Genomic DNA, 288,358 nt, shown 5'->3' with positions numbered 1-288,358 from the left:
ATGAAAAGTAACAGGAACTGGGAATTACAGCGCAGTGCCTCCACCTAGTGAACACTGACACCTCAGGGTGATTCCACTAGGAATAATAAAACACACAGTTTGCAAATGAAACAAATATAAACTTTATATAAACTGCAGTAAAACTTGGGAAAACTTATACACCATGCACTCCTACACTGGGGACATGTTGGACACTACCTAAATCACTATTAAGTACTTAACTGTTGCTCCAACACAATCCTTTTTATTAATCAAAGTCCCAATCCTCCGGAAGGAGTTAATAACCACACAGTTCAAATGAAATGTCCCTTCCCCAGAGCTCTTATTCCCCAGGTAGCGCTACCATTTCCCAAAAGTATCTCTCCCTTGGGAATTTAGCAGCAGCTCCCATGTAGCAGGTAAATACACAAGACTTGTCTTCACTTTGGGGCCCCACGCTTGTATCCGTGCCAGTATCCTCCCTTGGGTGTCTCCATCACTGGGGTGCTCTCAGAGGCAATCACACTGGAGATTACAGGTAGCAGGATCAATCTCACCAGTGGCACCTTTCTCCTTCTGAGTCTCTAGAAGCTTGGCAGGGAACAGGCTGGGCTCAATCTGCACCTCCACAGATTCCACCGATTTAACAGCTTCTTTGTACTTGACAGTCTTACAGCTACTCATGCTGGCTCTGTTCAGCTCTCTCTGAGACCCCGTACTTTTGGCTCCAAAGTCTCCCATGGATGCACTGGGGTGCCCAGCCAATCAGAACACTCTCCAGCCTGCAACTGGGCTGGATGATGTAACAGGCAGAAAAATCCTGTAGAAACGAATGGAGAGTGGCGGAATTTCACTCTAGCGGACTGTGGCAATCTCTAACTTCACTCTTTGATAAATATACCCCCATATGTTTTCTAACTTTGAGAAAAAACTAGAGTACCCAGAGGAAAGCAAACAAGCACAGGGGAACATACAAAAGCAATGTAGATAGTTCCCTGGCTGGAATCGAACCTAGGGCCCTCTCTTCTCCTGCCTCATCCAACACTACAGGGGATTTAAGTCTGGATGTCTATTTTAGAGATGTGGGGAGGCAGAGTGTGACAGTTTTTGAAGGAGGTTTAGGTTTTCTTTAACAGAACAGAATATACAGCAGGGTCAATCTGTTTAGCCCAATGTCATCTAAGACTTGTTTGTCCGACTTGAATGCAGACCATGCCTTTGATATAATGTAAGTCAGGGGATGCAATAAAGCCTTTTGTGTATTTTCTATTTCTCTTCGATGTCATCATGTCCCTGTCAAGGTTCATTTTTGCTGTGCCATCACTCAAACAGTAGATTCAAGCTGATAATATCTGCTCATTAGGTCCCCTGCCATAAAGGAGAACATAAGGAACAGTAGGTCCATCATCCATGGATCAATATTTACCTGATGATGACTCCCGATTAGCTTTACTTCAATTATAGGGTTTATCACCCCTTTCTTCACTTTAGGGGACATGACAAATGGAGAATAGTATGAACACAATGTTTGTTGTATGCACAGAATATCCATTCCCTATAAAAAGTATCCTGGTTTGATACCATAGCTCTAGTGGTGTGTCAGCTTTTAATTCACCCACCTTAGCCAGGGATATAGTGTTTTGATGAAGATCTTCCTGGATTCCAAAAAGCTCTGTTGCTTCTCCTGTGGCACATGCTAATTATCAGGTCTCACGATAAAGAACACTCACTGTATGTGGTTGTCGTCTGAGATATGACTAATTTATGTTTGTCCTCTGCTCTGTTCTCACAAAGTGACATTTATCCTGAGATATAATAAATGTGCACAACAATAAATGATGGGTAATAATGTTATGTACTTGATGATTTAAGAGATTTTTCCTGACCCTAGACACAAAAAGGTTCAGATGTACACACTTTTATTTGGATATTGTTCCAAATCATGGAGTGTTGTATGCTTTGTCTTTGCCACAGAGAGAGGGATGGCTTTACTATGCCCAATTCACTGAACCAGAACATGGTATGATATTTCACTGTCATGGAAAGAACATAGCAATAGATATATCAAACAGAAGGGGCATAGAGAAGGGAAAGTGTTGCCCTCAGATGTTTTTGATCATTCTGAAGCATCTAAAGAACTATGGCTTGGCTTGGTCAATCTGTTGCTATGCTGCCTTTCTAAGCTGTGTTTCCTCATAGTTGGAGCAATTAAGTCACAATCAGAGGGACAACCTTGTGGTGCTTGAGGACCTCACCTGAATGGAATCAATAGGACCATTGTAGAACTTTCCAGCAAAGGCAATACGCTTTCCCCAGCATTTTTGGAATGTTGATAGGGTAATATGAAGACCTTAGTCCAAGTGGTAGGCCAGAACAGAAGATTGACAGTGCATGAGGAAGTTGACCAGAGCGAACAATGATATGGACAGTTCTAGGTCTTGAGGAGTTGTGACCTGCTTGAAGACCATGTAGCTTGCTTATTACAAAAGTGAATCCATAGCAGTATTCTGGCAGACTGAAAATAGGCATGGCTGACCTGGGCTCTACACATGGTAGAGCCAAAGAGACCAATAAGAGTAGGCAATAGGAAGTTCAGGAGGGAATGTTGGAGCTGGTGCTGGTTGACACTTGATCATCCTTGATCAGTTCAGTCTTCTGTATCTGTTACTGCTGTGTCCACTAGAATGTATGGAACAGCCCCAAATGCATCATAGATTTATGCTACAAACAAACCTTCTCCAGATGTGCCACAGATTTATAAGTAAACTATAAGTTTACAGTAGAGTGCAACTTGTTTATTGAGGAGATACTAGAAAACCTGCATGTCCTGAGCTACGTTTGATGCTTTTACCATTCACTGCAATAAAAAAGCTTTGCTTGGTGTTACTTACAGGGCCAATTAAACTCCTAAAGTCTTATGGCTGCTAGCCATTGTTTTGGCAAAGAGGCCTAATCGGAGGTAATAGGGCATTGCAATTTCCCTGGAAGATGACATTCTGTTCAGAGAAGACAGTAATATCAGTATACTTGACATCAGTCCCAGAATGCAAAAGAGACTCTTCAGACCGTGCTCATAAATAAAGATTTTTTTTACTCTGTCCAAACTTAATTTGTGTCCTAATTATAAATAGATGTTCATGTTCTTTTTCTGTGACCTTTAAAAGCTGATTTAAATCACAGATGGTTTCAGGAGGATATTCAGGCAGATATCAGAGATACGGCAAAATTCATAGCCTAAATAAGACTTGTAGGGAGAGTTGGGCTCGTGGGGTGACAAAGGGAGGGGATTCTGCAATTGCCTGGGAAGATGAGAATAGCTGGTATCATTTAAAGACTTTGCAAGGGGTATTACCATCTGTTACAGACTGTACACATAATAACTCTGGTCAAAAAATGAGTAAACCTTCTATATAGGCAAGGCAGCAATTGTAACCATTGTGCAGTATGACAATGCCCAGCCACATATAGATCCAAGTGCAAAGAGGAGTAATGTCATGTGTAATATATATACAGGTATATATATATATATCTGCATTAGTAAGAAAAAGGGCAGCTTGTGATGAACCCTGAAACATTCCATCATGCTTTGCCAGGGCCCATAAAGGTTAGTGGTATGATGGATAAATTACGGTGCTTTTATCTGCTCTTATTTAATGAAAGAGAATCAGATGAAAGCAGCCAGCGTCAGGTAACATTATAAGGAAACGACTCTATAAATGGCTTCATCTGCTTCTCCTTCAGCACAAAACGGCTCAGGATCCAATGTCATGGATCTATAGAACATGTATCACAGGTGCTACTTAATAAGGGTAATTATCACTGTATGATCTAATACTATTATCATATTGCCCTGGGCATTGCCGCCACCTTATGACACTTTTTTTAATGCGGAACAGAGACCTTGTGCTTTGGTTCCAGCATTTGGCTGCTGAGATTGGGATTGTAGCGACTAAGCTGAGTTGCAGACCATCAGCCTGTGCTTAGTGGAAGGGCCACCTGTACTCTTCTAGAGAAAAGCTCAGTTCAGTTAATTGCTGCACCTAGTGATGAGCGAATTTATTCACCAGGCGTGGATTAGGGGAGAAATTCCATACTTCGACACCTGGAAATTGCCATGGAAAAATTTGTCGCAACAAAAAAGACTTGCGCGTAAACGTTTTTTTTGATGGCCATTAACTTTAAATTCATTTGGACAAAAAATTTGCCAAGACAAAATTGTTGCTGAGACAATAAAGTCGCCAAAGGAAAAAGCACCCATTGACTTGATGCATTTGGAGTGAGGAAAAATTGTTGCCTGCGTAAAAATGATTGCACATATTTTGTAGCCCATTGGCTTCAATGTGTTTCGCAAATTTTCCGCTGTTTTGTGAATTTTCTCAGACTTTTGCGAAATTTTCAGCAAAGGGAAACGGTACAGATTCACTCATCACTAGCTGCACCTTGTCCAGTGGCTTAGCAAAACCATTGGAGGAATCCGGTGCATTGCAGCCCCTACTTGATCCTCCCTACACCTTCTCACCCATTCAATCATGTCCCCTGCTTCCCCAGCCGCTAGAGTTGGAGTAGGTAGGACAGTGGCTGGGGAGGAAGGATTTTCTTAACTATAGAGGCAGCAGACCCCTTGGTCTGGGCCCCCTGTTCCCCAGGCTCCCCGCGACTTTGTGCTCTTCTTCCTCTATAGCAGGGGTCCCCAACCTTTTTTACTCGTGAGCCACATTTAAATGTAAAAAAAGAGTTGGAGAGCAACACAAACATGAAAAAGTCCATGGGGATGTCAAATAAGAGCTGTGAGGCTGTTTGGTAGCCCCAATATGGACTGGTAGCCTATAGGAGGCTCTGTTTGGCAGTACACCTATTTTTTATGTAACCAAAACTTGCCTCTAAGCCAGGAATTCAAAAATAAGCACCTGCTTTGAGGCCACTGGGAGCAACATCCAAGGGCTTAGTGAGCAACATGTTGCTCACGAGCTACTGGTTGGGGAACCCTGCTCTATAGTTACTCCACTGACCCTGTCGGAACACCTGGAATTACCCATCCATTGACCTTGAGGGTAATTGTCTGGATCCTGTTGGTGCCCTCTCAGGTCGGGTGTTTATTGTTTGGATATGTAGAAATGAACCTAGTGCACCAGCAAGATCCAGAGGATTACCATGCTGGTCAGTGAAAGATCAAACATTTTATTGCTTCCCTGCTAGTCTGGAAATCATGTGGGTGGCAGTTGCAGTTGACAGTTGCCTTGTGTGTCATTGCCCTTAGTGGGGAAAAAAAGACAGAAGGTCAACGATAAAACATCAGTTTCTCATTGCGATCACCAGGAGTGACATTTCCATTTAAAAAAAATGACACTTACTATAATGATCAACTATTTGTGGGACCTGTGAGAATGCCAGTACTTAAAAAAACAAATTGCCATTAGAAGCAGTATCTGTCTATCCCTGCTATTCACTGCACTGCTTGTTCTGACTATTGACTGTAGCAGAAGATATCTGTTTTACAGGCCTGTGAAGAAGCAAATGGGAATTGGTATCTTGCTTAGATGAAAGCTGCTTCCTCTACCCTTGATCAATAGTAGTAATAGTTATAATAATAATAATAATAACAACAACAACGGTATAAGTAATAATAGCAAGGGATGACCAGTTACAGTTTTCAATAGAAAATACAAATAACCCAAGAGACAGACACGTTTCTGGGGTGATCTGGAAGTTGTCACACAACAGTTTACCAGATGATTGCAATATGAGCATCCTGGGTCTAAAAATACACAGTCGTTTTATGGGAAAAACCTTGATTCGAAAGGGTAGAATTTCACTGATGCTGCGAATGAGCAAAATCTGCTTTCAATCCAACTTCCAATAAAAATAACTGCCAAATATTGAGTGCAGCCTCGTCCCAGTGATTGAGAAAATCTTTTTATGTATCCACGCCTGTCTGATAAATCTGTAGATCAAAGGCGGAAATTTCTGTTGACTGTAATTGGCCTTCCCAGTGACTTCCAGCAGGTCCCGAGGGATCCGATTGGCTTGCAGATGTTTGGGGGGCCTTGCTCTTGCTGTAACTGTCTTCTGAAGGTTCTGAACGGAATTGAAATTTCCTAAGCTAAAGCAAGACTAAACATGAGTTCTAGTAAATGTTTTACACTGATGTGAAGATAGAACTTTAAGGCTGCTCCACTGAGGTCCAACTTAGACTGCTTTTCCATAGCCAAGGCTACACTTATAGCTGGCCATATATGGCCTGTCTAATGAGCATATCCTTCCCTAATATAGCCACTTACATAGTGGGCATGAACTTAACGTTTGGCAATTTGCCAATCATAATGGGGGCCGAGTGAGACCCATCAGCAGCTCAACGTCTCAACGTAGTCCTCACCTGATGGGATTTTCAAACATGCACAATCAATGCTGCTGACTCGAGTTTCGAGTGGCCTATTTGGCAACTAGCTAAACGGAGGCATCCTTCAACCAAACTGAGACTATCTTTCACTATATGGGGCAGATACTTGAGTTGGTTTACCTTTGATCCGATGACAAAGTTGACTTCTAAGAATTTAAATTACCATACAATTATCAAGGCTGCTACAAGGTAAACTTTTACGGGCACATTTACCTAGGGTCGAATATCGAGGGTTAATTAACCCTCGATATTCCACCGTCGAAGTTAAATCCTTCGACTTCGAATATCGAACGATCGAAGGAATAATCGTTCGATCGAACGATTAAATCTTTCGAATCGAACGATTCTAAGGATTTTAATCCATCGATCTAAGGATATTCCTTCGATCAGAAAATTGTTAGGAAGCCTATGGGGACCTTCCCCATAGGCTAACATTGGCCTTGGTAGGTTTTAGGTGGCGAACTAGGGGGGTCGAAGAATTTTTTAAAGAGACAGTACTTCGACTATCGAATAGTCGAACTATTTTTAGTTTGAATCGTTCGATTCGAAGTCAAAGGTCGTAGTCGAAGGTCGAAGTAGCCCATTCGATGGTCGAAGTAGCCAAAAAAAACATTCGAAATTCGAACTGTTTTTCCTCTATTCCTTCACTCGAGCTAAGTAAATGGGCCCCTTAATGTTCAGGCATCCATTAAATCCCACTTCAATTTCCAATATATTCCTAACACTTCTGATCCAATCATTGTCCCCCTTATTTCCCTCTCGTCAAAGAACTTTGATGTCCTTTTTGGACAAAAACATTTATGAAATTTGCTCACCAGCTCAGACCTGGCCTAATTCCATTATTTTTAAGAGAAGGATGACAACCTTTTTTTTTGGGTCATATAATGGAAAAACAAAAACCTGAATATTTTGCCAGGGAGAAATCATGGGATTTCAGTCACATTTTACTATTCCGATGACATTTCCAAGACTCCTTGGCCAGCTGTTTCATGATCACTTCCACATCAAAAATTCCTACTATGATTGAAGGGCGGCAAAGTAATAAATATTACTACTTTTATGCATTATAGATAATAACAGTACGCCAAGTAGGAAAGCCCAAGTAGGTGACAGCATAATGGATAGGGTACTACTGTCAATTTACTTAAATTGCCCTCGTAGTAATTTTTGGAAATACTTCACCATGGTGCCAACTCTCCCACTTTGAAGGTTTTATGTTTCTTTCTCTTAATTTCTGCCTAAATCTTTGATTCTTTTTTCTGAACACTAAACTCAGAGCTGTCTGTGTAATTTCCAAGCAAGCCGCCTTTACAATCCTGGCAGAGTTACCTGTCAAGATGAGGTTATGCTGCAGAATGATGCCCCGAGGCTTTGTAGGAACCTGTATCTGAGATGTCTAATCCCTTTAACATCTGGAACTGCTTGCAGAACACAATAGTGGCAGATTAGGGTGGGAGAAGAGAACTGTATATGTAATCTCACCAAGCTTCACCGGGACCGAATCCATCAACAATTAAAGGAGAACTGATGCCTAAGATTTACAAGCAGTCCCTATGCATTTAAATAGCGTGTAGTCTCGGCCTGGAGCTGAAAGTAATCATTAAAGGAAACACTTTGATGCTCGTACTTTCCAACCTGGAAGTAAGCAGTGTTTGATCATCTTTTATTTATTTGCTGTCTGTGGTGAACTAGGGACTTTGTTTATAAGATCTTTATACAAATTTATCTGTGATTTAGGAATTGTAGCTTTTGGCTTCTGGGTTAATTTACCCCCACAGCAAATCAGTGTTCTTTTGTGCTTGTTGATGCTGTACACATTCACATGAAAACCAGTAGTATGCACCCACACCTCTCTTCAGGCATTTTCCTCATGATTTCCTCAGGGCTCATGTCCTCCCATAAAAAAGATGTCTTCTCCCAATATGCCCAAACGTTGTCCCCTCTTTTGCCTTGTTTGAACGTCTCTTGACCCCCCATGTGCTGGAGATCATGCCATAGACCCAGAATAAGGGGAAACATTTAGGTTGATTGTCAAACATTTGTTAGTTATTAATTCTGTCATTTTATCAATCTATAGATCTTCATAAATATACACCTCCAATTCACTAAGCTGTTGACTGAGGGACTGAGTTAGCAGTTAGTATTGGCCTGTGTGTGGCCAACTTCAACAGAGATGTCAGCCTCCAGCAAATTAATCTAGATGATTCCTGGCCTTGCCATTGCATGTAATCTTGTCCTGCTACCCCCCAACCCCCACTGTTAGCGAAGTTACAATCAATAATGGGGCTCCATACTACAAAGATGGTAATATTGAGTATTTGTCATTTCCCGCACCCTTTGCAACCCATGATAACACTTTCATGCCTCTTGGGGTCCCCTTCTGCAGGGTTGGATGGGGCCGGCATGACATTATGAAAAACCCCGATGTCTCCTTCCCCATCATTATTGCTGAGACTAAGGTGGGGGGCCTGGGGACATATGGGGGCCCACTGATGTGGCAGCCCTGATGGACCCTGGTTCCAAGGTATGATGCTGCCCTTCTGCCATGGTTCCCTAGACTGAAGTACCACCTCCCCTCCCCCCCGCCTTTACTCTAAGCCTTGCTGTGCCCCATATTTAAATAAAAGTGAAAGCGAGGGTTGAAAGGTCTGCTTTAGAGAGAAAGGACCTGATTTTCAAAGATACTGTATGTGCTAAGTTGCACCAGTATAGTCCCCCATAAGAATCAATCAGACTTACTTTAATTTTCTAATCAACAGTAAGATAAGTCTAACTCTAAGTCTATAGATATTATAGACTTATAGATATTATACAGATATTGTTTGGCCCTACCTCTGGGCTCAACAACTACCAGCCATCCCCTCTAATGACATTAACAGCCTGTACATGCCCCCCAATCACTGCCCTTTTCCCCCCATCCAGTAAAGAATACAGAGTAACATCAACAAAATGGGGACAGGTTAGCTTGGTTATAAGTTTTGATATATTGGGCCCTGTTGAGTGTGGATTCAATAGTGATCAATTAGGGTCAGCGTGGGTCATTAAAAATTTCAACCCATACATCCCTAGCAAACTGTTCAAAATGAATTGCTGATTGGTTGCTACTGGCACCATCTATTGTATGTTATGCCAATCTGTTCCTTATTATGTTGTAATGGGATTTGATATATGAGCTCTGATTGTTTACAATTTACGTTGATTCTAGATAATTATTAATAAAGTGGTTACAGTCACAGTCGAGCAGTTGGCTCCTAACTTTCCTAACTGTCAAGAATGCGCTTTTCCCAGTTGGTATTTTGCCAGTCCACCTCTAGGGGTTATGAGCTCTGCATATATGTGACAAGTACATGCTAAGAGGGTCCAGATCCCGTCACCCATCAGTCATGCAAGTCCTGGCTTATGAAAATAATGAGGATGGCCGCTGGAGAATTGGAAGCTGTTCTGTTCCACAGCCGGTGTAAACTGCTTAGTCAGGGAGAAATTGCTTGCAATTGACAGGTAATAGCCAGCGGCCACTTAAAATTGTTTAAATAAGGGCGACGAGAACAAGAAGATTGCTGAAATAAGAGTTTAATGGGGTCACTGCAAAATACTTGGGGGCAAACGCCATTAACCATCGACAGAGTCAGAGTCATGAACTTTATATATGGTCCCCTTCTCTCTCCTCTGGTAGGAAATAAATAGGAACCAAACAAAATACTGAAATGAAGAAGAGCTGACAAACTGAACATTTTTAAACATTTTTAGGTTTAAGCTTTTAAGGCTGGTATAGGTTTAGGTATAGGAAACTTGAATGAAAGTGGGTGCTGTGGTTATTTGCCCATGGCTATTGGACAAACTCAGGTTCAGGGGCATTTCAGTTTAATGCTGGGAATTATGCAAAGTACCTCTAAGCCTCTGGGCAATATGTAATATTGTGCAACTGTGTCCATTGTATAACTATGTGTATTAATTTCCATTAAGAGCTTTGGGAGTAAGTTAAGTAAGTGTTCAATACTCTGTGTACTGTATGAAGGTAGACGGATGAAAATAGTTTGTCAGGACTATCCAGCTGTGGAACCAGGGCCCAGTTAATTAGTGGTTCTCCGTGCATTTTTATGACCTCTAGTTCCATAGACTTCAGGACAAACCCATCCTGCACCCTACCCTTATGAGCAAAATTGTGCATTTAAGGACCATCAACCAACCCGTGTCTTGTCGCTCTGTATGTTATTCTGTGTTTGCCTCTGGTTCCAAGACAGGTAATCTATGGGAGCAGGAGAAGAGTGTACTTCTACAGTGTCAGGGCCGAATGATCTGGTTGGACCAAGGAAGAAGTAGCAGGCACCAAACACAGTTTGCGGTATCCAAGCGAAGTCAAGTCAAGGGTCAGTTCAGGCAGCAATAATTCTTAAGAGAATTCAGTAAAAACAGGCCGAGGTCAGGAAAACAGATATAAGCAGTATATAGCGCACCCAGGAACACACAAGGTAGAACCTATAATCGGGCAAGGTTGGAAGTCTTTAAAGGGGATTTTTGTGCCAAAACGGGCACGCTGACAGCACGTGTCATGCACTGAAGTTGTGAGATGACGTTTTGACGTCCATCCCTCATGACATGCGTCAAAATATCACAACATGACTCATACGGCCCCTTGGCGCCACCATCTTGCAAGGGAAAAGGACTGTGCTCCTTACAGACAGTCTGACCAGCATCTAACTCTAACCTGCAATGGTTGGCCAAATTCCAACTGGAACCTGCCCAGCCAGTTGTCAACCCTGGGTCACCTTGGTTTTCGAGTCAATCCGTTCATAATTACTCCATACCACTTTCTGTATATTACCATGTGACCTTCAGCAGTTGCTACATTTACATTCTCAAAACCCACCATCAGCCTGAAGGATTTTACAAGACTTCAACACCAAATCGAAGGCCAGCAATCACTGATATGAAGGCACACTATTGCAAATAATATCTTCCTTTCCCGTTGCCCTTCTCCTGTGGGACTCAGCTGGCCCTGTTTGCAAATTTGCAATCCCTTAAATGATGTTGGAGGGCTGTACTAATATACTGTAAACTGACTGATGACTGACACGTACCTCTTTCTGTTGGCCCAGAGTTCCATCTTTCTATGCCTGCATGCTCCAATGACTGTTATCAAAGCCAGCAAGTATTGATAAAGTTTTATAAGTGACATGGGGTCAATGGAAAGACCCTTCCATGCTGTTGTTTACTTCATTAGCTTAGCGTGGTGACCCCAGCAACCAAAAAAAACCCTTCTCTGTAAGACGCCATTTTTATTGGTATTGTTACTCGTTATGGTTAACTTTTTTGAGGCTCCAACCTTCTGACCCACTACCTAGTTCCTAGGGTAAGTGGGACCTATAGAAATTCCTAGCCAAAAGTTGAATAATCTATTTTTTGCCAATATATTTCACGGAAAATTCTGTGTCCCCTGAGCCTTATGATAGATGTGTATGTGCAGTGTTAATATACAGTCACATAACTTGGCCCCATGGAATTCATACGTCTCATACGTTCCTAAGGACTCGGGACGCTCTAACATTCCTGTCTAACGTTGATATATTGCATGTTTATGTCTTTTGTAGACTGAGTGAATCGGGTTTTCGTTTCACGCAAGAAGAAAGGGGTGGGGGCTGGTTAAGGCAGGGGAAACAGGGCCACCAACTGAGACTTAAAATTAAAATTAGGTTTTCTTAAAGGTCACAGATTACAATTAATAAAAAAAAACTGGGAGGAAGGGGGCGCATAATGGACCTCTAGTTATCTGTAAACCAAGATAATCACAACAAAGGGTTGAAGGGGTGGTTTGTTTACACAGAGCTCATTATCTCTAAAACTATTACTCCTTTAGGGTAAGTCCGTTTTGGGGAGATTTGATCACCTGGCTACTAATCGCCTTGTTTTTGCGGCGTCCAATCTCCCCAAACGCCTTCCCTGACTCTGCGCCGGCTAAATTTAAAAAATGCAATATCACACGCGGATATTCGTCGAAGTTGCGACGTTTGGGGAGATTGGTCGCCGCAAAAATGAGGCGATTAGTCAATAGGCGACCAAATCTCCCCAAAACGCCCTGTGTGGCCTGACCCTTATAATGAGCAAAACGATGTATATAGGTGTATACGGACCCTCCCCAGCATAGTGTTCCACTTTATATAATTATGACTTCCGCAGATCTCAGATTCAATATATTTGTCATTTCCTAGACTCACCCTTTGCATTTGCTTTTTTTTAAAACGAGGATTGGATTATTTGAACAGCAGGTGTGGATAGAAATGGAATTATGACACTTGTTTTGGGATTTGAATACCTTCTGTGTTACAATGGTTTAAACCTCTGAAATATCCAACGTAAGGCGACTCATCGGCAGTTGGTAAATGTATTGTGATTGGGAGGTATATTGAGGTCTCAGCCAAGTATTAGCTGCACATACAGCTTTAGGGATGGAAGCTGGTTATGAATGTTGAGTGAGAAATCCAGGGCTCTCTGCGTTAGAGTAATGGAGACTCTAAGGTCATGTGTTCTTCAGATGTTCTTCAGCATCTCACTGGAGGTCAGTTGGGTTATAGTTCAACAACTGCTGAAGGGGTCCATGTGTGTTTGCACCCATGCTGAGCACTGTGGAATTAACAGGAGTAAAGGGAGGGCGTCTTTAAAGGGGACAAAAATTCCAAAAACATAACATCGAGGGTTGAAGCAAATCTATTGTAGAAGACCAACCACAATGCAAAAATCGAATACAACCTTTTATTATTGAGGTGCTTAGGGGGTGTTACTCAACATGAAGCCTGTTGTTGGACTATCTATTGCAGATCTAACATTAACTAGTACAGATAGTTTGTCCTTAAGCAACGCCAACACTAAAGTTCTGAATCCTTCACAAAGCCGATGATGACCTTTGGTGGAAGAAAATAATAGTCCTTTAGAAAAGACAAAGCTTTCAAACCCCGCACTAGTGTTTTCCTTAAGTGCAGGGAAGCGGCCGGCGTCCTGCTTTATAGATGCCATCCAGCCCCCCCCACCAGATGTCAGTAAAATGTTGGTTAATGTGGATTAAAGACAATATGTGAAGGTTGTAATCTTGGAACCGTGACATTTTATAGCAGCAGCCGAGCTCCCTGTGTCTCTTAACATTAGAATTTGAGGTTCTAACATAACATCCACTCTGTAATTGTCTGTCATTTCTATTCAATTCCTGTTATTTCTTAAAATTGCTCCTTCCACACGTATCTTGCCCTGGCTTGGAATCTCTCCATCTTCTATCTAATGCCGCATGAAGCCCCTCAAGGTCTAAATTGTTTACAATACAGTATGGAACAGGGACCTGATCACCCTAAAGCAGGGATCTATAGATTTTTTTTGGTTCAAACTTCCCCCCCCCTTGGAGGTCAAACCTACATTCAGGCCCCCTTTATCTCCAAACAAGGATACAGATATATGAAAATAGAGCAGTTTTGGCCATTCATTCATAGTTTCAACAATACATACCCCAAATCCCTCTCTATCTGACCTTCCAGGAGTATCTAGAAGAACTAATAGGCATTTTCTCCAAATCTCAACCTGAATGCCTTCAGGCTGAGCTCCCACCCCAGCTACTGCTCTAGGCCCCAAAAGTGCGGCATCCTCACAGTTAAGGAATCAATACCTTTACATTTCTATTAGGGATGCTTGGATGCCCACAGGTTGAAGCACATACTGCAGAGACAGGTAGAGTAAACTTTGTCTAAACTTCTATTGTCTTTCAGACTAACCCCATTCTTGGCGATAATATGTTTAGTAGTGATGGGCAAATTTGTCCCATGTTGCTTTCCGGCAAAATTTACGAGACGGGCGAAAAATTTGCAAAACGTGAATTTCGACACCGCTGACATTTGACACACGTTGAAGTCAACGGGTGTCTGTTTGATTTTCAATGGCTTCTACAAACATTGACTCGGGCAAATTTTCTCTGCAATTATTTGCCGGCAGTGAAACGCAAAAATTTGCCTGTCGACTAAATTCGTCCAAGACTAATGTTTAGTTCTAGGCTGGCACAAAGCCAGACTTCACTCCATGAACTTGATGCAGTAAAAAAGTAATTATATTTAACAAGAAAGAAACATCTCAAGTAATAGCCTTACGCATTTCGTGCCTTGTGGGCGCTTAATCATAGGCACGAAACGCATAAGGCTATTGCTTGAGATCTTTCTTTTTTGTTGAATAAAATTACTTCTTTACTGCATCCAGTTTATGGAGTGAAGTCTGGTTTTGTGCCAGCCTACAACTAAACATATTATTGCCAAATTGCCTCCCCAAGCTGAAGGTCTGGGGCGTGAGCACCTGGACCCTATGTTATTTTTGGTAAGTGTACCTTACTATTTACCCAAAGAAAATACGTAGTGATGGCGAATTTGCGCCGTTTCGCTTTGCTGAAAAATTTGCGAAATTCCCACGAAATTCACAAAATGGTGAAAAATTTGCGAAACGCCACCGGCGTCTCATTTTTTATGCCCAATTTACCCATAGAAAATACATAGTGATGGCGAAATTGCGCCGTTTCACTTCGCCGGAAAATTCGCAAATTTCCTGCGAAATTTGCAAAACGGTGAAAAAATTGCGAAATGGCGCCGGCGCCTCATTTTTGACGCCGGCGTCCGTTTTTGATGCCAGTGCCCATTTTTTTAGACACCGACGGCGGTTTATTTTATGCCGACGTCCGTTTTTTCCGTCGCTGCGCCAATTTTGTTTTTACGCCGGCAAATTTTCGCAGGCGTTTCGCGAATTTATTTGCTGGCGGCGAATCGCGCAAATTTGTCACAAATTCGCACCTGGCGAATAAATCCGCCCATCACTAAAAATACGGGATATTCACCCTTTCCTCCCTCCCCTCATTTCCTTCCTTCCCATGAATAGATGATTGCATAACCGCAGTCTTCCCTATTCCCTCCTATTGTTCTCTGACTGTGACTATATTCCCTGTACAAGAATGCAGAAGGAGGCGTGGCTTCACATCAGAGGGGAGTGGCACAATGTCCTGGAGGGTGTGGAAAGTGGATCTGTGCCATAAATGGAACTTTGGATTAAAAAGACTCTCCTCTTGTTTTCCTTAAATTACTTTAGAGAGAGAAGCTATAACTATGTGTCCGCATGGATATTCTGCTGTATTAAGCCCAATTCAGCTGGAATACTTTGAGGTTAAAGTGACCCTTTAATCCGGAAAATAGAATATTTGTAGCTATTTGTACCCTTTTTATTCTGATGTAAAATTGAGCATTATTTCTCTGGCATGGTGCTGATATTCAGATCGGAGCAGAAATGAACAAGGACAGAACAAAGGAATCCCATAACTTTCCAACAGCCGAGGCACTTTTACGAGGATCTCTGATAGGGCAGGGTATGGTTGCTAGGAAACCATAGTGTTCATCCAGGGAATTTCGGAGGAAATTGCCTAGTAGAGGATTTGCAGTCAAGCTGTTATTAACTGCCAGTAATATTTATCTAATATTCTTTGGCTGTCCCTTTAGTGACACGGGCATACAAACGCACTCATATATATTCCGGAGCTAACCCATCCGGTGCCTGCAGGCGTGTTCTGCTGTAATAATGGCACCAGCAGCCCATGAGTTAATGGAGGGCAAGGTGAGATTCTTGTCATATTCACAGAAACAGGAGCTGCAAAAAATGAGCTCAGATTTGCATTATTGTGAGAAAAATTCTGCATATATTTCCATTATCAGGGTTGTGAGAGATCAAAGCTGTGTCCTCAAAATTTTCTGTCCAGAGGGGAACTGCAAACATTTCATTTAAATTTCCCATATTTTAGTGGCAGCTTCCTGATTGGTCTTTATTATTTACTTTTTTACTTATTTGCCTTCTACTTCTCTATCTCTCTCTCTCTCTCTTTCTCTCTCTCTCTCTCTCTCCATCTTTCAAATGGGGTCACTGACCCCATCTACTAAACAGAAGGATTGGTATGGTGCCAGTTCCGACGTACAATGAAGAAGGCTGCTGTGATTTCTGTTTAGTTCTGGCAATGGAATCTGTCTGAAATACACAGGCACGGACCTTCTTTATGTTTTGTATTTGGTTGAAGAAAACAAGAGCCGGGAAGATTCTTACTTTGCTAATCTCGTATGGATTTGCTCTTTGATACAGAATAGAACAGCAATTCTATGGTATATACTGGTTACTTACCCTGTAATATTATATTCCCTTTCCTGCTCAGATATCTCGCCAAAACCCAGATACAGTCAAACCTCGATTTTACACATTTTTTTCTGCATTTTACACTGTTTTTCTATGGTATCACCAATATGGAAAGCATAATCAAATGCGGGCGATGCTCAACTATAACTCAGCGCTTGTTGTAGCATTGGGTGCAAACTGCTGGTCCCCCCCCTGCCAGGGACCCACTTATAACTCCAAGAAATACGCGCTTTTTTCCTGTGAAAAGTGATTTATTTTGCCAACAAATTAGGCAACATTTCGGCCCGAAATGTTGCTTAGTTACCTAGTTGGCTAGTTTAGTTTTGCTTCACCAAAAAATCTGAGAATTTCCTAGGAAAGTCACAAAATGGCGAAACTCAAATTTTGACGCCAGCGTCAATTCCCGGGCGGCAAAATTGATGCCGGCAACAACTAGACGTGCGCCTATTGTGTCCAATTGCATTAAAGTCAATGGGCGCTAGTTAAATTGTCGCTGGCATCAAAATTGTCGCCGGCGTCTAAATTTTCGCACCGGTTTCGCAAATGTATTTGCCGGTGGTGAAATGTGGAAATTCACCCATCACTAGCAATAAATCTAAAACAGAGCTTCTCCGGCACTACTTCTTCTTGCACCTGCATTTGAGTTTTCAATGTTTACTTTGGAGAACCAGTGGGTGCAAATATGGGGGATTGTTCACCTTTAAATTAACAGTTAGTATGATGTAGAGAGTGATATTCTGAGACATTTTGTATTATTTGTGTTTTTTGAGTTATTTAGCTTTTTATTCAGCCCTCTCTATCATTTTCAGTTTCAGCCATCTGGTTGCTAGTGTCCAAATTACCCTAGCAACCATGCACTGATTTTAATAAAACACTGGGATATGAATAGGAGAGGGTCTAAATAGAAAGATGAGTAATAAAAAGCAGCAATAACAATAAATGTGTAGCCTTACAGAGCATTTGTTTTTACATGGGGTCAGTGACCACCATTTGAAGGCTTTGAAAGAGTCATAAGAGGAAGGGAAATCATTTAACTATTAAAAAAAAAAAGGAAAAAATGAAGGCCAATTGAAACGTTGATTGGAATGGTCCATTCTATAACATACTAAGAGGCAGATTTATCAAGGGTCGAATTTCGAAGTGATAAATACTTAAAAATTCGACCATCAAATGGCTTTACTTTAATTTTGAATATCGAAGTTTTTTTCACCGATGGGATCCTTCGAATTGAATGATTCGAAGGATTTCATCCATCCATCGAACGATTTTTCCTCGACTTCAAAAAACTTAGAAAACTGCTCTAGAAGGTCCCCATAGGCTAACATAGCACTTCGGCGGGTTTAATTTGGCGAAGTATTGAAGTCAAAGTTTTTTTAAAGAGACAGTACTTTGATTATCGAATGGACGAATATTCAAACTATTTTACTTTGATTCGAATTCGAAGTCGTAGTATCCTGTTCGATGGTCGAAGTATCCAACAAATTACTTTGAATTTCGAATTTTTTTTTCTTTGAAAATTTCCTCGAATTCACTTCGACCCTTGATAAATCTGCCCCTAAAAGTTCACTTAAAGGTGAACTACCCCTTTAATGCCTCTTTGAATAATAACCCAAACAGGGAACAGGATGGACAAGCAGCATCCACAAGGACCCAAAGCTTTCTGAGGATGCCGGGAGTAGTAAATCAGTGACACTGGAGAGAAGCCAGTGGAGATATAATATAGATATATATTTTGACTGCTGTACTAGGCAATCCTGGCTGGAGCCATGGTGGACTCATTGGGGATCATTTATTAACACCGGGCAAATTTGTCCATGGGCAGTAACCAATGGCAACCAATCAAATTGCTGTATTCGTGGTTTGATTGCAGTTGGCTTTAAAATGCTAATCACTGATAGGTTGCTATAGGTAACTGCCCATGGGCACATTTGCCCAGTGTTGATAAATGAGCCCCATTGAGAGTTATGCTGAGTGTCCTGTGCTCGGCTGGATCCCATATATCAGCAGTCTTCTGGCTCACACAATATAATAGGCAGTACCTGCATATCGCAAGCCTTTCCCTAAGCAAACGCGGCTTTGGATGCCCTCACAATACCTTGGAAGTGATGGTGCTGTTGCTAAGTAACCAGTATGACAAAAAAAGCATGTTAAAGTTATGCACTAACTGTAACTAACAACTGTGTTTTGATAATTCTAGGCTTTCCCAGCAACTTCTGCAACAAGCTGCCACCATTGTTACTGTCTTATTAGTGATGGGCGAATAGTGATGGGCGAATAAAATCGCCATGCGTGAATTCATGGCAAAATCCCAAAAGTTAGCCAGCGAACAATCCGTCGCATCAAAAAATCCGCCACGTTGGAAAAATGTGGGCGCGCTCAGAATAGAACGAAAAGGCGACTTATCGCCGGGCGACTAAATCTCCCCGAATCTGAGCGTGTGTCTCTGCCCTAAATGTTAACTCAAAGGTGAACAACCCCTTGAACATAGGGAGGTTACTTGTCCATTTTGTTGAAATCAAACATCAGGAGGGCAGAAATGAAAATGCTGCATTGGATTGTATAGAATTTGCCAGCAGTTCAGACAGCTGACCTTTTTGATGACTGATGCGTTAGTTACAGGAAGCTTCCAGCTGTCACGAAGCCTTGGTATAGGAATGGTTTCTAATCCGGAGAGTGGGCGTCTCAATATACAGTTTCCCTCTCACACCTGTCCTTGTATTGGGGTTTAATAACCTCCACTGGAGCACAGAATACTAATTATATCATTTAAAGGGAAACTATACCCCCAGAATGAATACTAAGCCAATAAATAATTCATATCATATTAAGAGGACTAGCAAAGAATCTTACCAAACTGCAATATACTGTACATATTAGTAAATATGACCCTTACACATCTCTTGCCTTGAGCCACCGTGCCGTGATGGTCTGTGTGCTGCCTCAGAGATCACCTGACCAGAAATACTGCAGCTCCAACTGTAACAGGAAGAGATCACCTGACCAGAAATACTGCAGCTCTAACTATAACAGGAAGAGATCACCTGACCAGAAATACTGCAGCTCAAAATGTAACAGGAAGAAGTGTGGAAGCAAAAGACAAAACTCTGTGTGTTAATTGGCTCATGTGACCTAATGGTTTCTTTGTGTGCACCGTGAATAGTAATGATCCCAGGGGGCGGCCCTTAGTATTTAAATTGACAGTTTTCTATTTAGGATAACCCAATGGCACATACTACTAAAAGAAGTATATTATTATGAAAATGGTTTATTTAAAGGAAGCATTGCTTTACAATTTTTATTTTTATGCAATATATTTTTATAAGTGCCTACACCGTTCGAAGGTTTAGTTTTCCTTTAACCGATCACACACCCCTCAAATGGGATCTCAGCTCCCCATAAAGCCTAAAGGAGTGGTTCACCTTTAAGTTCAATTTTAGTTTGTTATAGAATGGCTAATTCTAAGCAACTTTTTTTAATTATTTGCCTTTTTTTTTTTTTTGCTGCCTCTTTCCAACTTTCATATTGGGGTCACTGATCCCATCTAAAAACCAATTGCTACTGTATTGCTACTTTTAATTATTCATCTTTCTATTAAGGCCTCTCCTATTCTCATTCCAGTCTCTTAACATATCTCCCAACATTTTGGAAATAAAAAGAGGGACAAAAAAAAATTGCCGCACGCAGTGCATTTTTATGGCCACACCCACTAATTACCATGTTCATGTCTTTTTCTAACTGTTCAGTGCAGAGAAAATCTGGACTTTCCAGTACAAATGAGGGACCGTGGGTTGAGCTGTCAAAAGAGGGACTGTCCCTCTAAAAACGGGACAGTTGGGAGGTATGCTCTTAGACAAATCAGTGCAATTTCAGGTCCAAATTACCCAAGCAAACAGACTGCTGAAATTGCAAACTGGAGAAAAAGCTTAAATAGCCACAAATAATAAAAATGAAAAACAAATGCAAATTGTCTCAGAATATCGCGCTCTAAGTCGTACTAAAAGTTAATTTAAAGGTGAACAACCCCTTGTTCACCAACATAATGTGCCAATGGGCCCCCTAATTCTAAATATCTAAAATCTTTTTGACCAATGATGTTGAGGCATGTCCAGGGCTATAGTTCAGCAACATTTTGTCCATTTTTATCATATTCCATTTATGTCTTGATAGAAATACAAATTGAATTTTCAGTGTCTACTGTCTGCCATAGATTGGTGGCTAATTCCTCTTTACCAGCCCAATGAATTTGGGCCCAGATTGTCAACTGCCAATCAAATATGGCCGCCTCCTTGGGAGAGGACAATCCAGATGGCAGGGTAATTGGATTTTACATTGCTTTCTGCATATTTTCACTTGTACAATAGTGAGGACCAATAGTCTCTCTTTAAATATCAATACAAGCACCCTCTAGGATGTCTCATGAATATGTAATCATGGAGGGGGAAGTTCTTCTCTTAGATTTGCATGACAGAGAATTAAATATTTTGCATTTATTGGGTCCTGATTCAGTGTAACACATAGAATATTGTAAATGGAATACGGTTCTTGCCTGTCTTTCCAGATAATTATATTTCTCTCATTGATCAATATGGGTTACTTTCACTTTTGTTATGGAACTTATGGAACTCATGAACTTGAATATAAGTATCACTTGTGTATTATAAGGGATAATGTACCCCCTACTGTAAATGATAAGGATATTAGAAGTCACTGAGGGGTTCTGTGACCATATAAAGGCACAAGGCTACAGGCTGATATACAGGGAACTCTGAGTATCACTCATGTATTATAAGGGATAATGTACCCCCTACTGTAAATAATAAGGATCTTAGAAGTCACTGAGGGGTTATGTGACCATATAAAGGCACAAGGCTGCAGGCTGAGTTATACAGGGAACTCTGAGTATCACTCATGTATTATAAGGGATAATGTACCCCCTACTGTAAATGATAAGGATATTAGAAGTCACTGAGGGGTTGTTCTGTGACCATATAAAGGCACAAGGCTGCAGGCAGAGTTATACAGGGAACTCTGAGTATCACTCATGTATTATAAGGGATAATGTACCCCTACTGTAAATGATAAGGATATTAGAAGTCACTGAGGGGTTGTTCTTTGACCATATAAAGGCACAAGGCTGCAGGCTGAGTTATACAGGGAACTCTGAGTATCACTCATGTATTATAAGGGATAATGTACCCCCTACTGTAAATGATAAGGATATTAGAAGTCACTGAGGGGTTCTGTGACCATATAAAGGCACAAGGCTGCAGGCTGAGTTATACAGGGAACTCTGAGTATCACTCATGTATTATAAGGGATAATGTACCCCCTACTGTACATGATAAGGATATTAGAAGTCACTGAGGGGTTGTTCTGTGACCATATATAGGCACAAGGCTGCAGGCTGAGTTATACAGGGAACTCTGAGTATCACTCATGTATTATAAGGGATAATGTACCCCCTACTGTAAATGATAAGGATATTAGAAGTCACTGAGGGGTTGTTCTGTGGCCATATAAAGGCACAAGTCTGCAGGCTGAGTTATACAGGGAACTCTGAGTATCACTCATGTATTATAAGGGATAATGTACCCCCTACTGTAAATGATAAGGATATTAGAAGTCACTGAGGGGTTGTTCTGTGACCATATAAAGACACAAGGCTGCAGGCTGAGTTATACAGGGAACTCTGAGTATCACTCATGTATTATAAGGGATAATGTACCCCCTACTGTAAATGATAAGGATATTAGAAGTCACTGAGGGGTTGTTCTGTGACCATATAAAGGCACAAGGCTGCAGGCTGAGTTATACAGGAAACTCTGAGTATCACTCATGTATTATAAGGGATAATGTACCCCCTACTGTAAATGATAAGGATATTAGAAGTCACTGAGGGGTTGTTCTGTGGCCATATAAAGGCACAAGTCTGCAGGCTGAGTTATACAGGGAACTCTGAGTATCACTCATGTATTATAAGGGATAATGTACCCCTACTGTAAATGATAAGGATATTAGAAGTCACTGAGGGGTTGTTCTGTGACCATATAAAGACACAAGGCTGCAGGCTGAGTTATACAGGGAACTCTGAGTATCACTCATGTATTATAAGGGATAATGTACCCCCTACTGTAAATGATAAGGATATTAGAAGTCACTGAGGGGTTGTTCTGTGACCATATAAAGGCACAAGGCTGCAGGCTGAGTTATACAGGCCAGGGTACTCCTTACAACTGATGACATGACTAAGTTCATTCTATAAATATATATTTTACAATATAGCAATATGCAATTTTGTAACTAATTTATAATTGATTTGTAAGTGAATAGCTCTGCCCCCTGAGCATGAAATAAATATGTGCACATCCTTTCTTGCATTAGGAATCCCATGTTTGGCCGAGGAGCTGTATGTCCAGCTGTTTGGATATATTTAGAGAAGTAAAAGAACCATATTGGTTGAGGTAAGAGGTAAGACGTAGAGCTGGTGTGCAAGATGAAGCATACAGCAGCTCAGTGTACAGCGTTGATTTCCTTGCCCTTTAATTCCAGCTCTTCATACATAAACACTGAGTAGTGCTGTAGCTGTTGTAGTCTGGATGAACCTTAAGTAGAATAATATCTGCTTCTATTTCTGGAGCCGGCATTAATGCGCCCAAGCAGCAGCTGGGCATCACAGCTTTATATAATGTCAGCCAGCTGTTGTACACTAAAAACCATTAAGTATGACAAGCATTCGGCAGCTCCGGCCGTTCAGCCTGACTCAATTTCAAGGTAGATTCACTCGGAGGGCTTTGTTTTCCGAAGTCGCCCGAAGTTTCCTCGGGAGACAACTTTAAGCGACTTCGGGAAAAGAAGTGCACCGAGTGCCATCCCACCGGCGATTTACGTTCTAGCCGGCGGGAGGCAATTCGAGGAGATTAGTCGCCCGGAAGAAGAGGAGATTTGTCGCTGGGTGACTAATCCCCTGAATCTGAGAGTGTGTCTCTGCCTTCAGTATGATGTAGAGAGTGATATTCTGAGACCATTTAGTCGCCCGGTGACAAATCGCCACTTCTTCGGGCGACTAATCTCCCCAAACTGCCTCCGCGCGGGCTAGAATCTAAATTGTCGGCGGGATGGCACTCCGGGCGCTTCATTTTCCGAAGTTGCCTCACAAGAACACTTTGGGAGACTTCGGAAAATGAAGTGCTATTTGTGGTTTATGAGTTATTTAGCTTTTTATTCAGCAGCTCTCCAGTTTGCAATTTCAGTAATCTGGTTGTTACGATCCAAATTACCCTGGTCTTTAGCTCTGTAGCACTTGGAAAGACTTTATTTAATAAAATACGAATTTTTCTCACTATTTAGATATAAATCGAGAGAAAATCCGAATCGCTCATTGCAGGGCTTTTTCCTGAAAAGCCCTGAATGTTTCGGACTGTTGACGAAAGATCCGAAATAGTCAGATTTTCGGGCTAATTCCAGCACAGACCACAGAAACTTCTAAATAGGATAGTGACTTATATACAACCTCGGTAAGTATGAGATGCCGGTTTTTCCGGATTCTGACTTTTTCCATCCTCTGGGTATAATAAATCTCAAGGTTTTTTTTTCCACTAAAAATTTGGATTCTATTGTAAAAAAAACGGATTTTTCAAGTTTTTGGCATTCGGAATTTAATAAATAACCCCTTATTGTACAGTTTTGCTTTGGGAATCATCTCTGTGGTTGCTGAACTACATTTCCCATCATGCTTTACATTCGGAAAAAATGTAAAGAGGGACAAAAACATCAGCTGAGCAGGGCGCGGCAACATTTTTAACCATGCCCATTTTATGGCCACACCCCCTAATTAACATGTCCATTTTACACAATTTGGCAGGTTATGAAATTCTGAACACACTTCTAAGAGTTATAGGACAATGTTTATGACAGTTTTGTTGATAAAGCTGAAATTGCTCTTTAAGCTGTGAGTCTCGGTTCTCCCAAGAGACCTGCTTATCTTAAATTGTTACAATAGTTTCTTTGCTCATCTTAAATTGTTACAAATGAATCTAAGTGCAGCTGCTGAGTGTTCTAGGCTCTCTGCCAAAGAGCCTGTTATTTTAATTACGTTTCAGAAACTTTGAATATTTTTCAGTACAGGAGATCAAACAGAAACTTCATTTTTTTGTGTAAACGTTTGAAATTGCTTAATTTTAGTGAAACCGTTCGAATTGCTAGTTTTTTCGGTGAAAACGTTCGGATTGCTCGATTTTTTTTGTGTGAAAATGTTCGAATTGCACGATTATTTTGTGAAAACGTTCGACTTTCAAAAATTTTCGTGAACTTTCCAATTTCACGATTTTACGTGAATTTTTCGCCGTTTCGCGAATTCTGCTGGAAATTTTTCAACTAAGCAAAATGGGAGAAATTCGCCCATCACTAGTGGCCAGTTGGATAAGCAACAACATGGTTCCCTGTAGGTTTCAGATTATCTTTCCAGTCCTTGCCCTGGATTTCCATCTGATTTAATGTATATTTCAGCATTTTCTCCTCGCTGAAACTCCGCTCCTACCTGGTTAATCCCTTAAAATGTCCATTTTGGCGTTATTCTCCTCTCTCGTCGTCCCTGCTGTACTTCAGACTTGGCGTATTAATATTCATATCCCAGGTTCCTTTGTTTGCCTCGAAGCTCTTGTCAAACAGTTTAGACATTTGACAGAGAACCTTTTACACAGCAGGAGCTCGTCCAAATTAAATACAATTTTAAGTGTTTGCCTTGAAACTCTGTTGCCACCTTCTATTTTCTAATTACCTGAAACCAGTGGGTCACTCAGAGAATTGCAGGCGATTACATGTGATTAGTCCCAGCCCTTTTCTTTACAGGCGTGTTTTCCCTTCTGCTTAAGTCTTCCCAATGCAACTTTATTAAAGGTAAACGAAACCCTACTTTACTGCACTGCTGAACAGCGGCAATTCTGAGGCAGCAACCCAGATTCCGCTATTGCACTCTCTGCACTAACGGAGCCGAATTTCTGGGTTAAAAGCCAGAAATTCGTCTCTTAAATTTACAAGAGTTGGCTTTTTGCCGCCCCTTGTAACTGGCTTCTTGCTGCCGTCTGTCTGACGTGAAAACGTTAGAATTTTAAGATTTTTTCGGAAACTTTCCGATTTCACATTTTTCCGCAAATTTTTCGGCGAAACGTGAGAAATCCGCCCATCACTATATATAGGCCCCTGAGGGCCTATGCCTAGGGCGGCATGGTTTTGGGGGTGGCCCTCGGGGTGCCTATTTTTTTCCTTTCTGTTTTTTTTTTTAAAAAAAACCCTCCCCACCCCCACCGCCACGGAGTCTGGTGACTGAGCTGAGGGGGTGAGGGGTAGGGGGGCTGAGAAAGAATGCAATGAATACGTTGCGTGACGTCAACGCGCATGACGCACAATGTCAGCGTGCATGATGTAAGAGCGTGTTTAGGTCTCAGCGGCATCAAACCTAAATACAGCCCTGGGCATGGTGAGAGAAAATCTGCACTTTACCATGGGTTTGGTCCAAGTTTGGAAGTAAGGGGAGGTGGTGTAATGGGCGAATTTATTCGACAGGCGCAAATTTGCGGCAAACTTCCACGTTTCACCGTCTGCGAATAAATTTATGAAATTGCCACGAAAATTAGTCTGCGCCAATTCTGCCCATTGACTTGTCGTCGGAATTGTCGCCAGCGTCATAATTTGCGTTTTGTGAATTTTTCGCCGTTTCGAAGCAAAATGAGAGAAATTCGCCCATCACTAGTAAGACACTTTCAGGGGAATGTAATAAAAGTCGCAAAAAGCGAAACAATTCACACTAATAAGAATAAAAAGCCACATCTCGCAATGTAACATTGTTCCTTCAACTGTTATTACATTGCGAATTTTAATTGCGCATTTCGAATTTTTATTCTTAAGAAGTGCTTGAAGGGGTCGTAATCTTTTGGAGCAAAAATAACGACTTTTTCAGTAAGAAGTTTAATTACATTGACTAAAAAATTTCGGAAGTGGTCGCTAAACAGTTTCCAGGGTCGCAAAAGCTATGTTCAATTTGCGCCAAGCAAAATTTGTTTGTGTAAAGGAATAACGTTTTGCATTGCGAATAGTTTTTCCCTTCCGACTTTTATTACATTACCCCGTTTCTGTGCCTCCTGATACAGCAGGGACAGCAGGTGCCCCTATAGGTCTGTGTATTTCCCGAGTGACTGAACACTGAACAGTAACAGTAGGCTGATGAAGAATATTAATTGCACTTGACTTCATGCTAATGCCACATAATTCCAGAAAAATACACAGTGATATTGTCATTTTCTGAACTTTCACCGACTTTCTCCGTTCTCAGCGCAAACGGAAATCAATATCAAGGCGTCATACATCAAGGGAGACGGCCGAGGGTTGATTTGGTGCCTTTACGTAAAGCAGAGTGTATAGAAAAATATTGAATATCTGATTTTTGTGTGAGTGGAACATAAGCAATTCATGGGGAAGAAACAAATGGGTTAAAGACTACAGTTCCCAGTTCAAGTAAGTCTCTTGGACTGATTATCAATACAATCAGATGATCAACTTGCAGTATATCCGTCACTTTATTGCTATATACAATAGGGGGACTGGAACATCAATATTGCGCTGTAATCAAATATCCGGAGGGCTGACAAACTGGGTTTAAAGCGGTTGTAAACCCAATCGTAACGCCGTCCAATAGCGCCCACTAGTTTTCTATCGTAGTTTTCAAAAACTGTAATTATGGATGCAAGAAAATTCACCAATGAGAATTCTACTGATCACAAACTTCATTACAAATGCAAGAGAAGTGACCAATGAGAATGCTGATTCTCAGCACCATGTTAGGCATCTTGCTGTTATCTTACATACACAGATAATGTTTTTTCCTTCACTACATGACACTGGAATCAAACATGGGGATAATGGACTGACTTGTTCAGTGCTGGGAAACTGGACTTTAGTGCAGAGACACACAGTCAGTAGTGATGGGCGAATTTATTCGGCAGGCGCGAATTTGCGCGATTCGCCACCAGCGAATAAATTCGCCCAAAAAAATTCTCCGGCGTCGGAAAAAAACGGACGCCGGCGTAAAAAACGGATGCCGGCGTCAAAAAACGGGCGCCGGTGACAAAAATGGGCGCCGGCATCAAAAACGAGACGCCGGCGCAGTTTCCCGAATTTTTCGCCGTTTCACGAATTTCGCTCGGAATTCGCGAATTTACCGGCGAACGAAACGGCGCAAATTCGCCCATCACTAACAGTCAGATTAGGGGAGATCAGTCACCGTCGACAAATCTCCTCTTCTTCGGGGCAACTAATATCACCAAACTGCCTTCCTGCCGGCTAGAATGGAAATCGGCGACGTGATGGCACTTGGACCGATTTGTTTCCCAAAGTCGCCTGAAGTTTCCTCGTGAGGCAACTTTGGTTACTTCGGAAAACGAAGCACACACACCGATTGCCATCCCACCGGCAATTTGCATTCTAACCGGCAGGAGGCAGTTCTGGGAGATTAGTCGCCCTGCAGAAGAGGAGATTTGTCGCCGGGCGTCTGATCTCCCCTAATCTGACTGTGTGTCTCTGCCCTTAAACTTCCAACTCCAGTTGCAGGAACAAAGAACATGGAGTCAGATACAGATCAGTAGTGATGGGCGAATTTATTCGCCAGACGAAAATTTGCGGCGAATTCCCATGATTCGTCACCGGCGATTAAATTCGCAAAAAAATTCACTGCCGGCAAAAACGGACGCCGGCGTCAAAAACTAGATGCCGGCGCTGTTTCTCGAACTTTCTGCCATTTTTCGGCGAATCGAAACGGCCCAATTTCGCCCATCACTACAGATCAGCTGTGATTCTCACTCGAGGATTATTTTGTATATTAATGCTGCTGCAGTCCCTGGAGAGCAAGCAAAAAGTTTTATTGAGTAATATTGCTTTAAGTATACAACCCTGATGTTGCTGAACTAAAGCTCCCAGCTAAATGTTACATCATTCTGGGATTTGTAGTCCAGCAACAACAGAGTAAAGTCTGGTTGAGCAATGCCGCGCAGCAGGGTTTACTGCCCATTTAAGGGTTAAGAGACCCGTGTCGTTTGCTTGAGGAGGAGAACAACACACTGATAGATACTGACAGTTTTCTTTATAATCCCACTGTAAGCAAATGATTTGGAGGCGTCTCAGTCATGCACCCACTGTGCCGTTTAGGATCCAGCCGTAAACATAATTCCGGGTGTTATTAAAACAAACATGGGCGGATGGTGGTGGGTGGAATTCCGCGCGCCGCTCTTTGTACTTCAGGCTTTCATTCTGCTGCTCTGCTCCGACAGTAATAGACTGACACAGAACTACAAACAGTGGAAAGTAGAAAGAGAATCGCACAGACACCAAATATGTTGCAGGTGGGGAGCGTCCCCTATTTTTTATTGTGACCACCTGTGCTGCACAGGTGGTCACAATAAAAAAATAGGGGACGCTCCCCACCTGCAACATATTTGGTGTCTGTGCGATTCTCTTTCTACTTTCCACTGAATGTTCTGACGTGTGCTGACCGTTAGGGATGTCGCGGACTGTTCGCCCGCGAACTAATTCGCGCGAACATCGACTATTCGCGTTCGGCGAATGTTCGCGAACGTCGCGCGACGTTCGCCAATTTGGGTTCGCCTTAGCTGGCGCTTATTTTTGCCCTCTCACCCCAGACCAGCAGATACATGGCAGCCAATCAGGAAGCTCTCCCTCCTGGACCACCCCCACACCCCCTGGACCACTCCCCTTCCATATATAAACTGAAGCCCTGCAGCGTTTTTTCATTCTGCCTGTGTGTGCTTGGAAGAGCTAGTGTAGGGAGAGAGCTGCTAGTGATTTGAGGGACAGTTGATAGTAAGTTTGCTGGCTAGTAATCGACTTGATACTGCTCTGTATTGTAGGGACAGAACTCTGCAGGGATTTGAGGGACATTTTAGGTTAGGTAGCTTTGCTGGCTAGTAATCTACCTTCTACTGCAGTGCTCTGTATGTAGCTGCTGTGGGCAGCTGTCTGTCCTGCTGCTGATCTCTCATCTGCATCTGTTCTTCAAACAACTGCCACCTAGCTGTCTAAATATCAATAATAATACCGTCTCCAGAAACACCACCCGAGTGACGTTTTTCAAGCAGCAATAATATATTCCGTATCCAACGGCTGTAGTGTATACGTTGACCTTGCAGGCATTATTTGCCCAGTCTTTAACCAAGTGCCACCTAGCTGTGTGAGCTTTTTCACATTCCGTGTCCAGAAACATCACCTGAGTGACGTAGTGTGATTTCTGCCCTTTACAGCACAAAACGCAGCGCTGTGTCAACAATGGATTTTTCAGATACATATTTGCCCTTGATCCCCCTCTGGCATGCCACTGTCCAGGTCGTTGCACCCTTTAAACAACTTTAAAATCATTTTTCTGGCCAGAAATGTCTTTTCTAGCTTTTAAAATTCGCCTTCCCATTGAAGTCTATGGGGTTCGCGACGTTCGCGAACTATTCGCATGTTTTGTCGCAAGTTCGCGAATATGTTCGCGAACATTTTTTCCGCCGTTCGCTACATCCCTACTGACCGTCTTGAGAAATCTGCACCACCTAAGCAGGAATATCAAAGGAAAGGTGAGAGGTGCGGCTCTTTGTACATACAGAACTACAAACACCAACTCCACCTCTTGGTACCAGTCCTGATGTATTTATTATTGTCAGTACCGTATGCTTGGGGCAGTACTGCACTTTAATTGCATATAAACCACCACTGAACTTTGCTCCAGGGTCAGTGACCCAGTGAATGCATTAGCTTCCTCTAATTCAATTTGCACCAGTTGAATCTGACTCCATATTTAGTGGGGATGAAACCTGTCCAGAACACTTTGGTTTTTCTTGGGGGCTGTTTAGTTCTGGACTGAGGAGAGAAGTGATGGCCTGGTAAACCCATTTGTCCCATGCGATTTGTCCCCTGCGCATCACTAGTTGCAGGGCCGCCATCAGAAATCGCAGTGCCCGATACAAAAACATTTCCTGGGCCCCCTGGGCTGCACCCACCACAAGCCCCACCTACAGGTCCGCCCTCCCAACCCCCACAGGTCCATCCCCCACCACACACTAAAAAAAAACATTGGTGGCTATTGTTCCAACATGTTAATAAAAAAATTAAAAAATACTGGTAGTCACGGCCCCCCATTAAAAAAAACATTTGTGGTCAGGGCCCTCCATTAAAAAATATTGGTGGCTAGGACCCCACATGGGGAAAAACAATTGGTGGCCAGAGCCCCCCCACTTGTAAGAAAATTGGTGGTCAGGGCCCCCCTTAAACATCCATGTAAAAAAACTTGCCCCCCCAGGGCCCCACTACACAACAGGGACCACAAAGGGTTACCTTTAGGGGGGCCCTGCCATGTTGCACTTACTTCATTAGTGTGGCCCACCTGCTGTAAGTGAGCTGCCAACTACAGAAGGGAGGAGGGGAACACAGGTGGCTGCATCTTCTTCCAGTGACAGCATTTTCTTCCCTTATTGGTCACAGAATTTCAAGTCCTGGTAAAGCTGCATGGTGATTGGATGAGCTGGAGGAGAAGTTCAAACCTTAGCTATCCAATCCCTGAGCAGCTCAACCGGGACTTAAACTCAGTGACCAATAAGGGGAAGTAATGGACAGAAGATACTGTACCTCCCCTTGTGCTCCCGCCCTGCCTTTCCGAAGTTAGCAGCTCTCAGAAAGCAGGGGGCCGGCTAATCAAGAAAGTGCGGTGTGGCTGGGCCCCCCTTACCCTCGGGGCCCCCTACAACTCTCCCCCCTGTCCCCCCCTGATGGCTGCCCTGACTAGTTGTAACAAGTGTTGATATCACATTGAGAGAAAAGCTCAGCCTACCCAAAACCCAGCCTTCTTCCATTTATTGGCCCAAACCTGCTCCGTCTGTAAGTCCTGTAGTTTTGGGGCCAAACAATGTGCTGCTACTCCCCCAGAGCTAGATGTTGTGTTAGAGTAAAGGCTGATATAAGCAGGTGACATAAGTAACTTGGATGAAAGTGGCTGATGTTATTTTTCGAGATGCATCTTTTTTGTGCCACCAGCATAGTGTTTTCTAGAGTGATCTTCTCCCCGAGCCGACAGTCAGGCCATTCCCATTCTCATCCCTCCATTACGTAGGCTGAGAATTCCTCTCTTGGTGGGGAGCCCTAAATCAGGCAGGGGCACTTGTTATAAGAGGATGCCCTTGAAAGCTCCTGCCTTATATCAAGCGACTGGCAGAGCTCACCAGGCTTAGCTTCCTGACAAAGTGTTGCCCAATCACTCAACCTGGCAAAATAACGGCTCCCCATCTGGTTCCTATCATGGGTCTCTGAATAATGGATGTGAATATGTGTGCATGCATGGGGGGGAGGTAGTTGGAAAGTTTCTGAAGCCAACGGAGAGGCTTGGCTACATCACTCACATGGCACCTGCTTGGCACGGCTGACGCTGCGAGTGCAATGGGAACCGCCAGTTGTGCCGTCATCAGCAATAAACTTTGCACAACTTCTGCTTCTCTCATTTATACAGTTTTACACTTTCCCCCAGCATTAAAGGGATAATGTTGTTACAAAGTTTGTCCACAGTTGGGGAGACACAGGTGTCCCAAGGCAGCAGTACAGTTGCTCTGTTACCTTCCCCTTGTTTCAGCCCTGATAGACTACAACTCCCAGAATGCCTTGCGTCTCCAAGACACTGGAACACCCTGGGTTAACTCGGCTATCAAGCTGTGTTGTTTTTACATTTCATGCTCGATTTAAGGTCCCTCTAATTGTGGTCAGGCTACAAAACATTATTATTTTAATTGAAAATACATCAGGAAGAGAAAGAGAGAGCTTCGGAGCCGAACATGAGGGCCCCACTTGCAGTGACTGTTGCCAAGTCTGTTCCATATCGATAACCATAACTGAGAGGGGTTGGCACTCTTTCATCTTAATAGATATGTCCCCCCCACATATCATCAGCATGAAATATTCCATTTGTTGAAGCTTATACTCTCAGACAGACTCCCTTTTTTATTCTACCGTCAATTAAATAATTAGTCGGCGGCATTTGTGGGATGTGGAGCTCTTGGCGGTTTATTGCGATCTTATGTTTATGGGGAATCATTTATTCATGTATAATGGGACAGTACAATCAATAGGATATGTTATGAAAAGCAAGCGATGCCAATGTGCTCTGTACTCTGTACTGATTGATAAAGAACCATTTCTGCTTGGTCCAAATTGGAAAGTTTGGTAATTTTCCCATATATATATATATATATATATATATATATATATATATATATATATATATATATATATATATATATATATATATATATATATATATATATATATATAATACACAAAAGCCATGAATATCCTGTAAATTATATCCTTATAAACGGCGAGTTCTGATGTCATCAGTTATAAACGGTGAGTTCTGATGTCATTTCTGTCACATGAATCACTGAAACTTGTGTATTATAATAAATAAAGTACCCCCAGTTGCAAAATATGAGGATATTAGAAGTTACCTCTGAGTTCCATGACCTTTATAAAAACACTCGGCCTTCGGCCTCGTGTTTTTATATGGTCAGGAAACTCCTCGATAACTTATAATATCCTTATATTTTACAAGAGGGGGTACTTTATTCACTATATAAATTAGGAATGCACTGAATCCACTATTTTGGATTCGGCCAAACCCCGGAATCCTTAGCGAAAGATTCGGCCAAATATTTATCCAAATACTAATCTGAATTTGCATATGCAAATTAGGAGTGGGAAGAAAACAATTTCACTTCACTTTTGTGATAAAAAGTCACACGAGTCCTGCCGATAATTTGCATATGCAAAATAGGATTTGGTTTGGCGGGGCAGAAGACAAACCTCCCAACATTTAGGAAACAGAAAGAAGGACAAAAAGATTTGGCACGAGAAGCACGGCAAATTTATTGGCCATGCCGTTTTTGTGGCCACACCCTCTAATGACCATGTTAATTTTACATAATTTGGCAGGTTATGAAAGTTTGAACTCATTTCTGTGGTTTTTATATGTTATTACAGTTTTGCAAATACAAGTGAATTGCCCTTTAAGCTGTGTCTTCGTTCTTATCTTATCAAACTGTTACAAAAGTATGTAAAGTATCTATTCTGGGCTGTCTGCCAAGACCCAATTAAGTTAGAAACTCGGGACGTATCAGTGAAATCCGTAACAGCGGGTTGAGCTGTCACAAGCGGGACTGTCCCGCTCAAAACGGGACAGGTGGGAGGTATGCAGAAGGATACGGCCGATTCCGAATCCTGCTGAAAAAGGCCGAATCCTGGCCGAATCCTGGATTCAGTGCATCCCTAATATATAAATATACTATATAAGCACTTATCCTATAGAAGTTATGTAATGTACATGTGCAGAGAGGGAGTGCTCCAATGTGCCCCTGGAACACAAGTCAAGATGGTGCCACCCTACTGTGGACCGTCCCCACCCCACAGTTGCACCCTAGACAATGGCCTACCCTGTCTACCTATAGCTCTGGCCTTGGCCTGTCTCTTCTGTGCCAGTCAATTACTTTCTCTGTTTCTGGGAATTGTGCCCCCTCCGTACTTTCAGCTCTGGCATGTGCTTCTGCCTACCTATAGTTCCAGACATCCATTATGGCATCCATGATCTTTGTCCTTTAAATGAGTTCCAAGGGCAAGCCTCAGTTCTAACAACTGTCCAGTGATACTAATGCTAGCCATGCACTTAAAGGGGAAATAAAGTCTAAAAATGAATCTGGGTAGGGATATTGAATTTTATATACTGAATTTACTGTACCAGTCCAGAGGTTCATCAGCCCTATAATAGTAATGGTCCAGGCCTTTATAGTTGTCCTCAGCAGTTCCCCATCTTGGATCTTGTTTGGCCATCCTTTGTGGGTCAGTGGCACTGCACATGCTCAGTGGGCTCTGGGTTGTTCTTAAAATAAGGGATTATTGTGAAAACATCAGCAGAAAGCAAGGTTTATCTTTCAAAACAGCTGATGCTACAGGACTGATTATTAAATTCTGATGCTAATTGCACTGGTTTCTGTGCTGCCATGTAGTAATTATCTGTATTAATTACTAATCAGCCTTATATTGTGACATTTCTATTCTATGTGTACTGCATATTGTGAGTGGGTCCCTAAGCTCAGTAAGTGACAGCAGCACAGAGCATGTGCAGTGAATCAGCAGAAAAGAAGATGGGGAGCTACTGGGGCATCTTTGGAGACACAGATCTTTACTGCTAAAGGGCTGTGGTTGCCTTGGGCTGGTACAGAAGGCTCAGAAAAAAACCCTGTACTTTGATACCTGCTGCCCAGCAGATCAGACCCTCTCAGGCAAGGCTGTTACTCACATGGCAAATTCTCTTTGCTGATATCATATGATTTATTTTTTTTGTGTGTGCCTCATTGGCAATTTTATACCGCACTGATCATAACAGACCCAGTTGTTGCACAGCTGAGATGTTTCTCTTTCTTCAGCTGTCTTCAGGTTTCTTTTGTGACAAGTAGGGTGAGGTTCACAGCAGTGGGGCCCAGTCCGACCCTGCCATCGATCAATTTAGGAATGGTACTTCTAATGACCAAATAAAAAAAGGAGGAGTTTGGGACTGTGAAGGATGCTGATGCTAAGGGGCAGGGTGGTGAGGCGAAGGGGTGGATTGGGCAGGGGTTGGTGAGTAGGGTGGGGAGATAATCGAGCAAAGAGGATAGAGTCCGAGCTGGGAGTGTGTTCATTGGTGCGGAACAACTGGAAATTATAAGTGGCGTAATATGTCTTATCTGGGCATCCAAGAAAAAAGCATTTTTTGGAGGCCCCCATGATCTGCTGACCCCTGCCCAGAAGTGGACCCATACAGCAGACCCCATGGTCCAGAGCCCTCTTTCCTGATGTATGATAGTTGCACCACTGGCTTTAGTTACAGCAACACCTATCAGCAGCAAGCATTTGATTGTTGCTATGGGTAGGAGCTGCCTCTGCAATGGCATCATTCGCATTAATTTAGTTTTAAGAATGAATACATAAATGATGATGAAGAAGAGCTTGAAGGCCAGAATAGGAAGGGGATTGCTGAATGCTGCTGGTAAGGGAATAATAAAGCTTGTTAAATGCTTGTCTAATGGATAGATTAGAGAACATCCCTCGAAATCAACAGACGAGGGTCAGTTTTATCATGACAGCCTATCCACGTAACAACGTTCCTTGCCCTTTAACATCAGTGAATACAGTTACTCCATAATGACAGAGAGAGATCAATGATCAGGTCTAAAGTTCTGATGGAGAGAGAAATAAAATTGTCGGCTGAGGCGGCTGCTGACCTTGTGAATCAATGAGATTGATGCTACTTTGTTATGGTTGAATTAAAGGCCACGTGATTGCACGCGGATGAGATATAATATTGCTCCGACAGATGCCGGGCTTCCTGACACAAGCAATAGGAAAATACTGGTACTTGGCACCGGGCGCCCGAGAGTCAATCTGTTTGTCGACTTAGCAAACATGATGTTTTCCTGGTGAGGAAGAAGAATTGACAATCGGGAACGGGGCGGAACAGAAGAGGCAGCAGATTGGTGAGCAGCAGCTCAGATGGGACTATGGAGCAAGGTGCCCAGAAGAGAAGGGAACTGGATGGGGTTCAGTTGAGAGAGGTTGGCAACGGAACGACTAATTTGCACTTCATTATTGGGATTCTTTTAGTTGCCTGCCAAGAACAATAACGGGGGAAGGAAGTCTTAGAAGAAAAGCTTTATTGAGTATATCCTTATCCTGGGATCAGAGACTTGCTCAGATCCAATTGGGTCAAACCTACTGGTTGGCAGATACACCCACAACCTGCTTCTTATTCCAGCAAGCAACAACTTTATCCACAACCCTCTTGATGGGCCGTGGCCTCCAGAAAACCAGATGTGATATCACCATAAGCCAAGGAGGGGGCATCAGCCAAGGGTGAAAGATATTGGAAAGGGAAATGGGGTAATAAGGCTAATCAATAGGTATTGTATTAAAAAAGTTTCTGCTCTTTAGACTATATATATATCAATAATCTCCACATTCTTCATCATTGTTGTTGTTCCTTTGGTTGTTTTACCAATGCTAAAAATATACATACTTTCCTTTAGAGTCCTGCATCTGGAATAACCACCAAGTGGTTCAGTTTTGGCCTTTCCAAAAATCCCAAAACCCAAGCACCTCGACAGGATATATTGACACCTTTACTGGTTAATGTGTTGAACCACAAGCAGAAGTTTGGACTTTAGAAAAACACCATGGGGTTCAGGTAGTTCCCTGTTTCCTAATCTTGGGCCCCAAGATGTTCCTGGACTACAAATCCCAGGGTTCATCAACATGTAACCATGGCTTGATGCATGCTGGGAGTTGTAGTCCAAAATTTCTCAAGAGCAAAGGTTAAGAAACACTCTAGTAGAGTGTGGTTAAAAATTTGGGTCAGCAGGCTTGTGTGCTAGTCTGCCCAAAAGGACCAGCACAGGTCTATACCTTTCTTCTCTTCCACCAGTTACTCAAGCTGGTGCCATTTTTGGTGGTCCATAACTCTGCTCAGGTGCTGGATTTATTAGAACCACCTCTTTAAAGGGAAAGGGCACATTTATGCAGACCTTCAGTGAGTTCTATAATATCCCAGAAAGTTCTCGAGCTGGTTCTGTGAGATGGAGGACCCTGCTATTTTAGAATTATGGGGCCTATTTAGTACTGATGGAAGTTGCTTATGCCCCTGTATGATATCATTGCTGGGCTACGTTTGATGGTGCAGCACCAATTGGTTGTCATATTGTAATTAGTCATAACATACAGTACAACCAGTGAGAATATGAGCCATATTGGCTTCAGCCATGCAAAAGAACCAATCAGGTGCCCCGGCAGGACTGCCTTTACTATAATTTAGTAGATGTCTGAGACACACGTCCCAGTGCAACCAAAACTCTGGAGAACAAGGGAGGTGCAAGTGGATGAGTTGAAAGGAAGTTATTTAAAGCTGAATATAAAATATGAATATGATGGTATTCCTTTAAATTTTTCATCCATGGTATCGGTTCAAATCCCCCCAGAGCCCATTTCTCTCCTTTCCCAAGTCACTTCTCCTTCATACTCTAGCGAAAGGCATCAGAAAAGAGGGTTGTGTTAGGATGGGGAAGATGAAGAGACTAAACTAAACCCCACCCACCCTGCAGGTTTCAGGCCAACGTGCGCATTACAAATGCCTCTGGCCACTCATTTAGGGCTCATTTACTCAGCAAGTCCATTCTGCACTAATGCTAAGGAAATCTCAAATTGTTTTGATAAACTGAGGAAGAATAAATTGTATAAAAGCAATGGAATGAACCTGCCGTGTTCCACTTTCTGGGGTTTGATGCATCTGAACCTCTCAGGCTGAACCTCTGGAGAATCTCCTGCATCAGACCCAGAAAATAGGTCAATATGGCTGCCAGCCTCTCATCTGCTGATTGCTCTGTTGTGTACATACACTGCCTTTAATAGGAATATCACTCCATTACAGCCCAGCCTTGTGCATCAAGCAGAGCTACACCTGCAGCAGAACTACAGCTCCCAGCAGCCTCCATAAAGTTGCATTATTTCTGGATGGGTCCCGGAGAGACTAACAGCTTGTCAGCAGGAGGAATAGTCACAAGGACTGTGTCGCGTGATGGATTGGGACTATGGGGGTGCGAAATGCGTAGGAGGAAATACTAAAACACAACTGGGGTGAGGGCTGAAAAAGATGTATGGAAAAAGATGTATGGAAAAAGATAAGGAGAGGCGAGAGGGACAGACATACCTTATTACAGAACCATAACAGGAATAGCCAACCTGCGCTCCTCCACCAAATGCTGCCCATGTCTAGCTTTATATATAGATGTAGTCAGAGTTATCCCAAAGCAATACCATAGGCTTTCCCATCAGGGATGGGCGAATTTGATCTGTTTTGTTTCGCCAAAAATTCGCAGCCAGCGAAATGTCCCCGACCCCATTAACATCTGGATCAAGGGTGGCAAAATTTTAGGGGGCGGCATGCTGCCCAACAACACCCACATTGGTTCAAAAACACTTGGGATACGCTGGACATACAATAAAGGAAGGAGCTTGCAAATCGTTGATCTGGGCTGGCAGGTTTTTTCCCGGTGTGCAGCCAGGCCAGTCTGACCCTGCTTAAGTGAACATGTAAACATTAAATAAACCCAATAGGCTGGTTTTGCCTCCAATAAGGATTAATTATATCATAGTTTGGATCAAGTACAAGGTACTGTTTTATTATTACAGAGAAAAAGGAAATCATTTTTGAAAATCTGTATTATTTGGATAAAATGGAGTCTATGGGAGACGGTCTTTCTGTAATTCGTAGCTTTCTGGATAATGGGTTTCTGGATAACAGATCCCATACCTGTAGTTGCAGCTCAGGTGGACAATCTTCTCTTGGAAACTTCCATGGGGCACTGCAAGAGCCCGGGAATCCCTGGGATGTACCCTGTGTGCTAGTGGGCAGCTCCCATGTATAGAATGAAGCCTGAAATCTTGCTTTAGGGAAAATCAGATTGGCCGGGATATTGGACTGCAAGATTTAAGTGCTCAAGACAATCCCATTCCATCTGCCGATGGGGCCACGTGACAGAAAAAGGGGAAACCCCTCTCAAGAGCTAAGATTTCCCCCCAGAACACGGCAAAGCGCAGCATCTTTTTAATCTTGTTCCAACGACAGCTGGAAACTATGGTAACAAAAGAAGATCCAAAAAAGGGGGGGGGCAATTATTCAGCCCATGCGTAAAGCAGGGTCGCTCGTTTCTCCAAGCTGCAGAGAAAATAGAATGTGTAAGGGTTTCCCTAAAAAAGATGATTTAAATGAATAAATCTCCAATCTTTAATTTTCTTTTTTGGCCAGTTTGAAGGGGTTACTTTTTTCAAATTCAAAGCCTTTTCTGGTCGCTAGGGGTTAATGACTCTAGCAACCAGGCAGCAGTCTGGAAGATGGAAGATGAATGGGAGAAAAAAAGGCTGTTGAAAATAAGAATAAAATTAAAGCTGGAGCCTCACTGTAAGTTTTTTTTTTATTTATTGCCTCTTAGCAGCCAGATAGTACTTTAAGTTCACATATAAATGGAGAGAGAGCACAGTAAAGATACGGGTAGAATGATGTGCAGGGTCAAAAATATACTCAAATACTCAAAAATATATCAGTACTCAAAATAAAATTAGAGAAAAAAAGGGAAAGTAACCCTCAAAGATTGTACTACAGGTATGGGACCTGTTATCCAGAATGCTCGGGACATGGGGTGTTCCGGATAATAGATCTTTCCGTAATTTGGATCTTCATATTTTACGTCTACTCGAAAATCATGTAAACATTAAATAAACCCAATAGACTGGTTTTACTTCCAAAATAATTATATCTTAATTGGGATCAAGTACAAGCTACTGTTTTATTATTACAGAGAAAAAGGAAATCATTTTTAAAAATTTGGATTATTTGGGGAAAAATGGAGTCTATGGGAGAGGGCCTTTCCGTAATTTGGAGCTTTCTGGATAATGAGTTTCCGGATAACATCTTAGGCTTCCCTACATCAATAAACCCATTATTCAGACTAGGTGGTGGGACTGGGTGCAACTATTCCCAGAAATGCTTTTTATTCTTGGTTACTAATTAAAGGAGTAGGAGAAAATGCTTGATTACACAATACTGGAAGATGGGCGGTGTGTGTTTTTACTCCAGTGTAAACCTACAGGGGAGTCTATAAAATGCAGACATTTGGAGTTGGTGGAGTAGGAGTAATTGACTCAAGATGATGCACTTGGTTCTGTTCTCAGCAGAAACTCAATAGGCCCTGAAATTTCCAATGATTTGCTCTACAGATGGTTATTTTGGACAAAGGGAATTGATTACAGATTGTTTGGGTGGAGACAGCAAAACAAATTTAAGAATTAAGAGGCAGTGATTGAGTTCCCAAGTAGGGATCCATTCTGTGACTCATGAAGCCATCAGTGGAACTCTCATGTCCAGTTACAGGGCTTATCTTTCTGAACTGAAGGTTGCCAAACATTGATAGAATTTAGTGTTACCTACCGATTGGCCCAAATATTGACTGATGCCCTCATAACCAAAAAGTACTCATTTGTTCTTCAAGCCAATGGCCTGACTGAGCAGATCTAATCCAAGGTGAGAGGGATCTGCTTTTGGTCTATCTCAATTCTGCATCTGCTGATGTCCCCATTGAGTTACCTATGGGTGATGTTGTTATATGTAGTTTTCAGTGCTGGGCTCTCTAAAATGCCCACTGAGGTTGTTTGTATGATAATCTAGCCAGGCAACAATGTTAAACAACATGGCCGAAGTTCTTCACCACTGCTTAAACTTGGCCAAAGTTCTTCACCAATAGTGAGTTCACATTAAAGTCTAACCAGATAATCAGTAGGAGGTCCACATGAGCACAGAATTCCATTAGGAATACTGAAAAATATCTTAACCTTGCCCATCATTTTGTTGGAAGGGGCGTTTGTTATTATTAAAATTATGTTATACAAATACAGGTAATTCTATGGATTATCCCTAAAACACATTTGGCTAGTTGAGCAACCATGCTTTAGACCAGTGTTTCCTGAATGGTGAGTCCAACTGTGCTTGTGAGACTTAAACAATGTCGAACTAGGCTTCCTTGGGCCCACCAGAGAACCAGCTATCCAAAATCATCATAGTTGGAGTTGGTGCTTAATGCTTATAATATATATATATAGACCTGTGATGGGAATAAGACAGGGAGGAGGACAATTTCCCTTGGCTGGGCCCCACTAGGATTTAACTCCACCAGGGGATCTTTTGGTACTCTAGTAGGCCAGTATGACCCTTGATTCTTTTTACTGAAATTGGTCACTGTCTAAAATAGGAGAGACAAGGCTTCCACTGGAGAATTGTGGACATGTTCTAGTTGGTGGCCCAGGTAGATACACCTGATGGTCCAGAAAGTCCTGAAAGTCCATTTGTGTATGGAGTTTAAGCTGATAGGAATGGTGCATGGTCTAAATAGAAGACCAACTTTTATTTAGTCAGCAGGACCTACCCTCAAGGCCCATGCTGGGCAGTGGAGTGGAGTGTACCCAGCATTCTGCTCATTAAATAGCAGGAGTTCTCAGGCTTGGTGTGTTCTTAGCATTTCCAATGAAATATATAGTATGTGAGGGCTTGGCGAGAAAATTATGAGGACACCTCTAGGCCCAGAACCTGGTTATACAATGATTTGGTTAATTTTATGAAATGTGGTTATTTTTAGTATCAGGGACCTTGTCCCTGGCATTAATTTGGAGACGTATGTTAAGATCAGGGATTATTTGCCCCAGGAGTCAATTGGACAATCAAGGTATTGAAGTGACTCATCCTTACTGCGTATTTCAGTCCTTAGGGGTCCTACCTTCGGCACCAATAGCTGGTGAGCAGCACACAAGGACGTTCTTCACATGGCATTTTCTTTTCTTTTGAGCCTCAGGTGAATTCCCAGTAAAATGTTCTCCCAGTGGAATCTTTCATACGTGTGCTTATCCGCTTTGTCATTGAAAACAGGGATGCATTTCCATTCGTGACTGCCTTCTCGGGCAACATCAGCTTCGATCCATGTACATTTGCAATCTTAAAGAAGTAGCTCATCTTTAAACTTGTTTGGAATTGAGCATCCAAGCAAGAATAATGACTGCTGTCCAAGTCCCCCCTATGTTGGTTGCATATACGTACAATTACTTTACCTGTGCTTGTTCATTAATGGGAGGAGGAACCAATAGTTAGTAGGGAGGAGGATATTTTATCTGTGGGTCCAAAATTTTTCTGTAACTTCATTACAACTCTGATTCTAGGCTTGGTCACAAGAATTATCTAGGCAGGTCCATGACATATCAAGAGGCCAGCAGGCACTTGCACAAAATCTGGGTTAAAGGACAAGGAAAGAGATGGATCATCCCGAAATTTACCAGCTACACTAACTACATTTGGATGCTTCTTGTCCCCAGTTGTGTTCCAACCAGGGACAAGCCAATCCTGTCCTATCTTAGTGTAAGGACAGGAAACAATGTGTTACTTTAATGTAAAGGAAAAGGATCCCAATATTTTTATTTACGCTTGGAAATGCTTCAAAATATGTTTTATCAGAGACAATGATGCCAGGGATGGCACGATTAATCATCATCATCGTCGTTCATTTATAGAAATTACACCAGCGCTTTCCAATAAGAACAGATGACTTGCCATAAATTAACAAAATAATTAAAATTATATTGCTTGGTAGCTAAGAATGAGTCGCCCACTCAGATTACACCCCAGGGTGCCCTGACCCGTAGATTGAGGAAAGAGGCCTGATTTCCTTAACGTTAACTAAAGTCCATGCAAAACCTCTAGTGTGAGCAGCTCTTTGAAATTATCCCTGCTTGACTACAGTGGAGTTAATTAGTGGCTCAGTCATTTTGTGCTTATAATTGAGGTTAACGTTAATATCTGGCCTTTAATGAAACTTAATGCTCGAAGAAGTGCACTCCTGGTGTAGGCAAGCAATTATAGCAGTGCCATTGTCCTGATAGTAAAGAGTTAAAACATCTTGAGGGATTTTAGTTAAAAATAAACAAATTCACCACTTTAAATATTTGCCAGCTGCCCTTATTATGGTGGGTCAATTCTTATAAATGGACCCATAAATGGGTAGGGGCCACAAATGAAACATGGGATGGAATATCCACATTTTCCAACTGGTGGTGTCAGAAAGTATGCTCTATTAAATTTGGAGAAGGTGATCATGACTATTATGAGGCCACATTGGGGCAGCCAATAAATGGATGTCCATCAACACCTGGTTAAATCCCAGCTATAGATCATCCAGTAGATACTGTCCCTCTGGTAATACCGAAGCTGATGAAAAACATAAGAGAGAGAAAACAATCTGCCGTGTGGGCATGAAGGGACCTGTTCCAGGGAAGGTGTTATTTTTCCAATCAAAAATAGGACTTTGCTGGGATTATCATGGCACAATTCTTTTTATTAGACTCACCCAGCAGGTTAATGAGGGTGATGGGAAATGCAAATGCTGGATCTATTTCAAGCTGATTAATATAACGACAAAATCTGTATTTTTATGTAACTGTCAGTAAGGCAAGCTTTGATGGACAAAATCTGTATTTTTATGTATCTGTCAGTAAGCTTTGATGGTGGAGCCTTAGCAGACTTGGGTAGTGGAGCCTCCACAGGCTTGGGCAGTGGAGCCTTAGCAGGCTTGGGTAGTGGAGCCTCAATGGGTTTGGTGGTGGAGCCTTTGTAGACTTGGATAGTGGAGCCACAACAGGCTTGGGTAGTGGAGCCTTAGCTGGCTTGGGTACTGGAGGCTCAATGGGTTTGGTGGTGGAGCCTTAGTAGACTTGGATAGTGGAGCCTCAACAGGCTTGGACAGTGGAGCTCTACCAGGCTTTGGTAGTGGAGCCTCGACAGGCATTGGTAGTTGAGCTTAGATAGACTAGTAGTGGAGCCTCGACAGGTCTTGATGTAGTGACAGGACTTGATTAAGTTGAGTTTACTTTCAAATGCATAGAGCTGCTGCTATGCTGGGCCCCAAAACAGGGCAGGACTGGGAATAAACAACAACACTGGCCAAAGAAAATCAAAGCAGCCTGCATATAAATGTGTGACATTGATGTGAAAATTGGTGGTCAGGGCCCCCCTGAAAAAAGTTTAAAAAATTGTTGGTCAGCTCCCCCCAAGTTAAAAAAACATTGGTGGCCAGGGCCCCTCCCAGTGGAGTAACTACCGGGGGAGGAGAAGGTGCAAATGCACCAGGGTCCGCTCTACCCCATTGGTGTCAAGAGAATATTTTCCAGGGAGGGGCAAGGAAGCTAATATCACATAGGGCAGCAGCCCACTGAAGATGAACCTATTCATGACAATGCAGAAGATTAATTAAGGCTTGCCTTGGGGTGGGAAGTATAAAAAATATTTTGTGTTGTTTGGAATTAAATTTACAAACAATTTCTTGGAACTACCTGGAGAAGTTAGGGTGGGGCAACTGCCCTCTCTTGCCCCCTTGTGCGGACACCCATACTCCACCCTGCTCCCTGATGAAGCGCGGGAGGTAAGAAAAACACTTCTAAATCGTCTAGAGGGGGGCCGGTGCACATCCTGCCCCCTGGCCTGGTAGCGTTTAGTTGCGTTACTGTCCATCCCATTAAAGTAAGAAAAGAAGGTGGTCAGGGCATCCCCCCCCCATAAAAGTAAAAAAAATTGGTGGCCAGGAAATTAAAGAAAAAAAAAAGACCATTGGTGTTTAGTGAAAACTTACCTTTTGGTGGTCTTCTTCAAGAAGCTTTTTCTGGTCTCATTTGCGGCTTGCAGCCTTGGTTTCCATTTTGCCCCTATTCAGCTCCTATTTGGCAGCTCCCAGGTTCCCCCTGTCCCACTTAGCTATAAGGCTCACAGGCAAATTGCCTGAACAGACAGATTACCAGTCTGGGCCAGGCCCCAAATTACACACCCTTTTATCTCTTTCACGTCCTTTGCTAGATAATTGTAATGTGCTAGAGGAAGTGATGAGAATGTTGCAGCCTGACATTTTGTGGACAATGGCATTTTAAACTGTCCATACATGTGGAGAGGTTGTCAGCCATGCACAGGGATAGGTCGCAAAACAAGCAACATTTTTACTCCCAGTCCAGACCTGACTGATACCATAGAAATGGTTGGCTGAACTTGCTAGTATTTGGGCCAACAGCACAAGCTGTAGAAGGTGAAGAAGAGCTGTCTATTTTCTGTCTATTCATCATTTACTAGTCTAAATGTATCTAATAGGACCACAGGATAATTAGTCAAGATGGGCTCTCCACCCGACATACATGTCCAGATGCTTGGGACATATGGTCGAATCTGCTCAATAATTCTGTGCATAGATGGCCAACTGTAGTTTGACCTGTCAAAATAGTAGAGCATCTCCTAGTTGGCTGCAGCCAAGAAAACTTCCCATCAACATTTCTTATTTAAATCGTGGATCAACACTGTCCACATGTAATTGCCATGAGAACATTTAAAGTCAAGCTCTCTGGTGGGCCCTCGGAGGCCTAGTCCAGTACTGAAAACTGAAACAAAGGATAATAAAAAAACAATGATGGCTTAGTGTTCCTTTAAGAATGAATCTTAAATGATTTATTCACTCTATTTTCAGCCAATGTTATTAACTCTTATGCAGCATTAAAAACCCCACCCCAGTAAAGTACTTTGAGTTATCCAACTCCCCCATAGCTTACATAGCCTGACAAAAAACAGGGTTATTACAATGCACCCACCTAATATTACTGCAGCGATAGAATAGTTTAGCTGGGATCAGCATCTGTGATTGGGTCTGCGACGGCGTGGCGCTGTTCTCCCAAGCAGCTGGGGAGAGTGATTTAATGGACTACATTTTTATTCGTTGAGAGCACAACAAACAGGCTAAAGTGGGTGCCTACTGAGACCAGCTTGCTTGCTTGTTATGGTTAGCTCCGTGTAGACCTCCTGACTCCATGCAGATGTTAAATATAAACAAAACCTCTGGTAGTTCTCTCTTGTTGTGTCTTAACCTTTGGACTGCCCATCCCTCAAACATTATCAAGACTCACAGCATGCTGGAGGGTGTAGTTTTACAGTACCTAGAGACCCGAGGCTCAGAAGCAGGATTTGAAGACAAAGACATACGTTTGACATGTTAAGTAAAGCGTACTGGATTTTCAATTTAGTTTTTACCATGGAGCTATAAATTCAGCAATAAAATGTTACAAGGTGAGCAAAACACCAGTTCATCCATGGGGTTAGCAAAAGTCTTGAACCAGAAGGCAAGGAATCCCTTGATTTAAAGCTCCAGAGAAGTTGTGGGTGAAAGACACAGAAAGTCCTATGTCTGCTGTTTGTTTGGAGACATTTATGACCATTTGGTTCTGATTGCTCAAGGTCAGTGATTCTCAAACTCATGATTCCATGGGGCATGGGGGGCACAGTTTGAAGGCCAGTAAGGGTGCTGTTTGGAAAGATTGCCTATTTATTCTCCTAGATACACCTGAAAGCCCAGTTTGAAGGCCACTTAGGATGAAGTTCAGGCTTATCCTAGATAATCTTGGGCCTATGGTAAATGACTTATACATCAATATTTACCTTTATCCATATTCTTTTTATTAAGGGGCCCTGACTAAAGCATGAACCTAAAAAAATGGGGCTAGAGCTAAAAGATTAGGCTGATGTTTGGCGAGAATGCTAATTTATTCTCTTAGATACACATGAAAGCCCAATTTGAAGGCCACTTAGGATGAAGTTCAAGTTTATCCCAGATAATCTTGGGCCAATGGTAAATGACTTATACACCAATATTTACCTTTATCCATATTCTTTTTATTAAGGGGCCCTGACCAAACCATAAACCTATCAAAAGGGAGCTTGAGCTGAAAGATGTGATGTTTGGAGAGAATGCTAACGTATTCTCTAACGTATTCTCTTAGATACACCTGAAACCCCAATTTGAAGGTGGCAACTCCAGACATGTTGACTAAACTACTTGGGAAATATTTAGAGACCCATTACAGGGTAATACTCAGCTACTCTTTTTTGTAGAGTAGCCATTTTTAACTCCCATGGCCATGTGTCCTTTCAATTGCAAAATAAGTGAGAGATCTGTCAGAGGAACTTGTGAAAAAGGCCAATAAAGTTTTTAAGAGAAAATAGAAACAGAAAGAATTGTGCCGGAATATAGTTCCTGCACCTCTATAAGTTCATTTTTCCAGCGTGCCGCCACTGTATGTCTTTGGTCCAAGATGACCAATAAATCTTCTGAGCTCAAGCCTTCCTGTGGCCTAGACAGATGAACTTTAGAGGGACACCATTTGTCATTCCAAATCTGCCGTGAGACACAGATCAGTAAACTCAACAGGAACAATGGCTAATACAGTTCAACAGCATCCAGCAAAGTGCCGTGGCATAGGGAAGGGTAAAAGAAAATTTTCTGCTTTTGATATATCATTATCCTCAGTATATATAAAACTCTTTAGGGTGCATACACTGACCTTTAGTGGAAGAACAACAACTCCCATTATTCCTAATGGAGCTAAATGGATAAAAAAAATGGCTTCCTGTTTTAGTTGGTAATTACCCGTTAAAGGAACAGTAACACCAAAAACTGAAAGTGTATTAGTATAATTATATCATGTACTGTTTATCTGCACTGTCATGTTTGCTTCAGAAAGGCTACTATAGTTTAAATAAACAAGCTGCTGTGTGACCATGGGGTTAGCCATTAAAGCTGAAAAAATTAGAAAAGGCACAAGTTACATAGTAAATAAAAGATAAGACACCATTGTATTCTACAAGGGTGGTTTGTTATGTGCAATGTAACCTGTGCTTCTTCTCCTTTTCCTTCTAGCTTGAATGTCTGCCTCCATGGCTACACAGCAGCTTGTTTATATAAACTATAGTAGTACTTATCTGTTATCTACTGTGTATCCTGTGCTTGAATGGCTGCCCCCATGGCTACACAGCAGCTTGTTTATATAAACTATAGTAGTACTTATCTGTTATCTACTGTGTATCCTGTGCTTGAATGGCTGTCCCCATGGCTACACAGCAGCTTGTTTATATAAACTATAGTAGTACTTATCTGTTATCTACTGTGTATCCTGTGCTTGAATGGCTGCCTCCATGGCTGTACAGCAGCTTGTTTATATAAACTATAGTAGCACTTATCTGTTATCTACTGTGTATCCTGTGCTTGAATGGCTGCCCCCATGGCTACACAGCAGCTTGTTTATATAAACTATAGTAGTACTTATCTGTTATCTACTGTGTATCCTGTGCTTGAATGGCTGCCCCCATGGCTACACAGCAGCTTGTTTATATAAACTATAGTAGTACTTATCTTTTATCTGCTGTGTATCCTGTGCTAGAATGGCTGCCCCCATGGCTTCACAGCAGCTTGTTTATATAAACTATAGTAGTACTTATGTGTTATCTACTGTGTATCCTGTGCTTGAATGGCTGCTCACATGGCTACACAGCAGCTTGTTTATATAAACAATAGTAGTCTTTCTGAAGCAAACACACAGCTTTTACCAGTGCATATTTTATTTAATTACTTTGATACACTTTCATTTTTTTTTGGTGTTACTGTTCCTTTAAGAGGCCTGAAAGGGACACTTCACCTGCACACCAAATTTAGTTTTCAAATAGTACCCCACAACTAATGACTTTTTTCAGTTGCGTTCAGTTCCTATATTCTAACATTTTTCTAGAATTGACGTTTTAAAAATGAATTAACTTCATTCTCTTTCATCATGTTTCCCCTCACTTGGTACATTTCTCATCAGCGGCGGCAGTTTCACCCTACTGAGCATGCTCCCTGAGCTTTAACAACGTCTGCAGCAGAGCAAATGTTACAGTTTGATGCCTTGCTGACAGTTCTCTGATGCTGCTGAGAAATTTTTGGAAAGTCAGCAACCTAGGTGAAGGAGTGCTTATAAGAGGAAATTAAATTAATCTGGTTTTTTTCAAACCTAAATTTTGTAGAAAAGTGGTAAAAAGAGCTTTGGAATCTCAGCAAAGTTAGAACTAAAAGGGGTAGCAGCATGCCATTGCTTAACTTTTATTAACCATATTTAATTTTTTTCCACCAATCAGAATACATTGACTCCTTTAATGATGATTTAGCTCAGATACAGAACAGATTATGTGTTATTCAGGCCAAATAATGTCACATCACCCCCCTGACACTGATCCTAAAGGGTGAGTCGGCTCCGTGTCACAGGGCCGAATTTAATTCGGCGAGTAATATGATGATCCTATTGAAATATCTTTGTAGCCCGAAGGGCCGCGATTAATAGCCATATAGAGCGCTGCTCTGCTGAACGGTCTGATGAATTTCTGTCATGTCCCATTTTAGTTACAGGAACATTAATAATACAAGTGCGTGCTTCTCTTTAATAAAAGTGGATGTGATAGAATTAATCAGAATTAATCAGAATTAACTGACCCCTTCAGCTCAGCTGCCAGATTTAGCCGAAAGTGTCTGGCAGTGAACTGATGGGAGGGGGGGGATTTTTTTCCCAAGCATTTTTTTTTTGTATATAGAAAAAGGGGGTATTCAAGGGGATACTTATGTAAACCTGCTGCATCCAGAGTGAGGTGTACCCCTTTGTGCTTTGTTCTATGGGAATGCCACCAAGGAATTTTAAATTGGGCAAAATTGTGCATATTTTTTTGCCCTATTTTGTATCAACAAGACCTGCAGTGTCTGTAATAATTGCATACAAACAGATAAATCCTGCTACATGTAATTATAACCCCCCACCTCGTGTGGGATTATTTACCTTGTTGGTATAGAAGTGGCACAGGGTGTGTTTTCAAGGCTCTCGTTTTGGTTCCCTCTGCTTGTTTTTTTCTCACTTTGTGCTTAAAGATTTCCTCTGCAATAATGACTCTGCTCTGGGAAGGAGGGAGCAGAAATATCCGCTAATAGCAAAGACTTAATCCTGTCACTGGATAGATTGCCTACTGCCCTGGACACTAACTAAAGAGGACAATTGGTCTACTACTCCCAGCCAGGCCTTGGTTCAGGAGAAATTAAAACAACATCCACCTATGTCCTATGTCTTCTTTGATTTTTGTATAAATTCCATGTCCTTGTATCATATTTAAAGTAGACATGAAATCCTCAGTCCAGGCAAGTATTTAACTTCAGGGACCAAAGTAGTACACGAAGAAGATTAAGGGACCTGGGGTTTCTTCTGGAATCATGGTTAAAGGGATAAAGCCATAATGACAAGTGTAGTCTATTTTGGCCAGATCAGATTCATCAGTATTTCCAGGCAGTCCTGGCAAGTATTATTTCTTATATGAAGACAAGGACCAAAATAGTACATGAAGAAGATTCAGGGACGTGGTCTTCTTCTTGAATCAGTCCCCTTCAATGCATGGTTAAAGGGATGAAGCCATAATGACAAACGTAGTCTGTGTTGAATATGCCTTGGCCAGATCAGATTAATTAGTATTTCCAGGCAGTCCAGGCAAGTATTATTTCTTATAAGAAGGCTGGAAGCAGTACATGAAGAAGATTCAGGGATGTGGTTTCTTCTGGAATCAGTCCCTTGCAATGCATGGTAAAAAGGATTAAACCATAATGATGGCAGCAATCTGTGTGGGACATGCCTTAGCCAGATTCATCAGTATTTCCAGGCAGTCCAGGCAAGTATTATATGTGGTCTTCTTCTGGAATCAGTCTCTTGCAATCCATGGTTAAAGTGATGAAGCCATAATGCTGGGTGTAGTCCATCCATGGTTAATGGGATAATACCATTATCACAGGCTTAGTCTGTGTAGGACACACCTCATCCAAGTTCATCAGTTTTTCAATTGCAGGAATGGCAATGAGCTTGTTGATATCAAAGCTCCATATCTTTCATTTTCAGTTAGATTTCAAGGCCACCAAGTCTTGCATGATATCCAAGCTCAAAATTGCCTTTGAGCTTTACGAATATCCATGGATCATTAGAACATATTTCCAAACAGGTTAAGAGAATCTATAGCAGTGGTTTTCAGCAGTGGGACTGGCTGTACTAGGGTGGGCTGCAATAGTGGCAGGGAGCGATCAGTCTGAAGGCCACCCATGGTGACGTTTGGGATGAATGCTTATTTTATCACAATACATATGAAAGGCAAACTTGATTAGCATGAGTTTCAGTGTTGGATGAGGCCTTTTAAAGCCTACCAGTGAACTGGATATTAGGGGTCCATTTTCACAATAATTAGATGAAACCAATTCCACATAGTATAGAGGTTATATAGGCTTATGGTGGAAATAAGAAAGGGCTAATTTCCCATACTGGGGCCCATTGGGAGATCTCCTGGTACTTTTCAAACCTTGTGAGGTTTGTGGTGACATATACATATTTTCTGTCCTAGATATTGTAGGAACTAATGAATGGCAACAAGGGTGCTTAAACTTTGGGACTGCAAAATACTATGGCTGGAAAACTTGGAATTAGTGTCATGGGTTCCCTTCTTCTATAAATCAATCATATTCTCCATTTCAGAAGGTAGTAAAATACAGTCTATGAGCTCAGAGGTTCTTACATAGGTTCCTAAACTATAAAGCTGGCATAGCAGGGTCTGGGAGGCACCCAGCATGAAGGCCATTTAGGGTGAGATTTGATCAGAAACTATATCTAGTCTTCTAGATACTTCTAAGAACTCAGACTGAAGGCCATTTGAGTTAAGCTTTGGAGTGTCCACTGGGTATTCCTGGAATTATGGCTCCACGACTCATACATCATCGTTTTCATAGATGACATAACTTGACCAAATTTTGGAGGCCCATCAGGGTTAAGAAACAGCTTCCTGAATCCTAGAACCTCTGGAAACTAAGGCTTAACTACCTACCATGTATGATATTTAGATTTGTCGCACAGGGGTGGAAGAGACTTGTTATGTGCTCAGATGCTAGAGCTCAGATGCCTAGCAACGGAAGTACTGGGTCAGTTTACATGAATTTAATAGGAAAGTCAGTGGACTAATGAGCTTTTTTTTCTAAGAAGCAGCATCCCTGTATGGCCCTGCTAAAAATTGCCTTTGAGTGATGACTGATACTTGTGGTTGTTTTTGATTTGAAAGGGACGATTTATGGCTTCCCCTCTAATTGCTGTGCTGCTAATTAAGGTTGTTCCTTTTGAAGCCTTACTGTACGTAGCTCTTTGTAGAAATACGTGAGTGATGGATTTGGATGGAAGGAGAAAATATACAAGGGGCGCAGTCCCTCTTACATTGATCACATGTGCATGAATTATGTGTGTGGGGGGGGCAGCAGCACAATCTTTGGGACTCAATGTTATTCCTAGAAGATACTGAGCATAGCAAAGTACTGGAATTAACTTACATGAGCAGCTCTGGCCTTCTAACCCTCTTACAAATGGTCTACACATGATCTTCTCTTACTTCTGATTTTAGATATATCTATAAACGGGAATATAGAATATGATATGTTGGACTCACTAACCAACAGTATGGACATGCAGTTCCAGATGATTGCAGTTGGTCTGTCCAGAATACCTTGACACATGGATGGGGTGTCTACAGATGTGGAAGTGCCCAACAACTTCTCACTTCTTCTCAGGTTCCCTTGCTGAGAGACCTATATCAACTGTCTTGATGCACAGTGCTTTACTATAGTGAGTGATGCTGCATATCAGTTCCGTGGGCTCAGGAGTGCATGTGATACTTGGAAGTTCATCCAGTCTTGATGTGCCATCAGCAATCTGTGGCTGCCCCAGGGTGAGAATCAGGCAGTGATATAACTTCTAACCTGAGCCAAATACATTAGCAAATCTTGATTCACTGCTAGCAACCTAGTGTGGCCACAAAAGCCAAGGTTTTTTTTAACCTGTTTCTCAAGTAGCCAAGGGCCACCCTTCTGATGCTGCTGCCCTAGGCAAGGGTCCTCAGCTGCATTTGTAGAAAATATGTCCCTACCTATAGGGTAAGGATCCCTATATTATTGACTTCTGTGTCTGGTTGGACAAACTTTCCCCCATCCCCATAATTACTACTGAGAAAAACATATAGTTATTATGTATATATACACTATATGTGAAGGATTATTTCAGATAATTAGTCATATGTGTGCTTTGCCTTCTGTGCTATAAAACTCCATATCTTGGTTAATCCCCGGCCCTTATGATAATCTGGTTTGCCTTATGCTATTCCCCAGTGTGGGAATTCTGAGAAGTAACATTTATTTATTTTTTTTTAACTCTTGCAGGCGCAACTCTTTTGTTTAATGAATGGAATGAAATAAATGCAATGGATTTACTGTATAGTACCCTTGGGCTCCCATGACATTTTCCAAATAGAAGAGTTTTAGGGCTCCCCATTTATATTGAGGAGGGTACAACCCAAATGTCTGCCACACAACCTAGGACAACAAATATTCCTCTTTTGCTTTTTAATTATCTCCCTTCTATAAGTGGCTGCTTGCAAATACCTACCCATAGTGCATTGTGGCTATACATGGACTCTGGGAACAGGAATGTGCTGCCCTAATAGATAGAGTTGATTGATCCCATGTATTTATATCTTCATATTAAATAAATGAGGCAACCACTATAATAGGGACCTTTTTACTGGTTTGCCTCCTATTATGGATATTAAAGGGGAGGGTGTCCATATATTATTTCTGCAAGCGGAGGTGGGGTTTAAGAGATTTAATGAAAACATTTGCATTATATCACAAATTAATTGATAGTAACATAGGACAGAACTTTTATTATGCCTGATGGAAGACTTCATGTAAAAATTGGCTCAGCGTTGGCCAGATGGCATGGGAACCGGGCCCCTTCCAAACGGAAGAAATAGCCCAGAATGTGTTTATTCCCAAGGAGATTCTTGATGTTTAAATCAATCCATTCCAGAGAGAATCAGAGCAGTGCTGTACATTGAGGGGTAAATATAAGTTCTGCTTTTGGTTTATTTTTCCTATTAGCTTTTCTGTGCACTGCATTTAAAGGGACACCAGATCCCGTTTGTTGGTGCTGAAAATGATAATTAGTCTCTTGTTTTTAACTGAGAACTATCTCTGTATTTTGCTATTTTTTGGGCTAAGCAGTGACATTGAAAGTACTTTCATTTGCCCATGTCCTGGTTCCGTAGAGCAATTTTACCACTCCCCCTTATCTGTAAAGCAGAGACATAAGTTTCAGCTCAGAGTAGCTGAGACAGGAGGTCATTATTTCTATTTAAACAAAGTCTTCTAATTACAGGGGGAAGGTGGTAGAGGTATTAAGGGCAAAAGCAAATCAATGATTCTTTAGTGATACATGTTAATTAAAAGTACAGGCACAGTACAAATGCTAACAATCCCCCCGATACTAAGATTTAACATCCCTGTCAATTTGCATGTCAGCTCCGCTTCCATTCTGAGCTGGATCCAGCTAGTCAATATACATCTGACTGACACAGTGACCGTAGTAAATTGCCTTGTGTTTTGGGTGCACCGAGGCCTCTTCTTCTCATTCCCGGTAATTGGATAAGCAGATTTCTGCTGTACTTGCGCGGCCCATTCCCAGCCAGATCCGGAAGCCATGGCAGCTGACCCCGAGAGTGATACCAAATCAGAGGCAGAAAGTGTTGTGTTTTTTATATATAGAAAGTACAAGTCTTGGCTGATTGCAGAGAGGCTGCATGTTGTCTTGATTGAAATTCTCCTTCTTCTTCCAATTTTCTTTCAACAATGGAAAGGAAATTTAATCTGTTTTTGTTCTCTAGAAGACAAAGTTGTTTTAAAGGGATATGGCCTCATTCTCAGAATTGGTAAGGTGAGGTCAGTGACATTGTTTAAGAGGGGATATATATATATATATATATATATATATATATATATATATATATATATATACTCTGATATTTCTTAATTGAGCAGAACTGAGTTTGGCTGGACTGTCTTGGGGGGGGATTAATCCTTCTAAAGTATGTTTTCGCCAAACTGCTGCATAACTGCCTTTTTCTTGGACCTAGCAGTAGGGTATTCTCTTTCTTCCCTATACGTATTGCCATCCAGGAAGTATAATACCAGCCAGGTGACAACCCTAGTAGGGGGTTCTAGTGTAAAGAGCTCTATTGTGCTTTCCTACTGGCTCATAATGGTAACAGCAGACAGAGTTGGGCCAAGGATCATTGGCACCCAAGATTATATTACCAGACCCAGCGCCCTAACTGTCCACTCCACTCCATGCCCACTCAACTCCCCTCCTGACCACTTGGTCTGCAAACTCACCTTTCATTCTGCCGCCCTCTACTCGCTCCCACTGCCAAACTCTGACCATTGAATTACACCCCCTGGTTCTACCTACATCTTCCCCTAGTTCTGGCCCTGCCAGTATACACTTTGAGTTTTGCCTCCTGGTACAAATGTCAACTCAAAATTCCTTGTATCCAAAGATAGCTGTCCCAAAGGCTTACTTTTCCATAAAAAGTTTCTTTATTTAAATTATCATTAAAAATTCAGTTACATACAGTCCCCCCAGGCCCACCTTACGCGTTTCGCACCCTCCGGCGCTTAGTCATAGGTGTAAGATACACCTATGACTAAGCGCCGGAGGGTGCGAAACGCGTAAGGTGGGCCTGGGGGGACTGTATGTAACTGAATTTTTAATGATAATTTAAATAAAGAAACTTTTTATGGAAAAGTAAGCCTTTGGGACAGCTATCTTTGGATACAAGGAATTTTGATATATATATATCGCCTGTGAACTGGGGCGAGTTCCTTGGGCTTAACCAAGTTTAAATCAGAGGTGGACTCCCAATCTTTATATACAAATGTCAACTCAACCTAGATTTATACCACTGGCAGGCTGACTGATGTCTCTGCAAATGCCCTTGAATGTAAATAGTAGTCCATCCTATAGAAGGGTCACCCCTAGCCCACTATGATAGACAACACAGACAAGCTGTACAGACTGGCTGCCAATGACCTCAAAGTATCAATATATACATCATATGAAGTGTTATCTTTGTTTATTGTGCCACCAGTTTTACTTCAGGTCATGCCGATACCTCCAAAGCAACTGATTGGTCTTACTGTAAAAGCTGAATTTATATATATATATATATATATATATATATATATATATATATATATATATATATATATATATATATATATATATATAATCCACGAAATAGCCAGCACTCACGAATAAAAGTTGAAGTTGCCTGGGTGCAGTATCAAAAATGTAATACGTAACTAGCACAGAGGATCCGCACTCTCAGGTCTTATATAAATATAAATTTATTTTTGTATGCAAGACTAACGTTTCGGCCTCCTCCGAGGCCTTTCTCAAAGTGTCTGGTGGTGGAAGAAACACACTTAAATACAGGTATTGGCGGGAAACTAGACAAATTGGAACTGACGTGGTAATAGCGTCACAGAAACGTAACTAGATTTAAATATCACTCATTACATACAAACAAACATAAATATTGCAAAGTACATGTATAACTAAAAGTTATAAATCTACTCATTTAAAACAATCTATCCCTTATACAGAGAAAAACATGATGTTATGTAACAATGTTGCAAATCGTTAGTAATATTGTATCTACATAGTCATGCTACATGTCATTACTTTGTTACTAAAACATCTTAAAATTGAGTAAGAATAGTGGGTCTAAACGGAGAGTCATTCTTTCTTTATGCTAAATACTTTGTCGATTATTAAAAAAATTTATTAAAACAGTTTTCGTGGATTGCATTGTGGAATTTTAAGCCGTGCACCCGAGCTTCTTCGACATAATAATAACTTATTTAAGGAACGCTTTTTGCAGGAATGGTGCTAAAAGACATAATGTGTACTGACGTCTCGACATATCCCCCAGAGGCCCATAATGGTCTGGAGAGGAAATCGCCACTCTGAAGTTCAAGATGTTGATTGAGGCCCAGTGTTTGAATTGGAACTCACCTGCAAGAGGTCCGTTTGGAGCGGGATGTACTTGATAGAGTGGCGCAGGATGATGACCAGAGAAGGTGCCGCTTGTTTAATATACAGTGTCATCTGGCGATCGGCAGTGAGAGTTCTGATCGTGCGATGTCAGACACTTCTCAACGGCGCTGTTGGAAAGGGACCGGCTGATCACAAGCACCGCATACATCCACTTCCCCATAGCTTGGGTGAATCAGCGGTGGAATTCTGCTACCGACACCTACAGTAAGTTGAGCAACTCAGATTGTGAGCCGCAAGCCCTGTGCGGAGCTCATTCTAACAGCCCATAACTAGGACGAACTTTTTGATGGGTTTTTACTTTTGGATGATCGACAATCCAGGGGGAATTGGTGACGTTCAGCATTCAGGGTGCGGGGTGTGTGGTTCCCGACTCCCCCGTTGATGGTGCCTTGTTTTGGTGCGGGGGCCCGTGATGGATATGTTTACCTGACAAGTTCACCAAACTCCGTATATAGACACTATTACCCGAAGTAGGTAAAGTTGGACAGTAAATTAAGCCATCCTAGATGAAGAGACTTTGCGAAAGGAACTTTACATTTGGATCTGATATAGACTGTGATATATATATTTGTTTTATTTTTCTTTTCCCACATTTTTTTCTTTCACTTTTTTTCTTTTTCTTTCACTTTTTTATTTTTTATGTATATATGTTATGCATTTATTCTTCTTTATGTAAATGTTATGCACTCACACAGTCCTTAGTATTGTGTTCTTTTTTAGCCTTTAGTTTTCATGCGGGGGTATGCACACCTAACATGTACACATTTTAATTTTTTAATCATGGCATTTTGGCTGCTTAAATAATGTTTAGCTCTATAATTAATATTGTTTATTTGATTCACATTTACTATGACACATTACACACGGAGGACGCTGGGATGTAATGCTGACACTGAAGATTGGTAGAATGATAGTTTCCTTGATAGCTAGTCTCATATAGTCTAGATCCATATACACTTTGTCGGTGACGGTTCCAGGTATATATATATAATTGTCGGGTCACACAAGCCCCGGTTGAAATAACTACACCCAATATTTAAGCATGACAGCTAGATGGTGCTATGGGTCTCATAGGGCTAATTCATATGGGTTTAGCCAGCACTGTTTTTCTAATTCGTAGGGGCTGGGCTCCAATTAGTTAACAAAATGAGGTGAACAAATAAAAGATTCAGTACCCCGTCTTCAGAGTGGCAGTTTTAATACATTTTTTTAATAATCGACAAAGTATTTAGCATAAAGAAAGAATGACTCTCCGTTTAGACCCACTATTCTTACTCAATTTTAAGATGTTTTAGTAACAAAGTAATGACATGTAGCATGACTATGTAGATACAATATTACTAACGATTTGCAACATTGTTACATAACATCATGTTTTTCTCTGTATAAGGGATAGATTGTTTTAAATGAGTAGATTTATAACCTTTAGTTATACATGTACTTTGCAATTTTTATGTTTGTTTGTATGTAATGAGTGATATTTAAATCTAGTTACGTTTCTGTGACGCTATTACCACGTCAGTTCCAATTTGTCTAGTTTCCCGCCAATACCTGTATTCAAGTGTGTTCTTTCCACCACCAGACACTTTGAGAAAGGCCTCGGAGGAGGCCGAAACGTTAGTCTTGCATACAAAAATAAATTTATATTTATATAAGACCTGAGAGTGCGGATCCTCTGTGCTAGTTACGTATATATATATATATATATATATATATATATATATATATATATATATATATATATATATATTATTTCTTTATTGTCCCAATGTCTGTGTAAGTGGTTTAGCTCTCAGGTATAGTCTTGCCTAGCCAGTCATAATCTGAATGACAGGCTGATCATAAACTTCCTTATTGCCTCTCATAGCTCTCCTTTTGTGTTATAATCCAGTTACAACAAGTTAAAAGCAGGAGGGGACGTGGTCTGATGTCATGGAGCCTGTACCTAAACATTCCTGGATTTTCCTGGATTTAGAATGACTGCTTAATACTACACCAGCCTTTCTCTGTACTCAGTACAATTCTGCTGGATAATTGGCGGGCCTAGGAGCCCTTTAAAGGAGAAGGAACGCAGTTTATTGCCAATAGATTAGCCACAACAGTGCTACATTATATTTATTCTGCAGAATGATTTACGATACCTGAGTAAACAGCTCTAGAAGCTCTCTCTCTTTGTTTAGGATAGCAGCTGCAGTATTAGCTTGGTGTGACATCACTTCCTGCCTGAGTCTCTCACTGCTCACTTATAGCTCTGGGCTCAGTTTACAGCAGGGGGGGGAGCAAACTGAGCATGCTCAAGCCCAAGCCCTGAAGGTTTATGCTGAAAACAGGAAGTCTGAAACTTAATTTAAGCCTTTCCTTCACAACTTTACAGCAGGCAAAGGTTTATTCGTGATAAAAAAAAAAGTGCAGGAATAGTGGGAAAATAAGACTTTACATGTCTAGTTTTTTTTTATACAAGTATGGGACCTGTTATCTGTTATTTTGAGGGTTTACTGGTGTATTTATATAGACCTTTCTGATAAAGCTTACTTAATTTCAGCCTTTCCTTTTCTTGGTATTTAATGAGTAGGTATATACAGAAGGGACAATTACAGTGAACAATCAATTGATATAAAACTGGAATGGGGGAAGAAAAGTGCATTAGGAAGCTGTGGAATAGCCCAGTTAACATAACTCATTTCCTTCAGTAGCGATGAGACAGGATACTAACCCATAGCGTCCCATTAGCAGAAGTCTGCATCCATTACACATTGCTACTTAGGCCCCCGTATAATAGCTTTCTGTAACTCGGGGAACAAATGACAAGCCATAAAAAAAAAAAAATCTAATTGATTTTGTATAGGGAGCGTTAGAGAAACCGGATTAAAAACAAACATGACGTGGAGCTTTAATGGCAGCGCCAGAAGGTTTATTAACCATTGAGAATCATTTCATTGGTGACATCCGGTCGTGCTAAGAGCAGAGCTGCTGGGTTTGTGCATTGAAGGGAATCAATCATCTCATCATTGTTTCCCAGTCGTTGGTCTGTCTGGGTATTGGGTGCTGTTCTGTCTGATCCCCTACGAAGAAAAAGGGTGATGTGTAAAGTGCAAGAATACTTATGGCAAACGCTTGCCACCTTATGCCTCTGTATATGAATGGGGTGCCAACCGTACTCACTACGTACTCACTCCCAATTCGCTTAATCAAATTTTGACGGCTGCGTTAACGTCAATGGGCGTCCGAATTGTGTTGACGTGCGATGGTTTTGACGCTTGTCCACAAAAATTTTGACGCCTGCAAATTTTTGCGACAGTTTCACTAATTTATTCATGGCTGGCGAATTTATTCGCCCATCACTAGTGCTCACCATAGAAAGGGCATCGTGGTGTGACCCATGAGTGTTCACATTCATACTTCTTACTTGTGTACTAACACGCCCCGTATTTCAGCCTGCTCATGGGAAGATTTAAATACAGGTGTGGTATCCAGACACCCGTTATCCATAAAGCCCTGAATTACAGAAAGGCTGTCTCCCATAGTTGCCATTTTATTCTAATGATCCAAAATGAAAAAATGATTTCCTTTTTCTCGGTAATAAAAATATAGTAGCTTGTACTTGATCCCAACTAAGATATAATTAATCCTTATTGGAAGCAAAGCCAGCCTATTGGGTTTATTTAATGTTTACATGATTTTAGAGTAGACTTAAGGTATGATGATCCAATTTACATAAAGATCCGTTATCTGGAAACCCCCTGGTTCCAAGAATTCTGGATAACAGGTCCCATACCTACATAAGGCTTCCTTTAGCCCTGCAGCTTGTGTCCAATGTCGACCTCGCCCTCCATGGTACCAGGAAAACCCCCAGTGGGATCTACTGTTCATACAACTATTCAGCCCTTGCTTCCTATACCATTGTTATTTCCTACTTCTGTATGTGATTGAAGAAGAGAAATGGAAAGTATGGAAAGACATGGGACGAACCCCATATGCATACCTTCCAACTGTCCTGTTTTGAGCGGGACAGTCCTGCTTATGACAGCTCAACCCGCAGTCCCAGGTTTGTTACTGAAATGTCCCGACTTTCTCTTTGATCACCTGCACTGACTCAAGAAAAAGATACAACATTTCTAACTTAATTAGCTTTTGGCAGAAAGCCCAGAATAGATACTTAGATACTTTTGTAACAATTTAAGAGAAGCAGGAAAACTAAGACTCACATCTTAAAGGGCAATTCACCTTCATTAGCAAAACTGTAACAACACCTAAAAACCACAGAAATGTGTTCAAACTTTCATAACCTGCCACATTTTTAATTACCTGACATGGTAATTAGGGGGTGTGGCCACAAAAACGGCGAAATTTGCACAGCAAATCTTTTTGTCCCTCTTTCTGTTTCCAAAATGTTGGGAAGTATGCATATGTTTTCTGGTAATGCCACACGTTAGAGTTGACACCGGACAGCCCTGTTTTTTATGGGCTGTTTATGGGCCAGTTCATTGACGTCAGAAAACGGGCATGACTGTCCCCCTGATTGACGCAAAATGCGCTAAGGGATGCACTAATATGCCCCTTATTATACCTATAGCTCTAGTTTAAAATTGGCCCTGAATAGTGCATGTTCCTTTAAGAATCAAACCTGATAGCATTTTTCACATCATAATTATTGCATTTGTGCGTCCGCATGAGCGTTAATCCTTCTCTATCCCTTTAAATTGGATTTAAGCTGAATTAACATGAAGCACCTATGCAGCGCAGCAATGATGGAGCATGTCCCACACAGATGCTGAGCAGTTTTATTGCTGGAATCCTTAGCAGCTCTGAGTTTATTATCCCAGTAAGACAAATAGTCTCAATGGCGGATGATCATTAGAACAATGTGATGCTATTCCAGGTCTCATAATGACTGGAGCACAAATAAATGCCTGGGACTCTATTTACTGCAGATAAACTGTGAGTTTTACGAAAAAGGGGGGAAATTTATATAGTGTTTATCTTCCTTTTTTTTCAGCAGCAATTACATTTACAAATAACACAAAAACCATTGAAAATGTGTAGAGAATTTTTTCAATTCATTCTCTCTTTTATTGGGTGTATATCCCCATTAAATACTGAGAATGTCTGTCCAGATTCTTTCCCCATTAATGTTTATTTTGTAGAAGGCAATTGGCCGTGTTGAGCAAGACACAAGTTTATTTTCTTAAAGGAGCAACTCACTGGTAGCAACTCAACTGCAAAGATGAAAGGGTTCAGTGAGGAAGTCAGGGAGTAAAACCTGTGATCCACAAAACAGCTTGCTTAAGTTACTTTCACTGTTGGGTTTGTAGGAAACAAAGCATTGGGCATACTAGTCTCTGGGAAGGGAGTGTGACTGTGGGATAACAGGTATAGTAGGGAGAGATGGTGCCTATAGTAACAGTGGATAATAGTCTCTGGGAAGGGAGTGTGACTGTGGGATAGCAGGTATAGTAGGGAGAGATGGTGCCTATAGTAACAGTGGGATAATAGTCTCTGGGAAGGGAGTGTGACTGTGGGATAGCAGGTATAGTAGGGAGAGATGGTGCCTATAGTAACAGTGGGATAATAGTCTCTGGGAAGGGAGTGTGACTGTGGGATAACAGGTATAGTAGGGAGAGATGGTGTCTATAGTAACAGTGGGATAATAGTCTCTGGGAAGGGAGTGTGACTGTGGGATAGCAGGTATAGTAGGGAGAGATGGTGTCTATAGTAACAGTGGATAATAGTCTCTGGGAAGGGAGTGTGACTGTGGGATAGCAGGTATAGTAGGGAGGGATGGTGTCTATAGTAACACTGGGATAATAGTCTTTGGAAAAGGGAGTGTGACTGTGGGATAGCAGGTATAGTAGGGAGAGATGGTGCCTATAGTAACAGTGGGATAATAGTCTCTGGGAAGGGAATGTGACTGTGGGATAGCAGGTATAGTAGGGAGAGATGGTGTCTATAGTAACAGTGGGATAATAGTCTCTGGAAAGGGAGTGTGACTGTGGGATAGTAGGTATAGTAGGGAGAGATGGTGTCTATAGTAACAGTGGGATAATAGTCTCTGGGAAGGGAGTGTGACTGTGGGATAGCAGGTATAGTAGGGAGAGATGGTGCCTATAGTAACAGTGGATAATAGTCTCTGGGAAGGGAGTGTGACTGTGGGATAGCAGGTATAGTAGGGAGAGATGGTGCCTATAGTAACAGTGGGATAATAGTCTCTGGGAAGGGAGTGTGACTGTGGGATAGCAGGTATAGTAGGGAGGGATGGTGTCTATAGTAACACTGGGATAATAGTCTTTGGAAAAGGGAGTGTGACTGTGGGATAGCAGGTATAGTAGGGGGAGATGGTGCCTATAGTAACAGTGGGGATAATACTCTCTGGGAAGGGATTGTGGCTGTGGGATAGCAGGTATAGTAGGGAGAGATGGTGCCTATAGTAACAGTGGGATAATAGTCTCTGGGAAGGGAGTGTGACTGTGGGACAGCAGGTATAGTAGGGAGAGATGGTGCCTATAGTAACAGTGGGATAATAGTCTCTGGGAAGGGAGTGTGACTGTGGGATAACAGGTATAGTAGGGAGGGATGGTGTCTATAGTAACAGTGGGATAATAGTCTCTCGGAAGGGAGTGTGACTGTGGCATAGCCGGTATAGTAGGGAGAAATGGTGCCTATAGTAACAGTGGGATAATAGTCTCTGGGAAGGGAGTGTGACTGTGGGATAGCAGGTATAGTAGGGAGAGTTGGTGTCTATAGTAACAGTGGGGATAATAGTCTCTGGGAAGGGAGTGTGACTGTGGGATAGTAGGTATAGTAGGGAGAGATGGTGTCTATAGTAACAGTAGGATAATAGTCTCTGGGAAGGGAGTGTGACTGTGGGATAGCAGGTATAGTAGGGAGAGATGGTGCCTATAGTAACAGTGGGATAATAGTCTCTGGGAAGGGAGTGTGACTGTGGGTTAGCAGGTATAGTAGGGAGGGATGGTGTCTATAGTAACACTGGGATAATAGTCTTTGGAAAAGGGAGTGTGACTGTGGGATAGCAGGTATAGTAGGGAGAGATGGTGCCTATAGTAACAGTGGGATAATAGTCTCTGGGAAGGGAGTGTGACTGTGGGATAGCAGGTATAGTAGGGAGAGATGGTGCCTATAGTAACAGTGGGATAATAGTCTCTGGGAAGGGAGTGTGACTGTGGCATAGCAGGTATAGTAGGGAGAAATGGTGCCTATAGTAACAGTGGGATAATAGTTTCTGGGAAGGGAGTGTGACTGTGGGATAGCAGGTATAGTAGGGAGAGATGGTGTCTATAGTAACAGTGGGGATAATAGTCTCTGGGAAGGGAGTGTGACTGTGGGATAGTAGGTATAGTAGGGAGAGATGGTGTCTATAGTAACAGTAGGATAATAGTCTCTGGGAAGGGAGTGTGACTGTGGGATAGCAGGTATAGTAGGGAGAGATGGTGTCTATAGTAACAGTGGATAATAGTCTCTGGGAAGGGAGTGTGACTGTGGGATAGCAGGTATAGTAGGGAGAGATGGTGTCTATAGTAACAGTGGATAATAGTCTCTGGGAAGGGAGTGTGACTGTGGGATAGCAGGTATAGTAGGGAGAGATGGTGCCTATAGTAACAGTGGATAATAGTCTCTGGGAAGGGAGTGTGGCTGGGCGATAGCAGGTATAGTAGGGATAGATTGTGCCTATAGTAGCAGTATGGATAATAGCCACTGAGAAGGAACTATGCAATATATAGACAGCAGCCCTTTACATCATTGTCACCAAATCTGTGACCCTTAATTCTTATGAAAAGCTGTTGGTGTGAGTTTCAGTCTCAGTAAGGATATAGTACAGCCTTACCTTATATAACTAATGGGGCCTTAATAGAGTAAAGAGAGTAATAAAAGTATGAGATAACTAAAGGGACATGGCAACTGTTGCAACTCAGATACGTAATAGAATTTCAGTGCTGAGATTAGCAATAGGGTGTGAGATGATAAATGAAAATGGAGCAGCTGTGTGTTTATTTGACTATTTCCCTGGCAGTTAATGTGCAGATAAATAGAATAGCTGCAAACCATACAAACCAAAGCCGGCTGCTTTCTAGGAGAAGGAAATTGTGTGTAAATAAGAGAGGCGACCTTACGGTACTGAAAAGCAGTTGCTGTGTCTAGTTACAAGCTTTATGCTCAGCACCATGGACAGCGGCACATTGATACTGTTGCTACAATCCCCGCAAGGTTCTCTTCCCAGTGACTCTCCCAGCAAGGTCTAAATATTGGTTCTTGGGCAGAACATACGAGCATAACAAACCTGTTTAACTGCAGTTTAAATTATGTGTCAACAGTTAGAGATTATAATCCCTGGTTACACAATGACACCGGGAAGGGAAATCTGACACTCAAGAAAAACAGAAAAGACTATGCTTACTCCCCTATATTTTTACCCCAAATTCAGATTTCTAATGCAGACGGGACCCAGTTAAAGATGGTTGGTTTCAGATGGATGGTTTTAACTACTGACTCAGACCCTTTAGACTGAGTTTGTAGCTAATTGGACCATTTTAATGAGAATTTGCCAGATATCTATTGAGCAGAAGAGGACCTCATAAACCTGTTGATGTGTTCCTCTCCCAGCAGGTCTACATAGACCCTTATTATAATAAATCAGCACTTATTTTTCCAGTAGATGGGTGGCTAGACTGATGAATTTTTGGATAGGGACTGGCCTGAAATCTATTTGAAAATGCAGTTGGAAGGGTGGCATTCAAGTGGTTGTCTTCTGACTGGTCTGCATATGCTCTTACTATGCTCCAGTTTGGCCCAACAATTGGATAGCCAAATCAGTAGTAGAGGTACATGTTTGGTGACCTTGTTCTAGGTTAGAGCAGTGGTTGTCAAACGTTTGGAGTTCATGCCCCCCTTGGAGGTCCAACCTTTAATCAAGACCCCCCATAGCTCATAATAAGGTTACAGATATAGGAAAACCATTCAACCATACCTCCAGGATTATCAAGGGCAGTAATTATGTTTTTACCCCAAATTTCACTCTATCAAACCTTCAAGTTGGGCTTTCAGTTGTATCTAGTAGAAGAAATTAGCATTCTCTCCAAATCTCACCTTAACTGATCTTCAGGCTGAGCTCCCTCTGCCACTGCTCTAGCCCCCCCCCTAACTTGGGGCCCAACACCCTAGAGCAGGGGTCCCCAACCTTTTTCACTCGTGAGACACATTTAAATGTAAAAAGAGTTGGAGAGCAACCGAAGCATGAAAAAGTCCATGGGGATGTCAAATCAGGGCTGCGATTGGTTGTTTGATAGCCTCTATATGTACTGACAGCCTACAGGAGGCTTTGCTTGGAAGTACACCTGTTTTTTTTATTAAAACTTGCCTCCAAGCCAGGTATTCAGAAATAAGCACCTGCTTTGAGCCCTCTGGAAGCAACATCCAAGGGTTTGGGGAGCAACATGTTGCTAGCGAGCTACTGGTTGGGGACCACTGCCCTAAAGCATTTCATTCACTACAAAATACATTTTCCATTCTATTACATAATTTCCCTGACTGAGAGTTCTTCTTATTTTATCATTCCCCTCCCTCTATTTTTTCTGCGCAGGCAGATTGCAGGTATCAGGGAATCCTAATAGCATTAATCAGAGCCCTTCTTGGCTCCATACAATCCACAGCACAATTAACCTACAAAACACAATCACTGCTACCAACAAAAGAGATTTTGCCTAGTATTATGTAACCATCCTAAAACAAAGCACTAAATTGGCCCCAATTAAGTTCTTCATTAAAGCGTGCTCTGAAAAGGTCATCATTAGGATGAGGGAGTGCAGCAAAGCATTTTTACTAAAGCATTAAACCTTATTGTACTGCTCAAACTTTGTTGTACAGGGTGAAATCCAAGCCACAGTTATCCTGAGATACATATTCCTTCATGTGTTTATTTTTTCTGTTGTGTTGAGTGTGGCTCTTGGCCCAATAGGGCTGTTAGTGCACATTAAGTCTTTGGAGAGCATTTTTGTCCATTGAAAATAGTTTATGAGGCTTTTGTTGTATGTAGTCGGACAGGTGTTCCAGGACACAAACATTGCACTTCTGGACCAGCAGAAGACCAGGACCAGGGTGGCCAAAAGAAAGTTATCACCTTGGGTCAAAGTGGCTCAAAGGGAATGCTACACAGTTCCTGCAAAACATTGGCTTTCCTTGTCCTTTAACAGGGTTATAAGCACAGTGATTAAGATAGAATGATTTATTTTCCCAGTCGTGCTCTGTCCCCAGTAGAGTTGGGACAAATTAATCCAGATTCCAATCATCAAGGGCTTTAAACGCACTGTGAGTTCTTAAGGCTTAATTATTGGGATTAATTCCTACTCTTTCTTTCAAAGTTATCGCCTCAGACAGTTGGACGTTAATTCCGCTAAACTTTCCCTGAGCTCTGTGTTCTAAGGAGAGCCTTCTAATATCGGTTATAAGAAGTATGGAAATGAATATCAGATTTCCAGCCTAGTCAAAGAGAGAGAAATGGGGGCGTAATATGGCAATACTAGGGAAAAGGACCAAAATTACCCAATTTTCCAAGGGGCACTATCTTGTGGCCAAATTTAATGAACTGTATCATATACTGTACTACCTTTGTAGTTTTGTTTTATCACCTTAATAATCCTTAAAATTATACTGTTTGTGCCCTTTGCTCTCTAATGTTCCCTTCTCAAACTTAATTATAGATGCAAAGTAATGCTCCAATCAAAATCTCCCATTCTTTGCTGCTATCTAATATAGGATTATAGGTGTATATGTTATTAAACATTAGAAGGGTGGATACTTTGCTCTTTACAAACCTCTCAAGATTAGATTTTATGGGCATCACTTCAGTGGGGCAGAGCAGGAGGGCAAGGTCTTGGTGGTTCATGGCTTAGTCTGGACAAAATGGAAAGGGTCTGGGTGTGATCTGGGCAGACTGGGCATGTGTGATCTTGGTTGAGTCAGGCCCTGGTATTGCTAGACTGCATGTGTATGTATAAATATAAAATAATACACAGATAATGGCCAGTGGCCATGTCTAAGCACAGCCCAAGGATGCAAGAATGTTTAAGCCCTGCATGGACACGCACATCTGCATTACAAATTGCTTTTTCATTTTCTCTTAGTCCCTAGAATATGAAGCCAACCATTGGCAATAAATATCTTCTCTGTCTTGGAGGAAGAAGAAAAGATGTTTTCTGATGCAATCAAGCTGCGTTGTCAGTTGCGCTTAAATAATCCTCACCTCAGCGTGCCAGCAAGAGATGAAAGGGGATTGGGAAAGAGAGAGTTTTTCGAAAGGACGGGCTGTGTGTGCATTATTATCCCCCGTTGCCTTGTGGAACAGCCTGAGTTGCATTAAGACTTCATGAAATTCTTCAGCGTCATTTCATTCCAATGGATTGAGATGCAATACAAATTATTTATTTAAGTATATAAAGAAAATTCTTTGCTCTCCTAGAACGGATGCAAAGAGTTCTATAGCGGTAGGTAGGTGGCATGTGGGTGTTCCCTAACTTCCAAACCAATCAGGCATTCAAGCTAGGGAGCGCTTGGAAACCCTGAACTACCTGCCAGGATACGGATGGCATAAAGTATGAGTGCAGAATGTATCAACAAATTTGATGCTCCCCAAATGGGCACTAAGGTACACAGTTTCCAGTGTATTGTTGCTAAGTCTTCTTTTGGTTCTTGGTTGCAAAAAAAGAACTGGTAAATGTTTTTAATGGTCATTGATGGGGTAGGCCAGTAGTTTAGTAAATATGTATGTAGGGAACACTCTTTATCTGAATTTTTATGTAACAGCTGCCATATTGTTTGCCTTGACAGAGGCCACGATTTAAAACTGCACCATCAGGTGGTCAAAAGAAGCTGACTATGTTCCTGACTGGTGCTCAGTGTAAATATCTTTGTGACAATGGTCATTTAATACAAAGTTTGGTGAACCTGAACTGATTTCCATTTATTTATGTTGCACATGTTTGTGCTTTCCAAATCTTTTCCACTTTTCATCATCATCGCCAAACTCTAGATATTTCCAACCTCTGCGCAAAGAGTTCTGTGCCAAGTAGTATTGCCTTGGATGCCAATACTACTTGGCCCAGGTTTGGCTCAGAATGTGCGCTGATTATGGTGAAACAAAGGGCCATAGTCCCTAAGACATTGGTTCCTGGAGATGGCACTTCTGCATCAGTTAAAACTTTCAGCAGCATCCTCACCTTTTTTTCTGTAAGATTCTCCCTAAAAACATTTCCCAGCTCTTTATTTGCAGCCAAGAACCAAACGCTGCCTTAGCAACAATCCACCTCGGATCATGAAACATAGTCACACGGAATGTAAAAAGTGTTCTTGTCTCTTTCACATGTCTGGCTCATTCCCACAAGGTGTTGGCATCACACAGCAGTATAACTGAGACGGTGCCCAGACTGAGCTCTCTTGTTATCTGACTCATAGACTTGCTGCTGCTCATGCCACGGGGAGCTGTTACTTTGATGGACTTATTAGGGAACGATTCTAGGGGCTGTAGCTGAGGATGAAATAATAGATTCATTAAGGCCAGTGCTTCTTTTAGTCTATTGCTAAGGGTCAGTTTAAAGTTATGGAAGAGAAACCATTTATCATGGGCCCTCGGCATTAGAGTGGCCTCTTGAGGGGATGTAGATAAAAGTACAAAGGGCTTATTATATTCTGTAACAACACTTTCACTATATTTCTCAATGCACATTCAATCTGTACTTTCAGCTGAATGTTGCCAGACAGGCTTCTTCCATAACATCCAGCTTTCCCCCCTATCTGCTAGAGTCACTCTTACTTGCCTGATCCCCACAACTGATCTACCCTATCTCCACCCCTACCACCATTATGTCCTCCATTAATGTTTTTATTCAGCCCTGTGTTCAACAACGGCCTGAGGGACAAAGATTGGCCATGATTTATGTATCCCACTCCTACCTTGCTTTGCTAGCTATACTATGAGAGTCGCTCATTTGGCAAAGTTGCCAAATGAACGGATCTTCCCCCAATATACTCACCTAAGATTGGGCTTTATAAGATTGTTGGTCCTAGTGCAAAACAATTGGATTACAGCGGCAAGTATAGGAGCCAACAGGAAAATCAAACCTGACTGACTGACATCTGGTCGCTTTTGGCCAGATATCATTTGGGATTGCCCCATACGTGGGCAGATAAGCTGCCAAATCAGTCTAAAGGACTTCTAAAGGAAGTGAATTTGGTATGAGCAGCTCTATGATATGATTAACCACTGCCCTGATAGAGAGAAACATTGCACAAGTAAAATGTATGTTGTGGCAGTATCACTGACTGCCTTTCCTCTGGGCTTCACCTCCCATATAATATCCAGTGGACCTGCCAAACCACATCAGCCCTTGATTGCTCCTCTAGCTTCAAACTTTCCTCTAGGAGGAACCAACTGGACTTCATTAAAACTTCTGTTGGTTCAGCTGCTCTAAAAGAGGAAAAAGATCAGCTTCCTACATATTGCCCATGGCGACATACAATTATGCCCATCATATCCAATGTCAAGCTGTCGGCATGATTCCCTCCGAGGCCTTGCTTTGTGCCACTGTAAGGAAGATGGGCTGATAGTATTATAAGATTATTAGTTTGGAAGCAAACAGAGAGAGTTGGCAAGAAACAGAGTGGTTGAAAGGAAGGTATAGATTTTAAAGGCAATTATTGATTTAGCAGGAAGATTAAATGCCAATTAGCAACTACCATCAAACGTCAGGGAGAGGGTAGCATATAAATCAATTCAAAGGGACAGGTAATATAGACCGACCCTCGACTTTAACAAGGGCCCCAGTCCCTGAACTAGCCACACAGCCCCGCAGCATGATGGAACCTCCACCAGATTTGACAGTAGGTAGCAGGAGTTTTTCTTGGAATGAAGTGTTCTTCTTCCAACATGCAGAGCACTTTTTGTTATTATCAAATAACTAAATTTTTGTCTCATCAGTCCAAAGCACTTTGTTCCAAAATGACTGTGATTTGTCTAAATGAGCTTTTGCCTACAACAAGTGACTCTGTGGCGTCTCTGTGCAGAAAGGGCTTCTTTCTCATCGCCCTGCCATACAGATGTTCTTTGTGCAAATTGCGCTGAAATGTAGAATGATGTACAGATACACCATCTGCAGCAAGATGTTGTTGCAGGTCTTTGGAGGTCAGCTTCGGACTGGGCGTCGCAACTAGTTTTATTTTGGGGGCCCAGCCCCCCTCCACCAATCTCTGGGCCCCCAAAATAAATCTAGTTGTGACGCCTTTAGCGCGTTCGCACCACCACAGGCATTTGCGTATGCTCGCGGATCATGCACATGGGTGTTGGCCTAGGTTTGTAAATGGATGGGCTCCCCCATGTCCAGTCTGACCCTGTTGGAGGTGATCTTTGGGTTGTCTGTAACCATTCTCACATTTCTCAGCAACTGTGCCTGTGGCCTTCCATTTCCTGATTACATTCCTTACAGATGAAACTGATAGTTTCAACCTTTTTGTAGCCTTCCCCTAAACCAGTGATCCCCAACCAGTAGCTCGCATGCAACATGTTGCTCACCAACCCCTTGGATGTTGCTCCCAGTGGCCTCAAAGCAGGTGCTTATTTTTGAATTCCTGGCTAGAAGCCAAGTTTTGGTTGTATAAAAAACATGTGTACTGCCAAACAGAGCCTCCTGTAGGCTGCCAGTCCATATAGAGGCTACTAAACAGCCAATCACAGTCCTTTTTGTGGCACCCCCATGGACTTTTTCATGCTTGTGTTGCTCTCCAAGCCTTTTTACATTTAAATGTGGCTTACAAGTAAAAAAGGTTGGGGACACCTGCCATAAACCATGATACTGAACAATCTTTGTTTTCAGATCTTTTGAGAGTTGCTTTGAGGATCCCATGCTGTCACTCTTCAGATGAGAATCAAACAGAAGTACAACTTGCAATTGGTCACCTTAAATACCTTTTCTCATGATTGGACACACCTGCCTATGAAGTTCAAGGCTTAACGAGCTAATCCAACCAATTTGGTTTTGCCAGTAATCAGTACTAAGCAGTTACATCCATTCAAATTAGCAAAATTACAAGGGTGCCCAAATGTTTGCACTGCCAGTTTTTCCATTTGATTTAATCTCATACAACTGAATACTGCTTCACTAAAAATCTTTATTCAGAAAACACTCCAGTACTCAGTACTGGGAAATGAAAGACATACCACTGTTATCTTTTTTGTTGAAAGGCAGGCTGAGAGGGGTTCCCAAACTTTTTCATGTGACTGTATATTCTGTACATGTAGAGAGACCTGTATGGGTCATTTTTGGCAGACCTTCCTTATGAGATATAGTTGGGGTGCACATTCACCCATTACAGCCAACACTTTAATCTTGTGTTCAGGCAAAATATCCATTGACCTCCTGCTCAGTCAGGGAATTGAAGTTTTTGAAATGTTAGCTTTAGCTTTGTGTGTATTCTTTGCATCTCTGACCCAATAAAGGACTCTATTATAAAGCTCCTCCTAGTTAGTCAACATAGGATCCCAGCCCAGGTCTCTCATCTTTGGACAATGACGACAACCTGACAAACAGCTCTGCTCCCCCAAACCAGTCCTCCTAAGTTGCAGTAGCTGCCAATTTTGGCCTCTCCAATTCTGCTCCCTGGTGCTGATGACCAAAAAGGCGAAGGCATGATAGAAGCCGATATAATCCTGGTTTCAAAAATGAAGAAGACAAAAATGCTGGACGCCAACTCCACTGCACAGCTCTGTCTTAGGAGACTGGTATTGGTACAGAGCCCTTTGAGGAGCAACTTCTGGTAGGGAGCCTCTACTGGGGCCCTAAGTTGCCTAAGTGAAACTACTATTTATGGGAGATTCTTCATTGGAACTGCAAGCAAACAATTCCCATCAACCTTTAAACCTTGATGATCTATTGAAGTGTTCAGGGTTTTATCATCCAAGGAAAAGTGGTTTCCAATGGGAATTTTCTTCCCTTGTTAATAGCGGATGTTTTACTTCAGTAACTCATGGCTTGTTGCATCTGAACTTTGTCAGCATTCTGTTATGTCAAGTTACAGATCAGACCCAGTAATACTATTCACATGATTATAAAATCGTCCTTGCCGCATCCTTTTCAACATTTTTTTTTTTTGCCGAGCAAAAATGATTAAAAAGAAATTATACTGGAATTCGGAGAATGCATAAATAAAATATTTACAGACAGCGGGAGCTGGAGACAGAGGCAAAAGGAAAGCGGAATAGATGGAAAAAGGAATATAATGAAAGGGCCAGAGAACAATCAGACCTGCGGGGATGCGCCAGTGAATGCTGATGCGCTGGTGCGTGGCTGTCAAGTTTGCGCTGTGGCAGCCCCCGTTAGAGAAGTGTTTAGAGAAGTATTCATTAATTCTGTGTTTTCTGCTTGAGCTTCAGTCCCAACAGCCAAGATATAATTGCAGTCCAGTTCGGCACTTTTCATGTTGGGAAGACAAATGAGTTTTCTTTGGAAATACTGTTTGTAGGACAATAGCTGAAGAGGAAGCACCAACGCAACATCAACAGTGTATGCACAGAGTTTTGGAACACATAGAAGTGTGCAGGATGCAAAGGGCAAAAAATATGGTTGATTTCACCAAAATTTTGTTATTTCTACCCTGCCCTGCACATATTTAATAACCCCTTACAACTCCCACAATCCATTGGCCAGAATTGTCAGAAGTTGTGATTCTCCAGCAGTTTTGGAACTGATGCCTCCCCCTGCTCTAGAACTGGTATGGTAGCCCCCATGTCCTTCGTTTTTCTTGGCACTGCAAAACTACGGAGCCTTTTTAATTCCATAGTTATGCAAGTTGTCCATGGTTTATGTTGGGATGGAGCTTAATGCCAGGTGACCCAAGAGCATGTGATGTGAAGTTGGCCATACACATACCTCCCAACCGTCCTGTTTTAAGCTGGACAGTCCCGCTTTTGACAGCTCAACCCGCAGTCCCGGATATGTAGATGTCCCGAGTTTCTCTTTGATCTGCTGCACTGAACTGCCAGAAAAAGATACAAAGTTTCTCACTTAATTGGCTCTTGGTAGAGAGCCTAGAATACTTACTTAACATACTTTTGTAACGGTTTTAGATTAGAATTTACACAACTTGAAGGGCAATTCACCATCATTAGCAAAACTGTAATAACACCTTAAAAAACACAGAAATGTGTTCAGACTTTCATAACCTGCCAAATTTTGTAAAATGGACATGGTAATTAGGGGGTGTGGTCACAAAAAATGGGCGTGGTCAAAAAATTTCCACGCTATGTGTGCCAAATTTTCTTCTCACTCTATCGGTTTCCAAAATGTTGGGAGGTATGCATACACTCTTTGGTAGTGTAACACCTATTTGGGCCACCCGGGGTTAATTCACCAGCAAGAACACTAGAGCATGGGTTACACGCGACTTACACCCAGGGCAGGGCCTTCGCTAAGTGGAAGTGTTCCCTCTATGGTGTAGTGCAACTACATCCCCCCCCCAGGCTACTGTGCACACAAAAACAACTTGGGCGCCAGGAGGTTCTTAACAATCAGGAACGGTTTATTATGCCAAAAAGGGCAAATGAGCACAGGTTTAATACTCACGCAGGAGTTGATTAAAACAGCATATTGAGAGTTCACACAGAACAAGGCAGGCTCACACAGAGAGTACACAGGCAAATGTAGTACAACCTTTCCCTCCTGGAAGTTGTCAGGAAGCAGCTTCTACCCTACAGTCCCTCTTCACTGAGGTCCCTGACTGGAGGCAACACATAAAGCCTCTGGGAAGCTACTCCCTTACTGCAAATCCTTGTTGGAGCTTCAGCTGCTCTTTCTCTCTCACCTCTCTGCCTTTCTCTCCTAGAGAGACTATGACAAGTCTGCCCTAGTGTAACTATTCCTCATTCACGGGGTTTCCTGGTCCCCGACTTGGACACATGACTTCTTCTGGGCCTATTGCACTCAGTCCCTCTGAGCACATCCAGCTGGATCAGCATCCAGAGGCAAAAGAGGAAGAGGCCACTCCCTGCACACACTATATAGGAGTGAGTCAGAGCAGTGTCATCAAATCTCTCAGCCTATCACTGTAAAGGTTATTCTGTAACAGGGATTCTACCCAATAACCCAAGGAAATGGTGAAAAGATTAACTCTATAGGGCCTGTATCCCTATAGGGCCCTACAGTAGGGTTACCTTCCAATTCTTCCATTTGTTTGATCCAACAGCCAGAAGGACTGGAACTTCAGGAAGCGAAGAGAAGCTGCAATTCTTATTCTGCATTTTAGGGTCAAAATTTTTCAGGGGTTGTTTTTTGACTAATGTACAGTTGGGGGAGGAGAGGCGAGGCAATGGCAGACAGTTTAGGGGGGCTTTTGGTACAAGGGGGTTTAATTCTCCATTAAGGTGATTGGTTGACAGGGAGTCTTCAGAGACTCTTTGGACTTTGCTGGTGATATAGTTTGTTTCCAGCCCATTAACAACCACATTGGGCAGTATAAAGGCCCCCCTGCAGTCCCTCCGCCCACGATAAAGCTTGTACTGTCTTCCCAACATCTTCTGTCCTGGATATAGGGATGCACCGAATCCATTATTTGGGATTCAGCCGAACCCCCGAATCCTTTGCGAAAGATTTGGCCGAATCTGAACCCTAATTTGCATATGCAAATTAGGGTTGGGAAGGGGAAAATATTTTTTACTTCCTTGTTTTCTGACAAAAAGTCACACGATTTCCCTCCCCACCCCTAATTTGCATATGCAAATTCGGATTCGGTTCGGCTGGGCAGAAGGATTCGGCTGAAAAAGGCCGAATCCTGGCCGAATCCCGATCCGAATCTTGGATTCGGTGCATCCCTACCTGGATAAGAAAGGAAACAGATGTAATAACCAGACAGAACTTGGAATTGCAGGTGTCTAGCCTATTTTTTTAAGCAATCCAGAGGGGTCTTTATAGACTCTTACCCATATGGGCTTTTAGTTAGTACCGTTATGGTATCTCTTATCCAAAATCCTTGGGACCTTTTGGCATAAGGAATCTCCTAAAAATAAATCTGCTAAAAGTCATTTAAACATGAACTAAACTCTGTAGGATCGTTCTGCTTCCAATAAGGATAATTATATCTTAGTTGGGATAAAGTACAAGCTAAAAGTTGATAAAAGTGGAGTCTTGGCCTATTCATAATTCAGTGTTTTCTGAATAAAGGGTTTCCAGATAACGGATCCCATTCCAATATTTAAATTGCGTTTAAAAGAGGATCACAGAAAAATGCAACAAAACAATAGTCAAACACCCAAGCACAATAGCACCAAGCCTTAGTATAGACATGTCGCAGGTCACAATTGGATTATAACACAAGTCTGTCCAAACCCCAAACGTTTCCTGAATCTTTTTGTGTCTGGACAATAATTTTCTATCTCTGTGTAGAAACGAGAATAAAAATCCCTACAGGACGTTGGAACTCTCGTATCTCCAGCAGCCATCAGGATAATCAAAATCCAATTCTGCATCTTCACTACCAACAACTCAGCTCATTACTGGGAGTGACAAACATGGGGAGGTGGATGGGATTGTGGGCTTGAGCGCCGCTCTGATCACTCTCCCGTGTTGGATTTAATCAGAACGTATTAGTGAGAATAACAAGCAAGCAGGACCTACGGGGGGGGGGGGGGGAGAGTTTCTCCCACCGAAATGTAAAGTTCCAACCAATGTGCTTTAGTGCTGACATTTAAAACATTAATACCAAACCTGATCTTTAAACTGTGAGCATGCTGATCCAGAGACAAAGGATGGCCATATACCCAAACTGCAGTCAGCCACATTGTTACTGCTTGCAAAGCCCAATGAGGTTATAAGCTAAGGGGAAGCCTCATTAAATTATCATTTACAGTAGGAGGTACACTCAGAGTTCCCTGTATAACTCAGCCTGCAGCCTTGTGCCTTTATATGGTCACAGAACCCCTCCGTGACTTCTAATATCCTTATCATTTACAGTAGGGGGTACATTATCCCTTATAATACATGAGCGATACTCAGAGTTCCCTGTATAACTCAGCCTGCAGCCTTGTGCCTTTATATGATCACAGAACAACCCCTCAGTGACTTCTAATATCCTTATCATTTACAGTAGGGGGTACATTATCCCTTATAATACATGAGTGATACTCTCAGAGTTCCCTGTATAACTCAGCCTGCAGCCTTGTGCCTTTATATGGTCACAGAACAACCCCTCAGTGACTTCTAATATCCTTATCATTTACAGTAGGGGGTACATTATCCCTTATAATACATGAGTGATACTCAGAGTTCCCTGTATAACTCAGCCTGCAGCCTTGTGCCTTTATATGGTCACAGAACCCCTCCGTGACTTCTAATATCCTTATCATTTACAGTAGGGGGTACATTATCCCTTATAATACATGAGTGATACTCAGAGTTCCCTGTATAACTCAGCCTGCAGCCTTGTGCCTTTATATGGTCACAGAACCCCTCCGTGATTTCTAATATCCTTATCATTTACAGTAGGGGGTACATTATCCCTTATAATACATGAGTGATACTCAGAGTTCCCTGTATAACTCAGCCTGCAGCATTGTGCCTTCATATGGTCACAGAACCCCTCAGTGACTTCTAATATCCTTATCATTTACAGTAGGGGGTACATTATCCCTTATAATACATGAGTGATACTCAGAGTTCCCTGTATAACTCAGCCTGCAGCCTTGTGCCTTTATATGGTCACAGAACCCCTCCGTGACTTCTAATATCCTTATCATTTACAGTAGGGGGTACATTATCCCTTATAATACATGAGTGATACTCAGAGTTCCCTGTATAACTCAGCCTGCAGCCTTGTGCCTTTATATGGTCACAGAACCCCTCCGTGATTTCTAATATCCTTATCATTTACAGTAGGGGGTACATTATCCCTTATAATACATGAGTGATACTCAGAGTTCCCTGTATAACTCAGCCTGCAGCATTGTGCCTTCATATGGTCACAGAACCCCTCAGTGACTTCTAATATCCTTATCATTTACAGTAGGGGGTACATTATCCCTTATAATACATGAGTGATACTCAGAGTTCCCTGTATAACTCAGCCTGCAGCCTTGTGCCTTTATATGGTCACAGAACCCCTCCGTGACTTCTAATATCCTTATCATTTACAGTAGGGGGTACATTATCCCTTATAATACATGAGTGATACTCAGAGTTCTCTGTATAACTCAGCCTGCAGCATTGTGCCTTTATATGGTCACAGAACAACCCCTCAGTGACTTCTAATATCCTTATCATTTACAGTAGGGGGTACATTATCCCTTATAATACATGAGTGATACTCAGAGTTCCCTGTATAACTCAGCCTGTAGCCTTGTGCCTTTATATGGTCACAGAACCCCTCAGTGACTTCTAATATCCTTATCATTTACAGATGGGGTACTGCTCACACTTTATGTGAAGGCTCTGCCCACCTTAGTCTTTCCCAAGCCCATCATCAACCTCAACAGGGTGAAATAGAGCGTATCCATCAGACGCGCCATAATGAAAAATCTGCAATCATTTCCTAAGCAGAAACACAAATCGGCATTACTTAGATCTAAATGATAAGTAAGTTGGGTTATTTGAAAATAACAATACTGCTGATCACTTTTTTCCCTTATGAGATGGTGACAACCTACCGACCGTGAGAGCGAATAGATATAAATTTAATTAGCTCCATTACTGAATATATCAATGTTAGTATTCCTCTTACAGTGCTCAGCCTCACTATACATAGCGGACCCTTTACACGCAGGGGTTTCATTTTTATATAGAAAACCTTATTCCCCCAGGGAGCAGGAATCAATCAACACTGGGCAAGATGGTTGGCCGGAGTCACGGCCAAAGCTTTCCCTAGTTTGAAAGATTTTGTGTTGAATCGCATTTCAGGGTAACCTGTAACTTCAACCAGTCACTAGCGGTGAGTAATTGGCACCTGAACTTTAACTTACTCCCACCATTGAAATCTATTTGTTGTTGTTGGGGGTGTGACCTGGGCAAAGACGGATTTACACAATGGGCACCCCTGTCCCCTCCCCTTTGTTCGTGCACATGAACAAATTTCATCATCAGATCGGGAGTATTGGAAATTGCCACATACAAACTATTGTATCTCCTGAGCAGCCCCAGAGGTTCCTAACCAATGTGGATGTGGTTGGGCAGCATGCCGCCCCCTAAAATCTTGCCTCTCTAGGCCCGGGCCTTGCTGACCTTTCCACAAATCCAGGCCTTGACCTCGCAAACTGGGGCATGGTTGACCAGGGTGTGGCCAGGGGTGGAGCAGTCATGGCTAAGACTCACCTGGATATGAAGGGATCTGGGTTGGCATCTCTGATTGAGTTGAAGTTGCTTCTTAAAACATCCAACATTTTCATATAATTTGGCAACCATTGTTCATAGGGCTATGAACTATAGAGGAAGCAGGGGGGCTGAGGGAAAATAATGGCCCAGATTGAAGAGCCTGCTTCCTCTATAAGCCATAACAAGTCCCCCCCCCTTCCCCAGCCACTCTCTTATATGCGGAGGGGAAGGAGTGTGTCGGCACTGGGCGGATAGTGGGCGGAGTCTTGGCAGGACGTGGGTGGAGTCTGGGTAGGGAGTGGGTGGAGGCAGGAAGTGGGCAGGAGGATGGGGATCAGAGTACGCTGGGCCCCTCTGAAGATTTTTTTGCAGAGGGGCCCGGCGCACTCTAGTTACTCCACTGATTTGGCCTGGTGTCTTTCCATGATGCTCTCATTGGTTGCTCTGACATTGGTTAGTATGGCAGCTCCCAGTATAAACAAAACTATTCTAAGTCTTTAACCCTTAAATAGCATGTAGGAGTAGAGTATAGTCTGAAATATTTGGAAATCCCATTTGCCGAGAACTGTGCTATGGCAGGTTTATATCCCTTTCAATGTAGAAGAGACGCGCTCTGAGCCAGGCAGGTGTGGGAGACGTGTATTGCCTTTTTTTCACCCGAATAATTACAACTTAGCACATCTCCCCAAAAAATAAGAGCTGCCAGAATCTCCCCTGATCTCCATACTTATCTGAGCTTAGACACACTCAGGGTATATTAGGGCATGCGGCTGATTTCTGCCTCGGAGACAATTTGCCTTTGTTACACACCGGCGTGTTTGCTCGTCTCCCATTATTCCAAGCAGAAAAGTGATGAAAAGTCTGTTCTCCTCCTCTCACGCTGCAGGCAGGTTCCCATTTGTTTTATCTCTCTCTCTCTATTAGTCATCTGGATCTTCTCCACTCCGACAGTACAACTACCAGAGCCTGATGGGCTGCACTTTCCTGTGTTTCTGTTCAGCTATTTGTTTGTTATACCTAAACAAGCCCGTTTTCTTTTCCATGGGCTGCTCATGTTACGTAGGGGAAAGGGGCCTGGTAAGGTCATATGATTCCCCCACCTGACTGCACCGATGAGTGGGGTGGTAGTGGGGCCCAGAGGTGTACCAACTGTGTCTTGCCCCATTGTTATCCCAAGGATGAAGATATTTAGTGCTCTTGCCTCCTGTGAGCAGTGTAGACATTGAACATAGACCTTTTTGGCCGGCACTGCACATGAGATTGAAATATCTGTCAGGATGACACAGTCCTGTTATGGTCCAAGACCAGCACAGCCACTGATTGCAACATTAGGGCACGATGAGGACAGTATGGTGACTGTAGGAGAAAATGGCAGCAGTTGAACAAAGTTGAGATAGTAACCCTGTACATGTTGATGTTGGCAAGATGTTACCCATCATCTGTTATTGAAGGGCTGGGAAAGATTACAACTTGCATGATGTGTGTTGTATCAGGGGCAGGCACTTAGCAAGGAGACCATTAGATTTGTGAGGACCTCCATTCATGTCACAGATGCTTTCCCACCTACTGTAAATGTATCCAACATTTCTGAAACATGACAGCGGTTCCATGTGCTAATATGATTATGCAGTGCTGCTAATAATGAGTATTTAGTCACAACCCAGTGACACTCAAGCTGTGATGAGTTCCATATGCTCCCCAGCGGTCCCCACTCTGCATGCCTGGGAAAAACTGAGTGTCAGCTGAGATAATCTCAGGATAAGGAGGTAGGAGGTGAGTGGGCAGTTTGCTGCTCAGCTGCCACTTGTTTGCCTCACCCCTTTGGAAGAATTCCTGGATCATCCCTAGAATGACAGAGAATCAAGAGCAGTACAGAGCTCAGCAAAGTGTGTCATCTGCTGACAGTAGGGAAGGAGCTTTGTGCCCATTCATGCCTAGTCACACACATAATATGATCTTTGCACCTCCCAACAACCTTATATGTGAAAATGTTGACCCTGTCTCTGATTTGCCCCAGTCTCAGTGCACCAAAACTCTGCCCACTTCCCAACAAGCTTCACCCCCTTATGAGGGCTACCGTTCTGTAGAATTCGGTTCTGTGCGCCATAACATTTCTATTCATCCCAGCACCATGTTCTATCTTTACTCCATGATGCTACAGGTTTGCTGATTATTAAATTCTGATGCTAATTGCACTGGTTTCTGTGCTGCCATGTAGTAATTATCTGTATTAATTACTAATCAGCCTTATATTGTGACATTTCTATTCTATGTGTACTGTATATTGTGAGTGGGTCCCTAAGCTCAGTAAGTGACAGCAGCACAGAGCATGTGCAGTGAATCAGCAGAAAAGAAGATGGGGAGCTACTGGGGCATCTTTGGAGACACAGATCTTTACTGCTAAAGGGCTGTGGTTGCCTTGGGCTGGTACAGAAGCACAAAACATCATGTACAACATTTCTTACTACTTCTTTAGTTAGGCTTTAGTTCTCCTTTAAAAGTAGATGGCATGGTGATCAGTGATAGGCTGATTACCATGCTATGCTATCCATTTAAAAGTCCTGTCCAGATAACCACACCCCTGATGTCATAGTCACACCCTTGAAATATCATCCGTCCCACTCTTTTCATCATCCAACCTCATCTACCTGCCCATACTCCTGAGTCACAAGTGGCAGCAACCCTACCCCCAGGGGGCCCGGTGGGGCACTGACAGATGAGCAGTTTCACTATATGTTTATTAAAATTGTCTTATTATTAAAGTTTATGAGACTGCACCCCAGAGAATCCATTGATATGGGGTATAAAACGTGCCCCTAGAGTACACAGAATCTCACCATCCTCCCAAGCTTTGTCTGGGTTATGTTCTTCAGCATTTTGTTGCTTGGTATGTTCAAAAAAGGGCTCACGTGTCCTCCTTCCAGAACATTGCGTTTCTCCTCTATGGAACTCCAACAAAAAAAAAAACTTACAAAGGACTTTAAATATTTACACTAATCTATATCTCAGATATACAAAGAGGCTCAGCGAATGCCATTCTGCATGCTCATGTCATGACAAAAGCTTTTGGACAAAAATGCTGTCCGACTCGAGTACTTTAGTCACGTTCAAGGTATTTTATCCAGAAGGGTAATTACAGGGTGATAACCTTAACCAGCCGAGGCTGAAAATGAGAATATAAATGATTCTTCCAGCATTCTGAGAGAGAGAGAATCTATAAATAAGTCAAAGGACGCCATCAGGGATTTTCAGAACAAGAATAATCACAGCTTGTTACATCTAAACTTGTGCATTTGCGGAATGGAACTTGTTCTGCTGATCTTTGGGTTGTTCTGAAATCACTTTCTAAAGAAAGAAACAGGAAAAGAAATTCTTGTAATTAGCTATTTTTAAGGCATGATTAGTTACCTAAACAAGTACAGGGAAAACATACAAAATCCTTACAGAGAGTGCCCTAGCTGGTATTGAACCTAGGAATCTAGCTGAAGGCTGCACTGCTAACTACTGCACCACCATGCTGCCCCTACTGGTTACCATCTGCCTGCTGTTCTGAAATACTAATATAGGTTAGGAAAACAATGTGGTTACTCTGATGTCAGGTATTTGCATATAAACGCTTTTGACCTTGTCATTTTGCTTTGGATAACATTTAGCCAATGACTCATTAGGTGGGCAGAACCTGACGGCTAAGATGGAAGCCTACAGGGATCTTTAGATCTTGGATCTTGTTCTTTTGTAAACACACAGGAAGAAATTTACTCAATATCACTAAATTCTGCAAGTGCATCTCACCTTAGAACGCAGTAAATATAGGGTTTATTTAAAGGGGAATTAAAGTCTAACATAGAATAAGGCTAGAAATGATGTATTTTGCAAACATGAACTTACTGCAGCAGAAGCCTAATCAAACAAATGATTTATGCTTTCAAAGTTGGCCACAGGGGGTCACCATCTTGTAACTTTGTTAAACATCTTTGCAAGACCAAGACTGTGCACATGCTCAGTGTGGTCTGAGGGATTGTCAAAAACAGCACAAGTCAAATAATATCTGCCAGAAGCCGATACAACAAGACTGATTAATAATCAGAATATACAGACTGCACTGGGTCCTGAGTTGTCATGTAATCTAATGTGGATTTTTTGTATTGTTTTTGTATTGTTTAATACAAACTTTCTCCAACTCTGCAGAACCAGTGGCTGTTGCCAAATAATCCTCCAAATAGAATTCCAGTTAATCTGTTTAAATATGGCTCCATGATCTTTGTCCCTGCAGCTGGAGTTGTAAACAGTAAAGGGGATGTAAAGGCAAAAATAAAATCCAATACAAATCTCTACACAGTCGCCGACTGCTCTACAGGGAAACAAACAAAGTTGCTTGAGTTCTGCATGGCTGGGAAGTAAGACAGGGACTCCCCCTGCTGTTCAAAAGTATGATTGTTTCCCTGCAGAGCAGTTAGGGACCGTCTGACACATTCCTATCCACAGCAGTAAATGAAGGGAGAATTTCACTGCATACAGTCAGGTTTCTTATAAAAACAGTACACAATTTTAAATTAAAGTATATTGGAGATAAGTTTCTTTTTCATTAAAGAAAGTAAAAATGGGATTTTATTTTTTTGCCTTTACATGCCCTTTAAAAGGTGGATAGGTGTATTCATGGGAAAGATTTTCTAGCATTGTGATTTACTTTGAATAGCATTTAGCCAACGTTTCATTGAGGGGGAGGACCTAGACAGCTAAGATGGAAGCCTACAGAGATCTTTAGCTTTGGGTTCTACTCTTCTTTGCTCAGGTTTATAAGTACTACAAATGAGAAAATATATCTGGATAAACATTATCTCAGATCAGATATTTCCACGTGGCAAACTGGTACAGTCCCTCTAAGTGCAACAGAGATATCGTTTCTTAGAGGCACAGGAAGGAATTCACTCTTTGAGACAGTAATGGTGACACATGCGTCTAGTCATTTCCTACATTAGACCCAGATCGGATAGTTAATCAGGGACATGGTTTACATTCTGCTTGATAAATGGGCCTTTAATGGATAAATGTCAGGCAAGGTTAACATCTCACAACACTACCGCTACCCAATTGCTTGTAGAAAGTTCAGTAAGCGCAGTTAATATCATTTCCTGTGAAAAGACGGAACATGATAGAATTGTCTACTAAATGTTTTTTAACCTGGCTCAACCCAGTTGATTTTCTTGGAGTGAGGTGGAAATAAAATAGAGTAGGTCACATAATCCTGACAACCTGATGAATTTATTTTCAAGCATGACTGTCTCGCCGCTCTACCTAGATAATCTATCATTTTAATTGGTTTTCAAAAATCCCAAGTGATGATTTTCCCCTGGATACATAATAGCAATCGGGATTCGGGGGCTGTATTGTTGTTGTTTTTGCGATAGTGGCATGCTCTGGTGTGGAAACAAAACAATGTACCTTCCAGCACTCAACCAAGAACAACTGGTTTAGGGCTTGGCTGAATCCAAACCCTTTTTACAGGATTCGGATTTTGGACAGGTCCATATTTGAACCCTAAAGGTGGCCATAGACGTAACAATTACAATCTTTCTTGGAAAAGATCTGTCCAAGAAAGACCGTTCATTTCAATACACACGTGTAGAGCTGAATCATCAGATATACATATAGAAACAATAGAATTCTGCCTGTATCTGACGATTCAGCACTAACAATGGCCGATGTTTGGGTTCCTTCAAAGGCATCCAATCAAAATTTTCCATCCAGCCCGATTGACGAGCCAAATGATATCCAAGTCTTCTGCCGATATCAGTCGGCTCGTTTCACACCATACACGCATCGAATAGCATACGAAATTTTTTTCATACGATATTATCTGTGCGTCTATGGCCACCTTAATGATTCCGATTTTACTCTCCCGAACCACCATTTCTTGTGCGATCTGACAAATCCATCAAATTATCGTGAGGTTAGCGGGCACTGAATGATCGTGCATCCAGTGGCGTAACTAAATGTTGCTGGGCCCCACATCAAATTAATTTTAGGGCCCCCAACATATCCAGTGTTTGTCCTGTTTTACCAATATATGTTCAAATTGCTCATCAATGAGAGCCTCATGGGGCCCCCTGTACCTCCTGGGCCCCCCTGCAGCTGCAGGGTCTGCTTCCGCTGTAGTTACGCCCCTGCGTGCATCTAAAGATAACTAGATGATATCGCTTGAAATGGTCTTTTTAGTTGACAAATCATACATTTAAACCATTGTTTCAAGATAAGCTTGGTCTGAACGAAACGATCTTTTAAAAATCCATGGCCACCTTTAATCATGTGATAATAAATTGAAGTAATGCCTAAAAATAAATATGATTAGAAATGGTGTATTTTATATTCTGAACTTACTATACCAGCCCAGATTATTTAGCAGTAGGGATGTAGCGAACTGTTCTGCGGCGAACTTGTTTGCGCGAACATCGGCTGTTCGCGTCCGCCGCAAGTTCGCGAACGTCGCGCGACGTTCGCCAATAGGCGTTCGCGTCAAAATCGTTCGACCATTCGACCATTCGATCGCTAAAATCGAACGATTTTCGTTCGATTCGAACGAAAATCGTTCGATCGAACGATTAAAAATCCTACGATCGTTCGAATCGAACGATTTTCGGATGTTCGAAGTTCGCGAACAGTTCGCGAACTGTTCGCATTTTTTGCCGGTGTTCGCGAACACATACTCGGCGGTTCGCTACATCCCTATTTAGCAGCCCGATAACAGTAAAGATCCAGGCCTTCAAAGTTGTCCCCAGCAGCTCCCCATCTTGGATCTTGTTAGGCCATCTTTTGAGTGTCTGTGGCACTGCACATGCTCAGTGTGCTCTAGGCTGATGTTGAGAAGCTAAGCTTAAGGGGTTGTTGAAACCAACACCCTTTACTGATGGTCAAAATTTCATGCCAAATCCCTTTCCATAATGTCAAAGGGTGGTGGCAGGTCCGGACTGAGAATTAAAATAGGCCCTGGCATTTTAGGCCCAATCAGCCCACAAAGAGGCCCAAACAGCCCACTAAATACTGACTTTCTATGGGACTTTATCGCAGCCCCTCTGGCATTTTCCAGAACCCACAGATTGCCAGTCCGGGCCTGGGTGGTGGCCAGCACAGATATATCAATCGTCGAAGCTCATCGGGTCAGGTCAGTTTAGGCTTAGGTTGGTGTATACCTAGCCTTGAAAATTGTAAGGTGCCTTGTCTACAGATGGTATGAAATGATATAATAAGAAATGTAGAGCGACCTGTAGCCCAGTATTTCTACATATACATAAATACACCACTTAGCACATATAAACGAACATACTAGGGAAACCTATCCTTTGCTCCACATGGTTTAGATTTTCAGGTCTTAATGATGAGCTTAATTCAGGAAAGGACCTGGAGCTGGTGCTCCAATCACCCATTGTTAATCCAACTCCGCCTGTAGCAACTGCCTGGGTCTTTCTTACAGAGAGGCCAAAAAAGATCAGCCGGATCAATAACAGCTTTAAAATGGTGATTTCATAAAAAATGCAGATCAATAGAATGTAGCACGTTAATAAAAATGCACAATGACTGGTTCACATTCCGCAACCCCCGGGATGTGGGATTTAATTTAATTCTAACAGCGGATAAACATGGAACTGCTTCAGAAAACCAGACTGTACTGGCTCCTTTGGTTTTTTAATTTACTTTTTTAAATTGAAATAATAAGATGTCACACAAAAGTGGGGGGAGTTGTCATTTTCATATGGGACCAGGGTGACCCCTGAACATCCAGTTGTGTTTAAAGGAGAACTAAACCCTAAAATATGGCTAAAAATGCCATATTTTATATAGTGAACTTCTTACACGAGGCTAAAGTTTCAGCTTGTCAATAGCAGCAATGATCCAGGACTTCAAACTTGTCACAGGGGGTCACCATCTTGGAAAGTGTCTGTGACACTCACATGCTCAGTGGGCTCTGATTGGCTGTTGAGAAGCTAAGCTTAGGGCTCGTCACTAATTATCCAGCAGAAAATGAGCTTCCCTGGCTGTAATATAAGCTGATGCTACAGGTTTGCTGATTATTAAATTCTGATGCTAATTGCACTGGTTTCTGTGCTTCCATGTAGTAATTATCTGTATTAATTACTAATCAGCCTTATATTGTGACATTTCTATTCTATGTGTACTGTATATTGTGAGTGGGTCCCTAAGCTCAGTAAGTGACAGCAGCACAGAGCATGTGCAGTGAATCAGCAGAAAAGAAGATGGGAGCTACTGGGGCATCTTTGGAGACACAGATCTTTACTGCTAAAGGGCTGTGGTTGCCTTGGGCTGGTACAGAAGCCCAAAACAACATTTCTAGCTACTTTAAATTAGGCTTTAGTTCTCCTTTAAGCATTTATGTGAACTTTTACTAAAGATACAACACCAGGATGGCATCTCTGCTACTTCTGACTGATCTTGGGATCATCGTACATGAGCTGGAACTTTCTGCCTACCCCTAATCTGGTCCCCAATGCTCGCTCCATTTTACATTTTATTGGCTCTTTTATAAGGTAATAAGGCCCCCCTCTGGTTCAATCATATTTTTCGATCTAGAAGGCTGGAGAAGCAAATTAAGAAGTACAATGTGATGTGGATTCTATTATTCCCCTAAAGAGAAAAGAATAAGAGGTCTCCACAAACGCCATCATCCATATCATCCTGTTTTGGCCAAAGCTTGAATGATTTAAAAAAAAAAAACCTTATGTGGCCCATTACTTGCATGGCCAAATCTGGAATAAATATACCCATTAACCTAGCCCAACTACTAGATTTGTCTGTAAATATCCAGTGTTTTTACAGTATATTGGCTCAACTTTATATATATATATATATATATATATATATATATATATATATATATATATATATATATATATATATATATATATATATATATATATACATATATATATATACTAGAAGCTTGACAGACTGGAGACGGTTCAGAATGTTTTTTGTACATTCCCAGAACAAGGTACAAAGCAGCAGTACAATAGACCTATGGAAGTCCCTGATAGAGTTATAATTGGCACAAGTTCAGAGCAAGAAGTCCTGAACGTATGCCAGGGTCCCCGTGCTGGGCTGTTGCTAACCTGAGGTGGATAAAGCCAAAGCAGCAGGGCCAGATCTTTGTGTGAAGTGGCGGCATTAAGCAGAGTCGCGGTGTTGTAAGTAACAGCTGTTTGCAAACAATGATCAGTAGGTTTGTTCTGCAGGTGCTCAGCCACTCTTAGCCTCGGGGGCTGATTGCTGTGCGTTTTTCTACATGAGCCGTGATTGTTATGGTTCTCCTGCCCTGTTTTTTTTTTTTTTAAATCTGTTGGGTTTTTGCTTCAAATTGTATAGACAATTTTGGTTCTTTTCAAAACTAGCTCCAGGTGGATTCCTAATGATTTGTTGAACAATTCAAAAATAGTTAGAAAAATACATGGAAATTGACATGATTCCGAAATCCGAGGGCCCTGGTGCAAATTATGGCCAGTGCTCCTCATACTTGTCTCCCTACAAATACTGATGTTCACATTTCATGGGCTTTGGCACCGCTGGTTATGAGTCATGGGCACTATCTTTAGTGAGAAGGGAACAGGAGCTTTGCCATTGTAAAGGGGAACAGAGGTGTGTTCTTGTAAACCACCAAGCCTTTAAACACAAGTTTAGAGGGCTTAGAATGATGAGTTGACCTGGCAAAAGACGGTATTGTGATTCCTAGTAGCTAATCAATAGTCTGGGAATGTAGCAGATTTCAATGCTTTAAAATATCATAGAATATTAATATAATTTTTTGCCCTTGAGACGTTTCTTCAGCATGAATATTGCTGAAGGGATGTGGCTATTGGGTCATAGGGGGGAGATTGTTACGGGTTGACAGCAGGGATAAATTTCTCGGACTGAGTCGCTCACCATAATATCTGATATTACTACTAGTTCATCTCTCAGTCATGTCTTCTCTGAGCACCATAAATTATGGCCATTTTGATATCTCTGATAGGCTTAGACATAAAAATGGCTTTACACAAAATGAATATCCTTGGTCTGCTCTTCGAACAGTAAAGTAAAAAGAAAGATTATGTGTTTGTGCCATGTTTCTGTTGTATTCTGAAAGATCATACATTCAATAAAAGATGCTTCTATTAGTAGAGTAGGGTTAAGTATTGAAGGACACAATGGCAGCAGTAGCAAGTTGTGTTACCCAAATAGGGTCTTCAAGCTATTGGTTAAGTGCATCTCCAGACCCAAAAGGGTTGCTTCTGCCTCTACAGCTGATATTTCTCTATTAGAGAAAACATTTGTTTTTACCTTGACTTACTGCAGAATCATTACTAGATGTAGGGCCAATGGTTGTGCTGTGACTAAACTCAACAAGTCATGTTGTCAAAATATTCACTGGGCGGAGCCTTATTTATCAAAATCCAAATTTTTTTTGAGTAATTTAATTTAAAAAGTCTGTCCAAACTAGAATCCATGATTGGAGCTTATTTATTTAAAAAAAAAAAAAAACACGATTTAATCGGATCGGACAAACCCAAAAAAAACGAGTGAAAATCCAAATTATTTTCACAAATCGCTCTATTTTTTTGTTTTTTTTCCCTGAAAAGCCAGAATTTTTCAGATTTTTGTCCAAAAAGTCCAAAATAGTTGGATTTTCGGGCTAATTCCAGAGCAGACCACAAAAAATTCCAAATAGGATTGGGACCGCTCCCATTGATTTATATACTGTACATCCTTGGTAGGTCTGAGATTCTGGATTTTCGGATTCAGACTTTTTCGATCCTCGGCGTATAATAAATCTGTATTTTATATTCGGACTTTTATAAGTAACTCCATATATGTATTATATATATAGTTTGTACTTGTTTTTTATGTCCTATGTAGGCTAGATATTTCCTGAAAAATGCAGGTTGGAGGCCCTAGGAACATATCACACAGAGATTGTTTTGTTTGGAGATTGAAGAGCATATTGTATGAGCATATATATATATATATATATATATATATATATATATATATATATATATATATATATATATATATATATATATATACTGATGGTTCTGGATTTGGAATTAGACATCCTTACGTTCCCAACAAGCTTTTTGTCTTCTCGACATGTCTGTTGTGTAATATAATATTGGTCAAACACTTTGGCACCATTTGTTTATGGTATGCACCTCTGGTGTGTTTATGTATTACGACCACTCTGGGACGAAGCCGACAGGCGAAACGCGTTAGTGGAGACAGTTTGAATTTTCGGAGACGGCAGAAGCAAGTTTGCAGACACGCGCAGCAGCTAACAGAGGACGCTAACATTGGAAGCAGCGCAGTGAGATCTCCAAAATATTTTATACGTGATTTTATCAAGCGAATTTTGATTCAAGAAGACCCATATCGAAGAAGGGGTTAACTAAACTGCCTGGAATCAAATTCCCTCTCGTGAGTATAATATACCACCAGAGGATCCTATCCCTTTGGGGGACTACTATTTGAACTAAACTACATCTTCTCTATATCTTCCTTATCTCACCTTGGCTCAATAAGCAGGATTATCTCTACCAAATCGTCAACACAGTGACACGGTTCCTTATAATTCACAATATTATGTGTTGCGATTTACGCAACATACACTAAGTTTATTGTTTGTATTTATTTCTTTAATTAATTCTTTGGGAGTTGCCAAATCGCCAACACAGTGACACGGTTTCTTATAATTCACATGATTATATGTTGCGATTTATGCAACATACACTAAGTTTATTGTTTATACTTATATCTAAAATTATCGTTTTTTTTTTTGGAAGCGAAATAGCACATGGTAACTATACCACCTAATTAATCACTTAACAGCACAAAGGGTGTTTTAAATTATTTATAGAATTACTACACTATATTATTTTAAACCTGTTTTGTTCCGTCCTCAATAACTTGTTTTTTGAGGAATACAGCAACTCATCTTATTGAATCTATTGTGTTTATGTATTAACAGAGATGTTTTGTGCTGCTCTCAAAACACAGAACCCATGGCAGCCAATCAGACGTTGGCTTTTATTGGATTTGCTGCGATTGACTCAGCAGAGCTCATTTTTGATTGGTTGATTGGTTGCTTAAGTCAGTGCTGGTACATCAAAGCACCAGAAGCTCTTGTGGGCCTCATTCTGTTCTGTAATACACAGAAGCAGAGAGAAAGGCATGAAATACAGTTTATTCCTGCCAGGCAATCAGACTTCATTATGAGCACAGCTTGGGCTGCTGAAGCGCAGGAGAATAAATGAAAGCTGTCAGTAAGACCTCAGTAAACACACAGATCTACGTCATTAACAGAAGGGTAATCTTCTTCTACCCTACCGTGTGTCCTATAGTCCGAGTCCCTGGAGGAATAAACTAAGAAGAGCTCTGATCATTTTAGTGTAGAGGATTAATTCCAGGACTATTCTGATAGCCTTAAGGCATGGTCCTCCAAATTATGGAAAGACTCCTTTTATCCCAGTTCCATGGATTCTAGATAATAACTCCCATAGCTGTACTTGATGAGCCGGAAGTAGCTGCGTTTTTTTTCGAAATATTATCTGCAGATAATCAGAAATTCACTCCTTCCTCTGATTTAATGATTATGGGGGGTCCTAACATTAACTGTTATTTTTGAAGATAAGTCAGAATAACAAAGAATTCAGTTTCACTGGTAGTCCTTCAAAAGACAGGAGCATTGGAGGCCTTGGAAAAATGCTGAGTTGAAACCCACAGGGACTGATGAGAGAGAGAGAAGTAATGAGCTCAGGGAAGGCATGGAAATACAAACAACTCAGCGGCATTTACACAAGTGCAATAATTTCCTAGGCACACATGACAACCCACCTAGATAGGGCCTCAGGGGGTGGGGGTTAGAGCAGGGAATTAAGCAGAGTTTGACAGAATATTCTGAAAATGAATTTGTTGGCATAGCGCCCAGGGCCATCATTAGTTGTAATGAAGTTCTGTTGTTGAAATAGATGGGTGAATTCTCCCTAACATACTATCGAGGGCTAAAGAATTCTGGAAGAAAAATATGGTGTCCAATATAACCCAAAACAATTTTTCATGTGCCTTTCGCACAGACTCGTGTTTTATTCTAGATCTTGCTGCTTATTTACACAGTGCAATGTCAGCAAGTCAAACTTGCACATAAATCTTCCTATGTTATACTGCAGCAAGATATCAAGCAATGCTAATTGTGATGTTGTGCATTGTCCTTTTGCATCTCTGATCTATAACCCTAACCATAACCCTAACCCTAACCATAACCCTAGCCCTAATCCAATCCCTAACCCTCTAATTTTGGCAGTCGGGAAGTTTTACAGAGTTTCTTTAAGTGTCCATCCCAAGGATGGTCTACATTGTCCATCCCAGAGAGTGTTCCATGGCATAATGATTTTTACTCATGATTACTAGGGTTGCCATCTGGGAGGTATTTTACTTGATGCCAATGTTATTGATAGGTATGAATAATAAAATATATATAATATGTGAAGGACAGTATCTACAGAAAAAGTGGCACCATTGCCAGTAACCCATGATCAAGTGGCACTGTTATTGTTCCCTTTAATCAAATTGCAACCATTCTAGGACATTACACTAATACAGCTGATACTCCACCATGTGGGGGACAAGATGCTTTGCAACTTCAATAGACCAAAAAATGTGTCGGTAGCTTTCCCCAAAAAGATACAAAACTAAACCAGCCACCTTATAGATGTTATATTGTTTCTAATATATATTTAAAACAAAGTAAAAAGAACAGCATGTTGTGACTGAACAAAGCCAGTGTTTTTATTTCTTCCCCTGAAAATAAAGACATATTCATTCAATACAGACAACAGTAAGAGGCAATGATAAAAGCTTCTTTTTAAGTACTGCAGGGACAGAATGTGGTGTTTGCAGCTTATTGTTCCTGGTCTCAGACTGCCTCTTCAGATATAACCTGCTGCTTTCCCTACAGACTTAGGAGTCCGAGGTGCCATATTGCTTCCATGGACTGGCAAAAGGACTTGGTTCTATATAGTAGGATATAGTTACACAACCCTGTTTTAAATACATTGCAATTTCTGATTCCAGCCTCAACTATATCCATTCTTCTAAAGGTGGCCAAACATGGGCAGATTAAAGCTGCCGATATTGTAGGGGGCGTCCAATGGGTCAAGAGTTCGATCGGGGAGGTTTGATTTTTCTGGAGAAGGAGGACCCCATGATGTAGTCCTCGTCTCGTCGACGACCATTTGCTTTGTTGTAATCCAAATAATTTGGCCCTAGGGCCAAACGATTGGATTAACCTGATATCGCCCTGCCGTTGGTGAGCATATCGGGGAAATATCCGCTTGGCAACCTTTAGTCAGCTCACAGATATTACACACAGGGTCATCATGGTGGTGAGGGGACATTTTTTACCATAGGGGGCTCAGACATATGGAGAGGTCACAAAAGGTTGGGGCTTGCATTGGGAATGGACATGATTCGATCAGGTCGTGGGCGTGTTTGGGCACAACGGGGAATAGCCAGGGTAGATTGGGAGCATGATCAAACATGATAGGTAATTTTTTATCTTGGGTCCACATCCTACTTATATGGCAGATACCAGCACCCAGAGGGGCAAGGTGGGCAGTGGTTTAATACCCAGGTACCCTGGGGGTGATTGATCTCCTAGGTAGTATGAGACCAAATAATTTTCATTGGTGCTCCTTGTTACACACCCTTGCCATTATTTATAGAATGGCATATTTGGGACATTTTATGCCACAATTTGCTCTACCTGGCCACACTCACATACACTAAAACATGCTTGTGATCCACCCAAATCTTTCTCGTACTTTTTGGTATTGCATGTTTAAATCAGTGTCATTGGTGGTGTGTACATACATTTATGTGTGTGTGATTATCCTGAAAATTTTCCATGGAGATAAAGAATAGCCGCACCACAAAAGGGTTCATCTGGCATCAGTATTTAAGATGAACATTCCATTTAAGCATCCAGTTCTAGAAAGCAACATTCTCTTTGTGTTCCCCTGCCAATTGCTGAGTTAACATCTGCCATCACCTAAAAAAGGGGGGAACCAACCCCCCCCCCAAAATTCCAAGTGGTCAATCAATCACAATAAGAAAGAGACAGGGCGATTTTTCACTGTCACTGATAAACGAATTTCCCTGCACAAATAGATTGCAAAGTTATCATTGCGACCGAGCGCAGCCTCACCGGAGAAGCTTTTTTATCAGCTTAGGAGGGAATTAGAGGAACTTTTCCAGGCCGGTCTGAACAGAAGCAAAGGTTGCGGAGATCTATAACACAAAACTAAAAAAAAAAAAAAGGTTTACTGAAAAATACTGGGACGCCACTTATAAACTGTATTTTTATAGAAGGAGAAATAAGAAATTCCAGTATAAATTCCTTTTTTTTTAATGTTCTGATGTAATGGTTATTAGAAGCAGCTTGTGTGCTAGTAACTAAAACCAACCAATCATATGTCTGGTTTCATTATTCTAACTGCCTTGGACTGGTAAAAGCTAACTGCCGATTTTTTACTAGGTGTTTCCGGCTTGTTACATTGTTTTTTTAAGCTCAGTTATCTATTTAATTTGGGTTAATAGCTATATCACTTTGTAAAGTGTCAGGCCAACAGGTACAGGTGCCTAAGCCCAGTTCTGTGCTGCTGCCCCCCCCCTGTTTTAAGCCACCAACTGCAAGACCCGATATCCCTTCCCCCCTCCAACTGCAAGCAGCCACCAGAGCTGATTTACCTTTCCCCAGACAAGGAATCGCCAGACCCGATCGTCCTTTTCCCAAGCAACCAGCAATGCTATACCCAGTCCTACATACCCTCACTAGTGATGGGCGAATTTATTCGCCAGGCATGAAATTGAATTGAAACTTTGCCACTGCAGAATAAATTCGGCAAAAATTCGCTGGCGTAAAAGTTTTTTGACACCGGCAACATTACTGACGCCGTTGACAATTAAACGGATGCCGATTGACCAATGGGCGTCAAATTACGCGTTTCATGAATTTTTCGCCCGTTTTGTGAATTTTGCTGGAAATTCGTTAATTTCGAGGGACAAAACAGGACAAATTCGCCCGGCACTAGCCCTCACCCATTGTTTGCCGCAACCAACTCTCCCACTAGTCCCCCTCATCCCAAGTGTTCCTTTTAGAGATGCTACCCCACCCCCAAAGTTGCATCCTGGGTGCCTACCTACTTCTAGTTCCACCCCTGGTCCAGTCCATTTCTTTGGTGTATATATTGATATGCTTTTATTTGCCCAGATCTTTACATTGCCCTTGCTGTAGTGCCTTAGATACTGTAGCATCTCTGCTCATTACCTGACTTGAAAGTTATCCTGGCTGCTGGTCATTACGGACACAAAGAAATCAATGCAATTAGAATAATTTGTCTATTACATTGTGGTCTTTATGGTCCTCTACCCCCAGCATACCTAGAGGTCAACCCTGAGGCTATATGTCTCCATTCGAGAAGTGTTAATCTGTTTGATTAATATTTTATGGAGGACACGCTAAAATGAATGACCCTGTTTATATCCCTAATTATATATTGCATATAAACCCCCGATACTGTAGAGTAAGGAGAATGACATTCAATTCATTTAAGTGTCACATTGTATGAGTTGCTCCTGAGTGTTGGTGACAATATATTAATGATATATATTTATTTTTATTCTGGACAGGAAAAATACAGCCCACGTATAAAGGCAATTGTATCTTCTGTTTATTTCCCCTAAGGCTATGGTCTGATGGACACATTTCCTCGAAGTCATTAATAGCCACAGACAGGTTGCTCTAATAGAACCTTTAGGGTCAGGTACACAAATCAATGTCAGCTGAAGGATTTCCTCTTGCCTGTGGCTAGGGTCCCCTGGGGAGACCACCAACTGCTAAACTGGGGGCCGTCAAATTGGTAGCTGTTTAGTCCAGGCCAGTAAGGCAATAACATGAGTTATACATGGAACTGTGAGTATCACTCATGTATTATAAGGGATAATGTACCCCCTACTGTAAATGATAAGGATATTAGAAGTCATTGAGGGGTTGTTCTTTGACCATATAAAGGCACAAGGCTGCAGGCTGAGTTATACATGGAACTGTGAGTATCACTCATGTATTATAAGGGATAATGTACCCCCTACTGTAAATGATAAGGATATTAGAAGTCACTGAGGGTTCTGTGACCATATAAAGGCACAAGGCTGCAGGCTGAGTTATACAGGGAACTCTGAGTATCACTCATGTATTATAAGGGATAATGTACCCCCTACTGTAAATGATAAGGATATTAGAAGTCACTGAGGGTTCTGTGACCATATAAAGGCACAAGGCTGCAGGCTGAGTTATACAGGGAATGCTGAGTATCACTCGTGTATTATAAGGGATAATGTACCCCCTACTGTAAATGATAAGGATATTAGAAGTCATTGAGGGGTTGTTCTTTGACCATATAAAGGCACAAGGCTGCAGGCTGAGTTATACATGGAACTGTGAGTATCACTCATGTATTATAAGGGATAATGTACCCCCTACTGTAAATGATAAGGATATTAGAAGTCACTGAGGGTTCTGTGACCATATAAAGGCACAAGGCTGCAGGCTGAGTTATACAGGGAACTCTGAGTATCACTCATGTATTATAAGGGATAATGTACCCCCTACTGTAAATGATAAGGATATTAGAAGTCACTGAGGGTTCTGTGACCATATAAAGGCACAAGGCTGCAGGCTGAGTTATACAGGGAACTCTGAGTATCACTCATGTATTATAAGGGATAATGTACCCCCTACTGTAAATGATAAGGATATTAGAAGTCACTGAGGGCTTCTGTGACCACATAAAGGCACAAGGCTGCAGGCTGAGTTATACAGGGAACTCTGAGTATCACTCATGTATTATAAGGGATAATGTACCCCCTACTGTAAATGATAAGGATATTAGAAGTCACTGAGGGTTCTGTGACCACATAAAGGCACAAGGCTGCAGGCTGAGTTATACAGGGAACTCTGAGTATCACTCATGTATTATAAGGGATAATGTACCCCCTACTGTAAATGATAAGGATATTAGAAGTCACTGAGGGTTCTGTGACCATATAAAGACACAAGGCTGCAGGCTGAGTTATACAGGGAACTCTGAGTATCACTCATGTATTATAAGGGATAATGTACCCCCTACTGTAAATGATAAGGATATTAGAAGTCACTGAGGGGTTCTGTGACCATATAAAGACACAAGGCTGCAGGCTGAGTTATACAGGGAACTCTGAGTATCACTCGTGTATTATAAGGGATAATGTACCCCCTACTGTAAATGATAAGGATATAAGAAGTCACTGAGGGTTTCTGTGACCATATAAAGACACAAGGCTGCAGGCTGAGTTATACAGGGAACTCTGAGTATCACTCATGTATTATAAGGGATAATGTACTCCCTACTGTAAAAGATAATTCAATGAGGCTTCCCCTTACTTTATAACATCATTCATGTATTATAAGGGATAATCTAAATAGTTATACAAGTTTAATATCTTTATCATTTACTATATGGTGCCTATATTTTTTACTTTTTTAAAAAAAAAAAATTTTCTGCTCTGCATTTCATCCTGTTAAGGCTCTATCTTGCCCAGGTCACACTAATGACAGGAATTCTGAGTATGTAGCTATTTTGTGCCGCGTCTGTAAATGAACCATTATCTCGGTTGTGTGAATGTGTCAGGTCCAGAGACAGAGAGGGAAATACAGTTAGTCCTTTGCGTCACCCCGCTCGTTAGAGAAGGAATAAATGAGAGCTAAAAGTCTCGTTACTGACCCAGAACAAGCAGCACAAGATGTTCCGATTTGTATCAGGTGGAGAGACAAAAGAAAAAAACAAAAAAAACCCCAGCTGTTCTCAGGGGAATAATCACCATATAAAATAGCTGGAAAGATACTGTATGTTGAATGTTAGGCAGCTTTCTTCCCATATATTACCAGGAGACATCTCTATAGCTTGTGAGATTTCCGGATAAAAATTACAGTGACAATTAAAGGGCTGGTAACACACACAAAATGAGAAATCCATATACTGTATGTAGTATGTCCATATGTGCAGTATCATATCCAGCTAGTGATTCTTGGATCAACAAAAAGTTAGTCCATACCCGACCCTAACTCACCGTATTCCAACCCAAAACCAACGCGACCCCATGTACTATCATTACTGATGTTACTGCAGGGGGCAGGGGAGGCAGTCACACATTTTTCAAAAAAGCAACTGACCTGGGAAGGTGGAGGAATTAGAGCTGATGGAGAGGATGCGGTGGGGCTGTGGACAGAGATTGACCCACCACCTTCCCTTGACCCACCATATGCCAATGACCCACCATAACAGTGTTGTGCAGGTCTGAACTCACCTGATCATCAGGTTTAATACCATCACACTCAACACTACTAGAGATACCTACTCACTTGCCTCAACCTTTGACTGGAAACCTACTGGTACAGTGACATAGAGGGAGCAATTCCACAGCAGACATCACAGGAGGTGGAGGGGAAGGTGATAAATGATAAAGGTCACAGTTGGTATTACGGTTCCAGAGCCTAAGAGCCTAGATCTACCATTGCCTGCCAGTTAACCCATTTTGTTACCCAGAGGCACCTGACCCACTGGTAAACATTTTTGTTTCTTGTACAAGGCCAGACTGACTTATGACTGCCTTTGGGTGGATGCTGTAGATGGTACTAAACCATACACTTATTAGTTCATCAGCATAAGGTCCACAACGTTGGGGAATACCCTGCAGGAGGATGTTGTGATGGCAGATCTAATTCTTGAAAGAGCATCTTGGATGACTTCTCAGACTTATGCATACAGTACATACAAGGCTACCGTGATCTCAAAATCTACAGCTAGTTTTGTGTATGTACAGTATATGTATATAGCTGTATTTGTGTATGTGGTGGGACCATTTGAAAGCGTTGATGGAAGTTCAACTAACCATTAGTGATGGGTGAATATCTCCCGTTTGACTTCACTGAAAAATTTGCGGTGTTAAAGTCATTGGGTGTCTGAATAGTTTTGCGGCAGAGTCTCGCAAATGTATTCGCCAGTGGCAAAGCACGGACATTTGCTACAAATTCGCGCCAGGGGAATTTATTCGCCCATCACTATTAACCATCTTCAATAACATCATGTTTGACATCCCAGGAACCACAGAAGCTTAAAGTGGACCTGTCACCCAGACAAAAAAATCTGTATAATAAAAGTCCTTTTCAAACTAAACATGAAATCCAATTTCTATTTTTTATTAAAGCATTCATAGCTGTTGTAAGCTCATTTAAACATCTCAGCTGTCAATCAAATATTGTCTGCCCCTCCTCTATGCCAGTGGCATAGAGGCGGGGCAGACAATTACTTTCACTTTCCATTCAGCACTTCCTACATGTCACTGCTCTCCTTACATTGCCCCGTTCTCTTAATCATTTAATTGTGTAGCCAGGGCATGGGGAGGGACATTGGGTCCCCTATTCTGGTGCACAAACACGATTCTGAGATGATTCAAGGCTTGTCTTAATAACAGTATCCACAAAAATGGCTGCTGCCTGCTTGCTGTAATGTATGAATTCCCAGACTGAAGGAAACAAGATTCAAATAATTTATATAGTGTAATTAAAGTTCAATTTGCTTGACTAATGTGATAAAATAGGATTTTGAATATTTTTTTTGGGTGACGGGTCCCCTTTAAGGGTTCTCACATCTACCACAGAAGCTTAAGGGTTCTCACATCTTTACCTCCCAACCCGTAAGTAACTAGCAATTAATGCAAAGTCTGTGTTTCACGTCCACTTTGCTAGAGTTGGACTTATCTACAAGAGTATTAGAAGATCTGCCAGTAGGACCCATGCTTTAAGATGCACCAGCCTAAGGACGATTCTCATCAGCCCATCCATTTTTTCCATCGTGGTCCATATAAAATATAAATATATACATTTGCCAAATTTGAGAGTGGGTCCAGGGTGTTTGGTTCTTTGGTGGTCTTTACGATAGGTCCATGCTATGCTCTACTGTCACCATCTTGCTCAGCATCTGACCTTTTGCCTTACTAAACTCCTATCCCAACTGCTGCTCTGCCAACCCAATTATGCAGCAGCTTCAGGTTGGTCCCCTTGTCTAAAGACACCCCTAGCAGATTCACAGCCTTTTACTCTTTAACTATCTTCTTTATAATAAACAGCAACATAAAAATTGCACCACTGGGGCAATCTCATCTGTCTTTGCAATCTAAAGCAAATTTCAGTGTATGTAACAAAGGATGAGGTTATCCTACCAATGTTTTATGGCTCCTACGTGCATTTATGAAATACCTCATCTTCTCTTAATTCCTGGAAGGCTAAACGAGCCACTCCGTTATTACCATGAAAAATTGCTCAGCGACTGGCACTGTATTTTGGATTTAGTAATATTTCACTAAAACCACCCCTGGCACAGACTCAAATAGAGAATTATTATCAGAATACCCTTTTTGTCATTTATTTTTTTTCCCCTCTTTCAAAGGGTTTTCTTTTAATTTTTTATGGTGTTCGGTGAAAGCCAGGAACTATAATTCTGTGTAAATGAGAGTTCCTAGGTAGCGTTGAAAACCTAGAAGAATTTGCACTGAGTGAATTACTGGAAATAATCCCCTTAGTTAGAATGTAAAATAAATATTCCAGAGACGGCACTAAAGGGAATTAAAAATTGCGGCAACAAAGTAATACCCTATGGAGTTATATTAGGGATAATTCATGGTCCTGTCTCATTTTCAATATTTGTATATGAGATCACCCCCCCCCCCCAAAGACTGGAGATGGGGCTCTAAACAGATTTAATTGTAGGGTCCAGACTTATTTATGAGCATTGTGTGTGAAGTGAATCAGACAGTTGTGCCCAAAGATTCTAGACAGTGGTTCCTGCACTGCGGAGGTGGTCCTTTGGCAGTTGGGCTTGGAGGAATGGCAGTGGGGCTTAGCCTGAAGGGTAAGATTTGGAGAGACTACTATTTGCACTCTTAGATTCCACTTGAAAGTCCAGTTTGAAGCCAATTTTGGGTGCAAAGAATGGGAAGAAACCATGTGCGCCAGTTAGGGTGAGATCTAGGGTGAATATGAATATTCTTCTTTGAACTATGGCTGAATGCCTGATAAACCAATATTTCTCTGTATATGTATCTATTTCATGAGCTAAGGGGGCCCTGCTCAACAGTTGGACCTTCAAGTGGGGCTTGAGTTCTGATAGTATAACAGTGCCTATAGGTGCCAGTACAGTACCTCTGTGAATAGCATCAAACCACATTCAACTTTGCATCTCTTTGTGATGTTTTGCACTTGCACTTGTGTTCTGATCCTTGCAATCTCTAGGTTGTTAGATCTGCCCAATGCAACCTCCGTTCCCTGCATTCCCATGTGATTTTGGGTGTTGCAAAATTTGCAGCCTCATGCGCCTCATGTATCAGCCCTGGTGGAAAAGTTGCGCCTGCTTCATAGCTAAGGATGTATACAGTTGTTATATATATGTGTGTATATACGTCAAGGATACCTCAACATGCTATATCTCAGGTTACCAGAAATATTTACCTTGGCTTTACCAATTGTGATATATTTTGGGTAATGTTGGCCACAACCGCTGTACGCTCTGAGTTGACTCCTTATTCCGGGGGACTTTTCTGAGCTTAAAGGACAAGAAAATGCTAACATTAAGTAAGCTTTAGCAGAAAGATTTATAAATACACCAGTAAACCCTCAAAGTAATGCTGTCGGAGTCAAAAGAAACACCACATTTCTTTCCTTCTATTGTATATACATGGGCTTGTGTATCAGACTTCCTGTTTTCAGCTTAAACCTCCAGGGCTAGGGCTTGAGCATGCTCAGTTTGCTCCTCTCCCTCTCCCTTCTCTTTCCTCTATTCTCCCTCCTCCCATCCTGCTGTAATCTGAGCCTAGAGCTATGACTATGAGTGAGCAGGGAGAAACTCAGGCAGTAAGTGATGTAACACCAAGCTAATACTGCAGTTGCTATCCTAAACAAACAATAAGAGTTTCTAGAGCTGTTTACTCTGTATGGTAAAGCATTCTGCAGAATAAATATACAGCAGTGTTATAGCTTGCACTATTGCGGTTATTCTATTGGCAATAAACTGCTTCTGTAACTTTCCTTCTCCTTTAATGGGACCTGTTTGCTCTATATAAGGGTGTCCACAATGCCCTTTACAGTGTCCACAATGCCCTTTATGTATATGGTTGGTGATCTCATTTGAGTCTTATACCTCAAACTAAAATCTTGACTTTCTTATAACCAATAAGGGATACTAGAAATCACTAGAATATTCACCAATTACAATGATGTCTTTAGATACCATACAGTCAATGAATGGAATGAAGGACATAAAATAGATCTGAAAGCTAAATATCCAAAGAGTTGCCATGCGGAGCGGCATATTTGATAGGGAACACTGGAAAGAAACATCTGTGTTGTATAAGAGTGGTGAAAGGATATATTTCCATTTCTCTGGCACCCTGGGTAGTAAAGCAGCCGCCGCTGTTAGCTCTGCTTCTGGGCTATTAGTGCATGGAACAGTGACACATTTATAGGAGCACAAACATGTTGCTTTCTGATTAAATGATAAAAACATGAGTGTTGTGCAACTCCTCTCAGCTTCATAATATAATGTTTGGCTTCCAAGTGTAATGAAATGAAGCTGTCTGGAATATTGGTCTATAACGTGCCCATATGTCCTACTCGCTGCTGGTGGTCTGAAATCAGTGGTGGGATCTGCTGGGGACTAGGCACCTTATTACTGCTTTTTTTTATTTTTATTTTTAAATAATCAGACTTAAAGGAGGACTCATGTCTAAAATAAAAAAAGTCTATAAATACTGTATTTTATATACTGAACCTATAATACCAACCTAGAGGTTCTGCAACCCTATTACAGAAATAATCCAGGGCTTCAAAGTTGTTCAAGACAGCCTCCATCTTGGATCTTGTTAGGTCATCCTTTGAGCATGGATCAGCGGCATTGCACATGCTCAGTGGTATCTGGGTTGCTGCTGAGAATTTAAGCTTAGGGGTTGTTCAAACTTAAAACATCAGCAGGAAGTGAGTTTGCATCTGTTGTGGAAGATGAATTTTCATGTTCTATGTTTATTTTATAGTGTGAGTGGGTCCCTAAGCTCAGGTAAGTACTAAAAGCTCAGAGCATGTACTGGGAATCAACAGAAAAGAAGATGGGTGCTACAGGGGCATCTTCAGAGGCACACATTTTCCATGCCAGAAGACTATAGGGCTGGAACAGAAGCCCAAAACATAAGATGTAGTATTTCTAGCCTAATTTTTTGTTGACCTTTAGTTCTCCATTAAGCGCTGCCTTTAGTTACCCTTTCCTTTTCACGCTGCTATTTAATATAACGCTTCTCTGTGCAACGATGTGTTCTTCACTCTTTCAGAACGCTGCAGATCCTGCCGAGATTCGTGTGTGTGTTCTGCTCTATTAGAGATTGGGGATGGCGGGGTGTCTGTTTTATATCCTACAGGAAGGAAGTAGATAACGTGATATATTTACAAGGAAATAAGAATCTCCATGCAGGCAGGAAAAAAAAAACATTTTTAAATATTTGAAAATCAAAATGAATCACTCTCTTACAACAATTAAACATTTCTTAAATTTTGATGATGACATCTCTTAAAGGAAAAATAACCCTATATTAGTAGTGGTTACTGGGCTGTTTTCTGTTAGGATGCTTACAAAAGCCTGTTGGCTATAGATTAGCCTATATAAATGAATGAGCACCATAGGGTTGCCACCTTACCCCGCAGGTAACTCTGGGCCAGTGGCGGAACTACCAGGGGAGCAGGGGGTGCGAACGGGCCAGGGCCCGCACCCCCTCAGGGCCCCCCGGCAGCCCACGCGCCACTGACAAATGAGGCCAAATGCGGCCGTTCGGAGGGGGTGGGGCCCGGCTGCGCGTCACACACCTGGGCCCGCCCCCCTCTAGTGACGCTACTGCTCTGGGCAGGGGGCGTGGGTCGTGACGTAACTGGGGCGGCTATCACAAGTCAGAGAACGGGCTAATGACTTCAGGGATGGGGCTATGACGTGCCGATCGGTGATTGGTTGATCTACGGGTCAATCTCAGGGAATTCTGCCAGGTTTTCCTAATTTGGAAAACCGGGCAGGTAACTTTAACCCGGATAGCCCTTTAAAACACCAGGCTGTCCAGGTCAAAACCAAACAAGTGGGAACCCTAGAGCACCACCGACTGAAACCATATACAGGAATGGGATCCATTATCCAGAAACCTGTTATCAAGAAATTATGGAAAGGCCATCTCCCATAGACTCCATTTTATCCAAATAACCGAAATTAACAAAAATGATTCCCTTTTCTCTGTAATGACAGTAGTTTGTACTTGATCCCAACTAAGATATAATTAATCCTTACTGGAAGCAAAACCAGTCTATTGGGTTTATTTAACCTTTCAATTAATTTCTAGTAGACTTAAGGTATGAAGATCCAAATGACAGAAATCCGTTATCTGGAATGCCCTGGTCCCAAGCATTTTGGATAAAAGTTCCCATATCTGTATATCATATTCAGGGTATAACTCATTTGTAAGGTTTTGGAAAATTGCCATTAATGGGCAACATGGCAGCTCACTGATTGTTTGCTATGGGTTACTGCCCAGGTGCAAATAGGGTTGCCACCTTTTCTGGAAAAAAATACCGACCTTCCTATATATTTATCTTTATTAATAAAATTGGGATCAGCCATCATTTTTACCATGTTCAGTCTTTATAATGGAGTAGTAATGGGCGGATCTGCTTCAACCAAAAATTGAGAAACAGTGAAAATTCGTCAAAATGCATTGGATGACAATTTTTTTTGAGACGCAGCAAATATTTTTACCCATTAGTCCATGTGGCTTCGTTTTCCCTCTGTTGGAAAGTCATGTGACACCACCAAGCAGTAGGGTGTTGTAATGAATGCTTAACAGAGTTCACTGATACTCTTATCTAATAATACAAGCTAATCTCTGTGGAAGCAAGAGTTCCTCTCAAGTGGACAGATCTATGGCCAGCACCCAGCTTGACTCTCAGGCAGAGGGTCTCTTGTCTTTATCCGGACCAGCAGAGCAGGGTGATATGCCTGAAACAATAGTACAAGATAAGAATGATCCTATATACAGCCTATGGCCCCTTCTACAACCTATAGTACTCCATCTTAGAATATAAATATAAAACAGCCAATTTACACGGGGACGGACGTTCTATCCCGAGTCACAATTATGTAATCCAACTTCGAACCCTTTTTTGTTTCATGATGTTTAAATCATCTAAGAATGGCCGTGAAATTAGATTCCTCGGTTTTTACTCTTCTCACTAAGGGCAGAGACACACATGAAGATTCAGGGAGATTTAGTCACCCAGCGACAAATCGCCTCTTCTTCGGGCAACTGATCTCCCCGAACTGCCTTCCCGACGGCTAACGGATGACCTTCTTTTCTTCAGATGATGTGTTGGCGAAAGATCCCTACAGCCTTCTCTTGTCTTGTCTGCTGCTAAACTGTCCTTTTCCACTGACTCAAAACACAATTCTATTGTCTTTTCCCTTGAAATAATTGTTAATTCTCTGCATTTGTTTTCAATATGAAGAATTTATGTTTAGGGGCTGGTGTGCAACCATGGAGGTCTGTTTTTAGAGAAGCTTTCAAACAAGAGATGGTAGGCCTATTGGTGCTAAAGTCATGCAATGAGGTGCCTTCAGCCTCCATTAGCCAAGGCAGTTGACAGTGAGAGGGTATTAGGAGTGGTGGGACATGTAGCGCAACAGAGGAGGTTTTGAGAATCTGCTGTCTGACCATGAAGAAGGCTAATAACCATAAACATAAATGACCAACTTGAGTTCCAAACTACAGGAACTGTCCATGACCAAAATGTTTAAGCTCATGTAAAGCTGACCTTCTACAAAATAAATAACTTTTGATTGTGGGCTCCACTAGGGAAGGGATTGATGAAGAATCTATTAATCTCTTAAATTGGGATGAAAAAAAGACCAAAATCCATTAAACTCAATCCCTCAAAATTCCGAGTGCAGATACCTATATACACTCATATAAAAAGAAAGCATAATAATCTGCTGATCAGTTTATAAAATTAGTTGATTTGTGCTTCATTTGGTGACTGAAATTGCCATCAAGACAATGTTTAGATCACAACTGGGGGTTGAGGGAAATCCATCGGTTGACTAGATTGGGCTACAGCCCAAAGTGTTCCTCTCCTGATGAGATGTTCCTGCCCATTCTTGAATAACCATTTATCAATCAAGAAGGCAGTTGTTTAGGGCCATACATACTCCCATTGGGTGCCAGCTTGGTCAAAACAGAGATATAATAAATCTAAAGGTGGGGTATCCAAATAGTAACTCACCACATAAAGGCAGAGGCCCAGGTGCACCGCCCTGAGCCCTCAACACGGATAGTGGCAAACCGAAAATTCTTTGGAGCAGGCACTCAATAAAGGCAACCTTCCACCAGGCAGTTGAATCAAAGTGAAATAGTTTATTGTGTCCACGGCCTTACGCGTTTCGTGTTACAAACACTTAACATAGGTTAGACTGTGACTAAGTGTTAGTAACACGAAACACGCAAGGCTGTGGACACAATAAACTATTTTACTTTGATTCAACTGCCTGGTGGGAGATTGCTTTTATTGAGTGCCTTCTCCAAAGAATTTTTGGTCAAAACAGAGAGGCTGAAGTAGCAACTAATGTGTATATCTATGAGAGACTGTATACAGCTAATGCATGATCATCAGAAACAACACGGGGAACTGGCTTCTAATGATGATCCCTCAAAACCATGGGAGCTACAGATTGGAGACCTCTGTTCTAGAACATTGAAAAGTTTGTGTAGGCCCTTTAAATTCCTTTGTCTTCTTCCACTTGGTAACTGTCTTTTTTAAATTCCCCATGTGTGTTCTAAACGTAATAGATGTCACGGCATCTACTTTATTAGGAAGTTTGAAGAGTTCCAGATGAGCCCCGTTTTGCCCGGTAGTGACCTGTTCTTGAGTAGTGATGACTTGGTTGTTCAAGTCCTAGCAGAGTCAAGCTCTTCATAGGTCATTCTATGTATAAATGGTTAACAGATCCAGCAGGAGTCTGGACACAGCTTTGCATGTGAGACGTGAACAGAATTCCTGTTGCTGTAAAATGTACTAATGAATAATGTGTCGGTGAGTAAACCATTGTGTTGTCTTCACGCTATACTGGTGGCTTCAAGGTGGGATCTTCTAATCACCAAGTGTTAATTGCTTTTTTTTTTTTCGTTGTTTTTATTAAAGAACTTGGATGAATAATAAACTTTGTTGTTGGCTCAAAGCCCATCATTGCTTGCGGGGTATAATAGCCAGAGCCATTATTGTTTAAAGTGCCAGTATACGGTACATGGCATTTTATATTTTTGATAACTATTGTACAGTCCATAAATGGCAGTTTGCTGTCTTACATATCTTCCCTGGTGAACGTGATGTTCTCCACCGCCGAGTTTATGTGTTCAGTGAAAGCTGGAACCTCATGTGCTCTAATTGCGTCCACATATCTGAACCAAAATTGGCCAGAACTGTCAAATATGACTAGGAAATTGTTAAAATTTGATTTGAGTTTTTTTAAAAAATTTGAATTTGATTATCGAGATTTATCATACACTGGCCGCTCAAATTCACTTATTCGCCACCTAAAACCTGCCAAATTGCTGTTGTAGTCAATGAGAGACATCCTGGGATCAATTTTGAGTTGTTTGCAGCCTTCCTGACCTATGAGTTTATTTGGGAGAAAAAACTCGAATTGAGTTTTTAAAACTCGAATCGAATGTGTTTCGAGTATTCGGGTCGATCCTATTCACCCGAGTTTAGGAAATTCAATTTTTTTTTTTAATTAATTTCGATTTGTCAAATTTCGAGTTCATTAATCCTTATTGGAAGCAAAACCAGCCTATTGGGTTTATTTCATGTTGACATGATCTGGGGGCAGATTTATCAAAGGTCAAAGTGAAAATTTCAAGCTAATTTTTGTGTACTTCGATTTGGAAATAGTCCAAATTAGGATCGAATTTGAAAAAAAATTGAGAATTTCAAAATGTATCATGTACTGTCTCTTTAAAAATTCAACTTTGACCATTCACCATCTAAAACCTGCCAAATTGCTGTTTTAGCCTATGAGGGACTTCCTAGAACTCATTTTGAGTCAATTGGTGGACTTTGAAAAGTTAATGGTTTTTTTGTTTGTTTTTTTTGGAAAAACTTTCAATCGAATTAGATCGAAAACTGACCTATTCGATCGAAAGTGGACCTATTCGATTTCAATTTCTGTTGGTCTTTTTGAATTCGAATTTCAAAGTTTTTCAAATTCGAAATTCGACCCTTGATAAACCTGCCCCCTGAGGTATGAAGATACAAATTACAGAAAGATCACGTTATTCTGGAAAACAGGTCCCATACCTGTATTTAAAAAAAGTGGGATATTTTAGTGCAGGCCCCATCACACTGGCCAACCATATCCAGTTGCACCCATACACCCCTATCTACAAGAAACCCTGAGCAATCTGCGGCTGTCCCACACAGGGCCGCCATCAGGGGGGGACAGGGGGGACAAGCGTACCGGGCCCGGGCATTAAGGGGGGCCCGGCAGCGCTGCATTTTTTTTAAGATCCGGGCCCCCCTTACGAGTGCCCGAGCCGTACGTCTTGCCTCTTCAGTGCCGAATGCGGAAGTGCCGAAAAGCCGAAGCCGATGCGACGAAAAGACCCGAAGTCACGGAAAAAGCCGAAGTCCCGAAGTCACGAAGCGCCGAAAAGACCCGAAGTCACGAAAACAGCCGAAGCCGAAGTCCTGAAGCAGCGCAAAGACCCGAAGTCACGAAAACAGCCGAAGCCGAAGTCCTGAAGCGGTGAAAAGACCCGAAGTCACGAAAGGAGGCGAAGTTGAAGTACTGAAGCCATGAGTTCAATTCTACTGAACACCAGTTTGTGGTTTTTTTTTTTTAATCCCCTGGCCACCAATGTATTATTTTAATATTCTATAGGCCCCTGCCACCAATCTTTTTTTTAAAACTTTTGTTTTTGGGGCCCCAATTTTTTTTTTAACTCGTAAGGGGCCCCTTGCCACCATTGTTTTTTTTGGGGGTTTTTTTTTAAAAAAAAAATTAATTTTCTTTTTGGTGGCCCCAAATTTTTTTAACTTGTAAGGGGGGCCCTGCCACCAGTTTTTTTTTTTTTTTCAAAAAAAAATTATTTTTTTTTTTAATTTTTTTGGGGCCCCAATTTGTTTTTAACTTGTAAGGGGGCCCCTGCCACCATTTTTTTTTTTTCAAAAAATTTTTTTTTTCTCCAAATTTTTTTTTGGGGCCCCAATTTGTTTTTAACTTATAAGGGGGCCCCTGCCGCCAATGTTTTTTTTTTTTTTCAAAAAAAAATTAATTTTTTTTCAAATTTTTTTTTGGGGCCCCAATTTGTTTTTAACTTATAAGGGGGCCCCTGCCGCCAATGTTTTTTTTTTTTTCAAAAAAAAATTAATTTTTTTTCAAATTTTTTTTTGGGGCCCCAATTTGTTTTTAACTTAGAAGGGGGCCCCTGCCACCAATGTTTGTTTATTTTTTAGTTTTTTTTACATTTTCGCAAATTTTTCTGCAAAGCGAAACGCCCCGAATTCGCCCATCACTAATTACTGTGCTTAGAATCGGCCATTTTATAAAATACTAAAAGTTAAATTAAAGGTGAACCACCCCTTTGATTACGTTTTTCTTCAGCTTTAAAACATGCTGGAACTTGTAGTTTAGTCACTTGAGAGATGAATTCTTTGGCTGTTCCCAGGCTGCAGGATGAGCTTGTCTGTTTAACAATAACATATCGTATGAGCAACGGAGGCAGAAATGCTTTTTACCTGTTTTAATTAGTGCCGTCACTTTCTGTATAACGGATCTTTGCTTTTGCCGGCAGACTAGTTACAGTGCAGAGAAAGTGAGTAATGTCTCAGCAAATCCCCAACTGATTAATTCTGCACGATGAGTTAAAAAAACACTAATAAAGCTTTGCTTCTACGCAATATACTATATACACTGCACGGCCGCACACCTGTTAGCTTGGAAAGAATGTACCCAGCCTCACGACAGGGGGTATTGCTTTAAGAGAGGGTCAGTTGTATTTACTAGGGATGCACCGAATCCACGTTTCAGTTCAGGATTCGGACAGGATTCTTCCTTTTTCAGAATCCTTCTGCCCGTCTGAACCGAATTCAAATCCTAATTTGCATATGCAAATTAGTGGCGGGGAGGTAAATTGCGGGACTTTTTGTAACAAAACAAGGAAGCAAAAAATTTTTTTCTCGCCCCACTCCTAATTTGCATATGCAAATTAGGATTCAGATTTGACCAAATCTTTCACAAAGGATTCGGGGGTTCGGCCGTATCCAAAATAGTGGATTTGGTGCATCCCTAGTATTTAGGGATGGGCAAATTTGACCCGTTTCGTTTCGCTAAAAATTCGGCGCCGGCAAAATGTCGCCGACGCCCATTAAAGTCTATGGGCGTCAAAAAAAATTTGTCGCGCGGCGAAATTATTTTGCCGCGCGTCTTTTTTTTTTACGCACGTCTCCATACAAGTCTATGGGAGTAATTTTTTCGGCGAAACGAGGCGAAATAATTCGCCCATCCCTAATCCCTAGTATTTAGGGATGGGCAAATTTGACCCGTTTCGTTTCGCCAAAAATTTGACGCGCGTCTTTTTATTTTGACGCACAATGCCATACAAGTCTATGGGCAACAAGTCTATGGGTGTCACTGCACGAAACAAGGCGAAAAAATTCACCAATCCCTACTAGTATTCACACCACTGCTTAGATGCACGCTGCAGACTGCACAGCCAGGCTGGATTCCATATGATACTTGTGACCCTCCTGCAGACTACAACTCCCAGCATCCCCAATCAGTGTGGGTGAGTCCAGCTGCAACAAGGCATGATTGCATGTCCTAAGGCCAATGGTCCCAAACTGCCTGTACTGCCTGCCATCACACATAAAGTCTGTTTTCAGTATGATCATTGACGGGTGACTGTCATCAAAGGGCATGTAAACCCAAAAATACTATACCAGTCCCTTTTTGTTCTCTGGTTCTGACTCTTGAAACAAGGTCAGAACCAGCTGGCTTCTGCTACATTGTTTCAGGAGTCAGGAACAGCAGTGCTGAGAATATAATCAGCCAGACAGATGCTGCTATCAATAGCAATTCCATGTACTGATAACACAGTAAAAATATGGAATGTGTATTGGGAAGACGCTTAGTATGACAAAACGTTAAGTTTTAGGTGCAGTTCCCCTTTAACTCAGTGCACACACAGAAACAGTGCAAAGCAGATAATACTGTTATTCTTTTCTTTCTGAGCAGCATAAGCACAATAAGAGACGATTGCTGCAAAAATATGGAGCCAGGATTATTATCTCTTGCTTATAAAGAGATAAATCTGACAGTTACTGGGAAATGTGGCTTCTGCCAGCCCCGGCTTTATTGCACGGTGCCGTCCATACGGGGAGGCATCCGGAGACACAATTTACATTTTGGAATTCGGAAGGGACCACACACAATCTCTGTATTGTTTGTTTTGCCTCCCCTGGTGCAATTCTGCCCAAAGCAAGGTTTTCCCTTTGCACATCGGAGGCACTTTTATTATCTATTATTTATTATTATTATTCGAATTTCAAATACATGTGAGTTTTTTTTAAACTCTATTAAATTCGAATATACTCGAAATTTGATTGGGGGGTTTTTAATAAAAAAAAATCGTAAATGCAAATTTTGCCAACTCGAAAACTCGATTCAAATTAGACTAAACTCGATTCAAGTTTTTTCTCCGAAAAAAACTCAAATGTCAGGAAGGCAAGTGACATGTTCAAATTGATGCCCGGACCTCTCCCATTGGCTTATACATGAACTCGGCAGGTTTTAGGTAGCGAATAGTGGAATTCGAAATTTATAAAGGAACAGCGTTTGATAAATCTCGAAATTAGAATTACAGTGGAATTAAAATTTGAATCGAGTTTGGATAATTCCAAAGTGCCCGATTGTTGTTAGAAACAGGAAACTGACTATATGAGGCTAATCGAAATATATACTCCCCCCAACACCCTTTTTGACATGAACTTCTGGTTTATGTAGAAAACATTCTCTAAACTTCCACATATAAATATATTTTTCACACACAGACATACCTGAGTCCACGTATTGAAAAGAACCCATTTTCCTTTGATGAACCATTTCCCAACATCCCTTAGGCTCACAGTGTCATGCAGCCCTTTCCTCACCTTGTTCTGCTGAGACGTGATGGATTCTAGGACTTGTTGCTTTTCATAGTGGGAGGTGCACAGATTCTCTGGAAAGCAGAGAGATTTCAGGCCCCAGAATCCATCACTTTACACTGGAACAATGTGAGGGAAGGGCTGCACGACACTGTGAGCCTAAGGTGGGGTTAAATCTCACCAATGAACCATTTGCAGCTGTTGCTTGCTCTTGGGAAGCAAAAGGGGTTTTTAGTTTCCTGGTCTCATTAGTGAGAGTATGTGAAAATGTGACAGCCTGCATCTCCAACCCCCCACCTAAGGGCAGAGACACATGTGGAGATTTGGGAGATTTAGTTCATCGACAAATCGGATCTTCTTCGGGCGACTAATCTCCCCTGCGTGGGTCCATTTTTTGGAACCCGACCCGTACCCTCAACCTGCAATCCGCAACCTGGACCCCCAACCTGCATTATTACCCGATTGAACCCGCTACCCCGCAAGTACCTTATCCGCAACACGGACCCGCGACCCGCTGACCATCAAGAATCAGGAAGTTCTGTCATTGTAGACCGGAAGGGACATCATCGGAAGTAGGCGTGATCAGAAAAAAAGAGTAAAAATCGCTATTGAGAAGACCCGCGGCCGTGACCCACAGAACCGCCGACTAGGGATGGGCGAATTTGAACCGTTTCGTTTCGCCAAAAATTCGCCGCCGGCGAAATTTCGCAGACGCCCATTAAAGTCTATGGGCGTCAAAAACATTTTGTTGCGCGGTGAAATTATTTTGTCGCTGCCATACAAGTCTATGGGTGTCATTTTTTATGCGAAATGAGGCGAAAACATTCGCCCATCCCTACCGCCGACCCGCGTCTATACCCGCACCCAGAATTTCTACCTGCAACCCGTAGGGTACCACAGGTTTTTGCATGTACCCGACCTGCTGCAGGACTCTACCCCGAACTGCCTTCCCGCCGGCTAGAATCTAAATCGTTGGCAGGATGGCACTCGTAACGCTTCATTTTCCGAAGTCGTCCGAAGTTTCCTTGTGGGTCAACTTCGGGAAAACTAAGTGCTCCGAGTGCCAACCCACCGGCGATTTAGATTCTAGCCGGCGGGAAGGCATTGCGGGGAGATTAGTCGCCCAAAGAAGAGGCAATTTGTCGCTGGGTGACTAATCTCCCCGAATCTCCATGTGTGTCTCTGCCCTAAGAGTCCGACGATGCTTAGAAAACCACTGTAGTGTGTCCGTAAGATGTAAACAAGCTGCACTCCAAACGAGACATTAAATCTGTTAACTACTGGCACGCGGCAGAGATGTTTACTACAGAGAGATGGTGAGATTCGATAGCCCCGAGGGCTCTGCTTTGTCTCATCTGCTCTATAAATGGTTACTGGCGTTTAATACGGTAAACATTGACTTTACGGGCAGTATCCTGAGACTCACGATGACCGAAGTCCAACTGTTTTCTTGTCTTCGTCGAGCAGATCGGGTCCCCCTCCGGGAATTGAGAGTGTTGCTGTGCGTTGCATCAGGGGAGGTTCAGAGCAGGAGCTTCTGGGCCTGTGCGTCTGCTGAATAAATATAGGGATATTTATATTAATAACAGAGAGGAACCCAGCCAAGGTGCTCGGAAAACAAAAATAGTTGTCCTTATATGATCCTGGGCACCCATTGTACCGGAACAAACATTTACTTGAATGAATGCAGAGTGCAAAGCAGCGGCATAACTTCATAGGAAGCAGATCAGGGTTGCCAGGTTGGCGGTTTTCCAGCCAAATTGGGCTACTAATTTAAAGCCCAGCGGGTTTTGAAAGTAGAAACTAGCCAAGGTACAGATTTGGACTACTTTTTGGGCCTTTGGCTGGTTTTTACTTTGGAAACCAGCCAAAGTTTTTTTTTTCTTGGCCTAATGTGCCAAGCCTGTGTCTCCCAATGCATGTTGGGTAATGTAATTCTTATTTAACAATTTGCCAACTGCCAAGTTTAATGTGAGACTACAATACCCAGCATGCAACTTGTGTAGAAGTTGGGAGTTACTAGATTCTGGGCTCTGTTGTACCCCAGTACCCCATCCTTCTTAAGCATTCTTGCATTTCTTAGTGAATTTCCTCAATTTCAGACAATTTTGGGGCAAAAATCTGCTGGCCACCAAAATGTCAAGAGTTTGACCTGTTTTACCAATATTTATTGAGATTGTATATGTATTAGGGCCTTATGGGGCCCCTATACCTCCTGGGCCCCCCTCTGTAGTTACGCCCCTGGTGATGGGCGAATCTGTTCCATTTTGCTTCATTGAAAAATTTAAAAAAGGCATATTTCTACATATAATCATTTCTTTTTTTAGAATTTTTTTCACTCCACGTATTTTTGGGCTACTTTTGAAGTGCTAGTTTTAGGCTAGTCTTGTAGCTTTTGTAGCTGACTTTGGCTAGTTTGGAAAATTACACCTGGCAACCCTGAAGTAGACCCTGCTGCTGGGGGGCCAAAGAGGTATAGGGGGCCCATGAGGCCCTAATTAATGTGCCAATACATACAAATTGGTAAAACCGAAAACCTCTGTATATTTAGGGGGGCTTAAAATTAATATGGTGTGGGGCCCAATAACCTCTAGTTACGCCACTGGTGCAAAGTTTAGTTTTGGATTCAACTGGCCATGTTTTTTAGCCACAATGCAGTGTCCCCCCCTGTGCCTAATGCATTTGGTATAGACCCTATAGGTTATAGGTCTCCGTTAGTTACTATTTCACCGTTGTTCTTCCCCCCCCCTCATTTCTGCATCAGTGGGACAGCAAGAAACAGTCTCAGAGGCCGAGACCTCCATTGATGTGGTCTCATTGCTTTGCTGTGCCAAATTTCCAGAACGTTTGCTCTTTGATTTAGACGATCATGTTTCCTCTTCGCATTGTGTGAACCGCAGTCTTGGCTGGTGCAGAGCTGGAATCTGCTACATTGTCGCAAGAGTCAGGAGCAGCAGTGCAGAGAACAGACTAGGGTAGACTGCTTTCAATTGCAGTTACACTTGCAAATAGCTTTGATGAGTAGAATCCCAGCATGCTCACATGCTCTTATCCTGAGAACCTTTGCGATGTGGTATGAACAGTTACCCTGCTTGTAACCTTAATACACAAGGTGTTGAAGACTTTCTCTTAAACAGTTGTAGTTTATTGCTGTGACTACTTCAAAACAGGAAGACAGAGGCACAACCTTTTCTCCTCAGTCCTCACCTTTCTCTAACAACGACTGCTGTCCTTTCCTCTATCACTGCCAGAATGGCCACCGTATTTCCTGTTCCTGTATGTTGTATTCACTCTTCAGTACCAACAACTTTCACAGTTCAATTTATGACTCACTGCCTCCTAGTGGCCAAACTAATTGTACATTAACTATTACTGAACAATTCACATTTCACAGACAAGATTGTCTCTCCTCAATGGCGTCCTTGCTCATTAATGCAACATGCTGCTGGGCACCAAACACTGGCGCCTTATAGTCTCAATCGTTTGTGTATTTTATAACTGCCAATTGCTCTTGTGTTACTTGGGCATGAGCACGGACAGTGACAGGTTTTGTGATTTCCAATAAATTCTAGATCTGACGTATTATTTTCTGAATGTCTGTTATTAACTCAGAATGGTGCTGCGGGCACTCGGGAAACTGGCTGGGCCGTGTGCCAGGCAGGGAATTGGTGTCACTATTTACATATTGCCTTAGTACAACAGTTTGGTGCCAAGTGGAAACTGCACTTCTTGTTCAGCTTTCCGGTGCATTGTGTTCCTTTCTAGAAGCAGCCTTAATGCAGGAATGTGCCATCTCTACTGGGAGCAAATTGGGCAATACATGCCCCGATTTAGTTGGACACTTTGGCTAGTTTAAATCATCACAACATGTTTGTCAAGCCAGGGGCTGTTTCAATCTTGCCGATGCTCCATGTCGGCTCCAGTTCTATTCAGGGGTTGTCAGACCAAATATATGGTCACCCAGGTATCTGTATGCTCAGCTTGTGGGCCAATAGGTTGAATACTGTAGAGAATGGAACAGTATATGGCACATTACACCAACATGGTAACCAAAAAATCCAATTACAGCAGAGGTTTCTATATTGTAGGGGTGTACCCCCTAAGAATCTGGCATGGTGCAGAGAGAGACTGGCGAATCACTAACGCAGTGCCACAATTCAAGAAGAGATCCCGTTCTCAGCCTCAAAACTATAGGCCGGTTAGTCTGACATGTGGTAGGTGAGCATTTAGACGGTTTTTAAGGGATAAGATACTGGACCTCATTGCAAATCATAATACTCCCCACCAGCCCAGACCTGCTTCCGGCATCAAGCCATTGCGTTGCCCCCCAACCACCCTACCTGGCCCCCTCCCCCTGGCCATGAGAAGAAAGGGGTATGTGTGGGATGAGGGGAGGCAGTTTATGGCTCAATTGGGGGGCCCAGGGGGGTCTTGGGGGCCCTTGAGGCAGCATCCCTAGTCCAACACTGCCCCTTAGTGGGGAGCAAGCAATACATCGGGGGCCTGAAGACCAATGAGGTCAAGATTAGGCAAACCCGTACTTTCTCCCCTAGGTCATAATTGAAAGCACACCTTGAGGACAGTTAAGATATGATTAAGGTCAACATTTATTTGGGGGTCTTTACTAGCCTTTATTGGTCACCTGTTTGAAAGCACATGTATAGTTCATTTCTCACAATGCCTTGCATGCTTCTTCGTGTGTCTGTTAGTAAGTTTGCTAAAATGTTTCAGCAGTTGGAAGCAGCAGTGCAGCGAATAGCAAAGAGACAGTCAGATATTGCTTTGAATAGCAATTACATTTACAAATATGTGTAATGAAGGTATAGTTGGAAGTGGGATAGAATTTATAGGGGTTTGCATCCCGTATAAAAACGGAAAGAATTCATAAACTCATTGGGTTTAATAAATGGGTCTAGTAATTAGCAGTGTTATACAGATAATGGGTGTGTGTAAGATATATCCTACATTAATAATGCATCACTTTTTTCTACTCTATTCTAATTGCAAGCACAATTTGCCTTAACTTTACCTTTTCCTACATGGTTCGAGCATGTCAGCATGCTGGTCATTTTGCTGAACTGCGTCACCCTGGGGATGTTCCAGCCTTGCGAGGATACAAACTGTATGTCAGAGAGATGCAACATTCTTGAGGTAAGAACTCTGCACTGCCCATTCACATTCATAATTTGTACTTGATTTAGTATAAAAAATAAGCTTAAAAAGACACTATATTAGCCTCGCTTTCTCTCTCCTACCATAATGTTATAAGCTTTCATGGGATGTTCAACTCATCTTGAAGTTTCTGCTTTGGTTTCCATTGTTCGTCTCACTCTTATTGTCTTCCATGGCCCTCCTGTTATGTTATAATTCCCTTATGACATCATAGTTATTGCCCTTTACTTAGCACAATTCTGTAGGAACAGTCCCCTACGTTTGCTCATAGTCTATACAGAGAGATCCCATGGCAGCATGTACTAAGCACAATTCAGCAGAAACAACCCTTAAGTTTGCTCATAGTTTGTACAGAGATCCCATAAAACTATGGCAGCATAGGTATTCCCTGTACTAAGCACAATTCAGCAGGAACAGTCCCCTAAGTTTGCTCTTAGTCTGTACAGAGAGATCCCATAAAACTATGGCAGCATAGGTATTCCCCTGTACTAAGCACAATTCATGTTACAGCAGGACGATGTTACAGCTGGGTTTAGGTCCCCTTTAAAGGGGACATAAACCTTCCCTGAATATCTCCCATTTCCAGCACCCTAGGTCTCCAAAAGCAGCCAGTTACAGATGCAAACCGTTCCCCCACTCATTAATATGATCTTTGCCAGTGCTATATCTATCATCTTGCCGTTATCTAATACAGTGGGATTAACGTGCAGCACTAGCCTGCTGATATAAGGCAGTAATTAAACATCAAAAAGTAAATATGGTGCTGGTTTGCTGTTGGCCAGAAGAAATATATGTAATGCCTCCAGATTATGAGCAAGAAACAGGGAGCTGAGCACCCACAGAGCAGATAGGATTCTCATTGGTGGACTCTTCTTGCATTTATTGGGACACTGGTCTTGGAGACCTGGAGAAAGATTTAAAGGAGAACTATGCCCAAACATACAGTAATGGTGTCCCACTGTGCCCCCTAGTTTTCTATAGAAGATGGAGAATAAACCATAATTACATAGGAAAACCAATTAACCTATGAGAATTCTACTGACCAAAAACTTCATAACGGATGCAGGAGAATCGACCAATGAGAATGCTGATTCCCAGCACCATGCAAATCACCTTGCCTTTATCCTACATACAGCGATTATGGTGTCATTTTGGAAACCATAATATTACACTCATGCCCGGAGCTCTAACACTGGGAGGACATTGGCTCCATAACTGAATGCACTTAGAGGAGGCTGAAATGATCATTAACTAAAATGTATTTTATTTCCATATATGTATATTGCAAATGGCCAAGAACAAATTAATTTGCCCCAGGGGGAAATTGTGCCTTTAACGTAGATTTCCAGTTCAATGTTGGATGACATAGGTGGTTGCCATGGGTACACTTTGTCCTCTCATTATCACAACAACTCCTCCTGGGAACATTCCACTGTGCCATCACAACTCCCATGGGACCTCTATTTATATATGAGTCCCACACCAAAATAGAACGTAGCTCCTCTTAAATATCATGTACAGCGACCAGTTGGGAGAAGAATTATATCCAGCAACAGACAAGTTTGTACAAATGATAAAAACAAAAACAAAATTTCCAGATACAAAAAAAAAAAAAAAAGAAATACTGTACACATATTTGCCACCACTGAGGAATCAATGGAATTGGCGCATATACATTAACAATATGTGTAATAGTGATTGATAGTGCTCATTGGAAAAATCTGGTGCCTCGTGATTGCACAGGGGACTGCTGCCCCAGTGGGCCCATCAGGAGGCTGCATTGCTGTGAAAAGCAAGTCCCCAAAGCCCAGTGAGTTCCACAGAAAGCAGAGGGCATGGGAAAGAGGGAGCTTAGTGTAAAGATGTAAAATTGCAAGTCTTTAAAGGTGCAATGAGGTGCAACCTTGCCAGTGAGCAGATCTTTCATTCCTTAATGAGAATGCTAGGAAATAGTTGTTTGAGTTTCTATAGATTTATTCATTACTGGCCTGAGAAGTGGAAAAAAACACTCTATCCATAGTGGGGATAAATACTTTCTGTTCAAATAGCCTGTCTCCTTTTGTTTTGGCTGTTATGAAGACCCCCAGCCTGGCCTTAACTTACCCAATGCTGAAATCCCACACACACAAGAGAGTAGGGGCTCCTGGCAACAGCCTTGCAGTCACTCCTAGAGAATTTGTTGGCTGTGGTTCCTACAGAGAATGAGATTGAGGGTCACACAAGCAGCAATAATCATGACAGCCGTCATCCCTAAATCATGTTATCAGGCAACATATGGTCACTTCTCGCTGTATCCTTAGTTACTTTGGCAGGGTGCACCATGATGCACTACTGTGTGCTTGAACACAAGCCATATAAACGTGGCTGAATCCATCAAGGAGTCAAGGAAATGAATTTATCAGACTGAACATTTTCACTATGCAATATTCTTGCTGTGCTGTTTAGTAACAACACCATCCCTAGTGTAACAATGTGACACTTTCCTGTGCCGCAGGCATTCGATGGCTTCATCTTTGCATTCTTTGCAGTGGAGATGGTTATTAAGATGGTAGCGCTTGGCATCTTTGGGCAGAAGTGTTACCTAGGAGACACGTGGAATTGGCTGGATTTCTTCATCGTCATGGTGGGGTGAGTATCATAAATATACAATATGGATGATAATTCATTGTGCTAGAAGGATCCACTTTGGCCCAGTCCCTGTAGGCAAGACTCTTGGTGGCACACCATAGTGCTCCCCATACCACATCCACACAATTCGTAACATTTATAACATTCATATTTAACTTTCTCGTGAATGGAAGGGGTTTCACATACAGTTATACATGTGAATGTATTGGATGATGGTTTAGACCTTCATGACTAAATCAGTAACCCATTGACCCATGTGTACGGCCAAGGCTTTAATTCCTTCTCAATGTCTAATTAGACTTGTTTATTATTGATTAGACTGGTAGGGATTTACCCTGGATGGATTGCTCTCTGAATGAGTTCCATCAGATACAGATTGGGAAAGCTAGTTGATTTGGGCAAATACTGAATCAGTGGCTCCAGAACTGGGGTCTTTATGGGGGACCACTTCACTTGTGAGCACTACTGCTTGCTTTATATATTAAGGAGACTATTGTAGTCTAAAGCTCTTTTGTACCAGTACATCTGAAGATGATAAATGAGCTCTCTACTGCAATCTGTGAGGCAGCTCCTTTTAGGGGTTCCCAGAGCTGTGGTTGGGGGTGCAATCTGAAGTTTTGTTTAAGGTAAGGTTTAATAAGTGCCTGTTTGGCCTTCTAGATAATTTTGAAAGCTTATATTAAAGGTTATTAAAGTTCAAATTTGGGGAAACACTATATGCTGTAAGTGTAAGATATTAAGTTAAGGGAAACCCTGAACAAATGTTGGACCTCAAAGTGGTATTTGAGCTAAAAAGTCAGACCACTATCTTAGAACAATAGAATTTTAGCAATTGTAATTCTTTTATCCTTAATTGCTTGTGGGAATATATAGCTTAATGCACATATCAGTGGTTATATCCTAAATACACAACCACCTATAGTAAAGTCAATAGCTGTTGGAGCACGCTAGGAATTGACATTTAAAGGGAATTTATTGTGAAAATTAAAATTGAATATAAGCTTCATCTCACTGGAATAAGAAACTTTCTAAATAAAAAATCAATTAAACATTCCGTGCCATTTATGTATTAATTAAGTTACTATTCATTCTCCCCTCTCAGCAACCTGTATCTCTTCATTCTCTCTTCATGCAGGAGGTGGAGTTAATTTTTGATTCACAGTTAGGTCTAAGACATCCTTGGTGTGGGGTCACCCTTTGCCTAGAATATGTTTCAGAGCTCACTCTTTGAAAATGACTGGAGCTGAGGGAAATGCTTTTTCGTGCAGGGTGTGTGCCAGAGTCAGTTATTTTGTTAGTTTTTGTTTGTGTTGGAGTCAGTTAATTGAGTTAGTTCTACTAGGAACAGGACTGGCCAACTGGGTGTCTGTGGGCCCTTTTGCTTCTAACCATTTGGCCAGTTTCATTGTCATTCCCTATTTCTTTATGAGAAAAAAAGAGACTTAATTATGAAAGAACAGAGAATAGTAAGTAGATATAAAAGATTAGGAGAATAAAGAGGTTGAGTGAGGACAGGAGGAATAATAGTTTGGAAAGTGGACCACGTTCTAAGGTTTTCTGGTGGGCCCCTGGTATCCCAGTCCGATATTGACTAGGAAGCAAAGCCCCCCAAAAGACATACTGTATTAGACCTAATTGTCAATCTAAATCTGACCGAGACCTCTGCATGAAGGTTGAGCGAGAGGGAGATACTGAAGAGTAACTTGATTATTTCATTAATGGTACAGAATTTTTATTGATTATATTAAGAATCTTATTTCAGTGAGATGAAGCTTACTGTTATAAAATGTTTATTTTCACAATAGATTCCCTACATCTGAAAAAGTGTGGTCTGGTTTAGACTCCTAGAAGATCTGATATCTTTATTGTGTCTTGTACTGATGTTGACTCTTACAAGAGCTTGATATTAAAGAACAATTCCTATGAGTTTGAAAGTCTGCAATCCAATTTCTCTGCCTGTGTTGTGTCGTGATGGAAGTCTGAAAGCAAAGTAACCTGTTTGGCCCCGGTCCCCTCTAATTGTTTGCCAGACCTGATGTCTCTCACTGCCAAACTTTGTCTATACTACAAGTAATAAAAGCTCTCATAGAGAGTTCTAATTTGTTCTGAAAGCATTAGTCATTTTTATTTTGTAACAACCTCCTAACTGCTTAGTCACTATTTTGCAAAAGGCAACTCATCTGTAAACAGCAGGAACATTGAGATTACCATAACAGGAGAGGGTGGATGTGCCAGGGCAGAAGCGAGTCTCAGGGGAAGAGAAGGAGAGAAATGTAGGAGTTGTTTGTTAGCAAGACTTCTGGCTCAGCTGACTGAACAAAAAGCTTCAGCACCGGATTAATCAACAGGAACAGCTCATAATAAGGGTTGGGGTGGGTTTATAATAAATTCCATTTTATAGTGTTTTTTAGTATTGAAATCACCTCTACATCCCCCTTTTTCTAATTGGTAAAGGAAATGGGTCTTAGAGTTTACCTCAGTGATGAACCCTCTCCAAATATTCATGTTTACAAAGTCTGCCAGTATCCCACCTGGAATCCAGAGTGAGTAAGGGAATATAATGGCCAAGAGAGCATTGAAAGGTTATGAATTGTGAAAGGGGTTATGGAATTAAAAGAGTAGGGCTCGGGATTATGTAGTGAGGAGGTTAAAGTTGGTCATCGCTTGGGCTGATCAGGAAGGGAAGGTACATCGTTGGCCCACACATGGGTGTTCAAGATGTAGGAGTAAAAGGAAGGGGACTCTGGAGTCGAAGGGTTATAAGGGAGAATAGGAGGTTGAACGTTTATTCAACAAGAAAAAGGGTAGTTGAGTAGTTATGAAAAAAGAAGATAAGGTCTGAGGTGGTTATGGAGAAAAGGGGCCGAGGGGATATAAGCAGAGTTGATCATTTTCAAGTGCCCATAAAAACTTATCTTATGTATTCTCTGGTAATTGCTGTTTTTAATGGGCTGGACATCAACATAAGTGGCTTGTTTTCTCTGTTAAGTAGACTTGGGCATAATGATGCTATTAGCATAGCTAGCAGATAAGCAGGGAGCAGAGGAGAAATGAATACTTTCCTTCCATTTGCCCTATTCCCTTTGCTCAAGTGAGTTTATTACACTATTAGCCCAAGTGTAGGGCTGCAGGCAAGAACATTACTACATGTACTACATTACAATATGTCTGTTTTTCTACTGATTGTCTGTCCATTTAGCTGACTATTAACTGCTATGTGTCTGTTATCTATTTGTCATCTATCTAGCTGTCTATCTCTCTATGGCTTGACTATACATCTATAGCTTGATTACAATAACAAGAACTGTATTTTCTGCTCATAATTTCCAGCCCTGCAAACAGAAATAATAACAAACAGATCCCAAGAAGAGAAGGCACCAGTCTTCACGTCTATAAAGAACCAGATAGGAGAAAGGAAATTAGAAGCATTCTTCTCAGTCATAGAACTTCTGGGCACAGAGAATGTGCCAAGGCAGAAAATAACCATAATGGCTTAATTGCAACTAGATATTCATACATTTATCATAAGGACATTTCGCATCCAAAGTTGTATCAGGATTAAACTGCGGCAGTAATGGCACCAAATCATGTAAAAATATGGGTGACTAAGTTGCACTGAGTTCCCAGTATAGTCAGGTTGACTCAACTTTGAGCATTCTAGATATTGTTGGTTGATAACTTCCAGGACACTCTAAAATATCATGTTTGGAGATGTAGTCCAGCAACTGCAGGGATGGATTGTTATAAAAACACTATTCCACTAACTTTTTTTCCCTAGCTGTCCAGGGCCAGAGGCCCACTTAATGCTAGAGGATCCCCCCAAAATAATCCTGCACTAGGTCCACCCTCCTGATATTTGATTACAATAGAATATAACCAAAACAAAATTGTACTACATTCTCCATTTGTCAGATCAGGATCCCGGGGTTCTTCCAGTGAGCACCACAGAGCGATCCTCTTCCTTCTTCCTCGGTCTTCTCGCGGGTGCACATGCGCAGTAGAGCAAAAAGTCGAACTATAATGAAAAAGCCGGATATTTCATTCTACTGCGCATGCGTCTCCTCCTGGAAATTTGAAAACCGAAGAAGAAGCAAGAGGATCGCTCCATGGTGCTCTCTAGAAGAACCCCCCGGGCCGGTGCAGATATCTGCTGATCACTTGGGGGTGCCTAACTTTTGCCACCTCCAATGTAAATTGACTTTCATTCTCCTTTAAGGAACAGTTATTGTAATAGAAGCACTCCTGATTGCATATCGTTGTTATTAGGAAGCTGGTTAATGGCAATGGCACAACTGTATCAGGTTGGACATTTGTTTATCACCTGTACCTACTCTGATTTCAATGTACCTTAACTTTCTTCTTTTTCCCATAGGATGTTGGAATATTCTCTCGACGGACACAATGTCAGCCTGTCCGCTATCCGCACTGTACGTGTTTTAAGGCCTTTAAGAGCCATTAACAGGGTTCCCAGTAAGTACCACATTTTATTTGCAGTATTACCATTGTTTATAAGCCAGCCAAAACATCAAAAAAAAAAGCTTTACACAGAACAAACCATTGCTTCTGACTCTGTTCACAATCTGTATACAATCCCCAAATCTGTGCTTTTTACTGCAGTCGATTATAGTTATAACTGTGCCGCCATTAAAATATTAGAGCCCGGTGTAATAAAACAGAAGCTCAAAATAGTAGTAAAGGCTTATACATTCAGCAACATCATTTTCAGACTTGCAGACTCATTGTACCTGAATGTGGTATTAGGGGAAGTAACAATTATTTTGTTGAGCATCCCCTTAACCCATTTAGGGTTAGGTGGATATTTAAAAAAAGTTGTTTTTCACCTGAAAATTGCCTCATTAAAGCACAAAACACAGCAGTTAGGCTAAGGCCGACAAGTTGGATCTCAGCCTGGGGAACAACGCAGGCCGAGAATCCAATGTTCTGTTGCTGCCCTTTTGCCAGATGTGACTGCACACGAAAATATTACCTCCGCTTCAGTGCAGACAGAAGTGGCGGATTTCGGTGTGGAAACAAGAGATTTGGCTCAGAAATGCACTGCATTTGCCTGCACCCGTGTGGAGGTAATGTTTCAGGGTGCAGGCGCATCGGAGGAGCAAATTCTCAGCCTGCGTTTCTCCTCCGGTGAAGATCTTACTCGTCTGGACCTAGCCTTAGCCATTTCTTGTTTGCTTAAAGGAGAACTAACCCCCCCCATAAGAAAATCCTCTACCTACTACCCTAGGTAGTCCCCTCTGCTCCCCCCCCACACACATAGTAAGTTACCCCTGAAATTGCTTCTAAGAGTGTTCTCACATATCGGAGTAGGAGCAGCGGGGCTCATCTTCCAGATCTCCGGTCATCTTCTTTTCGGCAATTTCCAATACTTTTGGCTCATGTGCAATTGCTACAAACCAGAAAACTGTTCCAACTGCACATGCACCAATACGGCGCTCACTTACAGAATAAAGCCTGAGATCTGGATGGTGGCCGCCCATAAGCTCCTCTGTGCTTGCTCTGTGCCGATACGTGAGCAAACTCTTAGGGGCAATTACTTAGTTAACTAACTATACGGGGGTAAGCGGGAGGGAGGACTACAGGGGTAGTAGGTAGGGTATTTCCTTATTGGGGGGGTTAGTTCTCCTTTAAGAATATTGTTTATATAAATATGTTGCTGTGTAAGGGCACAGCCATTAATGTTGAAATTTGGGCAATGGGGCACACATTTATAAGCTGAACAGAATACACAGGTCTTAATGCTTTACCAGTAAGATAAACAGTGGTCAGACTTCTTTCATGGAAAACAAAAGATAAAATTTAAAGATAAAATATGACATTTGTTGCTATTTGTAAGTGCTGGATAGACAGATGCGGACTTTATATATAAAAGATGCTTCTGATAGAATTTTTTTTGGCAGCCTCAGGAATCTACAGCCAGAGGTCTTCTGATGCCGAATGCAATGGCAGTTATTAGAAATGAGAAATATAATTAAGTTGTACATTATGCTCTCTGCACAGAGCTAAAGTCGTTTCCCAGGTTAATACAGGAGAGGGACCAGCTGTACTTTCTTTGAAACCAATTAGGAAAGTAGATCAGAGGAGGTGGAAGGCTGCTGTGTCATATGCTAATGCCATCATGGCTCACCTTCAATCATCTTTGGAGGATAAGACTTAATAAAAGGCAGATGTTCGTGGCTCTTCATTGTGTGTTTGGATAGGTCGGCTGGAGGAAAACGGTCCCTAATAACCCTAAAGTGGGGGAAAGAAATCTGTTCAATTTGCAATTTTCATTTCTGTTTGACCATGAAATATATCAACAACGTGAGATATGAACATAGTGTAACAGTATTCTGTTTAAGTCTTGCTGTACTAAACAGCACCTGTAGAAATGGCCTTATAATACATAGAAGCCATGAATATCTTGTAAATGATATCCTTATAAACGGTGACTAGTGATGCCATCAGTTATAAACGGTGAGTAGTGATGTCATTTCTGTCACATGACCCACAAAAACGTGTGTATTATAATAAATAAAGTACCCCTTGTTGGAAAATATGAGGATATTAGAAGTTACCTCAGAGTTCCATGACCTGTATAAAAGCACTTGGCCTTCGGCCTCATGTTTTTATATAGTCATGGAACCTCTCTGTGACTTATAATATTCTTATATTTTACAATAGGGGGTACTTTATTCACTATATATTCACAGCACCTGTAGAAATGGCCTTATGATACACAAAAGCCATGAATATCTATATAAAATATATATATACTTGGCCAGAGTGCTAACCATTCTGCCTATTTAGAATTTTTTTTTTTTTGTTTGCTGGGAGAAAGACGCTTGATAAACTGAAAAGAGAAACATATTATTGGTTTGCTGCAGAACTTATCTCCATAGTGTTTCGTTGGCTAAGCAATTTACAGATTGGTGGGTGGCCATCCTAATAGGGGAATCAACTGTATCTGCAGGTGCATTCTTCCAGGAAAAATATTATCACATTTTTGAACAATTGCACCCACAATTTCCATAGAAATCATAGGTCACCTACCTGCCTAGTAGGGTTGTCACCTTTCCCTTTTTGACCCAGACAGCCCAGTTTTCAGAAGGACAAAACTGCTTGCCTGGTTTTCCGAATTGGGAAAACCTGGCAGGATTCTCCTAGATTGACATGGCCATCAGGCAATCGATGATCATTACCGTCTTCCTGCTTCCTGCTTTTCAGCTCTCTAACTCTGGGTTAATCAGTGACAATAAGGGAGGCCACATGGGACATATCTGTTCAGTGAGTTTGCAATTGAACTTTAGCATTCAGCTCAGATTCAAAAGCAACAGATATGACCCATGTGCCCCCCCCTCAAGTCTCTGATTGGTTACTGCCTGGTAACCAATCAGTGGAAACCAAGAGAGCTGAAAAGCAGGAAGTAGTGTTCTGGCTATTATGTTACACATCCAGTCACTCCAGCCTTTATACATTACATTTTTGGCTAACTAACTATATTAGATACATTTTTTATTTTGCACAGCCTATCTATTTACCCAGTTTTTATTTTTATACTGAACAATTCCAATAAGTCGAATTACATTTACAAAAGAAGTTAAAACCATTGAACAGTCATAAGGTAAGTTGCTCATAATTAAATTTTTTGTCCATTAGGCAAAAAGAAATAGTTTTTTGGGGTAGAGACAGGACTGTTTTTAGGTCCAATGCTGCCCTAGGCACCAGACCTAAACATGCCTCCTATGTGAAGCGTGATGTCACTTCTGCCAACCAGCCCAGCCCCCTACCCCTCACTCCCCCCCCCCCATCTTTTTCACCGGATTTAATATGGAAATCCGTGGAAGAGGCTGGGCGATTTTTTTTTTTAATCTAATTTAAAAAATTCATTTATATGCACCCAAGGGCCGCCCTCCAAAACCTGCCACCCTAGGCTCAAGCCTTAATAAAAATACACCCCTGGGTAGAGATACCCTTTAATAAGCCTTAGCTAATTAAAGGGATACCATAACTTTAGAATGAATACTTAAACAACAGATACTTTTATATGATAATATGTGGCCTATTAAGGAATCTTACCAAATCCATATCAGTTGGTATTTCCCTTCTACATGTTTTTAACTTGAGCCGCCATTTTGTCATGCTCTGTGTGCTCCCTCAGAGATCACCTGACAGGAAATAATGCAGGGTCTAACAGTAGCAGGAAGCAATGTGAGAGAAAAAGGTGCATTGGCTGGTGTAACCTAGCATGTATGAGCGCCCTTGGTTTGTGTGTGAGCACAGTTCTTCGTTAGAGCCATTTTTATAGAGATCTGCCGTGTCATTAAAAGGGCAGCAGTCGCATCAGTCATTTCCTGTCATCTTTTTATCAGCCGCCGTATACTGAGATCACAGTCATATCAATACCGTTTAACTAAATTACTGCTGGCTGGGCAGCGCTCCAGGGCTTTCTATTCACTCAATGCTGCAAACATCGTTATGGTTTTAGACGGTTCATGTTGCCCCAATTAGAACAATCAGAAGTTGTCCTTGTTCAGAGCCAAGAGTGGCAGAGAGTAAATATTCAATGTAAAAAAGGCTTGATTTTTTCTTTTTAATTAGTGCTCAGATACGGTTCATTTAGTCCACTTACATATCTTTCTAACTGTTTCCCTCCCCCCCTAAAATATATGAAAATGGTTAGCGGACTGCTTCTCCCCTTGTTTTGATGTCTCTTGTTAGAGCTTGAACTTATTCAGGTGACACAGATCTCCATGGAAACATATGTTTCTTCAGTTTGTTTGGGTGCCGTTCTAGTGGATGCTGGCAGAGCGTGAGAGGGATACTTTCCATTCCACTGATAGCAGTTTCACCCTTTCACTGCTTCAGAGATAATGTTGCTGAGCTAGACTGAAGAGGTGAAATTTAGGCATTGTTACGCAGGCAGGCCCAAATTTACAAATGGGGCACCTCTAGGCTGTCTCCGCTCATCGCTCCCCCCCCCCCTGTTTGCCTCCCCCTCTCTGTCCATGTCCCCCTTCCTTTTCGCTTTTGTGTCCTTAGGCCCGGATTTACACACAGGGCACCAGTAGGCCGTCTCTGCTCATTGCCCCCCCATGCCTTCCCCTCCCCTCCTTCACTCTTCCCCTCCCCTTCCCCCTCCCCCCTCCACTTCCTTGTCCCCCTTCCTTTGCTCGTCCCCTTTACCCTTCTGCCTCTCTCTTACCTTCCTTTCCCCTCCCTGTCTGCGTCACCTTCCCCGTTGCCCTCCCCTTCCCTTCCGCGTCGTCCCCTGATTGTGCCTGGACTAGAGTTGCCACCCGGCCGGTATTTTACCGGCCTAGCCGGTAAAACACCTGCCAAGGCCGGGGCCGGTATTACAAATTTACCGGCAATGCAGTTGCCGGTAAATTGTAATACCCTTTAAAAAAAGCCCCTGGCCTGCCCCCAATTCGCACAGAACTTACCTTTTTTCCAGCGCTGTGGACATCGATGTGATGCCGCCCTTTTGCGGCACACCACGTAGCTCTGCCCCCTTTTGCATCACGGACCACCCTCTTTTGGTGCCCCCCCCCACTGGCTGGTAATATTTTTCAGTAAAGGTGGCAACCCTAGCCTGGACGTATAGGCGCACGTGTTGTATATGCGCATGTGCGCTTGCGCAACATATTGAATGCTACTGGGCGACATGCCACAAATTCGGGCCTGCGTGTCCTCTTCCCCGTCCGCCTCCCCCTCTCTGTCCGTGTCCCCTTCCTTTCCTTATCAGCGTCTCTCTTCCCCTCCCCGTCCGCGGTACCCTCCCTTTCTCGTCCACGTCACCCTTCCTTTCCTGTCTGTGTGTCCTGTCCGCTTGTGCTTATGCGAATGCGCACATCTTGAAAATGTATATATGCGCAACTTGAGTGCAGCCTTTGTGGTCTTGCCATAAATCCGGGCCTGTACGCAGACTGGAAACTGCTCCATACTGTTCCAAACTGCGGGCAGCCATGGCCCACGTGTGCACAAGTGTAGTTCACCTTTTATGTATCTTTTAGTATATTAAAGAATAGCAAATTCTATGCAACTTTCCACTAGTCTTCAATTTTTATTAAATTTTTTTTTAATTAATTGCTTTACTCTTTCAAAAGAAGGTCACTGACCCCAGCAGCCAAAAACTTTTACTCTGTTAGGCTACAATTTATTGTAATTTTTTATTACTTATCTCTAGATTTAGTTTCTCTCTTATTGATATTTCAGTCTCTCATTCAAACCATTGCCTGGTTATTAGGGTAATTTGGACTCTAGCAACACAATACCCAGCTATACTGGAGCATTGCTGAACAAAAAAGTGAAATAATTCAAAAACCACAAATGATAAAAAGTGAGGGCTAACTGCAAATTGTCTTAGAATATTAAACTCTACTTCATACAAAATGTTCATTTAAAGGTGGACAACCCCTTTAAAGGCTATGACTGTCTGCAGGGATGGTCAGAGTGGTATTGACGTTTTCTCCCCACTGGCGTCACGTGACGTTAGCCTGAGGACTATAAGACAAGCAACTAAAAAATAGATCTATAATATAGGTTGCCTATACAAATAAAAGAACTATACATGGATCATTTTGAAACCAATAAGTAAGTTACATACACACAAGGTCAAGCACTGGCACAAAGACTGTCCTGTACCCAGTGCAAGAGGATCCGAGACCCAGGTATGGGACCTGTTATCTGGAAACCCATTATCCTGAAAGCTCTGAATTATGGAAAGTCCATCTCCCATAGACTCCATTATAATCAAATAATCCAAATTTTTAAAAATGATTTCCTTTTTCTCTGTAATAATAAACAGTACATTGTACTTGATCCCAACTAAGATATAATTATTCTTTACTTCCGACTTCAGTATGCGTCACAAAAGGGGTGGGGCAAACAGGCACATCGTCTATAAAGGACGAACCCGGAAGTCAGAAGCCAGCATTTGACGGTGGGGAGAGCAGGAGAAGAGCTCAACCCTCACCCCGCCCGCCACTTGCAAGGAAGAGTGCGAGGTCGGCCCGAACCCGCCCGACCTGCAGGTAAACCTGCGGTGTCGGCCCGGCCCGCTGGTCACTACTGAACAGCCAAAAGAAATACGATGTTTCTAACTTAATTGGCTCTTGACAGAGAGCCCAGAATAGATACTTGATATATTTGTAACAGTTTTGTCCCGTGGGAGACAGCTTAAAGGCAATTCACCTTAATTAGTAAAACTGTAATAAAACATAAAAGCTACAGAAATGTGTTCAAACTTTTGTAACTTGGCAAATTGTGTAAAATGGGCATGTAATCAGGGGGTGTGGCTGTAAAAAAAGGGGCATGGTGGAACAATTTAGCCTCACTCCCAGGGCGATCCGGACCCCTCCGCCGCCTGAGGCAGCAGCAGTTGCTGCTGCCCCCCCCTCCCCCTGGTACCTAGTGGGGCGCTGCCGCCTGAGGCGACAGCCTCAACTTGCCTCATTGGCGCAGCACCCCTGCTCACTCCATGCTGCACATCTTTTTGTCCCTCTTTCTGTTTCCAAAATGTTGGGAGGTATGAAACTGCCTATACTCAAATAAAAACTTATCTCTACTGGAGCTAGAAACAAATGATATATAATAAATTGTAGTATCGGCAGGAGAAAATTCTTCCACGTTTGTGAGGCTTGCCTTATAAATAGCTCCAGTTGAGAGATGATTGCTGCTTCTCCAGCACTTAATCCTAGATGTGTTTTGATAGCTCCTTGGTCTCATTAATGCTGTTTGTTGGGATAAGTTCTGTAACCAACTTACAGGCCTTCAAAAAAACAAGTAAACAGTATTTATTTTGAGATCATGGGACACATTGGCACTACATTCAACTAATTGTGTGACTTTGGAAGGAAGTTTGTGGCACAAGAATTTATGAAGGGGTTTCATAGTAAAAGGGTGTGAAATTGTATTTAATCAAGACATTGTAGTGTTTTTATTTGTAAATAATGATCACTGCTAACAGATCCCTCTCCTCTTCCATGTAGGTATGAGGATACTGGTGACCCTGCTGCTAGATACTCTGCCTATGTTAGGCAACGTCCTTCTCTTGTGTTTCTTTGTGTTTTTCATCTTTGGAATCGTCGGCGTTCAGCTTTGGGCTGGGCTACTGCGCAACAGGTGTTTTATGGATACAAATTTTGTAATGTAAGTATACTTCCATTAAAAAGAAAAATATGAGTGTTTTTATGATGAGCATGAGCAATGGAAGCGGATATGTTGTAATGCAAAAGGTGTAAAATAGAAAAAACAAATGTTTTTAAAATATTTAGACGCGGTTACAATGTGAAGGGAATATTGGCTGCGCCTAATAAGGCGACTATGATAAGCATGGTTTGCATTATATCTTTTTATAACAAATTAAGCAAAATTTTGAAAATCTTAGGATAGGATTCTCTGGGGTTTTACCAAATTGTACTATATATTTGTTAAGAAATACAGGTATGGGACATGTTATCCAGAATGCTTTGGACCTGGGGTTTTCCAGATAACGGATTTTTCTGTAATTTTGGTCTTAAGTCTACTAGAAAATCATGTAAACATTAAATAAACCCAATAGGCTGGTTTTGCTTCCAATAAGAATTAATTATATCTTAGTTGGGATCAAGTACAAGCTACTGTTTTATTATTACAGAGAAAAAGGAAATCATTTTTAAAAATTTGGATTATTTGGATAAAATGGAGTCTATGGGAGACAGCCATTCTGTAATTCGGAGGTTTCTGGATATCGGGTTTCTGGTTAAGGGATCCTATACCTGTACTAACAATGCAACAGTTCAGCCTGGAAAGATAGGATTCTGGAGGCTTGTCCTTCATGGCTCCTATAGATCTACTGAAGCAGAAGAGATATACTATGCACTACAGGAATACTATTATCCATTCATTATGTGTTGACCAACCAATTAAAATACCCAATGGAATTGGTTTTCAGATATTTCTTCTTCAAGCTCCCCCTTTGAGTTTCAACAATTGGTCTGGCCTCCCTTTGTGCATGTGAAGTTACAGTTGCTGTATTGCCCATAGTCCTGGAGAGTCAGCAGTCATTTTCCGTTGATGTCACAATAACAGTTTTTAAAGGGGAAGTAAAGTCTAAAATAGAATAAGGCTAGTACTGCTGTACTTTGTTTACTAAACATAAACATAAACTTACTGCACCAGAAGCCTAACAAAACAAATGATTTATGCTTTCAAAGTTGGTCACAGGGGGTCACCATCTTGTAAATTTGTTAAACTGTTAAACATTTCACACATGCTCAGTGGGGTCTGGGCTGTTTAGGGATCTTAATAAATTATCAAAACAGCACAAGTCAAATAATATCTGCCAGAAGCCAATACAGCAAGACTGATTAATAATCAGAATATACAGACTGCACTGGGTCCTGTGTTGTCATGTAATCTAATGTGGATTTTTTCTATTGTTTAATACAAACTTTCTCCAACTCTGCAGAACCAGTGGCTGCAGCAAAATAATCCTCCAAATAGAATCTCAGTTTATCTGTTTAAATCTGGCTCCATGATCTTTGTCCCTGCAGCTGGAGTTGGAAACAGTAAAGGGGATGTAAAGGCAAAAATAAAATCCAATACAAACCTCTACACAGTCGCCGACTGCTCTACATGGAAACCAACAAAGCTGCTTGAGTTCTGCATGGCTGGGAAGTAAGGTGGGGGCTCCCCCTGCTGTTCTTAAGTATGATTGTTTCCCTGCAGAGCAGTTAGGGACTGTCTGACAATTCCTATCCACAGCAGTAAATGAAGGGAGAATTTCACTGCATACAGTCAGGTTTCTTATAAAAACATCAAACCAACACATTTTTTAATTAAAGTATATTGGAGATAGGTTTCTTTTTCATTAAAGAAAGTAAAAATGTGATTTTATTTTTTTGCCTTCACATGCCCTTTAAGGCTAGGCCCCCCCTACCATTGCTCCAAGTCCCTTTTGTGGGGGCAGCCCTACAAGCCCCACTATTTGATTATACAAGAGGCATCATACCATTAAGGTAGGCAATTTCTTTTATTGTGCCAGTAAATAGAGTTGAGGTACTACAGGTATGGGATCCATTATCTGGAAAGCTTTAATCCAGAAAGCTTCGAATTACAAAAGGCTGTCTCCCATAGACTCCATTTTATACAAATAATACAGATGTTTTTTAAAAAATTATTTATTTTTTCTCTGCAATAATAAAACAGTACCTTGCACTTGATCCCAACTAAGATTTAATTAATCCTTATTCGAGGACCATCCCTTTGCGGTTATCTAATGTTTATATGATTTTCCAGTAGACTTAAGGTATGAAGATACAAATTACAAAAAGATCCATTATCCGTAACAGGCCCAGGCGTTTCTGGATAACTGGTCCCATACATGTAATATAATGAGGCTCCTAATTTGACATTGGCTAGAAATAAATACAATTTATACCAAAAAAAACAGGTTAAATACAAAAATGACCAATCCCTCCATCAATTCATTGCATGACTCACAAAACAGGGGAACTCCAGCTTGGCATCATACAAATATCCCTTTTAAAAACTCATTAAAAGATAAAAGCAGAATGAAAATTAGATTTAATTGCTTGTGTTTCAAATAATACATTTAAGAAATGTTATGTTGTCCTTGGGGATATATACAAGAAGTAACTCATAAAGAGATAAAAATCCCAAAACCAGCTGTTTATTCATTTATGTTCCCTGAAGCTAATGGTGTTTACAGAGTCCTTATTCTGCACTTGCATTAAAACATGAAAGACGAAGTTGCCTTGCTTACTTCTGTTCCACCTTCTCTTAATGACCACTAAATTCTAACCTTCTTAGAGGTCCCTAATTGATGCACAGCTCCAAGATATATTTGGGAAATAGATAATCTCCCCCTAAGTTTGGGGTGATAGAAAGCCTAAAAAGATGATGTTGTAGGGTCCAGTATGTTTTGCAGAAGTAATGAAATAATCCATAACTATGTGTAGGTGGTCAATAATAAATTCCTAGGACATTTCCAGGGGCCAAACTTCCCTGGGATAGAGAATAAAAATAAGGATTTTCCTGGGAATTAGGGAGAGTTGGTAAACATGCCACTCACGGATAAATGCAAACATACAGTGAGGGATATTCTGAGCTCATTGCCTTATCTATGGGCTTTATACATTGCTGTTTATTTAAGGAAAGACAGATGGCAAAAAAAGAAACCCTGCATGTAAATAGGGAATATATTCCCTTTAAAGGAAATGTTTTACAGAGCAATATACAGATTAAGAACATGTGGGATGATAAACTTCTAGGGCAACTATTATTTGCTACTACGAATGATAATGTATGTAAATACGACCCAGATGTCTAAGGACATGTCTGATAAAGAATATCCATGGATGTTAATACCACTTTATGTCAAAGAGGCGGAGAACACTAATCGTTTTTCAGCTTGCCGATAACAGGCCATTATGGAAGAAACTAAAGATCTGGACAGAATGTGGCCCTTATCTATCACTTGCTTATCCTTCCCAAGTTGTCATTTCTCAGTAGGTTAATGGGATATTTAATGATAGAGTAGGTCAATAGGTCACTAATGGTCATGTCACTTATAACCAAGAGTAAGCACTGTAGGGATGATGAGATGTCATCGGGTCTTGTTCGATCAGGCTGTTTCACCCTCCTTCTTAAGGTGGCCATACATTCACCGATATTATGGTATGAAACAAAATTTCGTATGATATTCAGTGCGTTTATGGTGGGAGAAGAGCTGACCGATATCAGCAGAAGGCTTGGATATTGGTTGGCTCGTCAATTGGTCCAGATGGGCGATTTTGATTGGGTGAAGGCCCCTGAACATTGGCCATTGCTAGTGCTGAATTGTCAGATACAGATGGGATTCTACTGTTTCCATATGTACATCTGAAGATTCAGCTCTACACTGCGTCTTGAAATGAACGAACAATCTTTCTTAGAAATATATTTTCCAGGAAAGATCATAATTGTTACATCTATGGCCACCTTTAAACTTGGATCCCCAGATATTGATGGACCTCATTGTTTAAGATATAAGAAAGACATAAAACACACTGGAATTCAAAATCCATCAACCTCTATTGACCCTAGGTTGTGTAACAGGCTCTTGAAGGTAATTGTATTATAAGGCATAAAGCACATTGGAAGTCGTAGTCCATCAACATCTATTGACCCTATGTTGGAAAGCAGACTCTTGTAGGTAATTATATGTGGTCAGCATTTAAGTTAAAGGAGAAATAAAGCTTAATGAAAGAAGTAGCCTAGAAATGTTGTACATTGTGTTTTGGGTTTCTGTACCAGCCCAAGGCAACCATTAACAGTAAAGATCTGTGTCTCCAAAGATGCCCCAGTAGCTCCCCATCTTCTTTTCTGCTGATTCACTGCACATGCTCTGTGCTGCTGTCACTTACTGAGCTTAGGGACCCACTCACAATATACAGTACACATAGAATAGAAATGTCACAATATAAGGCTGATTAGTAATTAATACAGATAATTACTACATGGCAGCACAGAAACCAGTGCAATTAGCATCAGAATTTAATAATCAGCAAACCTGTAGCATCAGCTTATATTACAGGGGAAGCTCATTTTCTGCTGGATAATTAGTGACGAGCCCTAAGCTTAGCTTCTCAACAGCCAATCAGAGCCCACTGAGCATGTGAGTGTCACAAACACTTTCCAAGGTGGTGACCCCCTGTGACAAGTTTGAAGGCTGGTGCAATAAGTTAAGTATATAAAATATGACATTTTAGCCATATTCATTTCTAGGGTTTAGTACACTTTGATGACTGCTACCAGTGCCCTTTGCTACAGCTGCAGCACAGCTTGTGTGTGGCACCACAATGAGCTAAAGAATATACTGGCAATATAACCAAAACAGGCCATGAGCACAAATTTGTCACGCTCATGGGTATCAGTAATAGTGATGGGTGAATTTGGGGCATTTTGCTTCACCGAAAAATTCACGAATTTCCCTGTTAAATTCTCGAAACGGCTAAAAATTTGTGAAACGGCGCCGGCATCTCATTTTTGACACCGGCGTCTGTTTTTGACGCCGGCATCCATTTTTTGGGTGCCGGCATCCATTTTTTGGACGCCGGCATCCATTTTTTTTGGACGCCGGCATCCATTTTTTTTGGACGCCGGCAAATTTCCGCTGGCAAATTTTCGCGCCAGTTTTGCAAATTTATTTTCGTTCGAATTCGCACCTGGCGAATAAATTCGCCCATCACTAATCAGGAGAAGTAATCCCAGACGAATACCCACAGTGGGCAGGGGGTCATGATGCATCCAAGTTGACTTTGTGTCCAGTTGTCCAGAATAACTGGAAAATTGTGGGTGAGACGGCAGAATGTAACTGTTGGGTTATTGAGAGTCTTTGTGCAATGTAGATATTGGGACACTGGGGACTTTAGGCTGTGAAACTTCAGGGACACTGAGGGGGTCTGCACAATGAAAAATATATGGAGTAGTTTGTGCAATATAATATAACGTCATATAACATAAGATGATGTCTGCACTTTTATGGATGCTTTATGGCTTGCTATGTAGTGTAATTTTATAGACACTATAGAAGGATGGGCAGTGTAATTTAATGGACACGGTTGTAATGTGTCATTTTGGGGACACTGAAAAGGCCTTGTAATGTAATTTTATGGACACCACTGTGCAGTGTAATGTTAATAACACTATTGCTGCTATACTGTTTAATATTAGGGAAACTGTTAAAGCTGTGCAGTGTAATCTTAGTGTAGTGTAATTTTAGAGACACTGTTGAAGCTGTGCAGTGTAATTTTAAGGACACTACTGAACAGAGTAATTTTATGTAGTGATGGGAGAATAAATTAAACAGGCCCGAATTCGCTGCGAATTTCTGCTTTCCGTCGCCGGCGAATACATTTGTGAAACTGTGGAGAAAGTTCTGCAGTCGAAGAATCCGCTGCGTCAAAAAAAATTGTATCAGAATAGCCGCGGGCATAAAAATTGTTGTGCGTCACAATTATTCGAACGCCCATTGACTTAAATAGATTTGGACAAAATAGCCAAGAGTAGGGATGTAGCGAACTGCCGATTTGGTGTTCGCGAACGCCGTTCGCGAACACCGGCAAAATATTCGAACGTTCGCGAACAGTTCGCGAACTTCGAACACCCGCTAAAATCGTTCGATTCGAACGATCGAAGGATTTTAATCGTTCGATCGAAGGATTTTCATTCGAATCGAACGATCGAAGCCATTCGATCGAATGATTTTCATTCGATCGAATGCTTACAATCGTTCGAACGAATGGAAATCGTTCGATTTTTAGCGGTCGAAGGAATTCGAATGGTCGAATGGTCGAACGCGAACTCAAAATGCGAACGTTCCCAAACGTTCGCGAACATTCGGCGGACGCGAACGGTCGAAGTTCGCGCGAACTAGTTCGCGGGCGAACAGTTCGCTACATCCCTAGCCAAGAGTATAAAAATTTCGCGGGCACCGAAATCAACGCACATCAAAATAGTTTTGACACCCCTTTACTTCAAAACGTTTCGCGCATTTTTTTGCCAATTAGCGGGAAATTTGCAAATGTTACGGCGAAACGGGACAAATTCACCCATTAGTAATTTAAGGGAACACTATTGATGTTATGCAGTCTTATTTTAGGGACACTGTACAATTGTGGGCAAGTGGGGAGGGTAGGTCATTGCAATGCTTTTGTGGTGGAGGCTTTTTGTCCATTGTAACTATAGGGACCCTGGGTATTATGTGCCATATAATTAAAGTGGGCACCATGGAGACTGCTCATTGGAACTACAGTACAAGGAGATGATTTGCTCTAAGGTAATGGCAGAGGCTGTATGGGGGGAGATTGTGTCCAGGTCTAGATCTGAAACCAATTGAAAGGTTTATAGCAATTTGCACTTATATGTATTAAAATTATGTACAAACCATTCAGATTAATGGGATGATATTGTTAATTTAAATGTAAAAAGTGTACACACTCCACTGGTGCTCCCCCCCCCAACTGAAAGTCTTGAGATTCTCCAGTAGTTTTGACATTCGCTTCCTGCGAGACTTCAGTATAAAGCAGTCATTTAGATTCTGCCTTTCTCATTGCACTCTCCAAAAAACATTTAGGAAAGGTCACGGCCGTTTGTGCTATCGGATCTTATTTATATGCAGATATAACTCATTGGCTTGTGCTGCTTTGGGAGAAATGGGTTCGCTGTCTTCTACGTGTCACTTAGAGGGCTGCTAGAAGCAAGATGAATAGATAGAGGATCCTGCACAAGGCTAAAAGGCTCATTTATGAACCCAAGCTCAGTGTACAAAGTGCAGAAACAGACCTGCAATGCAGCGTTTTTTTCTTAGAAAACATTGACTGTGCTTTGTCAGCGTTGATGCCAAGTTGCACTCCAGGCTCCCCTTGTAGTTACAGCACTGAAACCTGGAGTACACAGGCTTAGGAGGATTCGTATAGGAAAACGTTTGAAATAAGTGCACTTAGGTACTGTGGTAGAGTGCCCAAGGAAACGTGTAAAAAGGTGTGTTTTACCTGGGATTTCTCCCCAATAGGAGATGAAAGCTGTAAGGGAGATGTTACTACTCAGAGCATAGTCTCCCTGTTTAATGGATATTGCTATCTGGCCCGGGATGCTATAGTGTTTTGGGAGGAACAAGCAATCCATTCCAGTGGTCCAGTTCGCATTTTGGAGCTCACCTTCCACAAGAAGGCTATTCTGTGGAAAGGGTATTTAAACTTAATTGGAAGTTTAGAGAGTGTCTCTCAGTAGGAGACCTGGGTGTGTTAGGAACTCCTAGTGGAGCTGGTGGTGCCGCCTGCTACTGCAAGAAACAGAGGGAGCCCGTGGCTGTGACTAAGAGCCAGATTTTGTTGTCTGTGTGGGACATTGAGGAAAAGCCAGGAGGCTGAGATGTTCACTCAAAGACTGTGAGTACAGGGGTGACCCCCAACCTATGTTTTGACGTGTAGTCCACTAGGAGCTTAGTATAGTGAGGGAACACTTCATATGAAGGTAGCGCCCAGTGGGCAGGGATTTATTTTTATGGTTTGTTATAAATACTGAAATGGTCACCCCTGTTTGTGAATGACTTACTGTTTGGGAATATAAACCAATGTTTCTTTGAAGAGCCTGTGTGTCCCTCTCTAACTGCTCCTTTTCCTATGCTGCCTGCCCTACCATGTGCTAAATTCCCCCCAAAGTTACGTGTTCAAGCTGCAAGCTTGCCACAGTACCTATAGGATAGATTTATTTTTAATCGTTTAAAAAAATCCCTACAGCTCCCGCCAGATACTTGCCTAAATCCAACAGCAGAGCTAAACCTAGAGATCAGTGATTCCCAACTAGTGGCTCGTGAGTGACATGTTGCTCACCAAACCCTTCTCAGTGGCCTCAAAGCAGGTGCTTATTTTTGAATTCCTACTTTGGAGACTAGATTTAGTTGCACAAAAACCAGGTGTACTGACACCCAAACAACCAAATGGCCATTCACAGAGCTTATTTTGCACCACCCAGGAACATTTTTCACATTTCTGTTGCTCCCCAATTTTTGTTTTTACATCTGAATGTGGCTCACAGCTCCTTCTAGGCTATAGATCCTTCATTCTGCACATGAGCAGAACAGATAGGCTGTCAGTGCATGTGCATGCATCTTGTAGGAGATGGGGGGACAGACTGAGGTCCATAAAATAGGGCAGCACTGTTAATTGCACTGTTAATTACAGCTCTGAATATGTGGGCCATTGTCCAGCAATTTACCAGCCCAGCCAATACAAATGGGAGTTGATGCCAATGTAGCTAACAGGGAAGAAAGATAACAGAGATAGGAAAGACAGGAGACTGAAAAGGTTACAATCCTGTAATTCAATATCAATGACCAAAATAACTAAAAATCAACCAATCACCATTTTGGTGCGTTGTGCTACAGCAAACATCTGATTGGTTGCTGTGTATTATATGACCAGGATCAAGCATTGCACCAGAGATCAGTTCATTTGGCAAGGTTGCCACCTTGAGGTGGGCGATATGGGAGTAATCCGATCACGGGCCAATAATTGGATCACAATGCCGTGAATACATGCGGTTGGGCCAAGGACCAACAAACCGATATGGTCCTTGATCCAATGGGATTTTTAAACCTGCACGATTTCCATTGCACAGATTTTAGGCCAGATATCAATCAGGGGAAGCTGCCCAATAAACTGCTGACTTCGTTTGTGGCCAGTTATCTTGTTGCCATAGCTAAGTTATACATAACATTGGAAAAAACTGTAGACAAACATAGGCTCATTTACAATTGCTTGCATAATTGCAAAGTGCGAAAAAGAATGCATAATTGAGCCACCTCTAGTGACATGCAGAAAAGTGCTTGAATCCATATATTCTTGCACCATAGTACCTGTCCAGCCTGCTTTCATGAGTAGTATAAAAGTGGCATATGGATATAAGGGAACCCTGGTGGTAGATCCATGGTTCCACTTGGATGTTGCATCAGTAGTTACTACTGACTGGGACCAAGCAGTTCAGACCAGTGATGGGCGAATCTGTCCCTTTTCCTTTCACGGAAAAATTCGTGAAACAGCAAAAAATTTGCAAAACGCATTGAAGTCAATGGGCATCAAAATAATTTTGACGCGCAACAATTTTTTTACACACGACTCTTTTGTACAAATGCATTAAAGTCAACGGGAATCCGAAAAATTTGGCACGACAATTTTTTTTTGTTGCGACGAATTTTCCATGGCAAATTTCCCCTGCCGTTTTGCAAAAACATGTTGCGTCTGGCGAAATGCGTAAATTCACTGCAAATCCATGCCTGGCAAATAAATTTGCCCATCACTAGTTCAGACATCTGGGAGCCTCCATGGGTTGTGTTCCCACAATAGAATATAAAACAATGCTTGTCATTGTCTTCCAAGCTCTGCTGCTTCTTTTTTTTTACATATCAAACAAAGTATTTTTCTTTTATAGAAATACAAGAAGTTTTTCTGAAATTGATTTTTTTCTCCATGTTATCTGGCATTTTCATTTTTTTTTGTAGATAAACCTGAGCCTTTCACAAATGGCATGTCTCCTTTGTCCTCAGAAACATTCATTTTCTTGGGTTGTGAGCAAAAACTAGTCTGTTTCTTGTTAAAGACCTGATTTATTTCAATGAGATGCGATTGGTTTAACTCACTGAATGCTTGGAAATAGGAGAAGGGAGCTGTTAACAAAATGTTTACGATCACTCCACTATTTAATATGTTGTCAAATGTCCTTTAAGGGGTAATGATCAACATGAGTGCAATGAATATGCCTGGTCAGCGCCGATCCGCGCCTTTATGTCACCTGAGGCCGCCTTCCGTTGCCGCCCCGACCCCTCCTCACGGCGCTCACATTTTCTGCGCAGGAGGGGGTCGGGGCGCTGCACGACGCTAGTGCAGAGAGCGCAATTGCGCTCTCTGCACTAGAAGAGCCGAATTTCCGGGTTGAAAACCGGAAATTCGGCTCTTAGTTACCAGGAGCGGCTGCTGCCTGAGGCGAGTGTCTCAACTCGCCTCATTGGTGGAGCGCCCCTGTGCCTGGTACCATACATACTCTTAGGGGCATATTTATTATGCTGTGTAAAACTAAATTCGCTGGGAAAACAGTGTAAAAAGCGATGTAAAATATATGGCGAATTTATCAAGGCGTGTGTAATTTTACCCCCATGCAAATGCCAGATTTGCCGTCATTATCTTGCATTGCTTTTGGCGGAGTCGCTCTAAAAAAAATGAAAACCTTAACTAGTGATGGGTGAATTTATTCGGCAGGCGCGAATTTGCGGCAATTTTACGTGTTTCGCCACGGCATCTAAGTATTTGGATGTCGGTGACAATTCCGCTGCCAATGACAATTAAACGCACACCCATTGATTTTAATGCAATTCAATCAGAATTGCTGGTGTCAAAAGTCACGTTTCCAAATTTTTCGTCGTTTTGAGAATTTCGCGGAAAATTCACAAATTTTTCGTCAAATCGAAAAGGGACAAATTCACCCATCATTAACCCTAACCTTCTTTACCCGTGAGCCACATTCAAATGTCAAAAGAGTGGGGGAGCAACACAAGCATGAAAATAGTTCCAGTCGGATGTCAAATGAAGACCGTGGGGGTTATTTATAAACACTGGGTAAATTTGCACCTGGGCAGTAACCTATGGCAACCAATCAGATGATTGCTTTCAGTGTTCAACCTACAGCTGGCTGAAAAAAGCTAATCACTGATTGGTTGCTATGGGTTACTGCCCATGTGCAGATTTGCCCAGTGTTTATAAATGAGGCCCTGTGTAACATGTTTCGATATTTCATAACCTCTCTGTGGACTAGCAGCCTACAGGAGGCTCTGTTTGGCAGTACACGTGATTTTTATACAACCAAAACTTGCTCCAAGCCAAGAATTGGCTTCTTCCACGCGATCTTCTTCCTGCTGTGAACGGCGCATGCGCAGTAGCATCATTTCGCCGGTATGATCTACTGCGCATGCGCGTGACTTTTGACGCATGCGGAGTAGATCCGTACCGGCCAAATGATCCTACTGTGCATGTGCCAAAACGCCGTTCACAGCAGGAAGAAGATCGCGTGGAAGAAGATGTCACCTGTGAACTCCCTGGACTGGACCTGCGCAGAAGGGTAAGTAACAAGTTAGGGGCATTTGCCCAGCGGGACGGGTAGGCCAGGGGGAGGAAGGAGGGTGGGCAACAAACGGGGGGTGGGGAGTTTGCGCCGACTAGGTTTCCTTACCCTTTAAAAAAGATAATTAAATTACAGATAAACCTGCTACTTATTGGTCTTCTGCTTATTAGGGCAGAGACACACCTGGAGATTTGGGGAGATTTCATTTATTTTAGCGTCAAATCACCTCTTCTTCTGGCTTAAATGTAAATCCCCGGCAGGATGGCACTAGAATTAGCGATTCGTTTCCGAAGTCACCCAAAGTTGCATCACAAGGAAACTTCGGGGCAACTTCTGAAAACAAATTGATCCGAGTGCCATCCTGCCGGCGATTTACATTTTAGCCTGCAACTTCAGGGAGATTAGTCACCCGAAAAGGAGGCGATTTGTCGCTGGGTGACTAAATTTCCCCAAATCTTAGCATGTGTCACCACCCTAAAGGGCTGTGGTTGCCTTGGGCAACCTCTTTTATGTGGGGCACTCTGAGTGCTTCATTTTCCTCATGAGGAAGAAGCGATTTGTCTAATCTCCCGAATTTCCACGCGTCTCTGCCTTTAGTAATCCAAAGCAGCCACAGCAAAGGGATGAAGGTAGGTGGTTGTTTATTCAAAACTCTTTATTCTATTCAGGGTTACTCAGATAATTACAAACGAATTAATAAGTGTGAAATCAAAACAGTTCTCCTTAAAGGATAAGTAAACCTTTAAAATAAGTGAATGCAAAATTGATGCTGGTGCTATTCTAACAAACTTTGCAATGTACATTATTTATTTATTTTGCTTTTATTCCAAGATATTAAGGGATATATGTGCTGTTAATACAAATGTATTTTGTTACAACAGCGCCACCTGCTGGTCATTTCCCCTCCAGTCTGACCACCAAGTAGTCAAGGAAGTTGTCAGGAGAAACAAAGAGGCTGTTCTGATATTCTTCTAGTTAGGAAAGATATGAGAAAGGTTTCTATTTTTTTTCCTATGCAGAAGAACATCTGGGCAGCCTCTTTCTTTCTCCAGACAACTTCCTTGACTACTTGGTGGTCAGACTGGTGGGAAACTGACCAGCAGGTGGCGCTGTCGGAACAAAATTCATTCATATTAATAGTACATGTATCCCTTAATATCTTGGAATAAAAAAAATTAAATAATTAATGTACATTACAAAAGTACTTAGAATAGCAGCCTTGTCAATTTTACATTCACTTATTTTAAAGGTTTACTTATCCTTTAAGAAAATATGCAATTATTTTTAACTTATAGAGTAGGCAAAATATTTTTTATCATAAATTCAATTTATTGAGTCATGTTGAAATAAGGTATATATAGGTGTATTGTGACCCCCCCCTTTTAAACTTTTTTTTCATAAAACTTTCTCCTGTATATATATATATATATATATATATATATATATATATATATATATATATATATATATATATATATATATATATATATGATGTAATAAATATATATTATATATTCTGGAAAGTTGGGGAAGTTACTGGTGGATTAAACTTTAATCTTAGTCTCTATCATAGCAGAAAACTAAGGTCAGAATGAAGGACAGTGTAGCGTGTCCTTTTTAAAACACTGCAGAATAATTTGCCAGTTTAACGAAAAAGAAAAAAAAAACGGTATTCAAATATACTGGCCTCTTATTTTAGGCTATTGTAACAGCACAGTAGGAAATGACTGTTAAGAGATCATAAAATTACTAGTGCAAAAGTAGACTCAGCAAGTAAAGTACCAGCAAATGTGCTTTAAGCACCTTTCTATCTGCAAAGCTATTAAAACTGTAAAAATAAATATTTATTAGTGTTATGCAACCCAATAGCCCCCAGGAGCATAATGTTTGGAGGACGATGAACTGTACAATGCACTTTTAAAATAATATTTCACACTCTGATATATATGCCCTAAAAACTCTTATGCAGAGCTGTGCAAAGGGGTAGCTGTGCCAAGGAAAGCCCCTGCTCCCTCGCATCACGCCCGCCGCTGCCCCACTGCTACCCGAAACCCCTAAGCAGCTGCCTCTTTTGCCAACCCCTACTTCTGGCATTGCCTTCTGGAGAACCATGGTAAACTTTGAGGCTGGTTTACTATCTATGGTGAATTCTACTTTCACCCTATTCTAAATGAATTAAGAAGAAGGCATAAAAATAATGCTGATTACTTGCTTGTCAGTTGTGCACAGTTGCGTTTTCCATTGTTTTTTCTGGGCTTTTTTTTTTTTTTATTATTGAGTTTGCATGTGTCTTCTGTAGTTTTTTGTGTAATTGGTCTGTGGCTGCAAAGTGGTATTGATCCTCCGGTAAAAAGAAATTCTGCTTCCACTGGTCTGAAAAACAAAGGTTTATTATTGTAAGGCTTATTCGGTGATGTATTAATTCAACTCATGGTGTGTAATGTATAAGACCCAGTCCATTTTATCATATATTATGCAAGAGGCATGCAGGTACACTTGAACTTGGAGCTCCCTTTTTGGCTAGAGGCCTTACAGATACAGCTACAGAATTTGGGATAGATTTATGAACGCACACGCTTCCGAAATCCAACGAGAAGGACACAGTGAGATTGAACAAACAAATTCCACTCTGGTCACATGGACTACAAAGCATCTGAAATAGGAAAGGCGCATTCAACGCGTAGCTGGATCATAAATGCAGGGTAATCTCACACAGAGGATGCCAGTCCATATTTATTAAATATACTTTAAAAACATTGAGGATTGCAAAAAGTGGATGAGCTGGGCAGGGGAGTAGATTTACTAAAGTGCGATGTGGCAATTCGCCAGCATTACCGCTCGCAGGGACATCACCATTTCTTACCGTTTTACTAATGGGCAGAGGCACCAATTCACTCAAAAAGAGATAGGTGCTATCACTCATTCGCACTCTATCGGCAGGCGACAATTTGCTCTGGCGAATGAAAGTTACTCCACAAATTCACTAAAATGCGGATTTTACTGAACGTTACCTCTTTCACCAGTCTTGCCTTCGACCAGCTCAGACCAGGCAACATGCAATGGAGTACATAGATATTCCTCAATCTTCTATTACTTACATCATATTATGTGCGTGGAAAAAGCATCAAAGTTCAAAAAACGCTGGTGACTTTTCCATTTTTTTTTGGGTAACCGGGTTCCCCCATACATTTTGTAACATATGGAACATAAACTATACACTGGGCTCATGTGTAAGGCATTATAACAACTCTATTGTCATGGTTCGCTAGACATGTGTAATTAACAGTGGAAATGTAATGTATTTGCTGCAACATATAACATAAAGACGTCCATGAACCTGAGCGCAAGACCTCTAGCAAATTTGTGCTAGGCAGAAATGAACGCTACCGCATAATTGCTTTGAATTGCTTGCACTGCCGAAGTAACGCTAGCGAAAAGTTGACATCATTCGGCGCCCACAACGAAAATCCGCATTTTAGTGAATTAGCGTTATCTGATCGAATTTTCGCCTGGTGAAGTGTAGCGATGGGTGCGAATCAGTCACTGGCTACTTTTCACCAGTCAGTATATCTGCCCCTATGAATGTAACTGGGCAGTAAAAAAGGGGGGTTTAAATAGAGGAGCCCAATGTGTATGAAATGAAAGGCTGCATAGAAGTCTTTTGTAGGACTTGTACGATCCCCATCTGGGAAAATAATGGAGATAGCAGAGAAGGATGAAGACATTAGGGCAAGATGCAGATAGGGCCAAACTGTGACATTATGGCAAGATATTAAAAGTAGTTCCAGATGAAGAAAGCAGCACAAGCAGAAAACATTCGGTTATGGTGGAGCTGTTATGGCATGGTGGAGATAGGACGGACTTTGGCCAGTATGGCAAGATAGAGAGCAAGAAGAATATGAAGGACAAGATGAAGACAATAAGGCAAGATGGGAAGAGCAGGGCAAGATTAAGTAATAAGAACAAGATGGAGATAGAACCAGACATTAAGGGGCAGATTTACTAAACTCAAGTGAATTTTCGAAGTCCAAAAAGTTCGAATTTCAAAGTAATTTTTTCGACCATCGAATAGGATACTACGACTTCGAATTTACTTCAACTTCGCTTCGAAGTAAAAATTGTTCGAATATTCGACCATTCAATAGTCGAAGTACTGTCTCCTTTGATTTCAATACTTCGCCAAATTAAAGCTACCGAATTGCTATATTAGTAACCAGTGCATTTTTTAAAGTTTTTGGCATCGAATAAAAATCCTTCGATGGATCGCTAAAAATCGTTTTAACCCCTCGAAATTCGACCCTTGATAAATCTGCCCCTAACAGTAGGGCAAGATAGAGATAGGAGGGAAAGACATTGGTGTTTGATCCATGGGGGCTATAGGGACTGTGACCCCCCCCCCCCCAAGAATTTTCCATTCCAGTTCTGAATATTTGGAGCAGGGAAAGATGAAGACAGCTGAACAAGATGAAGATAAGGCAAGAGTGTGACAGTAGGGCAGGATGGTGCAAGTAGGACAACATGAGGCAGTAGGAAAAGATGGGGAGAAAGTGGGGCAAGATGGAGACAAGCCAGAAAGAGGTGCAATGTGGAGAAAGTTTGTATCAGTGCTCCTCACCCTGCAGATCTTTCGTTTGTTGTTGAATTATAAGCTCCCAGCAGCCACAGAGAGCCAGAGACCAGTAGTCTAGAGATTGCCCATCTGCACCTGCACATGAATATCATGCATTTGAAATTCTGCAGAGGGATAATACATTTGGCATAAATATTTATGAACAGTACCAAGTAGTTTTCAGCATTAAAACATTGTGATTTTCCCTGTACACTTTTTTTTTTTTTTTATTCGTGTCTGCTTCAAAGATGTTTTTTTTCCAGGCAATAATAAAAACTCAAGTTATTATAGGTTACAGCCTGCCTAGCCTCAAATCAAAGCCAGTCTTCTTCCTGGAGATAATTGAGAGAGTCAATAGCAGTGCAGCCCCCCTGGCAGCCCACACAAACAGCAGCCTGCCCAAATAAATCTTCTGCTCCCATTGTTATCCCTACATTGATCCATATGAGACTGCTGCTGCGCTCAGTTGTTTTACCACAGATTGTACTTAAAGGGACACTGTCATGAGAAAAAATGTTTTCTTCAAATTGCATCAGTTAATAGTGCTGCTCTCTGACATCTTTCAAAGAACAAACTGATTTTTTTATATTTAATTTTCAAATATGAAATGAGGCTAGACATATTGTCAGTTTCCCAGGTGCCCCAGTCATGTGACTTGAGCTCTAATAAACTTCAGTCACTCTTTACTGCTGCACTGCAAGTTGGAGTGATGTCACCCCTCCCCGCCCACAGCAGCCCAAAAGCAGAACAAAAATGAATGAATAAAACTTTACCCCCAAAATGAATATATAAGCAAAAGATAGTTTATACCAAATTAAGTGGCATATTAAAGAACCATACCAAACTAGTATACATATTTAAGTAAATATTCCAAAATGTTGGGAGGTATGTTTACATATGCAAATTAGGATTCCGATTCGGTTTGGACAAACACAAGGATTCCGCAGAATCCAAATCCTGCTGAAAAAAAGGCTGAATCCCGAACCGAATCCTGGATATGGTGCATCCTAGTAAAAATCCATGTCCCACTGCGACTTCTTCCGTTATAGTGAGTAGGACAAACAACAGCCTGCCAGAAAGCAGTTCCATCCTAAAGTGCTGGCTCTTTCTGAAAGCACATGACCAGGCAAAATGACCTGAGATGCACCTACACACCAATATTACAACTAAAAAATACACTTGTTGGTTCAGGAATGAAATTTTATATTGTAGAGTGAATTATTTGCAGTGTAATTTAGAAATAAAAACAACAAATCATGACAGAATCCCTTGAAAGCGGAACTAACCTCCATATAAATGCTTTTTTTTTTTTACTTGATGCAGAAGAGGATGTTTGTGTATCATTACAGTTTCCCTAAGAAAACATACCTTCCAACTGTCCTGTTTTTAGAGGGACAGTCCCTCTTTTGACAGCTCAACCCCCAGTCCCTCATTTGTACTGGAAAGTCCTGTTTTTCTCTGCACTAAACAGCCAGAAAAAGAAACAAAGTTTCTAACTGAATCGGCTTTTAGCAGAGAGACTAGAACAGCCACAGCTGCAGATAAGATACTTTTGTAACAATTTCGAGGTAAGCAAATAAGTAATTGTAACAATATGAGATAACAGGTCCCTTGGGAAAAGTTAGACTCACAGCTTAAAGGGCAATTCAACTTCATTAGAAAAACTGTAATAACTGGAAAAAAACACAGAAATATGTTTAAACTTTCATTTCCTGCGAAATTTTGAAAAATTAACATGGTAATAAGGGGGTGTGGCCACAAAAATGGGCATGCTCAAAAACATTTTCACCGCGCTACGCGTGACACCTTTTTTGTCCCTCTTTTTATTTCCAAAATGTTGGGAGGTATGAGTAAATCATGGTGGGTGTTGTAGTCCAGTAACATCTCAGGTGTCTATTCCTAACCTAAAGCGTTAAATCCACCACTTTAGATGGGTCCAGTCACAGAGAAGGCCCCCTCCCCCATATGTGATATTTAGAACCTCTGAATTGGCTACAACATGTCTAAACTCCTAGTGCTCTCTCCAGTGCTTTTGTCATTCTGTTTAACGTTTTCCCCTACGGAGCTGTCAGAGCTCAGATGGAATCACTCAAAAAGTCTTTTTCACGGGAAAGAAACCCAACAACCTGCCTTTAAGGAGGAGAAGAACAGAAAGTGACCTTGAAAACTCATATCTGGAGAAAAGTATTTAATCTGCTAAATATAAGACAGAAATGAAGACTCTGACAGCCACTTGGATTGACTCGTTCCGTTCAGATCCCAAAAACACTGCATCCCATTGCCTGTCTACATTAGTTGCTAGGGCTATGCTTCAGCTGCACTGCACTGCTCAACCAAACTTAAAGGGGACCCGTCACCCAAACAAATTATTCATAATCCTATTTTATCACATTAGTAAAGCAAAATGAACTTTAATTACACTATATAAATTATTTAAATCTTGTTTCCTTCAGTCTGGGAACTTGTAATTATAACAAGCAGGCAGGAGCCATTTTGTGGACACTGTTATTAAGACAAGCCTTGTATCATCTCAGAATCTTGTTTGTGCACCAGAATGGGGGACCTGATGTCCATCCCCATGCCCTGGCTACACAATTAAATGGTAAAGAGAACGGGGGAATGTGGGGAGAGCAGTGACATCTAGGAAGTGCTGAATGGAAAGTGAAAGTAATTGTCTGCCCCACCTCTATGCCCAGGGCATAGAGGAGGGGCAGACAATATTTGATTGACAGCTGAGATTTTTAAATGAGCTTACAACAGCTATGAATGCTTTAATAAAAAATAGAAATTGGATTTCATGTTTAATTTGAAAAGGACTTTTATTATACAGATTTTTGTGTCTGGGTGACTGGTCCACTTTAATACAAATCCCAAAATAATGTAACATATAGTAAAGGTAGAGGCATGCTGGGAGCTGTATCATCAGGGTTGAGCAATATTGCACATTTAAAATTTTCTAAAGCTTTTCACCAAATCTCCAAAACCAACAACTTCTTTAAAATGCAAAAAAATCCTCCAATGAGAATCCCAGCTGATCTGTATCAATCATGTTCTTTGTTCCTGCAACTGGAGTTGGAAGCTTTCTGGCATTGAACAAGTCTGTCCTTTATTGGGATGCACCGAATCCACTATTTGGAATTCGGCATAATCCCTGGTGAAAGATTTGGCCGAATACCGAACTAAATCCCAATCCTAATTTGCATATGCAAATTAGTGGCAGGAAAGGAAAAAGTGGAAAAAATTCTTCTTTTGTAACGAAAATTCAAGTGATTTCCCTACCCACCTCTAATTTACATATGCAAATTAGGATTCGATTCGGCCAGGCACAAGGATTTGTCCGAATCCAAATCATGCTGAAAAAGGCCGAATCCTGGCTGAATCCTGAATTGAATCCTAGATTGAATCCTGGATTCGGTGCATCCATAGCCCTTTATCCCCATGTTTGATACCAGTGTAATATAATGAAGAAAAAAACATATAACATAATTATCTCTATATGTAAGATAAGAGCAAGATGCCCGATATGGTGCTGGGAATCATCATTTTCATTGGTCACTTTTTTGCATTTATAATGAAGTTTTTGATCTGTAGAATGTTCATTGGTGAATGTTCTTGCATCTATAATTATGAGTTTTGGCAACTAAGGGGTGCTGTGGGACAGCATTACTGCTGGGTTTATATCCCCTTTAAAGGAAAACTAGACCCCTAAAATGAATATTTATGCAACAGATAGTTTATATCAAATTAAGTGGCATATTAAAGAATCTTACCAAACTGGTATAAATATTTAAGTAAATATTGCCCTTTTACATCTCTTGCCTTGAGCCACCATTTCGTGATGGTCTGTGTGCTGCCTCAGAGATCACCTGACCAGAAATACTGCAGCTCTAACTGTAACAGGAAGAAGTGTGGAAGCAAAAGACAAAACTCTGTCTGTTAATTGGCTCATGTGACCTTACATGTGGTTTGTTTGTGTGCACCGTGAATCCTACGATCCCAGGGGGCGGCCCTTATTTTTTAAAATGGCATTTTTCTATTTAGGATTACCCAATGGCACATACTACTAAAAAAGTATATTATTATGAAAATGGTTTATTTACATGAAGCAGGGTTTTACATATGAGCTGTTTTATGCAATATCTTTTTATAGAGACCTACATTGTTCGTGTGGTATGGTTTTCCTTTAAATGGAATGTGATCTTTTCCTAAAACTGATTCTTTTGCAACCCCATTGCTTCCAAACTACACATGCCAATGATAATATGTTAGATTATTCTGGGATTTGTAGTCCAGCAGCAACTGAGTAAAGTGAGGTTGAGCAGTGCAGTGCAGTGGTGTTTACATCCCCTTTAACCCTGGTTAATATGTTGTTCTAGAATAGCACTAGTTGTCCTCTTATATACATATCATACTGGCTGGTAAACAGAGGGAGCTGGTAGGTCAGGGGTAGTATCTAGTGATGGGCGAATTTATTCGCCAGGCACGAATTCGCGGCGAATTTGCGCGATTCGCGTCAGGCGAATAAATTCGCAAAACGCCCGCGAAAATTCGCCGAAAAAATTCGCCGGCGTCAAAAAAATTTTTCCGAAAAACGGGCGCCGGCGTCAAAAACGGGCGCCGGCGTCGAAAAACGGGCGCCGGCGTCGAAAAAACGGGCGCTGGCGTCAAAACCGAGACGCCCGCGCCGTTTCGCGAATTTTTCGCCGTTTCGCGAATTTCGCGTGAAATTCGCGAATTTTTCGGCGAAGCGAAACGGCGCAAATTCGCCCATCACTAGTAGTATCATAATAACTGAGAAAGCCAATTGGCTTCAGTGCATTATGATCATGTTTCCCATGAAAGGGTTATGTTGGGAGAATGTAGGGAACAGTGGGTGGCCTGTGTCATTATCTACTGTCAGTTTCTGTGTAGTCTTCCCCAGCCCTCCCCGGGCACAGATCCATCAGTACTAAAGAGGACCAAAAAATAAATTTTGTTTTCCGTCCAAGGGCCAAACCTTGTGTACTTAAAGTGCTTTTTTTCCAGGGAAATCTGAGAAAGCTTTTCCCATATTAGGAGATGGTTACCTTGGAATGTAACGCTACCTCTGGCTGCCTAGTGTCAGATAATTGGGATATCATGTTTTATTAGAACGCCAGTGATGGATAAGGGAGGACGGGATCCTGTTTGGCAGGAGAGATCACATGGGTGAATGATGGTGTCCATTATCTGTATTTATCTGTTTGGAACCCCTAAGGGGAGTGAGTCATTGTTTTTGTTCTGTACATGCAGTGTCACATCAGATTTTGGAAATGGATTCAGGGATTTTAGGGTCAACTCTGTGCAAAAAATATATTTTGATTTTGAAAAATGTTTCTTGTTTCCACCCAGGGTCGGACTGGGCCAGCGGGACACCGGGAAAAAAAACCCGGTGGGCCTCCATCTCTTGTGAGCCCTGCTGACCCAGATCCGCACCCTGTGGTTCCTCTTCCCGTCGACTGGGCTGAAGAAGAGGCCAGGGCATGAAAAACGCAGTGTGTACGCTTGCGCACACACAGGGGCACATTTACCTAGGGTCAAATATTGAGGGTTAACTAACCCTCGATATTCGACCGTCAAAGTAAAATTCTTCGACTTTGAATATCGAAGTCGAAGGATTTACCGTTATTCCTACAATCGAACGATTAAATCCTTCGAATCGAAGCGATTCAAAGGATTTTAATCCATCGATCGAAGGATATTCCTTCGATCAGAAATTTGTTAGGAAGCCTATGGGGACCTTCCCCATAGGCTAACATTGGCCTCAGTAGGTTTTAGGTGGCGAACTAGGGGGTTGAAGAAATTTTTAAAGAGACAATACTTCGACTATCAAATGGTCGAATAGTCAAACGATTTTTAGTTTGATTCGTTCGATTCGAAGTCGAAGGTCGTAGTCGAAGGTCGAAGTAGCCATATTCGACCATTCGAAATTCGAACTATTTTTCCTCTATTCCTTCACTCGAACTAAGTAAATGGGCCCCACAGTCTCAGGGCAGCGGGGGGCAGAGATGTAACTAGAGGGGGGCCCTGGCGCGGGACGTGCAGCTGGGCCCCGCCCCCCTCCGCACGGCCGCAGAACAGAGTGGCATGCGAGCTGTCGGGGGGCCTGAGGGGGGTGCGGGCCCTGGCCCAATCGCACCCCCTGCTCCCCCGGTAGTTACAACACTGGCAGGGGGCCCTGGGACTGCAGCCCCGGTGGGCCTCGGATCCCCCAGTCCGACCCTGTTTCCACCCCCTTTCCTACGTCAATGGGTTGCTTTTTGGCATGGTTTTTTGTGTTTTAAAAATATTATGGTACAGTATTACGAAAAAAGGCCATACCTGTGGGAGGGTGTGTATAGTAAGGTACGATGGTGTCATGGATAACTGTGACAACCTGCAACCAAAGACAGAGGCATAGGTGTCTGTGGGTGCCGGAGGGCACATGGGGGCCATTCTCCCTCATCCAAACTTTCTGCCCTGGTTCTGGAAGTTGATAGAGGCAGGTGGGCGTGGAAGAACTACACAAGGACTCCCCCCTCCCCCGGTGTTTAATTCTTCTCTTTTCTGATACTGAATGACTTGTAGCCCTTCCAGTTGATGTTTATGGAACATTCCACTATGGGTCACTCAGGTCTCAATGGCCACTGCAAGTAGCAGTGATTACAGCTTTCTATGCACCATTGTGGCCCTTCTAGTCTTGAGGGGTATTCTGCCATTGGTTACCTGAGCAGTGTTTTGTTTGAACCAAATTACCAATATACATATATAAAATAGAACCCAAAATAATACCAGTGTTTCAAAGCTTTTATCTGTAAAACATTACACATTCTAATGAGATGACTGAAATTCCTATATTCAAATGCAAATCTCATTGAATGTGTCCTTCTAGTCCACTGTATCTCCAATTACATATACAATGTTCTTTTTCTGCGTGTCAAGCAAAATAACAGTTATCACTAAATCTGTAGTGAAACTGACAGACATAGTCTCGCCTCTAATTTTGCTGCATTTTCCCTCTGACAGCTCTTTATTTACTGCTTGGCCACTTTTGCAGCTCTGCTCAGAATATGAACTGTGGGAAAGGCACAATAAAAAGTCTTCTTCATTAAGGAGGCCATAGACGTTACAATTACGATCTTTCCAGGAAAGATCATTTGTTTCAGTACACGTGTAGAGCTGAATCATCGGATATAAAGGTAGAAACAATACCTGTATCTGACGATTCAGCACTAAAAGTGGCAATTTACTGCTACCTTTAAAGGCGCCCAATCAAAATTTTCCGGCCAGATCGATTGACCAGCCAACCGATATGCAAGTCTTCTGCCAATATCAGTTGGCTTGTCTCTCACCATACACACACCGAATATCGTACGGAAATTTGTTTTGTACGAAAACTTGTTTTGTACGATGCAGTCGTTATGGTACCATTGTGACCAAATTACACTTTTACACCTCTGTGAGTTTCAGTTTACACCTACCTGAATAGTTCAATGGAACCATTGTGATTGGATATTGGTGACAGTTTCCTAAAGGGCCTTGTATCCTTTGCTAATTGTAAATAGTGATGGGCTGGTACAAACCGGATCACACTCCAAAAATAGATGTAGTAAAAAAAGTATTTTTATTAGAGCAAAAACATCACAGCAAAGGCCTTACGTGTTTTGTGCCATAGGGGGGCACTTAGTCATAGGCTTATATCCTTTGCTGCCTACCAAAGAAATGTGCCATTCCTCCTTACTGGAGTGTTACCTTCATTTGAATTAGGGATGCACCGGATCCAGGATTTGGTTCGGGATTCGGCCTTTTTCAGCAGGATTCGGATTCGGCCGAATTCTTCTGTGGAGCCGAACCGAATCCTAATTTGCATATGCAAATTAGGGGCGGGAGGGAAATTGCGTGACTTTTTGTCAGTAAAAAATGGTTTCACCTTCCCATCCCTAATTTGCATATGCAAATTAGGATTCGGAGTCGGTTCGGTATTCGGCCGAATCTTTAGCAAAGGATTCCTGGGTTCGGCCGAATCCAAAATACTGGATTTTGAATCACATCTTAGACTGCAGCATATATGCATTTAATGCATTTCCCCATTCCTCAGGGTGATAGTTGATTTTTTCAATTTTTTTCAATCTCATCTGCTATTATATTGTATTACAGGTATGGGACCTGTTATCCAGAATGTTTGGGACCTGCAGTTTTTCAGTTAACCGATCTTTCCATAATTTGGACCTTAAGTCTGCTAGAGTCCATAATTCAGAGCTTTATGGAAACCGGGTTTCCGGATAAGGGATCCCGTACCTGTACTTTGAAACAGCAGTAAAAAGGCAGCTACTGTTTTTTGCAAGGGGACTATAATATATCTGCATTATACTTTCTGCATGTAAGATGGCACAGTTAGCAAACACGTTTACTATTGGTCGAATATCGAGGGTTAATTAACCCTCGATATTCGACCGGCGATGTAAAATCCTTCGATTTCGCATATCGAAGTCAAAGGATTTACCGCATTTCGTTTGATCGAACGAAATGAATGATTCGAAGGATTTTAATTCATCGTTCGAACGATTTTCCTTCAATAAAAAAATACTTATGGGGACCTTCCCCATAGGCTAACATTGGTGCTCTGTAGGTTTTAGGTGGCGAAGTATGTGGTCGAAGTTTTTTTTAAAGAGACAGTACTTCGACTATCGAATGGTCGAATAGTCGAACGATTTTTAGTTTGAATTCGAAGTCGTAGTCGAAGGTCGAAGTAGCTAATTCGATGGTCGAAGTAGCCAAAAGAAACCTTCGAAATTCAAAAACTATACCATCAGAACATATACTTGTTCAGAAAAGAGACCGATTAAAGAATCGTAATTTCTGTAATTTGAATCTTCATACCTCAAGGGGCCCATTCACTAAGTTCGAGTGAAGGAATAGAGGAAAAATAGATTTTCTAATGTTTTTTTTGGCTACTTCGACCATCGAATTGGCTACTTCAACCTTCGACTACGACCTTCGACTTCGAATCATACAATTCGAACTAAAAATCGTTCGACTATTCGACCATTCGATAATCGAAGTACTGTCTCTTTAAAAATTTCTTCGACCCCCTAGTTCGCCACCTAAAACCTACCGAGGCCAATGTTAGCCTATGGGGAAGGTCCCCATAGGCTTTCCAAATTTTTTCTGATCGAATGATAATCCTTCGATCGATGGATTAAAATCCTTCGAATCGTTCGATCAAACGAATTGCGCAAAATCCTTCGACTTCGATACTTCAGACATAGGGGCAGATGTATCAAGGGTCGAATATCGATGGTTAATTAACCCTCGATATTCGACCCTTGATACATCTGCCCCTGTGTCTACTAGAAAATAATTTCATCATTAAATAAACCCAATCCGCTGGTTTTGCCTCTAATACGGATTAATTATATCTTAGTTGGGATCAGGTACAAGTTACTGTTTTATTATTACAGAGAAAAAGGAAATCATTTTTTAAATGTGGATTATTTGGATAAAATGGAGTCTATAGGATAGGAGATGGCCTTTCTGTAATTCGGAGCTTTCTGGATAATGGGTTTCCGGATAACGGATCCAATACCTGTATTTAAAATGGAAGTGCTCCAACATTGGTTTGAAATATTTTATTTGGTTTTCACAATAAACCATAAAAATCAATATGATAACAAATAGTATGCAGAATAAGAAGATTAATACAATGACATATTAAACAGAATGTATAATTTACAATGAAGTAATATGTAAAATACAATAGAAACTAATAGTGATGGGCGAAAAGTTTGCGAAACGGCGCCGGCATCTCGTTTTTGACGCCGGCGCCCGTTTTTTCGACGCCGGCGCCCGTTTTTGACGCCGGCGCCCGTTTTTGACGGCGGCGCCCGTTTTTTCGAAAACAATTTTTTGGCGCCGGCGAATTTTTTCCGCGAATTTTTTCGGGCGTTTCGCTAATTTATTCGCCAGGCGCGAATCGCGCAAATTCGCCGCGAATTCGCGCCTGGCGAATAAATTCGCCCATCACTAGAAACTAACAAGAACTATTGAATTGAATTGAATTATTCAGTGACACACACTATTAGAAAATTATATTTTATGGGATTGAGTGAACTTTAGTAACTTTTATTATTTGTGGTCCATGAGTTATTTAGCTTTTTATTCAGCGGCTCTCCAGTTTGCAATTTCAGCAATCTGGTTGCTGTGGTCAGAATTACCCTAGCAACCATGCATTGATTTTTATAAGAGATTGGAATATGAATAGGAGGGGTCTGAATAGAAAGATGAGGAGTAAAAAGTAGAAATAACAATACATTTTTAGCCTTACAGAGCAATCTTTTTAGATGGGTGTTGGTGACCCCTATTTGAAAGCTGGGAAGAGTCGGCAATAATTCAAAAACTATTAAAAAAAAATGGAAAAGTTATAGAATATAAATACGTTATAGAATATACATTTATAAAAGTTAACTTAAAGGTGAACCACCCTTTTAATGAAAAGGCTTTATGTATATAAAACAATGTGTTACATGTGGGTTTTTGTTCCTTGTTTGCAGGAGTTACAATCTCTCCTCTCTGAGGCCGTATTACCAGGTGGATGAGGCAGAGGACAACCCTTATATCTGCTCTTCTAACCGAGACAATGGGATGTCAAAATGCCAGGACCTCCCTCCCAAAATGGACTGCTCCCATGTGTACTACTCAGATTTTGGCAGCGGGAATAGCTGCGTTAATATTAATCAATACTACAACGTATGCAGGCCGGGAGAGTTCAATCCACATAAAGGGGCCATTAATTTTGATAACATTGGCTACGCCTGGATAGCTATTTTTCAGGTTGGTGTAACTTGTCCCTGTTCTCTCCTGTTTTCTTTGTGGTGTTTATCAGTCTGTTGCTTTTTCTTTATCATCAGTAATGTCATTTCCATTCTATTGTTACACTTTAATTTGATGTGCCAAGAACGGCAGCCTTTATTATAACATTGTACAGTATATGAAAAAGTTATTTAATTCACTTATATCCTTACTCCATGTGTTATTCTTGCTTCAGATCATAATATCTTTTTTTAGACTGTAAAACTTCCCCCTCCGGGGGGTAAGCCATACCATTCAATAGGAGAGCCTTAACTAATCAGTTTGGGTGAGATTTGGTTTGAGTGTGTCCTGGGTACCCCTGGAATTATAGCAGGGTGACTGTTACCCCAATGTTTCTATATATCTGTAACCTTGTTATGAGCTAAGGGGCCAAGTCTGAAGGTCAGTTAGGGTGAGATTTGGGGTGAGTGCTTATTTGTACCCTGGGTACCCCTGGAACTATAGCAGGGTGACTGTTACCCCAATGTTTCTATATATCTGTAACCTTGTTATGAGCTAAGGGGCCCAGTCTGAAGGTCAGTTAGGGTGAGATTTGGGGTGAGTGCTTATTTGTACCCTGGGTACCCCTGGAACTATAGCAGGGTGACTGTTACCCCAATGTTTCTATATATCTGTAACCTTGTTATGAGCTAAGGGGCCCAGCCTGAAGGTCAGTTAGGGTGAGATTTGGGATGATGCTTATTTGTACCCTGGGTACCCCTGGAACTATAGCAGGGTGACTGTTACCCCAATGTTTCTATATATCTGTAACCTTGTTATGAGCTAAGGGGGCCCAGCCTGAAGGCCAGTTAGGGGGAGATTTGGGATGAGTGTTTATTTGTGCCCTGGGTACCCCTGGAACTATAGCAGGGTGATGGTTACCCCAATGTTCAAAATAAACTCCTCGCCACTTAATGGGCTTCTAACTAATACAGGTTAGTTTTCCAGTTTTCCAGTTTTCTAACCAGGAGTAGATCTGCCGCCTGTCTCCCCAAAACAAATGAAAAGGAAGTACAACAAAAGTTCCAACCTTGTCGTGATTCACACAGGCGGCTTCCCTATGTCTTTTCCCTCAGACTGAAGCTCAACACTCTGGCTTGAGCTGCCGTTTTAATTATCCACCTGAGATGCCTCAAGACAACTCAAAACACCCGGGCTGTACTAGCAGTCCCAGAACCTGTTAGGAACCTGGGGCATAAATAAGCTCCGTCCTGGACTTTCCCAGGTATCCTAGTAGTGACCTCACCACAATATATATATATCTGTAACCTTGTTATGAGTTAAGGGGCCCAACCTGAAAGTCATTCAGGGTGAGATTTGGGGTTTATACTTGTTTGTGTCCTGTGAACACCTGGAACTATAACAGGGTGACTGTTACCTCAGTGTTTCTATATTCTGTATTTGGAGGAGGCCCAGCTTGAGTGTGAGTTATGGTTTAACTAAAGCCGAGGCACTAAGTGTGTTTGGTGCACTTCTGTGGAGGGGTTGGGTTCTCAAGCTTTTATGACTCACTCTCACAGCAATTCTATATATCCTCTAGTAAGATATATTTTAGGACCCAAAATGATAGTTTAGATTTATACTTATAAGTGTGAAGTGCTTAGTGTCAGCACAGTGTGAGTATGTGGCTTACTAAGGACACAGAACCTTAATTCTTTGTATATATCTATTTATAACAGACACTTTATCTGGTGTTCTGTATACTCTGCGGAGCTATATCTGGTGTCTGGTACAATATACAGAGCTGGATCTGGTGCCAGGTAAAATATGCAGATTTCTGTCTGGTATAGAGTCTATCTGGTGTTTCATCTCATGTGCATTTTCTACCATATGTTCAGGTCAGGATGATTATAGGTCCATCCAAAGTTGAAGCTCCAGGTTCCTTGGGTCTTTAATCTGGAACTTCATGCATTTATGCTTTTTATACAGGTATGGGAGAAAACCCATTATCCAGAAAGCTGTCTCCCATAGACTTCATTTTATCTAAATAATCCACATTTTTAAAGGGGTTGTTCAACTTCCAACACTTTTTTTCAGTTCAGTTGGTTTCAGAATGTTCACCAAGATAAGGACTTTTTTCCAATTACTATTTTCTATTTGTGACCAGTTTTTTTCACCGTCTAAAGCAGCTCTGGGGGTCTCCAACTCTCTAACTGTTCTAAATTAATACATTTAGTTGATACACTTCTTATCTTTGTCCCTGCTGAGCAGAATCTCTGGGTTTCATTACAGGCAGCTGTTAGACTTGATACAATAGTTGCTAATACTCCAGAGATGCTGCTGAGAAATGTATCCATTAAGGGGCAGATTTATCAAAGGTCGAGGTGAATTTTCGAATGAAAATAATTAGAATTTTTTTGTGTACTTCGACTAGGGAATAGTCCAAATTCAATTCAAATTTGAAAAAAAATCGAAAATACGAATATCGAAATTTATCATGTACTGTCTCTTTAAAAATTCGACTTCGACCATATGCCATCTAAAACCTGCTGAATTGCTGTTTTAGCCTAAGGGGGACCTGCTAGAACCTATTTGGAGTCAATTGGTGGACTTTGAAAAATCAAAGTTTTCTTTGGGAAAAACTTTATATCGAATTCAATCGAATGCACTATTCCTTAGATTCGTACGATTCAAAGTCGCTGAATACGGACCTATTTGATCTAAAACTGACCTATTTGACCAAAAAAAAAAAACTTCGACTTTATTTCGGTTGGTCTTTTTGAATTCGAATTTCGAAGTTTTTTTCAATTCTAAATTTGACCCTTGATAAATATGCCCCTATATGTTGCAAAATTGTAACAGCGCAGAATCCGCACCTGAATTACTGAGCTGCCAGACTCACCAGAGACAGGAACATTAAGGGGCATATTTACTAAGCTCGAGTGAATTTTCGAAGTTAAAAAAGTTCAAATTTAGAAGTAATTTTTTGGATACTTTGACCATCGAATAGGATACTACGACTTCAAATTTACTTCGACTCGAAGTAAAAATCGTTCGAATATTCGACCATTCGATAAACGAAGTACTGTCTCTTTAAAAAAAACTTTGACTTCATACTTCACCAAATTAAAGCTACTGAAGTGCAATGTTAGCCTATGGGACCTTCCACAGCATTTTTCTAAGTTTTTTTTGATCGAATAGAAATCCTTCAATCGATCGCTAAAAATTCGAGCTATTTAATCATTACGCTAAATCGAATACGCTAAAAATCCTTCGACTTCAATATTCAAAGTCGCAAGATTTCAATTCGAGGGTCGAATTTCGAAATTCGACCCTTAGTAAATCTGCCCCTAAATGTTAAACTTTAATTTTGTAAAAAACTGCAAAAAATAAAAAATATAAAAAAAGTAATTTAAAAAAGTCTTTATTTCTGGGGAACAATCTGAAAATGATTGAACTGAAAAAAGTGTTTGGAAGGTGAACAACCTCTTTAAATAATTTCCTTTTTCTCTGTAATAATAAAACAGTAGCTTGTACTTGATCCCAACTAAGATATAATTAATCCTTATTGGAGGCAAAACCAGCCTATTGGGTTTATTTAACATTTACATGATTTTCTAGTAGACTTAAAGGATAAGTAAACCTTTAAAATAAGTAAATGTAAAATTGACTTTTGTAATGTACATGAATTATTTATTTTGTTTTATTTCAAGATATTAAGGGATACACGTACTATTGATATGAATGAATTTCGTTACAACAGCGCCACCTGCTGGTCAGTTTCCCACCAGTCTGACCACCAAGTAGTCAAGGAAGTTGTCAGGAGAAAGAAAGAGACTGCTCTGATGTTCTTCTGCTTAGGAAAAAAAAATAGAAACCTTTCTCACTAAGCAGAAGAACATCAGAGCAGTCTCTTTCTTTCTCCTGACAACTTCCTTGACTACTTGGTGGTCAGACTGGTTGAAAAATGACCAGCAGGTGGCGCTGTTGTAACAAAATTCATTCATATTAACAGTACATGTATCCCTTAATATCTTGGAATAAAACTAAAATCAATATTTTGATAAAATAATTAATGTACATTGCAAAGTTTGTTAGAATAGCACCAGCATCAATTGCTATTCACTTATTTTAAAGGTTTACTTATCCTTTAAGGTCTGAAGATCTAAATTACGGAAAGATCCGTTATCCGGAAGGCCCCAGGTCCAGAGCATTCTGGGTAACAGGTCCCATAGCTGTATCTCTTTCCTACGTACAATGAATCATCACATCCTGACATCTCATACATGTTCTTTTTATTGGTTTGATGTCTTGTATTATTTAGCTTGGGGCATATTTTCCTGGCCCCTTCTGTTTTTTTATCCTGTGTGTCCTCACTTTACACTGACTCTGCATGTCGTTCTGGATCGCTGCGGCGTTTCGGTTGGGATGCTGAGAAACCTCGGTCGTGCTTTAAAGCAAATTGATTTTGAGAGAAAGAGCATGATGGGCAGAAAGATAGTTGTCAGTATTTCTCCATCAGTTTGGAAAAGTCAATCAAACTGTGCTCACCCCCGGCTCACCTTTACTAGCCACGTGCCCTAAATGTTACTGTGGGAAATAAAAGCAAGTCACGGCTCTCATTTAAAGGGGATGTAAACCCAGTCATAGCACTGTTCCACAGCACCCACCAGTTTTCTATAGAAGTTGAGGAAACGTTACAATAGACTCAAAAAAAATTCACCAATAAGAATTCAACTGATGGAAAAATGTCACTATAAATGCAAAAGAAGTGACCAATGAGAATGCTGATTCCCAGCACCATGTCAGGCATCTTGTTCTTATCTGACATATACAGATAATTATGTCATTTTTTTCATTACATGACACTGGAATCAAACATGGGGATATATAACTAGGGATGCACCGAATCCAGGATTCGGTTCGGGATTCGGCCAGGATTCGGCCTTTTTCAGCAGGATTCGGATTCTGCCGAATCCTTCTGCCCAGCCGAACCGAATCCGAATCCTAATTTGCATATGCAAATTAGGGGCGGGAGGGAAATTGCATGACTTTTTGTCAGAAAACAAGGAAGTAAAAAATGTTTTCCCCTTACCACCCCTAATTTGCATATGCAAATTAGGGTTCGGATTTGGTTCGGTATTCGGCCGAATCTTTCACGAAGGATTCGGGGGTTCGGCCGAATCCAAAAAAGTGGATTCGGTGCATCCCTATAAAGAACAGACTTAATCAGTGCTGGGAAACTCTGCTTTAAGCTTCCAACTCCAGTTAGAACATGGAACCATATGATACAGATCAGCTGCGATTCTCATGGGAGGATTTTGTGCATTTTAAGGATCAAGGCACACGCTCAGATTCAGGGAGATTAGTTGCTCGGCAAAAAATCTCCTCTTCTTCAGGACAATTAATCTCCCCGAACTGCCTCCCACCGGCTAGAATGTAAATTGCCGGCGGGATGGCACTCAGAGCGCTTCATTTTCCGAAGTTGCCTCACGAGGAAACTTTGGGCGACTTCTGAAAATGAAGCGCTCCGAGCGTCATCCCGCCGGCGATTTACATTCTAGCCGGTGGGAGGCAATTCGGGGAGATTAAGAAAAACCTTGAACGTTTAAAACTCGAATCAAATTTGAATCTAATTCCACTTAACTCCAAAAAAAACTTTGAATGTCAGGAAGGCTACTAACATATTCAAATGGGTCACTGGAACTCTGCCATTGACTTGTACATGAACTTGGCAGGTTTTAGGCGAATAGTTGAATTTGAGTTGTTCCCAGGGTCCAGGTATGATAAAAAAAAAATTCGAATTAGAGTTTGGATTATTCCCAACTCGAATTTGTGAGCTTTGACCAAAAAAACCAACTCGAAAATTCAAATTTGCAATTCGAACCTTAATAAATTTGCCCCTTAGTTGAAACATTTGTTATCTTTGTCCCTGCTGAGCAGAATCCCTGAGTTTCATTACAGGCAGCTGTTAGAATTGATACAGTAGTTGCTGATACTCCAGAGATTCTGCTGAGAAACTAATTGTGTCACCTCAATGTAGCAAATTGTAACAGTTCAGATGCTCCTGAATTACTGAGCTGCCAGACGGATACACTAGAGACACACCTGTCAAACTTGAATTTTGGGAGAACAGTAAAAAATAAAAGATGGGAAACAATTGAAAAAAAGTCTTTATTTCTGGTGAACAATCTGAAAACAACTGAACTGTAAAAAGTGTGACGGGCTAATTTATTTGGCATAAATTCTCAGAGAAAATTCGCCGGCGTCAAATTTTTTTGAGGCCGGCGACAATTCCGGAGATTCCGGGGACAATTCGCCGGTGTCAATTTTCCCACCCGCAAATTGACGCTGGTGTCAAAATTGGTGTTTTGCTATTTTCTGCCCGTTTCACAGGAAATTTGAGAATTTCGTGAGAGATTTTTTGGGGATATATATATAGAAAAATGTTCAGTGCCAGCGCATTAGGCAGTAATTTTGGGGTTAACTTACCCAAGCAGGCGGGGGATCCAGGTGCACAAACCCTAAATATAATATAATATAATATTTCCGGCAGAAAATCTGAAAAATTTGTATGATTTCGAATTTTCGGATGATTTTCTAAATTTTTTGAGTTTTTTCCCCCCGAACTGGAAATGTTCGAGAAACTCTGACACATGGGGTTTATTTATTAAAGTCCGAATGCCAAAAACCCCAAAAAATCTACTATATAATCTGAATTTTCTGTGAAAACATTTTTTTTCCAGGATTTATCATACCCCGAGGATGGAAAAAGTCAGAATCCGAAAATTCGGCATCTGCGCTGGGTTTCGTGCAAAAAAACTTGTGGTTTTTGTGCACAAATCCAAAAACATTGGATTTTTCGGGCGGAAAATCAGAAAAATTGTATGTTTCTAATTTTCGGCAGATTTTCACAATTTTTTACAGTTTTTTTTCCCCCGAACTGTAAATTCGGGAAACTGTATTGATAAATAAGGTGAAATACCCAGTGCGGATTTGGAGTATATTTCAGAAAACAATGAAATAAATATGGACTATGATAAATAACCCCCAGGAAGAAGCATACAAGACCGACTTCTGCTATTGTTTCAAGGGACATTATTAATAGTACAGAAATAGACAGACAGCAACTGCTTTCAATTATATTTGCAACTCATTTAAACAACATTTAAAATTCGTAATTAGTGATGGGCGAATTTGCGCCGTTTCGCTTCGACTAAAAATTCGCGAAATTCGCGAAACGGCGAAAAATTTGCGAAACGGCGCCGGCACCCATTTTTGACGCCGGCGCCCGTTTTTGCCGCGAATTTTCGCGGGCGTTTCGCGAATTTATTCGCTGGCGGCGAAACGCGTGAATTCGCGCCTGGCGAATAAATTCACCCATCACTATTCCTAATAAATGTACATTGCAACGTTGCTTGGCACTATACTTTCTTTTGTTATTTTGGGGTTTACATCCCCTTTAAGCCCCTGCTATCATGGGTGTAGGACTTTACATGTTAATTCGTGGCTAGTGATGGGCGAATTTGGGACATTTCGCTGGAAAATTTGTGAATTTCCTGCGAAATTCACGAAACGGCAAAAAATTTGCAAAATGGCGCTGGCGTCTCATTTTTGACACCGGCGTCCGTTTCTTATGCCGGCGTCCGCTGGCGAAAATGCGCCGGCATCCAAAAAAACGGACGCCGGTGTCCATTTTTTTGGATGCCGCTGAATTTTCGCTGGCGAACTTTCGCGGTGGTTTGGCAAATTTATTAGATGGCGGCAAATCGTGCGAATTCGCCACAAATTTGCGCCTGGCGAATAAATTCGCCCATCACTATTCGTGGCAGTTATTTTGTGCTAGTGACAGTTTTAGTATTTTCTTAGAAGAGACCTTTGAGATGATGTGATATTTTTATTATTGTGTATATTCTACAATTCCCCGGATTGCCGTTCCTGCTCCAGCTTGTAATATTTCATTTTCCTTTTTATCAAGAAAAGAGGCCGTACATGATAAAAAAAAGCAGTTGTGTAGCTCAGTGTAAAATGCAGATAATACGACCTGCCAAGCGCGAGATTGAAAGAGGAGATGAAACTGAGAGAAAAATTGACCACTGAGCTTTGTGCAAAAGCTCACGGGAAAGCTGCTTATTGCCTTGGAATTTATAGCGGAGCAAATTCTCAGGAACAGACCCAAACAGTGAATGGCTTGTCAATAATCTCACATCAGCATCATGGTAAGGCAACTGTCAGATGTAGTGTTTTCTCCGCTGGTGAAAAGACGGCAGCAGAGACAATGCCAATGCGCCAAAATACGCTCCATGTGCACATGTTAGATGCTATTGATGTCAGTGCTTAAAGGAGAACTAAACCCTAAAAGTTAATATAGCTAAAAATGCCATATTTTACATAGTGAACTTATTGCACAAGGCTAAAGTTTCAGCTTTTCAATAGCAGCAATGATCCAGGACTTCAAACTTGTCACAGGGGGTCACCATCTTGGAAAGTGTCTGTGACACTCACATGCTCAGTGGGCTCTGATTGGCTGTTGAGAAGCTAAGCTTAGGGCTCGTCACTAATTATCCAGCAGAAAATGAGCTTCCCTGGCTGTAATATAAGCTGATGCTACAGGTTTGCTGATTATTAAATTCTGATGCTAATTGCACTGGTTTCTGTGCTGCCATGTAGTAATTATCTGTATTAATTACTAATCAGCCTTATATTGTGACATTTCTATTCTATGTGTACTGTATATTGTGAGTGGGTCCCTAAGCTCAGTAAGTGACAGCAGCACAGAGCATGTGCAGTGATTCAGCAGAAAAGAAGATGGGGAGCTACTGGGGCATCTTTGGAGACACAGATCTTTACAGCTAAAGGGTTGTGGTTGCCTTGGGCTGGTACAGAAGCACAAAACATAATGTACAACATTTCTAGCTACTTCTTTAGTTAGGCTTTAGTTCTCCTTTAAAAACTATAAGCCTCACTCATCCAACTTAAGGTGGCCATACACGGATAGATCCGCTCGTTTGGCGATGTCGCCAAACGAGCGGATCTCCCTCCGATATGCCCACCTTGAGGTGGGCAATATCGGGCTGATCCGATCGTGGGCCCTAGGGCCAAACGATCAGATCCTAGCGTTCGCCAAACGGGCGGTCGGATCGCGGGACCGCATCAACGAACAGATGCGGCCGCGATCCGACGGGATTTTTAACCCCATCCGATCGAGATCTGGCCGACTTTTGGCCAGATCTCGATCGGGGAAGCCCGTCGGGGGCCCCCATACACGGGCCAATAAGCTGCCAACTTGGTCTGTCGGCAGCTTTTATCGGCCCGTGTATGGCCACCTTAAAATCCAACCCGATCTGCTATGCTGTCATCACTTATATAACCAACACACCCATTGCCATCACCAGAGTGAGGAGGCAGGTGCAAGTATATTAATAAAAAACTGTAGGTGGAATATGAGAAGGCTAGAATGTGCTGATGTTGTGGGTGGAGTCAGCATTGGGCCTGCTAGAAAACAGGTCTTTGCTTCAGTCTGGTTTTCCATGAGCCCCAGACATGCTCTGATGCAACACTCTCATGTAAAGGCATCGGAGTTTTAATAGGACATGAGGCTAAATGACTACAATAAAAGATAGTGTTTTATCTGCTAATGTCCCTTCATTGTGATAGGCTGTATCTTGGCTTTTAATGTGCCCCAATGATACTGAAAGGCTGATATGCCAAGTCCCAGAACAGATATTAGACTCCTCGCACTCTGACTTACTGAGATTTCTGGACAAATGTTTTTCCGTTTGTTAAATAGCATAAAGATGCCTCCATCTCATGTCCCTTCCTACCAATAAGGATGCTGGAATTTTTATTTGAAGTGGGATCTAAAGCGAAACAATGAAATTGATGTAAACCTACTCAAAGTACCCTGTGAACACTAGTGGTTTCGGAGATATTTGCAGTTTTAAACTGCTAATACCCAGGATTTTTTTGCAGAGAACTCAGAAAAGGGAGAGACCCACTACCAGTAAAGCAGTAGCCCAAGTATTCAAATTTAAAAAGACTTTATTAGGACATACATAAGCCTAACGAGTTTCGTGCCTAGATGAGCACTTACTCATAGGCTCCGTTTCTTTTTGACTTTTGATTTATGATTTTTTTCTTGAGGAGCAGAGCCACACACCATTGTTTATGTGCTAATACCCGGGCCTGGATTTGGGGAAAGGCCAAAAAGGCCTTGGGCGTAGAGCGGCAGAATTTTAGTGGGGCAACCACACCTGCATTGGTTTGTAAGCACTGGGGATTTGCAGGAGATACAATAGTTTTTTAAATTTCCTGTGCACAAATCTCCAGTACTCCAGTACTTTAATAGTATTTGCCATTGGGTAATCCTAAATAGAAAATTGCCATTTTGAAAAATAAGGTCCGTCCCCTGGGATCGTATGATTCACGATGCACACAGACATACCAAACCAACCATACATGCTAGGTCACATGAGCCAATTAACAGACAGAGTTGTGTCTTTTGCTTCCACACTTCTTCCTGTTACAGTTAGAGCTGCAGTATTTCTGGTCAGGTGATCTCTGAGGCAGCACACAGACCATTACGAAATGGTGGCTCAAGGCAAGAGATGTAAAAGGGCAATATTTACTTAAATATAAATACCAGTTTGGTAAGATTACTTAATATGCCACTCAATATGATATAAAATGTTGCTTAAATATTTATTTTGGGGGTTTATTATATCTTTTAATTTTCCACCATATTCTAAGGTAAAAAAATTGCCTTGTCAGACCTATTGAGCTGAGAGATGTAGGTGGTACAGTAAAGCAAAGACAAGGGGGGGTGCTTTCTCTAGCAGAGCCTGCACACGCCATGCAACGGGGCACCGATGTGACAGATACAGGGAAATGGGAATAGAAGACCTTTCATTTATTCCTGTGGCAGCAGAGCTAATCAGCAAGGACTTGTCATTCATGGAGATCATGACACGCACTGCTCAGTCTAAACATTAGAATCCAAACACAGCAGCTTCTGGTTCTAAATCCTTTTGATGTACATGAAGAAAAAATGAAGCAAAGTATTGGGCTGTTTGTTAGTATTGAGAAGGCTATTCCCCTGGGCAGCCAATATCTCACCAGCCTCTTGGTGTACCACCATGAAAACATATACATCCTACAAATGGCATTAAAAGGAAGTTGTAAGCAAATGTGATAAAAGTTGATCATTTTATCTCTATAAAAAATGGCTTTCCAACTGATTTGCATTCAAATAGAGAGAGTGAGAGAAAGACACAGGGGTAACAGCCCCCCTGCTAGAGTTCCAGGGGTAACCAGGGCACAAATAAGCACTCACCCCAAATGTCAACTAACTGGCCTTCAGCCTGGGCCCTTAGTTCATAGGTTACAGATATATAGAAACATTGGGGTAACAGACACCCTTCCATAATTCCAGGGATACCCAGGGCACAAATAAACAGGTAACAGTCACCCTGCTATAGTTCCAGGGATACCCAGGGTACAAATAAACACTCACCCCAAATCTCCCCCTAACTGGCCTTCAGACTGGCACCCCTTAGCTCATAATAAAGTTACATACATATAGAAACATTAGGGTAACAGTCACCCTGCTATAGTTCCAGGGGTACCCAGGGCATAAATAAGGATCACCCCAAATCTCACCCTAACTGGCCTTCAGGCTGGGCCCCCTTAGCTCATAAAAAAGTTACATATATATAGAAACATTGGGGTAACAGTCACCCTGCTATAGTTCCAGGGGTACCCAGGGCATAAATAAGCATCACCCCAAATCTCACCCTAACTGGCCTTCAGGCTGGGCCCCCTTAGCTCATAACAAAGTTACAGATATATAGAAACATTGGGGTAACAGTCACCCTGCTATAGTTCCAGGGGTATCCAGGGTACAAATAAGCACACACCCCAAATCTCACCCTAACTGACCTTCAGGCTGGGCCCCCTTAGCTCATAACAAGGTTACAGATGTATAGAAACATTGGGGTAACAGTCACCCTGCTATAGTTCCAGGGGTACCCAGGGTACAAATAAACACTCACCCCAAATCTCACCCTAACTGACCTTCAGACTGGGCCCCCTTAGCTCGTAACAAGGTTACAGATATATAGAAACATTGGGGTAACAGTCACCCTGCTATAGTTCCAGGGGTACCCAGGGCACAAATAAGCACTCACCCCAAATCTCCCCCTAACTGGCACTTTAGTTCATAACATGTATGTAGCACTGTACAGCACAACAATACATGAATGGAACAAACAGAATAGAATAGAATAATAAATAGAAATAAATTTGAAGTAAGGTTACATTAAAGATTAAGTTGCTTCTCCCAGTTCCCGGACGACAGCAGAAAGGCCTTTCTCCGCCGACATGAACGAGTGCACTCTATGAAACCCTAAGTATTGGCATCTTTGAATATTTACCTACAGCTCTGACTAATCCTCATAATTCCTGAAAATTAATTGTGCATCCGGTGGCTTAGCCAAAACTATGTAGTAGGGCTGGGAGACCCATTGTGTTACATAAACAGATACAGTCGCTGATTACATAAAGCTCTGTATTCATGGGATGCCTTTCCCGAAATAAGCGAGTCCCGAGGACGGTAATATAAACAGAATAAGCAGGCTTTATTGCAGACATCTTAGTTAAAGGCAGCCCTGCTGTAGTAGTTTAAATGGTTATTACCAATGCTAATAGTTTTTTTTTATAATAGTAGAAAAGCACAGGTTGAAAAAAGGGGGTATGTAACTGGGGTCACAGGGAGGCACTGGTGTACCCAGCGAATTTTTTAATTGTTGTCGGTTTTTGAGTTATTTAGCTTTTTATTCAGCAGCTTTTCAGTTGGCACTTTTAGCAGTCTAGTTGCTAGGATGAAAAAGGCAATTCATTAAAATCATAGAGACAAATAATGAAGACCAATTGAAAAGTTGCTTAGAATTAGCCATTCTATAACATACTAAAAGTTAACTTAAAGGTGACTCACTCTTTTAAATGTGTATTTCAATTTGCTTTTAGTAAGATGTGATATTCTGAGACAGTTTGCAATTGTGGTTAATATTTTATGGTTTTTGCTTAAGCTTTATGTTGAGCAGCTCTCCTGTTTGGAATTTCAGCAGCTGTCTGGTTGCTAGGGTTCAGTTTACCTTAGCAAGCCGGCAGTCTTTTGAATGACTGGAAGATGCACTGGGGAGGATCTAAATAGAAAGACAAGGAACAAAAAAAGTAAGAATATCAATAACATTGTAGCCTCCCAGAGCAATAGCTGTTTGACTGCCGAGGTCAGTGACCCCCATTTGAAAGAGGAAATATAACAAAGTCCAGTTGAAAAGTTACTAGGAACTGGAAATTTTATAACATACCTAAAGTAGGGATGCATCGGATCCTGGATTCAGTTGGGATTCAGCCCATTATGAGCTATTTTTATTTGGATTCGAGCCTTTCCAAACCGAATCTGAACCCTAAAGAACTGTAAAAAATTGAATCCGCAACCCCTAGATTCAGGGATTCAGCCAAACCCTAAAAAGCAAGGTTGAGTGCATTCCTAATAAACAGCTGACTTAAAGGTGAACTACCCCTTTAAAACTTGCAAAATGTTCCCCATAGCAAAGAACAAAAAGTTAAGACCACCAATGCAACCCCCCCATTCCTGTAATCCTGATTTAGGCACCACAGTAAAGAATCAAGGATTGCAATTGGGGTTGGGCTTTACACAGTGGGGCAGATTTACTAAAAGGCGAAATGACTAACATTAGCGAAAATTCGCCAGCGTGACATCATTTGGTTACTTCGCCGATTTACTAACGGGCGCTGGCGTAACTTCGCTAGCGAAGGAGATAGACTCTAGTGGTAATTCGCTCCCTTACTCCTGGTGAAATTGCACTCTGGCGAAGGGACATAACTACGCAAATTCACAAAGATGCGGATTTTAATGAACGTTGCCTCTTGCGCCAGACTTGCCTTCAACACCTCAGTCCAGGCGAAGTGCAATAGAGTAGATAGGACTTCCTCAAAAGATAGTTGAAAATTTTTCTAAGTCCCAAAAAACGGTGGCGACTTTTCATTTTTCAGGGTGATAGGCTGCAAAAGATCGTAACATTTTTTCTGGGGTACCAGGCTTCCCCCCTACATTTCCTAACATATGGCAGATAAACTATACACTGGGCTCATGTGTAGGGCAATATAACAACTTTTTTTTATTTTATGATGGTTCCCTGGACTTGTGTAATATAATGTATTTGCGGCAACATATATGTCCATTCAACTTTAACTTCCCACCGTAGGCAAATTAGCCGTATGCTTCACTTGCCGCAGTAACGCTAGTGGAACTTCGCCAGCGTTCGATGCCCTGGACGCATTTTTGGATTTTAGTGAATTAGCGTCGTCCTGGCGAATCTACGCCTGGTGAAGTGTTGCGATGTGAGCGAAGCAGACGCTAGCGCAAATTCGGCACATAGCGAATCTGCCCCAAAGTATCATAGGAGTTTGGGGGTGGGATATTAACTGTCCCAATTCCAGCATGTCTGCTGGGTTTGTTTCTTCTTTCCTTACATTCCCAAGTTGTTAACAATTATAATGGAGCAAATGAAATGACATCATGAGGATGTTGCTACTAGTGATGAGCAAAATTTTTCCTCCAGGTTTCACCACAAAAAAAAAGAAATTGTTGCACGTCAAAAAAAATCATCGCTCATAGACTTCAATGCGTTTACCTAATTTTTTTCTGTTCTGTGAATTTTTGGCAAAGCAAAACTGGTCAGAATTGCCCATCAGTAGTTGCTGCCATTGTTTTCTGGAAGAAAATTGGTTAAAATTGTATGTACAAAGCAAAGTAGCGATGTTTCGATTCTAAAAAGAAAAAACACATTCAGCCCCCTCTACCTCGCTACTTCCTATGCCGAGATTGATGCAGAGAATGAGAATGGCAGAGTTCATTTTGCGGTGAAGGAAAACACCGGGATCTTTATCATAGTTTTATAGGCATGTCTTTTTTTTCCCCTCTTCTTTTCTGTATTTACTGCAGCTGTATCCGTGTCAGGGGCGTGGAAGTGGAATACATCACATGGAATACATCAGAGTCGCTTGATTGACTGAATACATGTCGGGATTCGGAAATCCTCATAGCTTAAAGGAAAACTATACCTCCAAAATTAAGCAACAGATAGTTTATATCAAATTATGTGGCATATTAAAGAATCTTACCCAACTGGAATATATATTTATCTAAATATTGCGCTTTTACATCTCTAATTTGTGATGGTCTCTGTGCTGCCTCAGAGATCACCTGACCAGAAATAGTGCAGCTCTGACAGTAACAGGGTTGCCAGGTTGGCCAGCTGATTGGTGCCTCAGGTGGCAGCAGCCTGGATGCCACCCCCTCTGTCCTGCTCCGCACTTAAAAATCAGAGTTGGAGTGGTTCAAAAGGGGGCAGCAATTGGGCTCATTGCACTAGCAGAACCGAATTTCTGGGATAAAACAGAACGAAATTCGTCTCTTAACATAACTGGCCACTCGCTGCCGCCTGAGGCAAGGTTTTCACCTTGCCTTATGGCAGGAGCAGCCCTGAGGTTGGCGTTTTTTCAGCCAAATTGGGCTACTAATTTAAAGCCCAGGTGGGTTTTGAAAGTACAAACTAGCCGAGGTACGGATTTGGGCTACTTTTTTCCAAAAACCAGCCAAAGTTTTTTTCTTGCCCTAATGTGCCAAGCCTGTGTTTCCCAATGCATGTTGGGTAATGTCGTTTTTGTTTAACAATTTCTCAACTGCCAAGTTTAATGTAAGACTACAATACCCAGCATGCAATGAGGTTGGGAGTTACCAAATTTTGGGCAGATTTTTGTTTTTCCCATCACTCTTAAGCATTTTCACATTTTCGAGTGACTTTCCTCAATTTCAGCCAATTTTGGGGCAAAAATCTGCTGGTCAGTAAAATGTCTAAAGTGTGACCTGTTTTACCTATATTTATTGAAATTATATATATATGTGTATTAGGGCCTTATGGGGCCCCTATACCTCCTGGGCCCCCCTCTGTAGTTATGCCCCTGGTGAAGGGCGAATCTGTCACATTTTGCCTCATGGAAAAATTTTAAAAAGCCATATTTTCATATATATTCATTTCTTTTTTAGACTCCACATATTGTGTTATTTTTGGGCTACTTTTGAAGTGCCATTTGGCTAGTTTTGGGCTGGTTTTATAGCTGACTTGGGCTGGTTTTAAAATTACACCTGGCAACCCTGCACTGTAACAGGAAGAAGTGTGGAATCAAAAGACTGAACTCTGCTTGTTAATTGGTTCATGTGACCAAATATGAATGGTTTGTTTGTGTCCCGCGTGAATTCTACGATCCCAGGGGGCGGCCCTTATTTTTTAAAATGGCAGTTTTCTGTTTACGATTACCCAATGGCACATACTACTAAAAAAGTAAATTATTATAAAAATGATTTATTTACATGACGCAGGGTTTTACATATGAGCTGATTTATGCAATATATTTCTATAGAGACCTACGTTGTTCGGGGGTATAGTTTTCCTTTAATGGGAAACAAAAGCCTGGAAAGGAATGTAGTTAGAAATGCTGCCATATTGGCCAGCTCTGATGACGCTCAGAATGTGTATCATCGGACTGAAACCAGATTTGTTCAGGAGTCACCAGTATTTATACCAATACAGGTATGGGACCTGTTATCCGGAAAAGCTCATTTATGGAAAGGTCGTCCCCTATAGACTCCATTTTATCCAAATAATTCAAACTTTTAAGAATGATTTCCTTTTTCCTCTGTAATAATAAAACAGTCGCTTGTACTTGATCCCAACTAAGATATAATTAATCCTTATTGGATGCAAAACCAGCCTATTGGGTTTATTTAATGTTTATATGATTTTCTAGTAGACTTAAAGGGGTTGTTCACCTTTAAATTAACTTTTAGTATGATGTAGAGAGTGATATTCTGAGACAATCTGCATTTGGTTTTTGCATTTTTTCATACAAAAATGTAACTTAAAGGTTAACCACCCCTTTAAGTTATGAAGATCCAAATTACAGAAAGATCCATTATCTAGAAAACCCCAGGTCCTGAGCATTCTGGATAACAGGTCCCCTGCCTGTAGTAGCAAAAGAAAAGAGGGCATGTTTGGGCCCTCTTTAAAGCAATGAACACCATTAAAATCATTGGTCGCGGTATTGTACCAGAAATCCTGCTTGGAGTATCTTCAATCTTCAAGAAATAATTCCATATTCTTTTCTATTATGTTAGTTGAGGAAAATTTTACTTTCACTATATTTATTATTTGCATTTTGTCTTGGAATTACACAATCACAGCAAGCAGGCAGGGGCCATTTTTTGGCAATCTGTTATTAAGACAAGTTGTGTACCACCCCAAAATCTTGTGTATGCGCCAGAATGGGGGACCTAATGCCACCTACACAATTATAGAGTGTGAGGAGGGAAGCGGGGATGTGACTAGTGCAGTGACATGCAGGAAGTGCTGAATGGAAAGTGAAAGTAATTGACTGGCCCACCTCTATGCCTCAGGCATAGAGGAGGGGCTTGCAAAATTTGATTGACGGCTCAGATTTTCAAACATCTTTATAACAGGTATGAATATTTTTGTGAAAAAAAAATGTTTGGGTTCCATGTTTAATTTCTAAAGGACTTTAATTACCCAGCTTTTTATGTGTAGGTGGTGGGTCTCCTTTAAGCTGTTTTCATAATGACAAGTTGGTTGCGCATTTTTATATATAAAAGGAAGCACTTTCCTTGCTGCTTTTTGCATTTGCAGGTTGATAGGTATCATGGGCACTGGATGTTATATATGTCCCTCTAACAGACTTCATTCCATGGCTCTTCTCAGCATCTCTATTTATACAATAGGTCTGGGAAAGGCCAAGAGATGCAAAAAAAGATAAAACATCCAGTTCTCGGGAGTAGGAACATCTGCTCGTAGAATGGCTGTTCAGGTTCCCATGGAAAAGAAACGCAGACAGCGCACGTCACTTGTACAATAGGCCGTCTGCTGAAGGTGCAGTCTGATTTGATCCTAGGTTTCCAGCATATCTAGTCATTGTTTAGTGTTTTCATAATTCCAAATAGGGGGACTTTTTCAGCTCTGACCCTGTGTAAGAAGTCACCACCGTGTCCAGTGACCATATAAAGGCCAAGTGCTTTTATACAAGTCATGAAACTCCCTGGGGACTTCTAATATTTTACAACACAAGTTTCAATGAGTCGTGACACAAATTACATCACAAAGCACTAAATTCTCCAGGCAAAGATTTACGGCATTTCGCCGCCCACAAATAAATTTGTGAAACTGCAGCAAAAATTCACAGGCAAAAAGAAACTGGCGCACGTCAGAATTGTTGTTCGTATAAAAATTGACGCTCGCATCAAAATTATCGTGCGTTAAAATAAATTGGACGACGATTGACTTCAATGCGTTTCATGAATTTTTCATTGTTTCACAAATTTTTCGGCAAAGCAAAACGAGACAGATTCTACCATCACTACAAAGCACCTATCATTACCGATGACATCACTAGGCATCATTTATAAGGATATCATTTACAGGATATTCATGGTTGTTGTGTATTAGAGACAGATAATTTGCTGTTGCTTTGTAACATCTGCTGTGTGGAACACTCTCTCGGAGTCTGTTGAGACACCCACTGGTTTAATTGACTCCAAATTAGTTATTTGTGTTTGTTTCTTGTGGTTATTCGAGAAGGGAGAAGCCACCACACATGTGCTGTACAGGGAGAGAGCTGTTTTGCCTGGTGGGAACGCAACCCCCTTTATGTGCCACAGGAGCGTTTATTGTGCCTCATCTCTCTCTGGCCAAATGTGCTGCTGCCTTTAGGCTGCTGTGTAATTAGCGTGGGATCACAAATTGTGTTGGGCCAGGGTATCATCAGGTTTGATAAATAAGTTCATGTGGTTTTTACAGATTCTCTACCATGCTCCTGACGTTCTGCTATCTCCTGCATGCTGTTTAATTGTGGGACATGAAGTGCAAAGATAGGAAAATGCATTTCTAAACAGGACACCTGACATAACTGCAACTGGGTTATGGCGATGAATCACTGTTCCTTTTTTTACATGCTATTGCATTACTTTAAAGTATGTGAGAGCTTTCAACATACAGGGAAGTATACCCTGATGTCAAAGAGTGAGAAATATATAGGGAATATATAGTAAGTTGTAAGGATATTAAAGGCACAAGGCTGCAGGCTGAGTTATAAAGATAACTCTGAGTATCACGGAAGGCAAAGATAGAGAATCTGGAAGGCAAAGATAGGAAATGAGGAGCACATTGCGGCAGAGGCCAAGACTAAACCCAAAAAGTTTTATAAGTATATATTTATAGTAAAAAGATGCGGATTGAGAATGTGGCTCCTTCAAATAATGGTACAGTATGGTTGTAACAGATACAGAAAAAGGTAAATGTGCTAAATCAGTTATTTTTTTCAGTGTATACAATAGAGGAGTTAGAGTTTCCATGCTCACTTCATAGCAGCACTGTTGGCTTAGCACAAAATAGTCAGTGGCTGACTCAGGATAAGGTTCATAAAGCTTTAATAAAAATTAATATGAACAAGGGGCCAGGCCAGATGGCATACACCCCCTGGGTTCTAAGAGAGCTGACATCAGTTTTAAACGTACCTCTATTTCTGATTTTCTCAGATTCGTTTTCATCTGGTATAGTACCTATGGGTTGGAGGAAAGCTGATGTAATTGTAATATTTAAAAAGGGATTACTGCCTCAGCCTGGCAATTATAGGCCAGTAAGTTTGACATCTGTGGTGGGCAAATTATTTGAAGGCTTGTTAACCGCTCACATTCAAAATTGGAGAGGCTTCAAATAGGGTTTTTTGACAATAGGGGGAACTGGTCCAACCCTGCATATAAAGGCACAAGACTCCAGGCTGATACATGTCAGGAAAGTCAGAGGTGCCTTTTATAGCCTCATATTTTCAGCAGAGCATCTATTATTTTCTATAATATACAGATTTCATTGATGAGTCATGTGGCACATAACATCTGTACTTGCTAATTACGACAGGTGAAGTAACATTGATAAAGATATTGGTATTTTATTTAACGTTTAACTTATTCAGTTCAGTCGTGTTCTAGAGTTAGATGGATATATCACACTTTTGCTTCTAAGAAAACCAAACAATTTGGAGTATTTTCAAATTTCATTGAAAAAGATGCATTAACTAAGAAAACTGTAAAAGCTTTAGTCATGTTTTTCAGAGATAAATCTGTCACTGTTTTTGCAGAAGATTTGTAACTGAGGATCTGAAAAACTTCCGCCTTCTCATAGCCATCTGTTAGGAAATGTATGTGTTGTATCACCTTTGATTTGCTGCTGTGTTAGAGCCAAGGGGTGTATGTGTATAAGGACATCACACAAGGGTGGGCTCAGCCTGTAGGCCAGTTAAGGTGAGAGTTGAGGAAAATGGCCAATTGTTCTCCTACATACACCTGAAAGCCCAGTTTGAAGGTCAGTTAGAGTGATATTTGGGGTGAATATGTATTTGCTGTGCTAGATATTCTTGAAACTATAGCTGAATAACCTTGAAATGTTCCTATACCCTATAGTCGTTGCTTGAGTTAAGCTGGAACCCTGGCCACGGGTTGGACCTCAAAGTGGGCCTTCAATTGCAAATGTTTGGCATCCTTTATTTTAATTGAAATCTTCCCTTTGTTACTTTGCCTATTTCTTGTTTATATTGGTTGCCCAGGTTTTACAGAAGGTTCACACTCACTTTAAAAACAGCAGTAAACTGACAATTTCCCCATTATCAATATATATATATATATATTTTAACTTTTTTAGTTTTGTGACACATATGGTTACCAGATCACAGAACGTTCAGAGGAATCCTATTAAGAAACATATGCTACAGGGTTAAATAAGAATGACTGCTTTTATATGCAATATCACTTGGCAATCATTGCAGCCCAGCTGATTGCATTTGGTATGCAACCTCCAATCGTCACCAACTCGTGACCAAAATCCTTTGCTGTGTTTGATTCAACCTAATGACAGAACATTGCAAATCTCAAGATGTTTTTGTTCCCCTTTTGTATAATATCAGTTGACTTGGAGTGACTCTGTGTTTCTTTTCTTTTCTAGGTTATAACCCTAGAAGGATGGGTTGATATCATGTACTATGTCATGGACGCACATTCTTTTTACAATTTTATATATTTTATACTACTTATAATAGTAAGTATTACATAGTTACACTGTATGTAATGTCCTTCATACAACAACCTTGAGATATAAATGTTTTATTCCAGGCCTATTGGCATAGCATGGGTCCTGATACATTCTCCAAGTCTCCTTGAATGGCTATTCCCCCATTGTTGCTCTAACCCAACAGTTGCCAGCCAAGAAGACACAACCTCACTAATCTCCACCCATCAGGAACAAACTTGATTTAGAATTAAAGGGCAACTGTCATCACTAGTATTAAGGCACCCAAACTGGAATCAGATCATGAACATTTCTGGCACATAACATCAACCTAATAATGTTCCCACTGTACAGGCTTGGGATCCGTTATCCGGAAACCCGTTATCCAGACAGCTCTGAATTATGGAAAGGCCATTTCCCATAGACTCCATTTTAACTAAATAATCACAATTTTTAAAAATGATTTCTCTGTAGTAATAAAACAGTACCTTGTACTTTATCCAAAACAAAATATAATTAATACTTAATGGAAGCAAAACCAACCTATTTGGTTTTTTTAATTTATTTTCTAGTAGACTTATGGCGTTAAGATCCAAATTAGGAAAGGTCCATTATCTGGAAAACCCCTGGTCCCGAGCATTCTGGATAACAGGTCCCACACCTGTTCAACCAGTTGCTTCTGTTGATAGTCTGAGTGAGTTAGTTGCAGCAAAACAACAATGGGCAATAAACTGGCTCATTTCATGGATGATCTCTCTAATAAAAAGGGCTCATTTGTTAATTCAAGTGCAAAATGTACTTCTCTTAGGTTATTATGAATTATAAAACCCTGTGCAAAATATGTGCCTGAAAAACAACCATTCTGGTGTATTGGACTCCCAGGGGCACAGGTTGGTTAAAATGCAGTGTTGGCCACAAGAACATTATGTTCCCATGGTCTGTACATATAGTTTTTCCATAGAGTGCTGGTGTCCGCATTGCATTGTGGTATCATAGACATCCAGTTGAAGTCAAAAAATGGAAAATTATGACAATGGGTATATATCTGGTTCCCCCTGGAGGCCACTTTTCCAATGAGGTTTAACTCTAAGCAAACAGATACAGAATATACAATTGTTATTATGCCTTTTGTTCTTTTATTCTGGGTTCCTTCTTAACAGGGTGTTTTTCTTTCTGGATTGGTTCCCCTAGGTGGGGTCTTTCTTCATGATAAACTTGTGCCTGGTTGTGATAGCAACACAGTTTTCTGAAACAAAGCAGCGAGAGAACCAGCTAATGCAGGAGCAACGAGCTCGTTACCTCTCCAATGACAGCACAATCGCCAGCTTTTCGGAGCCAGGGAGCTGCTATGAGGAGCTTCTCAAATACATCTGCCACATCTTCAGGAAGGTTAAGAGAAGGACGTTAAGACTTTATAGTAATTGGCAGAACAAGCGGAGGAAAAAGGTTCAGCCCAACAGCAACATGAATGGCCAAGAGCGTCACCGCAAATGCAAGCGGCGTATCACCTCCATTCATCACTTGATACACCACCACCATCATCACCACCACCATCATTACCACATTAGCAATGGGAGTCCACGGGGTCCCAGGCCTAGTCCGGAGATCTGTGATGTAGAGATGAAAATCATGAAGCCAAATAATCAACTTAGGCTTCCTACAGCATCCCCCACCCAAAGCATTTCACCCAACAGTGAATCTGTCCACAGTATCTACCATGCTGACTGCCATTTAGAGGCTCCTCAGCGGAAATCAAGCAAGTCTTCCAATGCCTCCTCAAACATAAGACTGAATGTTGGGTTAAACCACAGCAACTATCCCACCATCATGCCCTCCCAAGCCAACAAAACCAGCCCTTCCACATTACCCAAAGGAAAAAGAAATGTCAGCAATGTAGTTAGTTTGCTAAGCAGCCCAGTCAGTATGAAGGTGGATTCTTTTGGGAAGACCAACCACCTAGTAGGAGAGCATGGTAAGTGATGATGTTATGTTGTACATCATTTTTTATTCCTGGAGTACCTTTATCACTAGGAGTGTATTAACAGGGAAAGCTTGTTGGGGTTCATTGGGGCCCTGATTGATGAGTTATATTAGTGTGTAGAATTTCAGTTCATCTTGCTATAGAATTGGGGTCCCAGAATGATTTTCCTGCTGGGCCTAGCAGCTTCTGATGACATCAAATTTTTTCAGCCCATGACTAAGTACCCCTGTGGGTACGAAACGCGCAGGGCTCATGGAGATGCAAGTATATTTTTAACTTTAATTAATAAAGTCATTTTTTAACTAATACTTTTGGCCCTGTGGATTCCTCTGAGTGCTGGATAGCCCTCTTTTTCTTGTCGTTTATCTGGGGGTTCAGTGGGACCCTGATTGATGAGTAATATTAGTAAGTAGAATTTCAGTTCATCTTGCTATAGGTTTGGGGTCCCAGAATTATTTTCCTGTTGGGCCCAGCAACTTCTGATGACATAAAATTGTGTGAATATCCCTCCTTTATGAGGAGTGGGTGGGGGTGGCATGTAGACACCCTTTTTGGCATCCAAGTAATAGAGCTCCAGTAGGTGCAGGGTAGAATGGAGACCTGTATGTACCACCTGCTTAATGACATTGATAGGTGAAACAATGATGTGCTCTTACACTTCATGAATTACACTTTTAATATCCCAGTCAGATGCAAGAACATCTTGCTTAAAGGAGAAAAAAAACCCTACCCCCCTACCCTACATAGATTCCCTCCCTCCTCCCCCCAGCCGAGCTGCTACCCCAGGTAAATGCACCTAACTCTTTACTTACCCCTCCATGCAGATTCAGTCCAGCGGAGTTCACGGGCGCCATCTTCTTCTCTTCGGTAATCTTCGGAATGAAGATCGGCAAAGCAGCACATGCGCAGTTGGAGCAATTCTCTGTTTCATGACAACTGCTCATGCACCGATACTCATGATACTCATGCCGATGCTCATTCCGAAAATTACCGAAGCGGCTGAAGATGGCGCCCGTGAACTCCGCTGGACAGAATCTGCATGGAGGGGTAATTAAAAAGCTAGGGGCATTTGCCTGGGGTAGCAACTCGGGGCGGAGGGGGTCTATGTAGGGTAGGGGGTAGGGTTTTTTTTTTATTAAGGGTTTGTTTCTCCTTTAATAGGGGTTAATTTCCTGAAAAGTTGTAAAAGATGGAAGCCCTGTACCAGTTTTAGTCTTTTTGGTGATCTTGCCTCAACATTCCTTATTACCTCCTATTTGAGGTGTAAATTAGCGGCCATGTGCTGACATCATTGATAGCATGGCCAACTGTACTAAGCACCGTTCAACAGAAATAAGTTAGGTTATAGTGACCCTATAATGAATGCAGTGCGGATGTCTTTCATTGCTATGTCCTATCACTAAAATGCACATCTCTTGCCTATGTCGTCATTTCAGCAAAAGCAACAATTCTAGATCCCAGGCCCCATTCATATTGATTTACACCTGTTTTCTTTAGATTTTTGGCTAGTGGAGGAGAACATAAACCCCCCATATGTGATGGTTTAATGCACACGTTATTAAGCAAATTCTGTTTCCTGACTTGGCTGGGTCTGATCTGGCTTACATAATAATAGCTGAAAGTAATAATCACAGCTCTGAATCACTCATTACTCCGCACCTCGGCAAAGTGGAATCAGATCACGAGCAAAGGGTTCATAGCATGGGAACATAAACACTTAAGTATAATTGCATACATTTGCGCTACATAAATAGCCGCGTGGTGATCTGAAGAGAAACGGCTCCAATAAAGAGACTCTAATGTCTGCTATTCGGCTCTGGAAAAATGCAGCCTCTCCGGTTTCACAGAGGGCTGAATGTACTGGATACATTCTAAAAATTGCTAGCCATTGTATTTTCATTTTCAATATATACATAACAGGAGTGGTGTCATTTTGGTAGCACAAATCCTCTAAATTGGATTCAATATGCAATGGATCTGTTGTACAAATAGTCTTTATATTTTATTAAATGTATCATTTATAGTTGACATTTTCCCCCCACAATTAATTTTTTTCTTGCCTCTCCTGCAAAGCAGCAAAGCAAGGTGCAAGCAATGCATTAACATTAGGTAGTAGAGAGGGTGAAGTGGGTTCAACTAGATATTAAAAGGGAACTATTGCGAAAATGAGAATTTAATATAAGCTTCATCATACTGAAATAAGAAAGTTTTTAAATATAATTCATTAAAAATTCTGTACTGTTTCTGGAATAATCAAGTTCCTCTTTACTCTCCCTCTCTCAGCATCTGTTTCTCTTCATTCTGTCTTTATGCAGCAGTTGGGTCATTGACAGTTAAATCCAATATAGGGGGCTTCCTTTCATAGAAGATATATTAAAGCGCAATCAAAAACCCTACCCCCTACCCTACATAGACCCCCTCCGCCCGAGCTGCTACCCTCAATCAAATAGGTGATTCCAGTACAAACAAAATAAAAATAACTTAGTTTTGCACAAAATCCTGCATGTAGAGAGACGTGATGTCTAGTGATTTTAATAGAGTGAGAGATAGAGTGACAGAAATTTTAATTGAATGTATTTAGAAAGTTTCGTAATTCAGTATGATGAAGCTTATATTAAATTTTCATTTTTGCAATAGTTCCAACATATTGGCACCCCCAGTGATTTAACCTTGTCATCATTATTTACATTCAAAGTGGGCTTTTTAAGGTGTATCTAAAAGAATAAATAGACTTTCCCCAATAATTCAACTCTAAACTGTCTTCAGACTGAGGGGCAAATTCACTAAGATTCATAGTTGCGCCAGGCGTAACTTCGCCGCACTTCGCCGCACTTCGCCACACTTCGCCAGGCGTAGTTTCGCCAGCGCTCCGCAAATTCACTAAAATCCGAAGTTGCGCTCAGGGGTAGCGTAAGATTGCGAAGTTGCGCTAGCATTGATTCGCTAAGCGAAGCGAAGTTACGCTAGCGATGGTTAATTTGCATACGGCGCTAAATTCAAATTTCAATGGAGGAACACGTACAATCACTACAAATGCCTGGGAAACCTTCAAAACATCAAATACATTTTTTTATTTTGTCCTACACATGTGCCCACTGTATAGTTAATTTGCCATGAGTTAGGAAATGTAAGGGGGAAGGAGGGGAGCCCCATAAAAAATTTTTTCGATCTTTTTCAGCCTATCACCCATAATATAGAAAAAACACCAGCGTTTTTTGGGGCTTAGAAAAAATTTTAAATTTTTTTGAAGCAATCCCTATCTATTCTATTGCGCTTCGCCTGGTCTGAGGTGGCGAAGGAAGTCTAGCGTAAAAGGTAGCGTTCAATACAATGCGCGCGTTAGTGAATTTGCGTAGTTACGTCCGTTGCGCATATTCGCCAGGCGTAAGGGTGCGAAGTAACACTAGCGAATTTACGCCAGCGTTCGTTAGTGAATTTGCGAAGTAACGAAAATAACCAACGCTAGCGTTGGCACTTCGGCGCATAGTGAATTTGCCCCTGAGTCTCCCAGATACCTCTCCAAGCCCCCTCCGAAGGGAGGTCCAGAACTACTACTACTTTAAAGTCAAACCCCCATATGTAATAAAAGGTATTATGTTTGCCCAAGAGCAGTAACCTATAACAAGGAATAAGATGTTTGATTTTAAACAGGTGACCAGTCAATGCTTCCTGCTGATTGGTTTCTATGGGTTACTGCTCCTGGGCAAAGTTAGTGTCTTTTATTACATGACCCAAAAGAATACATTCCCTAAAACAGACTCTTTTGTGCCCCCTAGCTCTCCAAAGTTGACATTACTCATTAAGCACGTACTATATGCATGAGGATCAGGAGTGTCTGAGGATCTCCAATCCCCAGGCAAGAAGAAACACGCTACAAGGGAATAAATTTCCCAGAGACAAGGGAGCAAAAAATCAACTGCTACCGGTGATAGCCGATCCACTCTGGTCACATGGTACAACACGAAAAGTCATCGAAGGCACGCTTGCAGCCCACTGTATTGCAGGATTCATACATACGAGTGTATAGATAAAAATCCAAGTTTATTCAGGTTTTCTAATAAAATCATTGTACGAGTACAGACAGATGAAGCAGGCAGGGGAGGGCATGGTCAAGTTTCGTGACTGTGCTAGTCATTTCCTCAGAAGCTCCAATCCCCATTAGGTCCCAATGTTGAAAGATTACTATAAGCCCTTTCTTTTTGCCTATGTATCCTATACCATTTGCTACTGTCTCCAAAGAAGGCCCAGTTGCATAGTAAGGAGAATTCTTCAATCTTCCCTTCTCCACTCATACCTGTAAGCACCCAAGGGTGCTCCAACCAGGTGGCAGCACCTCACAGGTTACATGGGGTGGCAAAAAATTGCTCCTGGTAACTTTAAGATAAAGCTGGGTTTTAAAGCTGAATTTCAGATCCTCTAGTGCAGAGATCCCCAACCAGTAGCATGTGAGCAACATGTTGCTCACCAACCCTTTGGATGTTGCTCTCAGTGATTATTTTTGAATTCCTGGTTTTAAGGCAAGTTTTGGTTGCATAAAAACCAGGTGCACTGCCAAACAGGGCCTCTTGTAGGCTGCCAGTCCTCATAGAGGCTACCAAATAGCCAATCACAGCCCTTTTTGTCATCTACGGGAACTTTTTATGTGTGTGTGTGTGATTGGCAACAAACATATAAAACCAAGAAGAGTGAGACAAGTGTACAAGTGTAAACAGAGCAGATATAATATTAATTTTGGAGGATTCTCCTGGATCAGTTGGACTGTATTGATTTAAGAGTCCATCTCTGTGGTGGCTGGATCACAGTTTCCAACCTGCCCTTGATGATATGCTGGAGACATTTGTATGGAGCAATACTGCTATGCCCCATTTAAAGAAAAGTGAATTACAGAAGAAATATCTACTTTATTTTTTCTTTATAAATTGCATTTGCTGGGCTGGTACTTTACACTGGCAAAAAAAAAAATAAGCCTCTTCCCTTATGTAAAGGGTAAAAAGTTGCCATGTTGCAAAATGAGTCCTCAACAAATGTTACTGTGCAATCATCAATCCTCTGCTTTCCAGTATTTGTGTCGGCAACTGGCCTCGAGGGCTAACACCTTTAAACTGTTTCTTTTGACAGCACATATGTTCAGGTGAAAGCAGCTACTGATGCTCTAATTGGCACGTGTATGTGTAGAATTGAGAATTTGCAGGGTGAATGAAAACCTTCCTAGACACATGCCTTCAATTTATTCTCTCTTTACAGGCCTGTGCAGGAGTTCCAGTAAGCTTTCTGGATTGAGTGTGTCATGTTCCTTGCCAAGCCCTCAACCAAGCTCTCTTCTGTGTGAAATCCAAAACTGCCCATACTGTGCAAACATCTTGGAGAACCCTGATTTGGAGTTTAGCGACTCTGAGAGTTGTGAATCAGATTCTAATGGGGTCTATGAATTTACCCAGGACTTGAGGCATGGAGACCAAAGAGACCAGGTGCAGAAAGGAAAAAAGCTCAAGAAGAAACCAAAGGAGGCCAACAAGGTGTATAAACTCTGGGAAGAGTTCACCGTCCGACTGAAAAGGATTGTAGACAGCAAATATTTCAACCGCGGGATTATGATTGCCATCTTGATCAACACGCTGAGCATGGGGATTGAATATCATGAGCAGGTAGGTGATCTCAAAGTCTCATGAGGCTTTAGACTTTTGTATTCTAAAGGGGTGATATAATGTATTTTATTCAAACAAAAAGGGATAGTGGGAGCACTTACGGGTCACCAAACCATCATCTCATGTGCCTCACTTCTACTGCAATCCCAGCAGTCAAATGATAAAACAGTCAAATGATGGAGCACCAGAGAGACCGGAAAACATTTAAAAAATTAAGTTTTATTCAGTCATGATTAAAAATTTTAAAAAATGCAATTTGTATTTTTTCAATTTTTAATTTTTTAAATGTTTTCCAGTCTCTCTGGTGCTCCATCATTTGACTGTTTTATAATGTATTTTATAGAACGTTTACATTAGGGTTTTACAGTTTGAACCTTGTATAACGTTGTATAGAGTCTTTTCAGTGTCGGTCCTGCAAATGGTTTTGGTTTGACCTTCTTTTAATGTATAAGTACAATGCAGAATAGACAAAACACACACCACATATCTACCTGCAATGTTGGTACAAGGCGTTCTTGCTGTCAGGGCAAAATTCTATCTTAAAGAAGAAGCTGACTAGATATATATTAGGGCAGTGATCCCCAACCAGTAGCTCGTGAGTAACATGTTGCTCTCCAACCCCTTGGATGTTGCTCCCAGTGGCCTCAAAGCAGGTGCATATTTTTTGAATTCCAGGATTAGAGGCAAGTTTTGGTTTTATAAAAACCAGGTTTACTGCCAAACAGAGCCTCAATGTAGGTTGACAATCCACATAGGGGCTACCAAATGGCCAATCACAGCCCTTATTTGGTACCCCAAGAACATTTTTCATGCTAGAGTTGCTCCCCAAATCCTTTTACATCTGATTGTTGCTCACGGGTTCAAAAGGTTGGGGATCCCTGTATTAGGGAAACCGCTTTGTTGAGAGCATTGCAATCTCCCTTGCAACACCATAATACTGTACCTTCCATACTGGATTAATTAATACAATATGTTAAAGAGGTTTGTTGATGAGCTGAGGAAGCCCATGCAGAAGATGACAAACTCAATGACTTTTGAAAGGGCTGGAGGGGGCGGGTAGAAGTATAGTATACCCCCAGCAATGTGTCTGCAAAAAGATCATGTTCCTCAAGGTTTGGAAAATGTTTGTTTGTAATGTGTGGAAACGGGCAACAGAAATGTTGCAGAGTGCCCAGAAAACGTTGCGTAACTATAGAGGAAGTTGACCTTGTGGGGGGACAGAAACATGGGGCCTGGACCACAGTATCTTCTTTCTGTATAGTTCTAATCATTTCCACCCCAGCCTTGCTCTTTCCAACTTTCGTGCGAGTAGCCAGGAGGCAGAAGTTGTAAACAAGTAGTGGGAGGGTCATAGAGGGGCTGCTGTGTGTTCGGGACCCTTTGAAGAGGGGCCTGGATATCACTTCCCAGAAACATCTAGTTGCTCCACTGACCCCATGGGAAATTTAAAAAAAATTGATGGTAATATTATTCCAAAACACATGTGCAACTGTAAAGTGCTGATGTGGATGCATTACTATAATTTGCTCTGTTGCATGGATAAAAGGGAACCCTGAAATTATCTGCAACCTGGTCCTGGCTGGACCTCCAAGGGTTCCCTTACTGCAATTTGGATTTTCCAACTTTAGAAGTTGTACATCCTGACCTATTATATTCCACTCTCTGTATCAGTTTTCTAGAAAAGGCAACGATTGGGGAGATGTGCTGTGCTCCAGTTTTCCGCTTGATGGCCAGATTTATATTGCTTTGACTTGAATCGGGCAGTTGCCAAATGATTTCGCATTTGCCGCACTATGGGTTTCTAGATCTCTTAAAGGTCGGATGAGGCCTCAAACATGCCTCTTAGCCTTTCAAAACCTCTCAACAGAGAAACGAGGAGCCTTACAAGTGACAATTAATTGATGCTGGAATTTTGTACGGATCACCTTCAATTATATTGTCCGGACAGCTCTATGTCTGCAGCGATGACCCATCCTGGGGGCCTGGGCGAGTGTTATTCACCCTGTGCATGTATTACTGCAACGATGCTAATTAGAAGATTGCAGGGCACTGTTCATTAGTAGAATTGCTGATGTTTGAAAGGTTAATTGGCTGTTTCTTTCACTGTGTGCCAAAACTTGAGAATGAACGAGCTTTGCTATGGAACGCAAAGGCTAATTTGTCCTTGTTGTGGTTACTCATTGTTGGAATAAACGTATGGTTTCTTTTTTTTTTTTTTTTTTTTTACTGCATTCAGTCATGAGAAATATGTGACAAATATCAGGAGACTTTGATACAAAGGAGCAGTTGGGTGACTAGTCCCTTTTTGCAAAGAAAGAGTGCTTAGTACAGGGGAATTCCTATTTAGGGGGTATCACTCTCTAGAGGCTATGAGAATTGTGCTTAGAAAGGGGGGATACTCATACTGGTATAGTGGTATCATATCTCTCTGTACAGGCTATGAGCAAATTTAGGGGGCTGTTCCGACAGAATTGTGCAGCTGTAGATTTATGGTGTCTGTCTTTACAGTATATACTGCAGAACTGTGTTTAGTACAGGGGAATACCTATGCTGCCATAGTTTTATGGGATCTCTCTGTACAGACTTTGAGCAAACTTAGGGGCTGTTCCTGCTGAATTGTGCTTAGTACAGGGGAATACCTATGCTGCCATAGTTTTATGGGATCTCTCTGTACAGACTATGAGCTAAATTAGGGGACTGTTCCTGCTGAATTGTGCTTAGTACAGGGGAATACCTATGCTGCCATAGTTTTATGGGATCTCTCTGTACAGACTATGAGCTAAATTAGGGGACTGTTCCTGCTGAATTGTGCTTAGTACAGGGGAATACCTATGCTGACATAGTTTTAAGGTATATCTCTGTACAGACTATGAGCAAACTTAAGGTGGCCATACACGGGCAGATAAAGCTGCCGATATTGGTCATTTGGACCGATTTGACAGCGTATCTGCCCGTGTATGGGGGCTTCCGACGGGTCTTCCCGATCGATATCTGGCCACGATATCGATCGGGACGGTTTGATTTTTAACCGACTGACTCGTCGGAGCCCCTTGGCGCATCGTAATTTGATCGTTCGGCTGAATTTTCGAATTACCCCCGATATAGCCATGCCGTTAGTGTAATATCGGGGAAAGATCCGCTCGTTTGGCGATGTCGCCAAACGAGCGGATCTTTGAGTCTATGGCCACCTTTAGGGGACTGTTCCTGCTGAATTGTGCTTAGTACAGAGGAATACCTATGCTGCCATAGTTTTATGTTCTCTCTCTGTACAGACTATGAGCAAAGTTAGGGGACTGTTCCTGCTGAATTGTGCTTAGTATAGGGGAATACCTATGCTACCATAGTTTTATGGGATCTCTCTGTACAGACTATGAGCAAACTTAGGGGGCTGTTCCTGCTGAATTGTGCTTAGTACAGAGAAATACCTATGCTGCCATAGATTTATGGGATCTCTCTGTACAGGCTATGAGCAAACTTAGGGGGCTGTTCCCGTAGAATTGTACTTAATACAGGAGAATATAATACTACTACTATAATACCTCTCTGTAGAGGCTATGAACATATTCAATATTAGAATTAGTATTAAAGTAATACTTTGATACCCCTCCTTGCTACAATTTTGCACAACAGAGAAGCTATGGAAAGAGAATAGGAAGGCTGTGGCCAGATAGCTTGAGACAATGGCAGCAAAGTCAAAACTAAAAATGCAAGCTGAACCAGTAAAAACCCAATAGAATGTTGGGGAGACGCAGAAAAACATAATCATATACTACCATTAAAAAACAAGTTATAATTGCCCTCTAAACTGAAAATCAATCCTTCTCTGCATGAAACCATAAAAAAGTGGCATACTGGCATTCCACGGCTCACAGTTTTGAGTGTATAATTCCCACAGGGAGCCTGGCTCACATGGTGACAGATGGGGGAATAGGACTGCAGATTAAAATGTCAGATTTAGAAAGCAATCAACACACAACTTATAATGGTATGAGTTACACCATGGAAAAGGAGCGAGCCGGGAAACACCCACTCCTACTGCCGCTTCAGCATCTTTATCCACCCACTGCTAAATCTGAGCACCCAGGGGGAATCGCGTGGCACTCTCAGGCTTAGCTCAGGCTCATACACAGCCAAGATATCGTTTTATATGAAAAATAGATATGGAATTTTTATTAGGAAGGAAGCAAATTAAACAGCCAGAAACAGTGATATTTTATTTATAAAATAGCATATATTCCACAAAATTTTCATTTACTTGTAGGGGTAGCAAGTACATCTGTATCCATTAATGGACACCAAGGCATTCCACCCAACATTTGATTCCCAAAAACAGGGCACCCACCTCAATCACACAGTAATCCCCAATCTGCCTGAAACTCCACCATCTTTGGGTTGTCCTTTATTCATGTCCTGTGGGAAATGGGGCTGGCAGGGCACAAGAGTATTGGGAATAGGACCTTTCACTAAAATTGTCCCTGCAGTCCCAAAGCATATAGCTATGTCCTTTACCAATGGTAAAATAAAATTTATAATGATGGAGAAGATTCAAGATTTTGGTTGGAAATAATTGTAAAATCTGGGTGACTAGAAGAGGTCCCCTATAACCAGTGGCGTAACTATAGAGGAAGCAGACCCTACTCTACTTTCTGTATAGCTAACAAGAAGCCCTCCTTCCCCAGCCGCTCTCTTACCTGCAGTAGGGTAGCAGACCACAAGTCGGCACTGGGCGGGTCAAGCAGGTAGTGGGAGGAGTCATGGGAAGTGGATGATGGATGGGGGAGGATGGGGATCGAAGTGCGCTGGGCCCCTCTGAAGATTTTTGTTGCAGGGGGACTGGTGCACTCAAGTAACACCACTGTCTAGAATCTCTTCTAAGGGGTAGGAATTTTCTACATTTTAAAGTGGGAAGGAGTAGAACAAACATATACTGTCTGTAAGCACCAGACTAGACAAGCAAAACAATCACATGGCTCAACAATGCTGCCCCAAGTCCCCGTGCTCTTCAAAGAGCCGAATGGGTTACACACAAAACTATGTATCTCAAAAAAAAAAATCTATCCTATCAAAGAAAGATTTCAGACTGTGATGCGGAAACATTGCTCAGCGCCACTCTGCAGGTTTTGAGCAAATTTCCATTCCACTTGAAAGAAGCCGTGAGGTCTATCATCTGCAAAAAAGATAGGCAAGTATCCTCACAAACAATACTCTCATTTAGATGTTCCTGCCTGAATTTCTTCAGATGGAGAAAGAGCGAGGACCTTCAAAAGATTTTACTTGCATCAAAATCTAAATGAATCTGACTGGAAGGGAGCCTGAATAAACATTTCGTTTTATTTCCACTTAAAAGCTAAATCTTTCATTAGCATTTTAATAAAATATCTGTGTATTTTTTTGCACCAGAAGCCAAGCTGCGTGTGAAAGGAACTTGGTGAACAATAGATGTGTTTAGAAGCTTGCAAGCCCATTAATAATGTTCACTTCCCATTCCTCCCTTATCTGGTTCTTGGAAGCAAGAGGTGTCTGCTGCATTTTTTGTTAACCTATTCGGAAACAAAATGATGACAACTCAATAGCGCATGGCACTTTCATGGAACGGCTGTTGAGCAAGGTTCACAAAGCAGTTAATAATTAAACTACGCAGTGTTGAATAGTTAAGTGATATTGAACCAGACAGCGTAATGTTCACAGTCTATTGTTGTTTAATACTTGGCTGTGAATTTATTATTAATTTCTATAGAAAAAAAGTTATATAACCTGAGCCTACATACTTCGGCTACTGCATGGTGCATCAGTAGATCAGGAAGTCTAGAGGAGCTGGCCAATGCATGGTGCATCACTAGATGAAGAAGTCTCAAAGAGCTGGACAATGCATGGTACATCACTAGATGAAGAAGTCTCAAAGAGCTGGACAATGCATGGTGCATCACTAGATGACATCACTAGATGAAGAAGTCTCAAAGAGCTGGACAATGCATGGTGCATCACTAGGTGAGGAAGAATAGAGAAGCTGAACAATACATGGTGTATCACTAGATGAGGAAGTTAAGAGGAACTGTAAAAAGTATGTTGTATCATTAGATGAAGAAGTCTAGAGAAGCTGACCAATACATGGTGCATCACTAGACGAGGAAGTCTGGCGAAGCTGGCTAATACATGGGAAATCACTAGATGCGGAAGTCAGGAGAAGCTGGCTAATACATGGTGCATCACTAGATGAAGAAGTTTAGAGGAGCTGTAAAAAGCATGGTTAATCATTAGATGAAGAAGTCTAGAGAAGCTGACCAATACATGGCGCATCACTAGATGAGGAAGTCTAGAGAAGCTGGCCAATACATGGGAAATCACTAGCTGCGGAAGTCAGGAGAAGCTGGCTAATACATGGTGCATCACTAGATGAGGAAGTTTAGAGGAGCTGTAAAAAGCATGGTGCATTACTAAATCATGAGGTGTAGAGAAACCAGGCAGTGCATGTTTCATAGCTAGATGATAAAATGAAGAGTGCATGGTGCATCATTAGATGTCGAAGAGAACAACTGATGTCCAGTTGATGAAATATTGAAAAAAGATTGCACACCCTGTGCCTCCATGTTATAGCCTTGGCACTTCATTAATTACGGAGATGGCACTCCCCAGTATTCAATTAGTAGTAGAGAATTCCCAGTACACAAGGTTCCTCCAACGGGATCTAGCCCTTTATTAAGCTTTATTATGCCAAGTGAACACGCAACAATTTGGGGGCATGCCCTTTTGTCAGATGACCACGAAAAATTGTGTGTTCACTTGGCATAATAAAGCTTAAGGGGCAAGTCCCCATTGGAAGAACCTTGTCTGCCGAGAATTCAATTCATGATGTATAACTAGCTGAACAGGAGCCCCCCAGTGCATGGTGCATCACTAGATGAAGAGGTAAAGAGGAGCTGGGCAGTGCATGGTGCATCACTAGATGAAAAGGGAAAAGAGGAGCTGGGCAGTGCATGGAGCATCACTAGATGAAGTGGTAAAGAGGAGCTGGGCAGTGCACGGTGCATCACTAGATGGTGAGGTGAAGAGGAGCTGGGCACTGTATGGTGCCATGCTAGATGAAGTGGAGTGGACAGTGCATACTGCATCTCTAGATGAGGAGGTGAAGAGGAACGGACTGGTGTATTTCAAGAATAGATGATGAAGTGAAGAGCTGCTGTAGCTCCTCTCTAGTTCCTACACTTTCTGATTGTTCCAAAAAAAACAGAACATTATTAACGTGGACATAACATGTATGTCCGCTAATACGTTATCTGTATGTTCGACCCATGGGTCCAGCAATCATCCACTGAAAAGTATTGCCCAGTGCATTGCCACCCCCAGTCAGCAGCCAACAACATCTGCTACTTCTGTGTAACTTTGCATGTTATTTTGTGGCACTTTAGTCTATCACCAGCAAGAGGGCTGGTGATTTGAAAGCACAAGATAACTGGCACAGTTCCAAAGTTAGAAAGGCAGCATGAATTTCATGATTTATTGCAGCTTATCTTCAGCAGAACAATTGGCTTTACCCTTGTAAGTGCCAGAAAGCTTGCAGGGCAGATAGATAAGAGGGTTAAGTTGATCTGCAGAAGGCAGGCAGCTTTTAATGAAAATAAAAAAATGAAAAAATGTTTCTAGAGATCTGTTAAAGGTGTACTAACTACTATTCTTTCAGCCAGATAGGACTAAAAGTTAGCTTTCCTATTAGGTTTAATATTTGCAAGGCTAGGGTTCCTGCTGTCATGTGATAGGGTTGCCATCTTTTCTGGAAAAAAATACCGGCCTTCCTATATATTTATCTTTTTTCCCCTATTAATAACATTGGGATCAACCATCATTTTTACCGGCCAGGTGGCAACCCTATGTGCAGACCACCTGGACAGGGGGAGGAGCAATGACGGGTAATGAAGGAAAAATTACGTTTAGGAAGGGCCAGTGACATTAGAGGCACAATTATAACGAGGTGACCATGACTGGCCAAACTGCACATCAGTCAAGGCCTATCCAGTTTTCAGACTTCAGCATTCTGGATAGGCCCTGTGCAAAAACTACCGGACAGTAGTAACCCTACCATAGACCATAATGGATCTGGGCCCAATTTGGTCGACTACATTTTTGCCACAGTGGTGTAACTACAGAGGAAGCAGACCCTGCAGCTGCAGGGGGGCCCAGGATGTATAGGGGCCTCATGAGGCCCTAATTAATGAGCGATTTGGTAAAACAGCACAACCTCTGTATATGTTGGGGGCCCTAAAATTAATTCGCTGTGAGGCCCAGTAGCGTCTAGTTACGCCAATGTGGGCCAAGTTAAAAGATAAGTAAACCTTTAAAATAGTGAATGTAAAATTGATGAAGGGGCCATTCTAAGCACTTTTGCTATGTACATTCATTATTTATTTTTTTCATTCCAAGATATTAAGGGATACATGTACTTTTAATATGAATGAATTTTGTTACAACAGCTCGAATTGCTGGTCAGTTTCCCACCAGTCTGACCACCAAGTAGTCAAGGAAGTTGTCAGGAGAAAGAAAGAGGCTGATCTGATGTTCTTCTGCTTAGGAAAGATGTGAGAAAGGTTTCTAATTTTTTTTCCTAACTAACTTTTAAGGTTTACTTATCCTTTAAGCTTATCTGATCGTTGGTCCAGAGGGCTGCTTGTTTGGCAACCTCTGCCCATGTTTGGCCAATTTTAGAGTGCTTTTGGCACAATGAATGAGGTCAGACGGAGAATATGGAGAAAATGCCGGTAATTGTAGTTCATGAATAGCTGTGAATTCCCCTGTCAAGTCCTTCTTATCTCTTGACAGACACAGCATTACAAGAGGAAACTGATCCCTATATAGAGTGCCAAAATGATGTTTATTTACTCTTTCTCAGACATGATTCACCATCACTGCTGTGATCATTTATTTCACTTGGAGCGACCAAGAGGAGGTGGAACAGGCTTACGTTGTTTCCTTAAGACAGAACAAAATAACAACAGATGTTTGGAAACCATTAAAATGAAATGAGCTGAAAATGAAGGTTTCCTGTTTTTTTTTATCTTATTCTCCTACTTTTTAAGTAAAAAAAACATGATGTAAAAAATGTAAGAACAGCGGAGACTTGCGCGGCAAACAGTTGAAAGAGAGAACAGCTGCGGACAGCTCAATCCTACAGCTTGAGGGAATCACAAACATCCCTAATTAATTCTTCTTCTGCTTGTGATAAGCTTCTGTATATGTTATCTGATACACATTGCAATGAATAATGTCTCTGTTTATCATTCATGGTGATGTTCAGTTGATTTTCCCTAATTATGAAGTATCAGGAGATATTTTATTGTCTTCCTGTAAAGGAATGTCTGGTGTATTGTATTGTGCCTGCAAGAAAAAGTAGCGCGGGTTGGGGTAGGAGCCTTGGGCTAGGCTGGGAGGTGTGAGTGAAAGGGTTAAATGTAGGGGTATCTCCTTTTTACAAGGAGACAGGGTAGATGGCGTAAGGTTACTCACAGTGATTTAGCTTAGTCACATGAAAGCAGGCGTAACCCCTGTGATAAAGCTAAATCACTGCACTTGATGTCATTTACTTGTTTTGTGACAATTACAATGTTAACAAAGTACAAGGCATCCCTGTGTGTGTCGTTGCCCTTAAAGGAGAATTAAAACCCTAAAAATGAATATGGCTAAAATGTCATATTTTATATAGTGAACTTATTGCACGAGGCTAAAGTTTCAGCTTGTCAATAGCAGCAATGATCCAGGACTTCAAACTTGTCACAGGGGGTCACCATCTTGGAAAGTGTCTGTGACACTCACATGCTCAGTGGGCTCTGATTGGCTGTTGAGAAGCTAAGCTTAGGGCTCGTCACTAATTATCCAGCAGAAAATGAGCTTCCCTGGCTGTAATATAAGCTGATGCTACAGGTTTGCTGATTATTAAATTCTGATGCTAATTGCACTGGTTTCTGTGCTGCCATGTAGTAATTATCTGTATTAATTACTAATCAGCCTTATATTGTGACATTTCTATTCTATGTGTACTGTATATTGTGAGTGGGTCCCTAAGCTCAGTAAGTGACAGCAGCACAGAGCATGTGCACTGAATCAGCAGAAAAGAAGATGGGGAGCTACTGGGGCATCTTTGGGGACACAGATCTTTACTGCTAAAGGGCTGTGGTTGCCTTGGGCTGGTACAGTAAGTTCAATATATAAAATAGGACATTTATAGCCATATTAATTTTTAGGGTTTATTTCTCCTTTAAGTGTCCACATATCTCAATCATTTACTTGACATGACATTATTATCCTTATTTGGGACTACTTTAATATTAGAAAAGTGTTTGGTATTTAGTTGTCATTTTTTGTTTTTAATTTAATGTAATAGAGCATTTGCATAATCCATAAAATAATATAAATAAAATAATCAAAATTATCAATAGGGGACTGTGATTTCAAAGTAACGGATTCACAATAAAAAATGGACTCTACATGTTTTTCATGTTAATTGCCCTGCTAATTACCAAAAAGATTCTATTATAACCGACATCGGAAAGGGAGTTTCAAAAGCAATGTGTCAGATCTAACAGATTTGGAAAGCGGTGAATGGCTACATTAGTCACCGACACAGTTAAATTATTTAGCGTGTGAAAGGGAATGATGTAGAAAATCATGTTGGCATATGCCAGGGAGAGAAATGGGGCATCAGGAAAGTAGAAGAGCACAAAAGCAGTGGTGGAAGAAAGTTTGCAGTTGTATCAGCGGGGAACATCTGCTATTATTCATTTCGTATGGGACCTTTCCATCTCTTTTGGCAGGGAACATCTGTGGTTACTCAGTCTATATGTACCACTCGCCCTGTGCTTTGTTTAGGCAGGGTTCACCCGTGGCTACTCATTCCATACGTACCACTCAACATGTCCTTTTCCATATCAATTTTAGCTTGCAGTTTTGGGCTCCAGTCCTTAAGAGGGATATAAATGAGCTGGAGAGAGTTCAGAGACTAAAGGTGGCCATACATGGAGAGATCCACTCGTTTGGCGATGTCGACAAACGAGCAGATCTCCCTCCGATATGCCCACCTTGAGGTGGGCAATGTCGGGCTGATCCGATCGTGGGCCCTAGGGCCCAACGATCGGATCCTAATGATGCCTAATGGGTGGTCGGATCGCGGGACCGCATCAACGAACAGATGCGGCCGCGATCCGACGGGATTTTTAGTCCATTCCGATCGAGATCTGGCCGACTTTCGGCCAGATCTCGATCGGGGAAGCCCGTCGGGGGCCCCCATACACGGGCCAATAAGCTGCCGACTCGGTCTGCCGGCAGCTTTTATCGGTCCGTGTATGGCCACCTTAAGTGCAACTAAACTGGTTACAGGGAGGGAAGACTTAAATTATGAGGGGAGACTGTCAAGGTTGGGGTTGTTTTCTCTGGAAAAAAGGGAGAGGGGACATGATTAGACTTTACAAGTACATTAGGGGACATTAAAGACAAATAGCAGGGGACCTTTTTACCCATAAAGTGGATCACAGTACCAGAGGCCACTCCTAATGATGGGTGAATCTCTCCCGTTTAGCTCACAAAATTCACAAAAAATCGTGAAAGTGAAAAGTTCAATAAAAATTAGTGAAATTCTGACATTTTCACTAACAATTAGTGAAATTCTGACTTTTTTATGAAAAATTTGTGAAATTCGGAGGTTTTCACGCAAAATCGTGCAAGTCAAACCTTTTCACGAAAAAATCAAGCATTCGAACTTGAACTTCGAAATGCATTCGGTCTTTAGATGTTACATTAGTTTCCAAAAAGGAAGTCCATTTAGCTGATGAATTGACAAATGGATCTTTAACCTTGGAAAGTTTACTAAGTAAATGCGATGATATCAAAGGAATACTATTAAGACTAGGGTCATCCGATAATTACAATATTGAATCAGCTTATCTTCTGTTTGGGCTGAGCACATCTGTAGTTACTTAAAGGAACAGTAACACCAAAAAATAAAAGTGTTCTGGGATTCTGTCGTGATTCTGTCGTGATTTATATGATTTCGATTTTATTTCTAAATTACACTGTTTACACTGCAAATAATTCACTCTACCATATAACATTTCATTCCTGAACCAGCAAGTGTATTTTTTTTAAGTTGTAATATTGGTGTGTAGGTGCATCTCGGGTCATTTTGTCTGGTCATTTGCTTTCAGAAAGACAGCACTTTAGGATGGAACTGCTTTCTGGCAGGCTGTTGTTTCTCCTACTCAATGTAACTGAATGTGTCTCAGTGGGACCTGGATTTTACTATTGAGTGCTGTTCTTAGATCTACCAGGCAGCTGTTATCTTGTGTTAGGGAGCTGTTATCTGGTTATCTTACCATTGTTCTGTTGTTAGCCTGCTGGGGGAAAATGTTTATATAAACTATAGTAGTGTTTCTGAAGCAAACACATCCAATTTACCAGTGCAGGGCAACACTGTATTATATTTTTATTACTTTAAAACGGTTTAATTTTTTTCTATATGTACCGCTGGCCTTGTCCTCTGTTTGGGCAGGGTACATCTGCGGTTACTGATTCTATATACACCATTTGACTTGTCCTCTGTCTGGTCAGGCCACATCCGTGGTCAGAAACAGCTCCTATTCCCCTTAGGTTGCCCACCCTCTGTATATACAATAAAAAGTTTATCCAGAATAAACACTTAACAATGTTAACATTTAACAATAAACAAAGATAATCTTATCTCTATAAAATTTCTATTTTCCTACCATTTCTTTTCTTAACTATTATTTTTGCCCATTCTGTATTACATAAGATATGCTCCCCCTTCCTCAGTCACATTGCCCTGCCGCATGGGCACTGAGTTTTATCTTTTTCTCCACTTTTTATGTCTTGGTACATGAAAATGCAGTTTTTCGGAGTGAATAAATGGATTGGAAAAAGCAGGGAGCGTGTGGGGGAGCGGGAAGGTTATCTAGACTTTCAAATGACAGTCTTATCGCTTTAATTGAAGAGATGCCTTTAATTAAAAGGAAGGCGACATGCAGAGACAGAAATCCTGCAGATGCCATTACTAAAGTGCCGGCGCGCTTCTTGTATATATTTCTTTTTTATTGCCTGCTTTTTCTTCTCTAAGTGACGGCGTGCTAGATTTGCAGATTTGAGTGGGACTGTTGGGATCAATACTGGGGATATTATCCTAAATAAGAACATGTTCCCTGTTTAGATGCAAAACAACGTTGTTTTCCTTAAATTCCACTAATGTTTTACGGTGGTTTTCTAAGAACAATGATGGAGGTGATTGGCTTGAATTTACTTTGCTCTTCTCTGATAAGGTAAAATCTTACCCTTTACTAATTCATTTCATTATTTTCAGGGATGAAGGTGCTCAGAGCCTTCATCCCAATGTTCAATGTCAGGCACTCCCAAGTGATTGGACTGACTTACCTGAAACCCCAGGCCGGTGATCAGCAGAAAACTGCACCGGCCCGGGGTTATACCAGTGAGCACCACGGAGCGATGTTCTTCTGTCTTCCTCCTTCTTTGCGCGGCTGCGCATGAGCAGTAGAACGAAAAGCTGAACTTTAGCTAAAAAGTCGCCTGTTTCATTCTACTGCTCATGTGTTTGCCCTGGGAAATTCGCAGAAAGAAGAAGACAGAAGTGGATCGCTCCGTGGTGCTCACTGGTATAACCCCGGGCCGGTGCAGTTTTCTGCTGATAGGAGCACCGGCCCGGGGTTTCAGGTAAGTCAATACACTCACTTGGGGTCAGCGCCGTTCCTGTTCACATTGCCGCCTGAGGCGGCCCCAGTAATGCCGCCCCCCAGCCTGATTACATTTCCGGGGGATGCAGCAACGCTAGTGCAGAGAGCGCAATTGCGCTCTCTTGCCCTAGTAAAGCCGAATTTCTGGTTTAAAAAACGAAAATTTGGCTCTTAAAGGCATCAAGAGCAGCTTTTTGCTGCCCCTGGAAACCTAGCTGGCTCTGCCGACAGAGGCCAGCGCCTCAGCTCGCCTCATTGGCGGATTGTCCCTGCTTGGGGTGCCTAACATTTGGCACTGCCCCTGTATTGTGTGCATGCTCCTGGTCTTGGTCTTGCTGAAGGAGCGCTGCATGATGGGATTTTTTTTGTTTCAACCAGCACTTTTTCGAATCTGTGCGTTTGAACAGATTATGGGCGGGATATACAGAATATCTAATAGAAAGACTAATGCCTTTGAAAAAAACTAAAGTTACACTTAACACTTTTCTTGTCCTTTAAGAACATACATCTCAGAGAGTGGCATAGTATCCACCAGAGGTGTAACAAGCGATTGCAGGGCCCCCCTGCCGAAAATCTTTGAAGGAGCCCGGCGAACATCGAAACAGTCCCCCACTCCTCCCCCTCCATCGCTTGGGCGTGCACGCCTGCTCGATGTCGGAGAGAGTTTTTTGTTGCTGCAGACACCGGGTCTGCTTCCTCTATAGTTACGCACCTGGTATCCACCATATGATACACAAGTTGCTGCACAAGGTACTTTCAAGCACTTTTAGTTCAAAGTTGATTATCCCAAGGCTGGGGGCATCTGTCCTTCCTCCCAAATTTGCAGAGAAACCCATTTGAACTAAACTATTCATAGTAAACTGGAATATATATAAACTGTCCAATCTGCAGGCGATGTTGTGTATTGACTTTTAAAGGGGATCTATCGAAAAAATGTAATTCTCTGAATGGATAGTTGAGGTGGAAATATTAAAATCTTCAAATGTATTTCTTTAGCAGAAATGCTTACTTTTTTGTAAAATGATAAATGATGTCATGCAATGCGGGTGTTTCTCTGAGAGACTGTTCAAGCTACTGCTGAATGGGAATTTTTTTGCCAGGTTTCACCACAAAAAAGACTCCAATAGTCAAGAAAATAGTCAAATAGTCAAGTCCATAGACTAAAGTCCATTTGCCAGATTTTTGGCGAATCTAAATGGGTCAGAATCGCCCATCACTACAGTGGTCATACATACATACAAGTTTTATTACTAGGGCGATGTTGCCGAACAAGTGGCCTGGAGAGGACTACATCAATACACAAGTACACAATCGGCCTCTGATGGGATCTTCTAACTTGCCTGATAGATATGTGTGCCACCAGATATGGGTTGGGCAGGTAATTGGAAAGGCCCCATACCCAGGCCAATGTATGACCATTAGTAGAATCAAGATTGGATCTCAGTTATGCCAGTGTTGCTTCCACCTTACACCATGTGAACTTGCAGCCTTTCTTCTGAGACCAGTAATTAAAGTTTGTAGCTATGAGTATTATTGTTTACATTGCCTTTGTGTTGTCTTGGTCTCTAGTCTTGGTCTTCACCCTTCTACCTATGCCTCGGTCTTCACTTACAATAAAACTAGCTGGTCTTGAATGCAGCACTAGTAGAATGTACGAAATGATGTAGGTGTTTTATTGGCCTATGGAGGAAATAAATACCCCACAACAAGGCGGGAATTATCCTTCAAGAATCTGACGAAACATGATTCAGGCAATACTGCTATAAAGCGTTACTGTATGTCTGTAGGGTTTCTACTTGACTTTACATGCTGGAATTCACTGCTTACCCTTTGTCTAATATTCCTAGGCCAAACACTCATTTCATATTTAAGATAAAAGAAATCTTTTAATTGTGGCGCTTTCCATAATATGTAAGGCCTTGTGAATTATCAATGCAGGGGTTTTATCTAGAAATTCCCAATTATAGATAGCAAGCCGAATAAAACTTGAATGTAGCAGAATATTTCCCCAGAGATTCAGATGTATTTAATGCCATTCTGTCGGTCTATTAAGAATAGTGCTTAAAAGGATTCTGTAAAGGACTTTTATGATGTAGTTTTTATTTCTAAATTACACTGTTTACACAGCAAATAATTCACTCTACAATATAACATTTAATTCCTGAACAAGCAAGTGTATTTATTTAGTTGTAATATTGGTGTGTAGGTGCATCTCATGTCATTTTGCCTGGTCATGTGATTTCAGAAAGAGCCGGCACTTTAGGATGGAACTGCTTTCTGGCAGGCTGTTGTTTCTCCTACTCAATGTAACTGAATGTGTCGCAGTGGGACCTGGATTTTACTATTGAGTGCTGTTCTTATATCTACCAGGCAGCTGTTATCTTGTGTTAGGGAGCTGTTATCTGGTTACCTTCCCATTGTTCTGTTGTTAGGCTGCTAGGGGGGGTAACGGGATGGGGGTGATACAGGCCCGGACTGGCAATCTGTGATCTCTGGCAAATGCCAGATGGGCTGCTGTAAGATGCCATATAAAGTGACTATTTAGTGGGCAGGAGGGGGCTGTTTGGGCTTCTTTTTACTTGGAATACCATGGCCTATTTTGACTCCCAGACCTGGGGTGATATCACTCCAACTTTCAGTACAGCAGTAAAGAGTGACTGAAGTTTATCAGAGCACAAGTCACATGACTGGGGGCAGCTGGGAAACTGACAATATGTCTAGCCCCATGTCAGATTTCAAAATTAAATATAAACAATCTGTTTGCTCTTTTGAGAAATGGATTTCAGTGCAGAATTCTGCTGGAGCAGCACTATTAACTGATGCGTTTTAAAAAACACATTTTTTCTCATGAAAGTATCCCTTTAATAACTTCAGTTCAAACATTACCATGGGGTAGATTTAGTAAAGTGCGAAATGGCTAACGATAGCCAGCGTTGCCCCCGCAAAGACATTGCCAATTGACTAACAGGCACAGGCGCCAATTCGCTAGCGAAACAGACCGTCGCTAGCATTCATTCACACTCTATCGCCAGGCGACTTTTCACTCTGGCAAACAGACATTACTCCGCAAATTCACTAAAATGCGGATTTTACTGAACGTTACCTCTTTCGCCGGAGTTGCCTTCGCCACCTCAGACCAGGCGAAGTGCTAAAAAGTAGCTGCATCTTCCTCAATCTTCTCTTACTTACATCATATCGAAAATGCATTAAAGTTCCAAAAACGCTGGCGACTTTTAATTTTTTCAGCGTGATTGCCTTCAAAAGTCTTAAAAAACTTTTTTGGGGGAACCGCTTTTTCCAGACATTTCATAACACATGGAACATTCATTTTACAGTGGGCTCATGTGTAGGGCATTATATTAACTCTCTTGTCTTTATTAAGGTTCCCTGGACATTTGTAATATAAACCGGTAACTTAAGCCATTTGCACCAACAGTTATAATAAAGACGTCCATACAACTTTAAATTACCCGAAGTATGCAAATTGACCTAGCGAATTTGGATGAACGCTGAAATGCTCGCACTGCCAAAGTAACGCTAGGGAAAAGTCGCCAGCGTTCGGCGCCCAGGGCGAAACTTTGCATATAAGTGAATAGGCGTAGTCTGAGCTTTTGGCTAAGTGTTGTGATGGGTGCGAAACGGACGCTGTCGAAAATTCACCGGTTAGTGAATCTGCCCCATGTCTCTGCCATATAGACCTGCAGAGCCAATTTAGCCAGGGTTAGGGAAATTGGAAAATCAAATTTAGTATATTTTGGGGTGATATATGGATAAGGTGGTAAACTGCACAAGTCTAGGGTCCAACAGCAACCAGTCATTTGTTTAAGACAGTCTACTACAAATACAGCCTGCTATTGGCAACTGTTGTGCAGTATTTGGCTCATAAAGATGGCTTTAGATGTTAGGTAATCTGGTGGGCCAGGGAAAACTGAAATCCCAACATCTACAGATCTTTTTGAACCCTGGGAGTGCACAGGATTTAGCATGCTTTCTATTTCCCTGTTTCCAGCACGTGCATTCCCTGTGATAATCAGAGAGGTACCAATTCATCAAACAGATTCGTTCAGTGATCTGTTAATAATACATTTACTAAATGTGTTCCATATGCAGAATAAGTAAACAGCGAGTTCTGCCATATAAATAATGGATTAATACATGGCCAGATATGGCGAGTCCGCGGCTTAGTCAGAAGACTAAAGGGCTTTGATCGGGGATACAATTTAAATATGAATTTGCTGTTTAGTTTAGCATTGATCATAGAGGGATTAAATGTGGTCAGAAAGTTCTTATTTATCAATGTTAAAGGCCAACTGTCAGTTTATTTGTTTAAAGTATATAGTTCTCATACTCCCCAGGCCCTTTGATGGTGGGAGCAGAATTGTCAAGGGGAGGGTCACTGCAATATGCATGGCCCCCATCCAGTATTTTCGGTGACCAATCCACTCTGCACCACTGTTGATATTTTTGGCAAGTTGTTCCTGAACATCCAAAACTCAGTTTCCATTGTTTTATGGGTTTTGCAAACAGTTTTGCAGTTTGCAGGCTCCTGCTTGATTGGCCAAGTTACCCTGTAATTAGTTACTTGGCCAATCAAGTTGTTGGTTATGTGAAACTCGGCAGATCTGTGGAAAGGACATTTAGGGGGTTGTACTAGTATGGGACCTGTAATGCAGAATTCTCGGGACCTGGGTTTTTCCAGATAATGGATCTTTCCGTATCGTAAAGTAGTTCATCTTTCATTGTTTACTATGTTATGTAAGGCTACAAATGTATTGTTATTGCTAATTGTTATAACTCTTTCTAAGCATGCCCTCGTCTATTCATATTCTAGTCTCTTATTCGAATCAAAGCATGGCTGCTAGGGCAATTTGGACCTTAGCAACCAGACTGCTGAAATTGCTGAAACTGGAGAGCTGCTGAATAAAAAGCTAAATAACGCAAAAACCACAAATAATAAAACATGAAAAGCAATTGCAAATGGTCTCAGAATATCACTCTCTTCATCATACTAAACGTTAATTTAAAGGTGAACGACCCCTTTGTCTCCTAGAATTTCCGATGATATTCGCGAAAAGGTGAAAAATTCTCAAAATGGTGCCGGCGTCTCGCTTTTGACGCCGGCGTCCGTTTTTGACACCGGTGTCTGGTTTTTTAATTGCCGGCATTCATTTTTTGAAGCCGGTGCAAATTCGTCAAAAATGCGCCGACGTCCAAAAAAAGGAAGCGGGCGTCCATTTTTTTTTAAGCCGGCGAATTTTCACAGCAGTTTCGCAAATTTATTCGCCAGTGGCGAATCGCAGGAATTTGCGTTTGCCGAATAAATTCGCCCATCACTACTAGAAAATCATATAAACATTAAATAAACCCAATTTTGCTTTGCTTCCAATAAGGATTAATTATATCTTAGTTTGGATCAAGTACAAGCTACTGTTTTATTATTATAGAGATAAAGGAAATTATTTTTAAAATTTGGATTAAATGGAGTCTATGGGAGATGGCCATTCCATGATTCGGAGCTTTCTGAAAAACAGGTTTCGGAATAACAAATCCCATACCAGTACCAGATACTTAAGGATCAATAGCTAGATGACCAAAAAAACAACCTTTATACATATAGTATATCAGTGTTAGAAGTTGATGGGAGCCTAACCAAATTGTGGTCCTTAAAAGAACAGTAACACCCAAAAGTGTTTTAAAGCAATGCCAATATGATGTACTGTTACCTTGCACTGGTAAAAATGTATGTGCTACTTTCATTTTTGGTGTTCCTTCAAAAAGGGACACAATTCTGAACACCACTGTCTGGTACTGTCTGCATCAGGGTTGCCAGGTTTAATTTTCAAAACCAGCCAAAGTCAGCTACAAAACCAGCCCAAAACTAGCCAAGAGGCACTTCAAAAGTAGCCCAAAAATAATACAATATGTGGAGTGAAGAAAATTCTAAAAAATAAATGAATAATATAAAAATATGCCTTTTTTAAACTTTTCCATGAAGCAAAATAGGACAGATTCACCCGTCACCAGGAGAGTAACTGCAAAGGGGGGGGTCAGGAGGTATAGGGGCCTCATAAGGCCCTAATACATATGTAATATCAATAAATATTGGTAAAACAGTTCAACTTGTAGATATTTTGGTTGCCAGCAGATTTTTGCCCCAAAATTGTCTGAAAAGGAAAAGGAAAGAATGCTTAGGAGGGATGGGAAACTGGGGTACAGAGCCCAAAATCTGGTACTCCCGACTTCTACACAAGTCAGTCCCATTGCATGCTGGGTATTGTAGACTTACATTAAACTTGCCAGTTGCCAAATTGTTAAACAAAAACTACATTACCCAACATGCATTGGGAGACGCAGGCTTGGCACATTAGGGCAAGAATAAAACAAACCCGCCAAAGGCCCAAAAAGTAGCCCAAATCTGTCCCTTTCTAGTTTGTACTTTCAAAACCCGCCTGGGCTTTATATTAGTAGCCCAATTGGGCTGGAAAACTGCCATCCTGGTAACCCTGGTCTGCATGGAGTAGCACACTTCTGACAAAAAGTAAATTAAGAAAGTTACAATTCCTTCCATTTTTTTCGTTGGAATTCGTAACATAATACTGGTATGGGATCCGTTATCTGGAAACGCGTTATCCTCCCGAACTAGGGAATGGTCGTCTCCCGTAGACTCCATTTTATTCAAATAATCCACATTTTTAAAAATTATTTCCTTTTTATCTGTAATAATGAAACATTATCTTGTCCTTGATCCCAACTAAGATATAATTAATCCTTATTGGGGGCAAAACCAGTCTATTGGGTTTATTTAATGTTTACATGATTTTCTAGTAGACTTAAGGTATGAAGATCCAAATTACCGAAAGATCCGTTATTCGGAAACCCCCAGGCCCTGAGCATTCTGGATCACAGGTCCCATACCTGTATATGTGTATACCCATATAGGAATTCTACTATATGCTCAGACAGTTTAACTGAGAGCCGCTAGAAGACATTCCTGAGATAGATATCAGCAATGCATTATTAATGGAGAGTGCTGTGGCCCCCAGCCATGAGGTGCTCTCATCACATGTTCTGTACCAGGCCATCCCTAATGAGACAAGCTCACTGACTCTCTGCCAAATGACTGATCTTCTAATTAGCTCCTTCAGACGCCAACAGATTTCACTCCTTGATGGAAGCCATGTTTCACACTGAAAAGAGTAGAATAATCAGATCATAAAGAAATGTCGCTCCATGCCAAAAGGGTGGATGACGTCCACTAAATGTGCCCTTTTATTAGAGCCTCTCGGGTGTAGGAATGAAACTTTATCATTGCACCAACTTATACATACTCTTTCTCCTCTGTAATAATAAGATAGTTCTTTCTGCTTGACGGCAACTAACCCTATTGGTTTTTTTTTCCATATTTAAAATATTCGAGTAGCATTAAGGTAGTGTTTCCCGAACTAGTGGGGCTAAAGACCTTGACTGCGTGGCCCAGTTAGGGACATGTATGGATAGAATTATTATTTACTGTCATAAATACTTTTTGAAACCCACCTTGAAGGTTATTTAGGACTAAATTTGTATGTTTGACCTTGATATGAGCTAAGGACAGCCCTGGTTAAATGTGAGGTTTCAAAGGGATGCTTGAACCAAAAAAACACAGAAAGCAAATGTGATCTACCGTAACCTAATAGACGGACCCCTTAACTTGAAAACCCCAATGTTTCTACATATCTGTAACCTTGTTATGAGCTAACATGGCCCAGCCTGAAAGCCAGTTAGGGTAACATTTGGGGTGAGTGCCCTGGATACCCCTGGAACTATAGCAGGGTTACAGATATACAGAAACATTGGGGTAACAGTCAACCTTGTTATGAGCTAAGGGGGCCCAGTTTGAAGGCCAGTAAGGGGGGGGGAAGATTTGGGGTGAGTGTTGTTTTGTGCCCTGGAACTATAGCAGGGTGACTGTTACCCCAATGTTTCTATACATCTGTAACATTGTTATGAACTAAGGGGACCCAGCCTGAAGGTCAGTTAGGATGAGACTTGGGGTGAGTGCTTCTTTGTGCCTTGGTTACCCCTGGAACTGACTGTTACCTCAATGTTTCTATACATCTGTAACCTTGTTATAAACTAATGGGGCCCAGCCTGAAGGCCAGTTAGGGTGAGATTTGGAGTGTGTTTATTTGTGCCCTGGGTACCCCTGGAACTATAGCAGGGTGACTGTTACCCCAATGTTTCAATATATCTATAACCTTGTTATGAGCTAAGGGGGCCCAGCCTGAAGGCCAGTTAGTGTGAGATTTGGGGTGAGTGTTTATTTGTGCCCTGGGTACCCCTGGAACAATAGCAGGGTGACCATTACCCAATGTTTCTATATATCTGTAACCTTGTTATGAGCTAAGGGGGCCCAGCCTGAAGGCCAGTTAGTGTGAGATTTGGGATGAGTGTTTATTTGTACCCTGGGTACCCCTGGAACTAAAGCAGGGACTGTTACCCCAATGTTTCGGCCGGAATTAGGGGTAGGCAGAAGAGGCATGTGCCTAGGGCGCAAAGGAGGGGCACCAGTCACAGTACCTCTTCTGCCTCCTTCCCCTTGTTCGGTCCCTTGTTTCCTCCACCTTTTGCAGCATTTCTTGATTTCTGGGCGCATGTGTTTGGCCACAAAGGGTTTTCAACACGTGCACAAGAGGAGGGGGCGGCACTGAGCTAAGGAGTCCCAGCCTGAAGAACAGTTAGTATGAGCTTTGGGGAACTGGAACTACTGCATGGTGATTGAAATGTTTCTATATTCTACACTAATGAAGCCACTTCTAATTAAAATGACATAAATTACTTTTTTACTTTTTTGATCTAGTGTTACAAATGGCCAATGTTGATTGTAACTATTGCTGTATATGGAGGGAAGGCTAACACTAACCAATGCCATGTGTTTTCCAGCCAGAAGAACTGACTAACGCCTTGGAAATCAGCAATATTGTGTTCACCAGCATGTTTGCGCTGGAGATGCTGCTGAAGCTCTTGGCCTTTGGTATCTTTCAATACATCAAGAATCCGTACAACATCTTTGACGGGATCATTGTCGTCATCAGGTAATTGATTATTGATAATTATAGTTTGCACTTCCCAGATTGTTCAATTAGTCTTAATTTTTCCTTAGTTGCCTGACATGTAAAAGAAAACATATTCTGTCTGTAACTAGCTTGAATGTCAAGCTGTTTTTTGGACTGCAACAGCCCGAAGGTTGCAGGATAAACATGTATTTTTTCAGTCTTCATTTGGGAACCCCAGCTGGGTATTGAGACCTTCTAAAACTCTAGAATGTGAAGAAAGTAGTCTCTATTAATTCCCTTCTCATATATAGTTTTCTTAACTGGATTTGACCATTTCTTCTGCATATATACAGCATGGACAACCTATCCTAATAAATTACATTTAGGTGTCAAAATTGCTAGAATCCCACACATTTCAGTGAAGTGGAATTGTGTGACAACTGAAGCATTCCATTGAACAAGTCCCACATTATTAACAAAGGCAATCACATTATTATTTGGGTTGAAAAAGAAAGCTCTAGCATTTGAAATTCAGCCCACCACAGAAACCTTTTGCAGAGATATCAGCCTTCTGTAGGTGATTTCCGGCGAGGTTTACATAGTAGGTTCCGTTGAAAAAAGACACACGTCCATCAAGTTCAACCTTTAAACTCTGTTTTAACCTGCCTTACTGCCAGTTGATCCAGAGGAAAGCAAAAAACCCATTTGAATCCTCTGAAAGTTGCCTCAGAGGGGTAAAAAATTCCTTCCTGACTCCAAAATGGCAATGGGACCAGTCCCTGGATCAACTTGTACTATGAGCTATCTCCCATAACCCTGTATTCCCACCCATGCCACACCTGATCACATCCAATAACAAATGATCATGGCCCCCAACAACCGGAAACTTTTTCCTCCTTCCATAAATTCTATAATTTCTATAATACTGTATATAATGACACCATAGGCTAGGTTTCACCAACAGGTTCTTCTCAACAGATAACACAATAGGAGACTCATGGGAGTTTGACAGACAATTGCAGTTTGTACAAGTCTAGGATCAGAGAAAAACACTCATAAACTATGGAGAATGTATATAAGAGGAAAATAATACTACTTTTATCCAATTACATTGGCCCTTTAAGTCATTACACTTTCACACTCTACCATGGAATAGAATTTCATAATCCTTCTCATGCAACGTAGTACTCTTCCTATTTCTGCCTTTTTGATATGTTTATCTGGTGAGTTAGCAGGAATTGAAGCTCTGGGGATGTCACATTGAGAGGGAATTAAAGTGATATCATTTAATGTACATCTGACACAAGGGAGAATGACGGGAAGAATAAGTCAAGTCACGGCAGTTGGATGTTATCCTAACCTTTCCATCTTCTAGGTCCGGCCACAGCTCCCTTTCCCACTCTTAATAAGATTGGCTCTTACGGAAACCGGGAGGAAAGTCAATACTCCTTTTTCTGTGGCTACACCAGATGGCTATTCAAAGTTTATTTAAATAAGTGGAACTTTGAAAGAAATTGGCTTTTTAAAATTGATTTGCATGTGGCAGGTTAAAGCAAATCTCGCAGAGCTCTACATTGTAGACATGGTCTGTTGCATCTTCATGTAATCAGTGTGTCATTGTTAGAAGCTCTGCCGTGTTTCAACTCGAGCATGACCGAGCCTTAGGGATGTCCTCTTCGTAGCTTGATGTAATCTACTCTCAGTAGCTTAGGGCAAGTCAGGCTCAGAATTTCTCTGTAATATAACGTGTTTATTTTACACTCTGAGCCTGGATAGACATTTAACTCTAATAGGTACAATCACAATGGCAAGCCCTTTGGGGATCCAAAGGCCTGAGAACATTGCACCATTTCAAGTATCCAGGCGACTTCATTAGCAATAATTCACTTGAAGCATATTAAAGGGGTTCTGTCATACTTTTTATGATGTAGTTTTTATTTCTAAATTACACTGTTTACACTGCAAGTAATTCTCTCTACAATATAAAATTTAATTCCTGAAATTCCAGCAAGTGTATTTTTTTTAAGTTGTAATATTGGTGTGTAGGTGCATCTCATTTTGCCTGGTCATGTGCTTTCAGAAAGAGCCAGCACTTTAGGAACTGCTTTCTGGCAGGCTGTTGTTTCTCAATGTAACTGAATGTGTCTCAGTGGGACATGGGATTTTACTATTGAGTGTTGTTCTTAGATCTACCAGGCAGCTGTTATCTTGTGTTAGGGAGCTGTTATCTGGTTACCTTCCCATTGTTCTGTTGTTAGTCTGGGGGGGGGGAAGTGAGGGGGGTGACATCACTCCAAACTTGCAGTACAGCAGTAAAGAGTGACTGAAGTTTATCAGAGCATAAGTCACATGACTAGGTCAGCTGGGAAACTGACAAAATGTCTAGCCCCATGTCAGATTTCACAATTAAATATAAAAAAAATCTGTTTGCTCTTTTGAGAAACGGATTTTAGTGCAGAATTCTGCTGGAGCAGCACTATTAACTGATGTGTTTTGAAAAAAAACATTTTTTCTCATGACAGTATCCCTTTAAATGTCCTGCAGACATTCGGTGGGGATTGAAAAAATTCTAAACCATTTAAAGGAACAGTTCAGTGTAAAAATAAAAACTGAGTAAATAGATAGTCTGTGCAAAATAAAAATGTTTCTAATGTAGTTAGTTAGGCAAAAATGTAATGTATAAAGACTGGATGTCTAACAGAACAGAACTTTACTTCCTGCTTTTCAGCTCTCTAACTCTTGAGTTAGTCAGCGACTTTAAGGAAGGCCACATGGGACATAACTATTCAGTGAGTTTGCAAGTGACTTGCAAACACTACAGGAAGTAGTGTTCTGGTTATTATGTTAATCAGCTTTCAGCTCAGATTCAAAAGCAACAGTTATGACCCATGTGTCCCTCCCTCAAGTCACTGATTGGTTACTGTCTGGTAACCAATCAGTGGAAACCAAATGAGCTGAAAAGCAGGAAGTAGTGTTCTGGTTATTATGTTAATCATCCAGTCACTCCAGCCTTTATACATTACATTTTTGCCTAACTAACTATATTAGAAACATTGTTTATTTTGCACAGCCTATCTATTAACCCAGTTTTTATTTTTACACTGAACAATTCCTTTAAGCACCACAAAACATAGACTCCAGTAAAAAGACCATACGTGTCTTCATTTTTGTGTTGACGTTGGTATGTCATTAGTAACTATGACAGAACTAAAATTGTCAGCAGGTCTGATGGCAACATTGAAAAGTATGTGAAGACAAAAGCTGCAGTTGAGTTTAAATATGCTGTTCAAATGCAGATGGAGCAAACTTTGTTTTGACATCACACAGCTGACACTGCACACCACAACACAATATGCCACAGCATTTATATCGGTGGAGAAAGGTAAGACCATGCTCTGTTTTAGTGACATTGTTGGACATGGTGAACCATTCCAAGCGAAATGTCTAGATAAAGTTAGCTCCATCTGTATATGTAGAAACCAAACATAGTTTTAAGAGCGAAGTTCTTTCTCTCCGACATACTGTTTGTGACATTGGTCGGTCCCATTCATGCAGTGTCTTTATCCAGTCAATGAGATACGTAGAACTGTATTGATCTTTACATTGCAGTGTGTGGGAAATCATCGGTCAATCAGACGGGGGTCTGTCTGTGCTTAGAACGTTCCGGCTCCTTCGCGTACTGAAGCTGGTGCGATTTATGCCAGCGCTGCGTCGTCAGTTGGTGGTTCTGGTGAAGACTATGGACAACGTTGCCACCTTCTGCATGCTTCTTATGCTCTTCATTTTTATCTTCAGGTACGACATCATATTTGAGACATGAAAGAGATGTCATAGAGAGAGATGGAGAGGTTCTGCTTAATTTTTTAGAGAATTCTGCTTTCATAATTTTCATATATAACAATGTATTCACTCAAGTTTAAATTAAGTACAGTGACCAAATAGCAATAAAATATTGTCAAGCAATGGGAATTGCGCATGTCTAGTCAGTCCTTAGTTGTGGAAATGTAACTGCAAGCTATATAATATAGAGTTTAACATATGGGTTTTGGTGCTCTGTCCACTGTGAACTTTTAAAAAGCAAATATCAGTTCTGTTGTGACTGACAGCTCACCAGCTTGTCCTTCTTTCTTGGGCACGTGGAATATGCAGCATCCTTGGCATGCATCTGTTTGGGTGTAAGTTTACTTGGACTGCAGACACCGGAGAGACAGTCAAAGACAGAAAGAACTTTGATTCCTTGCTTTGGGCGATTGTCACCGTCTTCCAGGTAAGGGCATTAAATTCTTTTACAGATTGAATATATGTATATATAATACACAAAAGCCATGAATATCTTGTAAATTATATCCTTATAAACGGTGAGTAGTGATGTCATCAGTTATAAACGGTGAGTAGTGATGTAATTTCTGTCATATGACTCACTGAAATTTGTGTATTATAATTAATAAAGTACCCCCAGTTGTAAAATATGAGGATATTATAAGTTACCTCGGAGTTCCATGACCTGTATAAAAACACTCAGCCTTTGGCCTCGTGTTTTTATATGGTCATGAAACTCCTCGGTAATTTATAATCTCCTTTTACAAGAGGGGGTACTTTATTCACTATTTATTTATACTCTTGTCCCAAGAGCTGAATGTGTGGAAAGCTTACAAGGAGCCACACACAGTATGGTCACCTTCCAAATGTTGCAAAGAGCCTGATCGATTGGAACAATAGGAAGGGAAGAGAACATAGTAACAAGTTCAACCTTTTAAGTCTATATATAACCTGCCTAACTGCCAGTTGATCCAGAGGAAGGGAAAAAAAACCTTCTGAAGCCTCTCCAATTTGCCTCAGAGGGGGAAAAAACTCTTCCTGACTCCAAGATGGCAATTGGGTCAGACCCTGGATCAACTTGTACCACAAGCTTTCATCTTCCGAAGCCTTGTGAACTGGCCAACATTGTTTTTGGCAGATTACATTTTCAAACCTACCCAGTTTGCAAACCAATTGATATCTATGTACTATCCGTGTACTATCAATATGTATAGATGATTTTGTATGATATTATTGGAAAGTGTATGGCCAGCTTTTTGTGTGGGTCCTTGTCTAATGCAAAATGGTAGGCATGGGGCAAACAGGGAGAATCGTTTTATGCATTAATTAACTCTTGTGGTGAACTGTATGGTCATAGATTATCCAAAAACTGAGCATAGGGGACTGGATGACAGTGTACAGGGAGATGAGGGTTTCTGTAGAGAGGAGCCAAATTGGAGAATTCTAACTCCCCCACCACCTGAGACCACTATGAAGCAGTGTAACTTCAATGGCAGCAGCATTCTGTAAGAAAGTGATCCCCAACCAGTGGCTCGTGAGTAACATGTTGCTCTCCAACCCCTTGGATGTTGCTCCCAGTGGCCTCAAAGCAGGAGCTTATTTTTTAATTTCTGGCTTGGAGGCAAGTTTTGGTTGTATAAAAACAAGATCTACTGCTAAACAGATCCTCCTGTAGGTAGGGTTGCCACCTTTTTTAAAATGTATTACCGGCTGCTGGGGGGCGGGGTCACAAAGGGGCAGGTCGTCATGTCAAAAGGGGCGGGTCGCGACGTCAAAGGGGGCGGGGCCGCACCACCATCTCTAGAAGAAGTAAAAGATAAGGTAAGTTCCAGGGGATTGGGGGCATTCCGAGGGCTCCTTTTAATGGTATTACAAATTTACCGGCATATACATTGCCGGTAAATTTGTAATACCGGCCCCGGCCTTAGCAGGTATTGGCAACCCTACCTGTAGGCTGGCGGTCCACATAAGGGCTACCAAATAGCCAATCACACCCCAGGAATTGTTTTTATGCTTGTGTTGCTCCCCAACTCTCTTTCCATTTGAATGTGGCTCAAAGGTATAAAATGGTGGGGACCCCTGCTGTAAGAGCTGAGTTGCTGCTAGAACAAAACATATCATCGATTAGTGTAAAGACTGAGTGTAACTAGGGTGAAGTCAGTTACAGGCCCGGACTGGCAATCTGTGGGTGCTGGTGGGGGCTGTTTGGGCTTCTGTGTGGGCTGATTGGGCCTTTGTGTACCTGAAAGGCCAGAACCTATTTTAATTCTCAGTCCGGTCCTGGTCAGTTAGGTATGTCGCAGTGACCAGGATTTGGAGAAATGTCTCATGTAAAAATAGGAGAAACAGAGAGAGCGGATTTGTGCGTGTAGTGTATCTTCCCATTTATTGAACCACTGTTTTGTGGTCAAAATTTTAACAGATTCAGAGTGAAATACCTTTAGAGATACTATCTTTCACACTGACTTCAAGCAAAAGTCAAAGTCTTCTCATTTGCATGGAATAACTGGGATAGATATAATGACTGCCTTGAGGTCTGAACTGGTTCAGGCACTTAAGGATGACAGGAAAATGGGCCAGACTGGTTCTTATCTGCCAACAAATTACATTACTCTTCGGCTTCAGGAATTACAGGCATTTCATGCAATGTAGCCATTTCCCTTCACATTAGCATCTTATCATTATCTTTTTCAAACACAACTGGGGAGTGGGAGCATTAGGATAATTGCGTTAAGGGTTCAGCTTTGAAAGCCAAAGATTGGTTTTGGGCACTGTATATAGAGTTAAAAAGAAAAGTCTTACAACCCTGGTGTAAAGTCTTACATATACTGGTGTATATCATTGGGAACATATATATTCAATCACAAATCTAAATCTATTTGAAGTCAACTCGTTGTCAGAAATGTGGCCTCCTTTCTGGTCTAAACATCTAAAAGTCTAATTAGCTTTTAGAAGAAAAAAAAATGATTTCTGAAGTATTCCTAATGCATTTCTGTTATCTAATGCTGTCGTCCACAGCTAAAATATGAAAAAGTTTAAAAAATCCTTTAAAAAAAAAAAAAAAGCTTTTAGATCTTAAGGAACACGAGCAAACAGGGCAGCCATACCCTGTCCATTGAGATCCAACAGAAATTATGTCCTCAGTAAAAATTGTTTGGATGGGAGAAGAATAGCCTTTATTTATTACTTTGATTTATTTGAATAACTTTATTCAATCCTGTATAATACATGGAATTGTATTATCTACTAATTATCTACCTTAAAAGGACCAAACATGGAGTATCTTCAATGTCTTGTTTGCCCTGTTTTGCTCAAGAAATAAAAAGCCCATGGAGTAATTTCAGGTGAAGCTTTTTGCACTCATATTGAACATAGCGGTATACTTTTTTTGGGGTCATCCATTCTATGTAGTAACTTCTTTCATTTTCTCCCAAGATTCTCACCCAAGAAGACTGGAATATGGTCCTGTACAATGGCATGGCTTCCACCTCCTCCTGGGCAGCGCTCTACTTTGTGGCCCTCATGACATTTGGAAATTATGTGCTTTTCAACTTGTTAGTAGCCATCTTAGTTGAAGGCTTCCAAGCAGAGGTAAAGTGATGAGAGTGCTGGACTCTATGGTGTTGGCATTGTTGTACTTTGGGATTATTGTTGTTTTTGTAATTATTTTGGAATACATTTTCTTTGGTTATGTTTATGCGTTTAAAGGGGACATAGGGGCAAATTCACTAAACGCCGAAGCGCCTAACGCTAGCGTGAATTCGCTAGCGTTGGGCATTTTCGTTACTTCACAGATTCACTAACAGATGCTGGCGTAACTTCGTTAGTGTTACTTCGCACCCTTACGCCTGGCGAAATTGCGCAACGGACGTAACTACGCAAATTCACTAACGCGCGCAGTGTTCTGAACGCTACCTTTTACGCTAGACTTCCTTCGCCACCTCAGACCAGGCGAAGCGCAATAGAGTAGATAGGGATTGCTTCCAAAAAAGTTACATTTTTTTCTAAGTCCCAAAAAACGCTGGCGTTTTTTCTTTATTATGGGTGAAAAAGATCGAAAAAATTTTTAGGCTCCCCTCCTTCCCCCCTACATTTCCTAACTCATGGCAACTTAACTATACAGTGGGCACATGTGTAGGGCAAAATAAAAATTTTATTTGCTGTTGTGAAGGTTTCCCAGGCTTGTGTACTGATGCTACATGTACCTCCATTGTAACTTCAGTTTGGCGCCGTATGCAAATTAACCATCGCTATCGTAACTTCGCTTTGCTTGGCGAATTAACGCTAGCGCAACTTCGAAACCTTACGCTACCCCTGAGTGCAACTTCGGATTTTAGTGAATATGCGGAGCGCTGGCGAAAATACGCCTGGCGAAGCGGACGCCAGCGCAACTACGATTCTTAGTGAATGTCCCACATAGACTTTCCATAACACTTTTGCCAACCATGAGCATGCACATTGAAAACAATGACCAGGTGTGATGTGGCCAGACATGGTGGCTGTACCCTTCTGCTCAGCTCTCTATGAGCAGCACAAGTAGGATGGAATGAGCACTTTATAAAGTCTGTATCATGCAATTGAGGAGAGGATTTAGGTGCCCAGGAGGAGTTTTATTCCCCTGGGGGGGGGGAGTTCAAGCAGTCTTAAACAGGGTCGGACTGGAGGCCCACCGGGCTCTGCCTCAGGGCCCCCCTGCTGTGCACACACTGTTTTCATTGACAAAGAGGTGAAGAAGAGGCACAGGGAAGAGGCGCAGGGTGCGGATCTTGGCCGGTGGGGCCCACAAGAACGTGGGCCCACCAGGTTTTCTCCCAGTCCGACCCTGGTCTTAAATCCAGATAACCGGGGTAGATGTGTTCAACAGTCTTGCTTTATGTAGGAACTACACGGTGCGCGTCCTTCCGATCTGACGGAAGCGCAGGTAAGTAATACAAATGTTGCATCTACAAACTGATTGCATCCAACACAACTGCCGCATGAAGGCGCAACATGCAGTGTTCCCATCTGACTGTCGTGTGAGATACAATCAGTTTGTAGATACGACATTTGTATTACTTACATTCGATTCGGCGCATCTGACGTGACCCCTGCGCTTCCTCTAATCGTGTCGGATCGGAAGGACGAGCACTGTGTAGTTCCAGCCTAACGAATTCATCCCTGGTGTTGCAGGACTACAGCTTCCAGTATTCTTTAACCTTTTAAAATATGTTGAAGTATTCTGGGAAATGTAACATTTGGATGCCCCATGGGAACCATGTTAATATGCCTAAAGATTTAGAAACCTCTATTAAAATTTGGTGTGCGACTGAAGTATTAATAAAACTGATTGGTGTGTGATTTGATTGATTGTCATAGCAGACATTTATCTAGGAGCAGATTTACTAAGGTTCAAATTCAAATTGGAATTTGTGGTTAAAAAATTTTGAGTTCTAAATTCACCAGCTTGAATTCGAATGTGAGATTTATCACAGTCAGACCCTTCAAAAATCCAAATTCGCATAATCGCCACCTTAAACCTGCCGAGTTCATGTAGAAATCAATGGCAGAGCTCCCTTGAACTGAGTGATGAGTGAAATTTTTTGCCAAGATTTACCACGAAAATGAAGCTTATAGACTCCAATGGGAGAAAAAAAATGTTGTTCGTCAAAAAAAAACTGATGCTCACAATTCAAGGTTTTTTTTTCAGAGTTTGAATTTGATTCAGATTTTCAGGTCGGGACTATTCGATCGAATTTTAGACTGTCATTTCTTTTCATAAATAATATACCATTCAAATTGTGAATAAAAAGTAAATTTATAAGGGGCAAATTCATCAAGGGTCGAATATCGAGGGGTTAATTAACCCTCAATATTCGACTGGGAATGAAAATCCTTCGACTTCGAATATTGAAGTCGAAGGATTTTGCGCAAATACTGCGATCGTACGATCGAAGGAATAATCGTTCGATCGAACGATTAAATCCTTCGAATCGAATGTTTCGAAGGATTTCAATCCAACGATCGAAGGATTATCCTTCGACCAAAAAAGCTTAGCCAAGAATTTGATTAAAATTTCTAGGTCGGGACTATTCGATCGAATTTTAGACAGTCGTTTCTTTTCATAAATAATATACCATTCAAATTGTGAATGAAAAGTAAATTTATAAGGGGCAAATTCATCAAGAGTCGAATATCGAGGGTTAATTAATTAACTGGGAATTAAAATCCTTCGACTTCGAATATCGAAGTCGAAGGATTTTGCGCAAATACTGCGATCGTACGATCGAAGGAATAATCGAATAACGATTAAATCCTTCGAATCGAACGTTTCGAAGGATTTCAATCCTTTGATCAAAGGATTATCCTTCGACCAACATTGGGTTCGGTAGCTTTTAGGTGGCGAACTAGGGGGTCGATGTTTTTTCTTAAAGAGACAGTACTTCGACTATCGAATGGTCGAATAGTCGAACGATTTTTAGTTCGAATCATTCGATTCGAAGTCGTAGTCGAAGGTCGAAGTAGCCCATTCGATGGTCGAAGTAGCCAAAAAAACACTTCGAAATTCGAAGTTTTTTTACTTCGAGAGTTTAAAAAAAATCACATTATTCTAAAATTTGACCTTTGATAAATAATCCCCCTAGTTTCTACACAATTCTTCCATTTAGTTGATGACTTTTCAAACATAAATAATGAGAGGCATAGACTGACCAGATTTTCAGTTCACAGTGTATTAAATTTGATGCATTTGGATTATTATTGGTCAAGTCTCAGGCTCAAGTCTCAGCCAACATGGTCTCTTTGTGTGTGGCCATCTTTATCCTTGTAAAATGTGTAAGGGCAAGAGTTTCTTTGTTATAGCAGCTTCTTGAATACTAATCTGGTTCGATGGCAGATTCCCAACTCAAGAGAAGGATAAAAAGAAAAAAAATGTGAATAAAATGCATGATATATCCATGTCATCTATATTCACATGAGATGGGACGTTGAGTGGTTGGCACAGTAATGTCTGACTGTTCATTGAATTATTGTGCTGAAATGAAGCTAGAAAATGGGTAATAAAAAATGATAGTGCTTCCTGGAAATCAATTCCCCGCCCCAACCACTTTCGAATCTTTCCGATAATGCTGAGCATTTTATTCTGCATACAGGGATTTTCTTTTTGCCAAATGTTGAGCTCAGCTTCCCAGTAACCTTCATGCATTGGAGAAGGGTGGGCTGTTATTTTATAGTCTACGTGATCCCATTATCCTCACCCAAGTCTTCATTTCATACTTAAAAGGGAAAAAAAGGTCGAAAAATTAGTTGTCATCAATTTTTTTTACGTTTTCACGAATTTCATTAGTACGTTCAGATTATAATGTGAAAAAAATCTGCAATTTTAGGCTTCCAATTAGTGTTAAAAGTGATGGGATAACGATGTCTTACTTATTACTGAAGGGCGTGAATCTTTATAAACATAGGATTAAGCAGTTCTCCATGTGAGCCAGACCCACCCAATGCAGTGGGATTGTGGGTAATATATAGTAGGTGAATCATAGTGCTTTAATGATCATACTTGTGTACCTAACGTTTCTGACCCTATCAAAGAAAGACCGGCTTGAGTGCGGATGTTTGGACGTTATTTATATATATATATATATATATATATATATATATATATATATATTTATATAAAGAGTGATATATATATAGATATATATATATACAGGCATCGAACCTGTTATCCAAAATACTCGGCACCTGGGGTTTTCTGGATAATGGATGATTCCGTAATTTGGGTCTTAATACCCTAAATCTACTAGAAAATCATGTAAAAATTAAATAAACCCAATAGGCTGGTTTTGCTTCCAATAAAGATCAATTATACCTTCATTTGGAACAAGTACAAGGTACTGTTTTATTATTACAGCGAAAAGGGAAATTATTTTTTAAAATTTGGATTATTTGAATTAATGCTGAGCTTTCTGGTTTCCAGATAATGGATCCAATATATATATATATATATATATATATATATATATATATATATATATATATATATATATATATATATATATATATATATATATATATATATAAAGTACAGGTATAGGATCCCTTATCTGGAAACCCGATATCCAGAAAGCTCTGAATTACGGAATGGCTCCTATAGAGTCTCCTATAGACTCCATTTTATCTAAATAATCCAAATTTTTAAAAATGATTTCCTTTTTCTCTGTAATAATAAAGCAGTAGCTTGTACTTGATCCCAACTAAGATATAATTAATCCTTATTGGAAGCAAAACCAGCCTATTGGGTTTATTTAATGTTTAAATGAATTTCTAGTAGATTTAAGGCATAAAGACCCAAATTATGGAGAGATCCGTTATCCGGAAAACCCCAGGTCCCGATCATTCTGGATAACAGGTCCCATACCTCTATGTGCTATTGACCTTGTTCTGGTCTTGCTGACATTTGATTTGTGGAAGTAAATATAGCTTGTGAGCTCAGAGGGTTCCCAAACTCAGAATTTAGGATAAAAACAGTGGAACATCCAGAAAACTGAAAAAAACTGAAGAAGAGAAAAATCAGGGAACCCAAATCTTCATTCCTCCTGGTATTGCCAAACTAGGATTTCCAGCAGCACCTCAATTGCCATCAGTGGGTTGCGGAGAGATTTGGGGTTCAGCAGTACAGGGTTTCAGGATATGTAAACACTAAAAAATCCAGCTCTTAAAGCCTCGTATGAGGTCTCACAGTTACTTTGCTAATGTTAGTGATGTCCTTCAGCTCTGTTCTCCTTCTTCCTTACATGTTTAGAAAGAACTGACCACCATTGACTGGTGTCATCCAGTTTTGCTCCATGTGCTGTTTTACTATTTTCAGCTGTTTTTTAAAAAATTATAGAAACATTGAAATTAAGTGAATTGTTTGTCAACTGCTTTGTGATTTTGCGCACATCACGTTCCCTTTCAGGGAGAGCTGATACAGCAGATCACAACAGCTGGAGGGCCACCAGTTTGACATTACTGACTTATAGGATGTAAATAGTGATGGGCGAATTTGAGTCGTTTCGCTTCGCCGGATAATTCGCGATTTTCCAGCGAAATTCGCGAAACGGAAAAAAATTTGCAAAATGTCGCCAGCATCTCATTTTTGACCCCGGCGCCCGTTTTTTTCGCGGGCATTTTGCGAATTTATTCGCTGGCGGCGAATCGCGCAAATTCGCTGCAAATTCGTGCCTGGCGAATAAATTCACCCATCACTGGATGTAAAGATAGATGCTGAGAACCTTCATACGCCCAGTGACCAAAATAAACTTCTTTTTCCTAGAAATCGTCTGCTGGCATCCCATCGCCCATTTGATCTTTTATATAACTCCAGGTATGGGATCTGTTACCTGGAAACCCATTATCCAAAAAGGTCCGAATTACGGAAAGGCCATCTCCCATAGACTCCATTATAATCCACATTTTTTAAAATGATTTCCTTTTTCTCTGTTATAATAAAACAGTAGCTTGTACTTGATCCGAACTCATATTTCATTAATCCTTGTTGGAAGCAGAACCAGCCTATTGGGTTTATTTAATGTTTGCTAATTGTCTAGTAGACCCAAATTACATAAAGATCCATTATCCTGAAAACCACAGGTCCCAAGCATTCTGGATAACAGGTCCCATACCTGTACAATAAATGATCATTCTTTATCTCTGAAGATCTGCTCTTGCATACTGATATTTAGCACGTTGTAAAAAAATATACAGTATTCTGATTCTCCTGGTCAGTCATGCTGGTTGGAGCTGGTTTGGGCGTATGTAGAGGTAAAGGTCATACCCCCCATATGTAAAAAAGACACTAAGTTTTGCCTAGGTGCACTACCCATACCAATCAATAAGAAAAACCAATAAATCAATCAGTCATTGAAAAGACTCATTATAGGCACTAGCAAATGGGTGTCACTACTGATACCCTTATACGCCAAAGAGGGTAGCAATTGATAACATTTGGGGGGGGAGTTACATTGGAATGTTTTGGATGTTTATAAATGACCATTGTGACGTTACTGGCTATTGTGACATTAGCAATATGAGCAGTATCTGCAGCTGTGTGTCCACTAAGATTATCAGTTATGTATTTAACAGATCACACCCAAATGTGAGACTATTATGCTATGGCATAACTTTTTTACACTGAGCTCTTCCTGAACATTACATTTTGCCTATTTTGTTGTAATGAGGTATTTACCAGAAAATACAGAAAAATCAATGATTTATGGAGGAGACAGGCTTTTTTTATCTTGGGCAGACCTATTCCGGCAATCTAAGTACAAGCAGTGTTGTATGAAATGGATTAGTGATGCTTTATCCTACAAACACAGAAAATATTCTTGTTGACATCTAAGCGAGGCACCAGAACAGCTTTGATATTTGTCTTTAATCCCTTTTTTTCGACTCCAGGGGGATGCAACAAGGTCGGATACAGAGGAGGACAAGGCATCGGGCAACTTTGATGAAGACCTGGAGAAACTAAAGGAGCTTCGTGCTGCAGGTGCTGAGAAGAATCCTTGGTTCCTTATAATTCTGTACTATTGTACTGGCATGCGTTCCTCCAGCTTGTGTTTATCTACAGCCTTAATCAGCATTCCTCAATAGCCAAATGCTGGGAGTTGTAGTTACACTACAGCGAGAGGAATTGGTGTGTGGACATCCCTGATCGTTGTGTGATTGAATAAAGTATCCTTTGTGAAATATAAGGTTATTATAAGTTACTTAGTGTTCTATGACCATATAAAAGAACAAGGCTGAAGGCCGAGTGCTTACATACCTGTTAACGACCTCTTAGGTGACTTCTAATATCCTTATATTTTACACATGGGAGTATATATATATATATATATTGTTTCATTGAGTCTTGTGTCACAAAGGACAATACTGAACACAGATTATACCTGATGAAATATATGATATAATTTACAGAATATGCATTGTTCTTGTAGATATATAATATATGAACATCCTACCTAGACACCCTACCAGATAGATAGATAGATAGATAGATAGATAGATAGATAGATAGATAGATAGATAGATAGATAGATAGATAGATAGATAGATGATAGATAGATAGATAGATAGATAGATAGATAGATAGTTGGATGGATAGATAGATAGATAGATAGATAGATAGATAGATAGATAGATAGATAGATAGATAGATAGATAGATAGATAGATAGACATGAATATAACCCATTATTAGGGATGGGCGAATTTGACTCGTTTCATTTCGCCAAAAAGCGAAATGTCGCTGACACCCATTAAAGTCTATAGGCGTCAAAAAAAATTGTCAGGCGGCGACGCACAACGCCATACAAGTCTATGGGCGGCATTTTTGCGGTGAATCAAGGCGGAAAAATTCGCCCATCCCTACCAATTATGCAGGTGGAACTGATTCCATGGGGCACTAAAGGGCAAATTTTCACCTGCGTAGGCTTCGCCACACTTTGCGCAGGTGCTAATTTGCTACCAATACGCTGATTCACTAAAGTGCAAAGTTGAGTCTGAGAAGACGAATGCTGGCGAAGTTTTGCTGACATAAATTCGTCAGCAGGAGCATTTCATAGCGAACTTTCGCTAATGTTCCTTTCTGCCTAGCAAAACTTTGTTAGTACACTTACACTTAGGACAATTTGAATAAGGCGGGTAAATATAGGTCATATATATGTCTTTATTGGTGCAAATGCTTGAAGTGGCCACTTATTATTACAAATGTCCAAGGAAGCAAAATAAAGACAAAAGAGATCCTCTAATGCCCTAGACATGAGCCCACCCTAAAACAAATGTGGCACGCCCCTCAAATGGTTAAAACAAAAATATTTGACAGTTACAACTTTTTAACACAATCCCACTTTTTTTTTAATTTTTATAAGTTTTCGGGCTACAGGATATGATGTCACTGACATAAGATTGAGGAAGATGTAACTTCATCTTATCAGTTCGCCAGGTCTAACCTGGTGAAGGACAAAATTGCAGTTTAGAAGGCGCACACCCAAAAACAAATGCTGAGGTGCTGATACCTAGGGGGGCCGCCCAAAAGAAGCCTCCTGATATGTATCAACTCAAAAAATTTAAGGATTGCACACTCAGTCTTATAAATACAAAAAAATAATTTTATTAGACAGGTCGCCCTACGCGTTTCGACCACATGAGTGGTCTTCATCAGGGGCCAAATATTATACAATTACAAAAAAGTATAAAAAGGAAGAAGGAAACTCTGGCAAAAGTGGTAACTTAATGGAAAAGTCGCACTTTAGTGAATTTGCGGAGTAACGATTGTTCGCCAGAGCAAAAATTCTCCCGGCGAAAGGGCACAAAACTTTGCTACCTCTCTCACTACTGAAATTGTCCTCTATACCTGTTAGTAAATTGGCAATGTCCCTGCGGATGGTATTTCTGGCAAATTTTCGCTACCTATGGCCATTTCGCCCTTTAGTGAATCTACCCCATTGTGTGTTTCTTCCCCCAGAACTAAAGATGTACTCCCTCGCAGTAACACCAAACGGGCATCTCGACCCTCGAAGTTCCATGCCCCCTCCTATAATCATGCGCACAGCCGCCACCCCAATGCCCACACCAAAGAGCTCCCCTTGCATGGATTCATCTCATCCATTTGGTGATTCAAGGAGGGAAAGTAACGTCTCGATGGACCCATCAATCTGCGATCAGAAGTCTTTGGTGAGTTTGGGATTTGTTCAGTACATTCAGTATATTTCTATATTCATTATTTGCTTGGGTGTTTTAAAAGGCTGATGAATTGATTCTTTTAACTTCAGCCGCTGCTTTGCTACATGACCTTTCTATTTTCTGTCTGTATGTTGATAACAATATAGAAGCTAACCCCCACTTACAGAAATAAGTATATCTTCCATATGAATACATAGTAGATGATGCTGTCTATTCATCTTGTAGACATAACAATCTCACTTCTACCCACCCATACCATCTGATTAGTCCTGTGTGCCACCAGCTTATTTACCTAAGGTTAAGAGAGCATACAAATGCATGAATGCATATAAATGTTGTCTAAGTGCAACACTTTGCATGCAAACGTTACCTTTCAATTACATGGATTATTATTAATTAAGAGGCAACATCTTACTTCTCCTGCCACTTCCTCAGCAAACAGCTCCTGCTTCCATTTGCTACGGTGATTAACAAGATGGATTACACATTAGTCGGTACTACAAGGCTTGTCATAAATTGCCACTGTTGTTGAAAAACACATTTAATTCAATCACTTAGTTTTCACTTTGCATCTGAATAGGCGTTAATAGAAAACCTCTATGCCGTTTTCTTGACCTTTCCAAGCAAATTGCAGTCTTGGAAGGATGGTATTTTGTGTTGATAGCAACGGGGAGGAGAAATTGTGCCCAAATCCAAATTATGTAACCTGACTTTGTGCAAACTTTAGGGAAGGTAATTTGGTAATAGTTTTAATGTAAAGCCTGGTACACCCAACGAGATTCACGAAAGCTCCACCACACTTCGCTCCACTTCGCCAGGCTTAAAATTGCTACCACTACGCTAATTCACTAAAAGGCAAAGTTGCGTCTCTGTAGTTAAAGTTAATTAGTCACCGCAAGAATTTCATAGCGAACTTTCACTAATATTCGTTCCTGCCTAACTTAGTTCAATTTCAATAGGGCGGGAACACATATATGTCTTTATTAGAGATGTTGGTGCACAGGGGCGATCCTGGCCCCTCCGCCACCGGAGGCAGCAGCAGTTGCTGCTGCCCCCCCTCCCCCTGAAATTCACTCTTAAAGTACCAGGAGCAGTATTTTTGCTGCCCCTGGTACCTAGTGGGGCGCTGCCGCCTGAGGCGAGAGCCTCAACTCGCCTCATTGGCGAAGCACCCCTGTTGGTGCAAATGCTTGAAGTGGCCACGTATTATTACAAATGTACAAGGAAGCAAAATAAAAACAAAAGAGATCCTCTAGGGCCCTAGACATAAACCCACCCTAAAACAAATGGGGCATGCTCCTCAAATTGGTAAAAAAAAAATGAACACATAAATTTTTAATAGTTAGGCAATCCCGCTTTAAAATATGAAAAAACACCAGCGTTTTTTAGAACTTCTATGACATTTCGGTGTACAGGATATGATGTCACTGACATAAGATTGAGGAGGATGTAACTTCATCTCATCGTATATCTAGTATAGGTCAATCTAAAAAAAAAAAAAAATCTCATTGGTTGCCATGTTCAGATACAAAGGAGATACGGTTCAGATGTAAAATTTGCACTTTAGTGAGTAACGATCGTTCGCCTGAGCAAAAATGATAGGGCAAGTAAAAGGTCTTTTGCTTATGAATTGTCTTCTACACCTGTTAGTAAATTGGTGATGTCCTTGTGGATTGTATTTCTGGTGAGTTTCCGATAGCGATGGCCATTTCGCTCTTGTCCTGTGGTTTTAGTAAACATTGGCTGTGAGCTATCCCTGCTGCCTAATGCAGTCCTTGCTCTCACCCTGAGACATATCTGAACAATTCCGTATGAGATGTGGTTACATTTTGAGTTGGACAGATGCAAAAGGCTACCAACTCTAATACCAATATTAACCATCAGTGAATCCAACCGGCTCTATTTACCTTCATTCCTCAGTAATTTGATGTGACATTTTGCAGTGGGCCATTTTAATGTAGCTTATTTTGGCCAAGAGCAAAGTCAAAATTCTTACTGCCGGGTATTGCCATGGAGAACGTCATCTTGGCCAGAATAACAACAAGGCAGATGGAAGTGCTCATCAAGGCTTCTTAAAAATCTGATTGACAGAGTTCAGATCTGGGGAACATAGGACAGATCAGATGATTAACAAGTTGAGGTGACTAAAAGTCTTGCGAGCAGGCATAAGGGTCCAACATTCTAATATTGCTGTGCTGCCTCTTGACCCTTTCTTGTTAATTCCTCTATCCATTTAATTCTGAAAAGTATAGCTTCTTTCACCTTTGTGTGCTAAATTGGTACTTCCTTCCTTCTTTCTTCAGACCAGTCTACGCAGCACACCTTGTACCCCTTGGGGCACTTACAGCAACTGGGGGAGCCGTCGCTCAAGCTGGAACAGTCTGGGAAGAGCTCCAAGCATCAAAAAAAAGAGCCAGTCAGGGGAAAGGGAGTCCTTACTCTCTGGTGAAGGAAAGGGAAGCACAGATGATGACTCCGATGACTGCAAGTCAAGCCCAGTGACAAGGGTATCTCTCCATCGCAGGGCAGGTTCTCTGGACACGAGAGGTTCTTTGGATATCCCCGATTTCCTGCAGGTGCCCACATTACGTCATTCCCTAAGTGTCAGCCCTTTGGCCATGGTTCCCTCGGATTATCAAGACTGCAATGGGAAAATGATGCACGTGCCCAGTGATCTGTTTGTGCGGGTGGAGAAACATAGGGAGGACCCGTTGGATTATGAAGACGACATAGAAGACGTGAGTCTGTTTTCCATTAAGTGTGTATGTTTCTGTTTAAAAAGAAAACCATCCTTGCTTGAGTTTTGATCTGATTAAGCCACTCCCCTGCCTAACTTTTTTCTGGAATGCTCAATCCACTTGCTCCACCACAAAAATCTGGTAGCCACAATTCAAACCATACTTTGATCTACTCCATAAAGTAGATCAGTGATCCACAACCAGTAGCTCGTGAGCAACATGTTGCTCTCCAACCCTTTGGATGTTGCTCCCAGTGGTCTCAAAGCAGGTGCTTATTTTTGAATTCCAGGCTTGGAGGCAAATTTTAGTTGTATAAAAACCAGGTGCACTGCCAAACAGAGCCTCAATGTAGGTTGACAATCCACATAGGGGCTACTAAATGGCCAATCACAGCACTTATTTGGCACCCCAAGAACATTTTTCATGCTAGTGTTGCTCCCCAACTCCTTTTACTTCTGAATGTTGCTCACAGGTTCAAAAGGTTGGGGATCCCTGAAGTAGATGATCCATGATCTAGCACCAAAAGAACTTTTGATGAACCCTGGCCCTAGTGGGACACCATAGAAATGATACCTATGAGATTTAGCACTACATGCATTTGTTGTAATAGTGTGCCCTCCATGTCCGGTTCTCTGCTGGGCCCTAGGTGTTCCAGTATGAATTGAATGGTAACTTTAGTACTAGTAAAGTTGGCATTCTAAGAACATCTGGCCATCTCATCGGTAGATTACTTATAATTCCATATAGGGGTTGGGTGGCTGATGGATTTTTGGATAACGTGTTTTAATGAGCAGGAAGATAAACAAATTCACCCTCTGTTAATAAGGCTTACCGAAAGAGACATGACTATAGCATGAACAGATTATAGAAAGAGTTTATCTGATATAATCCTTCCAACGGTGCACTGTGTTTTTAATTAACATGGTGTAACTGCCGTGCTAACGATCCCTGTGGGAAGCTGAATACATAAAGCTGTATACAGACCCTTTCTTCCTGCAATACTATCCTCATCTTTGCATCTCATTAATGCTAACGGATTTTCCTATTGCACAAAACATTTTGCAATTACATTTTATATGCAGATACAGTTAACGTTCAAGTCCTTTATCTTGATATCACGGTGATAAGAGTTATGGTAATTACAGCGGATTTTAACAGTAGCTATTGTGGCTAATTAGCTCAGTTAAAGGCAAACTTATCCTTTTTTTAATGGGTGTAATGGAAATATACTAATATTTCAGCTGGAGAGCATTTCTTTGATTCATACATCTTTTAAACTCGTCAACTTCTCTGTTAACCCCTGTTCAATAGGTGACCTGTATTTAATCTTGGGTATGTGGGTTCTGGTATGCAAATGACCACATAAAGCAGAAGGAATCTTGGGAAGGAAAACTAGTTTCACTCCTAAATGTTCCAATCTCATGGAACACCCCATTGAATAAATCTCTTCCACTGAGTTTTAAAGCACAGCAAGTGCATTGCTGATCAGATCCGAACTGCAAACCAGTTTTAGCTTTCTTTAGGCTTTTCTGGTCAATCTAAAGATACGTCAGGGATTTGGATCCCAATGATAAGCAAGCCATGATTCAAAGGGGCAAATTTACTAAGATTCGTAGTTGCGCCAGGCGTAACTTCGCTGCACTTCGCCACACTTCGCCAGGCGCAGTTTTGCCAGCGCTCCGCAAATTCACTAAAATCCGAAGTTGCGCTCAGGGGTAGTGTAAGGTTGCGAAGTTGCGCTAGCGTTGATTCACTAAGCGAAGCTAAGTTACGCTAGCGATGGTTAATTTGCATACGGCGCCAAATTCAAATTTCAATGGAGGAATATGTAGCAGCACTACAAATGCCTGGGAAACCTTCAAAACATCAAATAACATTTTTATTTTGCCCTACACATGTGCCCACTGTATAGTTAAGTTGCCATGAGTTAGGAAATGTAGGGGGGAAGGAGGGGAGAGCCCAAAAAAATATTTCGATCTTTTTCAGCCTATCACCCATAATATAGAAAAAACGCCAGTGTTTTTGGGACTTAGAAAAAATCTGACCTTTTTTTGAAGCAATCCCTATCTACTCTATTGCGCTTCGCCTGGTCTGAGTTGGCGAAGGAAGTCTAGTGTAAAAGGTAGCGTTCAGAAAAATGCGCGCGTTAGTGAATTTGCGTAGTTACGCCCGTTGCGCAAATTCACCAGTCGTAAGGGTGCGAAGTAACACTAGCGAATTTACGCCAGCGTTCGTTAGTGAATTTGCGAAGTAACGAAAATGCCCAACGCTAGCGAATGGATGCTAGTGTTAGGCGCTTCGGCGCTTAGTGAATTTGCCCCATAGACTCAAGCTTTACATTTCAACCATTCATTGTCTTTTCAGAGTTACTGTTTCCGGATTCGAAAGATATTGGAGCCATACAAACCTACATGGTGTAAGACGCATGAAGACTGGTCCCTCTACATGTTCTCGCCTCAAAACCAGTAAGGCACATTCCTATAAAACCATCAACATTATCATCTTTTAATTGAATTATGATGCCAAATGCTAGTAACTGCTTTGGTTTACATAATAATGTATGACTATCCTTTTAATACTCTTCTTTCTTGGAAAAGGTTCCGAATGATGTGCCAAAAAGTCATTGCCCACAAGATGTTTGACCACGTGGTTCTTGTCTTTATCTTCTTAAATTGCATCACCATTGCACTTGAACGACCTGACATTGACTCCAATAGCCTGGTATGCTTCCTCAGATTTGATTTCTTTCTAAATTAAACCTATCTTATGAAGTTGGGTGAGATACTAGACCTAGCTCTTAACTGATAGATAGGGGGCAATAAAGATAGAGAATAGCTCTTTCTATTAAAAGAAAAGACTGCTGGTGCTGCTTCTCCAGATACAGTATTTCATAATTGTTTCAAACAAAGCTAGTATGGCTTCATATATCATTCTTCTTGTTTCAGGAACGGATATTCTTAAGTGTCTCCAACTACATCTTTACTGCAATCTTTGTTTTAGAAATGACAATCAAGGTAATAGTTTTGTCTCATTGTTTGGATTTTTTGTTTGGATTGCTTGATATTAAAATAGCACACTAGCAGATATTAAACGTTGCACTTGTTATTAGAAGCCAATGTCCTGTTTAAGGTTTTCCATGAAAATTGCTGTCTTTTGCCCTCTTCCTGACTGGTGCATTTAAAATGAAGGAAATAGTGGGTACCAGTTTTTATGTAAGGCCTAAAATGAAGCCTAAGTGCTGACTCTGTTAATCACTGTAGGTGGTGGCCCTGGGCTTCGTCTCCGGGGAGAACACTTACCTGCAAAGCAGTTGGAACGTGCTTGATGGGGTTCTCGTCTTTGTTTCCATCATCGATATCATCGTGTCTCTTGCCTCTGCCGGGGGGGCAAAGATTCTTGGAATCTTGCGGGTACTGAGGCTGTTGCGGACTCTGCGCCCACTTAGGTAATTTATGTTGAAATAAAGTTGTATGCAAAAATTAAAGGAACACTACAATGGAAGCAATGGATACACTGAATGTAGACTACTCAATGTCTGACAGCTGCCTACTTTGGGAATGTAGGAATTAATGGGATTGAATCTAACCTTAAACAGATAGGATAAAAAATGCATGCCCATCACACACATATATATATATATAGGCTTTCCAAGTGGTTTTGTTTTTCTATATGTGCCTGATGATTGATGTGTTTCTGGGGACATTGTTATCCTATACTGCAGGGGTCCCCAAACTTTTTTACTTGTGAGCCACACACAGATGGAAAGAAACACAGACATGAAAAAGTCCATGGGGATGTCAAATAAGAGCTGTGATTGGCTGTTTGGTAGCCCCTATGTGGACTGGTAGCCTACATGAGGCTCTGTTTTAGCTACCAAAGCATTTTATTGCCAATAGATTTGTCGCAATATTGCAAGCTATTACACTACATTTATTCTGCAGAATGTTTTACCATACCTGAGTAAACAGCTCTAGAAACTCTCTAGAAGCCATATCAGCTTGGTGTGACATCACTTCCTGCCTGAGTCTCTCGCTGTTCACTCATAGCTCTGGGCTCAGATTACAGCAGGGAGGGGAGGAGGGAGTGAGGGGGAAAAGGGAGGAGGGAGAGAGGAGCAAACTGAGCATGCTCAAGCCCTAGCCCTGGAGGTTTAAGATGAAAACAGGAAGTCTGAAACAGATTACACAATGAGTACACAATAGAAGGAAAGAAATGCTGTGTTTCTTTTGACAGAGGACTCAGAGCAGCATTAATTTGAAGGTTTAGTGGTGTATTTATATAAACCTTTCTGATAAAGCTTACATAATTTTAGCCTTTCCTTCTCCTTTAAATAGTTTTTTGTCCTCATATTCTGGGGGTGGCAGGCCCTCGCCATTTGTTACTGGGGCCCACAGCAAAATCAGTTAAGGGCCCCTTAAACTTATACTAGTTATCAGTTATTGTCCCACTGGACAAAACTCGTTGGATCCCTATTTCAGTTGCGTCTAGTTGAAAGTGAGTCAGTAATGGAGAGAGACTGCACTTCTACAGTATCACTGTGGCACAGGTGCACTGCTGGTTTCCACTACCTAATAACATGTTGTAAGCATTTTTCCTTTCCTGGCACCAGCGCTCCTCCTCCTCTAATAGGATTCTTCATCCCTGCATTGTATAGTGACATAACGCATGTAATTTTATTGTCAGGGGCGAGACATGCCTCTCAGCCAGACCTTTCTGCACTACACTAATGTCAATTTGTTAGCATCAAGCTTCCTATCCACTAAAGTGAGTAGCAGGGGCTGCCACGTCGGAAGAAATATGCTTTTAATGTTTCCAGGAGAAACATGTCTTGTGGAACATGAAAAGTAATTGAATTATTAATGTGATCGGGTATGGGGGGTATTTAAAGGGCCAGTCATGCCTAATTAAGCATAAGTTCTTATATACATATCACTAAAATATAGAGAGAGGGTGGAACATCACTCAAAGAAGGCAGTGTCATTCTGTGGCTACTAAAGCAAATTAAGTTCTGTCTTGCATAAAAAAGGGCATTAACTCAAGAGATGAAAACATAATTCTGCCTCTTTATAGGTCCCTGGTGAGGCCTCATCTGGAGTATGGGGGCAGTTTTGGACTCCAGTCCTTAAGAGGGATATAAATGAGCTGGAGAGAGTGCAGAGACTAAGTGCAACTATACTGGTTAGAGGGAGGGAAGAGTTAAATTATGAGGGGAGACTGTCAAGGTTGGGGTTGTTTTCTCTGGAAAAAAGGCGATTGCGAGGGGACACGATTACACTTTACAAGTACATTAGAGGACATTATAGACAAATAGCAGGGGACCTTTTTACCCATAAAGTGGATCACCGTACCAGAGGCCTCCCCTTTAGACTAGAAGAAAAGAACTTTCATTTGAAGCAACGTAGGGGGTTCTTCACAGTCAGGACAGTGAGGTTGTGGAATGCACTGCCGGGTGATGTTGTGATGCTGATTCAGTTAATGACTATAAGAGGGACTTGCATGATTTTTTGGACAGACATAATATCAAAGGCTATTGTGATACTAAACTCTATAGTTAATATAGGTATGGGTATATAGAATTTAATTAAACGTAGGGAGGGGTGTGTGTATGGATGCTGGGTTTTCATTTGGAGGGGTTGAACTTGATGGACTTTGTCTTTTTTCAACCCAATTTAACTATGTAACTAACTATGTAAATGGCAGAAGTGACAATACCTTTATCATTGCAAAAGACAGAGACAACCAGTATAATAAAGCAGGAATTCAACTGTGTTTTAGTTACAGCAGTTTTTTTCCACAAACAGGGACTTTTCTGTTCAGCCTCTGGCTGTCATAGAGTTGTAGTCTAACAACAGTTAAAGGAGTAGGAAAGGTTAAAGTTAAGTACACTTTATCAGAAAGGTCTATATAAATACACCAGTATACCCTCAAAGTAGGGATGCACTGACTCGAGGATTTGGTTCAGGATTTGGCCAGGATTCGACCTTTTTTAGCAGGATCCGGATTCGGCCAAATCCTTCTGCCTGGCCGAACTGAATCCGAATGCTAATTTGCATATGCAAATTAGAGCGGAGAGGGAAATCACGTGACTTTTTGTCACAAAACAAGGAATTAAAAAATGTTTCCCCTTCCCACATCTAATTTGCATATGCAAATTAGGATTGGATTCAGTTTGATTGCCACCCACAAAAGGGGGTGCAAGGTCAGCCCAAAACCGTCCGACCCATGGGTTAATCCGTGGGTCCCGCTGGTATTGGGCTGAGCATTAGTGGCAACCCTAACTGTAAACTCCACTGGGGCAGGGACTGATGGAAAGTATAATCACTGTAATGTGCTGTGGTATATTTGGCAGTAATAATAAGGCATCATTGTATATGGTGCATTGCACAGTGGCAGATAAACCCTTACCCCCGCCTCGCCACCCCTGTATTTAATAAACTCCCAACATATATTTCCCTTCCCTTGACTGGGGTTTCATTTGATATAAAAACACTGAGCATATATAAATCAGCACTGGCATCTCCTGGAGTTGTTAAAATGTTTGTTCCCAAACCCACGGAGAGTGACGTCGGTTCAATGGAGAAACAGGGAAAACATCACACTCGCAATGTGACTAATGTGCCTGAGCAACTGCCATCATCCACGGCAGAGACAGAGTACTTTTGTATACTCAGGGGACAGTTGGATCATTCACCCCACAAAACCCTGATGTAAAAGAGCATTCCTGTCCCTCTGAGATGTTAGAGGCTGCACTGAGTTAAGATTTGTTCCTAATGATTGTGACCTTGGCTTGTCCGGGCCACCGTGGGCCTGGGAGTGGGGCAGTGGAAGTATTATTAGCTTCTAGTTACACAATGTTGTATTCAAAACTAGAGCTGACCTACAGCTGCTATTGAATTGTCATCATGCAATGTTCTGATGAGTGAAGCATGCTGGGAGTCGTAGGGTAACAAAAAGTGAAGACTGCGTATTAGATAGAAGAGGAGGATCTCAACATCCATGGGAATGGGTGCAAAATTTGCCACCGTGTTTCTCTCCATAGTACATCACAAACCAATAACACGCACCCATAATTAATGACTTTTTCCCTTCCCAGGGTTATCAGCCGAGCCCCAGGCCTGAAGCTGGTGGTTGAGACTCTCATCACCTCACTGAGGCCCATTGGCAACATCGTCCTTATCTGCTGCGCTTTCTTCATCATCTTTGGCATTCTTGGAGTACAGGTAATAATAGGGAGGAGAAGGGGACGCATTTTGGGGAAAGGTTGCATGAAGCAATGAAGGTTGGGTGTGTTTGTTTGGTGAGGTGCAAGATCAGTAGGAAAGTCTATGCTAATGCATTAAAAGCTTTGTAGCACTGAAGGCAAGGGGTACCTTAGACAAGAACATCTCAGCTAATGGGAGATAGGAGGTAGGGTCTTTGTCAATATATAGGGAATATTATCCATCCCTAAAACTCACACCCATGCTCACTTGCACCCCCTAGCCCTACAAAGAGTATCCATGAGATGCATAAGGATTCACCAATGAATGCACCACAGTTTGAGGTGAAACTAAAGGTGCTTGGGTGTATTTTAACTTCTGTATCATGTGTCTATACTCTATATGGTCTTTATGATCTTCTTTGTTGCAGCTTTTCAAAGGCAAGTTCTACTACTGTGAAGGACTAGAAACACGGAACATCACCAACAGGTCAGAGTGCACCCGGGCCCGTTACAAGTGGGTGCGGCGCAAGTACAATTTTGATAACCTGGGCCAGGTAGGTAGTAACACTGACAGCTGCTCTAGAACTAAAATGACCGAGAGCTACCATGTAGGGGAGACTCATTTGGATCCATAGGAACTAGGAGTTCTGGGTGACCATAGAGTTTCACAAGAAAAGGCAAGCAGGTTTTGAAGTGGATGTTACAAAACAAAATGGTTATCTGGCCCCTCTACTCACCACCTCACTTTATCAGCTTAAATCTCCTCCCCTTTTATACCTGCCTTGAGCCAAGGGGAGGGTGTTGAAAACAACCCTCCCCTTGGCTCAAGGCAGCAACACCTAGCCCCAAGAACAAATCGGGGCAGATTTATCAAGGGTCAAATTGCAAAATCGAATTTTGAATTCAAATTTTTGTTTTTTTCTTTGGCCAAAACTGTCAGATTCGACTAGGGAACTGTTAAAATTCGATTCGAGTTTTTTTAAAAATTCGAGTTTCAAGATTTATCATACACTGGCCCTTTAAGAACTCAAATTCGACTATCCGACGCCTAAAACCTGTCGAGTTGCTGTTTTAGTCAATGGAAGGCATCCTGGGATCAATTCGAAGCTGTTTGCAGCCTTCCTGACATTCAGGTTCGGAGAAAAAACACGAATCGAGTTTTTAACACTCAAACCAAATTTGATTCGAATTCGATTCGAGTTTTCTGGCCAATCCTATTCACCTGTGTTGTGAAAATTCGATTTTTTTTTTATAAATTTCGATTGGTCGAATTTCTAGTTCATGGGAGTTTTTAAAAACTCACATGAGCTTGAAATTTGACCTTTGATAAATGTGCCTCTAGGTAAAAGAATTGCAGACTTCTGTTTTGAAGTGAATGTTTGTGGACCGTTGCGGTGGGAACCCAGGGCTGCCAACAAGTAAAATGGGGCCCCAGCAAATGAATGCCCCATTTACACAAAGTCACAATCCTGATCTACCCCAGCCACTCCCTGTTGAAAAATAACAGACAGATATTGTTCAGGGCAAATTTACTAAAGGGCGAACTGACTAACTAAATTCGCCAGCGTGACGTTATTTCTGTACTTCGCTGATTTACTAATGGTCGCTGGCGTAACTTCACTAGCGAAGGAGATAGACTCTAGTCTCTTTGCTCCCTAACGCCTGGCAAATTTGCGCTCTGACGTATGGACGTAACTACGCAACTTCACTAAGATGCGCATTTTGCTGAACATTACTTCTTGTACCAGACTTGCCTTCGCCACCTCAGATCAGATGAAGTGCGATAGAGTTGATAGGACTTCCTCAAAAAACAGTTGAAATTTTTTCCCAAAAAACGCTGGCGACTTTTCCTTTTTAAGCCTGAAAAATATTGTACATTTTTTTGGGGGTAACCGGGTTCCCCCCCTACATTTCCTAACATAGGGCACATAAACTATACACTGGGCTCATGTGTAGGGCAATATAACAACTCTATTTTATTAAGGTTTCCCGGCTTGTGTAGTGTAATGTATTTGCTGCAACATATACGTCCATTCAACTTTAACTTTCCGCCGTATGCAAATTAGGCAGCGCTATTGCAACTTCGCTTTGCTTCGCTTGGTGCAGTAACATTAGCGCAACTTTGCTCCCTGGACGCAACTAGGGATTTAAGTGAATTCGAGCTGTCCTGGAGAATCTACACCTGGTGAAGTGTTGCGCTGTGAGCGAAGCCGTCCCTTCCAGTGGATGTTACTTAATGCAGGGAGGGTCTATTGTTGCTAAGCAACGTGATGTCATGTTTGACCTGTAACCCTGTGTGATTTTCTTCCTCTTCCTGTGTATTATATAGCAGAACATCTTTTCACTGCTTTTGCCTCCAATTTGGAATTTAATTTTAATTACTGTGATTTATCATTTTTATCTGGGGGCATAAGATCCTGATATTCATGACATGTTCCTGTCTCTCCCCAAGGCACTGATGTCGCTCTTTGTCCTCTCCTCCAAAGATGGTTGGGTGAATATCATGTACGACGGCCTGGATGCTGTTGCCACAGATGTTCAGGTAACAAAGGTGTCTCTTTTAAAGGGGAACTATTTTGAAAATGGAAATGTAATAGTAGCTTCATTGTACTGACATAAGAAACTTTCTAAATACAATCAAATAAAAATTCTCTACTGTTTCTGAAATAATCAAGTTTATCTTCACTATCCCTCTCTCAGCATCTGTTTCTCTTCATTCAGGAGTTGGGTGTCAGATGAATGATCCAATATATCTTATTGGGGGGCTCCTTTTGCCTAGAAGATGTATTAGAGCTCACTTTATTAAAATCACCAGACATCGTGTCTCTCTACATGCAGAATTTGTGCAAAAGGCAGTTATTTTGTTAGATTTTGTTTGTACTGGAATCAGTTATTTGAGTGAGCTCTAATGATGCCTGGTGAATTTAACAGAGTGAGCTCTAATACATCTTCTAGGCAAAAGGAGACCCTCCTGTAAGATATATTGGATCATTCATCTGACACCCAACTGCTGCATGAAGATAGAAACAGAATCAGAAACAGATGCTGAGAGAGGAATAGTGAAGATAAACTTGATTATTTCAGAAACAATGCAGAATATTTAATTGATTGTATTTAGAAAGTTTCTTACTTCAGTATGAGGAAGCTTATATTAAATTTTCATTTTCGCGATAGTTCCCCTTTAACCCATTCCTGCCTGCTGCTTTATGATGGCACGTGTACTGTAGCTGCGTGAGTCACAGGTTGAGCGTAATTCTGACCTCCCAGGGTAGAAATCTCTATTGTGAGTCATTCACATCCATTTTGTTGGTTGCGGTTGGACAAACACGTGTGTGTATCAGTGTGACAGTGCTTCGGAGAAGAATAACAATAGAGTGTTTGTGGCTTTGTGCTTTACCACTGCAGAGTTATTATGTTTCCTATATAAATGGTACCAACAGCCTCAGTTATTCGCAAAGTCTATTTGCCTCGTGTTTCTCCAACCAGAGAGTCAAGCAGAACACGGCGGATGTGATCTGGAAAGGGCACACTATTAAAGGAACAGTTCAGTGTAAAAATAAAAACTGGGTAAATAGATAGGCTGTGCAAAATAAAATAAAAAAAATAATATATAAATCTAATATAGTTAGTTAATCAAAAATGTAATGTATAAAGGCTGGAGTGACTGGATGTGTAACATAATAGCCAGAACACTACTTCTTGCTTTTCAGATCTCTAACTCTGAGTTAGTAAGGTTCAGGATTCGGCCAGGATTCGGCCTTTTTCAGCAGGATTCGGCCCAATCCTTCTGCCAGGCCAAACCGAATCCAAATCCTAATTTGCATATTCAAATTAGGGGCGGGGAGGTAAATCGTGTGACTTTTTGTCACAAAACAAGGAAGTAAAAAATGTTTTACCCTTCCCACCCCTAATTTGCATATGTAAATTAGGATTCGGATTCGGTTCGGTATTCAGCCGAATCTTTCACCATGGATTCGGGGGTTTGGCGAATCCAAAAAAGTGGATTCGGTGCATCCCTACTTGAAGGGGGGCCACATGGGACATAACTGTTCAGTGTGTTTGAAATTGATTCTTAGCATCCAGCTCAGATTCAAAAGCAACAGTTATGACCCATGTGCCCTCAAGTCTCTGATTGGTTACTGGCTGGTAACCAATCAGTGGAAACCAAGAGAGCTGAAAAGCAGGAAGTAGTGTTGGCATTATAGTCTGTGTAAGTGGGCACCATAGATTATTCATGGCACTAAAAGGGTCAAAGCAAATAATATGGTACCTCCCTTTAATGATTTATGGGTCTTAGATACATAATAGTAACATGGGGTGAGTTTAGCAGTGGATTGACCCTGCTTAACAACTTTGTTCCTCCTATATCGCAAATGTAAATTTTTTTTCCCCATTTCTTGTCGCCACAGCCAGTCAAAAACCACAACCCATGGATGCTTCTGTTCTTCATCTCCTTCCTCCTCATCGTCAGCTTCTTCGTGCTCAACATGTTCGTAGGGGTGGTGGTAGAGAACTTCCACAAGTGCCGTCAACACCAAGAGGCAGAAGAGGCCCGGCTCAGGGAGGAGAAACGCCTCCGCCGCCTGGAGAAAAAGCGCAGGAGTAAGGCGTTGTATATGTCTGGTCGGTAGAATGTTTTCAAAGGAATTTTTCTGAGCTCTGCCTGCTGCCAAGATAGAACCATCTCCAGTAGCACCGGCATAGACTCCATTGGATAAGAATTTTGAGATGAAAAAAGGGGCGCAGTGGTAGAGTTGCTTCCTTAGGATCAACATATAGAAATGAAAGACCCTTTATATTGGTCGGCCCTATAAAATGGCTTAATAGTTCACATGCCACTTTGTTCCTAAATTCTTCACTTACTGTAATTATATAAATATAAATATATGGCATGTAACCATACACATGCACTAACTTCATTACGCCCACTTAATTTACCCATGGATTATGGGTAATGTAATTGTCACTGCATTCAGGTTAGCATTATTTGTGGCTGAATGCAGAAGGAGAACCAAATTAGAACATTTTGGCACCCACCACCCACGTCATTCCAGGCCTTTGCTGATCCATACCCTTCTCTGCTGCCTTTTCCTCTCAAACATCATGTAGTGCTAGTAGTATTTAGAAGTCGGCGCATGTATTTGCACGCAAAGTTGCATGAGGAATGTAGGATGAGAAGAGAGTGATACAGACCAAAAAAAGCTAATAACTTGACGTGTAATTATCTATAGTCTATACCAAGGACTGTCGGGGCAGGTGAGTTTCCAGATTCAGAGGGGATGGAAACAGGGGTGGCAGCTGTAAGCTCTACAGCAGTGATCCCCAACCAGTAGCTCGTGAGTAACATGTTGCTCTCCAAACCCTTGGATGTTGCTCCCAGTGGCCTCAAAGCAGGAGCTTATTTTTGAATTCCAGGCAAGTTTTGGTTGTATACCAGGTGCACTGCCAAACAGAGTCTCAATGTAGGCTGACAATCCACATAGAGGCTACCAAATGGCCAATCACAGCACTTTTCATGCTTGTGTTGCTCCCCAAATCTTTTTTCTTCTGAATGTTGCTCACGGGTTCAAGATGGCCAACTGCAGGGCAAGGTACTAGGGATGCACCTAATCCAGGATTCGGTTCTGGATTCGGCCAGGATTCCGCCGAATCCTTCTGCCTGGCCGAACCAAATCCACATCCTAATTTGCATATGCAAATTAGGGGCGGAGATGTAAACCGCATGACTTTTTGTCACAAAACAAGGAAGTAAAAAATGTTTTCCCCTTCCCATCTGTAATTTGCTTATGCAAATTTGGATTCGGATTCTGTTCCGTATTTGGCAAAAACTTTCCCGAATGTTTCGGATTTGGTACATTCCTACAAGGTACAACAATAAAGCATGCTATACATGGGCTGTGTCGGACTGGCCCACAGGGATAAAAGGAAAACTCCCGGTGGGCCCAGGTGTCAGTGGCCCCTCATGCTGCTAAACATTTGGCCTATTTCATGGCTATTCCCTATTTCTATGAGAACAAAGAGGCTTAATAGATGGAATAATAGATTATAGTATGTAAAGAAAACAAACTAGGAGAATAGAGGTTGATTGAGGAGATGAAGAATATTAGAACTGAGAGTGGGCCCCTGGTCTAAGGTTTTACGGTGGGCCCCTGATCTAAGGTTTTTGTGTGGGCCAATGGTATTCCAGTCCGACACTGTACATGGGCCTATAAAAGAGTATTCTTCCAACAGGTCTGAATTGGGCCACAGTAAGATTCTATCATTAGCCCAGAGGTCCAAGTGATGGGATCAGTGTGATTTAGCCAAATGTACTGTATGAAGGGGTCAAAATGGGCAAGCTGTTACTTTAAAGGATAAGTAAACCTTAAAAATAAGTGAATGTAAAATCTAAGCACTTCTGCTATGTACATTCATTATTTATTTATTTTTACATTTCAAGATATTAAAGGATTCATGTACTGTTAACATAAATTCATTTTGTTACAACAGCGCCACCTGCTGGTCATTTTCTGACCATTCTGACCACCAAATAGTCAAGGAAGTTGTCAGGAGAAATGATATGATAATGAATGTACATTGCAAAAGTACTTAGAATAGCACCCTCATCAGTTTTACATTCACTTATTTGAAAAGATTTACTTATCCTTTAACACTGTCAAGGGGTTATTTACAATACCTGGCGTTCAAGTGCTAGAGCACTAAGGTGCGCAGATGTGGGCTGCACCTCCTGACACTCCTTAACTCCCCCTGCCCATCACTCTTGGATGGAGAGCTCGAGACATGCTGTAGATCTGTGCACTCCAAAAAGAAGCTCAGAGGCTTACGGCTACTTACACAATGGAAACTGCAAAAAAGTAAAGGCCACATTTGCCATTTTTTTGCACTTTAAAGACTGCATGGTGCATTGTGTAAGTAGCCGCAGAGACCTGTAGGATGCCCCTTGAATTGAGCACTGTAAATTGTTAACTGACCTGTGCCCTCTTCCAGTCTAATGTTCCCTAGGTACTAGTCCTTGCCTCTCCGTCTCGGCGGTCGATTGGCACATGTGCAAATTGTATACTTCACATGCACCAATTGCTTTCGGGTATCCCCACCCCTATTGGATATAACCAGGGAGAATCTGGTGGCCATGGGGGTATTTTCTGCAAGTTTTAGAGTTTTTCGAATATACTCACCATTCAACTGGTAGGTTATTTAACAAAAAAATTTGAATGGCTTATATTCAATCGAATGGTTCCGAATTGTATTCGTATTCGATTAACAGGCTATTAACATCTCCAAATGGCTCAGCGGACCTCTTCCATTGACTTGTACATGAACTCGGCAGGTTTGACGTGGCGAATATTTAAATTAGGGCTGCTTCCACGGTCGAGGCGTGATAAATCTGGGAGATTACAATTTGAATGTGGGAATTTTGATATTCGAAAATTCGAATTCAAATTTGAATTTACTACTTGACCCTTGATAAATCTGCCCCTTAATGTACCATATAAAACTGGCATCTGAGGCGCGGTTACTCGAGTGCCTATATGGTAAAGACAGCCCTGCCCCTTTCATTGCTGGAGGCCATTCATTTAACTTCATTTTTAATGTGTAGGTCATTCTTTATATATTGGGTAGGGCCAGGAGAATGGGAGAGGGGCTGGCCCGGCAGGGGCCCATAAAGGCCGGGGCCCACCGGATTTTTTCCCGGTGTCCCGTCAGGCCAGTCCGACCCTGTTCCTGCCATAACTAAAGACCATCTGCACCTTGTGCCAGATTTTGAATCCAGTGCAAGATGCAGAATGCTGACATGCAATAAGTAATAGGAAAGTGCATTAACCCTGAGGGGATCAGTTTTGCATCCCTTATTTCCCCCCTATAGTTTTCAATTTTTATTCTAGTAAAATTGATCTGGAATGATATAAAAATATGTATTGAAAAGATATGTGCTGAAGAAAGCTTGTCCCGAGGGGTCAGTGCAAGGACACCCTTCAGTAGGGCAGAGTCCGTAGAAGAGTCTACACACAAGGCTGCTGACTGGGGGATTGTATCTCGGCTCACAAGAGGCTCCAGCTCATTAAAGAGAAGAAGTTGGAGATTTAATGGATTGGGACTTCTGCAGTCGCAAAAAGAAAAAGCAGCCTGAGGGCATCTTAAAAAGAAGCTATCTTCACATTTATTTCATGCCGTGCGCCCGGATGCAGCTAATGGGTAATGGTATTTCAAATAACTTGCTGGGCTCACATAAAAGTCTGGATTTAAAGGCACATAAGGCGCTGACCCAAGCAAGGGCAAGGACTGAGCTTGTCAGTGAGAGTACTAAAGAATGTATTTGTGTTTGGTTTAAAGGAGAAGGAAAGTCATTTCACACTTGGGGGTGCAAAATGTTAGGCACCCTCAAGTGAATGTATTTACTTACCTGAAACCCCGGGCTGGTGCTCCTATCAGCAGAAAACTGCACCGGCCCGGGGTTATACCAGTGAGCACCACTGAGCGATCTTCTTCCGGCTCCTTCTTTCTTCAAATTTCCCGGGGCAGACGCATGGGCAGTAGAATGAAATAGCCGACTTTTTAGTTAAAGAAGAAAGAAGCTGGAAGAGGATCGCTCCGTGCTGCTCACTGGAATAACCCCAGCCGGTGCAGTTTTCTGCCCGGGGTTTCAGGTAAGTAAATATATTCACTTGGTGGTGCCTAACATTTGGCACCCCCAAGTGTGAAACGACTTTCCTTCTCCTTTAAACACCATGGTTATATGTCTTCTCCATGAAAAAGGTGTTGGTATAATGGCCCCACCAGGCTTCCATCCACAGCCAGGCCACGAAGTCTTAACACCCAGGTTGCCCGGTGCCACCACACTGATACCAGCACCTCATGACCTCATATATAGGCAAGGTGTAAAGATGTGTTTCTTTTGGGAATTAGGCTTTTCAGCTGGGGTATAACTACAGGAGAAAGCAAACATGAAAGTGCTGGGGGCCTAGGAGGTGTAAGTGGGTCTAGTGGGGCACTGACCAATCAGAAACCTCGTGAATAGTGATGGCCGAATATGACCCGTTTTGCTTTGCCGAAAATTCACGAAACCGTGATAATTCTCCCATTGCATTGAAGTCTATGGGTGACAAATATTTTTGGACACAAAAATGACAGCCATCGACTCCAATGGGTAAAAAAAATTGCTGTGTGTCAAAAAAAATTTTGTTGTGCCGCCTCCGCCGGAATTTTGTTAACCATTGGAGTCTATGCCCGTCATTTTCGTGCCAAAACATGGCAGAAAAATTTTGCTCATCACTACTTATCTTATACTCAAACTTTAGGGGCGCCTAACCCAACTTGCTCCAAAAGTACTTATAAGCCACTTCCAGTTAGAGTCCTCTTTAGAATGTGTTATTACCCCCAGCCATAATACGCAAGGGCTTTCATATTTGCTCAGCACAGCAGAGGGGTAATGCAGACTGACACAAATGTTGGACTTGTGAAATAAGAAAGCAACTCTGGCAATCCTGTCGCACCGCATCAACCTGTAGATTAAATGTTATACTGTATATGGCAGTATGTTTTTCATCGGCTGGGCAATTCTTATTAACCTGTGCTCTTTCAGGCTTGGCTTTGCCCAAATCTCAGCAACAACAACAGATAAAGTGTAGTTTGCTGGGAGTTGTTACACCTAATTGAAAATCTTTGTGCCAAATACCCCCCAGAGGATCCAACTGGATAATGATACAAAATACAAACCCTAATTTTCGTAGGCATTGTTGTAGTTGTATAGTAGTTTATGCTCACACACACCTACTGATTCAGAGTTGATTTGGCCAACCTTCTAAACTGTTACAAACTGATACTTTCATTGATACATTTCTCAGCCACAGCATAGAAACACCAGCAACTAAAATATCACATTTTAAAAGTTGCCCTGTGACCGAGCTCAGGAGCATGCTCAGTAGGGGCTGAAGCTGCTGCTGAGAAATGTACCAACTAGTGTATAGGCATGTAACTATTTAGGGTGCCAGCAACATGGTTTACTGAGCCACCACACTGGGAAATATTAGGGCATAACAAATCTAATGTAAAAAGGTTTTGCTATAGAAAAACTGTAAAAAAAATATATAATATGGAAAATAGTCTTTATTGGCTGTGTACTTTGCAAACACAGTGAAGGGCCCTTAAATCATGAAAAGTAACCAGGAGACTGGCTTAATTTTTTAACCAACTTTACAGCCAGGTTAAGAGAGATGTATGTTAGATTTGGTACATGCTTTGTCCTATGTTTGTGGAGCTATCTGTGTGTCTTGGCCCAGAGTAGGAATGTGGAATCATGTGTCAAGTCACAGCTTCCGTAGCAAACCATAGCTTATGTTTTGGCTGCTAATTGTAACAAATTGGACCTCTAAAATGTCACAGATGATCTATCTACTGCTGGCTAAAATCTAATCAGTGATTGGTTGCTACGGGTTGAGGTCCAGGTGTGTATCTGCCCATTGTTGATAAATGACTTGCTGCAGGATAGTAGTAGTGAGATAATAGTCTCTGGGAAGGGAGTGTGACTGTGGGATAGCAGGTATAGTAGGGAGAGATGGTGCCTATAGTAACAGTGGGATAATAGTCTCTGGGAAGGGAGTGTGACTGTGGGATAGCAGATATAGTAGGGAGAGATGGTGCCTATAGTAACAGTGGATAATAGTCTCTGGGAAGGGAGTGTGACTGTGGGATAGCAGGTATAGTAGGGAGAGATGGTGCCTATAGTAACAGTGGGATAATAGTCTCTGGGAAGGGAGTGTGACTGTGGGATAGCAGATATAGTAGGGAGAGATGGTGCCTATAGTAACAGTGGATAATAGTCTCTGGGAAGGGAGTGTGACTGTGGGATAGCAGGTATAGTAGGGAGAGATGGTGCCTATAGTAACAGTGGATAATAGTCTCTGGGAATATGACTATGAAGATTTTCATTCATCCAGGTCATAGTATATCTAGTATAGGTCAATCTAAAAACAACTGGACTTGCTGAGTAATCAATGAAGACGTTTCACTACTCATCCGAGCAGCTTCTTCAGTTCAACTGACTGGTGTGGGAAGTTCTCGGCATATAAACTCTTCCACTAATCCATTTACAATGGCACATGAAGAGTTACAATGTGCCATTGTAAATGGATTAGTGGAAGAGTTTATATGCCGAGAACTTCCCACACCAGTCAGTTGAACTGAAGAAGCTGCTCGGATGAGTAGTGAAACGTCTTCATTGATTACTCAGCAAGTCCAGTTGTTTTTAGATTGACCTATACTAGATAGTCTCTGGGAAGGGAGTGTGACTGTGGGATAGCAGGTATAGTAGGGAGAGATGGTGCCTATAGTAACAGTGGGATAATAGTCTCTGGGAAGGGAGTGTGACTGTGGGATAGCAGGTATAGTACTAACAGTGGGATAATAGTCTCTGGTATAGCAGGTATAGTAGGGAGAGATGGTGCCTATAGTAACATTGGATAATAGTCTCCAAGAAAGGACTGTGGCTGTTGGGTTACAAGAACAGTAGCATGAGAATGTAGAGCATTGAGTTTCCCCACTAATGAGTATAGCTTTGGGTGGCTTTATATGGGAGGGGGGGCTTTTATAATGTGAAACTACTCACCAACAATATTTAAAATGGATGGGCTCTTATGGTGACACCGAGGTCAGCTCTGCTGCTTTGCAAACTTGGGTTTGATTCCAGCCAGGACACTATCTGCAAGGGCTTTGTATGTTCTCCCCATGTCAGCATGGATTTCCACAGGGTACTCCAGATTTCCTACCACACTCCGGTTCATTGGATCCCGATAAAATTGACCACAGAATGTGATAGGGACATTTGCTTGTAAGCGCCACTGGGCCAGGGACAACAGATGTTGACACTATATAAATAGAGGATGATAATAAGATACTTGGCTGCTGCCTTAGAGCGTGCTGCCTGTGATAAGCTTTGCATGGTGCGCTTAATAGCCTGCATGAGTGTATAATACAGCAGGATGGCCATCTGATCTTGGTATCCAAGAGCCTAGGGAATTAAGTCTATTAGTGGGAGCCTTGATCAGTCAGTGGTTTTAATATTTCATAACATGGAGCCTGTTGGTACAGGAACTGCTTTTCATTGGGGTGCCGTCAACAAGGGCCTGCCATGTTTTTTGCCCAGATCAGATGACCATTCTACACATGTCTGATGTTGCTTATATGATTAACCGATTATTTCCTGCCTCGCTATAGAGTTACAGAACATGTGTCGCAGTTACGGGGCTGAAACATATTTTGCTTGTATTAGCGTGAAGCTTTTTAGGCAACTCAGAGACAAAAACAAAAATCTAACTTTAAGGTTGTCCGTGGTAGGCACAATTCATCTGGCACCAGCGATCCATTTATTTATACCAGAAGCTGACATAGTTACATAGTTAAATCATGTTGAAAAAAGACAAAGTCCATCAAGTCCAACCCCTCCAAATGAAAACCTAGCATCCATACACACACCCCTCCCTACTTTCACATAAATTCTATATACCCATATCTATACTAACTATAGAGTTTAGTATCACAATAGCCTTTGATATTATGTCTGTCCAAAAAATCATCCAAGTCCCTCTTATAGTCATTAACTGAATCAGCATCACAACATCACCCGGCAGTGCATTCCACAACCTCACTGTCCTGACTGTGAAGAACCCCCTACGTTGCTTCAAATGAAAGTTCTTTTCTTCTAGTCTAAAGGGGAGGCCTCTGGTACGGTGATCCACTTTATGGGTAAAAAGGTCCCCTGCTATTTGTCTATAATGTCCTCTAATGTACTTGTAAAGTGTAATCATGTCCCCTCGCAAGCGCCTTTTTTCCAGAGAAAACAACCCCAACCTTGACAGTCTCCCCTCATAATTTAACTCTTCCCTCCCTCTAACCAGTTTAGTTGCACTTAGTCTCTGCACTCTCTCCAGCTCATTTATATCCCTCTTAAGGACTGGAGTCCAAAACTGCACCCATACTCCAGATGAGGCCTCACCAGGGACCTATAAAGAGGCAGAATTATGTTTTAATCCCTTGAGTTAATGCCCTTTTTTATACAAGACAAAACTTTATTTGCTTTAGTAGCCACAGAATGACACTGCCCAGAATTAGACAACTTGTTATTTACAAAAACCCCTAGATCCTTCTCATTTAAGGAAACTCCCAACACACTGCCATTTAGTGTATAACTTGCATTTATATTATTTTTGCCAAAGCGCATAACCTGCATTTATCAACATTGAACCTCATTTTCCAGTTTGCTGCCCAGTTTCCCAACTTAGACAAATCACTCTGCAAAGTGGCAGCATCCTGCATGGAACCTATAGTTCTGCACAATTTAGTATCATCTGCAAAAATAGAAACAGAACTTTCAATGCCCACCTCCAGGTCATTAATAAACAAGTTGAAAAGCAAGGGACCTAGTACAGAGCCCTGCGATACTCCACTAACAACACTGGTCCAATTAGAAAATGTTCCATTTACCACCACTCTTTGTAGTGTATCTTTTAGCCAGTTCTCTATCCAGGTACAAATACTTATGTTCCAGATCAACATTCCTTAATTTAACCAGTAACCTTCTGTGTGGAACTGTATCAAATGCTTTAGCAACGTCTAAGTAAATCGCATCCACTGCCATCCCAGAATCAAGGTCCCTGCTTACCTTCTCATATAAAGAAATTAAGTTAGTCTGGCAAGATCTATTACGCATAAAACCATGCTGGCACAAACTCATAGTATTATGAGTTGCTATGAAGTCCAGTATCTTATCTTTTATTAACCCTTCGAAAAGCTTTTCTACCACTGACGTCAGACTAACTGGCCTATAGTTTTGAGGATGAGAACGGGATCCCTTTTTGAATAGCAGCACAACATTAGCAATGTAGCAACTGACAGAGTATTATTTGTTCTTGGTGCTTGGAATGGAATACTTTAATGGTGATATAATAATAGTTGCAAAGTCTGCCGCAGTTCTATCAACCCGTTCTAAGTAGCATTGTCTGGTCTCCTTGGTTGCTATGGGTTACTGGACCTGAGGCAAATATTTTCCCATTTGTGTCTGGCAAGCACCTCAGTGGGTCAGGACACTAGTACCTACTAAAGGGGTGGTTGGTTTCTTTTCAGGGATGGCTTGGGTTCCACAGAGCAATTTAATTGTCAAGTGAGCTGACGATTTATAAGACCTTCTATATAAAGTTATGAAGCCTTTAAAACCATACTCTGTATATGTTTGTCTATGTTTTGTCTGTATGGTGCATCATGGAACAGTGTTGTGCTACATTCCTGGTGGGTAACCTCCTCTCTTTCTCATGTGACTCTCACATTTTCACGCAGAGGCCCAGCGGAGACCGTATTATGCAGAGTACTCGCCGGCGCGCCTCTACATCCACACCATGTGCACCAGCCACTACCTGGATCTCTTTATCACCTGTATTATTTGCATCAACGTCATCACAATGTCCATGGAACACTACAACCAGCCAAAGGTAGGACAAGCAAACCCTCATGTGCTTAGTTAACATAAGTATCATAGGAATTGTAGCTAGGATGATAGGGCTGCATGCTTCTCTGTGTTACCTTTTTTGGCCTCAGAAATCTTTTAACTCGTTGGACAGATAAAATGCCAGCTAGGTGGGTGGCAGAAACAAGCCAAAGTTCAGTGTTCTAGCCAAAGTGTGTATTTCTATCAAGAGCTGGATCCCATAGGTTATAGAAGGTTATGTGGCTCCCTGTATAAGCCTAATGCATCATGGGATTTGGGGTAGAGTCTTATGGAGGGACATGTTTAAAGGCTGTGCATTGTCAGACTGGGGCTTATAGGGTCAGCAGTAATATCTAGACAATGGTAAATGTTTTTAAAGGGGGAATAACACCCAAAATTAAAAGCAACATTCAAATATACCTTCATTACAAATAATAAAAACTGCACTGAGAGCAGCAATTGTCTGCTCATTTCTGTTCTTTCAACTGGTTGTTCTGAATCCAGCAGATTAACAGACACAGGAAGAATCCTGCAAGGCTGACCTCTGCTCTGTTGTTGTAAAGGGCATCTAATCCAAGTGCCTGGCAGATACAGACTTCACCCATTTTAGCCCTTCCCTTCCCTTAAAGGGCACCTGCTTAGAATTGGTCACTTTGTCATGAAAATGTAATAGTGAACACCCCCTTGAATACAGCAGAAACATAACAATTTATCAGCACCATCCCTAGCCTGGCAGAATTAATTCATAATACATGATGCACTGACAAATGTAAATTGATTTTTGGCACCAGCTGCTGGCAGCGCTGTGCCATTTGGGGTGTTTTGCACACAAGCACCCTTGGTGCGGCCTCTCAGGTTCAATTTCTGCCGTACTATTCAGCCAGATGAAATAATAGCATCAGCTTGTCCCCATCTGCTTCTCTTTATTGATTGGCCTTGTTTGCTGTTTAGAAGGATTTGGCTGCATCAGAAAATAACAAGAAAGTAACAAAATAAATAATTTTTAAGGACAGTTTCATGATTCCACCAGCTGATAAAGAGGCGCCTAAACATGTCGCTGCCACCTCCAATTTACTTCAATGTAAAATGCATGGTGGATCTGGTACTAGTTATTTGCAACCTTAAAAGGCTCAGTGCCAGTGCCAACCTTGTGTGCCATCAGGGTATGGAAGGGCTTATTGGGATTGGTGCATAAACTCTGGGTACTTCTTCTCTTGCAGTCCTTGGATGAAGTTTTAAAATACTGCAACTATGTGTTCACCATCATCTTCGTGTTTGAGGCCCTGTTCAAGCTTGTGGCATTTGGGTTCCGGAGATTTTTTAAAGACAGGTAAGGTGCTCCTCATGAGATACATAAAGACATTGTATCAGCCCCCCACCAGTGTAGTTCCAAGAATACCTTGCCCAATAAATCTTACTTCTGGTATATTAAGAATAGCGTATAAGTGCTCACCCAAATCTCAGCCTCCATGATGGGACCCAATCACTTCTTTTGTGGGACCTCTGATTTGAAGTTTCTCCTCTTTGTCCCATGTATCGACGTGCTTTCTCATCATTTCGATGCAGGTCCATTTTAGCCATGGGTTAAGGTGAGAGTTGCCAGAGGAAGAAAATAGTGGCACACAGGAACCTTTTTTAAACGAGAGGAGCTCCTTGTATGGGGCCACATATAGTGGCTGAAAATTTCCACAGTTGAAAGCTTTGACATCATCTGATCCAATCTTAATAAATCATAGGGCTGTTTCCACTTGGATTGAAGGTCCAACTTTTAGTTTCTGTATCCTGTCCAATCAGAGAGCAATGTTTTAATGTTTTAAGAAACGTTTATTGCCAAGCATTGTGGAAAGATAGAGTGTGAATAAAATGGGGGCCCCGATGCACTACCCTGCCTAGGACCCAATTAAGTCTTAATCTGTCTCGGTCAGTAACCCTCCGATGTTTTTGAATACTCTGCCCTTGGCAGCAGGCAAGTGAACTAGTAAATTCCAACCTTTCCTGTATTTTTCCTGCTACAATGCCAGCGCCATTGCTAAGGCCAGAAGATATCCCTGATGGCTGTAGAAAACTGCACAGAATGTTATTTTTGTTACACCTGAGCCTCAATATTCTTTATACTGTACTTTGCCTTTAAATCATAAAATGTCAGGTTTAGGCTTTCTCTTTCTGAGAAGTTAAATTCGCAGAGGGCTGAGAAAGTTAATAGCCTCTTGTAATGCCAGGACCCTCATTTCATCTGTGCTCAGTCTGAAAGATTCCATCCAGCTCCTGGTTATGTGCCAAGCAATCCTGAATGGTAACACATAACCTAATTATCAGGTACTGTAATTACAGTAAGACAAGAAATAGGCACATTATCAAAGTCCACTGGTTCATTCATGAGTCACTTCTCACAATGTATAATATATGTGCCAGTTGCAGCGCATGCTACTTAGTGGGCACCTGCAAGTAGGCAAGTACGTGATATGTAACTGTACTGCAGTTTATAGATGGAGCTGCTCACTTTCCAGTACTTTTCAAGGGCTGTCCCATTTTTTATATGTTTCTCGGCAGGAGAAGGGGTAGGCTTGGCACTTTTTCTGGAAAACGATGGCTTTCTGTTCTTTGTTCACTCCAGATTTTAATTGCTGCAGTGTAGCTCCTAGGTACCCCATAGGGCCTTGGTTTGGATGCTGAGAGTAAAAAACCTTGGATCTTAATGAGCTGGGAGCAGGCCCGGACTGGCAATCTGTGGGTACTGGCAAATGCCAGAGGGGCTGCCATAAGATGCCATAGAAAGTCACTATTAAGTGGGCTGGTGGGGAGCTGATTGGTCCTCTCTGTACTTGGAAGTCATCGCCTATTTTTAATCCCAGTCCAGACCTGGCTGGGAGTAATAGTTTATTAAGATTTTCATTCATGGGATATCTAGTATAAGTAATTCTAAAAACAACTGGACTTGCTGAGTAATCATTAAAGACGTTTCACTACTCATCCGAGCAGCTTCTTCAGTTCAACTGACTGGTGTGGGAAGTCCTTAGAAATATAAACTCTTCTACTAATCCAATCACAGTGGCAATTGTAAGGGCAGAGCAGTGCTGGGCCAACCCAGCAAGGTGCCCTAGGCAGTCTGGCTGGTAGTAGCGCCCCATAGGCGCAAGTGCGCAAGCACAGAAAACTGCGTATGCATGTGAGGACAAATGGTGCACACGCATTTACACACATGCATGAAAAAGTCCCCACACGCGGGCCAGAGTGGGGACTGGGGACCGGACTAGGGGTAGCAGAGGCAGAGAAGGTACGTGCCTGGTGCCCCCAAAGCTATGCACCCTAGGCATGTGCCTACTCTGCCTACCCCTAGTTCCGGCCCTGGTAGAGAGATACACGTTCAGATTTGGGGAGATTAGTCACTCAGAAACAAATCTCCTCTTCTTGGGGGCGGCTGCCTCCCGCCGGCTATAATCTAAATCGCTTGCCGGATGGCAATCGGTGCGATTTGTTTTCTGAAGACACCCAAAGTTGCCTCATGTGGAAACTTTGGCGACTTTGGCTATAATCTAAATCGCCGGCGGGAGGCAGTTCAGGGAGATTTATAGCTAGGCAACTAAATCTTCCCGAATCTGAGCATGTGTCTCTGCCCTAACTCTTCAGAGAGTTGTCTGCTACATACAATGCTGTTTTAACTTGCTGAGTAATCAGTGAAGACGTTTCACTACTCATCCGAGCAGCTTCTTCAGTTCAACTGACTGGTGTGGGAAGTTCTCGGCATATAAATAGTGATGGGCGAATTTGCGCCGTTTCGCTTCGCTGAAAAATTCGCGAAATTCGCGAAACGGCGCCGGCGTCTCGTTTTTGATGCCGGCGCCCGTTTTTGACGCCGGCGCCCGTTTTTTCGACGCCGGCGCCCGTTTTTGACGCCGGTGGGTGTTTCGCGAATTTATTCGCTGGCGGCGAATCGCGCAAATTTGCCGCGAATTCGGGCCTGGCGAATAAATTTGCCCATCACTACATATAAACTCTTCCACTGATGGCAATTGTAAGGACAGAGCAGTGCCGGGCCAGCCCAGTGGGTTTACCTGGCGGTTTCAGAACACTTCACACATCCATTCATGCAACTCTCACAAGTAACAACGGTTTCTAGGAATTGCATGATACCTTGGTAATCCTATCACAGTAACCCCACAGAATCACAGCTCTGTAAATTTCAGATGTCACCTCTCTGAAGAGTTACAATGTGCCATTGTGATTGGATTAGTGGAAGAGTTTATATGCCGAGGACTTCCCACACCAGTCAGTTGAATTGAAGAAGCTGCTCGGATGCTCGGATGAGTAGCAAGTCCAGTTGATTTAGAATGACCTATACTAGATTTAGTAACAAATGTGTGATTAAACTACAGGTCTCGGCACCCCATAAAACCATAGGCTTACCCTGAGAGTTTTAACATAGTGGCATATTATTATTATTATTTAAATTAGAAACTGGAAGCCTTGTGGTTAGGGGCGCAGTATGGCCCTGCAAGTGTGATATTTATTTTACCAACTAATTTAAATAAACAGCAATTTTTAATCTGCCGTTTTGGGAATCTGCTGCATTTGTGCAGCTTTGCCTGCAGTGTGGGTAGAGTGGCAGCAAAGGGATCAGACTCTGTATAACCACAGTTGTGCCAACTAGATTACGATGAAGAAGTTGGCCATGTGCCAGCCACTTCTACGTCTGCCAAGTTTAGACAGGATTGGCACAGTTGGTAGTGATATTATGGAGGCTCTGCCCGTCAAGAGCTGATGGGGTTCCACATCTACTTTCCCCCAGGGCCTCTGCTTATGCTGTAGTGCGCGTCCTAATTAGACTTCCTCCCAGCATGTGTGAGAGAGCTTGTAATGTTAATTTACATCAGCATCTGATAATCTGACAGTTGGGACAGGTAACGGAGCACAAGGATCCTTTTCAGCCCTGAACCTATTATCCAAAGCGATATGGGGCTAGCCCATTATCCCACTGTTTACTTGCAAGGGTCTTGCAGACTTTTATAGTCTTGGCAAATTAAAATGACTAGTGCTCAGTTTTGGCCTGCATGCTCATTGTGGTTTTTAACTATTATAGGGGAACTTCACCTATTTTTTTTTTTTGCATATTACATATCTCCCCTAGCTACATTCATTAAAAATGTTTGATGGTTGTATAGTTATTTGAAATTGTAACTGCTATTGAACTTTTTTTCATAGATCCATCCAGGCTTTAAAGGAACAGCTCATTGTAAAAATAAAAACTGGGTAATTACATGGGCTGTGCAAAATAAAAAATGTTTCTAATATAGTTAGTTAGCCAAAGATTTAATCTATAAAGCTGGCGTGACCAGAAATCTAACAGAACAGAACAGATCACTACTTGCTTTTCAGCTCTCTAAAGGTGGCCATACACGGGCCGATAAAAGCTGCCGACAGACCATGTCGGCAGCTTATTGGCCCGTGTATGGGGGCCCCCGACGGGCTTCACCGATCGAGATCTGGCCGAAAGTCGGCCAGATCTCGATCGGATGGGACAGAAAATCCCGTCGGATCGCGGCCGCATCTATTCGTTGATGCGGTCCCGCGATCCGACCGCCCGTTTGGTCATCGTTAGGATCCGATCGTTGGGCCCTAGGGCCCACGATCAGATCAGCCGATATTGCCCACCTCAAGGTGGGCATATCGGAGGGAGATCGCTCGTTTGGCGACATCGTCAAACGAGCGGATCTCTCCATGTATGGGCACCTTTAGTCAGTGACTATAAGGGGGGCCATGTGGGACATAACTGTTCAGTGAGTTTGTAATTGATCCTCAGCATTCAGCTCAGATTCAAAAGCAACACTTATGACCCACGTGCCTCCCCCTCAAGTCTCTGATTGGTTACTGCCTGGTAACCAATCAGTGGAAACCAAGAGAGCTGAAAAGCAGGAAGTTGTGTTCTGTTCTGTTATGTTAGACATCCAGCCTTTATACATTACATTTTTGGCTAACTAACTATTTTAGAAACATTTTTTATTTTGCACAGCCTATCTATTTACCCGTTTTTTATTTTTATACTGAACAATTCCTTTTCCAATTCCTAAAGAAGAATTAAAGTCAAATTTTAGTCCTGTCCGCCCTCCCTAAATGCAGCAAAAACTGTGCAACAATCTCAAAAATATTTAAAAAGTAATATTTTATACTCCTGGTCAGTGATCATCATTACAGAGTATGGTTGGGAAGGATGAGAAGACAAACAGTCTTTTGTTGCGACTGCATCTTCATGATTGGACAGGAAGCAGGGCATGGGGTTGTTTCTCTGTTAGGAGTTGGGGAAACCCGGCGTTAAATTTTAGCTTTGGTTTCCTTAAAGGTAGCCATAAATGGTATCCAACCTACATGCAAAATGGCCACCTTTCTGTCTCTCTTTTCCTTTGGCCAGTTACTGAACATAGATTGATTTTTAATATCCTTATATTTTTATATAAGGATATTAGATCGTTCATACAAGGATGCAGAGGCTTACAACAAGCATCTAAATGATCTGCTAATTAGCCAGGCAAGACAATAATTATGTGTCTGGAGTCACTTATTAGATTCTGTTTGCCTGCACTGTTAACCACAACTCGTTCATATGCTGACTTTTGTTCATGTTGTCCTGCAGGTGGAACCAACTGGACTTAGCCATTGTTTTGCTCTCCATCATGGGAATCACACTAGAGGAGATTGAGATTAACGCCTCCCTTCCCATCAATCCAACTATCATACGCATCATGAGGGTGCTGAGGATTGCTCGAGGTAAACAAGTGTCAGACCTCCTATAATTCTAACTATTGTAACAAGCTGAGCTAGAAGCATCTGCAGAGAATTAAAGGGCCATTGTTCACTCAAGTGTTCTTGTAGAGCTGTGCTTAGTACAGGTAAATACCTATGCCAGTAAAGCTTGGTTTAGGAGCAAACCTTGGGGGTTGTTCCTGCTGAATTGTTCTCAGTATAGGGCAATGATTCCCAACACTTTCTACCTGTAAAAAGAGTTTGGGAGCAACGTAAGCATGGAGAAGTCTCTGTAAGTGCCAAACATGAACCGTAATTGGCAATTTAGTCACCCCTACATGGTCTGGGAGCCTATAAGACTCTCTGTTTGACAGTACACATGGCTTTAATGCAATAAAACTCCAAGCCAGGAATTGAAAAATAAGCACATGCTTTGAGGCCCTGGGATCAACATCCAAGGGATTGCTTAGCAACATGTTACTGGTTGGGGATCACTGGTATAGGGGAATGCCTATAGTCTTGGGGATGTCTTTGTATAGATGTTAAGGAATCCTAAGGAGTTTTGCATTCTATGAAGAGAGTCTTTTAGGTCCCTATTGAGGTTGGCCGGTTGGCCATGCCACAATGAAATGGCTCATTTACAGCTTTGGTGAAACAATGGGAGTTGGTAGTTTGGACATGCCTGTTTTATATATTTATAACCCCTGGGATGAGGGTTCATGCTCTAATTGTACTTGAACAATCACAATTAAATTCTGATTGCTTGCTATAGAGCACTGCTCTTATGCTCATTGGCACAAAGTATGGGAATGTGCTGAAATGTGTGTGTGTGTGTGATCTTTTGGGTAACAGATCTTCCGTTTCCTTTGCAGTGTTAAAGCTCCTGAAAATGGCCACCGGGATGCGAGCTTTGTTGGATACTGTTGTGCAAGCCTTACCTCAGGTAATTTGAAGAATTCCTTGTAGATCTGGAGTTAAGGTAGCATCTCAGACAAAGAGATAATCAGCATTTGCACTCAGTAATTTTTTGGAATTCCCTGAATTGACCTCTAAAAACACATGAGGTCCTCCAATGTAATCAGCAAAGCCTAGGATGTTTGTATGTTTGTAGTATGGGAGACTCCACTTCAGAGGGTCATGCTGCCTCTCTACAAAGCACTGGTAAGACATGATCTAGGATAAACAGTGCAGTTTAGGTCTCCATTTCTCAAAAGGGATGTTATTGAATTAGAAAGAGTTTGAAGATGAGTAGGTAAGCTGGTTAAGAATATGAGGTCTCAATTATGAAGAAAGGCTAGCCAATGTTAACACCTAAGAAGGGACTTATGATAACCATGTATAAGTATAAAAGGGGACATACAATAAACTCTCTGAAACCTTGTTCATCAGTAGAGCCTTTCAGTAGACATGCAGTAGAGACATCCATGCAGATTTGAAGGAAGGAGATTCCAACTTAATATGCAAAACTGTTTTGCCATGATAGCTGTGAACTTGAGTAACTCACTCCATGAAGTGCTTGTACTAGCAGATACATAAGATAGTTTCAAGAAGGGATTGGGTGGCTTTTTATAAAGGGAAAAGGTACAGGGTTAATGATATTAGCTCTTATTGCAAAGTTGAGTCAAAAAGGAATCTTTCCCTCTCAGGTGGAAGCTATTGCTTCCATATTGTTTGTCTCTCCAACCTTTTTCAAAAAAATATATGTGAGCAAGGGAATAGATTTTTTCCAGTCTACTTGAAAAAGTCTCTAGAAATGGGGAATAAATTACCGAGTGGCATGTAGGATAAACCAAACCTATGGAGCACCTGGATACCAGTCTAGGAATGTGCTTCTTCCTTTATCAGCCACCTTTGATCTTGAGTATGACTCTGAACAAATGCTGTAGTTATGGCAAAGGAGTGTAGCCTTCTCCATGCTAAACATCTTCATTTCCAAAAGACGGAATGTATTCAAGCCTACATGGTGGACCTTGAACCCAGAATAATTTACTGTTGCTGAATAAAAGGCAGCTACAATATATATAATAATTTGTGGACTCCAAAAATTGCTTTGAAGTTTGGGGGATTTATATTGGTGTGTGGTGTTTAGGTCATCTAAAGACTTACTGTAGTTATTTTACTTTAAAGCTGATTTGTATAAGCTATGACATATAATTTATGTCACCAAGTGGTTAGTCTATTTAAGGATATCTGGTGGTCTAGAGGACGAGGGGGACACCAGCGACGTCCGTTCTCTTCTGCATCAAAATGCAAATGATGTGCGCCTGTGCCACTTCCGGGTTTGACGCGCATCTACGTCTGACGTCATTGTGTTGGGTGCGAAAATTCAATTATTTAGGCCTCGTTCACCATAGGTCTATTTTCCACAGCTCCTGGGTGTGTTTATTAAGTCTGATCTTTGCTGCCTGTACTGGCCATTGCCACTATTTTTGACAATTATTCTGATTCTGTACTGCGTTACTGTTTGGTTTTTGACCCCGGCCTGTGACATTTACTATGCTTCTGTATAGGCCATGTCAGTGCCTGTTTGGTACCGACATGGCCTGGCCATTGACTACACTTCCTGTTTCCCGTTCTACTACTACACGTTCGATATCTTGCCCAGAACTCTCTCCTTTGTCCTCTCACATTAACACCTGGTGGTATCTTGAGTAGTGGAGGGCTCCTCCCAAAGCCAAAGGCAGCTGCTATAGGCAGAAGAGTGAGCCATGGAGTTAGTTCTGGGTTTGGGATATCTTACGTAACAGTCTATAGTTGAAAATCACCTGCACTCCTTTTATCTAAACTTTCATTAGTGCACTAGCTCCCTGGATAGGCATCACTATGTAACACTTTCTTGAGTAACAGCAGGAATGACACTCGTATGCATTTAGCCAATACGTTTTAGCCACACTGATCCACAAATTGGCTTATGATGAAATTCAACATTTGGGGGGTTTAACCTGCCCTTACTTTGACTTTTGATTTTTTAGATCTGTTTAGGCTGTTTTGTATAAACTCCCATTTAGGGAGGGATTCTGTTCTTAGCAAGAAAGAAGACACAGAAGAATATGTAAGAATACATCTATATGGAGTAAACACATCCTACTGGTGCACGCTTCTTGGATATCACACATAACCCTTTGCGTTTCCTATGAATATATTCTCATATTACCAGGCACTTCTTCCCATTACTAGATACTTCTTTATACAGAATTATAATATAGGTTACATGCAGCCACCTAGAACCTTAAGCAATAGGCAAAACATGCATATTAATGGTTTCAAGCTGTGGTGAGTGATAGCTGAGGTCTCCAGTTCTTTCTCCTGGTCTTTTTAGTATCTCTGCATCCTACTTTGCCTTAGTCTAATATAGGCTAATTGCAACTCTGGTACACCACCATTGAAAATGGAAATGTTATTATGGTATTAGGAACTTAAGGGTGAATTGCAATGCCAGATTTTGGGGGAGCACGTCATTAGAACATTCCAGGACCCAAGATGCTCTTAATGCTCTTCTGTCTTTATTTAGATAGCACAGCTCTATAGTAAACTTTAGATTCTTTGCAGATGAGCTGGCAGTTTGATTGTGGCCATATACTAGACTGTGACCTAAGCAAAGTTTGGTGTTTTCGATTCCATGTCTTGGAAGAGGTGCAATAAAAACATTGCTCTGTGGAATGTGTGGTGGGTCCATTGATTAGTGGGATTAATGAATATAAAGAGACTTTGTTCCGAATTCTTAAATGGATGTAAGGTGTCCTGAAGCTGAAATTAAAGTGCTTTAAATTCTAGTTCCATGAGTCGTGCAGTCTACGTAGGCAAAGTGGCTCTTATCTGACATCAAATTCTCCATGGAATTCCATTTTTCCTATCAGAAATGCACAGAAGGAACTTGTCAACATTTGGGTTTGAGCCAAATTCCTCTTGGTAAAAGAAAAAAAGGTCCTAAAACGTCACCCATTCCATCGACAACGGCACTTCTCCCCCTCCCTTATCTGTCACCACAGAAGGAAATGTTGAATATGTAATATGCACGGGAAATCCATTCATATCTATCTAATGACAGATTCCATGTGCAAATATTTTACTCAGCCCAAGACTAAAGGCAGAGGGAGTTGATTAACAAGATGAATTATAGATTTGGTGGTTTGGCCACGTCAGCTAAGACTTTAAAAATCTCCATTTTTAATCATATCCTGGTCTTCTCTGATGATGATGATAATGACTACGATTGTTCTCTTATACAAATGTGACTATTTGTATATTTTTCTATTTGCACGTTTTCTTTTTATGTGGTCCCAAACATGTTTTCTGCATTTGACATTTGTGTACACCATAGCACAGATGGCATAATTAATCTCGAGCAATTTCCAGCTGAAATGTTATAAAGAGCTCTGAACCGTATGTCCTCTATCGATCCATTAACTAATGTAGTTCAGGATTATTTTAGGAATTCCAAAATCCTTGATTCTGCTCTGGGGACAGGAACAAGGTTATTGAGTTATCCATTTGCTGCTTTACAAAGCCAGTTCTCTTTAGTGACAATTCAACACTGTCTTCTTCTAAGATGGTTCTCTGTACAAACGGTAAGTCAGTAGGGATGTACCAAATCAACTATTTTAGGTTTCACCTGAATCCCGAATCCTCTGTGAAAGACTCAACCAAATACCAAACTGAACGCTAATTTGCATATATATAAATTAGGGAAACAAGTGGGGGGAAGAGAACCGCATGGTTAAAAATGTCTTGACTTCCTTGTTCATGTGAAGAAAAGTCACATGATTTTTAAGGATTCGGTTCGGTCAGGCACTTAGCCTCACAAAAAGGTAGAATCTTGGCTGAATCCTGAACTAAATTCTGGATTCGGTGAATCCCTAGAAGTTAGGTTAGAGGTATGAAGTGCACAAAGTGTCTTTTCCTACTAAAATGCAGGGATGGGCGAATCTGAGCCGTTTTGTTTCGCCAAAAATTCGCCGCGAATTGTCACCGACGCCCATCAAAGTCTATGGGCGTCAAAAAAATTTTGCCATGTAGGGATGGGCGTCATTTCCGCGGTGAAACAAGGTGAAAAAATTCGCCCATACCTACTAAAATGGTGCAACGGATGTCTCCGTTGCTACTGGAACTGAGCAACTATAATTTCCTATTGGTCTGTTGGGCCTCATGCGTGAAAAAAACTGCCATCAGATTTTCTTATTAGTCAAAGGATCCTACTAGTTGGATAAAAAGTTGGCTAAAAAGGGACAAAATAAATAATTCCTATGGGAATCTGATTTGATTCACCTTGAGCAGTCATTTTTATGGCACTTTGGTCCAACTGTCATGATGTCTGCAACATGTAATAACACAGTAACTTTCAACATTAAATGAACTGATGGCACAGTGATACCCAGCATTAAATGGCACATTGACTCCCAGCATGAAATAGTAACCCTTATTTCCAAATGGCAAATTGGCTCCCAACTCACACATACCAGAGCCTCTGAATCTGTTCCATTTCACTTTGTGGAAGAATTTGCAAAAATTTTGGAAAATTTAGCAAAATGGCAAAAATTTGAGAAAGACATTGAAGTGAATGGACGATTTTTTTTAAAGTGTTTTTTCGAACAAAATACATTGGGTTTTTCAAACAAATGCATTGAAGTCAGTAGACTTTTTTCCTGACTTTTTTTCCATGCAAAATGCATTGGTAAGAAGGTGGGGGGTTTTCTTTAGATTTTTCTCTGATTTCATGTAAAAATTGCCGGATGAAGCACAGAATGTTGCCTCAAATCCATGCCTGGTCACTACTCTTGATGCAATATATTTACATCCAGTTCTCCCACAATGTCCTTGGACCTTACTCATTTCAAAATGTACTGCTTCTCTTTGCAAACTTTCAACTCGTATGGCTTTATGTTGACGACACTCATACCATTCCATAATTAGGTTGACAACTAGGGATGGGTAAAGAAATTCGCCAGGCACAAATTTGCGGTGAATTTCCACGTGTCGCCACCGACAAATAAATTTACTGCAGCAAAAATTCACCGGCAAAAAATCCACAGTGACAAAAGAAAATAGTCGCGCACACAAAATTGTTGCACGTCAAAATTATTCGGACGCCCATTGACTTTAATGCGTTTTGCGAATTCTTCACCGTTTTATTAATTTTTTGGCAAAGAGAAATGGCACAGATTCGCCCATCACTACTGACAACACTCAAATCTCCAGTGTTTTGAACTTTCCCCACCGCTATATCTCCTTGGATGCTGTCTCACTTCATAAAACTGTTTTTAGACCAAACAGAACTTTATCAGTCCACCACACTTTATCAGTGAAATTAACGTAAAGTTCAACCTTTAAAGATTTATTTGTCCAATTATACTCAATTCAGTGTCATTTTGATACTTAGGGGCCGATTCACTAAGGGTCGAATATCGAGGGTTAATTAACCCTCGATATTCGACTAGGAACTAAAATCCTTCGACTTCGAATATCGAAGTCGAAGGATTTAGCGCAGATAGTACGATCGAACGATCAAAGGATTATTCCTTCGATCGAACGATTATATCCTACGAATCGAACGATTCGAAGGATTTAAATCCAACGATCAAAGGAATATCCTTCCCCATAGGCTAACATTGACTTCGGTAGCTTTTAGATGGCGAACTAGGGGGTCGAAGTTTTTTTTAAAGAGACAGTACTTCGACTATCGAATGGTCGAATAGTCAAACGATTTTTACTTCGAATCCTTCGATTCGAAGTCATAGTCGTAGTCGAAGGTCGAAGTAGCCCATTCGATGGTCGAAGTAGCCCAAAAAAAACTCAGAAATTCGAAGTTTTTTAACTTCGAATCCTTCACTCGAAGTTAGTGAATCGGCCCCTTACTGTATCAAACTCTTGAGATTCTCAGTAAGAAATAGAAGTGGTAAAAATACATCACAAGATGTAAATTTAGAAGGAAAAACAAGTTTGATCTCTATTGTATTTGAAGGACATCAGGAAGGTGAGAGAAATGTCTAAGCAGGTGTATATATACATAAGGAACCTGTACATGTCAAGACTGGTTAACTCAAGAAGTTGTTGTGTATCTTCGAGTTCTGCCAGCTGAACTGGAGGCAACGGGAGAGAAACACAGACTGGGCTTGGGTTCTCCTACCCTCAGAACAGACTGTCTCTTTTACGGCTTCTGAAAAATTGTTCCTGACAAGCCTCCCTGGGAGCCACTGGTATTGTGGGCTCAACTGACTGAAATGCTGTGGTGTGGGCCACTGATGCAGAAATGATTCATCTCTGAGACGCGAAAACAAAATGTTCTGAAACATGCTCCAAGGATACCAGTTTCCACCTCTAGCATTAACCACTAGGAGTGCAGACACCATTGACTGTGGTCTATGGGATCTACTGAAAGGAATATGCTGATAGCAAGCTCACAACTGGATGGGAAGGACATTGATGGGATGGAAGCCTGTAACAAAGTTCAGACAATTTATTTGGCTTATCTCTTATAACATGATCTCCAGGTAGCAATTGACCATCTTGTTGGTGAATAGGGTTGGTAGTGACTTATTTAGCATTCCAGAGTTTTGGGTGGTAGAATAATACTTTCCAGTTAAGGCATTACCAGCCATATTCAAGTTCTGGTATGGACAATAAAGAACACAATTGTCTTCCCAGCATTCTACATCTAAACATGTTCCATAGATGGATACAGTAGCATAGAAGTTGAAGTAGATTGAAAATAGATCACAAACCAGAAGTAACTGACATAATCAAGGCAGAGGAAGGCAGAAAGTGAGGCAAATAAGGCCTGTTATCCCGGGCATCCAATCTGGGACAAGCCTCTCTGACTAAAAAATGTCATACAGGTATGGGACCTGTTATCCAGAATGCTCGGGACCTGGGGCTTTCCAGATAACGGGTCTTCGTGCCTTAAGTCTACTAGAAATTAATTTAAACATCAAATAAACCCAATAGGCTGGTTTTGCTTCCAATAAGGATTAATTATATCTTAGTTGGGATCAAGTACAAGCTACTGTTTTATTATTACAGAGAAAAAGGAAATCATTTTTAAAAATTTGGATTATTTGGATATAATGGAGTCTATTCGGAGCTTTCTGGATATCGGGTTTCTGGATAAGGGATCCTATACCTGTATAACAAAACCAAAAAAGTTGTGAGTGTTTCTTCAAAAATAATAACTTAAAATATAATTAAAAGTTCAAACCATTTATTAGGACATACAGGTGAAGACCTGATGCGTTTCGTGCCTTGGAGGACCTTGGAGGAGGATTCTAGGTTGCCCTTTGAACTGATGGGCAGCTGCTTTATGGCTTCCTGTGCTGATGCCTTTTCTCTGAGTCCTTGAGATGTCCTAGAACTGGGCAGCTGTACAGCAGTAAAAACTCATCTCTGTGGCATCTTTTAGTGCAAATGAAATGACTTGAAATGAATGAATGGCCGCCTCCCTCACACTCTTCTCATTAAGGAAAGATCTTACAGCAGCAGCTGCCCTTCACTCTCAAGGGTTTAATAGAGAGAGTTATTGGAACTCTGAAACTTGACTTAGGATATGGAATTTGCTGTCACTTGGCAACCATTCATCTTCCTTGGCTCCCTTCTTCCAAGTTATACATTTTAATTATAGTTCCCACTTAGTTTCTGCTTCCTGGGATGATGGCCAAAAAACGTAGCCTAGTGAGCCTCACCCAAAAAATATGTGTAACGTAATGCCTGACCCCAGTGATCATGCTCTTTGTGGCTGCCCACTCACAGGTTCACCATTAAGACTATTTTGTCTCACACAATCATAAACACTTGTGTACACAGACAGACATGCCTTAAAGGATAAGTAAACCTTAAAAACAAGTGAATGTAAAATTGATGAGGGGGCTATTCTGAGCACTTGTGCAATGTACATTCATTATTTATTTTTTTTAAATTCCAAGATATTAAAGGATACATGTACTGTTAACATAAATGAATTTTGTTACAACACCGCCACCTGCTGGTCAATTTCCAACCAGTCAAGGAAGTTGTCAGTAGAAAGAAAGAGGCTGCGCTGATGTTCTTCTGCTTAGGAAAAAAATTAGAAACCTTTCTCACATCTTTCCTAAGCAGAAGAACATCAGAGCAGCCTCTTTCTTTCTCCTGACAACTTCCTTGACTACTTGGTGGTCAGACTGGTGGGAAACTGACCAGCAGGTGGCGCTGTTGTAACAACATTCATTCATATTAACAGTACATGTATCCCTTAATATCTTGGAATAAAAACAAAATAAATAATGAATGTACATATCAAAAGAGCTTAGAATAGCCCCCTCATCAATTTAACATTCACTTATTTTTAAGGTTTACTTATCCTTTAAGGCATGTGTGTCTGTGTACACAAGAGTTTATGATTGTGTGAGACAAAATAGTCTTTAAGGTGGGAGGGAAGTTATACATTAACACAAATTATGCTCCAGCTGTAGCAAGTAGCAACTAGTTATGGGCGAATTTATTCACCAGGCATGGATTTGCGGTGAATTTCCAAGTTTTGCCTCCCACAAATGTTTTGTGAAACTGCGGAAAAAATTGGCTGTAACAAAAAGCAAAATTGGTGCACACATAAAAATTGTCGCAAGTCAAAATTGTACGGACTCCCAATAACTTTAATGCATTAGGACAAAAAAGTTGTGCGTATAAAAATTGTTGCTTGTGTAAAAATTATTTTGACACCCATTGACTTGCGTTTTGCAAACTTTTCGCCGTTCCGTGAATTTTTCCGAGAAACGGAACATCACTAGTAGCAACCCATCAGCAGGTAGGGATTCACCGAATCCAGGATTCAGTTCGGGATTTGGCCAGGAATCTGTCTTTTTCAGCAGGATTCGGACTAATGCAAATTAGGATTCGGTTCGGTATTCGGCCAAATCTTTCGCAAAGGATTCGATTCGAGGGTTCGGCCAAATCTAAAATAGTGGATTTGGTGCAACCCTATCAGCAGGTAACATCTCCTATTACAGAGCAAACATCTGGACTGCATAACTAGTCGGTGCTCCATAAATGATGATGATGGTGACCTTGTAAAACCCCAAAAAAATTAAAAATGCATCGCCTTTTGTAAAATATAAGGATATTAGGCGTTACCATGTAGTTACATATAAAGGCACAAGGCCACAGACACAGCTATGGGTAACTGAGATGACATTTAATATTGTTGTATGTATGTTGTTGTATTTTACTGTATGGGGTACATTATTTCTTACAATAAGCTAGTGTCAAACTAGTGCACCAGTTGTAACTGATGATGTTGCTACAGTATTTGAATTATTGTCTGGTTATGACTGTGTTAAGTGGAGGTGGAGCTTGAGGCCAAAAAAGTACAGTTTAGGTAATATGTCCAATTTTGGCCCTGTCCAACTGTCCTGTCCAACTTCAAGGCCTGAGCCTCCTCTGGGTCAGACTGGCCTGCCAGTGTATTATCGGATCTCCTGGAGGGCCCCAACCTTGTGTGCATTAGCTATCATATCTACATTTAAGTATTGTGAGAGTGAGACCCCAATAGCAGGCTATTGGCCCTCGGAAACCCAACACTGAGCCTCCCACCCTTCCCCAGTGTATAAATCTGGTGAACAAGGTCTTACCAATTTATAAACTAAAGGTGGTCATAGACGTAGAGATCCACTCATTTGTCAATGTCGCCAAATGAGCGGATCTCTCCCCAATATGCCCACATTAAAGTGGGCCCAATGATCGGACCATAATGCATCTGATAAGGGCGGTCAGATCGTGGGACTGCATACACGCACAGACGCAGCTGCGATCCGACAGGGTTTTATAACCAGCCCAATCGAGAGCTACCCAACTTTCGGACAGATATCGATTGTGGAATCCCATCGGATGTCCCCACACATGGGCCAATAAGCTGCTGACATGGTCTGTCGGCAGCTTTTATCGGCCCATGTATGGGGGGGCCTGTTGTATTCTCAAATTCTAGATTTGGTGGGGTTGGCTTGACCATTTCAACCACAGTAAATCGAGGTTAAGGATGTATCATGTAATTTATAATATTTATAAAACAAAATCTTTCAAGAAAGAAGCTCTTTTGAGGCGTTTCCCAGAATATTATATGTGTGGCCTGCTTCAGTTAACTAGCACACGACCCTGATATTCCTTTTGTTTTGTCTTTTGGCAGGTAGGCAACCTCGGCCTGCTCTTCATGCTCCTGTTCTTCATCTACGCGGCCTTGGGAGTGGAACTGTTTGGAAAACTCGGTGAGCTCAGTGTTGATGGGATCTTGGATGCCTTTTTGCCGTGGCAACTTTAAAGGAGGAAAGAAAAGCAATAAAAATAGACTTACAAAGCTGTACCAGATAGCCTGGCTAGGGTTCAACTCTGTCAGGAGAAACATTCGGCAACATTCCTCAATCCAATAAAGGATTGGAAAGCACATCTGCTCCTTTTCAGTTTTATTGCATGAGACTTCTAACCTGTCAAATGCCTTTCGGTTGCTGACTCACAGCAAGTGTCATGAAAATTTATAAATCTGTTTGGGCCAAATGGCTGCATCTTTACTAAAAGTCCAGGAAATAAGCATGGGAATTAAGAATGTGAAGTGGCGGAACAATCAGAACGGAACCACTTGCACGCTAGTGACGTCACCATACATTGTGACTGTCGCTCCTGCAGTTCTTTGCATACTTAACCCTAGGCTCAGTCGGTCACAGAGCTTGGAACTCAGGAATGGGATATGTTTAAGACAACAGAGGCCAATTGCAAGATATGCAAGCACATTTAAAATGTTTACATAAGAGTACAGAACTTAAAGGGACATTATAATTTTCATTTAGAAAGAATTTTGTTCTGTTATATGATATATTATGAATATATCCAAATATATTCTGAGTTCTGCCTCTAAGAGGAGCACAAAGTAGAACTTAAAGGAACAGTAACATCAAAAAATTAAAGTAAGAAAAATATAATGCAGTGTTGCCCTGCACTGGTAAAACTGGTGTGTTTGCTTCAGAAACTCTACTATAGTTTATATAAATCAGCTTCCGAGTAGCAATTTGGACAACCATTCAAAGGAGAAAGAAAGACACAGCAGATAGCAGATAAGCTCTGTAGAACATAATGATGTTATCTGTTGAATCCGTCTATGGAAACAATCTTGCCTAAGGTATTGTAGCTTATGTACGCCATTCAATACAGCTAATGGGGCTGCTTCCATTGACGAGTAAAGTTAGCATTGCCACTATTAGCAGCTACTTTTTTTGGCTACAAAATAACCTGCCATAGACAAAAAAAAAATGAAAATTGCCTCTGCTAAAACACACAGGGGCAGATTTATTCATTTTTTAGTCAAAACTCTCAAATTCGAATTGTGAATTATCCAAACTTGAATCGAATTTAAATTCGAATATTGAGATTTATCATTCTCTGGCCCTTTAAGAACTCAAATTCAACTAATCGCCACCTTAAACCTGCCGAATTGCTGTATAAGTCAATGGGAGAGGTCCAGGGATCAATTTGGGGAGTTTTTTTAAATTGAGTTTTTCGAATTCGATCGAGTTGTCGGGTCGATTCAATTTGTCCGAGATGAGAAAATTCGATTGTATTAATACATTTCGATTGGTCGAATTTCGAGTTTATTGGGAGTTTTAAAAAACTCACATGAATTCAAAATTCGACCTTTGATAAATGTGCCTCCCAAAGCCAATTATCATTATTTTGTAGCCATAACCAGTAGCCGCTAGTAGTAGCTCTGTGTGTCGTCAGCCTTATTTTTACTGGTGATAGTAAATATAAGGCTATATATAGTTTTATAGTAAGTTAGGTTGAAAAAAGACACACGTCCATCAAGTTCAACCTTTTAGATCTATATATAATCTGCCTAACTGCCAGTTGATCCAGAGGAAGGTAAAAAAAAAACCATCTGAAGCCTCACCAATTTGCCTCAGAGGGGAAAAAATTCCTTCCTGACTCCAAAATGGCAATGGGACCAGTCCCTGGATCAACTTGTACTATGAGTAGTGATGGGCGAATTTATGCGCCAGGCGCGAATTCGCAGCGAATTTGCGCAATTCGCCACCAGCGAATAAATTTGTAAAACGCCAGTGAAAATTCGGCCGAAAAAATGTAAAAACGTCAAAAACGGGTGCCGGCATCAAAAAAACGGGCTCCGGCGTCAAAAACGGTTTGACGCTGGCGCCGTTTTGCGGATTTTTCGCCGTTTCGCGAATTTCGCCAGAAATTCACTAATTTTCCGGCGAAGGGAAACGGCGCAAATTCGCCCATCACTAACTATGAGCTATCTCCCATAATCCTGTATTCCCTCACTTGCTAAACACCATCCAACCCCTTCTTATGGCAGAGACAAACGCTGCGATTCGGGGAGATTAGTCGCCGGCGACAAATCTCCTCTACTTCGGGGCGACTAATCTTCATGAACCTTCCCACTGGCTAGAATGAAAATCTGCGGTGTGATGGCACTCTGAGCTTTTCGTTCTCCGAAGACGCCCAAAGTTGCCTCACGAGGAAACTTCGGGCGACATCAGAAAACGACACTGACAAGGTGTAACGACACTGACAAGGTGATCTGGAAAGTCAAATTTTGAGCATCACAGAGAACCTTAGCCAAACATAACGTTCATTTCATTGAAGACAATGCAACTCAGCCTGAATCCCTCTGCACATGCTCACAGCTGGGCAGTAAATAAGCTTGTTAAAGTCCTGCCAACTGATGTCTCCCTATCCATAATGGGACACTTAATGGACCATTTAACTTTTATTTGTGCAGCATTTTTTATGGCTTGAGAAAAAACATCAAAGACAGGCTATATTAATCTGCCTAGATCTATCAAACATACCTGAGAGCCGTATTCAAAGGCTTCTGATACTGTGATTCAGCAATGGCAAAGTTAGGAGCAGTAAATTGCAAATATTTATTGTAATGCCAGTGGAAACCTGAAAAAGATCCAGTCTGGGAGATTTTTCAGTGGCATAGAACTGCTCTAGACCAGTTCATGGTGACTTCTGATTAGTCCCTTTTACTTACACCTTTCAGGGTAAATGTTAACTCTCCCAATGAAAATGTAGCCCTATATGGATCCAGTACTGCATTTTAATTGTGGCAGCTAAAGATTTGCAGGTTGGGTGACACTGATATACCTATAAAAGCAATACTGCTACTGTCTTGCCCTACTGTATCTACAGCTGTTTTTCTGTGGGCCTAGACCCTCCTTGCACTCCTATTGAAGATAAGCCCAAAGTCTTTCATCCAGGTAAACTATACCGACTGCCAATTCCCATAAAAACCAATGGTGTCTAATGGTGTCTAAACTGCCCATTTCACCTATGGGTTATATTAGCAGTATTTTCTTTGGATAACAACTGAAAACCATGGGCCTGATTTTATCCCAATTCACGGTTCCATCTCTCTTCCTGGCAGTGTGCAACGAGGAGAATCCCTGCGAGGGACTGAGCCGGCACGCAACATTTGAGAACTTTGGGATGGCTTTTCTGACCCTCTTCCGCGTCTCCACAGGGGATAACTGGAATGGCATCATGAAGGTAAATCACTGACGTTTCCTATATACTTGCCTCAATTCTGTTCCTTGAGCAGCAGTGGTTACTATCCACCCCAAGTGCAGTTGTGCACCCCTTCTTCTGCCATGTTACACTTATGGGTGTACAAGATCTTTATTTTCCATTAAATGTCTATTCTATTTCTCTCTAATCTTACATTTAAGAAGTCTGGCCTGGCTGGCTGCAGGTCAGTAGCTAGAAAATAAATAATTTCAAGGATAGATTTAGTTCTGGCTCTCTGCTATCTATCATTTACAGCATTATAGGGAGCTAATTCTAATAGTTTTGTCCACGCCCCAATCTTCTTTGTCCACTCCCCATTATGCCAAGTTACCCCCCATTTTACCCCGTTCTACCCTAATTCACTCCAAAACAAGATGTCTGAATTTGAAAAACTCACCAACGATGTGAGTCTAGGTATCTGTATTCAGTTGCAAGTTATATTAGAATATAAACAGAACAGATCATATTGCAAGCTGATCTTAAAAAGATGATCCCCTTTGAATAAGCATATATGTTGAAGGGATGGGTCACCTTTCAGTTCATCTTTACTTTGTTATAGAATGTCCTATTCCTAGTAATTTAGCAGTTACTTTTGTTGCTTTTCTTTCCATTCATGCTCTCTCCTTTTCATATTCCAGTCTCTCATTCATACTACTGCCTTGTTGCTCAGGTAAACAATATCCTAGTAAACAAATAGCTCTGTAAATCGCAAACTGAAGACCTGCTGAACAGGACTAAATAACTCATACTAAAAGCTAGTTTAAGGGTGAACAAGCCCTTTAAGGCCTAGAAGTGCACAGTCCTTCCATAGACAGAAAGGGAACAAAAATTGCAACTGTCTTTGGCCTTGGAACAGGGCAGGGGGTGAGAGGCTGGTTAGGGTGAGATAGATTTGGGGATAGTGCTATTTGCCCTCATGGTTACACCTCAGCTTGAAGATCGAATAGGGTAAGATTTGGCTTGAAAACTTTTTTGTTGTTCTTATTATTCTGGAAAATTTGGCTGATATACTAATGTTTTTCTATATTGGGATCCCTAACCAAAGATTGCATGGACTGAAAAACACAGACTACCACAACCTTAGGCAATGAATAGAATAATCTGTTATGATTTTTATGGTGTAGTTTATTTCTAAATGACACTGTTTACACTGCAAATAATTCGATCCACCATGTAAAATTTCATTCCTGACCCAACAAGTGAATTTTAGCTGTAATATTGGTGTGTAGGTGCCATCTCAGGTCATGTGCTTTCAGAAAGAGCCAGTGCTGCACTATGGAACTGCTTTCTGGCAGGCTGTTGTTTCTTCTACTCAATGTAACTGAAGGTGTCGCAGTGGGACATGGATTTTTACTATTGAGTGCTGTTCTTATATCTACCAGGGAGCTGTTATCTGGTTACCTTCCCATAGTTCTGTTGTTAGGCTGCTGGGGGGAAAAAGGAGGGGTCGATATCAGTCCAACTTGCAGTACAGCAGTAAAGAGTGACGGAAGTTTGTCAGAGCACAAGTCACATGACTGGGGGCACCTGGGAAACTGACAATATGTCTAGCCCCACTTCAGATTTCAGAATAAAATATGAAAAAATCTGTTTTTGAAAAACGGATTCAATGCAGAAGTTTGCTGGAGAAAAAAACATGTTTTCCCCATTACAGTATCCCTTTAAGTATAGACATACAGTAAATGGGGAACTTTCTGGGCCCTTTGCATTCAATGGCCTTGCATACTTTGTTATCTGTTTTATGGGAGAATAAATATATAAACTCTCTTTTGCCTGAGTTTATATATTTGCATAGGTCAAATGAAAGGATAAACATTAGGGCTCCGCACATTATTCTTCATTTACACTTATCGATATTTCCGTGGCATAGATTTATTACGGAGAACCAATTAATTAGTCATGTGAGGGTTTGCTGATCTATAGCGGGCCAATGACGTATGATTATGAAGAGGAAGGCATTTTTTGTATATTGAACGTGTGCCTGCAAGGTATCTATGTCATTTAGATCCAGTTGAATCATATAAGCCGCATATAACCCCTGAAAGGTTTTGGGGAACCGGTGACTTGTGGTTTGGCAACAAATGGAGGGAAGTGGAATGGAAATCGTCTGGTTTATAATTCATATCACACCGGCAGTGTCTGTGGAGCTTTCTAAACCCAGATAAAGATACACCGGGTGCCACAATTCAACAGTTCTTTGGTTGGTGTATATAGAGACACCTAACAGAAGATCAGGGCAGTTAAAAAGGTGCCAAAAACATAAGTAAAACCACAAAGCATTAAAGTTTCAGATGCAAAAGGTTAGAGAATAATAAGAAATATAAAGCCTGCCTAACACATAACATAATTAATTAAAATTCATACCAAATACTAATGAAGGCCGGGAGCCCATCAGGTCAAGAGAAAGCTCACCATTGTCGCTCATGATCTGGCCATGAAAAGCTCCAAACCCGTGGCTTAAGGGAGCCAGTCGGATGTCTATTAGAATTTCATTTTTTTTTATCCATCTTCATGCCTGGTGCACGAAAAGCGCCAGGCCAATTGTTTTAGATGGATCAATCAAATAAAGTTTTAAAAGAAATCCAACTGGTGGCAGGTATAATAAAGTTATTTCATTTTGATAAAAAGGTGCCAAGAAAAATGTTTGGGGTGCATACTTACACTTTCTGTTTGGGTTGGGGTAGAAAACATGGCGATATATCAGGAGTAAGAAAAGCCAAATATCTGAAGAGCTCGCAGTGGTGCCCTACAAATAGGGTTGTGTTCTCAGAGGTAAATATGACACAGACTGGTACTGACTGCCTTTTCCACCAACCTTGCCGACTCCGGAACTTATTGGCCTGTTCACCAATGGCATCAATGACCAACAACTGATCTGGGCTCAGTCAGACAGTAATTGGGATGTGGGTAAATCCTGTTGGGCAAACCCATGAATCAGGCTGTGTACAGGGTCCACTCCTAAAAGGTCAATGTTATCTAGTCATGATCAGATCAGCTTTAGTTGACCCACTACCTATATATGAGCATTGAGCAGCTTCAAGGCACCTTTGGAGCCTTTTTATTTCAAGTAAGACTTAACCTTTTCATTGGAGAGGATGATGCATAGCTTATCCTTAATGATTTTCATCCCACTCCATCCGTTGATCCAGCCCCTTTTTGTACTACTTTATGTCATCCTGCTTTCCCTTTTGTCCCATTAATATCTTTGCCGGCCATCTAGCACCTTTTATTTTCTAAACCACGTCTCTAAAAAAAATAACCCTCTTCTACGTTTCCCTTTAAAATGCTTGGTTTCCAAAAATATTTCATTTTTGCATTGGTTTGGACGTCGTTTTCTTGCTTTTGTTCCCTGAAAATAAATTCTTGTTGCCATTTCAGCATTTTAAAGTTTCTGGATTAGACCAAGAAAACCTTCTCACTGCAGACTTGGCATTCCAGTCATGCTCTGCTTCTGGCTTTGCTCTTCTGCACCCTTATGGGTCTTTTATAGCTTAATGTTTATTTAGTGTTCTCACTTACTGGAAAGACATAAACAATTTTTGATGAATGTGATTTTTGCCCGGACACAGCTGATTATTTTTGCTGTGTGTGGATGGAAATCAAACAAGGGACAACTGTGTAGATGCAAATATTGTATTTATACAATACAAAGAATGAAATGAAGTTTAGAATATGTATTGGACTACAGGAAAGTGTAAGCCCAGGATGGGAAATATGATGCCCTTCAGATGTCGATCTTCAGCACCCAATATATATAATTTCACCCAGAAGTCCAGGGAGTGCTCCCTAAAGAGTGTGCTCATCAACTTGTGATTGCATTCCCAATGCTGGTAGCATGGTAGCATTAGTATGTCATTCACTTGACCCTAGTCAGTTGTGTGTATGCAACATGCTCCTCAAGGTAGGTGTTAGTTCCAGGGCTTCCATGCATCCTTGCGTACTGTACTTTACACATTTGATAAAAGAAGCAATTATAGGAGCAAGTATCCATGTCAATAATAAAAGTGTCATTAACTTATGTCCCCACTCAGGATACTCTACGGGAGTGCAACAGCGATGACAAGCACTGTCTTAGCTACCTGCCCCTGATCTCTCCTGTCTATTTTGTAACCTTCGTGCTCATTGCCCAGTTTGTCTTGGTCAATGTGGTTGTGGCTGTGCTCATGAAACATCTGGAGGAGAGCAATAAAGAGGCCAAAGAAGATGCTGAGATGGATGCAGAGATTGAGATGGAGATGTCCAGGATGCTGACACCAGTGACCGGTGGCTGCACTCCAGCCTCAGATGGCAAGGGAACTGAAGGAGGACAAGATCCAGCAAAGATGGAACTACCTGTGCTGCTGAAACAAGCCAGGGTAAATTGTGGATCATATATATATATATATATATATATATATATATATATATATATATATATATATATATATATATATATATATATATATATACAGTATATATATATATGTTCATTTACATTAAATAGAAGGCAGTAAACCCCAACGTATTGGTTTGCCATTTTTATATTATTATATTGTATTGTCTCAACCAAACTATATATTCCTAAGTAGATGAGTCTAACCAATTGTCTGCAACAGCCACATAAGTCAGTCGATTGGCCTAAGGAGCTTCTACAGCTGCACTGCCAGGTTCATAAGTCAGGAAATTCAGAGACTGAATAATGAGAAACAAATCGGAAAACTACCCGCAATTTTTATGACCCACTGACTCACAGTCCAAACAGTGAATACAACAGACCAAATTATGCGCTAGGTCCTGATGTTAGCTTAGTAGATCGTTTTGAAACAATGTCCTGCAACCAAACTCTGCGGAATTATTAGGCTGTCTAGGGACCAAAAAACAGACCCCTTGTGGTCTACAGGCCTCCAGATGGGGGCACAAAAGGATACAGATAATATCAATGAATTGACTCCCATCAAGTTATGCCTTAGCCATTCCTATATTCATTTGTCAATTAAGTTTTTGTGCTCTGAAATGAGAATTGGATTTCAAAGGCATAAACATCAATTAGTAGAACATAATGTGACATTGGGGTGGTCACATGCAATAAAAATGATCACCCACCTAACACAATGTACTATGTGGTAGGTACTGATGTGCAGGTCGAGGATTTTTCGACCCGCACCCGCCCAACCAGCACCCCACTTCCCCATTCCATTTATAGACCCACTCCGACCCATCCATAAACAGGAAGCACGTCAGGATTCATAGAAATGCATCATCTCTATATTTGTGAAAGACTACAGATCAAGAAAACAGACTAAGTCTTAGAAGGATTCAGCTTTTTACTTGATTGATGAATGTTTCCTTAACTTTACATCCAAGGGGGCAGTGAGCCAAGAGAATGTGACCTTAGTGATACCAGAGTCAATGGAGGGCGCAACCCTGCTGAACTACGCAGTCCCTGCTTCCTCCATATACCAACAGCAGGCCCTGCCAATTCCCCTCCAGCCTTGCATCCTTGGGCAAGAGGTGAATCCACTCAATCTGATTTGTTTCTGTAGTGCTCTGTGTAGCAAAGTCTGTCCACAGTCTTTCCCTTTGTATTTTAGCTTCTGTCTGTCTGGAATGCAAGGGCTTTGCAAGGGCTGCACCCCTCCTCTGGAACTCTCTCCCATGGTCTGTCCGACTGTCTCCCAACCTTTCTGCTTTCAAGAAATCTCTTAAAACGCACTTCTTTCGAGAAGCCTACCCTCACTCTGCTTAACTACCAAACGCAACACCACATACAGTACCACATTTCTCATCCAACTTAATTCGATCTTGCCCACTCCAACACCTTGTGTATTATGCCCTTCCCTTTAGAGTGTAAGCTCTTTCTGCATAGGGCCTTCCTCACCTTTTGTACCTGTATTGATTGTGATGTTTGTTACTCCATATGTTCTATGTATGTAATTCATGTGATTTAGTTGTATAATCACATTTACTTTACAGTGCTACGCAATATGTTGGCACTATATAATACATGTTAATAATAATAATAATAATAATGCCTCATGGGTACTAGCATATACGCTGGTCCAGACAACAACTTCTTGCTGTGTACAATAAATTCATCTACCAAGATCTACCAATTATCATTCCAGTTGCCAGTTTCCTATTACATAATTGTGTCTATCAATGGATCCGCTGTTACCTAACTTTTCCCCCATGTATGGTGCATGGGATTCCATTGGCCATGATGTGCAACCTGCTGCCCACCAACCCATGCACCAATGCAACTGAAAATAATATCTGGTTAAAAAAATCTATCTATTGGTAGATCTTGAGAAGAAATTGAGACCCATGAGTAATCATTTGTGGTCCTTGACTCCTTGCTTTTCTGTATAGCACCTAGGTGGTTGTGGAGGACCCAAGCTATGGGCTTGAATGAATGCAGGAGTTCAGAGATAAGGGAAGCTTCATGTCTACACTTCTTTATGTCTACAGGATAGGGATTTCCACAAGAGGGATGGATTAGGTTCCCTAAACCTACTGGCTGTCAAAAAGATCTCAGTATCCAGGATGCTCTCCTTACCTAATGACAGCTACATGTTTCGGCCAGTTCTACCGGCAAAGTCATCTTATACTTTGCGAGAAGTGGAAACCGCTGAAGATAATTCACGACATGGTAAATATTCAACAACACCATTAATAAGAAATACGAAGGCTTTAAAGGGAATATATTGTGTCAGGCCATGGGTTTTGTCAGTTGAACAAAGAAATTATATATTTTTTATTGTCATTCCTGACCCCCCCCCCATAATCTTAATTATAATACCCTGAATGTTTATTTGATTTTTGGTTAGATTTATTATTTTCAATATGTTAATATAATAAGTATGTGCAGGTTTTGTAGCCCTTAGCAACCAATGAGATGTTTTGGGTACCCCTGCTGTAAGTCTATGCCAGCATACGTATTCACCTGTATGGAATACAATGTACAATTCTGATGGACAATTTAAGGGTATACTGACCCTTTAAAGATCAAGTCCAAATTTTTCCCTCCATGTTTTTAGGGTCTATTGCCTCTCTACACTCCCAGCCTAGGGAAAACAACTCCTTGCTGAAAGTACCAGTGGAGTCCCAGCCACAGCCCTCTGTTAGCAACCACCAGGACTCTGACATGCCTAAAATTCCACCACCTCGTGCGTCCTCAAGATCTCCAAGTCTAAACAGATCCCTGAGAAGACAGGTGAGACATTAATATTTTATTTAGAGAAGGTCATTATAACTAATTAAATATAAAGATTGGGGTTTTTTTGTTGCAATTAAGATCCTTGTGGATTATGATAAGCAGATCATGCTGATTGGAGCAACATTCCATGGTATTTTTACCAGAAATATCTTTTTTTACAAATCATTCTGAATTGAGAAAGCCAGTCAGATATTTGATGAAAGTCTTCAAGAAAAATACAGAAGTTGATTTGACTTATTACTACAGATGTACAATGACCCGGATGAATGAGAATCTTCACAAACAATTACATTTTGTTTTCTGTCTTCAATTTCAGGAGGCTATACACATGGACTCAGTGGATCAGGGCGGTGATTCTAAGGACAAGGACCTTGATGTGGAATCTACTGAGAGTTTGCAGCTGGGGACTCCATTGGTTACTACTTTAGTTCCAAATCTGCTGTGCTCCTTAAATGTGTCTCTGCAGGGAACCCCTCAGTCCTCACCCAAGCTATCTTCCCAGCTCAGACATTCCAGTGTCCTCACACACAATCATGTGTACAGCCAACACAGTATTCCAAGTCGGCCTTCAAGTGTCAGTAGTGGCAACAGCAATCCAGAGGAATCTATGTTTGAGTCCTCAGACCTGGCTGATGAAGAAGTCAACCACATAAACAGTTCAGCAAAGGGGTGTAGAGGATTGTCTAATAATAGAACTCACTCTGTGTCTCCGTTCATCTCCCAATCTTCATCTCCTCCTCCTCTTCCTCCATCACTAAAGAACTGCAATAGCACAGTCAGCCTGGCAGGGTCCAGCAGCAAAGATAAAGACTTAAAGAAGTTCTATAGTGTTGATACTCAAGGATTATTAGCTAAGCCCTGCTGGGGGGAAGACCAAAGGAGGCACTCAATTGAAATCTGCCCTTCCATTGATGATGGAGATTCCTGCTTTGACCTGTCCATGGAGGACAAACATTGCTCTTCTGTTCTCATTCGGTCTGACCCTGAATACATCAATGGAGTTCGTCGAAAGAAGAAGATGAGCCCCCCTTGCATTTCTATAGACCCTCCTATGGAGGATGAAGGTGGCACAGCTTCACGTACCAAAGCATCACAAAACAGCATGAGGTTACGAAGAAGGACCCCATCTTGTGAATCTGCTGCATACAGGGACTCTTTAGATCTAAGTGACAACCAGCTTGGGGATCAAATATCTAAAACTGATAGACGAACCCCAGTGCCCTGTCGCAATGAACACTTGATCATACCCAGCTACTCATATGACCAGGTGGACGGGAATGGTTTCTCAGACCGTCTGTCTAACAGTGGAGGTTCTACTCCGTCACCTGTTTTCAATGAATCTGTGTCTTTAGAGATGAAACAAAAAGATCATAAAGATTTAAGCGGTGTCTCTAAAGGTTCTTTGAAAACTGCACTAGAACACATATCCAACCCAACAGAGGACATAATCGATAACCCATTATAGCTTTTAAAGAATTAAGGGCTTGTGACATTTTAACTGGTTGATGAACCACTGGATAGACGGGTCTTAAAATTACTTTGGGGGGGGTGTTTGTGTTCTCAACGGGCTGTACGTTTCAGGAGAACTCAATAAAGCAGGAGAAATGCAGATGGTCTTAATTAAAAGTGCTTGTTTTGTTTGGTTTTATAAACGAAATACAGAGTCTACTATCCATAAAGCCTCAATCACATTGATTCGAGTTCTTCTTTTCTTTCCGAGTTTTTTAAAGTGGCGCTTTTTTATTGTGCAATGACACAGTATGCAGAAGTGCTAAAATATGAAGAGCTGTACATTATCTGTATATCGGCAATATAAATAAAATAGAAATAATGTATTTGTGAAAAAAGAGAGACATCTTGTGTCTTTGGTGCACACTTATTATGGCATTGTATGGAGTCTGGATCTGCCTCAAATTTTCATTCTATTGCCACTTTTTCGCCCTGCCACCCAATATGTACCGTATATACTCGAGTATAAGCCGAGTTTTTCAGCAGCTAAAATATGCTAAAATGTATGATCCATACGCCAAACTGTGTAAACTGTCTGTGCCAGTGCTTTGGCCTCAGTCTTTTGGGCTGTGTCTAGAATAAAGTGCATTGCTATTTAAAAATATATGGAGAGGACTGCTTGTTTTTCTATATGTAGCATAGGAGGAAAATTACCAGTAGCTGCTGCATTTCTCACCCTAGGCTTATACTCGAGTCAATAAGTTTTCCCAGTTTTTGTAGGTAAAATTAGGTACATCGGCTTATACTCGGGTCGGCTTATACTCAAGTATATACGGTATATAAATTATTGCCATTACTAGGGAAGTTATGATATTGGCCAATTAGGAATCTAGGGAAGTTATAATATTGGCCAATTAGGAATTTAGAAGATATTACAGGGGTAATTTATCAGTTCTCCAGACACAAGTGCTACAGCACTAATGGGTGTAAAATCTTTGACTGCTCATCAACACTTGCGCTTGGGGCATAGCTTGGCCCTGCAGTGCAAAATCTTCAGTAAAACGATGGTGCTACTAGGAGTGTAGCTAGAGTGCCAGGATCCTACTACAAAAATGAATGCAGGGCAGTTCCAGGGCAGAAACCATGGTTGTCCAATTTCATATAAAGAAATAACAACATAGAGATGAATAAGACTGAATGCGTAGAGGTAGAATAACCAACACCAATATGTGAATATAATGACTGCTTATAAAGTATAGTTTCCCTTTATGGAGCAGTATTTCTCTGATCCCATTTACCAATAGCCAATCACTGATCACATATGGGGCTACCAAAAATGCCACTGATATCCAGGATAAGGAATGAGTGTGTTTCCCTGTCTCTAAACAAAGAATCTGCTTGCTTTGCTGATGGTTTTATATCATCCCTTTTTATTATTATTGATGAATCCATATATATGTTGCCTCTGTCTAAACAGAAATAAAAAAAGACATTTGTCTTTCAAAACGGAAAATCTATATTTAAAGGCACTTCTAAAATCTAAACTCTTGGCAACATTAGATTTGGCTCATAAAAATGTTTTTAAACATTTTACCTTGTTTTTTACGTTTTCCATGCCTACAGTCTTTGATCTCGCTGCATCTCACCATGACAAAGTAGAAAGAGCTCTCCCCTGTGGGATAGTATTAGATTTCAAAACAGCATTTTGTAAAGGGGATGTAAATAGCGGTAAGCGAAAGATGGCCATAGTTAGATGAAAGGTATTGTTGCCCATTGACTTTAATTCATTTGACAAATTTTTTGCTGTTTTGTGAATTTCTGACGAAGCAGAATCGTTCATCGCTAGATGTAAACCCAGCCATAACACCGTCCCACAGCACCCCCTAGTTTTTTATAGAAGTTGCAGAAAAAATCATAATTATGGATGTTATATTCACCAGTGAGAATTCTACTAATCAAAAACTTGACTATAAATGTAAAATAACTGACCAATGAGAATACTCATTCCCAGCACCATGTCAGGCATCTTGCTGTTATCTGACATATACAGATAATTATATTTTCTCTGCATTCTGTTATCCTGGAATCAATGTTACATTATTCTGGAGAGCCACCCATTTTTCTATAGTCAGCTTGGGTGGTGCAAAGATGTAATGGGGCACAGTGGAGCATGGCCAAAACCTTCTCTTTTAGTTACAAGTATCTTATTTGTTTTCAGAGAATCCTTCAGTCTTTGAGGCAGTAGTTGGCAAACTGTGGGGCTAAGCCCCTGGGGTGTACTTGAGCATTGCTGGGAGGGGAGCTAAATCTGAAGGATAATTAGGATGAGATTTGTGAAGGTTCCTGTGTGTTGTTCTAGATACGCCGGGAATGCCAGTGTGAAGGTCATTGGGGTGAGATTCGGGGTGTACACCGTTTTTGCTTCCCTAGATATTTTTGGAAACTATGGCTCAACAGTGGATGGACCAATGTTATCTGATATCTGTAACTTTGATATGAAGTAAGGCTGGTCCAGGCCTCTGCATTAAGGTCTCCTCTAGCCCTTAAGAAATCAGGGGAATGGCAATAAGTGCTGCAGTGTTTATAGCCAAAGCTAGAAGTTCACTCCCCACTTTCACCCTTGGAGTCCAGTTTCCTTGACTGTCAGTAACCTGATTGCGGAGTCATTTCAGTAGCCTACAAGGTAGCCTCATCCTCTAATGAAAAATACTCTCCAGAGCCAAGTCGTTTCCTAAATCCTGGCGGCATGCTTGCTCAGAATCACCAAGCAATAACTTCTGAACATCGACTTTACCTTCCTGCTCCTTCATTCTGAATAGCAGGCAGCTTTCAACATGATCAGAACATGAGCACTGGAGGGGAAAATTGGTTCCTCCCGAAACAGGAGAAACTTATGTTATTTTCATATTGATTTTTTTTTTTTTTTTTTTTTTTTTGAAAAAGTTCTTTTTTCTTTAGCTTTTACCATACTAAACGCTTCTCCCACTGCAGTCTGTTTTGCAATGTTCTTGTGGAATAAAATATTTTTTTTAATGAAATCCTCTTAAAGAGTTCCTGAAGCCCAAGCATGAAAATTCCATTTATTTCAGATCTGCATGGAATCGTGTCTGCTCACAGTATTTCAGTTATATCGTGCTCCCAAACTGTTTGATGACTTAAAGGAGAACTAAAGCTTAACGAAAGAAGTATGTAGAAATGTTGTACATTATGTTTTGTGCTTCTGTACCAGCCCAAGGCAACCACAGCCCTTTAGCAGTAAAGATCTGTGTCTCCAAAGATGCCCCAGTAGCTCCCCATCTTCTTTGCTGCTGATTCACTGCACATGCTCTGTGCTGCTGTCACTTACTGAGCTTAGGGACCCACTCACAATATACAGTGCACATAGAATAGAAATGTCACAGTATAAGGCTGATTAGTAATTAATACAGATAATTACTACATGGCAGCACAGAATCCAGTGCAGTTTCTTAACTACCGGGGGAGCAAAGGGAGCAATTGCACCAGGGTCCGCTCCCCCTCGAGGCCACCAACCGAAGATCGCACCTGCAGCGTGGCAGTAAGGAAACCGCACATATCACATCAATCGCGTCTAGAGGGGTGGAGGGGGGCCGGGTGCACATCCTGCGCCTGGGCCCCAAAGAAATTGAAGCAACGAGCATCGGCAGAAGAAAAGGAGCAGGGCAGGCCCGGAAAAGCCACATATACACAGTGTCAGACGAGTCGGGCAGCGAGGGCTGTAGTTGAACAACATGTGGGAGAGCACAGGTCGAACGTGCGTGGTGCGCATCAGAGTATTGTTTGAACACTGCATTCCATTTATCACACGTAAACATCGCCATGTGGTGCTTAAGGGGTTGTTTACCTTTGAGTTAACTTAAAGTATAATGTAGAGATTAATATTCTGAGACAATTTGTTTTCACTTTGTATTATTTGTGGTTTTTGAGTTATTTAGCTTTTTATTCAGCAGCTCTCTAGTTTGCAGTTTCAGCAACCTGGTTGCTAGGGTCCAAATTACCCTAGCAACCACACTGATTTGAATAAGAGCCTGGAATATGAATAAGAGAGTTCTGAATTTAAAACTGAATAATAAAAAAGTATAAACAACAATACAGAAAATTAGTTTTTAGATGGGGTCAGTGACCCCCATTTGAAATTTGAGTCAGAAGAAACAGGCAAATAATTAAAAAAAAAATCAATAAAAAAATAAATAATGAAGGCCAACTGAAAAGTTGCTTAGAAATGGACATTCTATAACATACTAAAAATTACCAGAAAGGTGAACCACCCCTTTTAATGGAATTATTTATGGGTTATATGTTTTTGTAGACTTGTCAGGGCTGCATCACTTCCATTTCTCATTGTATATGAAAAATGGAAGGAATTTGTGCCATGGAATTGTAAAGTGAACATCTATTGATCCTTATCTCTTTCTGACCTTTGTCTTCCAAACTGTATTAATTCCCTTCTCTGGGAGAATCTAGCCTAGGAACTGTCATGTGATTTGGTTTTAGAGGAAAACAGAATTGGAACTGATATATGAAGCGCTCAATCACCCCAGCCTTTTATATGTGAAAGTTTCCCTTCACCCTTGCAGGCATGGATGCTTAACCCTCAATGTACTTAGGATATAACTTGTTCCTTGTATTGTATGGTTTCTGTTTTGCATACAGCACAATTCTGCAGGAACAGCCCCTAAGTTTGCTCATAGTCCTGTACTAAGCACAATGGTCACAGAACCCCTCAGTGACTTCTAATATCCTTATCATTTACAGTAGGGGGTACATTATCCCTTATAATACATGAGTGATACTCAGAGTTCCCTGTATAACTCAGCCTGCAGCCTTATGTCTTTATATGGTCACAGAACCCCTCAGTGATTTTAAATATCCTTATCATTTACAGTAGGGGGTACATTATCCCTTATATCATTATAATACAGTGAAACCTTAATTTTAACCAGACTGCTGAAATTGCAAACTGGAGAGCTGCTGAATAAAAAGCTAAATAAGTCAAAAACCACAAATAAAATCAAATCAAAACCAATTGCAAATTGTCTCAGAATATCACTCTCTACATCATACTAAAAGTTAACTCATAGGTGAACGATCCCTTTGGGGGGGGGGGTAGTTGTAAATTTCTGTACCGGGGCCCTTAGGTCTATGATCTAGGCCGGGGCACATTTACTAAGGGTCGAATATCGAGTGTTCATTAACCCTTGATATTCGACCCTCTAAGTAAAATCCTTCGACTTCGATATTCGAATTTGAAGGATTTACCGCAAATACTTTGATCGGTCGAAGGAAAAATCGTTTCGATCGAACGATTAAAATCATGTAAACATTAAATAAACCCAATAGGCTGGTTTTGCTTCCAATAAGGATTAAATATATCTTAGTTGGGATCAAGTACAAGCTACTGTTTTATTATTACAGAGAAAAAGGAAATCATTTTCAAACATTTGGATTACTTGGATAAAATGGAGTCTATGGGAAGGTAATTCGGAACTTGCTGTATAATGAGTGTCCGGATAATGGATACCATACCTTGAGATCCATATTAAGGAAAGATGCCTTATCTGGAAAACCCCTGGTCCTGAGTATTCTGGATAACAGATCCCATACCTCGATGGCGACATCCTCATTGGAGCATCGCATTGCATTACTTTGAAAAACTGCACATCTTTCATTTATAAGATCACTTTTGCTTTAGTCCTTCTAGGGGGAGAGAAAGGCAGATTATTGGTTGTATTCAAGTGTCCCCACTAATCTATATGACAGTGAGTGTGACTTTATAAAGGCGGCCTTTTCTCAGCAAAGTGTACGGTCCATGAATCTCACTTATTGGCACCCTGACGTCTCAGCCCGAGTGTTTAGTATTTCAGCTTTGTCAATTACTTTCAGACAAACCTATCGCGTCTGTGCTCAGGACGCATCCTCCTGACAGCTATTCATTAGGGAACGCTCAGGCCCTTTATGAAATATCTGTGTTAGCAGAAAATGGATTCATTGGATCTTGTTTTTTCTGTGCTTCGTTGTGTTCTGTACTTTCTGTTGGAAGGAGCCCTGAATTCCTCGGCTGTTCATTTCTCGAGTCTACAAGGCGTCTCTTTTGTCCAGCTGTCACGGCGTGTTTATATTGGCAAGCCTTAGGCTCCAGGCCTTTATATATCATTTATACAATGCAATCTACAGAATC

At 41.3% G+C, this 288,358-nt stretch overlaps 1 protein-coding gene across 3 annotated transcripts; it reads left to right on the top strand.

Moving 5' to 3' along the window:
- The first annotated feature begins 117,898 nt into the window (after positions 1-117,898).
- LOC108702319 (voltage-dependent T-type calcium channel subunit alpha-1H-like) lies at positions 117,899-282,322 on the top strand. 3 transcript variants are annotated; one of them, XM_041577897.1, is made up of 34 exons: positions 117,899-118,006; positions 120,522-120,655; positions 125,028-125,125; positions 132,643-132,802; positions 159,467-159,746; positions 180,851-180,943; positions 182,105-182,885; positions 188,139-188,539; positions 211,201-211,352; positions 214,923-215,108; positions 215,463-215,580; positions 218,568-218,723; positions 225,549-225,639; positions 227,616-227,824; positions 230,137-230,571; positions 232,936-233,036; positions 233,169-233,292; positions 233,517-233,585; positions 233,832-234,016; positions 237,665-237,791; positions 238,201-238,326; positions 240,225-240,314; positions 242,182-242,374; positions 252,098-252,249; positions 253,466-253,575; positions 258,871-259,004; positions 259,853-259,923; positions 270,124-270,202; positions 273,379-273,500; positions 277,550-277,873; positions 278,862-279,008; positions 279,966-280,146; positions 280,535-280,710; positions 281,030-282,322. In XM_041577897.1, the coding sequence occupies exons 1-34, from the start codon at positions 117,914-117,916 to the stop codon at positions 282,176-282,178; spliced, it is 7,047 nt and encodes a 2,348-aa protein (XP_041433831.1). In that variant the 5' UTR covers positions 117,899-117,913; the 3' UTR covers positions 282,179-282,322. The 3 variants fall into 3 exon arrangements, with proteins under 3 accessions (XP_041433831.1, XP_041433830.1, XP_041433828.1); XM_041577896.1 differs by having other exon boundaries at positions 242,182-242,395; XM_041577894.1 differs by lacking the exon at positions 278,862-279,008 and having other exon boundaries at positions 117,900-118,006; positions 242,182-242,395.
- Positions 282,323-288,358: the final 6,036 nt, after the last annotated feature.

The sequence above is a fragment of the Xenopus laevis genome, chromosome 9_10S, assembly GCF_017654675.1.
Source record: "Xenopus laevis strain J_2021 chromosome 9_10S, Xenopus_laevis_v10.1, whole genome shotgun sequence".
Taxonomy (NCBI): Eukaryota; Metazoa; Chordata; class Amphibia; order Anura; family Pipidae; genus Xenopus; species Xenopus laevis.
Note: the sequence above shows the minus strand (reverse complement) of the source record. Positions and strands in the feature narration are given on the sequence as shown.

What these genes read in the sequence shown, in the direction of transcription:
- LOC108702319 (XM_041577896.1), top strand. Translation starts at nt 117,914, where the DNA reads ATGCTGGTCATTTTGCTGAACTGCGTCACCCTGGGGATGTTCCAGCCT. An exon ending in CCACCTAGTAGGAGAGCATG is followed by an intron (nt 182,886 to 188,138) that starts GTAAGTGATGAT and finishes CTCTCTTTACAG; the next exon opens with GCCTGTGCAGGAGTTCCAGT. An exon ending in TTTTAGAAATGACAATCAAG is followed by an intron (nt 233,586 to 233,831) that starts GTAATAGTTTTG and finishes TAATCACTGTAG; the next exon opens with GTGGTGGCCCTGGGCTTCGT.